The sequence below is a fragment of the Dipteris shenzhenensis genome, chromosome 23 (assembly GCF_047967505.1).
Source record: "Dipteris shenzhenensis isolate YYH24624 ecotype China chromosome 23, Dip_SZ_1.0, whole genome shotgun sequence".
NCBI classification, from domain to species: Eukaryota; Viridiplantae; Streptophyta; class Polypodiopsida; order Gleicheniales; family Dipteridaceae; genus Dipteris; species Dipteris shenzhenensis.
This window is the reverse complement of record NC_141618.1, coordinates 29,903,511-30,191,868: the sequence shown is the minus strand read 5'-3', so window position 1 is coordinate 30,191,868 and position 288,358 is coordinate 29,903,511. Positions and strand designations below refer to the sequence as shown.

The window sequence follows — 288,358 nt, the reverse complement described above, 5'->3', positions numbered from 1 at the left end:
ATTGATCCAAGCAACTCTTCTGTTTTGAATGACGTCATCAGTGTGGGAACTTCTTTGTCTATCTTCATCTAATTGTAGAAGTTGCTACAATCTGGAATTAATGGATTCCTCTGGTGATAGCTTATTATCAATTGCAACTCTGAGGCTACCTGCAATAAATTCCATTAGCACCATTGCCTCACATCCATACACCAATTTGAATGGTGTCAGATCAGTTGCAATCTTGTGCGCTATTTTGAGGGCCCATAAAACTGAATCCAAGTGTTGATCCCAATATTCTGGATGATCAGCCCACTGTCCTTCTGTACACCTTTTTCATAAGCTTATTATAACTTTTTGCTTGTCCATTAGCTTGAGGATAATATGCTATGGATTTTGTGTGCTACATCATGTGCATCCTTGTCATCTTTCTAATTGTTTTGTTGATGAAATTGGTACCTCTGTCTGATACTATTTCAATAGGTACTCCAAATCTAGTCACAATATTGTGGTAAAGAAAGTGTGCCATAGTTTTGGCTTTGCATGTCTTAAGGGCTATAGCCTCAACCCACTTTGTGCAATAATCAATTGCACCCAAAATATATTGGTTACCTGTAAATTTTGATGGTGGTTTGATAGGACCAATAAAGTCTAGCCCCCACTTTTGGAATGGTCCCAAAGGGACGATGGGCTGATGAGGCATTCTATTAGTATCAAGTGGTCTATCATCCCTCTGGCATGGTAGACATGCCTTTGCATATAATTGTGAGCATCATTTGACATAGTAGGCCACCATAAACTAGCTTGCAAGATTATCTTACCTATAATGTCTCTAGAGAAATGTCCTCTTGCTAGTCCTCCATGAGCTTCTGCCAAGATAGCCTTTTGTTCATGATCTTGCACACATCTTCTAATGACTTGGTCAATTCCTCCCAATAACCAAAAATGGCTTGCGTTGTAAAACAAGTTTTTTCCTTTGATCCCTACTTAATTTTTTAGGAATCAATCCATCAATAAGAAAAAAAAGCATCTTATCATACCAGTTTGGGTGTTCCTCAATTCTCACCATGAAAATGCTTGCATGAGGTAGCTCATCAGGTATACCTGTTGGAGCATCCCTTGATATCAACTTGCTCAAATAATCAGCAATGGCATGCTACTGTCTAGGTCTATGTGCAATGCTTTAGTTGAATTCCTACAACAAGAGCATCCATTTGGCCAATCTGCCTATGAATTACGGTTTGTTGACCAAGTAAAGAAGTGCCTGATGATCCACGTGGAACTTGACCTTATTACCCAACAAATAATTTTTGAACTTATGCAATGCATAGATCATATGTAAGGCTTTTCTCTCTGTGAGTGCATAGTTTTTCTCATGTTTTGTTAGAATTCTACTGGCATAATACATTGGTTTGAAGCATTTAGCTATTTTTTGCTACATAAGGACTACACCCACAGCTGTATCTGAAGCATCAACAAAAACTTCAAATGGGAGAGTCCAATTTGGAGGTTGGAGGATAGGAGCAAGCATTAGCATCTTCTTCAATATGCTAAAGGCCTACTCTTGAGGTTCACCCCAAATGTAGGGTTCCATTTCTCTTGTCAGTTTTGTAAGTGGATAACATATATCAGCTAAATATTTGAGAAATCTATAGTGCCACTTGATTTTGACCAATAAATCTCTAATGTTGCTTTATATTTTTGGGTGGCTTGGCTTTTTGGATCGCAGATCCTTTGTTGGGATCTATCTCCATACCTTGTTGAGAGATGATATGTCCAAGGAGAATGCCTCTACTAATAGCAAATGCATGTTTGGCAGGATTAGGGATGAGTCTGGCCAACCTACATTTTGCAAAGCATAAGGCCAAATGATGTAAGTGCTCCATCCTTTTGCCAAAACTGAAAAGTCATCAAGAAATCCCTTCATTAAACTTGTAAGATAGTCAGTGAATACTTCATGAATGTATTTTTGAAATGTTGGTGGAGCATTCTTGAGTCCAAATGTCATCACATTGGAAGCAAATACTCCTGTAGAACTTTGGGTTTACCCCCTTCATGTCTGTGTCATGCCATGCAAATATATCTTTGTATTTTGTTAATAAGTCTGAGTGTCATTTTGAATGGTGGTGGAAGACCTGTATTGACCAATACTGTCTTGGGGTTGTCAGGCTCCCCAAGGTTCATTTCTTCTAAGTCATCCTGTTTGACTCTTGCACTCCTTTTCATATGCTCTTCAAACTCACATTCAGCATCAAAATTCAAAACAACCTTCTCTTGCTTTGTCCAGTCGGAACTAGGCCGATGTCGATCCACTTATGTCAAAGACCTAATCCAAGAATAGTCTTTGTAGTCATTTGCACCTCGTCGTAATTCTTCTAACTTGTTTAGAGGTTGCTTGAGACTCTTGAGAGTGTTCTTTCCATGAGTTCTTGCTCGCAGAAAGTCATAATCCATCTGTTACCGTAGTCTGCTGGAAGTTGGATTTTCATATGAATTTGTGTTATGAATGCACCGATTTATCGAGCTACTATGTTGTCTTTGTTTTTTATTTAAAGTAGCCTTTTTGCAGGCACTCCGTTGTTGATTGTATTCGTTCAAGTTGTCACCATTGTTTGTCTCTTGCTATTTGAGTTATTTTGGATCTTATTGTTGTCACTCTTTTGCATAATTGCTATATGTAGTAGCAATCGACTGGGAGTTCAAGCACAGTAGAGGATCACCAATAGTGTTACTAGTGTCTTCAAAAGGGAGAAAAGCACCAACACACATCCACTAAGTCTTCTGGTAATGGAACTACCAGGGTCGGATTCATGTCTGACTAAAGTCGAAAAGATACGAATCAGAAATGAGAGACAAAACAATGTTTTAAAAGACAAAGGCTTGCAACTAGTTTGTATTTTCAGCTTATAGCATACAACTCTCTTCAAAAAGGAGATGACATGGTGCTTATAACATATTCCAATGGTATTCTGACAATAGTTGGATTTCTAAGCATCATTCAGTAGACAAGGCCACTACTAGTCTAGACTGTGAGCAATTACAAAACGGCCTCCACTCTTATATTGTTGTTACTCCCTAAAGTGATGGCGACATGGGTGAGAGGTGGGCCTCAACAATAGCCTCTCCTATTGTTGCTGTGAGTTTATTGTTGTAATACTTGATTCTGAGTATGTAAGCATGACTAGTTTCATTGCTGTTGCAAAAACTCTGGAACTAATCTAGTTTCTCAGTGTGAAAGTTCTAGATGTTTTCTTAAACTCATAAAGTACTATGAATATATCACATGATTCTTTGGATGTCTTGACTGTGTTGCGTTGTCCAAGCATAACATCTTGCACATTTTGTTTGATCAAATGATATGCATATTTGCCTTTCTTGTTCCATTCTGCTTGTGCTCGAGCAATGGTAGGATCTACTGCTAATGTAGACACCATTGCTCTAGGTGTAGAACCTTTTGCTTGTGGTGCAACGATGGTGGGAATTGTTGCTGGATTATCAGATGGTATAGGTATAGACCCATCGACATACTCCCATTTGTCTTGAAGTACAAGAATGGTCTCCATTTGGTATTTCCATGTGCCATATTTGGAATTGTCTAACTTAGAAGATGCCTCCAAATCGATGTTGCTAGTGGTAGACATGGGGAAAGAAATGTACTCAATGTGTTGTGAAAATCATAGTTTGAATCAATTGCAAAACACTGTCTAGATCAAGTGTAACCTGAACTGTCAGTGAAGATAGAACTAAAATATATAGTCAATCTATTGCAACGCTTGTGTGCTCCAAATAGCCAAGAGGCTTTTCAAGGCTCAAATAGTGTGCACAATGCTAGAAAATAGCTAATCAACTTTACAATGATGGCATGTGAGTGCAAAAATAAAATGATGTCCAATCTGCCCACTGAACAATCATCCAATGCCTCTAAAAACTCTGAATTCTACTCACTAAACTATGGAAGATTGGGTTTTAGGACATATGATGTGAAACTGCATGTGAGCATAATCATCCAATGCCTCTGAAAACTCTAAATTCTGCTCACTAAACTATGGAAGATCGGGTTTCAGGACATGTGATGATGTGAAACTGCATGTGAGCATAGGGACTGACTCTGAGTAGGAACTATCTAAGAATTTTTAGGCATGGCTTCGATTGGCTGCTTTGGAGTTCTCTCCTCTGAGGATGATATACTCTACTTTGATCTACATATAGAAGAATCATCGAGCAATGCAAAAGAAGCAAATAATTCATTTTCTTTTGTTCATTTTAGGTGCTGGGTCAGATACGTCGACGTAGAGGTTGAAATATGTGCAAGAAGTGAATTTGGTTTCAAGGCTAAAAGGTATGTGACACGTGCATTGAAATGTGTACGTGATGTAACAAGTTTGTAGAGCAAAAAAATTTGAGCATTTTTTTTTTTAGGAGCACCCTTAAGTTGTTTTTGGATCAAGAGATACAACTTGATCTAGGTGGAGGGGCACAAAAGGAGAAAATGATGATGTGGCATTGTGATGTGGCCACTGTGTTCACATGTCGTGACTGTGCCTAGCAAGAGGTGCGCCTATGGGGCACTGTGTTTAGGTGGAACTTTTGTGCATATGCAAGGTGCCAACTATACTTGTAGAGGGGTGATTGTGCTTGTGTGGGGATAATGCCACATGGTAGTGTGATGATGTGGCACTACTCACATGGATGATGACGTAGCTCCATGGTCCTCGGTGCTAATGTGGCAGGTGAGTTAGCACAATAATGTGGCAACTGAGCTTGATTGGTAATGTGGAACAAGGGTCATCTATGCGGACATGGCAATCATCGGCCACATGGCCACTAGATGATGTGGCAAGTTGATAGTGCAAGATGACGTGACAAGTATGATGTGTCACTATGGTAGCTAATGATGTGCCAATGGGGCCAGCCCTACTGACATGACAGATAAGCCTTGAGTGGTGATGGTATCGTAGGCAGAGCTCTTGCAGTACTGACGTGGTAAGAAATCAGGATAGGGTCATTGGATGACATGGTAGGATGCCACATGTCAACTAGTTGACCCAACCTCAAGGTGTAGATAGGGCTTGAGGATAAGGTAGTTGGAGTGTCACATGTCCCTTGGAGGGCCTCTAGAATCTAGAAAGATGATGCTGACAGAATCAATGAGATTCTATCTACGTAGGGATAGTCACCCACGGCAAGATTCATCAATCCTTTCGATTGGTAGAAGGCATTGTATAGGCCTTATCCAGGCTCACTTTATTCTTGAAAATGGAGATACAAGACCAAGGTGCAATGCACCTTCCAAACTGATGAACTCAGTGAAAGCCTAGGACTTAGATACAAGACTCAAGAGCATATGTATGAGGTAGACAAAAAAAAGGACTCCAAGATCAAGTTTCAATTGCCCAATCCACAAGGAAGAAGCCTGCAACAATCACCACTTACTGTTGAAGAAGTGAAAGGAAAGCATGAAGCTGAACACAAAATGAGAGAATGCTTGTTTGCTTATGGAATGAAGAAAGGTAAGGTCCATATGTAGGCACCTCTACATGAGCCACCAAGCTCCACAATCATCCCCTCAATCATCTCCTCAATCAGCTCCTAGAATCTCTCAATCATCCTATGTGGCATCTACCACTACCTAACAGTGCTTATGGGCACCTAATTGTGCCTCTAGCACACACACATAGACCCTAAGGTGTGCCTGGGGCATACACCTTGAGATATCCCATCAAACCCCCCCTCAAGGGAATGCCTTAGGCTATGTCAAGGATACATCTAGTCACATAGTGTCTCAAGCCATCTCATGGTGGTCAAGGATAAATCTATGGCTAGGATCTCATGCTAGCAAGGGTTCCCAAGGGTGTGAAGTCAAACAAAGGGATACATAAGACCTTCCAATGGTTATCTCCACTGCATGTACATGCACACAATGTCTGCAGGAGGTACCATGGAGCAAAACACATACACATGGCCTACATCATATGGTGACCAGAGGTGTTTACAAAGAACACAATAGTTTATTCCATTCATTTTGGAGGACTATCCAGGCAGAGTACCTTGACTCAACATAAAAGAGAGATCTAGAGCATATATGGAGATGGTTCAAAAAGCATAATCATCATAGGAGGCCTCATTTTGTGGAGGCACATCAACTGAAAGTAAATTGGCAGTTTTTGGTTTTGTAGTTGCTTCTTTTTGGCCTTACAAAACTTTTCATGGTGATTGTTTTTGCCACAATATTTGCAAGGATTGAAGCAATCTTTTGAGAGGTGATTAGTCCTCCCACAATGCTTGCAAGGTGAAAACTTGCCCATTTGAGTTTTTATGGCATAGGCTATGTCATTGCCTCTCCGGAGTTCCTTGTCCCTTTCTTCTTCTTGAAGGGTAGTAATAAGTCCTTCAAGAGTAGGATTAGGAAGATTTTTCAATGTGGTAACAACATGATCATAATATTCAGGCATACTTTTGAGCAATACTGCCATTGCATCATCTGTAGTGATTGGAGAGTTGATAGAAGCAAGTTGAGTCATGAGACTCCACATGTGATTGACATGGGCAGCCAAGGAGTGCCACTAGCCATCTTCAATTCAAAGAAAGCAATCTTAAGTGAAAATTTTGAGATGTGAGAGCTAGCACCAAAAATAATATCAAGATTCTGCCAAGCTTCAGAATGAGACTCCAAATCAGAAATGTGATGAATATAGTCATCTCCTAAGCCAAGAGCAATAATGCCATAGGCTTTCTCCTCTCTAGCAAGATCTCGTGCCGAGTGTGTGGGAGCTGAGGATTCTCTAGCATTAGAGGCTATTGAAGAAGAAGTTGAAGCAGGTTTGACAAGCCCCCAGAGGTTTTTCCTCATCAATGCAAACTTAACTTTCATCTGCCATGTGTGAAAGCCTTTACCATTGAACTTATCCATATTCAAGAAGGTAGCCATGAGAGGTTCTAACCCAAAATGGGCAATGTCTACTCTCTTACAAGGCTAGAAAGAGTTGAAAAGCTTCAAAGTACAAGCATTTAGTGTAGCAAAGACTTGTAACCAAATTCCATACTAAAAATCATAACGGAAATGATACTTCAACTTGCATGCTTCATAGAGGTGGCTAAATGAAAGTATTCCAAGCAAATCCAGGTATAGCAACCTCAAGGAAAGTTGTAGCACAATTGTATTGATGCTATTCAACACTTTAAAACATCAGAAATGCTAAAGTAGCATCTAATGTAGCACCAAACTCACAACATTGTCAAAACTGTCCAAAACGGAGGCTTGATCTTGGAGGGCTTGTATCTCACTCTTCAAAGCAAAGAAAAGAGGGCTTTCTAGTTAGAAATAAATCTGGTATACCATATAAGAGCCGCTAAAGAAGAGAGGCAAAATGCTGCGTCACATCGCCATAGCCAGCAGCTTGAATGTCGACTGGTTTTTTGTTTGTTTCTCCCTCCCTGGTGGACCATTTCACTTCAAATCTAAACAAGGGCTAGCTCATGCTATTGTGTAAGCGTGGCTCAGAGGAGTTTTGGAATGGCTGCTCCAGCAAGTCGTATTGCACGAAAAATAGAATCAGGAAGAAGGTGACTGTTGCACGGTTTTGTGGGCACCATTGTCTAATTCCTCTGACATGGAAGGTCGCCCATATGAAGGGTCTCTCCAGCCAGAAGGACCCTAGGAATGGTTGCTTGTAGGTAGAGAACTCAGCCCTCCAAGTGGTTGGGCAGAAAGGGTCAAAATGGAGAGGAAAGTGAAGAAGAAGAAGAAGATGACATGGCATAAATGGGCTCAAGGAGGATCATAGTGCTCTGATACCATGTTGAAGAAGTGAAATGAAAGCATGAAGCTGAACACAAAATGAGAGAATGCTTGTTTGCTTATGGAATGAAGAAAGGTGAGGTCCATATGTAACCACCTCTACATGAGCCACCAAGCTCCACAATCATCTCCTCAATCATCTCCTCAATCAACTCCTAGAATCTCTCAATCATTCTTTTCGTTAGCTTGGGCTTCATAATGAGTCTCAACTCTCACTAGTTTCATCGACAATTTCAGAGTATAGGCCGTGTCAACCAAGTGCTACTATCATGAACAAACCTCCACGTAATTGCCCATGTCCTTAGTTGCATCGTCCTTGGAAAATGTATCGGGTAGTCAGTGGTCATCTTGGATCTATAGGTAGAGTAGAGTGCTATACTAACTTTCAAAGGTCATCCCATGACGGAGTGTATTCCCAAGGCCTGGAGCATTGAAAATTAGGTCGTACCATAACTATGCTTAAAGAGGACTTTAGGCTCTTTTTTACATCGGGGAGTACATAGAGCATCTCACTCTCGAAGTGGTAACTAGCCCTATTTCTTGTGAATAAACATGCTTGGCTATACACGGTGCCTTGTTATTTTGAGTATCATTTTTTGTTGTCCCTTTAAGTTTTGGCACAAGCTCTCACCAAGAAAGGTTGGAAAGTAAAGGGACAAGCACGCTTGCAAGTGAAGGGGGTGTGGACAATGACTCAGATGTGTGACCCACTTGCAAGTGAAGGGGGTGTGGACAATGACTCAAATGCATGACCCACTTCACTACACATTCACTAAGTTGGTGAGGCATTTGGGTGTTCCCCACTGGGTTCATGTTGACATTTGGCCCCAATTCGGACTACGAAAGCAGAGCTAGCATACTTTGGTTTAACATTGGAAGTGAAATATAATTATCAATATTGCTTAGAGCATCTTATTGATGTCCAGGGTAGTATTAGTCTTTATTCCTCCATAGTCCCTCCCCAATGCATGCGTTTCTTGCATTATGCAATTGTCTATCTCCTAGGAGTTCAATAATATACAGCTCGTTTTATTTGGCGATCACTAGAAAAAAAGGTCTTTCTTTGTTTTGGAGTGTAAAGATTGAGATTAGTATAGCAGTTCCATTTGATTTTGAGTTTGTGGCAACTAACTAGGCCAAGTGCATTGAACATATTTTTGGTTCAATAAATGTTTTTTAAAAGTAAGAAGTAATTTTATTCCATTTAAAATAGTTATACAAGAGGTTGGAGAGTGAGAACTCTTTTCCTTGCCTCAACAATATGCATCAATAGCCAAGGGGTGGTCTATAGGGCCATGACATTGAGGTCGATGGTGCCTGGGTCCTTGGAAATGCAATCAATCTCTCTCTCTTGTAACCCTATGCATTGGTACGACTGGCTCAAGATGGTGAAAATAAGATCCATGTAGATAGATGCCAATATATCAATAGTAGTAGATACATGGCTTCCAATAATATGAGCACATCTTAAACACCAGATATCTGCCACAAAGCCATACTAGAGACCACCTCCCCAGCCTCAAAGGAGGGTAGTGTGTCTTGGACCAAAATAGGAAGCAAGATCAAGTCTTGTGGCTCCATGATACTAGAGTCTTTAGTGCCATGTCTATGTGGTGCTGCATGGGAAGGCATGATCACCACCAATCTCTGACTCATATAATGCAAAAGCATGAGATTGTCTCCCACAACAAGTTATCCCCCCACATCAATGTGAATGAATCAGAGGTGATATAAGAGAACTCATGTTTAAGGCACTCTATGAATATAGCAAGACTGGCTGTCATAACTAGAGTCTAGTGTCGGCGGGTGATGGTGTAGATATATCCTCTGCAGTGGTAGGTATTGCTCAAATGAGAGTTAGATGCTAGATCTGAATAAGCATCCTTACCATCAAAATTGATCCTCAAACATATCCAACTAAAACCCCCCTTCAATCGACCTCTTTGTGTTTTTGTAGAGGATTTTTGTAGCCTTGGACCATGCAAGCCTTGTGGGGGAGTTGTCATAAATCTTCCTTTCATCCTCCCCCACTACTTTTGCTAGGATGGGACTTTCCTACTTTTTTTTACTATTGTTATTTCTTTTTAGGGGGTGTAATTCTTTCACACTCTATCTATATGGAGCCAATGGGAAAAAATACTTTGCTCGTTTGTGATCCCCAATTTTATTATAAGTTCATGGTGAACCGGTGAGGCACCTATGGATTAAAGGCAATGTTGGTATAACTTGATTTTAATGATCCTTGGGGCGAGTTGTGTCACTCCAACCATTTCAATGGCACTATGACATTTCACATTTCTTCCTTAGGGGTGGTGATTCATTTGAACCTTTGGCCACTTGTAAATCAATGTTTGCAAGAAAATGCATCCAATTTTCATGATATTTAGGCTTATAATATAAAGTACACCAAGAGTCATCGAAACTCGTTGCCTTACTCTCCTCCTAGCTTGGAATGCATTCTTGAAAGATAACTTGTTAATAGTGTCAAATTTTGTAAAAAATAGATTTCCACTCATAGGTTGGATCCTCCATGTTCTTGAATTCACTTGGATGATATGGTCTCCCTTTCTTAGGTAGATATTGTTTGTGTCCCAATCTTGCACCATCCTAGTGATTCTCATGAATGGTTCCTTGGAATCATATCATAAGCATCATTTTGTCCATAAGTACATATGACACTTGATAAGATAGTCCAAAGGCGTTTATCTTCATATCTCTCAGGACTCCCACTAGCTTGGTAGTTGTTCCATCAACCAATTTCACTACAATATAAATAGCTTCCATGGGTCACTCAACCCACTTTTCCAAGCAAAATTTCACTAGCTTCCCCATCTAGAATTGCAGTAATTTTTTGATCTTGGTAGCAGATGAGTTTGCACTCACTTGTAAAGTCATTGTGTGCCATGGGCCCCTCTTGGATTTCTTCCTTCAAATCCTTCTATTGAAAATAAAGAATATATACAAACCACTTTAGGGTTAAGGTTAGGGTTTCCAACCCTTTTCATTTTTGTACTCTATGTATTAGTGCTATGCACATATGATATACATGATGTTGAGATGGTTCCTCAACACCTTCCCTCAAGGTCAACATCATGAAGTAGGCCTTCCCTTAAGATGATGATTATGGGGAATAAAGAAGGAGACTGAGCATTACATTCCCATCACACCCCTTTAATGGGAATGCCCTTCCTCTCAAAAATCTCTTTCCCAAGTGGTTTGGTAAAGATATATGCAACATTTTCCTTGCTATGATAATGTTGCAATGTGATGTCACCAAGTAACACTATTTCTCTGATGAAGTGCTCTCTGACATAAATGTGTTTTTTCCTAGATTGATATACTAGATTCTTGGCCAATGCTTGAGCTGATTGATTATCATAGCATATTGTTGTTGGCTTTGATTCATCAAAGTAATGATCTATTTCTAGCAATAGTCTTCTAAGCCATATAGCCTCACATGCACCTATTGTTACTACCCTATATTCTTCTTCTGTTGAAGACAAAAAAATAGTTGGTTGTTTATTTGACAATCATGTTGATATAGCACCTTGAACATTAAAATTTTCATATCCTTGTGTGAATCTTATGGTGTCATGATCTCCCACATAGTCACTATCATAAAGTCCATGCAATCTTGGATGACTTCCTCTATATATGTAGTGAAGCGGGAACCTACAAACGCAACCATTTCAGCTACCATTTTGGAGCAGCAGCAAGGGCCACTAAGGCTCTCAATATTAGAGTCTAAGGGATCCCAGAAATAGAGCTCTTACCGATGGACGACGCGACCACCTTTGTGGCAACCATAGTAGGGGTTCCTAATCATGCTATTGTGGGAGCATGGCGAGTGGGGAGAGACCCCAATAGAGGGAAGCCTCTTGTAATATGTTTCAAAGACACTCAAGCACACTTGGCAGCTTTGTGTTGTAGATCAGCCCTATGAGATCACCCCACTATATCTGTGGATGAGGACTTGAATCCTTTGCAGGTAGAGAAGAGGGATGCTCTATGTGTCAGTGTGACACATGCCAGTGATGATGTGGTAGATGACATGGTTGATGACATGGCCTGATGATTGGATAGTGATGTCGTATTAGATGAGGTGCTACAAATGATGTGGCATTGATGATGTGGATGTAGGTGACATCATTGATCAGGAGATAAATGATGTGGTAGATAAGATAAGATGATGTGGACTTGTGGATGTGGTGCCATGTGGTAACTGTGTGGTAATACCACATGTCAAGACCATTGGTGATAAGGCTTGATAGAATCTATTGATATTCTATTGAAATCTTGTTTGGCTTCATCCGCATTGGATGCTGTGTGACCGTGGAAGAAGTCCATTGGCATTGATGGCCTTGAGGTGCTGGAGCCTTTGCACATAGTTGTTTTGCATAGCAACTGTGGAGAGATTGTTTGGAGTTGAACAGCTTGCGGTAGAGGCCATGTGTGAAGCGTTGTGCATAGCTAGGGAGCTGATATTGCTTGGCAACTTGTTGAAGAAGGTCTATTGTTGAAGCTTAGGTGTATTGTAGATAGCCTTAGCAGTCATTCGTGTCGCTAGGTTGTTGCCTTGTGAGTCTATTTTGCTTGTTGACTGCAGTCGCACCGTGAGAGTCATCAATGGAGGCTCATTGTTGAAGCTACAACTCAGGTCATCAATGCTGTTGGAGAAGCCGATTGAGTCACCCAAAGTGCTGGTTGGTTTTGTTGCCATGAGCCAAGCATAGTAGTCATCAATTTGTGAGCTCGTATATGCTCTTTGGCGCCTCAGTTGCTTTGGCAGGCTGGAACATCGAAGGAGCTTCACTTCGCATGGGTGATTGAGAGCCTTGCCCACTTCTTGGAGTTCAATGGAGGGATTTTGGGCCAGTAGTTGGCTACTCTGCTATGACTTAGCTTGAAGGTTACATGAAGAGGAGTTGTTGGGAGGGTCATCTATGTAGATTGAGTTGTCAATCTACTACATTTTTGCTTAGTGGTCGAGGTAGTTATTGTGGAAGAGCCGATTGCTAGCTCTAGTCATAAAATCTGACTAGCTATGGAGTAGCTCACCTCTTGAGTGCTGTGTAGGCAGCCGTGTTGAGTCATAGAGCTTGGCTGCAATTGTGAGCTTGCATAGTGCTTAGTACAAGCTGTCAGGTCTCTCCTAATGAGTCGATGAGCTTTTTGTCAAAGCTCTTAGTGCCTTAGTGTAGCTAGGTCTCTTTCTATCATGAACTAAGAAAGATTCTCTTTCTCTCAAGAAACTTCTATCCCTCTCAGACCCAAACGAACTATGTCTCTTTCTCTGAAATAAAAGAAGCAAAATCTCTTTGTAAAAATGAATAGAATTGAGTTCTTTCAATGGAAACAAAGAACTCTCTCTCTCTCTCTCTCTCTCGCTCTCTCTCTTACAATAGAATTTTCTCTTTCTCACACAAAGGAAAGAGCTATAAATGGAATTGTATGACATAAATTTTTCTCAATACAATGAGCTGAAATCTTTCATTAGTGAAATGAAAGATGTAAACCTCTCAATCACTCAATCACTCTCATGCTCTCAAGGATTGTGATTCCTAAACAAAAGGCAAGGGAGCTCTAATACCATGAATAAAAATGGAGAGAGAGAGGAGAAGAGTGGAGATGAGGAGAGAGGGAACAACTAGAGAGTACACCACAAATGACTAGCTGTACACTAGATTTAGTTGAAAATAAAGAATATATACAAACCCCTTTAGAGTTAGGGTTAGGTTTTCCAACCCTTTCCTTTTTAGCACTCTACGTGTTAGTGCCATGCACATATGAGAACACATGATCTCAGGGGGTACACTACTTAGAAACCCTATGTATGAAGCGCATTCAACAGGTATTTAAAAAACCCTTCTTTCCCCAATAAAAACAGCCCTATTTACTTATGAACTAAGTGATTTTTTTCTAAAGTTAATTTTAAAAACCCCTCTCGTTAACACTTATTTCATTAATTTTGGACTCATATGTCTACTTTTGGACTAATCCTAAGATCTCTTCCCAAATGGAAAGTTTACTTTATGAAAATGTTATTCGAGAATCAAAAGTTTACTTTTTGGCATCGTCATTTCCACATAATAAATTTCACAATATCTCTCTATCATCATTAGCGGAGAAATGGGGTCTCAAAAAGGCCTTCAATTAGCATTTCCTAATTTCAAGGATATTAGGGAGGGATTTGAGGTGTACCAATGAGAGTGCTCCAAGGTGTGGGATGATGGTATGTTGAGATGGAGGGTGGGAAGGCTTGGAAAGAGCCCTTGTTGTTTGTTCCCCTTATGGTAGGGACCACCCAAACAATCCACCCCCCTCCTCCCCCCCCTTAACCCATTCTTAGCCCTCCTCCCATCATGTGCACCTTCCCCACATTAGCCCCAAATGGCATTCAAGAGGAGGTGGGCCATCTTGGGCGAGTTTTGATTACCCCTCTCGAATCAATAGTTTACTTTTTGACACTATCCTTTCTCAATAAAAATAATATTTACTCACACTGTTATTTTGAAATAATAATGCAAAAACTAGGAAAGGTGGGCCATCTTGGGCGAGTTTTGATTACCCCTCCCAAATCAAAAGTTTACTTTTTGACACTATCCTTTCTCAATAAAAATAATATTTACTCACACTGTTATTTTGAAATAATAATGCAAAAACTAGGAAAGATAATTCCTACCTTACTCTATATTGCAAAATTCCTAGTATAAATATTTATTTTAAAGAAACTCAATCCTCTTTTAAGAACTAACTTTCTCTCAACTTATTAATAATTCAAACATACAAAAAAACATGAAAATTTTATATATATACATATATATACTACTTATTTATTTATTTATTTATATTTATATTTATATTTATATAGTTAAGGTCCATGCATGAGATTAATTTACCATTAGAGTCTTCTAAAATCTCCAAGACTTAATATCGGTGTTAATAAACACTGATATAAATATTTATTTTAAAGAAACTCAATCCTCTTTTAAGAACTAACTTTTTCTCAACTTATTAATAATTCAAACATACAAAAAACCATGAAAATTTTATATATATACATATATATACTACTTATTTATTTATTTATTTATATTTATATTTATATAGTTAAGGTCCATGCATGAGATTAATTTACCATTAGAGTCTTCTAAAATCTCCAAGACTTAATATCCGTGTTAATAAACACCTTTTAGAGTTTTGGAACTCTAAAATTGCCAAGACTTGATAACGGTGCCAATAAACACCTTTCAAAGTTTCAGAAAAAGCAACAACGGTATAATCTCAAAGAACTTTATAAACACCTTGCAATAATTACAAAGTTTTTTAAAGACGTGTTTGCGCTAAGTGAAGTGCACATCTTCAAATGACACATCTTGAGAGCATCTTGATGGAGGGAGAAACAGAGGGAAAGAAGGAAAAGGGAAGGGAAGGGGAAGAGACATGGAATGGAGAGCGAAAGAGAGGGGAAAGCCTTAGGAAAGGAAAGAAGGCAAGGGAAGAGTGATGGGGGAAGGGGGTGGAGAGAAAGAGAGAGAGAGAGAGAGAGAGAGAGAGAGAGAGAGAAGGGGGGGGAGGGAAGGGAGGGTAGAGTAGCTCTCTCACTGTTGTGGCAGCAGCCCCAATTTTTTTTATTTTTTTATTTTTTGCACAGCCCCTTGCATTGCCGCAAGGAAGCAAACAAGGGATGGGGAAGAGCAAGGGGGGAGAGAGAGAGAGAGAGAGAGAGAGGGAGAGAAGGGGGGGGAGAGGGAGAGGAGAGGGAGAGGAGAGGGAAGGGAGGGTAGGGTGGCTCTCACAAAAGGAAGGGGGAGAGAGAGAGAGAGAGAGAGAGAGAGAGAGAGAGAGAGAGAGAGAGGGAGAGGGAGAAGGGAAAGGGGGAGAGGAAAGGGGAGGAGAGGTCTCTTGCACTACCACAACAGCAAGAATTTTAACACAAAAAGGAGGAAGGGGGATGGGAGAGGAAAGGGGAGGGGAAAAATGTTTTTTTTTTAATAAATTTAATTAGATAAGAGGACATGGAAGGGTGGGTGATGAGGGGGAGGAGAAGGGGTCATGCTGCCATGGCACCAACAAAGCAAAATAATAATAATAATAACAATATTTTTTTAAAAAAAATTTGCTATCGCAGTAGCGAAATGAGGGTGGGGAGGAGTGGGAGAAAAGTAGGGAGAAAAGTGGAAGAAATGGAGGGAGAGAGGAGAGGAGAACAGGAAGAGTGAGAGAGAAAGAGGGAGGGAGGGGAAGAGAGAGGGAGAGAAGGGAGGAGAATGGGAAGAGAGAGGGAGAGAAGAGAGGAAAAAGGAGAAAGGAGAGGGAGAGGGAGAGGGAAAGGGGAAGGGAGTGCAACATGAGAGAGAGGGAGAGGGGGAAGGGAGCACAATGCGAGAGACAGGCAGAGGGAGGGAGCACAATGTGAGGGAGAGGGAGAGGGAGAGAGGGAGGGAGAGAGGATAGGAGGGGACCACGATGGGGGCAAGAGTAGAAGGAAGGATGTGATTGAAAATGAGTTACAGGAGAGGTGAGAGTCAATATATAGCTCTCAAGGAGTTCAAACTTCCTACGCTAGAATTCAAACTTCTCCCCCCCCCCACCTCTCTCTCTCTCTCTCTCTCTGTCTCTCTCTCTTCCACCCCTACTTTTTCCCTTCCCCCCACCTCCCCTTCTCTCCCCTCCCCCTCCCAACACCCCCCCCTGCTTTCCCCTCCCCTCCCACCCTGCCCCCTTTCCCCCCTTTCTCTCTCCCCCCCCTGTCTCCCCCTTCTCCCCTCCCCCCTCCCCCCCCATTGAAAAATCTGTGAATGAAGTTTATTTATACTTAAATCCATTGAAGCCTTAACAATGCTAGCATGGCTAATATTTGTAACTCTACCCCATGCCCTAAATCCTAAACTCTGATCCCTATAGCTTAATCCCTATAGCCTAAACCCAAATTCCTATACTATAAACCCTATTTCCTATAACTTAAACCCTAAAACCTATACCCTAAATCATATACCCTAAACCCTACATCGTATGCCCTATATCCTAAACCTTCAGCCAAAAAAGAGTATTTAAGGTGTGTTATTTAATCGCGGACATAATCGATGGGGAGGATCCTTTTCACACATGTCAATCAAATCCATGTTAAAGCACGTGCAAATTATCATGTCCATCAGATATGCTTTCGATGGTCACAGTCACCACAAATCCTGTTTTTCACCAAGTGTTATGCACAACCATCAAAAAGTAGTATTTGAGGTGTGTCATTCAAACGTGCACATAATTGATGGGCATGATACTCTCTGCACACATGAATCAAACCTATGTTAATGGACATACAAATTATCACACCCATCGTATATGCTTTGGATGGTCAAAGTCGCCACAAACCCCATTTTCCATCAAGTGTTATCACAACCGTCAAAAAATAATATTTGAGGTGTGCTATTTGAACGTGCACATACCCAATGGGAATGGTACTCTTCAATCATGTCAACCAAACCTTTGTTGAGGCCTCTACAAAGTATCCTGCCCATCGGATGTGCTTTGGATTGTTAAACTTGCCACAAACCCCATTTTTCATGTTGTTATCCACAACCCACCAAAAAACATGCTTTGAGGTGTGTTATTCGAATGTGTACATACCCAATGGGCACTATACTTTGCACATGTATAAATACAACCTATTTTGAGCTGTATTCAAAGTATCATGTCCATCAAATATGCTCTGGATGGTCAAAGTCACCACAAATCCTATTTTTCACCAACTGTTATGCACAACTGCAAAAAAATAGTATCTAAGGTGTGTCATTCAAATGAGATCATACCCAATGGTCATGATACTTTGAACACACATCAATACAACTTATGTTGAGGCATTTGCAAAATATCATGCCCATCGGATATGCTTTGGATGGTCAAACATGCCACAAACACCATTTTTCACCAAGTGTTATGCACAACCGCCAAGAAATAGTACCTGAGGTGTATTATTTAAATATTTTCATACCCAAAGGGTATTATGCTTTGAAAAGTGTGAATCTAACCTATTTTGAGGTGCGTGTAAAATATCTTGCCCATCGAATATACATTGGATGGATAAACGCCACAAACCCCATTTTTCACTAAGTGTTATGCACTCATACCCGATGGGCATGATACTTTGTACGTGCACCAATCCAATGTATTTTGAGTTTTATGCAAAGTATCATGCCCATTGGATATGTTTTGAATGGTGAAAGTCACCACAAACCGCGTTTTTCATCGTGTTATGCACAACTACCAAAAAATAGAGTTTGAGGTGTGTTATTCGAATGTGCACATATTGGATGGACATGATACTTTGCATTCATTCCAATCCACATATTTTGAGGTCTGTTCAAAGTATTGTGCCCATCAAATATGTTTTGGATGGTCAAACGTGCCACAAACCCCATTTTTCACTAAGTGTCATGCACAATTGCCAAAAAACACGTTTTGAGGTATGTTATTCGAAAGCGTATATACCCGATGGACATGATAATTTTTAGATTTACTAATACAACCCATTTTGAGCCATGTGCAAACTATCGTGACCATCGTATATTCTCTAAATGGTCAAAGTCACCACAAATCCCATTTTCCATCAAGTGTTATGCACAACTGCCAAAAAATAGTATGTGAGGTATGTTATTCAAACACGCACATACCTGATTAGAACAATACTCTTAACAGAATTCAATATAATATATTTTGAGTCTTATGAAATGTATCGTGCCCATCAGATATGCTTTGGATGGTTAAACTCATTTTTCACCAAGTGTTATGCACACCCGCCAAAAAACACAGTGAGGTGTGTTATTTAAATACGCACATACTCGATGGGCATGATACTTTTTGTGTACATAAATACAACCTATGTTGATATATATGCAAAGTATTGTGCCAATTAGATATGCTCTGGGTGGTCAAAGTTGCCACAAATCCCGTTTTTCACCAAATATTATGCACAACCGCCAAAAATAGTATCTGAGGTGTGTCATTCGCATGCGCTCATATCCAATGGGCGTGATAATTTTCACACACATCAACACACTTTATTTTGAGGTGTGTGCAAAATATTTTTCACATCAGAGATGCTTTGGATGGTCAAATGTGCCACAAACTCCGTTTTTCACCAAGTGTTATGCACAACCACCAAAAAATAATATATGAGGTGTATTATTCGAATGCTCTCATACTCGATGGGCACGAAGCTTTTCACACATGTTAGTATAACATAATTAGAGGCATATGAAATATATTGTGTCCATTGGATATGCTTGGATGGTCAATGTTGTCTCTGTTTTACCCAAATACAGGTTCCGAGGGTGTTGGTCACCTACAGTTGTATCGTTGCTTGTTGTAGCATAGGTTTTCACAAGTGTAGCATAGGTCCTTGGGTCATGTTTTGATGATAGGTGTAGGCTAAAGCATGGAAATCAGATCTCATGCATGCATGAATGAGAAAGAGGGCTTGATTATAATGATTGATGAAGGCTCTTGCCTCCACGGGAGTTCAAGGGTTTAGAAGGGGATTTCAGGGTTCGAAAAGGGGGACAAGGTTCAGAGATCTAACTAGGAGTTCCAGGGTTCAGAGGGGGTTGCAAGGTTTAGGAGGAGTTTAAGGTTGAGGAGTAGAGACCTAGTCTCCTTCGCGGATTCGAGGGGTAAGGGTTGAGAAGGAGGGAAGGAGGAGGAGGAGGAGGAGGAGGGACAAGGAGGGACAAGGAGGAGGAGAAGGGAGGAGAAGGAGGAGGGACAAGGAGGATGGAGGAGGAGGAGGAGAAGAGAGGAGGAGGAGGAGGAGGGAGGAAGGAGAAGAAGATGGGAGGAGGAGGAGGAAGGAGGACGAGGAGGAGGGAGGAGGAGGAGGAAGGAGGAGGAGGAAAAGGGAGGAGGAGGAGGAGGAGGGAGGAAGGAGAAGGAGATGGGAGGACGAGGAGGGAGGGGGAGGAGGAGGAGGAAGGAGGAGGGGGGGGGAGGATATGGAGGAGAAGGATGAGGGAGGAGGAGGAGGAGGAGGGAGTAAGAAGGAGGAAGGAGGAGGACGAGGGAGTACAAGGGTAGAGAGTGCAAGCGTAAGGGCATGCTAGAACATGATAGTGTAAAAGAGCATGGACGCAATGGAGATCAATCACATGAACACAATAGTGAGCTTGAACACTAAACCCCAAAGAGTGGGAGCTTCATTCCATTGAGAGATATTTATACATTTTGGTCTCTACACAATCCATAGGTACCTTTGTGGTGGGACCTCTTTTGTAGGAGACCTTTTGGATAGGAGTCCCTCCACTTTTGGGGGGGGCCATTTGGGTCTCTACACAAAGTGGGGGACCTTTTGGGTCTCTACAGAAAGTGAGGGGACCTTTTGGGTCTCTACACAAAGTGGGGGGACTCCTATCCAAAAGGTCGAGGGAGTACAAGGGTAGAGAGTGCAAGCGTAAGGGCATGCTAGAACATGATAGTGTAAAAGAGCATTGACCCAATGGAGATCAATCACATGAACACAATAGTGAGCTTGAACACTAAACCCCAAAGAGTGGGAGCTTCATTCCATTGAGAGATATTTATACATTTTGATCCCTACACAATCCATATAGGTACCTTTGTGGTGGGACCTCTTTTGTAGGAGACCTTTTGGATAGGAGTCCCTCCACTTTTGGGGGGGGGCATTTGGGTCTCTACACAAAGTGGGGGACCTTTTGGGTATGTATAGAAAGTGAGGGGACCTTTTGGGTCTCTACACAAAGTGGGGGGACCTTTTGGGTCTCTACACAAAGTGGAGGGATCTTTTGCATCTCTACACAAAGTGAAGGGACCTCAGAAAGTGTAGGCTTTTAGTCTTTCTCTCTCTAGATCTTGATTTTGCAAGTATGATTGGATCTTTTCTAGAGAGTATTTTGGCTATCCTCATCCTTTCAAATTTATTATACCATCTTTCAGGATCAAGATATTACAAGCGGAGCTTTGCTGCTACTCTACACACACAATGCTCTCATAGTTGTTGTCCTAGACTGCACTGCTGGCCCTTGTTGCCAGAGGTTTAACAACTCCCCTGGACTGATTTGATTACCCATCCTCAAATTATGATTGGGCCTACAAACAATGTTGTGATGCAGTTGTCTTCATCTAGTGATGGTAAAGATGGTGGCGGTGATAGACGGAGCGAGCTTGTTGTTGATCTTTTCCTTGTAATCCATGAACACCATAGATTGCTTGCTCAGTTTTTAAGAAGCTAGTGTTAGCCATTTCTTCAAACAAACACACATAATGCCCTTGAAGAGATATGGCTCTTTGAAAGAGGCAACTTATTATTTGAGCATCTATCTATTGATTTGGATTGAAGCTGAGGTTGGGAAAATGGTCATCAATGGTGAGGGCCACCTCTAGGATGATGGCTAAAGCTTCACTGTATTTTGCACTTTCCTTGAGTGTTTTGTCATGACTGCCTTGCATAATTGATGCATGTTTGTCCAAGGCTTTGATGAGTGTTTCTTGGCTTGTCCATTTTATTTTAGAGTTTCAATTGATTAACGGCCAACTATGAGGAGCATCTGCATTATCTGGATCATGATGATTTGCATCCCACCGGTAGCGACGGGGTACCGCATCAAATGTGGGATGCGTGTGAAAGGAAGATGGAGCCTATATGTAGTCAAGGAGGCACTTTTCATTGAGTAGCTTTGGTCTACACCAAGAAGGCTATGGCTTAAATTTCATGCTAATGTCTGGAGTGATTTATGCTTGGCAGATACTCATTGAAATTTTGAAGAGGTCCCATCCTCCTCTTGACTGCATGTTTGGGTATTGCCTCCAAAAATCACCAATGGGATTACCAAGCATGGGAATCCTATCTGTATCTTGTTGCAACTCCCTTGTGGGTGTGCAAATTGGATTATCCAATTCTTGAAGCTCATTGATGGAATCATTAATGGTGTCTTCCATTGAAAACTCAAGGGAGATTGGAGGAACATGTGGTCTTGGCAGAGAGGAAGAGGTCATAGGGGAAAAGCTTGAGGTCAAAGCAAGTAGTGAATTTGAGAAGGTAAAAGTAGGGATGTTTCTGGAAAGTGGAGGGAGAGCAGGGCAAATTGATTTAGCAACTTGATAATCCTCAAGGGATGGATTGTCAAATCTTGGAAAAAAGTTAGGTGTAACTGGATGATAGGAGTTAGATTCTTGGATTAAGTGATAGTGTTGAGAGGCATGGGCAAAGAGGCATGGAAAGGAATATGGACTAGCATGGATTTCTGGAAAGGTATGGATGATAGGACTCGAGTTAGGTAGGGATGTGAGTAGATCAGAATAGAGAGTGGCAAGATAGGGGAGATTAGATTGAAGGTAGACCACATATTCCTCTAGTAGATCCCTGTTGCTTCTGGTAGGCATTGACAGCTTTAATTTTGGATTTTTCTGGGAGATATATCCCATGGAAGTTCCTGGTGATTGTTGCAGTAAATGTAGGAGTCCGGATACTACCTGAAGAGGGAGGCTTCCCATCAAGCAGTATTGCATCAGCTTTTAATTGTAGGAGATTTGCATGCACTGAGAGATAGAACACATTCTTCTCATCTTCATCCATATGCTGGCATAGATCTTGGAGAGTCTTGGTGTTTACTGGTCTAGTCCAATCAAGACCAGATACCGCATGTAACATCTTGATTTGCAAGTGTTTCCAGAGTATTCGTATTCTTCCTTCAAGGTGATCCTCTTACTAGAGGATTCAATAAGTTCTTGGTATAATGTAGTGATGCCTTGTAGCAGAAGATCTTGTGCTGACCCCTCTGCATCATCGTTGGATTTACCTAGTAGTTGAATTTCCAACTTGGAAATAATTGCCTTTTGATTTTGCCACTCCATGCACTTGTCTTTATACTTACTCAATGCGGAGGTGTATGCAAGCTTTAGACTATTGAATTGTTGAGCTGCTTTTATATGCCCTAGAAATTGATCATTAAGCAAGTAGAGTTGGAGTATCTCTTGCACTTGAGCATCCAATTCTGCTTTGGTGTGCACAAGTATTTGTCTTGATGCCATGCATTCCTTTTCTAGTGCCTGAATTTGGTGTTTATCCTATTTGAGGCTGTTCTGCAACTCATTGTTTGTTTCTAATGTGGCATGGAGCTGATCTTGTTTAAGTAGTAATCTTTCACTTAAGTGCACCAATTCCTTCTTGATATCATCACAAGTGGCTTGCATATGGGAGAGGGATAACTATTGAGATATCAAGCTCCACTCATGATATGCCAGGGTGACCATTGTGCATTTATGTCACCGACTTGTTAGTTGTAGATGTGGTTGGTATACCACCCATGAATATAATAGCTGGATGACAGCTATCTTTATGTACTCTAGTTAGTGGCTCAGTTAGTATACCACCTTAGTTAGGTGAGTTTGGTTTGAGACCCACATATAGGGTTCCACCAATTATGCTAAAGTTATGACTATCATCATGGCTACAAAAGAGCCAGTGTACTTCGAAGATGCAGTTGACAAGCCAAAATTGAAAACTGCTATGAATGAAGAAATATAAGCTTTGTACAAAACAATACTTGGTAATTATGCAGCATTTCACCACTAGGAAAGAAGGTGATAGCAAACAAATGTGTTTACAAAGAGAAGTACAATCCAGATGGAAGTATTGAAAGACACAAAGCTAGACTAGTTGCAAAAGGATTTGCATAGCAATATGGTCAAGATTATGTTGAGACTTATGCTCTAGTAGCAAAGATGAATTCCATACGGTTCTTGATATCACTAACCACACTCAGTAGAAGGAATGTATACTAGCTAGATGTCAATAAATATTTTCTCAATGGTTATCTAGAAGAAGAAGTCTACATGCAACAATTAGTAGGATATGTTGAACTAGGGAAAGAACATCAGGTTTTCCATTTCAAGAGAAGTCTTTATGGCTTAAAGCAAACACACAAAAGTTGGTATAGTAGAGTTGATAAAGTAATTTTTAAATCTAGGATACATGAAGGCCAATGCAGATCATACTCTATACTACAAAGTTCAAGGGGAAGACATTACTACTGCACTTTTGTATGTAGATGAGATGATTGTGAGACAAGAAGCAATGATAGCTTCTTCATCAATAAGCTAAAACAAGAGTTATTTGTAGAGTTCGACATGAGAGATCTTGGAATTATGCCCCATTGTCATGGAATTGAGTTCCAGTGAAACTTAGATAGCACCTCATTGAGTCAACAAAAATATGTGGATTGCAAGATTGTAGCCACTCCCATGGAACATAGTTTGAAACTTACAAAAGATTCAATGACAAGTACATTTGGAAACTCATCGGATCTCTGATATATGTGACTATCACAAGGCCAGATATTTGTTATGCAGTTAGTTCATTTGCACAGTTTATGGCAAGTCCAACCAATCTCACTAGAATGTGGCCAAGAGAGTCTTAAGGTACTCAGAGGTACAAGATATCTTGGAATAGAATATAGAGGAATTCATCCAAGGTTGCATGGATACTATGATAGTGACTATGAAAGACATCATGAGACCAGGAGATCCACACAAGGATATGCATTTTTCCTTGTTTGGTGTTGTATCATGGTTGTCAAACAAGCAACCAATTGTTTCTTTATCTTTAATGGAAACATAATACATAGCACTCACAATAGGTGCATGTGAGGCTATATGACTCAAAAGAATATTGTCAAAAACTGAATACTTTGACTCATCGAATCCAACAACAATATACTATGATAAATAATCGGCTCAAGAATTAGCAAAGAATCTAGTATATCACTCTAAGATAAAGCACATTGATGTCAAATACCACTTCATTAGAGAAAGAGTGTTACTTAGTGACATCACACTTGCAACATTGTGACAACAAAGATAATGTTGTAGACATCTTTACCAAACCACTTCGGAAAGAGCTTTTCAAGAAGCACCGACAAGCTTTTGGTTTGACTCAAAGGAAGGACATTCCCAATAAATGGGTGTGATGGAACATAACACTCAATCCTTCTTCAATTCCCCATAATCATCATATTGAGGGAAGGCCGACTTCATGATGTTGATCTTGAGGGAAGGTGTTGAGGATTCATCTCAACATCATGTTATCAGCACTAACCCAAAAGAGTGCTAAAAAGGAAAGGGTTGGAAATGCTATATATTTCTTATTTTTAACTAAATCTAGTGTATAGTTAGTCATTTTATGGTGTGCTCTCTAGCTATTCTCTCTCTCCTCATCTCCACTCTTCTCCTCTCCTCTCTCCATATTTGTTCGCAATTGTCGTTAACTAGCCCTATGGTCGAAAAATAGTTGTGTTCTATAATAGGTTACTTTTTGTTCTAAGCATGACAAAAACTTAATTTCCCATTAGGCTGGTTTAGCTCGAACACTTGTTTTCCCTAAACCAACATCTCATGTAATTTCTAAAATAGCTCGGTGATTGAAATTATGGTGCCTGAAACTGCATTTCTCATTGGGCTAGCATCTCATTTGATTGTCCTACTAAGCCTCATCTATTTTTATAACAAATACTAGCTTGCCATCTATACAATGAAAGAGAAATATAGTAAGGATATAAAAATGATAAGAAGTAAAGTTGAATGTGAAGAGGGAATTTCTCTTACCTTCTTCTCTTATCCCATTGAATTTAACCATGGCTCTCTGAAAGTTCTCTAAAGCAAGCAATGGTTGCCTCTGCGAGTCATTCCAGACTCTTAGTCGTTGAAAGGAACAAGGGAATTGTAAAAAAACATCTTTTTGCTCCAAAACCACTTGTAGACTTACAAAGAACCACTCAGAGAATTCCAGAGACCACTTACATGCTTCTACAAGGCTCCAATACTACCTGGATAGCTCGAACAAGCACCCATAGGTTTACTCCATCCTCCCACAGAGCCCTCCCACAGAGCTGCAGCAATAGACTCCAGGCTCCAAGCATATACACACGGGCTCAGCTAGACCACCAATAAGCATTAGATAGACCACCCGAGCTCTGGTACTAGTTGAGAGTGCTCTCAATGAAAGCGAAATGAAAGAGAGAGAGAGAGAGAGAGAGAGAGAGAGGAGAGCCACACAAGTTTAAATGTGGGTGCAAAACACCCTAATCTTCTATGTCATCCACATATATATCTGTTTGAGTATTGTTTATAACTGGGGTTAAGGCACATTGCCTTTAACCCCCACAAGTATTTGGCTAGTGAGGTCCATCTTTCCTCCATAGAGTATGCTTCATGTGGGACGGGAAAATTTTACCCTTTCCTTAAATTCTACCAAATGTTTTTTAAATAGCTTTATCACATTAAGGACTATTACCCTTGTGAAATGGGATATTCTTAGAGTTGTTTACAAATTACTAGATTTTTTTTCAAGCCTAATACCAAGCCCATGTAGCCTTGGTATTTGGCTAGTAAGGTCTATTTTCCCTCTATAGAGTATGTTTCATGTAGGGAGGGACAAATTAACCAAGCAAATGTTTTTTGAATAGCATTATCACATTAAGGATTATTACCCTTGTTAAATGGGATATTCCTAGAGTTGTTTATAAATTACTAGATATGTTTGCAATTTACCTAACCAACCCTCTCACAACTTAAGGTAAAAATTAAAAGTAGATATCACAAGATCGAACCATCGGATGATAGATTTAATATGTGGGCAACATAACCTTATGTGATTAACCCCATATATATTTAAACATGTATAAAGTATTATTTCAATACCTTTGATTAGGTAGATAAAATAAATCCAACTGATGGCTCGTGACCTGGCACCGCAAGGATCGAGCAACCATGTCATACTGCACTGGAAGCTTCGTGAGGATAAGTGTAGCCAACTCTCCAGATGACAAAGGAGCACCCATTGCCGCTATGTGATCATGAACGATCTTCACCTTGACCAAAAACTGTTGCATCGAGCCACTCTTGGAGAAATCAATATTGTAAAGGTGACCTTGCAATGTGATAGCTCGCATAGATGAATTTCGTTCATAGAGATCCGCGAACTTGGACCATACTGTAGCGGCACTATCCAATGTTTGCACCACCGGAGAGACCTCCTTCGAAATAGTCCACACCAGTGCCGAGTGTGCCTTCGAGTCGCGGCTTTCCCAATCCTCTAATTCCTGAAGAAACTCGTCCTCCTGAACCTTGGTCCACCATTTTAGATTCTCGGGTTGTGCCGGCTTCTTCTCATGGCCCTGAACGAGGTTCCACAGACCCTTGTGGATGAACCAAACTCGCATGTTCAGCTTCCAATGCACGCAGTTCATGCCATCGAGCTTGTCTTCCTTGCTGGTACATGGGGGAGCCATCGAATTCGAGAGCACCAACGTCGTTTACAACGTCCTTCTACAAAAACGGTTTCTTCCGTAGAATGAGCTACTGCAACTTTATATACAAGCATCGAATTCTTGTTTCGCTTTGAATGTAGGCCATGCTTCTTTTCTAATGGTGCGTGTGCTCACGAGTTCTTGCAAGAGAGCATCCTAGTTCATCAGGTGACCAACACGAAGAGATGGGCCGATGTGATCTCCTTCTTCGAGCCCGATTTACCGTTTGCTAATTTGCAGTAGCGCATCATGCACCTTCTAATTCTTCCTGATGGTGCGCCAAGAACTTGCAGAATTCTCTCTCCTATTCTTGTCATGCATCGATGCAGCAACAGCAAACAACGCTGCTTATGCTAGGCACGCCAACAAGCTAGTGACGATCTCAGCCTCAACAGGAAATCTGCCGACTTGCACTTTGTCTAGCACCTTGTTATTGCACAGCCTTTAGCTTGCCGACCTGTAAACGCTTACGAGCTGCTCTCCAAAGCTTTCATGCTACCGTTGGAACCACTTCCTTCCATCACTTTTCTTAAGCTCAGTCGGCGTGTAAGTTTCTATTGATCACGGTTGCCTTGGCTTCGTGGCTATCTCAAGATCTCGTCCAACCTTGAGTCTTTAAGCCTCGCTTCTGTTGTTGGGTATCTTCACCAAGCCGTCATCCTGCAGACTTCTCAAGCTTGCCAAGAATCACAAACTACCACCTCGCTTAAAACCACGTCTCCCTGGAACAAGTTCCCAGTATGCCACCGCCATCAACAGCTCCCTTCCATAGCCAAGCGGTGTTTAAGCTTGCGATCCAAGCCTCTACACGTAGAGAAATCCGGAAGCCAACTTCCTACAAAAAAAGAACCTTCCTTACGTTCATATCCACCACGCACTGGCTACACATGCGCCAACATCAACGGCCACGTCGCAGATAACTGCAGAGAGCCTTCAAGCTCCCTCCGACTAGCTCACTGCGAACAATGCTTCCACCTCCCTTATCCTAGGTCTCAGCCAAGTCTACCCATGCTCTGATACCATGTCAGAAACCAGAAGCGGAAGCACAAAGGAGAGAGGAGGGAGAAAAATATGAAGAGACACGAAGATGGGGCAACCAAAAGCTTAATGGAGGATATCCAAATACAAAGGTTAGGAGGCTTTAAATAGGCTAGTCAGCCCATGCAAAAAAGGACCGACCCTCTACCCAAGAGACTAATCCTGTCACAATTGCCCCCCCCCCCCCCATGCACACAACCTACTCACACCTACTCACACCCTGGATGGGCAACCCACAACAAGGCCCTCTCTAGATGCACACATGAGACGCCCTATTCTAACAACAAATTCAAAAAATACCAATAAATAGGGTTAAGCTCTACACTATGTGAGGTTCCTTCCTATAAATTGAGATGGCCATATCATGTATGATGAGAGAGATATAATTGATTTAATATCACACTATCTACGTATTCAAATGTGGGATCACCCAAATTGTCCACAAGGAAATGAGGAGTTATAATGTGTGCACAAATAGATGGATAATTTTTTATTAAAAGATTCCAAAATGATATTCCTCAGGGAACTAGGCAAGATTAGCCATTTAACGTGCAAAAGTACATGTTTTTTTTCTTAAAAAATTTGGGCAACCAATCCGAGTAGGACACCCTTTGCTTGCAACTACCCAGCTAGTACAACACCTACTAGAGGAGGTAGAAGCAAAGGGTGTGCAAGAACAAAAATAGGTTGAGGTCATTGAGTACCAAGAAAGATAAGCAAAATAATGGCTAAGAAGAAAGGGAGAGAAGACAATTTGCAGAGAGGCAGGTCAAGCACCTACACCAACACAACAACACAAAGCAACTATAGACGCGCTTGGTAGATGCGCAAAATAGCGGGCGCATCTATAGGCGTTGTTTTAGTAGAGAAATTACGGGCGCGTCTATAGGCGTGGCTAAATGCTCGTCTATTTGCGCGTAAATCACCGCGTCTATTTACGCATTTGACCTGGGAAAATACGGGCCCGTTTAACATCCCGTTTATTAGCGCGTCTATTTGCGCGTGTATTTGCGCGTTTATTTGCTGTTTACACTGGGAATCAGACGCGCATTTAGACGCGTAAATAGACGCGCTCCAGAGAATACAGAAAGTGAGATTTTGGTGTACATCATTGCTTTCCAAACATTGTCCATGATTACCAAAGCACATAATTTTTTGCAAGCCCACATATACAAGAATTAAGTGAAATGAGGAGAATGAGACAATATGTAAAATAGTTTTGCCAATATCAATTGTGGGGCTACGGTTCAATCTCATCCTCAATGAGATCAACCCTTGCCAAACTATCTACTTCAAAATCCAAACAAGTGTTTAGATCTACAAATACATTCAATCCACTACTACTTGTGCCACTCATGTGCTCATCGAAATCAACATCTCCAATGGTAGGCTCGTCCTCACGGGTAATGCCGGCCTCAATATCTATATCTCCTATCTCATGATCATCCTCCTCTCTTGTATCACGGTCATCATCACGTCCATGGCCATGATCATCCTCCATACGCTCCATATTAGTAAATGTACTATACATCACTTTGGAACGTGGCATAATAGGTATGACATGCCACCATCTATTATTATCCACCATTGGTTGATAGATAACCTTATTCAAACACAAATACAATCATGTTACTTTTCTTGCATCAAATATTAAAAAGCGAGTATTTTTATGTGTGTGCACAGTACCTGTTCACATTGTTGCGGTAGTACTAGTGTGTCCTTCCTACTTTGCCAAAACTTTGTGGAGTCAATAGTTACAAAGCCACTTGCATGGCGTTTGATTGTTGCATTAGGGCCTCTTTCCACCATGTCCTTAAACCACTTTACATCCAAAACATACACAAAGAAGCGTCGAAAGTCAAGCATAATGATATCTTTAATTATGCCACAATAATCATCCATGGCTCCACTGGCTCCCTCAAAGCTAGCAATGACGCCGCAATCTTGTGTATTTCTCTTATCATCAATCCGTTGTGTTCGAAAATGCTTGCCCTTACACCATATAGCATTGAACATAGTGCACTACACCAAGAAAAAATCAATTAAATAAGCAATCTAAATTATAAAAAGCTCCTAACTTATGCATAACATTCTATATACCGACCTTGCTCATGCATCCCCTAGCATACTCCCATTCTTCCATTGTGATATGCATCCCCTCGTCTTTCTCTGCTTTCTCCATTTCATCAAGTAGCCAATCCACATGAATATCCTTTGGAAGTGCTCTTAGATGCTGAGGGTATGGCACACGAGATCCGTGGTGTGTACGAAAGAGGGCCCTTTCTTCTTGTTTTCTTGCCTTTGCATCCTCGTATCTTGTCACCCATCTTTTCATCACATCACTATTAAGCACGCAAAAGAGGTTGACACTATTATGCAACTCCGTGTCTATTACTTTGTTGCGTCCTTTTCCTTGAGGCACAATAGAGGTCATCCTTAGGTCTTCATCATCTTTCCATAGTCGTGGGAGAGAGCTATCCACATCAACAAGAAACTCAGAAATATATACAAGTGACTCTTGTAACAACCAACCCTCGGCCATGCTACCTTCGGGTCTTGCATTTTGTCTCACAAAGCCCTTCAACGTCTTCATGAAGCGCTCGAGGAAGAACAACCATCGTGCATGTATAGTACCGCATATAGCAATCTCATCCACCAAATGTACTATGAGATGTAGTTGGCTTGTGAGAATAGAACGTGGAAATGTCTCCTCACTAAACAAACTGCCTCCACTGACATAACTCGAGCATTCTCAAGCATGGTGGGATCTATTTCCTTTGAGCTCACATACCTCACAAGCTTGCCCATTTTGTAAATACAATCTTTCACGTCCTTTGATGCACTACGTGAAATGCTAGTAGGTAGTATGAACTGAACCCGCGAGGAGGTGGTTGATTAGTTGCTTATAGCTATTCACTCACAAATTTGAAAGGAAAAAGATATTATGCATATAAAATACTTACTTGGAGCATCTTGTGCCAATCATGAGATTTCAAGCCATATAATTGCTCTACACCTCTTTTCTTGCTCTTTGTAAAGGCTCCCTTCAAACACCTCATGCATCCAGTGGGAGTACGAATTGTAGTAATAGCGCGCTTCACCGTCGCCATCTCTAGCTTTGATAACATCCACGGTGCACGAGGTAAAAAAACACGCCCATTTGGTCTCTCTTGAGACCAAGCTTCACGCATCCTCCCTGTGGTACGTAGATCCTCCCTTATGCCTGCTGAATCTCGTGTCCCATTCAAATGCTCCCAAATGGTAGATGCCACATTCTTGAAGATATGCATGGGATCGAGCAGGTGATTGATCTTGAGGTGGGACCAATATGGTAAATGATAAAAGATGGAGTATCTAAACAAAATAAAGTATTAGTGTGCAATCTTTACTTTCAACCAATATAGCCAATCTTTACTTCCAGCCAATAGTTACAAATCCTTACCGGCTCATGCCAAGTGGTGGAGGAGTCGTGGAACCGTCCCAAATTCTCATCCAATCTCCCGCGGTGAGTGATTGTGGGAGGACTTCATTCCAAGGGGCAACATATCTAGGATGATCAGGTGGGAGAAATCGATGGTGATTCTCATAGATGACCTTATTCAATGCGTCTGCCCGTGAGGCAACTAGCGAAGGACCACAAACAGGACATGCATGGTAACCCGATGTAGTGAGACCTGAACAATAGATGCAATTAAGAGTGAAAGGTGGGTTTAGGGTGCCACGTCCTTTGCCTATTCATAATTAAAAAATGCAATGCTTACCTGAACACTCGCCATAGACTGGGAGGTCATGCATCGTCCACATCAAGACTGCTTTGCAGTTGAAGTCTCGTGACGAGGGAGGCCTGCTCACATCATGCACCTCGATACCTCTCCAAAGTATCTCTAGCTCATCAATCAAAGGCTCCAAATAAACATCAGGGTTTTTGACTTTATGTTTCCCTGGAATTAGAAGGGACAGCATGACATGTCCTTTCTTAATAGCCATAGAGGGTGGAAGATTGTAATTCACCAATACCACTGGCCATACACTGTAAGACGTGCTTTTGAGACCAAATGGGTTCACACCGTCCATACCCAATCCAAGTCTCAAGCTCCTAGGTTCTTCCTTGAAGCTTGGCCATGTGTCTTCAATATGCTTCCACGCAGGAGAGTCCGCGGGAGTTCTCCACTTGCCATCGGTTGATCGATGGGAGGAATGCCATGACATGAGCTCTGCAATAGATTTGCACTTGAACATATGTTGGATGCGAGGGATTATGGGAAAATGTCACAATACCTTACGAGGCACGTCCAAGGTTTTGAGATCTGCTCTATATCTTGCCTCTCCACAAGTAGGACACTCTCTTGCATCCTTATGTAGTCCACGAAACAAAACGCAATCGTTGACACATGCATGGATGCGCTTGTAATCTAATCCTCCAAGAGAGGTCACATGTTGCCTTGCCATATCTCTTGAGGTCGGTAGTTTATTCTCCCTTGGAAGCATTTTACACAATAGCCTGCACGTGAAGACCATAAATGAGGAAAAGCATTCGAGTAATTGACCCACTAGCATAATTCACCATGTTTGCAAAATCGACTTTAAAGCTCCTTTAAAGCTTACTTGAGTAATGCATTCAAACTTGCATTGCTCCATCCATAGATGGTTTGCAAGTTTAGTAACTCAAGGGAGGCATGTAGAATAGAGAATGTGCACCCCTCAACCAGTGGAGTCGATGCTGCAGTAAAAAGATCATCTTGCTCCATGATATTGTCCCTCCCTTGATGGACATATAAATCCCGCACCATATCATCAAACACCTCCTCCTCCACGACTTCATGAGGTAATGGCGGAGGGCTACTATCACCATCACTCCATGCATCCGTGACGGTCCCTCCTGAAGATCCCACCTCATATCGCCGACGCTTAGCCTCCTCACGACGGGCATAGGGTAACATGTGTGGGTGTGGCACTGCATCCTGTATCAAATTAAAACGGGATCATAACTCAAACATATGAACACCCATAGGTATCTCAATCAACCTTAACTTACAAACCCTTACCCTGTTTACGGTCACATCCCATTCTCCATACTTTGAGATATGATTGAGCGTAATCCTGCGTGCACGATACATGTTTCCTCGACATCGATCACACAGACATTTGATTTTTTGCTCCAACCACATTTCGCGATGGTGGATACGGAGGGATTCATCCTCACTGGAGCTACTTGTTGAAGATGGAGACATCCTACAAACAAACAACCCACCAAATTTGCTCTTCTTCAAATGCTTAATTTAAACTCTGTGTTGCATCTATCACCACGTTTATAGACGCGTCTAACATCGCGTCTATCGGCGCGTCTAAGTGCGCATCTACTCTGTGTATTTAGACGCGCCTATAGACACGCTAATAGACGCGACCATAGACGTAGCTTTTTAAACCTGCTTTTCGGAGCGCCGCTCGCTTTGCTTTTCTTTACCTTACTTAAACTTCGCGAGCGGCTTCCTTCCTTCTTTATTAGCAGTTCCATAGATTCGAAGCTTAAGAGAGAGCCTCCCATACAAGTTCCAAGCTTTCACTCAAGAGAAAGAGACCGTACCTACACTTGCTTCCAAGCCTAAAGGAGAGGAGGAGTACGAACAAGGAGAAGAAACCAGTTTGCAAAAGAAAGATCCTTCCATACCTTTTTCCAAGTAAGTCCTTTTGAAGTTGTTCTTGCTTGCTCTTTCCAGTTTTGTACTTTCTCGCATCCACGAAAGGCAGGATCTAGGTATGAGCGACACGTTCTTTTATCGGGCGCAACGTCCTTTTCGACTTTTTAGTATTCTCGTCTGTCGGAGCGCGTCTATAGGCGCATCTCAAGGTGTTCAGAGTTCACGCTCAACATCATGTGATCATGTGTGCATAGCACCATCACGTGATCATATGTGCATAGCACTAACCTTATAGAGTGCTATAAAGGAAAGGGTTAGATCCCCTAACCCTAACCCTAAAAGGGTTTGTATATATTCTATTTTTTCAACTAATTCTAGTGTACAGTTAGTCATTTGTGGTGTGCTCTCTAGCTGTGCCCTCTCTCCTCATCTCCACTCTTCTCCTCTCCCCTCTTCATATTTTGTCATGGTATCAGAGCTCCCTTGTCTTCCGCTAAGACATTGAGATTCTTGAGAGTGTGAGAGAGATTGTGAGATTGAGAGTTCTCTTGAGTGATTGTGAGATTCTTCCGTTCACTTCCATTGAGAGAATTTCCGTCGATTCATTTGATTGTGAGAGAGAGATTTCATTGAGATAGGAATCCATTGCTTGTGAGAGAGATTTTGAGAGGAAATCTATTGCTTGAGAGAGGGAGAGTTCCTGAGATTTAGTTTCAAGAGCTCTATTGTGAAAAGATTCATCTCTTGTCAGAGAGGTTCTATTCCATCTCTTGTCACAGATGGAGAGGCTCACGGTTAGCCAGCAACTCTAAGGCTTCGACAGCCACCAAGGTCCAAGGCCTCAAGGCAAGGTGGCCTACTACGACCTCTACGAGCTTGAACGACCTCCAAGCAACAACAAGCACACAGGCCGCCTCCATTGATAGCTCGTCCATACGGGGCACCTCCATTGCCATTTGCTTCCAAAGCAAACCGTCCATCTGCAGCTCAGCCTCAGTGCCAGCGACCGACTCCTTTAGCACGCTCCCTCGATGAGCCTCCCTAAGGCAGCTCCAACAATGGCGCTATCCAGTCTGCAACAACAGCTCTCATCGACTTCCAGCTGATAGATGCCCCGCTCCTTCAGCGAGCCAGTGCCCCGCATGTAATACACCTCCGGCTCCTTCTCCATCAACGACCTCAGCTGCGCCAACGCCAACTTTCCAACAACTATTGATGCTGTCCACAGCAGCTACGGCATCCAGAGCTCAAGGCTCTAGTCGCCATCGCCAAGCGAAAGCCCTTCTTCCCAGCGAGACTCCAGCAGCAGCAGCCCAGCTGCCACCACGAATGTGAAAGCCAAGCTTCTAGCAAGCTCGCAGCGCCAACGAGCCGGCCACTTCAAGTGACCTCGCCGATAGCAGCAGCACCTTCAAGCAAAGCACGGGGGCTCAAGCCTTCCGGGTTGTGCCTCGCCCTCTGTATTCTCCACTACTTGCTCAAACTCTCTATCTTTAGCGAGAGGAGAAAAAGAAATGAGAGAAGGAAGATGCTCAGAGAGACGCGCCTTCTTCGGGCTGCCCTCAGGTGTCAGCATAGGCTGTGCATTCCACCTTGCTGAAGCCACGGCCCTCCTACAAAATCGACACGAGCAAGCAGAACACCTGCGGACCGATTCCATCGACGGAATCTTCAAAGATTCCAAAGCATCTCCAAGATTCCGGTCCTCCAGAAATCGACACGTGGAGGATAGAATCTACCCATGGTAAGGCTACGATGACCCGGGGTTGTGCAGTGGGTCCCTACCTAACCACAGTAAGGCTCCAAGGGTGAGGGCCACCTGAGGTCTATCTGCCACCTCACGTAGTTGACACGTGGCAACCTTATCTTATCCATTACCACGTCATCAGCTTATCCACACTGCCAAGTCAGCATTGACACGTCAGCAATCCACATCAACACTGCCACATCATCATCGACTGCCACGTCATCACCGATTGCCACATCACCACCAACTGCCACGTCACATGACACGTCATCAGTGACACGTCATCAGCCACGTCATCTGTGCCATGTCATCAAGCCACGTCATCAGTGCCACATCATCAGTGCCACGTCATTAGGCCATGTCATCAGTGCCACGTCATTAGTGCCATGTCACCCTGCTGACATCATCTGTGCCACCTCAGCACTGCCACCTGAGCAGTCCAGTCATCACTGACCCCTGCAGGCACAGTCCCCTGCCAGGCACACTGTGCACACACTGCATGTGCACACTCCTGCCACCTCAGCACAGAGCTTCACTGGCACACCTCTTGCTAAGCACAGTGCCACATCATCACTGCATGTGACTCACAGTGACACATCATCATTGAGCACCATTTGCACTCCTTTTGCCCCTCCACCTAGATCAAGTCGTATCTCTTGATCCAGGAAGAATTTGAGGGTGCTCCAAAAAGGAAAGTCGCTCGGTTTTTCGTGCTCTACGTGCTCGTTACATCACGTGCACATTTCGGTGCAAGTTATACTCACATTTAAGCCTCGCCGACAAAACCACTTCCTTCACGCACATTTGCCTCTACATCGACGCATCTGACCTAGCACTTAAAAAGAACAAAGGAAAAGGAATTATTTGCTACTCTTTCATCGATCGACGGTTGGTTTAGATCTAGATCAGAGTAGACTAGATCGCCATAGAGGGGACGCTTTGAATTCCCCAAGTTGCCAATCTAAGCCATGCCCGAAATTCCCGACTAGTACCTACTCGGAGTCAGTCCATACGCTCACATCCGATTTCACATCATTACATTACCTGAAACCTTACGTTCATCAGTTCAGTGAGCAGACTTCAGAGTTCAGAGGCATTGCAGATTGGTTCAGTGGTCAGATAGCACTTGATTTCACACACACATGCCACCATTGTAAAGCCTATTTGGCTATCTCACGGCATCGTGCACATCATTTTTCAGCCTTGTAAAGCCTCTTGGCTATTCCCGGCATCATTGCCACAAGCCTTGTAACACAGATCAGATCTTATATACTGCAGTTCTATCTTCACCGACGGTACAGAGATTTCACTTGGCATCTTCAGTGTATTTGCAGTTGATTCATACAGAGTTTTTCAGGACACTTTTGAGTACATTGTTTGCACCATGTCGACTAGCAACCTCAATCTGGAGGCATCTGCTAAGTTAGACAACTCCAATTACGGTACATGGAAATACCGAATGGAGACCATTCTTGTGCTTCAGGACAAATGGGAGTATGTCGATGGATCTATACCTAGACCATTGGCCGATCCAGCCACCAGTAGCTCTACTCCATCTGTTGTCACAGCACCAGCAACAGGATCTACATCTACACAAACAGTTTCTGCACCAGTAGTAGATCCTGCCATTGCCCGAGCTCAAGCAGAATGGGATAAGAAAGACAAGTATGCCTATCACCTGATCAAGCAGAATGTGCAAGATGTCATGCTAGGACAGCTCAACACAGTCAAGACATCAAAAGAAGCATGGGATATGTTCGCAGCTCTCTACGAGTCCAAGAACACATCCAGGATTCTCACCCTGAGAAACCAGATCAACCAGAGTTTCCGCAACAGCAGTGAAACCGGTCATGCTTATGTACTCCGCATCAAAGACTACAACAATCAACTTGCAGCAGCAGGAGAGACTATGAATCCCACAGAAATGGTTCAAGTAATCCTGAATGGACTAGGAGAAGGATATGAGAATCTAGTCCAGAGTATTGCCATCCAACGGCAAATTCCAACACTGGAAGAACTTCAGTCAGTTCTACTTGGTGAAGAACTCAGGACTCAGGCCATTCAAGCACGTAAAGGTCATTCTAATGATCAAGCATTCACAACTTCAGACAGAAGCAGAGGCAAAGGCAGAAACAGAGGTAGATCATACCAGAAAAGTGGTCATCATCAACAAAATCAAAGTCAAAATCAGCATCAGCATCAGCATCAGCATCATCCTCAGCAACATCAAAATCAGCAAAAAGAGAAAATCATTCCAACCGAGGAAGATTTCAAGGACGAGGGAATGCATCCACCAATGTGTCAAACATTCAATGCAACTACTGTCACAAGTTTGGACACTATGAAAGAGATTGCCGCAAGAAGCAGTATGACCAAGGCGGTCAATCCAGCAATAATCGAGGGAATTCCCGAGGAAGAGGAAATCATCGTGGTGGACATTCTAGTCACAGTCATTTTGCAAATGAACATGGAAATATGTTTCTTGCAAGTGAGGAATTGCATGAGATTGATACAATGCACCTAGACACTGATTTCAATCCCAAAGAGGATTTCAGCTATCAAGTCGACCAAGTGGAACAGGATCCTTGGTACATCGACAGCGGTGCATCATCTCATATGACAAATCATCAGGAATGGTTCACAGAAATGAAGCCATTAGAAGGTCAAAATGTCATCTACACAGCAGACAATACACCGAATCCGGTTCAAGGGACAGGTGTTATCCCTATGAACAATTTCACTGGTACAAAAGGATTAGTCAAAGATGTGCTCTATGTTTCGAAGCTCAGCAAGAACCTTTTGTCAGTAGGTCAAATGACGGAACACAACTACAAAGTCATCTTCGACGGTGATGAATGCACTATCAGAGACAAATCCAAAAGAGGTCAGCTAGTACCAAAAGGTGTCAAGGAAGGATGCTTATACAGGATGCTAGCTACAGTACCAGATAAGCATGCCATGTCAGCTCAAATTCAACAGATGCCACTATCTGCAAAATGGCACAAGAGATATGGTCATGTCAACTTCAAGTACTTGTTAGATCTCAGGAATCAAAATATGGCAATTGGGATTCCGAAGCTACAATTTGTTGGAAAAGTTTGTGAAGCATGCTGCTTCGGCAAACAAAAGCGAACCAACTTTGTCAGAAGTACCTCTCGTGCACGAGGTATTCTTGATTTGATTCATACAGATGTATGGGGTTATGCCCAGACCCGCAGCATCAATGGTTCACTTTATTACTTGACCTTCATTGACGACTACAGCAGATATTGTTGGGTCTACTTTCTGAAAGAGAAATCTGAAGTGTTTGCCAGATTTCAAGAATTCAAAGCCATGGTAGAAAACCAAACAGGCAGAAAGATCAAGGTCATGAGATCAGACAGAGGAGGTGAATACATGTCTTCAGCATTCATGAATTTTTGCAAAAGTCACGGCATTCGAAGACAATTCACATGTGCAGATACTCCTCAGTAAAATGCAAGAGCTGAAAGGAAGAATGGGACTTTAGCAGACAGTGCTAGAGCAATGCTTAGTGAAAAGCATATTCCGAATCAGTATTGGGCAGAAGCAATAGCTACAGCTAACTACTTGCTTAATCGGCTTCCTACCGAACCAATACAAGGTATGACTCCTTATGAAGCATTCACTGGACACAAGCCACGCATTGGGCATCTCCGCATATTTGGTTGCATAGCATATGCCCACATACATGATGATCATCGCAGGAAATTGGATGCGAAGTCACGCAAATGCATCATGGTTGGCTACAGTGAAGAAAGCAAAGCATACAAATTGCACATCAACCGCAAAGTCATTATCTCCAGAGATGTAATCTTCGATGAGGAATCAGAATGGAAAACCTCACCTACACAGGAGATAGAAGCATCGACTTCACAGTCACCTACAGAACAGGTTCATGAAGAAGAGCAAGAATTGCCAGCAACACCCCAATCAGCGCCACAGCAGCTCAGACGGTCTACTAGGGAAAGCAGACCACCAGCCAGATTGACATATGCTCAGAAAGGCAAAGCAATTCAGGTGGAAACCACCAACTATGCTCTTATGACTACCATCATGGCTACAGAAGAGCCTGTGTACTTCGAAGACGCAGTAGATAAGCCAGAATGGCAAACTGCTATGAATGAAGAAATGGATGCTTTGTATAAAAATAACACTTGGGAATTATGCGACCTTCCACCAGGAAAGAAGGCCATAGCCAACAAATGGGTATACAAAGTGAAGTACAATCCAGATGGCAGTATTCAGAGATACAAAGCCAGATTAGTTGCAAAAGGATTTGCACAACAATATGGCCAAGATTATGATGAGACTTATGCTCCAGTAGCAAAGATGGATTCCATACGGTTCTTGATATCACTAGTGACACTCAGTAAATGGAATGTGTATCAGCTCGATGTCAAGAATGCATTTCTTAGTGGTTATCTAGACGAAGAAGTCTACATGGAACAACCAGCCGGTTATGTTGAACCAGGAAAGGAGAACCAGGTTTGCCATCTCAAGAAAAGTCTCTACGGCTTAAAACAAGCACCCAGAAGTTGGTACAGCAGAATTGACAAATATTTTGCTGATCTGGGCTACATGAAATCCAATGCAGATCATACTCTCTACTACAAAGTTCAAGGGGACGATATTACTATTGCACTTTTGTACGTAGATGATCTGATTGTAACAGGAAGCAAGGATAGCTTCATCAGAAAGCTAAAACAAGACTTATCTGTAGAGTTCGACATGAAAGATCTTGGACTTATGCACTATTGTCTTGGAATTGAGTTCTGGAGAGATTCAGATAGCACATTCATGAGTCAGCTCAAGTATGTTGACAGTCTCCTGAAGAAGTTTCATATGGTAGATTGCAAGATTGCAGCCACTCCCATGGAACAGAGTTTGAAACTTACTAAAGATTTGGAAAAGCCTACAATCAATGACAGATACTACAGGCAACTCATTGGATCTCTTATATATCTGACAATCACACGGCCAGATATTTGTTATGCAGTAAGCTCACTAGCACAGTTTATGGCAAATCCAAAACAGTCTCACTGGAATGCAGCCAAAAGAGTCTTGAGATACATCAGAGGTACAAGACAATTTGGGATAGAATACAGAGGAAGTCATCCACGGTTGCATGGATACTGTGACAGTGACTATGCTGGAGATCATGAGACCAGGAGATTGACACAGGGATATGCATTTTTCCTTGGTCAAGGTGCTATATCATGGTTGTCAAACAAACAGCCAACTGTTTCTTTGTCTTCGACTGAAGCAGAATATAGGGCACTCACTACAGGTGCATGTGAAGCTATATGGCTCAGAAGACTATTGTCAGAAACATATTACTTTGATGCGTCAAAGCCAACAACAATATACTGTGATAATCAATCGGCTCAAGCATTGGCCAAAAATCCAGTATATCACTCCAGAACAAAGCACATTGATGTCAGAGAGCACTTCATCAGAGAAAGAGTGTTACTTGGTGACATCACACTGCAGCATTGTGATAGCAAAGAAAATGTTGCAGACATCTTTACCAAACCACTCGGTAAAGAGCTATTCGAGAAACACCGACTAGCTCTTGGTTTGATGCAGAGGAAGGACATTCCCATTAAAGGGGTGTGATGGAATGTAATGCTCAGTCCTTCTTCGATTCCCCAGAATCATCATCTTGAGGGAAGGCCTACTTCATGATGTTGATCTTGAGGGAAGGTGTTGAGAGTTCACGCTCAACATCATGTGATCATGTGTGCATAGCACCATCACATGATCATATGTGCATAGCACTAACCTTATAGAGTGCTATAAAGGAAAGGGTTAGATCCCCTAACCCTAATCCTAAAAGGGTTTGTATATATTCTATTTTTTCAACTAATTCTAGTGTACAGTTAGTCATTTGTGGTGTGCTCTCTAGCTGTGCCCTCTCTCCTCATCTCCACTCTTCTCCTCTCCCCTCTTCATATTTTGTCACAAGGTGCGTCTAAAAGCGCGTCTAAAGACGCATCTATCCGCGCATCTGGCGTGTTATAGGCACACACAGACGCATTTGTAGACGCTCTGTTAAATGGACTTTTAAACCGACTGTTAGACGGAAAGTTTAGACGGACTGTTAGACGCGCTTTTAGACGAATTGTAAAACGCTCTGTTAGACGCGCAAGTTAGACGGGTCTATAGACGTGCTCTGACAAAGCCTCTTTTTTCTTCCCCTTTTTTCTCAGCTCCCAAAGTAAGAGATTTGTTTCCTTTTTTCTAGTTCAACATGTGGCCAGGAAGTGCTTCTAGCTCACCTGATCCGCGGGAATCGATTTGGAAGGACTTATATAATCTTTTAGGGCACCCTCCTAGTCCTGCAGAGTTATACGGGTATATGACGGGTACCCTTAACACTCCTCCCTAGGAGTCGGCACTATAGACTCCGAGCCACCCCACACTGCCTGAGATCACCCTAGCGGAGTCCGCACAGCCGTCTTATGCCCCTTCCCCCGTACCATCTTATGCCCCTTCCCCCGTGTCGTATTATGTCCCTTCTGCCATCCCGCCTTATGCCCCTTCCCCCATGCCGTCAGGAGGTCCTTCTGTCTCGACGAGCCGTCGACGTACTCCCCAGCCGTCGAGACTCGGTTCTCCAGCTACGAGTGGTCAGCGTAGTCTCGTGCAGTCCCCAACTACGAGTGGCCAGCGTACGAGCTCAACACGACAGGGTAGCAGGCGTAGTAGCAGGGAGAGCGGTGGCGGATGCATGGCACAGTGCTTTGCATCACTCAGACAGGAGGCATCTTGATGGATGCGTTGGGGAAGGACATCATGGCCTTCATGCGCTCTGTAATTGCTAACAATTACAGAGATTGCTTTATCCACTATAAAGACCACCCAAAGAGGTTGGCTGATGAGACCCTCGCTACTGTTCGCTCTAGGTATCCTAACCCCCCCAAACGCCAGTTCACAGATAAATGGGGGAAGTCAAAGATTGTTACGATACTTAGCAATAAAAGATCTTCCCTTAAGAGGCAGGCACTAGCGGAGCTTGCCAGGCTTGAGGCAGGTCAACCTCCAAGGGGCCCGCCCCACACCGCTCAGAAGCGTGAGTGGAAGAAGGCAATGAAGTCAGCGAGGGAGGAGCCCAGTCTGCAGCACGTGGAGGCACGGAGGATCCAGATGGAGGAATATGGAAGCGCGCATTTTGGAGCAAGGGGTGTTGAATCATGGGAGGCCCAATTTGTAAGTATCGATCTCAAATTATATTGCTTATGTAGTTTATTAGAAGGTTGGTTGTTTCTTTGTACTAATCCCTCCACAAAGTGTATCGCGGTCATGCAGCTTGAGATCGTGGGAAGATACCCTACTCCAGTGGAGACAGCCTACCACCACCACCATTGCAGAGGAGATACATGGAGGCACTTCTATGATGACGGGTTGATTACTAAGGAGCAGTATACCCGAGCTACTGGACATGCCCCTGAGGTATTTGAAAGTAATTAAATAATGCCAAAATTATAAGTAAAGATTTGATTTTTTATACATTGATATATGTTGTCCCTTGTTTACAGGCCCGTGCACAAGGCGATGAGGAAGAGGAGGAAGGAGGCGCAGAAGGGAGCGCAGAAGGGAGCGTGGAAGGGAGCCAGGACCTAGAGAACATAGATTAGTCGTATAAGTAGTGCTAGCTACTCTTTTTTGTACTTAAAGCCATTGGCTTGGCTTCGTGCCTCTTGTATATAGACTCCTCTTATTTTTTGTACTTGAAGCCACATGACATGGCTTAGCTTCCTTATTTTTTGTACTTGAAGCCACATGACGTGGCTTAGCTTCGTCCTATATGTATATATAAGCACTTTTTGAGCTTTCAATTTTATTGCGTTTTGGAGTTGTAATATTTTATTTGGAATTGTAATTAAAATGTGGTTGGCTATAAGAATTGAATTACAGAATGTGGATATGGATTCTTGTAACTATATAGCATACACAACATACACAGTATTCTGTAAAATTTTATTTAAAAAAAAAGCGCGTCTATCAGTGCGTTTAAAAACGTGTTTATATTCGCGTCTGTCTGTTCGACTTGCGTCTATATGGGCGTTTATAAACACGTTTATAAGTGCGTCTATGTATGCATCTTTGTGCGCGTCTATACACGCGTAAGTCTGATATATAGACGCACAATTAGACGCACCCGTAAGTTTTTTGTTTAGTTCATGAAACGCGTAAATAGACGCGTAAATAGATGCACCCGTAATTTTTTTGTTTAGTTCATGAAACGCATCTGTGTGCGCGTCTATGGGTGCTTTGTCTTGTTGTGCAATAGCTTGAAGACACTAGAACTGATGAGAACCAAGTAGAGGTTGATTTAGAAAAAATTAGAGAACAAATTAGAAGCTCAAAAACAAGAAAAGGAAGTTCTTTACTATGGCTCTGCAACATGCAAAATCAATTGAACTTTGAGAAAGAAGATTTTATAGCTTAGCTGAGAAGGGACAATGCATATGCTATGGTTACAGTGATGTAGATGCTACAAGAGAGCCTTCAAGCCAAGAAGGATGCAACTCGGGAAGAGATCAAGAAGGAGGCAGATCAAGCAAAAAGCATGCAAGGTTCACATCAAGAATGAGAATGTGCAATATTGAAAAGAGAAGGCTCAATATTGGGAAAATAAGCACAATGCCCTACTTGTAAATTAAAATACAACTCTAGAGGAGCATGCCATGGTTCTTGAATATTTTAAGGGTTAGTCCTCCATCCTTTTTGATACCCAAAGTCCTCTTGTGACCTTAAAAGAAGCCTATGCTAAACTACTTAAGAATTTCAAGAGTTGCAACAGTAGCTAGTAAAATTAGCTAGAGTTGTTACCATTAGTGAGGGCCAAATGGAGGAGCTAAAGGAGAACATCCACACTCTCGAGATGAGACCAGAAGGGATCAAGAAACAACTTCCTCATGTACAAGGTGATCTTCTGATATTGACAGCTAACATCTCTTCTTCTAGAACCAGTGTGCTTTTGAGGCGTTCTATTAGAGCAAGTCATGTCTCAATTATGTGTCTCTTTAAACAAGAGGAATATTCTCTTACAATGTGGTAGGGTCGTATGTGCACCTCTACATTATAGATGAGTTCTAGATCAATGGCCTAGTACGGCCACCCTATGTATGTGTTTCTTTGGGTTGTTTGTGTATGGAGCCTCTGTATGTAGAGATTATCATATGACAATGCTCAAGACATGGAGAGGCAAACTTTGACTAGCTACTCGAACTATCTATCTAGAGAGATCAGAGGCAGCATGTGCATTGACCATAAAAAAAGAAACCCTTCCTTTGATGAAGTGAAGATACAGTGAGTCTTGATGAAAGGAAGAAGAAGCCCCTATTTGATGAAGGCAAGATACAGTCCCTTGGTTAAAAGAATAAGAAGCCCACTGATTAAGGGAAGAACCCATCAGCAAAAGAGAAGCCCCTTTTCTATTAAGGGAAGATACAACCCCATGATGAAAGGAAGAAGGATCCCATTAACTAATGGAGCACCCATCAGCAAAGAAGGAGCACCTAGAAGGAAGAAGAAGTCCATTGATGAAGGGTTCTTCCCATCAGCTCACGGACCATTTTGATGGTCTTATAGCACTTTCTGAGATGTACACGTTTTATTTTCATTATTTTTTATGAAACCACTCTACCAAAGTTTGTGTATTTTTAAGATCTTCTTGGGCTACTTTTTAGCACTTTTGGGCACTTTTATGCATTTTTCTAGCACAGTTTGACCATTATTTAGCACTCATAGCTACTCAATCTCTCTCTTTCCCCTCAGAATCACCCCTATTTTGGAGTCTACTATGTTTAAAAACTTCCTTATGACAACAGGCATAATGAAGAAAATTCCTCTTTTTTAGATCTTCCACACTACATTTTAGCACTTTTGTGTAATTTTTTGGCATTTTTATCCTGGGGGGGCAGCACTCATCATGTGTAACCCTTTCATGTGAGTTCAGTAGAACGATATTTTTAATTTCTCGATTTTTTAAAAGTTAATTTACATAAGGGAGTATTTAAAATAAGTTTGGAAAAAAATATTTTAAAAAGTACAGTTTATTAGTGAAAATTTTATAGATAAGGGATTTTAGAAATAGGCCTTGAATGTACATGACATAGATGGTTTATACGTAGTTTCAACCGCTGGGCTAGTGGCATGATAATATCATAAAGTATTAAGCTATTAAAAATTTTTGCTAACAACCACTCCTTTGAAACTATTAATTACATTCTCATTTCACTAGAACAATATGTTATTCCAACCACCAAGCTCATTTAAATACTAGGCTAGCTTTAAACATGCCCGATGGCATGATAAGAACATAAATGAAACTATTCAAATACACAATTGTATCAACTAGGGGAGCTAGAACAGCAACAAAGAATGTCAATTAAAATATAACAAAGCACTATCAATGTGAAATAGATGGATTTTATTTCTTACAGACCATGAATGATACCATGAGACATATATGGCATTTGGATATGGCCCCTACCCCTAAAGGGGACCCCTCAATGGCCACATTGAGTTTGTCCCTATGCAAAACACAACGTTGATAGTGCATCATGGTCGAGCCCACCAATCAAATCCATGCAAAATATTTTTTGAAGCCCTTAAATTAAGGCCAATCCTAACAAGATGTTAAGTAAAATCCTAAAGCTTAACAAGGATTGTATCCATATAAATATCCAAATTTTCCAAATAAGATCAGTAAGTATTGATAAGACCGAAATTCATAACAAGTTGGTATATATTAACAAGATTATATTACAAAAAGATGTTCTGCCGATACAAGAATGCAGTATTTACAAGACCAAGATTCACAACAATTTTGTATGTATTAGCAAGCTTATAATACAAAAGGTTGAGTTACCAATCATACTCAAAAGATGACTATCATGAAAAATGGATTGACCAAGGATGTATTTAGCTCTCTCCAAGAGCTGATCCAAATTCTTTCAGTAAGTCTTAGTTCTATGCATTATGGACACATCTATTTTAATATGTCCTTAGACCAATACTATTGAAAGGAGATTGAGTAGCCTCACTACTGTTGTGAGGGTATATAATGGGACTCTAAGATTGTGTTAGAATGATGGGAGATGAAACCTTGAAACTATTGCACATAACTTTCCCAACGATCCTTTTTTAACCTTTTTTCATTTGCCTCTTGTTTAATTGAGTGGCTATAGCTACCCTTGGATCCTTCTTGAGCCCATTACTTATGCATTACTACTTCTAGCTATGAACCCACTACCAATGGTTATCTTGTTGTAATCCCATGCCTACATGTCTACTTCTTCTCTCCATACATACAAATTCTCAAACAAAAATTCTAGAAGAACAAACATGTGTCAATTCAATCTCCCCTGATACTACATTTGGCACCTTATATGAATATATATCATGGTGTTTGAAAGTTACACCAAGATCAGCTACAATACAAAGGTGGAGAATAACTTCTTGGGAATCTGAATACTTGATACATCTATATAAAAAGAGGGCTTTGTTTGCTCATTCCTCTCAGCCACGGTTTCCTATGATCCCTTCTTCATGAGTACTCTTTCTTTTTTAGATCACCTTGGAGATCTCTCTCTAGAAACCTCCCCCAAGCCCAATGCTTGCAAATTGGCCTCCTCTTTTGGTGCCATGTGTCCCACAAGGGACCTTACCATTCTAGCCCCCTCATGGGCTCTCCTTTGCACCTCTTAACTAATGTCTAGGCCTAGGTGTGACCCTAGACCCAAACCCTCTAGGCCTCATAGTATGCAAGCACCATCAAGCCCTCTGGTTTCCCACCTAACCACAATCACGATACATGGTTTCAGGATTATGGCTGACATCACATTCCCTTCCCCTTAAGAATGGTTTACGTCCTCAAAAACGAAATTGGGAACCTCCTCTGGAGACTACTTACCGTTTCCCATGTTGAACTCTCTTCAGATCTATCTTTACACTTAACTAGACATTCTTGCCATATAGTATATCGCATTCTTTTTTCTTGTCTATCTAAAATTCTTTCTGGTTCATGTGGTAAAGATGCGGGCTCAATGAGCTCAACTAAGACTTCATTTCGAATGAGATTAACATCATCTCCTAATTTTCTTTTTAGCATACTAACATGAAAAATTGGATGTACTCTACATCCCTTAGGTAAGGCTAATTTGTAAGTAATTTCTCCAATCCTCTTAAGTATTGTGAATGGTCCACAATACCTAGGAGACAACTTCAGAAATTTACCTGTCTTTAGAGATTCTGAAGATTCAAGTACCTTAAGGTAGACTTTCTCATTTACTTCAGACTCCAACTTTCTATGGTGGGAGTTTGCATAACTTCATGCTCTATCTTGAGCTCTTATTATGTTATCTTTAGCTAACTTAAGCATTTGATTCATATCCTCAAGAAAGTCTTTGGCTACTTGAACCTTCTCTTTTTCGAGTCCCACTGTCATTGGGGCTCTTGGTTGAAATACATACATCATCATGAATGGACTAAAACCTGTAGCTGAATCTTTGGCACTATTATAAGCAAATTCTAATATGGGTAGATAATGTTCCCAATTAGTTTGCCGTTTACTTACATATGCTCAAAGCATATCCTCAATGATCTGATTGACCCTTTCAGTTTGGCCATCACTCTGTGGATGATCCACGGTGCTCATATTCAATGAAGTTTCCAACCTCTTAAACACAGCCCTCCAAAAATGGTTGTTAAATTTGGTATCTCGATCACTAACAATACTGGCTAGTAGCCCATATAGTCTATAGATATGCTCCACAAATAGCCTAGCTAGTTCTGAAGTTTTAACATCTTCATTGATAGGAATAAAATGAGCCATCTTGGTCAAAACACTGTAACATTTAATTCGAGAACTGTAACCTCAAAAAGAGAACTCTAGGGGAATCTTTTCAAAGATTCCCTCTTTTTCATGTGAATTTTACGTTTATTTGAAAAGGATGGCTTTTTTGCACAACGGTTTTTGAAAAAATACATAAAAACCATGCTTTTATGAAATTTTGCCGACAAAGTTTTTTTGGAAAACGGGCACAAACACCTACACTTGGAATACCACAATTTCAAAAAATACATTAATTTTTTAAAACCAATTTAATAAGGGCCTATGCATCCAATGCACATAAAAGGCCATGGCATAACACATTTCAAAATCCTAAAAAGGTACAAATCACATTGTTGCCCAAACATACATGCCATCGATCCTACAAAGAATAGTACTCATCCTCTGATCCTACACCTCCAAATGCACTAGAGCCTAAGCTTTGTGTGGTAGAAGTTGAAGATCCTTCCTCCTCTAGGCTGTCCACTAGAACATTCTCCGAGTCAACCTAGGCAAGTTTAGCTACCACCCTCTTTTTTGCATGGCATGTCTTGGCTTCCATTTGTTCACTACATCCGATTAATGTCTTTGGAATTTTTTGGGATATTATGTATTGTGTCTCCTTTGGCAAATGCCCAGCTTGTGTTCATTGAAATGCATATACCAAAATATCTACCTCATCCAAAATATCCAATTGTCACCCTCTTCCCTTTTTGGCCATGCTTCCTTGTTACCACTATCTATGGATTATATCGAACCGTGAAAGAATCCATGGACTTGGTGAAAAACCAATGCACCTCTATTGACTTGTTGTTTGAACCTTCCTTTTCGACTTTCACAACTTTAGCAATCCAAAAAGGAAATCCACCAGGATCATCTATTGCTAACACAACAACCATCATACCCACTGCTAAGTCCTCGATGCTACCACTCCACATTTCTTGAACCCTCTCCCTCACTTTTTTGGACTTTCTTGCTCCAAGGTACATTTCTCTCTCCTCCCCAAGATAGTTCTTGTTTGAAGCTGCATGTAAATGCGCACTTGAAGAAGCATTCATATGCGCATTTACAAAATCTTGTTCAATGCATTGTGGCCAACTAATGAACTTACCCCACAACAATGTCGTGCCTTCTTGATCTTTCTTCATTTGAAATTGGTGTTGAAAGCTTAACTCGTTAAGCTTCTCAATACATCGATCAATTCGCTCATTGTCACCAAACACAAAGCGTCTGAAATCTGTTGTTTTTTCCATGTTTGCAATTATCGGTTTTGGCACATATGCATCCTGTAAAATGCAGATCATTGCATCCCCATCCCATGCTTCTTTCCTTCTCATCTTTACTAAGAGCCGGCTAAACATCTCATCAATATGGTCGTGTGTGTGACCCACCATAAGGAATCCTAATTTCGCATTCAGAAATATGCCTTTCTCCACAAGCATGCAAAGATATGCCAACACAACTTGATTCTTGTTCTCTCTCGATGTGTTATCAAGTTGGACATACAACACTTTTGGAAGAGGTTGTGTAAGATTCCTCATTGCATCATTAAGAATGGAAACTGTGAGTATAGAATCATTTCTTACATTTGGTGTCATCAGATAAACCTTGGGAATTAATTCACCATGGTAGATCATGCATCCAACCACATGATATGTGATGAAGTTCTCCTCTTTCAAATCCTTGGGCACTCGTTTGAAGTGTGGAAGATTGGTCTTCTTTTGATCCATCACATCAATGATGATGGTTATGTACTTATCAGGCTATTGGTAGCTCTTCTTGTGATGCTTTGCTAACTTCTTTCTTTCCAAAGCTTGCATTTCTTGATGCATTTGCAACTCTATGATTGCTTCTTCTGCAAATATAGAAAATGATTAGATGTTGCAAGCAAACAATTTTTGTCAAAATGAAGCAAAATTTCACTACATCATGACACACACCTCTCTCTTGTCCTTGACTTCTATTGCACAAGGCCTTCAAGTATGTGCATGTGGCACACACACCGAAGCGACAAGCTTTGGTATCTTCACATTGTTGAATTCATTCTTCCAAATCCTACAAAAATTCTGGTATGTTACGTACTTGTCACCTACAATAACCATGGAATCCTTCTATGTGGAATGGATCTCACGCTTGGAGAAATTATCCGATAAGTGCAACTGGTCACTATTTGGAAGAGCCTCGGCATGTTTGTTGAAATGCTTGGGATTGATAACAATAAGAAACCTATTGTTTGTATTGTTATGGAAGAGAATTTCTCTTTGAAAGCTATTACTCTGCCCGCTATAGCAGAACAATTAAAACAAATCAAAGAGGAAGGGAAGGTTAGTAACTATCCATAAGTAATTTCTAATTTTCTATGTTTATGTAATTTCTTTTGGATACTATGAGAGATTCAATTTTGTTTTGTGTGTCCACAAATCAAATTGTGGAGGTTGATGAAATAATCGAGGAGATGGAGGCATCAACTTCCAATAGTGATTCTGAGGAGCATATAAAGGAGGGTTATGAAGAAGATACCGCAACATCACCAATCAAACCAAGAGGTTCTTCAAAGTCAAAAGGAAAGGGATCTTCTCATGTTGAAGCTGAAAAATTTGGCTCTAATACACAAGGATTAAGAACTCCCATGGGTTCACATGGATTGAGAGCACCTTCTCTTTTAAGCCATCATGGATTGAGTGCACTGCCAAGTGGGCATGGTTTGAGTGCACCGCTCCCAAAAAAACAACCTCTATTGGCTGCAAGTGTATTTCCTCTTGAGTCTTATGAGGATGTTATCGAGGAGACTCCATCTATTGCACAAGAGAAAAAATGGATTAAACCAAGATCAAAGGCTCCAAGGAGAGTATAGCCATTAGATATCATTGAAATCCCAACCAGTGGTGAGCTGCAAGTACCAGGAGCTGACATTGGAGATGGCACCTTAGATACGCAACAAAATAGAGTCCGAAAAAAGGTACAACGAGGTAACCTTGTGGATCGACAGACTTTCTTCTTGCACATTGATCATGTTATCAGACCTCCTATTGATCCTAGGATTGGCCTTCGGCCATTTGAGGTGCAAAAAATACATCCTTTCCATATTGAGAATTTGAAGTCATGAATGAAGGACAATCCGCATGCACAAGTTGTGAACTACATTGTGCTCGTGGATCCAAAAGATTGTCCAGACAAGGCATCTTTTGATCGTCGAAAAGCAAATGATTATAACTACTTTGTTCTTGGAGGCTCCCATTCAGTAGAGGCAAAAAGGCAGTTGAATATTGAGTTTCCATGCAACTCTCATTACAAGACATGTCATTGTACAGTTTATGCTGGTTTGACAAACTGACTGGCTTTTGATCACAATAATGACAATGAGTATAGGAATTACGTCTTGGATAGAACGGGTTCGTTTTTATCCAATGAGTTCATTATGAAACTCGATGAGGATCGTTCTTTGATCACTCCAAAGTTTCGCTTGTCTTTGTTGAATGAGACTAGGATTTCTGCAACAATTAAAGATCCGTCAAGGCCAAGTGACAGCTTCAGATCATGGGACGGGATGTTTCAAATTGCATTTCGTAGTGGAGAAGTTTGGGATTTGATAAATGCAATTTTTTCCAAGTGAGAGAATTTTGAAATCAAAGGGCAGAAAAAACTCATACCTAAAGGAGTCAAGAAAGAAACCCAAACCTTGAAGGCATTACCTGAAGAAATTTGAGCCACAGCATGAAAGAGCATGCAAGGAATTAAAGATGAGATTCTAATTAAGTCTGTGCTTGGTAAAGTGGTGTCTGGGGATCTCTCTTTGGATGAAATGGGCAATGAATTTGATAAGTAAACTTCTCTCCTTTGCAACATGTCTCTCCTTGATTTTACATTAATCTCTTTACAAATAATGTTTCAATAGAATTTGTTTCAACTGTAAAAGTGAGAAGAATTTTACATGTGTTTTCAATGCAGGCATAAAATATACATGAGAATGTAGGAAGCAATGATCCAACAATTGTGACAAAATATGAAGAGGGGAGAGGAGAAGAGTGGAGATGAGGAGAGAGGGCACAGCTAGAGAGCACACCACAAATGACTAACTGTACACTAGATTTAGTTGAAAAACTAGAATATATACAAACCCATTTAGGCTTAAGGTTTGGGGATCTAACCCTTTCCTTTAAAGCACTCTATAAGGTTAGTGCTATGCACATATGATCATGTGATGGTGCTATGCACACATGATCACATGATGTTGAGCATGAACTCTCAACACCTTCCCTCAAGATCAACATCATGAAGTAGGACTTTCCTCAAGATGATGATTCTAGGGAATCAAAGAAGGACTGAACATTACATTCCATCACACCCTTTTAATGGGAATGTCCTTCCTCTGCATCAAACCAAGAGCTAGTCGGTGTTTTTTGAATAGCTCTTTACCGAGTGGTTTGGTAAAGATGTCTGCAACATTCTCTTTGCTATCACAATGTTGCAATGTGATGTCACCAAGTAACACTCTTTCTCTGATGAAGTGCTCTCTTACATCAATGTGCTTTGTCCTGGAGTGATATACTGGATTCTTGGCCAATGCTTCCGATTGATTATCACATTATATTTTTGTTGGCTTTGACTCATCAAAGTAATCTGTTTCTGACAATAGTCTTCTGAGCCATATAGCCTCACATGCACTTGTAGTGAGTGCTCTATATTCTTCTTGAATCAGTTGGCTGTTTGTATGACAACCATGATATAGCACCTTGACCAAGGAAAAATGCATATCCCTGTGTCGATCTCCTGGTCTCATGTTCTCCGCCATAGTCACTGTCACAGTATCCATGCAACCATGGATGACTTCCTCTGTATTCTATCCCAAACTATCTTGCACCTCTGATGTATCTCAAGACTCTTTTGGCTGCATTCCAGTGAGACTATTTTGGATTTGCCATAAACTGTGCTAGTGAGCTTACTGCATAACAAATATATGGCCGTGTGAGTCAAATATATAAGAGATCCGATGAGCTGCCTGTAGTATCTGTCATTGACTATAGGTTTTTCTGAATCTTTAATAAGTTTCAAACTTTGTTCCATGAGAGTGGCTGCAATCTTGCAATCTGCCATATGAAACTTCTTCAGGAGACTGTCAACATACTTGAGCTGACTCATGAATGTGCTATCTGAATTCTCCAGAACTCAATTCCAAGACAATAGTGCATAAGTCCAAGATCTTTCATGTCGAACTCTACAGATAAGTCTTTTTCAATTTTTTGATGAAGCTATCCTTGCTTCCTGTCACAATCAGATCATCTACGTACAAAAGTGCAATAGTAATGTTTTCCCCTTGAACTTTGTAGTAGAGATTATGATCTGCATTGGACTTCATGTATCCCAGATCAGCAAAATACTTGTTGATTCTGCTGTACCAACTTCTAGGTGCTTGTTTTAAGCCATAGAGACTTTTCTTGAGATGGCAAACCTTATTCTCCTTTCTTGGTTTAACATAACTTGCTAGTTGTTGCATGTATACTTCCTCATCTAAATAACCATTGAGAAATCGAGCTGATACACATTCCATTTGCTGAGTATCACTAGCGATATCAAGAACTGTATGGAATCCATCTTTGCTACTGGAGCACAAGTCTCATCATAGTCTTGACCATATTGTTGTGCAAATCCTTTTGCAACTAATCTAGCTTTGTATCTTTGAATACTGCCATCTGGATTGTACTTCACTTTGTATACCCATTTGTTTGCTATGGCCTTCTTTCCTGGTGGAAGGTCACATAATTCCCAAGTATTATTCTTATACAAAGCATCCATTTCTTCATTCATAGCAATTTGCCATTCTAGCTTGTCTACTGCATCTTCAAAGTACACTGGCTCTTCTGTAGCCATGATGGTGGTCATAAGAGCATAGTTGGTGGTTTCCACCTGAGTTGCTTTGCCTTTCTGAGCATATGTCAATTTGGCTGGAGGTCTACTTTCCCTAGTAGACCGTCTGAGCTAATGTGGCTCTGCTTGGGGTGTTTCTGGCAATTCTTACTCTTCTTCATCAATCGGTTTTGTCGATGACTGTGAAGTCGATGCTTCTATCTCCTGTGTAGGTGAGGTTTTCCATTCCGATTCCTCATCAAAGATTACATCTCTGGAGATAATGAACTTGCAGTTGATGGGATCTTACAATTTGTATGCTTTGCTCTCTTCATTGTAGCCAACCATGATGCATTTGTGTGACTTTGCATCCGATTTCCTGCAATGATCATCATGTATGTGGGCGGTGGGCGTTGTCCTTGCCTGCTTGGGCTTGACCTCTGTCTCTTTGGGCTCTATGTGTGCTGGCCTTGTGGTGGATTTTTTGGCCAACCCAAAGCTGACTAATGGATGCTACTAGTAGATGACCAACATATAGAGCATCGGGTTGTTGATTACTTCCCCGTGCATCTTGAGGTCGTCCCTCATCTGGGTGCAAAAATAGTCTGCCCAATTTGTAAGCTAGGGATCCACCAAGTGCAGTAGGATATTGGGTACGACGGATTGATGGTAGTCCATATGCTTGACTTTCGTGAGCCATTACAAGGCTCTTGGTGGTCTTTCAACCTCAGCCTTGTCAATGGCAGCGAACTGGAGCCGGCCCTTGCTCTTCTGTCGGTCATAGTGGTAGACCTTGCTAAGGGCATCTAGCTTCTTCTTTGTGGAGTACTTCTCGCCGATGATCGAGAGGCTGAAAGCGGCACGTACCACATCTTGATTGATCTAGTAGTGGTGGAGAGTGCCTGTTGCATCTCGCAGGATGCCAACGTTGGTGTTGCTATTTGTACGCCTCAAGGAATTCTGCCAACAGTTTCATGTCCATGTGGCATGGGAGGTGATCTACCACTCTACTTAGGCCAGCAACTCTGAGCACATCCTCCACTGTTGGCTCCTTTAGTGCTGTATAGGCTACCACTGTATGGTAGTGGAGGGTGTAGTCGTGACCCTTGTAACCAAAGTGCAAGTGCACGACACACATGTCGAATGCCTGAGCCATGCTTCTCCAAGCAGTGAGTGTGATTGGGAGCACACAACCTTGTATGAGCCTATTGTTGGAGTTGGGGTGCGCTTTATTGATCTTGAGGGGGGTGTACCAACTGCTATTGTACCCTCCTAGGTGGCCTGCCTGTTGGACACTTCTTCTTCCCCTTGCAAATCTTCTATGGGGAACTCGAAAAGCATACAGATTGTCGCAGAAGGAGTGCTTTGGGAATCTGAGGAGCCAATGGTGGCCCATGGGATAGGGTAGGGGCGGAGTCCTAAATCTATTTTGAATTCAAAGAATTCATGTTCGGGATCCATCAGAAAGAGTGATGGTAGTTGAGTGATGAGGGAGTCGGTGGACAAGAAATTCTAGATGGTAGTGGAAGAGGGCAGGAAGCTATGAGAATTCTGGGCAAATTTTGCAAGAGTCTAGGGGAAACTTCTATGGTGATGACCCGGCGGGATAAGGCCTCTTTATATAGATTTTGCATCCCCACGGCCGGTGGGATCTTTCAGTGGCAATGATCGGCAGAGTAAGATGATGGCGGCGGTTGGTGTGATAGGAAAAAGACCGCGACTGACGTGATGTGGAATGGCGACGGCCAGTGTGATCTGATGATGGCGATGGTCATTGGGATCCGAGATCGTGACAGTCGGTGAGATCCTAGATCGTGATGGTTGATGGGATCCTTCTCTGGCAACAACCGACGGGATACTTGATGGCACCGCCTGATGAGATCCGAAAGGTGATGGTTGGTGGGATACTACTATAGCAACAACCGGTAGGATATTGACTTTGTAGAGAAGTAAAAGAGGGGGGATGTGAGGGTGAGTGGGAGAGGGAGTGAGTGTCGTCCATTTGTGCAGTGTGGGACTAATTGTGGGGCCAATGTGCAAGATGGTGAACAAATGCAAAAATGGACTTACTGACCCTAATCACCTAGTGCTGATCATGGATGTGTGTGTGTGTGTTCCGTAGTGACTTGTGGGCTGTAGGTGTGTTGGGTGAGATGCCTACCGTACTAACTCACCTATACCTGGATTGATGCTTATGAGGAATGCGATGTGGGGGGATGCCATGTTGCCACATAGCGTGTTAAAAACCACATAGAGTAAGTGTCGAGCTTGTTTTTTACCTTGGATGCCAGAGGCACATTGGCGTTGGGCTTAGTTGTTGCAACGTGGTCCTTTTTCTTGGGAGAAGTGGGTTCTTGTGAGACCGCCCTCAGTGCAGACCCTTGCTTTTGTGAGTAGGTCGGTACCATTGGAGATGGTACGATCGCAATTACTTTCAAGGGTTTGCCCTCGGAATCAAAAGGAGTTCTTGTGTCACACCTCACAAGGGACAGATCGGTCCTTGCACTACTCCCTGGTTGCCCTTGGCGATATTTGTGTTGAGTCAGACTATTCATGGTAATAGTGCATACTCGGTACTTTGGAGCTGGCCTGCTGCATTCGATTTGTCGGTAGGTTCTTGAATCTTGTGGTGCTGCATCTTGGGACAACATAGGTTCTTGTGTTGTTGCCTTTGAAACCTTCACAGCTTGTACCCTTGTCTTCAGGACCCAAGCGACCTTCTTTCCTCGGCCGCCCAAGTGTTTGGTGCTGACAGAGCTATTGGGGGGATGTGGCGGTGGATGAGGTGGATTGGAGTTTGAGGCTCGAAGCACAAGCTAGCGGTGTGGTCTTCTTTTTGTAACGGATGGTTTTCGAAGACGTTCCTGGGGTAGCTGGGTCTTCTGTGTTGCTTGGCCTTCCTCTGGGCATCGGGTCCAATTGAAGTGACATTGGGCATAGAGGATAGCCTCTTGTTCATGAATTTCCTGAGTTGTGGGCGGTGGAGTGGGCTTAAATTCACAAAACCCAAGGTTTGTAGGAGTTGGTCATTTATAGCTCTTACTGAAGTGACAGTGAGGGTTAGGGGTACCTATAGATTTTCCATACCTTGCGGGAGATGAAGTTGTGGCTGCTTTGATGTGCATGCACGGAACCTATAGTTGGACAAGCAACCTAGCTGGCTCCACTGTTAGCTCATCTTTTAGTTGCATCTGTTCAATTGTTGCCTTAAGTAGTGTTATATGCTTACGCTATTGGAGCTTAGCGTTATGGGCTCTGGCTTCCTCGATGGCTTGGCATTTCATCCTGGCCATCTCCACCTTGAGTTCTATTTCTCTATGCATAGCTTGAAGGGTGGAGAGAGTGAGTGGCCCGTAGTATCTTTTTAATTTTCTCCTGTTAAGGTAGCCATCCATTTCTATCCCATCAAGGGTGGCTATTTGGCATGACCCTTGGGGAGTGATCTCAACCATGCAATAGGGACCCATACCTCGGTACTTTAGCTTGCGCCTGGTATTACGAACGCTGTATAGGAGTGTCAAATCTCCCTCTGCCAAGTCCTTGTTCTTGAGGTTGCAATTGAACCACTTTTTACACCGGGCCTTTTCTACCCAGAGAGAGTAGGCTGCACGCAACCTTGTCTCTTCTGGCCTTTCGAGGTCAACTAGCTGTTCTGCTAACGCATTCTCTGTCAGTATTTCCTTAATGGTAAGACAAAAGCTAGACACTACATACTCCATTGGCATCATCACCTCCATCCCAAAGGCTAGGCTAAAGGGGGTATAGTGCATGGCCACTTTGTAGGAGGTTCTATAGGCTTATGCTCCCAACCGGTACGATTGGCTTCTACTGTACAGGTGATGATCTTCCAGCATGTTTTATTGGAGCTCTCAGCCAAGCCATTGGTCCTAGGGTAGTATGGCATTGACTTCCTATGTATGATCATAAACTCACTAGTTAGGATTGCTATCGTTTCATTGAGGAAGTGAGTTCCTCAATCGTTGACTAACACCAAGGGACATCCAAACCGCATGATGACTTGTTCATATAAGAATTTGGTAGTGGATCTTGCATCGGCCTTCATCGTGGCTCTCCCTTCTACCCACTTGGTGAAGTACTCGGTGGCCATGATGATGTATTTGGCCCTGGTTCCCTTAGCTGTTGGGATTATGGGTCCAATGAAATCGATGCCCCACTTCTGAAAGGGTTAATTGGTTAGGATTCTGGTCAAGGGCATCATGTCCGCTTTGTGTGGGATTTGGATATGCTAGCAGGGGTCGCATCGTTTGATGAATTTAGCTACATCTCCAAAGAGTGTCAGCCACCAAAGACCAACTTGCAACACTTTACGTGCTATAACATCAGTGGCAAAATGACCTCCTACGATGCCTGAGTGGGCTTCTTCAAGCACATTGATGTATTCGTGCTCGCACACACATCTTCCCAAGATGCCATCGTTGCCCTTACGGTATAGTTGGCCTTCTATCAGTTGGTATGGCGTTGCATCCTTAATTAGTTTACGAGCTTGACCCTTTTTAAGGGCCTGGCCCAGGGGTAATCCATTTGTCAAGTAGTGGCCAATTTTGGCGGCCCATTCAGGGATGATGTCGAGGAAGAAGAAAGAAGCCTCGGGGAGATCATCTTCTACTCCCATTGGGGCTTTGCCATTTGGGATTCTCAACAGGTGGTCGACCAGGATGTGGGTTTTCCTTTTATGTACAGCGACTGTGAAGTTGAACTCTAAAAGGATTAGTGATGTGTCCAGTCATGCAGGGGTTGTAGACCCAGTATAACAATGCTTGGTGGTCCACAAAGAAGACAAACTTGTTAGCCAACAAGTAGTGCATGAACTTCTTGACCACATAGACCGTGGCTAGGACCTTCCCTCTTGGTTGTGGTGTAGTTAACCTCGGCCTCGTTTAGTTGGTGGCTTGCAAAGTATACCAGGTAATCCAAATTATGCTCCCCAGGTTGGGCTAAAACACACCCGATGGCAAAGTTGGAGGCATCAATATGGATGTGGAATATTAAATTCCAATCGGGTGACCTCAACATTGGTGCAGTGGCTAGAGATAGCTTGAGGGTTTCAAAGGATTTTTGGCATTCCTCACTCCACTCAAAGAATACTAGCAGTTTGTATAATGGGCGGGCTATGTTCACGTAGAACAAGATGAACCTACTGTAATAGCCCGTGCGGCCAGCAAATAATTGGAATCCCTTGGCATTGGTGGGCGTGGTAACTCCAAGATGAGTTTGATTTTATTGTGGTCCGTAGAGATTCCATTTTGGGACATTATGTGGCCAAGAATGACACAATGTTTGACCCAAAACTGACACTTAAGAGGATTCAGGGATATGCGGTATAAGCGACACTTATTGAGGATGAGTCTCAGGTACTTTAGGTGGTCATCCCACCTCAAGTTCACACACATGTCATCCAGGGGTGCAACATTAACCTTTCTCAAATCCACGCATACTCTAATTTTTTCACTTTTCTTTACGACTATTATGATGGGTGATACCCAGCCCGTATGCTCAATCTCATAGATGAATTCCGCATCTATGAGTTTTTTGGATTTCTTCCCTCACTATTAGTGCATACTTGGGATACATAGGGTAGGGGTGTTTACGTATCGGCCTGGCATCGTCTAGCATGGGGATTGTGTGTTGCACTACTTCGACAGGCACCCCCTTCATGTCGGTGTATTTCCAGGCCATCCAGTCCTTGTACTCTTGTAGGAGAGCTATTAAGGAATTCTCCTCGTTGGGGGTGAGATCATCGGCGACAAATATGGGTTGGCGGTCTTGCCCTTCTGAGGCTAGGTTTACCTCCTTGATCGAGGCTGGCCTATCATACCCTTGGGAGCATCCATCTTCCTGAGACCTTTTGGCCTGTTGATATAAGATCTTGCGATCCTCAATCGTGTAGTCCTTGTAAAATGGGCTGGTACCTACTATAGGTCCTCTTTTTCTTCAGTTTCCTCCTTTATTTCTGTCAGAGCCATGGCCCTTTTGGCCTTAGCCACGCTTTTGGATATAGGAGGTTTTAGACTTGAAGGGGGCTCTTCCATTGCACTTATAGAGCCGACAGGAGAGGTTACCTTACTCGCCCTCATCCCCCAGTTGGAGGAGAACTCATGGTGAGCAGTCGTGGCCCACACGTATGAGAGCCAGTGGAGATCTAATTTTACCTTGCCAGTTTCCTTGCTTACCTCTCAAGATTTGAGCATGTTAAACATACGTAGGGGAACCACCGGGGTCAACCCCTCGAGCTCTAGAGTGGTGATCTAAAACCCTACTCTTTCTAGGACATCTATATTGGCTAAGATGTACATCCAAATCTGCAAGAATTCAGGCTCGGGGAGAGGTGCATACCCGAAGTCGTTAGACTCCTTATCATCCTCTTCGTTGTCACAGGAGGGTTGGAATATCTTTACGGAGGTGGTTTGGGCAGTCGTGTCGGACTCTATGGCAAAGAGGTGTCCTGAAAATGGGTGGGCCTTGTAGGTATGCAAGTCCACTCTCATGGTTTGCTCCTCGTGCCACAAGTAGATGTTATCATTACGCCAGTCGTGCATGAGTCTGAACATTCACAAGAAGGACCTCGGGGGGGTCACTCATCATATGTAACCCTATCACGTGAGTTCAACAGAAGGATATTTTTTATTTCTAAAATTTACAAAAATAAATATACATAAGGGACTATTTAAAATAGTTTTGGAAAAAATTTACAGATTTGTATAGAAAAGGGGTACATTTTATTAATGAAAATTTTACAGATAAGGGATTTTAGAAATATGCCTTGAACGCACGTGGTATAGAGGATTTATACATAGTGACCCCCCCGAGAGAAGGACCTACCTAATAGTATATGACCCTCTACTTTCGAACTTCTCATGGTAGTCATGTACCAAGTTCTGGGCATCTTTTACGTATTGCTTTTCTAAGATAGGTCTCCTCAGAGAAGGGCGAGCATGCAAGGCCTTGGGCCTACACTAGATTGTTTACCTCTAGGCTTGCAGGCACTTCAGGGTCGCCCTGGGTGGAAGCATGTTTGGAAGCAAAGGAGGTGGTGAGAGTGGTTGTCTCCTCATCAAAACTGTCCTGGATAAGCACCTAGTCCGAGCCGTCACTTACCCAAATGGCCTTCTTAGATCGAGTTAGGGAATGTTGGGGGATCTTGGGATCTGGTGACATGGACCCTTTATCCTTCCTTGCCAACTTCCTCATTGCCTTGCCTAATGCCTTAGCTTGCATCCTTGTGATGACTTGTAGGGGCACTGCGGTCACCTGGCCTTGTTCGATGCTCAGCAGGTTAAGGCTAGTGCTCCCTGGCGAGATGATTGGGGTTATTGGTCTCCTCATGGGACAAATCTTGGAGTAGATGCTTGGTTCCACACCCTGCACACAAGGGTGTGGGGTTTGTCATGGGTGGAGCGACATGGGTATGATCCTTGTATGGACAATCCTTCAAGAAATGTGGCTTCTGGCATTTGAAGCACGACACCGGTATGAAGAGAGTCGGAGAGAAGGAAGGAGTCTCACTTGTAGCTTTCTCACATACACAATGGGGGAATATACACAAAGGTGGAGGCTGAAAATAGTTTTCCTCCTCTTAGTTATGAAAGCCAAATGAACTCTCTTAGTACAAAAGAATAGGTGAACCCTATATGTGGGTCTCAAACCAAACTCTACTAACTAAGGTGGCATACTAACTGAGCCACTAACTAGAGTACATAAAGATAGCTGTCATCCAGCTATTATTCATGGGCGGTGTACCAACTGCATCTGCAGCTAACAAGTCGGTGACATAAATGCACAACAGTCCCCTGGCATATCACGAGTGGAGCTCGATATCTCAACACTCCCCCTCGAGCTCAATCCCAATTCCTACACACCGAGCAGGTCTCTGAACTTGTGCAACTTCTCTGCGCCCAATGCCTTCGTGAATATGTCAGCTACTTGATCCTCTGCGCTGACATAAATGACATAAACTAGACCAATAAAACCTGCTAGAACCTTCTCCTGCACATAGTGATGATGCACCTCAATGTGCTTTGTTGTAGCATGATAGACTGGGTTATTTGCCAAGTGTATAATGCTCATGTTGTCACAATAAATGACAACTGGCCCATCTATAGACTGATGCATATCATAAAGTAGCTTATGCAACTAAGCTATCTCACATGCAGCCATTGTTGGAGCATTGTTGCACCCTTGTACTCAGCCTCTGTGCTCGACAAGGCAACTGTAGGCTATTTCTTGCTGCTCCAAGTGACTGCAACACTCCCAAAAGAGAACACATATCCACTAATAGATCATCTATCAGAAATACTACCACCCAATTAGCATCAGTGTATCATGCAATTGTATCTGAACCCCGGTCTAATAAAATAGTGCATACTGCAATGTGGACTTCACATACCTCAGTATGCATCTAGCCACATCCAAATGCGGTTTCCTTGGAGCCTGCATAAACTGACTTACCAAACCAACAGTATAGCTCAAATCTGGCGTGGTAATAGTCATATAAATCAAACTTCCTACTATGCATCTAGACACAGTAGGGTCTTCCAGAAGCTCACTTGCATCTGCACTCAACTTCACATTCTGCTCCAAAGGAACTGAAATAGGCTTACAGCCTGTCATCCCATATTTGGACAGCATGTCCAATCCATACTACCTCTGCAAGAGCCATATCCCACCTCTATCCCACTTGTGGACCTAATCACCTCAATTCCCAAGATTTGCACAACTCTCCCAAATCCTTCATCTCAAACTTGTGCTTCAATAGCATTTTCACATGAAGGATATCTTCATCACTATCACCTGTGATGATCAAATCATCAACATAAATGACAAGCAACATAATGGCTTTCTCTGTTTTTCTCACATAAAGTGAGAAATCTGCCTTGGAAATCTAAAAGCCAATATGACAAGATACTGTCCTATCTTGTTAGACCATGCTCTGGGTGCTTGCTTCAAGCCATACAAGGCTTTCTTCAACTTGCAAACAAACTTAGGATGAACAGCATGAACATGACCTAGTGGCTACTCATATAGACCTCTTCTTGCAAATCACCATGCAAGAAGGCATTCTTTACATCCATCTGATGTAAAGACCATCCCTTTGATGCAGCCACAGCAATGACTGCTCTTACAATTGCCATCCTTGCAACCAAACTGAATGTTTCTTCATAATCAATGCCATATGTCTGTGCATACCCCTTGACAACTAATCTTGCCTTGTATGTGTTCATAGAAGCATTTGCATTGTGCTTCACCTTATAAACCCACTTGCAGCCAATTGCATTTATGTCTTTAGGCAAAGGCACCAATACCCATGTAGCATTTGCTTCCAAGGCATCCATTTCTTCATCCATGCCTTTCTCCCATTTTTCTTTTCCCATGGCTTGCTCAAAAGAAGTGGGTTCTGGTTCATGTATCACTTTGACCATATAGGCATAGTGAATGGCTGTAAATCCATCATATTTCAGCCTATCCCCAGGATACCTAGCTCTGGTAGACCTGTGAAATTAGGCTCACTACCAGGTGCTCTCAAAACATCCCTTGCCTTCCTTACTCTAGGTGTAACAACAGAAGGAATACCCAACTCATCATCAAGGCTCTGTTCTGAGAAACTGGATTCACCATCCACATAAGAGTGACTTGCATTCACATCAACCATGGGCTGACCTACTTTCTCTTTTCCTTTTCATGATACTTGAATACCACTATTTGCATTGCTTTGAGGAGATCCTCTTGATCTCAATCTGCCATGGTGAAGTATGTGAACCACTACTAGAGGACACTACAGGTCCACTAATATTTTGTGATTGCTACTCTGAATTCTATGCAGCATTACCATTTTGTGCATCTACATCATCAATCACATTTATTGGTTTATACCAGCTACTCATCTCATCAAAAACAACATCTCTACTCATTGTATACTTACGAGTAGAAGGGTTATACCATCTATACCCTTTCTACTACAGAGCATAACCAATAAAGATGCACTTCTCAGCTTTTGGATCCAACTTGGATCTCAACTCATCTGGCACATGAACATAGGCAATGCAACCAAAAAATTTCAAATGAGAAATATCTGGTTTCCTACCAGTATACCTCTCCTCTGGCATCATGCCATGTATTGCTATAGTGGGAGTCCTGTTCATTATGTAGACTGCTGTAGCAACTAATTTAGCCCAATAATAATCTGGCAGGTCTTTTTCATTGATCATGGCATGGGATACCTCTCCAATATGCCTATTTTTCCTTTCTACAAGTCCATTTTGCTGTGCGGTATGACTGCATGAATATTGCTGCTTTATGCCATGCTCCTACAGCAACCTTGCAAACTCATTTGAGAGCTACTTTCCTCCTCCATCTGACCTTAGGCATTTTATTTGCAAGCATGTTTCTTTTTCAACCATAGCTTTAAAAGCTTTGAAATTCCCAAACAATTCACTTTTCTTTTTCATAAAATACACCCAAAATTTTCTACTGTAGTCATCAATAAAAGTGACAAAATAATGACAGCCTCCAATAGATGTAGCTTTAGTAGTCCACACATCAGAGTGAATTAATTCCAATGTCCTCTTACTCTCTTGAACATGTCTAGGAATGGGTCTCCTTGCCTTTTTTCCAAATTGATAGGCTTCACATACCTTATGCATTTCTACAACCTTGAACTTAGGCAATCCTACAACAATATTTTGGGCCTGCATTAATTTAAGTCACTGTACATTAACATGACCAATGCATTTATGCTAGATATCAATATCTGCAACTACACTGGTCCCATGTGCAAACATTGCTGCACTCAATTCAGGCATGTCCGCATCCAACATAAACATCCTGCCCTTCTTCTTCCCTTTTGCTATCAAGCGACCTTTATTTTTCATATCCTCAACAAAGCATCCATGAGGATTAAATCTGACCTGCAAGCCCTGCTCAACCATTTGACCAACAAAAACCAAGTTCTTGGTAATATTCGGGACGTGAAATACTCAGAGAGGTATTTCTTTTTCCCATCTTGCATAGACAAAGGAATTTTACCAATCTGCACAATAGGATTTGCAGTATCATCATCAGTCTCCACAAATCCTGGTCTTTCCATTTTCCTTGCATCCTGCATCCATTCTGCATAACTTATCATGTGGTTTGATGCACCTGAGTCAACATACCACACATCATTGCTTTCTTCTACACTTCTCACAGAATTGGTCATCTGCTGCACCATAAACAGATGCTCATTTCTATCATCACCCTATCTACTAGAGGATTCATAATTTCCTTGTTGCAATTTTCCAATCATGATGTCATTCTACTTTTTATAGCAGTCTTTAACCATATGACCCATTTTACCACAGTAGTAGCATTCAACATTGATGTTTGCATTTTGGCCTCTCTGCCATCCACCACAACCTCTTTGGCTCCCCCTGCCTCTAAAGTTACCACGTCCTCCTCCATAGGACTAGATTTCTTGAACTTGTTGCATATTCTAATTTTTGCCACGGCCTCCAAATCCGCCTGCTCTACCTCTGCCTCTACCTCTTCCAGCATTTGAGTAGAAGATATCTTCTTTTGAAGTTCCTCCTGAAGAAGATGCACCACCATTTCTCTACTCTTCAGAAATTAGAAGAGCAATCAACTCCTCAAAATCAGGAAAATTCTCACAGATGGCAATGGATGTCCGGAATTGTGCATAATCCTTTCCTAGACCATTCAAGGTCACAAAAACTAAATCATCATCTTCCACTAGCGACCCAATAGAAGCAAGTGCATCTACAATCTTCTTCACCTTCATGTGGTAGTCATTGATGCTCATATTTTCTCTTTGCACATTATGCAACTCCTGGTTGAGCTAAATTTTCCTAGCTTGCATATTTGTGCTATACATTTTTGTCAAAGTATCCCATGCCTCCTTTGGCGTGCTTGCATCCTGAATATGCACAATCATAGAATCTAAAATACTGATAAACAGCCAGACATAACTTTTCTGGCTCTCTCATGCTAGCCTTTAAATGCCTGCAACTCCTGTTGATTGGGAACATTAGGAATAACTGGTTCTTGTTTAGCTCTAGTAATGAACTCCCAATAGCCTTTTCCGTTAAGGAAATTCGTCATTCTAAACTTCCATGCTTGGAAGTTATTCTTCTCAAGCTTTTCAGTGACAATCTATGAAAGAGCATCAGACACCATTACAAAACACTGCAAAAAATATTTTGTCACTGCAAAAAACACAACTTCTGCCTCACAAGGGCAAATCTGCAAAACTGACGAAAGTGGTATTTGACCACACAGTCACTTCCTAGTGATGCAATTTCTGCAGTAACTTTTCACCGACCTGCGGAAGAGTGGTCGTACAACAAAAACAGGGCACTTTTCTAAGTGCCTATGGAAAACTTTCGCCACCAAAACGAGCCCAAAAAAGGCACCAAATCAAGAAAATACTGCCCTCTCACCACACCGCGACGGGCGTCCCAATCTGAGACAGTGCACTCTTGCACTTTTTGGCTGTGCTACCTATAGAGATTTGCTCCCAAACTCAAAAAAGGAAAGCAACACTGATCCTCTTACCAAGACACTACAAACTTGGTTTGCTTTCTTGAGCTCCTTACCATGAACTGAGATCTAATACCATGTAAAGAGAGTGGAAAAGAAGTAAGGAGTCTCACTTGCAGCTTTCTCACATACACAATGGGGGAATACACACAAAGGTGGAGGCTAAAAACAGTTTTCCTCTTCTTAGTTGTGAAAGCCAAAATAACTCTCTCTTAGTACAGAAGGAATTGATGAACCCTATATGTGGGTCTCAAAACCAAACTCAGCTAACCTAGGTGGCATACTAACTAAGCCACTAACTAGAATACATAAAGATAGCTTTCATCCAGCTATTATTCATGGATGGTGTACCAACCGCATCTGTAGCTAACAAGTCAGTGACATAAATGCACAAAAGTCACCCTGGCATATCACGAGTGGAGCTCAATATCTCAACACCACTTCGAGCCACTTCCCTCCTTGTAGGGGTAGTAATCATGAGGCTCGTGATTTGGATCTGTCTCCTCCCAATCATTGGACACTTCCTCTACCAACACTTGATTGACTGGGTTATATGAGGTAGTAGGGATTGTGGGCCTAATATGGGTGGTGGTAATGGAGCTGGTTGAGCTATGTACTAGCTTGAACTAGCTATAGGACCACCTTGTGTGCTCAGGGGGTTAGGCGGGGCCGTTAGGGCTAATGGGGGTCTCAAGGGAGTCTCACTTGATACATGGGTTGGGGAAGGGACCTCGAAAATCGACATTGGGAGGTATCATGGTTTTTCCACCTATGGTAATGTTCACAGTAGAGTGACGGCCTTGCCTTAGGAATGGGCACTCATTGGAGGGGTGGTTGCCATTGCATACCCCACACCAGACGTTGTCTCTCCATGGAAACAAGTGGGGGTTGCTCAGTGTCTCCTTGGAGGTTCTTGTCCTCCACTACTGGCCTAGTTGATCTAGTAGATTGGAGGCTAGCTCACTCATATCCAAACCCTTGGGCTCGTTGGTCTCCTTCTTGATCGTTTCTACACTTGAAGACCTAGCTGATGGAGCTAATTCTGAGGGATCTGGGGTCTTATCCCAATTCGCCTTGTCCATCATGTTCTCACACCTTGCTGCATAGATCGAAGGAGGTAGGATTCATCACCATGAGGTGGTTGTGCAACTTCAGGTCTGCCAATCTGATGAGGAATCGGGGCAACAATCGTTCATCGCTCAGCCACTCATAGGGTTCATAGCAACGAGCATTGAGGTGCTTGATCCTAGCAATGTAATCCCTTAGGGATTCCTTATCATTCTGCTTAATTGATTAATTGGGCTCCCTTTATGGCTGTTGGGGGTGAACCCCACAATGAAGGCCTTTCCCAATTGCTTCTCTTCTGGGTTGAGAGCCCTATACCCTCGGGGGAGTCACTATGTATAAACCCTCTATATCATGTGCATTCAAAGTCTATTTGTAAAATCCCTTATCTATAGGTTTTTTCTTAATAAAATGTACCCTTTTCCTATACAAATCTGTAATTTTTGTCTAAAATTACTTTAAATACTCCCTTGTGTAAATTATTTTTTGTAAAATTTAGGAATTAAAAATAGCCTTCTGTTGAACTCACGTGATAGGGTTACATATGATGAGTGATCCCCCTGAGCCTATACCATTGGCCTGCTTTTCCATCCAAGCTAAGCCCAAACGCATTGGCCATTTCTAGGTCTCCGGGAGCACCAAAAGCTTTGCAAATCTGCTCAAACTGCTCCACATTGGAGACTAGGTCTCCTTCTCCAAGGAACTAGGTCATTAACTTGGAGATTGCTATGGGTTGGCTCCTCGAGGGATTCGCAATCCCTACGGGAAACACTGGGGCGGGTGGAGGTGGTGTGGACCCCTTCCTAGGGCATTCACCAAGATGCACATTGCCTCATCAATTAACACTGTTTGAGTAGCTAGCGAGGGTGGTGTTGCTGTGGGCCTGACGGGACGCGGGGCTGGCCTAGCCCTAGTGGTGGTATCCACGTAGTTGCTGGTACCGGCATTAGAACGGATGTGCCAAGGCCTGCATTCATCCGTGCAATAGGTATGGATGGAAAGGGATGTACTCTCGGAGGAGGTGGGTCTTGGGGCATAGGAATGTTAGTTCCATGTAATGGGCAATAAGGTGGGAGCTTTGGTACCCCTAGTTGATGAAGGTTGGTGGCACGTGGGCTATGGGCACTCATAAGGGGCCCCTCCTTGGAAGTTCCTCGCATCCCCTTCGCTGGGATCTTGCCTTCTAAATTCCCTCATCCATGGATCTTCATCATCCATGTGTTCTGATTGGGTCTGCGAATGTGGTTTCCATCCCGGTCTATGGTTCGGGAGCTAGATGTTGTGGACCTTCCCTTCCTGTCGACATGCTAGTAAATGGGTTCTCCATGTCTACCGTGTTTGGCCTAAACGTCCGAACATTTTGGAGAATGTACCTCTCAGCCTAGATGCAACTAAAAGTAGAGGAGAGTTGGGAGAAGCAGCACTAGTGAATGGGGCTTCAGAAGCCCGTGGACCCGATGGGTTTTACATTACTTCGTCCAAGCTCTCCGTCTCATTGGAGCTAGACAGATCTTCATGTCAGGGGCCTATTAACGTGTGGGGGCTAGGAATCGAGCTTTCAGATTCCAGCTAGGGTGCAGGGTATGCAAAGCATAGCTCTAAGCACTACCTTCTGGCACGGGATCCTTGGGCAAAATTCTCATGGACCTTAGGTGTATATGGGAGACCTCTAACTAGGCACACTCAAGCTGAACTGAGGTTCTTGAATTTTTTAATTCCTAGACTCTACCCCAGAGGTATCCCAACGATCGTGGGGATAGCTCTATGGCAATGGTCGTAGGGATAAGGTATCACACCGAATGGCGGGATACTCATATAGCGACGAGCGGTGGGATAATTATAGTGATAGGTGGCAGGATAGGCACATCGCGATGATCAGTGGGATAGGTATCCCTACGGGCATAGGGATAAGGTTAAGACAACAGGTGGTGGGACCAAGAGGTCGATGGGATAATGATCAACGCGCCAGTCACTGGTATAGTTATGGCGACGGGCATGGTGATCGAAAATAGCATCGGGTGGCGTAGTAGGCGTATCGCGATGGTTGACGAAATAAAAATAGCAACGGGCGATGTGATAGGTGTAACGCAATGGTCGACGGGATACGAATATGACCACGGGCATGGGGGTAAGGGATCACACCAGACGATGAGATACTAGCAGAGCAGCAATCAATGAATTAACAAGATAGCAACGATCGGTAGGATCACTCTACGACCACGGGCCAATGGCTGTTAGGTCGGTGGGATAGTTAACTCTAGCACGCATTTAATCAAGGTGGTGGGTTAGGCCATGGTCAGAGGTTAGGTCGACTAAATACGGTTATCGTGCCGGGTCAACATGTTCTCATCAGCGGGATACTGCTAATGCACCGGTCAGCAGGATAGCTCTATGGCGCTGACTCGTGGGGATAGTGGAACACTATGTTGTCAACTGGTTTTTTGGGATTTTTGGGGGATTTTGAGTTTCTATTCTAGTTTTGTAATGCTAGCGGGGTGCTACACTACTTAGTCTACCTACACAATCAAAAAAACTTGAAGGAAAAACAAATTTTGCAAGCCAAAATGCAAGATTTCCTGAGGGGTGGGTTCTAGCACAGAAAAGAACCTCAACATTCAGCAAGAATCATCATTTTGGTTTTTTTTTATGTGTTTAGACATAACATACTCCTTAGTAATCTCACAAACTAAGTTCCTATCAACTCCAAACACTAAAAAGCATAAAAAACAAGCTTTAAATGCTCCAAAATGACTTTCCAACAAAAAATGACAGCTTTTCTACTTTTTCATCCACAACTCTCACTTCTTGACTCTTTCTTACCCTACAACTCCACTAACAAGGCTCCAAGTTAAGCTTGAAGCCTTGTGCAATGGGTAGATAACAAAGGAAGACAAGTGCAATGCAAAAGCATACCTTTTCTCCCCGGCAACAGCGCCAAAAATGTGTGGGACTCGGCAGTGACTCACGTGTTGTGGGGATGCTAAAGAGATGCCGTTGGAGCCTCCACTCCAAGCTACTCCTTGTGAGAGCAATGCAAGGCACGAGCTGTCCACAAGTGTCACTCAAGCGGTCTCCAAATTGTTGCAATGTGTTTCCATGAGAGAAAGAGGGAAGGGGGAGAGGGGAGAAGAGAGGGGAGAAGGGAGGGAGAAGGAGAAGGAAAAGGGAAGAGGAGAGTGAAGAGGGATGGAGTGGCAAACACAAGGGCACTACAATGGAAACAAGGGAACGCCCAAAACACTCTCTTAGAAGAGAAGAGGGAGCTTGTATTCAAACTTGAGTAAACAACAATGAAGACCAAAGTCAACCATTTGGCCTTTTATACAAGTCACCTTTTGAAGGCCCAGGCCAACCCTTTTCCTTTTAGCACTCTCCTTCTCTTTTACAACCAAAGGCTCTTGGGCCCGTAGGGTGCCAAGGCATATTGCTATTCTTTCCACCTCTCCCTACTAGCAGAAATAGCGCTTGTGTTAACCATATTAGAGCACTTGGGACAAATCTAGAATTAGGAGGTGTTTCTAACCGATTCCCAAATAGCACTTGTGTTAGCCTCGCACCTCCAAGTCTAGTAGGCGATTTGGGGCTCAAACTTCTTGAGTGCCCTCATGCCTTAAGTCATTTGGGATTCGAACCACGTGCATGAGGCTCAAAACCTAGAGTGGTGAGGCTTAATTTCCACGAGACACTTAAAAGCAACTTGTAGCTAGAACATATAACTTGTACACATTTCCTGGATGCTTTGGCCTCGGGATATTTGGGGATCAAACTCCCTCAATTTGAGTTGTACTCCTTCCATGGCTTTTTTTGTTGACGTAGATCAGAATGTTCATGTTGCCTACACTTTTTTGCCTTGGGGTGTTAGCTGGAACCTACAATCTATGCACGTTGCTTGGAATCTTTAGCCTTGGGAGATTTTGGGATCAAACTCTCTGAGTTGTGCTGTAATCCTTCCTTGTGCACATTGCCTGCAATCATTGGCCTTGGGGTATTTGGGGATCAAAGTCCCTGAGCTTGTCGTTGAAGTAAATCATGAAGCCTAATCACCTCTAATCACTGATTACCCTGCATTCGATAGCTGTACTCTGTGGATGTTAACACATTTTAAGAAAACTAATTAGTGAAAGGAGGAGTTTAGAGAAGCAACATTCCAAAGGAATGGCTTGAGGAGACAAACAGAAGCCTACAAACAAGGAGAAAGCACTCTTCTCTTTCATGATTTTTTTTCATGTTACATTGTTTCTTAATTGAGACAAAGAAAAGGAAAGGAGGAGAGAAACTTTAGAGAAAAGAAGGGTTTAAATAATCCCTTATGTAAGTTAAATTTTGTAAATTTTAGAAATTAAAAATATCCTTCTATTGAACTCACGTGATAGGGTTACATAACATGGGAGACCCCCCCGAGGTTGCAATCTTATGTCTTGTATCTCTTACTATCTCTCTCAACCTCGACGTCAATCTTCTACACACTTCTTCTCCACACATCCTCCTCTCTATCCAAGCACAATATGGAACCACCCGTCAATCTTGCCTACAACCATGGCCCCACTAATGAGGTATGCATAGTTTCTAATATGTAATGTGGAAGATTTTACAATTTCTTCCCCTCTGTCCTAGTCTTCTACATCTATTCTTTCCTGTGCATCTATAACTCACACAGTTTCTGGAACCTGGCAACGTTCTAATGTATACTACTCATTACAATTAGAGCCTTGTCGAATATATCTTGCTAGAATTACACATTATACAAAAATATGAAGCTGACAGGAGACAGGAGCGAAGGAAAAGAAAACTAGCATCACAAACCAATGACCTTCAATGGATATTGAAGCAAAGAAGAAAGATACTACATGCAAATAGTCAATAGTATTTTGCAGTTGTCACTTGCTTTTGGTAGGAGTGACAATTCAGAAATCATTCAATCAATGATGAATGACGAATGCATTCTGAAATGTCTTGGTGACCAACATGTCGATAATTTCACAGTTTTATTAGCATTAAAGAGGTCCTTACAATAACTAAAGAGTCTCAAACAAAACTCTTTGTGAAGCAAAGCATACAAACCATGGTAGTGGCATCATTAAATAAGGATGAAATTTCTATTCCAAGAGCTTCAAGAGTGCTAAACATACACCCTAGGAATTTATACTCACCACTTAACACATTTTCAAATGATGAGGATGGAAGAAAGTTGTCTTTCAAATCTTTGTAAATGAAAATCCCATAGAGATGTATTGAGCTCTAAAGTAATGTCATCAAATTTTAGACAAAACAAACAAGGGTGACACAAAACAAGAAGGACATTTGTCATCATCGAATCGCAAAATTTGATTATGAGAAGAACCCAATACATTTCCTTGATGATTCCTAGCTAAGTTCAATTTCTATATGTATTGTTTGCTATGAGTTGTGACTATGTGCTCTATAGTAGTTTTTAATATGCTACATGAGAAGAAATGAGGAAGAAATGATGCGTTAATGAGTTATATGGACAGCATGTATATAGATCTGCTACATAGCAATAAAATGTGCTGTAAAAAAATACTTCATAGCATGCACAATCTACCACATAGCATACATAGTGTGTTCTTTGGCATACTAGGGCACTATACAATCAGTGTACTATTCCTAGCATAGACAACATGAGGCACATAGCATACATGGTGTGCTATATGCCAAACATTATCCTGTATGGTATACTTGGTGAGATGAATAGCATAAACCATGTCCTATGTAGCATATAAAGTGTGCCCCACCTACGTATACTCAAAGAGAGTCAAAGAGTATGCTATATAGAAGACTCAGTGGGCTAAAGAGCACAAATAGTGTGCTGGATAGCATATTCAACAGCTTGAATAGCACAAACAGAGTGCTATATAGCATACACATTATGCCATGTCTATGCGTAATGAGATTGTCTACTTTAGCTAATTTCATGGTCTAAATAGCACAAACTGCAATGTGGTATATAGCATACATAGTTCCGCATCTATGTGTACACTCAAACTATGTGCTACATAGCATATTTTGTGGGGTGTATAGCACAAACAATGTGCTATATAGCAAACCTGGTGTGCCATGACTATGTATAGTAAAACTATGTGCTATATAACTGATTCCCTAGTTTGAATAGCTCATTTTTTGAGCTATCTAGCATGCAAAGTTCCACATCTTTGTCTATGTACTACATAGCATATTCTGTGGGTTGTATAACACACACAATTTGCTATATAGCATACCTAGTGTGCCATGACTATGTATACTCAAACTGTGTGCTATATAGTTGATTTTGTGGTTTGAATAGCACAAATAGTGAGGTATATAGCATGCAAAGTTCCACATATTTGTCTATGGGCTACATATCATATTCTATTGCCTATATATAGCACACACAATCTACTATATAATATACCTCATGTGCCATGACTATGTAGACTCAAACTATGTGCTATACAGTGGATTTTGTGTTTTGAATAGAAGAAACAGTGAGCTATACATCATGCAAATTTCCACATCTTTTTCTATGTGCTACATAGCATATTTTGTGGGTTGTATAGCACACACAATGTGCTTTAGTGTGCCATGACTATGTATACTCAAAATATGTGCTATATACTTGATTCTATGGTTTGAATAATAGAAACAGTGAGGTATATAGCATGCAAAGTTCCATATATTTTTATGTGTGCTACATAGCATATTTTGTGGGTTGTATAGCACACAAAATGTGCTATATAGCATACCTGGTATGCCACAACTATGTATACTCATACTATGTGCTATATAGTTAAATCTATGGTTTCAATAGCACAAACAGTGAGCTATATAGCATGCATAGTTCCACATGTATGTCTGTGTGTTACATAGCATGCTCTATGGGGTGTATAGCACATGTACAATGTGCTATATATTATTCATGGTGTGCTACGACTATGTATACTAAAAGTGTGTGCTATATAGTTGATCCCATGCTTGGAATAGCACAAATAGTGAGCTATATAGCATGCATAGTTCCACATATATGTCTGTGTGCTACATAGCATATTCTATTGGTTGTATAGCACACACAATGTGCTATATAGCATTCATGGTGTGCCATGACTATATATACTGAAACTGTGTGCTATATAGTTGATTTCGTGTTTGGAATAGCACAAACAGTGAGCTACATAGCATGCATAGTTCCACATTTTTGTTTGTGTGCTACATAGCATATTCCATTACCCGCTGTCTTGAAGTCTATGTCTCCTCTTCACTATATTGGGCATCTTCATCTTTGTCTCCTCATTTTCCCTATTGTTTAGAGTCCTTATCCTCATGGCACATGAAAAGAAACCCCCAATCTAGCCACAATGGCAAAATTTTGCCTGTATTGTGTGCTAGCTTTTAATGAAATTATAGATTTTTCCCAGTACACCTCGGGAGCCAGTGGAACAATATCAAGAGGAAGAGCGGATTACAAAGGGTATTACTATCTCCTAAGTGTTCCAGAGATCTATAATTTCATGGAAGCATGTGTTGTGTACTAGCCTTTGATGAAATAATTATAGATCTTTCCAAGTACACTTTGGCAGCCAGTGGAATAAGATCAAGAGGAAGAGAGGATTACAAAGAATATTACTATCTCCTAATTGTATGGGAGATCTATAATTTCATGGAATCTTGTGTTGTGTGCTAGCCTTGGATGAAATAATAAATCTTTCCAAGTACACTCTGGTAGCCAGTGGAACAAAATCAAGAGGAAGAGAGGATTACAAAGAATATTACTATCTCCTAAGCATACTGGAGATCTATAATTTCATGGAACCTGTTTTGTGTGCTAGCCTTTGATGAAATGATAGATCTTTCCAAGTACACTTTGGCAGCCAATGGAACAAGATCAAGAGGAAGAAAGGATTACAAAGAATATCACTATCTCCTAAGTGTATGGGAGATATCCATAATCTCATGGAAGGCTAAATAGTGGGTTTCTTTTCATGCATTGAAGATGTGGACTGTCATATGCTAGTTAATGCTAGTAGTTAGGACTTGAAGTATGATGCTAGGGATGACAAAATATGAAGAGGGGAGAGGAGAAGAGTGGAGATGAGGAGAGAGGGCACAGCTAGAGAGCACACCACAAATGACTAACTGTACACTAGAATTAGTTGAAAAAATAGAATATATACAAACCCTTTTAGGGTTAGGGTTAGGGGATCTAACCCTTTCCTTTATAGCACTCTATAAGGTTAGTGCTATGCACATATGATCACGTGATGGTGCTATGCACACATGATCACATGATGTTGAGCGTGAACTCTCAACACCTTCCCTCAAGATCAACATCATGAAGTAGGCCCTCCCTCAAGATGATGATTCTGGGGAATCGAAGAAGGACTGAGCATTACATTCCATCACACCCCTTTAATGGGAATGTCCTTCCTCTGCATCAAACCAAGAGCTAGTCGGTGTTTCTCGAATAGCTCTTTACCGAGTGGTTTGGTAAAGATGTCTGCAACGTTTTCTTTGCTATCACAATGCTGCAGTGTGATGTCACCAAGTAACAGTCTTTCTCTGATGAAGTGCTCTCTGACATCAATGTGCTTTGTCCTGGAGTGATATACTGGATTTTTGGCCAATGCTTGAGCCGATTGATTATCACAGTATATTGTTGTTGGCTTTGACTCATCAAAGTAATCTGTTTCTGACAATAGTCTCCTGAGCCATATAGCCTCACATGCACCTGTAGTGAGTGCCCTATATTCTGCTTCAGTCGAAGACAAAGAAACAGTTGGCTGTTTGTTTGACAACCATGATATAGCACCTTGACCAAGGAAAAATGCATATCCCTGTGTCGATCTCCTGGTCTCATGATCTCCAGCATAGTCACTGTCACAGTATCCATGCAACCATGGATGACTTCCTCTGTATTCTATCCCAAACTGTCTTGTACCTCTGATGTATCTGAAGACTCTTTTGGCTACATTCCAGTGAGACTGTTTTGGATTTGCCATAAACTGTGCTAGTGAGCTTACTGCATAACAAATATCTAGCCGTGTGATTGTCAGATATATAAGAGATCCAATGAGTTGCCTATAGTATCTGTCATTGATTGTAGGCTTTTCTGAATCTTCACATCCAATTTCCTGTGATGATCATCATGTATGTGGGCATATGCTATGCAACCAAATATGCGGAGATGCCCAATGCGTGGCTTGTGTCCAGTGAATGCTTCATAAGGAGTCATACCTTGTATCGGTTCGGTAGGAAGCCGATTAAGCAAATAGTTAGCTGTAGCTATTGCTTCTGCCCAATACTGATTCAGAAGATGCTTTTCACTAATCATTGCTCTAGCACTGTCTGCTAAAGTCCCATTCTTCCTTTCAGCTCTTGCATTTTGCTGAGGAGTATCTGCACATGTGAATTGTCTTCGAATGCCGTGATTTTTGCAAAAGTTCATGAATGCTGAAGACATGTATTCACCTCCTCTGTCTGATCTCATGACCTTGATCTTTCTGCCTGTTTGGTTTTCTACCATGGCTTTGAATTCTTGAAATCTGGCAAACACTTCATATTTCTCTTTCAGAAAGTAGACCCAACAATATTTGCTGTAGTCATCGATGAAGGTCAAGTAATAAAGTGAACCATTGATGCTGCGGGTCTGGGCATAACCCCATACATCTGTATGAATCAAATCAAGAATACCTCGTGCACGAGAGGTACTTCTGACAAAGTTGGTTCGCTTTTGTTTGCCGAAGCAGCATGCTTCACAAACCTTTCCAAGAAACTGTAGCTTCGAAATCCCAATTGCCATATTTTGATTCCTGAGATCTAACAAGTACTTGAAGTTGACATGACCATATCTCTTGTGCCATTTTGCAGATAGTGGCATCTGTTGCATTTGAGCTGACATGGCATGCTTATCTGGTACTGTAGCTAGCATCCTGTATAAGCGTCCTTCCTTGACACCTTTTGCTACTAGTTGACCTCTTTTGGATTTGTCTCTGATAGTGCATTCATCACCGTCGAAGATGACTTTGTAGTTGTGTTCTGTCATTTGACCTACTGACAAAAGGTTCTTGCTGAGCTTCGGAACATAGAGCACATCTTTGACTAATCCTTTTGTACCAGTGAAATTGTTCATAGGGATAACACCTGTCCCTTGAACCGGATTCGGTGTATTGTCTACTGTGTAGATGACATTCTTTTGTCCTTCTAATGGCTTCATTTCTGTGAACCATTCCTGATGATTTGTCATATGAGATGATGCACCGCTGTCGATGTACCAAGGATCCTGTTCCACTTGGTCGACTTGATAGCTGAAATCCTCTTTGGGATTGAAATCAGTGTCTAGGTGCATTGTATCAGTCTGATGCAATTCCTCACTTGCAAGAAACATATTGCCATGTTCATTTGCAAAATGACTATGACTAGAATGTCCACCACGATGATTTCCTCTTCCTCGGGAATTCCCTCGATTACTGCTGGATTGACCGCCTTGGTCATACTGCTTCTTGTGGCAATCTCTTTCATAGTGTCCAAACTTGTGACAGTAGTTGCACTGGATGTTTGACACATTGGTGGATGCATTCCCTCGTCCTTGGAATCTTCCTCGGTTGTAATGATTTCCTCTTTGCTGATTTTGATGTTGCTGAGGATGATGCTGATTCTGACTTTGATTTTGTTGATGATGACCACTTTTCTGATATGATCTACCTCTGTTTCTGCCTTTGCCTCTGCTTCTGTCTGAAGCTGTGAATGCCTGATCATTAGCATGACCTTTACGTGCTTGAATGGCCTGAGTCCTGAGTTCTTCACCAAGTAGAACTGACTGAAGTTCTTCCAGTGTTGGAATTTGCCGTTGGATGTCAATACTCTGGACTAGATTCTCATATCCTTCTCCTAGTCCATTCAGGATTACTTGAACCATTTCTGCGGGATTCATAGTCTCTCCTGCTGCTGCAAGTTGATTGTTGTAGTCTTTGATGCGGAGTACATAAGCATGACCGGTTTCACTGCTGTTGCGGAAACTCTGGTTGATCTGGTTTCTCAGGGTGAGAATCCTGGATGTGTTCTTGGACTCGTAGAGAGCTGCGAACATATCCCATGCTTCTTTTGATGTCTTAACTGTGTTGAGTTGTCCTAGCATGACATCTTGCACATTCTGCTTGATCAGGTGATAGGCATACTTGTCTTTCTTATCCCATTCTGCTTGAGCTCGGGCAATGGCAGGATCTGCTACTGGTGCGAAAACTGTTTGTGTAGATGTAGATCCTGATGTAGATCCCGTTGCTGATACTGTGACAACAGATGGAGTAGAGCTACTAGTGGCTGGATTGGCCAATGGTCTAGGTATAGATCCATCGACATACTCCCATTTGTCCTGAAGCACAAGAATGGTCTCCATTCGGTATTTCCATGTACCGTAATTGGAGTTGTCTAACTTAGCAGATGCCTCCAGATTGAGGTTGCTAGTCGACATGGTGCAAACAATGTACTTAAAAAGTGTCCTGAAAAACTCTGTATGAATCAACTGCAAATACACTGAAGATGCCAAGTGAAATCTCTGGACCGTCGGTGAAGATAGAACTGCAGTATATAAGATCTGATCTGTGTTACAAGGCTTGTGGCAATGATGCCGGGAATAGCCAAGAGGCTTTACAAGGCTAAAAATGATGTGCACGATGCCGTGAGATAGCCAAATAGGCTTTACAATGGTGGCATGTGTGTGAAATCAAGTGCTATCTGCCCACTGAATCAAGCTGCAATGCCTCTGAACTCTGAAGTCTGCTCACTGAACTGATGAACGTAAGGTTTCAGGTAATGTAATGATGCAAAATCGGATGTGAGCATATGGACTGACTCCGAGTAGGTACTAGTCGGGAATTTCGGGCATGGCTTAGATTGGCAACTTGGGGAATTCAAAGCGTCCCCTCTATGGCGATCTAGTCTACTCTGATCTAGATCTAAACCAACCATCGATCGATGAAAGAGTAGCAAATAATTCCTTTTCTTTTGTTCTTTTAAGGTGCTGGGTCAGATGTGTCGATGTAGAGGCAAATGTGCATGAAGGAAGTGGTTTTGTCGGCGAGGCTCAAATGTGAGTGTAACTTACGCCAAAATGTGCGCGCGATGTAACGAGCGCGTAGAGCACAAAAAAACGAGCGACTTTCCTTTTTGGAGCACCCTCAAATTCTTCCTGGATCAAGAGATACGACTTGATCTAGGTGAAGGGGCAAAAGAAGTGCAAATGGTGCTCAATGATGATGTGTCACTGTGAGTCACATGCAGTGATGATGTGGCACTGTGCTTAGAAAGAGGTGTGCCAGTGAAGCTCTGTGCTGAGGTGGCAGGAGTGTGCACATGCAGTGTGTGCACAGTGTGCCTGGCAAGGGACTGTGCTTGCAGGGGTCAGTGCTGACTGGACTGCTGAGGTGGCAGTGCTGAGTTGGCACAGATGATGTCAGCAGGGTGACGTGGCAATGCTGACGTGTCCCTGATGACATGGCACAGGTGACGTGGCTGATGACATGTCACTGATGATGTGGCAAGTGATGTGGCAGGTGATGTGGCTGATGACATGTCACTGATGATGTGGCAGGTGATGTGGCAGTCGGTGGTGATGTGGCAGTCGATGATGATGTGGCAGTTAGTGATGATGTGGCAGTGCTGACGTGGATTGCTGATGTGTCAGATAAGATGCCACGTGGAGGATAGAGTTCCACGTGTCAATTTCTGGAGGACCGGAATCTTGGAGATGCCGACGGAATCTCGGGATTCTGTCGTCTTCTACGATGGTTTGTTGAGAAGGCCGTTCGTTGGAGGAGCCGCCGCTGGGTACTCGATGGATCCTTTTGATGGCCGTAGAGGTCGTTGGACCCTATTGGAGCGGAGCGGCAGTCGGTTGCCTTGTAGGAAGCCGTTGTCGTTCAGTTGGCTGTGAGGAGGCCGTTGATGGAGCTTGTGGGTTTGGAGAAGTCACGCTCACTGCTGGTTTGGTCATTGGAGAGGCGTAGACTTATTGCAGGGCATTGAGTCGGACGTAGATGGCTCCTTAGCATCTTGTAGAGGCAGCTTATGGAGGACCTTTGGGAGTCCCGTTTGGGAGGCCGGTCAGTAGCGCACAGCCAGCCCTCTGGCTGTAGAGAAGCGGGCTGTCTGCGGTGGTTGAGCATAGATTGCTGGGCTACCTTTGCAATCAGGAGACGATGCAGACGAGACACTAATGGAGCTGAATATGGAGCGAAAGGCCTGTCGTTGGTGATGTCATGAGCCGGTAAAGTGTTGTTGCTTCGGGACTGCCCACAGCTCTGTTGCAGAAAAGAGTGTGGTAGGACGGCCTGTTGTCAGAGGGTCGCCCGTGAAGCTATTGTCGGGGGGTCATCCATGGAGCCATTGACGCTGAGAAGCCGCCTTTGCTGGGGAGCCATCATTTTGCGAGTCGAGAGCGCGGAGTAGAGGCCTTGCGGACAGTCGTTGAGGCGGTTAAGGAGCTAGCTACCCGTCTGGCTTTCCAAACTACGAGAACTGCGAGTGCTGCTTGCCTTGTAGTAGGCCGTGCTTGGTGTTGTAGCAAGAGTTGGAGAGTTGCTCATGCATTTCTAGCTCTCTCAATGAAGCATATCTCTCAATATGTCTCCCTCTCACAGCAGAAATCTCTATACCTATTTTTCTCACATACACTTGAAGAAGATCACTCTCTCTCACTTTCAATCAAAGAACTCTCGTAGTGGAGTTGAATGGATGGAAATCTTTCCAATGAACGGAAATTCTCTACGGAAGTGAACTCTCACAAGAACACTCGAGAACTCTCAATTTCATATTCTCTCTCATACTCTCAAGAATCTCAATGTCTCAGTAGAAGACAAGGAAGCTCTGATACCATGACAAAATATGAAGAGGGGAGAGGAGAAGAGTGGAGATGAGGAGAGAGGGCACAGCTAGAGAGCACACCACAAATGAATAACTGTACACTAGAATTAGTTGAAAAAATAGAATATATACAAACCCTTTTAGGGTTAGGGTTAGGGGATCTAACCCTTTCCTTTATAGCACTCTATAAGGTTAGTGCTATGCACATATGATCACGTGATGGTGCTATGCACACATGATCACATGATGTTGAGCGTGAACTCTCAACAAGGGACTTGCTTTTGAAGTCCTTGAAAACAATCATCATATCAAAAGCTTTTTGCCCAAGTCCTACACTCTCCAAGTTAATGATCTCTACACCATTAAAAGTCACAACTAGGAAAGGCTGTTCTATTAGCTTGACTAAGCAATTGACAGTGGGAACAATGAAAGATAAAGACATGTGAGGTAGGACTTGCAGGTCGGATAGCACAAATAGTGAGCTATATAGCATACATGGTGTGTCATGTCTATGTATATTGAAATTGTCTGCTATCTAGGTTTGAGTAGCACAAATAGTGAGCTATATAGTATACATAGCTCCACATCTATGTGTGCACTCAAACCCTATGCTATGTAGCAAATGTTGTGGGGTGTATAGCCTTGTATATCACAGATAATGTTGTATAGTGCATACATGTTGTGCCCCATCTCTGTGTATTGAAATTGTATGCTATGTTGATGTAGTGTGCCACATAACATATGCAGTTTTCTCTCTTCTTGTCCATGCGTACACACTTCTTCAGGGATTCAAAGTTGCATATCCAAGTATTTGTATAGGGCTGAGATCCTTTGAGAAGCTAAAACCTTACTTTGTACGCAAGCTTAAGGATAGAAACACATGTTGCTGCATATATCACATACAAGTGATATACTTGAAGGAAGCTCTTAACCGCGTTTGCACGGCTGCATATGGTTTACATGGAGTGTCAGGCTCTTGTCTTTGTAGTATATGCCTTTCAACAGTAAGAATAGGCAAATGTGGTGCAAAGCAGCATGCCTTTAGTGGCGTGTTGAGATATCGAGCTCCACTCGTGATATGCCAGGGTGACCGTTGTGCATATATGTCACCGACTTGTTAGCTACAGATGCGGTTGGTACATCACCCATGAATAATAGCTGGATGACAGCTATCTTTATGTACTCTAGTTCGTGGCTCAGTTAGTATGCCACCTTAGCTAGCTGAGTTTGGTTTGAGACCCACATATAGGGTTCTTCTATTTCATGTCATTATCACATCATACCCCCCAAAAGAGGCACAATTAGGTGTGCTAGAGGCACAGTTAGCTGTCCAAACCTAAATTCAAGATTGCAAAAATGCATAAGGTATGTGAAGCCTGTCAATTTGGAAAACAAGAAAGGAAACCATTTCCTAGACATGTTCAAGAGAGTAAGAAGCCATTGGAATTAATCCACTCTGATGTGTGGACTACTAAATCTGCATCTATTGGAGGTTGTCATTATTTTGTCACTTTTATTGATGACTACAGCAGAAAAGTTTGGGTGTAATTTATGAAAAAGAAAAGTGAAGTGTTTGGGCATTTCAAAGCTTTTAAAGCTATGGTTGAAAAAGAAACAGGCCTGCAAATAAAATGCCTAATGTTAGATGGAGGGGGAGAGTACCTCTCAAGTAAGTTTGCAAGGTTCCTACAAGAGCATGGCATAAAGCAACAATATTCATGCAGTCATACCCCACAGCAAAATGGACTTGTAGAAAGAAAAAACAGGCATATTGGAGAGGTATCTCGAGCCGTGCTAAATGAAAAAGACCTACCAGATTATTATTGGGCTGAATCAATTGCTACAGTAGTTTACATAATGAACAGGACTCCCACTGCAACAATACATGGCATGATGCCAGAGGAGATGTATACTGGTAGGAAACCAGATATTTCTCATTTGAAGATTTTTGGTTGCATTGCCTATGTTCATGTGCCAGATGAGTTGAGGTCCAAGTTGGATCCAAAAGCTGAGAAGTGCATCTTTATTGGTTATTCTCTGCAGCAAAAAGGGTATAGATGCTATAACCCTTCTACTCGTAAGTTTACAGTAGCAGAGATGTTGTTTTTGATGAGATGAGTAGGTGGTATAAACCAATAAATGTGATTGATGATGTAGATGCACAAAATGGTAATGCTGCACAGAATTCACAGCAGCAATCACAAAATATTAGTGGACCTGGAGTGTCCTCTAGCAGTGGTTCACATACTTTGCCATGGACAAGCAAATTGAGATCAGGAGAATCTCCTCAAAGCAATGCAGATAGTGGTATGTAGGTATCACGAAAAGGAAAAGAGAAGGTAGATCATGTTTGATGTGAATGCAAGTCACTCTTATGTGGATGGTGAATCCAGTGGCTCGGAACAGAGCATTGATGATGAGTTGGGTATTCTTTCTGTTGTTGCACCTGGAGTAAGGAAGACTAGGGATGTTTTGAGAGCACCTGGAAGTGAGCCTATTTTGCGCAGGTCTACCAGAGGTAGGTATCCTATGGATAGGCTAAAATATGATGGATTTATAGCCATTCACTATGCCTATATGGTCAAAGTGATACAGGAACCAGAACCCACTTCTTTTGAGCAAGCCATGGGAAAAGAAAAATGGGAGAAAGCCATGGATGAAGAAATGGATGCCTTGGAAGCAAATGCTACATGGGAATTAGTTGTTGGGATATCTCAAGGTGTATGCCTCAGGCACACCTTGGTTTCTATGTGTGTGTGCTAAAGGCACGATGAATAGGCAAATGTGGTGCAAAGGAGCATGCCTTTAGTGGGGTGTTGAGATATCGAGCTCCACTCGTGATATGCCAGGGTGACCATTGTGCATATATGTCACCGACTTGTTAGCTACAGATGCGGTTGGTACACCGCCCATGAATAATAGCTGGATGACAGCTATCTTTATGTACTCTAGTTCGTGGCTCAATTGGTATGCCACCTTAGCTAGCTGAGTTTGGTTTGAGACCCACATATAGGGTTCTTCTATTTCTTTGTACTAGAGTTCTTTTGGCTTTCACAACTAAGAAGAGGAAAATTGTTTTCAACCTCCACCCTTTGTGTGTATTCCCCCATTGTGTATGTGAGAAAGCTGCAAGTGAGACTCGTTCCTTCTCTCCCACTATCTTCACATGGTATCAGAGCCTCGTTCGTGGTAAGGAGCTCAAGAAAGCAAACCAAGTTCGCGGTGTCCTTGTAAGAGGACCAGTGTTGCTTTCCTTTTTCGAGTTTGGGAGCAAATCTCTGCAGGTAGCAGAGCCGAAAAGTGCAAGAGTGCATTGTCTCAGATTGAGACGCCATTCACGGTGTGGCAAGAGGGAAGTATATGCTGCGAGAAAGGATGAGGCCCTTAGCAACTTTATTTTTCTGATTCGAGGCCATTTCAGGGCCCGTTTTGGAGGTGGAAGTTCTCCGCAAGCACTGAGAAAAAGGCCCTATTTTTGCTATGCGACCACTGCTCTACAGATTGGTGAAAAGTTGCCACAGAAGTTACATCGTATGCCTGTGCACAGAGATATTGGGAGTTACAGAATCATCCTTATTGCCTGTTGATGCAAAATCATCACTAGGAAGTGACTGTGTGGTCAAATACCACTTTCGCCAATTTTGTAGATTTGCCCTTGTGAGGCAGAAGCTGTGTTTCTTGCAGTGACAGAATATTTTGCAGTGTTCTATAATGGCGTCTGATTCTCTTTCACAGATTGTCACTGAAAAGCTTGACAAGAACAACTTCCAAGCATGGAAGGTTAGAATGACGAATTTCCTTATGGGAAAAGGTTATTGGGAGTTCATTACAGGAAATGAAGAAGAACCAGTTCTTTCCAATGTTCCCAATCAACAAGAAATGCAAGCATTTAAAGGATGGCATGAGAGAGCCAGAAAAGTTATGTACTGGCTGTCTATCAGCATTTCAGATTCTATGATTGTGCATATTTAGGATGCAAGTACGCCAAAGGAGGCATGGGATACTTTGGCAAAAATGTATAGCACAAATACGCAAGCCAAGAAAATGCAACTCAAGCAGGAGTTGCACAATGTGCAGAGAGTAAATATGAGCATTAATGACTACCACATGAAGGTGAAGAAAATTGCAGATGCACTTGCTTCTATTGGGTCGCCAGTGGAAGATGATGATTTAGTTTCTATGACCTTGAATGGTCTAGGAAAGGATTATGCATAGTTTCGGACATCCATTGCCGTTCGTGAAAATTTTCCTGATTTTGAGGAGTTGTTTGCTCTTCTAATTTCTAAAGAGCAGAGAAATGGTGGTGCATCTTCTTCAGGAGGAACTTCAAAAGAAACTGTCTTCTACTCAAATGCTGGAAGAGGTAGAGGCAGAGGTAGAGCAGGCCAATCTGGAGCCGTGGTAGAAATCAAAATATGGAGCAAACTCAAGAAAACCAGTCCTATGGAGGAGGACGTGGTAACTCTAGAGGCAGGGGGAGCCAAAGAGGTCATGGTGGATGGCAGAGAGGCCAAAATGCAAACAGCAATGTTGAATGCTACTACTGTGGTAAAATGGGTCATATGGCTAAAGACTACTATAAAAAGCAGAATGACATCATGAATGGAAAATTGCAGCAAGGGAATTATGCATCTTCTAGTAGATAGGGTGATAATAGAAATGAGCATCTCTTTATGGTCCAACACATGACCAATTCTGTGACAAGTGCCAAAGAAAGCAATGATGTGTGGTATGTTGACTCACGTGTGTCAAACCACATGACAGGTCATGCAGAATGGATGCAAGATGTAAGGAAAATGGAAAGACCAAGATTTGTGGAGACCGGTGATGATACTACACATCCTATTGTGCAGATTGGTAAAATTCCTTTGTCTATGCAGGATGGGAAAAAGAAATACCTGTCTGATGTATATCATGTCCTGAATATCACCAAGAACCTAGTTTTTGTTGGTCAAATGGTTGAGCAGGGCTTGCAGGTCAGATTTAATCCTCATGGATGCTTTGTTGAGGATATGAAAAATAATGGTCGCTTGATAGCAAAAGGAAAGAAGAAGGGCAGGATGTTTACGTTGGATGCGGACATGCCTAAATTGAGTGCAGCAATATTTGCACATGGGACTGGTGTAGTTGGAGATATTGATATCTGGCATAAATGCATTGGTCATGTTAATGTACAATGACTTAAATCAATGCAGGCCCAAAATATTATTGCAAGATTGCCTAAATTCAAGGTTGCAAAAATGCATAAGGTATGTGAAGCCTGTCAATTTGGAAAACAGGAAAGGAAACCATTTCCTAGACATGTTCAAGAGAGTAAGAAGCCATTGGAATTAATCCACTCTGATGTGTGGACTACTAAATCTGCATCTATTGGAGGTTGTCATTATTTTGTCACTTTTATTGATGACTACAGCAGAAAAGTTTGGGTGTAATTTATGAAAAAGAAAAGTGAAGTGTTTGGGCATTTCAAAGCTTTTAAAGCTATGGTTGAAAAAGAAACAGGCCTGCAAATAAAATGCCTAATGTTAGATGGAGGGGGAGAGTACCTCTCAAATGAGTTTGCAAGGTTCCTACAAGAGCATGGCATAAAGCAGCAATATTCATGCAGTCATACCCCATAGCAAAATGGACTTGCAGAAAGAAAAAGCAGGCATATTGGAGAGGTATCTCGAGCATGCTAAATGAAAAAGACCTACCAGATTATTATTGGGCTGAAGCAGTTGCTACAGCAGTTTACATAATGAACAGGACTCCCACTACAACAATACATGGCATGACACCAGAGGAGATGTATACTGGTAGGAAACCAGATATTTCTCATTTGAAGATTCTTGGTTACATTGCCTATGTTCATGTGCCAGATGAGTTGAGGTCCAAGTTGGATCCAAAAGCTGAGAAGTGCATCTTTATTGGTTATTCTCTGCAGCAAAAAGGGTATAGATGCTATAACCCTTCTACTCGTAAGTTTACAGTGAGCAGAGATGTTGTTTTTTATGAGATGAGTAGGTGGTATAAACCAATAAATGTGATTGATGATGTAGATGCACAAAATGGTAATGCTGCACAGAATTCACAGCAGCAATCACAAAATATTAGTGGACCTAGAGTGTCCTCTAGCAGTGGTTCACATACTTTGCCATGGACAGGCAAATTGAGATCAGGAGAATCTCCTCAAAGCAATGCAGATAGTGGTATGTAGGTATCATGAAAAGGAAAAGAGAAGGTAGATCATCCCATGTTTGATGTGAATGCAGGTCACTCTTATGTGGATGGTGAATCCAGTGGCTCGAAAGCATTGATGGTGAGTTGGGTATTCTTTCTGTTGTTGCACCTGGAGTAAGGAAGACTAGGGATGTTTTGAGAGCACCTGGAAGTGAGCCTATTTTGCGTAGGCCTACCAGAGTTAGGTATCCTGTGGATAGGCTAAAATATGATGGATTTACAGCCATTCACTATGCCTATATGGTCAAAGTGATACAGGAACCAGAACCCACTTCTTTTGAGCAAGCCATGGGAAAAGAAAAATGGGAGAAAGCCATGGATGAAGAAATGGATGCCTTGGAAGCAAATGCTACATGGGAATTAGTTGTTGGGATATCTCAAGGTGTATGCCTCAGGCACACCTTGGTTTCTATGTGTGTGTGCTAGAGGCACAGTTAGGTGTCCATAAGCACAGTTAGGTGGTGATAGAAGCCACATAGGATGATTGAGAGAATCTAGGAGCAGATTGAGGAGATGATTGTGGAGCTCAGAGGTCATCAGTGATGTCAGTGATCATGTAAGAGGTGCCTACTTAAGGATCTTATCTTTCTTCATTCTATAAGCAAGAATTCTGAGTTTGTGTTCACACTCCATACTTTCTTTTTAGTTTATCAACATGGTATCAGAGCCCTTTGATCCCCCTTGAACCCATTTGTGCCACATCATGTTCTTCTTCTCCATTTTCCTCCTTCTTCCCCAAATCTTTGAGAGCTTTGTTCTCTGCCTACAAATGACCTTTGCCCGAACCCTCTGAGCGCTGCAAACTCCTCTTATATGGGCAAACTTCCAGTTGCAAGCTTTATCTGAAATTTCAACTGTACGTGGAATGCCAACACTCACACTGATCAACAAAAATTTGTAAAATTTTGCCTGTGTACCTATCTATCTGCAAATTCCTCTCAGCCCATGCTGGATGACACTGAGGGAGAGCTGCTGTTGAAATTTGAGTAGTAATGGCTACAAATTCAAGGAGAAAATAGAAAAAAACTAGTCAACTTTGAAGAAGCTAGCTATGGAAACCTGACGCGGAATTGCACCTCTCCTCCTCAGTAAATCTTCTGTGGTATAAGAGCTTTCTTTTGCTTCAAAAAGCCCCTTTTTCTTTGCTTTGGAAAGTAAGATACAAGCCCTCCAAGTTTAGGAATCTGTTTTTGACAGTTTTGACAAGGTTGTGAAAGTGATGCTAGATTAGATGCTACTTTAGCATTTCTGAGGTTTTGAAGTTTTGAAAAGCATTAGTACAACTGTGGCTACAACTTTCTTTTAAGTTGCTATACCTGGATTTGATTGGAAAGCTTTCATTTAGCCACCTCTGTGAAGCATGTAAGTGAAAGCATCATTGATTGAAATTTGGTCACAAGTCTTTGCTACATTAAATGCTTATATTTTGAAGTTTTTCGGTTGTTATTCTAGCCTTGTAAGAGAGAATACACTGCCCAATTCCTGGGTTAGACCCTCTCATGGCTACCATATTGAATATAGATAAGTTCAATGGGAAGGGCTTCCACACATGGCAGATGAAGGTCAAGTTTGCATTAATGAGGGAAAACCTCTGGGGACTTGTCAAACCGGCTTCAACTTCTTCTTCAATAGCCTCTAATGCTGGAGAATCCTCAGCTCTGACACGCCGACAAGGGATCCCGCTAAAGAGGAAAAAGCATATGGCATCATTGCTCTTGCTTTAGGAGATGACTATATTCATCACATCTCTGACTTAGAGTCTTCTTCAGAAGCTTGGCAGAAGCTTGACATTATTTTTGGTGCTAGCTCTCACATCTCAAAATTATCACTTAAGATTTCTTTCTTTGAATTGAAGATGGTTAGTGGCACTCCTTTGGCTACCCACGTCAATTACATGTGGAGTCTCATGACTCAACTGGGTGTGATTTTTTGGTGAGCTTTTTGTCATGAGCTTTTTTTCAATTTTCATGAATATTGTGAGCTTTTCATTCACCTGAGAGAGAGAGAGGGGGGGGGGGTTCATGGAGTGGGGTGGGTGGAAGGTTTGGGTTGTGGTTGCAGTTAAGAGGAGAGAGGGGGGGGAGGGGAGATAAAGGAAAAGGGGAGGGATGGGCACATGGGTAAAGTGGCATGGAGAAGGGAGGGGAGGGGAGTTGGAACATATATTCGTTATCATAGTTAGAGGGGGAACTTATAAGGTATGCAAAGAGAAGTGCAAGGAGGAGAGAGAGGATGAGGAATGTGAAAGTTATGTTCATCTACTAAATGTAAAGGGGAAGGGAGAGCATATGGGAGATATGTTCATTTTAAAAGTGTATAATTTGAAACTTTTGACCTCATATTTGGATTCCTCGTCGAATTCCGGTCATTTTGAGTACCAACATGACCATATTCCGATAAAAATTGGAAAAATGGTGTTTTTGTCATGAATTCATTTTGGCCTGTTTTGGGCCTATTTTGAGTCTGCGCTAGCGCAGACTCAAAATAGGCCCAAAACAGGCTAAAATGACAAAAACACCCTTTTTCCAATTTTTATCGGAATATGGTCATGTTGGTACTCAAAATGACCGGAATTTGACGAGGAATTCAAATATGAGGTCAAAAGTTTCAAATTATACACTTTTAAAATGAACATATCTCCCATAGTTCCTCCCTTCTACTTTGAATATGGACATATCTTCCATAATTTTTTGCCTCCTACTGCCACTCATATCCGCCTCCCCTTGTGCATAGTATACACTCTTCCACCCCTTCCATATGCTATGAAAATGAACATATCCTATATCCTCTCCCCCTCTTTCTAACCTCCCCATCTTTCTTATAACAAAAACATGTATGGATTTCTAAAAAAAGCTCGCAAAAACAAAGGAAATGGTCAAAAAGCTCACATTAAAAAGCTCGCCAAAAGATTTTTCCCGACTGAACTTGCTTCTATCAACTCTCCTATCACTACAGATGATGCTATGGTAGTGTTGCTCAAGAGTATGCCTGAAGATTATGATCATGTTGTTACCACTTTGAAAAATCTTCCTAAACCTAATCTTTAAGGTCTTATCTCTGCTCTTCAAGAAGAAGAAAGGCACATGGAACTCCGGAGAGGCAATGACATAGCCTATGCCAGAAAAATCCAAAAGGGCAAGTTTTCACCTTGCAATCATTGTGGGAAGACAAATCACCTCTCAAAAGGCTGCTTCAAGATCAATCCATGCAAACACTGTGGTAAAAACAATCATCATGAAAACTTTTATAGAGCCAAAAAGGAAGCAACTTCAAAGACAGAAAATGCCAATCTACTTTCAGTTGATGTGCCTCCACAAGATGAGGCATCCTTTGAAGATTATGCTTTTTGAATCATCTCTATGTATGCTCCAGATCTCTCTTTTTGTTGAGTCAAGGTACTCAGCCTGGATAGTCCTCCAAAATGAATGAAATAAACTATTGTATGTTTTGTAAACACCTCTGGTCACCAATGATGTAGGCCATGTGTATGTGTTTTTTGCTCCATGGTACCTCCTGCAGACATTGTGTGCATGTACATGCAGGGGAGATAACCATTGGAAGGTCTTTTGTATCCCTTTTGTTTACCTTACACCCATGGGAACCCTTGCTAGCTTGAGATCCTAGCCATTGATAGATCCATGACCACCATGAGATGGCATGTGACACCTTGTGCTAGCTGTATCCTTGACATAGCCTAAGGCATTCCCTTGAGGGGGGGTTTTGTTGGGATATCTCAAGGTGTATGCCTCAGGCACACCTTGGTTTCTATGTGTGTGTGCTAGAGGCACAGTTAGGTGTCCATAAGCACAGTTAGGTGGTGATAGAAGCCACATAGGATGATTGAGAGAATCTAGGAGCAGATTGAGGAGATGATTGTGGAGCTCAGAGGTCATCAATGATGTCAGTGATCATGTAAGAGGTGCCTACTTAAGGACCTCATCTTTCTTCATTCTATAAGCAAGAATTCTGAGTTTGTGTTCAATCCATACTTTCTTTTCAGTTTACCAACATTAGTGCCTTTGCCTAAAGACAAGAATGCAATTGGTTGTAAGTGGGTTTATAAGGTGAACCACAATGGAGATGGTTCTGTGAATGGATACAAGGCAATATTAGTTGTCAAGAGGTATGCACAGACATGATGCGGCTAGACGCATACTCAGGTATGTGAAGTCCACATTGTAGTATGGACTATTTTATGAGATTGGGGTTCAGATACAGTTGCATGGATACACTGATGCTGATTGGGCTGGTAGTATTTCTGATAGACGATCTACCAGTGGATATGTGTTCTCTTTTGGGAGTGCTGTAGTCACTTGGAGCAGCAAGAAATAGCCTACAATTGCCTTGTCAATCACAGAGGCTGAGTACAGGGGTGCAGCAATGGCTGCATGTGAGGTAGCTTGGTTGCATAAGCTACTTTATGATATGCATCATTCTATAGATGGGCCAGTTGTCATTTATTGTGACAACATGAGCAGCATACACTTGGCAAATAACCCAGTCTATCATGCTAGAACAAAGCACATTGAGGTGCATTATCACTATGTGCGGGAGAAGGTTTTACTAGGTCTTATTGATCTAGTTTATGTCAGCACAGAGGATCAGGTAGCTAACATATTCACGAAGGCATTGGGCGCAAAGAAGCTGTACAAGTTCAAAGACCTGCTTGGTGTGTGCAGGAATTGGGATTGAGCTCGAGGGGGAGTGTTGAGATATCTAGCTCCACTCGTGATATGCCAGGGTGACCGTTGTGCATTTATGCCATCGACTTGTTAGCTACAGATGCGGTTGGTACACCGCCCATGAATAATAATAGGATGACAGCTATCTTTATGTACTCTAGTTTGTGGCTCAGTTAGTATGCCACCTTAGTTAGCTGAGTTTGATTTGAGACCCACATATAGGGTTCTTCTATTTCTTTGTACTAGAGTTCTTTTGGCTTTCACAACTAAGAACAGGAAAAGTGTTTTCAGCCTCCACCTTTGTGTGTATTCCCCCATTGTGTATGTGAGAAAACCGCAAGTGAGACTCCTTCCTTCTCTCCCACTATCTTCACATGGGGTCACACAATTGTGGGAATCTTGTGTTTGTGCTTAGGGCAAAGATTCAACATTCCATGATTATGAGTGCATCATGGGAGAATGTGAAAGATGTGGTGTACAAAAACATGCAATCTGCCCAAATGAAGTAGCACATGAGCAACAAAACGTGATGGTTTAGGTGTTTGAGGATGTCAATGATGGGCTAAACAAGAAAGGGGGGAAAAAAAACCACGAAGTTTTATCAGTCAAGGAGATTCCAGTCAATGGCATGTTATCCATGTTTAAAAAAACACAACCACCTTCATCAGACACAACTTCATATCCAAATTTCAAGCGGACCAATTTAGGGAGTGTTTGAAGAATTTCCCTTTAAAAGTCATTGTGTCTATTATAGATTTTGTAGTGAATTACTCGTTCAAAGTCCAAAATGAAATTCAATCCATGCATTGGCATTCATATCAATGTAGAGTCCTTATTCATATTACTTATCTCTACAACTTTGTATTACAATCCTTATTCATATTACTTGTTACAATCCTTATTCTTACTACTTATCACTGCAACTTTGTGGATGACCAAATTATCAAGGAGTTTCATTTCTACATTTCTGATGATAAAACACATGACACTCTTTTGGTACAGCATTGCCTTTTTCTTCACTACAAGTGGCTTGAAGGACAAGGGATACAATTCAAAAGGCACTGGGTATGTTCCATGGAGCAGCATCTCACAGTTTAAGGCAACAAGACCCATTTACTTTGGTGCCAGATTCTTTGCACTGACCAATGTTGAGAAGACTTGGAACTTCTTTGGATCAAGCCATGGCAAAGGAGAACACGATGGTTTAGGTGCAGTGATTAAAAGGGCCCTTACACATGAGCAGCTCAAGACTAATGGTGTGGTATTGAAGCAGGCTATTGATGTAGTGCAATTTTTAACAAATTCATTGAGTACTACTACATCTACTAGTTCCAAGCATAAGGAAGGACCATCCAAAAGAGTATTTTGGGAGATCAAGTTGGGTGAAGTGGATAGAACCAAGACATGGGGTTGTGCAAGGGTGGAGGGGTCTCAAGGATTACATAGCACTCAAGGATTTTGCAAGCATGATGCAGCACAATTCAAGAAAAGGGAATTGTCCTGCTCTTGCCATGCATGCATGCACAAAAGGTGGAGATCATGTGAGAACAAGTCCAATGTTCAAGCTTGGGCATCTGACATTCTTTCTCCAATTGATGAGGTATCAAATGAAGATTCAAGAACCTATCTATGAGGATTGTGACTCGTGAGGACTTGTTGAGTGATTTGCTTGTAGAGGGAGACAATTTTGCAATGAATGTTGAGGAGAGAAACGACGAGGGTGTGGACTTCTTCATTCTTAAATGTAGCCATGCAAAGCAAATAGAAGGAAAAGTTCTTAGAGACAAGTGGGGCACTAAGTGTGGTAGGGGCTCACACTATGTTTCTAGATGGTACTATTAACAATGCAGTGACCATCATTATTGTTTGCTAAAAAACAAGCCAGCAGCCATTATCTTTTCTCATCTTGTTAGAGCCATGAAATTTGACATGAAATTGGTGGATCCCAAAAGTAACATATACTACCTATCCTCACAGGTGCACAAATCATCTATAATGCATTACCCTACGAGGCCCAAATGCGACGCAAATGTGACCTATGAACTTTGAAACATTTCATCAACCTTTTTAGTAACAACCAATCCAAGCCTTTTTTTGTGCATAGTTCACAGGGTTGTACAAAATGTTGTCAAATGATGATTTGTTGTGTTTTATTTTAGACCTATTTTGTTATACTGTTATGTTTCATGTCTTGTACTCAATGCACAAACAACCAAAAAAAATAACAGAGTCATTGTAAAAAAAACCAACAATATTGTCATCCTCCAATTTCATTGATCTTCTTTTTTGAAGACAACCATCGATAGAATAGCTATGAACTTATCTTAGTCTACACGATCATAAGGTCAATAAACATGAACAAGAGCATTGCTCCCAAAGTCCCGCATGAACAACCAGTAAAATAGCAGAGTCTGCACCTCAACACATGGATATCCTTAAAGAAACAATACCAGACCAAGCCCACTATTGCAACCAAAATTTTTGGGCTTTTTATATATTTGAGTATGGGTTCAACATGTTTGGGCACAAAGGAAGAAACCGTTTTAATTGTGGTGCAACATGATCATGAGGAAGTAACCAATTCATTGCTATATAGCACATATACTAACTGAGTTGTTGCTATATATCCGATCTATTGACAAATAGTAACCATTTCATGCTAATGGCACAGACAATAACTGACTAAATGCTATTTAGAAGATATACTAACTGTTTTGGTGCCATATAGATGATTTATTGATAGACAGTAACCAATTTAGTGCTATATAACACAGACAATAGCTGGTGTAGTGTCATGTAGCTACTTTATTGACAGAGAGTAATTGATTTAGTGCTACATAGCTGACTGATATAGCTTATGTGGTGCTATATAGCCTCCTGGGGTCACTATGTATAAACTCTCTAGATCATGTGCATTCAATGTCTCTTTGTAAAATCCCTTATCTATAAAAAAATTCTTAATAAATTGTACCCTTTTTCTATACAAATCTACAAGTTTTTCCAAAATTACTTTAAATACTCCATTATGCAAATTAATTTTTGTTAGATTTAGGAATTTAAAATAACCTTCTCTTGAATCACGTGATAGGGCTACATATGGTGAGTGACCCCCCTTGAGTATGCAACACTTACAGTAACTTTTATCCATGTGAAAGAGAACTCATACAACTGCATAACATTAAGAGAGAACTTGTGGATGTGCAATGTGTTTTATAGCATAAACAAAAAGCATCACAAGATAACAATTGAATATAGGTCTAATTACAAAAAATTATTTGGTAGGTACATTGGTCTTACAAAAGCTCTAGCTCCTTCACAATATAGTTTTTTCCATCAGCTAAACCATAATATATGTCCAAGACTAATGACAAGAGCGCCCCTCATGTTGTGTACTCACAAATGGGTAGTAATATATATTGCTCTGTGGGCATGGATACCTCATCCTTTGGATTGCTTAACTTGTTCATTTTACAAAAAAATTTCAGCAGTCATGTGCATTATTCCACATAGCCAGCCAATATATCAAAATTTTTGTGAGATAAAAGGGATCCTGTTGATTATCCTTGGGATCAAAACTCTCAAGACAAATGCATACATTAGGGTCATTTAGGTTGTACTTGTACCACATGTCGTCAATAGGTAGTGTGTTGTCAAGGTCCAATTCAATGTAGAACCTTGAAATGTATTCATGATTCTTGAAGAAAATGGGTTTCTGCCCCAGTAACCTGTAGGAACCCCAGGCACATCCCCAAACTGAAATGGTGCCTCTATGCATTCATCTTGGCCTAGCTCTCTGCCAACCAAAAATTCCTTCTCCTGCACAGGTTAAGAAACGCTTGTCCCATTGTCTTTCCCATATTGCGGTGGATGCAACTGCTCTAAATAATTAAGCTAGAGATATTTGAACATGCCTAAAGGAAGAATTCAACATCCTTTTGCACCACAACAACCTCATTTGGCTTATCATGTAGCAATTTGAAATTGTGAGAATGCTCAATATTAGGGTAGCCTCTCCCCCTATAGATCCTGTATCTTTTTAGCAATACTCCATTTGTGTCCAAAACCAATAGTTTCATTGTTATACCCTCAGGGACATGTATTGTTTGTGGTAATACCCTTATTGGTTCTTCATGATGGAGTACATGCCATTTAGGCCTCCACAGTAACAAACTATTATGCCTTGCCCTGCCATGTGCATCATGTTCATTCTCAACATCAGCAAGTGAATCATTATGTACATCAACAGGGTCCACTTTTGTATCAGCCTTTGCATCTTTCTCAACATGATCTGGTGAATCCTTTTGTGCATTACAGCAGAGTATGCTTTTGCATCATCCTATGCATCTTTCTCAACTTCAGCTTTGTGTGCCTTTGCATCAACCTGTGCATCCTTCTAAACATCAACATTGGATGCTTCTAGTCAGCATGCATATCCTTTTGAATATCATCCTTAGCTTCTACATCAGTCTCTGCATCCTTCTCAACATGAGCATTGTGTGGTGATGCATCAACCTATGCATCCTTCTTAACATTCTCATGTACTAGTGCATCATCCTATAGAACTGTATGCTTTTGCATTAGCCAATGCACCTATGAGATAATGTAATGTCATCATGAGTGACATCCAGTGGTCCAATTAGGAGCCTCCTCGGGGAATGCAGAGACCCACTTCAATGAAGCATGCAATGCAAACCCTACTCTTGCACAAGAGTTTGATGTCTTCAAATTCACACAATGGACAAGTGTATGGGCCAATCACAAGAGAAGGTTGTTGCGTCAGATCACCATGTCAGTGGGGCTAAGAGCTGGGAAAAGAGGGTGCAGCAGCTTATGGGCGAGCTACATCCTTGGCTGTAGGTGAAGAGCAGCCAACCTCTATACCCTCTCAACCATTGAGAGGTGATGAGGTTCAAAGGGCACAACATGTGGCTAGTAACATAGACAGAGTGTCAATCTTGGCCTATGGCATAGAGAGGGAGATCCAAGTTGGCAAGAAAATCGACTCAAGATCCTATGGCACTATTTTTAAAGTGTGGTTGGTAGGAGTTGCAGGGTTGCCATATCACATGGAATATGCCGAAAAGAAGTACAAGGGCAATATTGGGACGCATACATGAGAAGCAAGGAGAGAACAACTCATGCAAATTTTACACCCAGTTGGTAGCTTGTTGCAGTTCCTTCAAATTTTGCCAATGGACCAAGGCAAGTGCACATGCTACTTCCACCATGTTCTAAGAGGAGGAGTGAATCTAATGGCCACAGCAAGCGTGGAAGTGCAAGCTACATTGGAGAAGGAAGATATTGCTCGAATCAATGTCTTTTGTGAGAATATCTTCCATATCATCCATGCACTTGTGGAACGGTTTGGGAAGGTTGCATGCAAGAAGATGGATGCACACAGACCTGCACCTAGGCAACATCTTATTGGATTTTGTTGGAAAGTCTAGATGCCGAGTAGGCCTCATAGACTTTGGGATGGCCATGGACTTCTCAGAGAGTCGAAAGGAATTCAAGCATCTGAAGAAGCAGTCTTTGGAGACGGATGCCAACTTTGCTGAGAGAGTTTGCAAGAAAGAGGAAGAGCATGGGTAGAAAACGTGGCTTGCACCCATGCTACAAGAAGTAGCCTTAAGAGACAAATATACGTGCCATGCATGTACCTATGCATTGCGATGGATCATTGTTGAGATGATTCAATTTTGTGAAGATGCCTAGGGTTATCTTAAGAATGATCAAAAAATGCCTCCCTCTCATGTTATTGATGCCATTAAGCTCATGCGCATGAACAAATGATCCATCGCATGCCGATCAGAGAAAGCCACCTACAAAGACTAGTGATATCTTAAAGAGAGTAGAACATGAGGGAGAATTGGCTATGAGGCCTATGGAAGAGATGACTCTTGCCCTTAGGCTTGCAACATAAGCCACATTTTTTACCTTGTAATATTTTTGGGACACCATGTGTCTGTCAAACTTATCGTAATAAACTTCTTGTTCAAAAACCAAATTGTTGGGCTTGAAAGCATTTAATATTATGGAAAGATTGCAACAGTATCCCTTCCCTTCCATATCCGATCTTGATACTCATCAGCCCATTATTTCTACTCACTATAGTTCTCCCCTACTTGCTAAAGTTCACTTCCATGCTCCCCAATTTGAAAGCATTTATCCAAGATTATAACATGTACATTTTGCATAGCATATGTAACATCTTCATCTCTCATCGAGCATATTGCACGTGACACTTTCATCTTGTGTCCTATCTCACACAAGATGAACTCATAAATGTTGAATTTGATGCATGTAGACTTTGCATATTGTTGCACTCCGAGCATTTGTCTACACTACACTATCTAAACTATAGTATCCGCACTACACTATCCATGAAAATGTCACAAGGAGAGGATACTCCTCCTCCGCAAAAGGAGGAGGAAGTCTCTAGAAGAGCAGGCAAGCGTCCATTCATGCAAGAGGAGCCTTGGCGTGCCAAGCATCAACAGGAATAGTTTGATCGGCTACACAGGGTTGCCAACGCAGTGCCTAATCATGTGCCAGAGACTATTGCTATACATCCGTGTATGCTGTTATGGATAAATTTGATGAAGGTAAAAGGCATAAATATGTATGTGTGCTTGTATGTGTGGCAATAGTATAATAAAATATGGTTTGCATGGGGCCCAGGGTTGAGGTGGCAGGGCATGACCATGTGCCACCCTTCCACATAAGAGGACCCATAGGTGTGTTGTACATAATCCATGGTAGTAATATTATAAAATGTTAAGGTGTCATGGTTCCTCCATGTGCTACCCCTCCACCTAGGTGGGCATTCAGTGAGACATGGCCCAAGGACCATGGGAGAAGTAATATAAAATAGGTGAAGATGAATATTATATTGGATTATTGCCTCCATGTAGGATAGGCTCATGTGGGGTGGGTGTTGATAGTCCAAAAATGCAAGTTAAATAATGGGGAAAGTAGGATGAGGTGGCAAGATTCCTTGTGCCAACCCTCCACTTGTCCTCCTAGATGTTTGAACGTATTATAAAATTGAGAAGAGACCAAGGGAGTATCTTAGACTTGGGATATGGGGTTTGATTTATGTGGAAAAATGAGGCAAAGGATTGTCGCACACAATTGAGAGTGCGTACCCCCCTAGCCCACATGGGAGATTCCTCCACACACACCATGCATGTGGGAGGATGCATTTATTAGGAGAGACCCCCTCTCTTGGCTATAGAAGGAGGGGGCTATTCCTTGATGTGACATGCTAATTCTTGTAAAGCCACCATGCTAGTACTTTGATTTCCCCCATCCTTCCTTTCAAATAAAGCATGACTCTCTTCCCTTGATGTCTCCATTTCTACATTCCACCTCCCATCATGTACTGTTATGGATAAATTTGTGTAAGTGAAAAAGGCATAAATATCAGTGTGTGTTTGTATGTGTGGCAATAGTATAATAAAATATGGTGTACATAGGGCCCAGGGTTGAGGTGGCAAGGCATGACCATGTGCCACCCTTCCACGTAAGAGGACCCATAAGGTGTGATGTACATAACCCATGAACACCTATTTCATTAATTTTGGACTTTTTTTGTTGTTTTTGGACGAAGCCCAAAAATCCTTCCCAAATGAAAAGTTTACTTTGTGAAAATATCCTTCCTAAATCAAAATTTCACTTCCAGAAAATATTCTTCCCAAATCAAAAGTTCACTTTGTGGCACTATCATATTCACATAAAAATCTTGTTTTTTCAATCTATACTTTTGCACCAACATGCAAGAATTTGAAATAATCCTATTTTAGAAATTCTAGCTATACCTAAGTTATTTGTTAATTTAATTATTTTTAATATTTTTCCTTGACGTGATAAATTTATAAATCCATGAAAGGAGACTTAAATATTTCATGTAAATAGCATTGTCACTCGCAATATGCACAAAATTTTTAAAACTTTTAATAATTAGAAAAAAGACATGATGCCATAAGACCCAAGTTTTGTATTGAACCAAAGAATTATAATAGCAATTATAGCTATCATTATATGTTTACATTGAGAGACGTTGCTCTCAGCTGGAGTCTTTGTATCCAAAATGATATAGATTGAACATATGTTTACAATTTAAATTGTTGCTCTTAAAGAGCCTCAATTCGTGCCATCTGCATAATTTGACTCCCCATTGTCTTATTGCTCAATGTCATGACAGTCCCTTGCCAGGTGGCATCTGCATTAACTCCCACTTGTCTTGCCGAGCCTTGGGTACATTGACTCCCCATTGTCTTATTGCTCAATGTGACAGTCCCTTGCTAGGTGCCATCTGCATTAACTCCCTATTGTCTTGCCAAGCCTTGACCCTTGGGTGACATCCAGTGCATATTTTGACTCTCATTTGACATAGGAGAAGATGACTCTAATTATAATTGTCTTGAATTGGCTTCTTGCGTAGTACCCAAATAAAATCCTTCAATGGACTTCAATACAAAGCTTTAATCATGGACATTCTTCATTTGCGCTGTCTCCTTCTACTTCCTCCATGGCGAGCATCCTTAAAAATTCGTGTATATGCAAAATACTTTGCTGTGGTATTTTTATTTTTCCTTCTACCTCATATCCCATGTGCTTCTTTGATTTCTTTGCCCTTGAATGCCAAGACACTATGATTGTCTCCGTCGAAACTTGAGAGACCGCTTCATCATTTGGGACCCACTCCTTCATTATACAATTAGTATACAATGTGTTGTTATCCATATTCTCCTTCCTGCCCTTTAGCTCATACCATACCACTGTAAATGTTGTAGCTCTCCCTTGGTCATCTCTTTGCACATCAACTACTTTTGCAACCCAAAACTTCACATTCTCATATTCATCATCCAATGGCTGAACCACAACAAAACAATCGACCTCTATATCTACTCGTGGCATAAACTCTCTCTTCTTCAGTCCACAATATGGACATGGGAGTAATGATACAAATTCATTTTCAAAGACTGGAGCTGGGCGTAAATCGTTATGAACATTTGGCCAAAACATATTGCATTCTTCCTTGACATCCTTTGAGCCTCACATTCTCTCAAGGTCCCTTATTAAATTTCACGTCTTGTTAATTACAGTGGTAGTGTGTTCTCTCCATGTGCCACCCCTCCACCTAGGCTGCATTTAGTGAGATGTGGCTCAAAGTCCATGGGAGAAGTAATATAAAATAGGTGGAGATGGATATTATATTGAGTTATTCCCTCCATATGGGATAGGCCCATGTGGGGGAGGTATAGAAGGTCCAAGAGAGCAAGTTAAATAATGGGGAAAGTAGGATGAGGTGGCAAGATTCCTTTTGCCAACCCTCCACTTGTCCTCCTAGAGGTTTGAACATATTATAAAATTGGAAAGAGACCAAGGGAGTATCATAGACTTGAGATATGGCGTTTGATTTATGTGGAAAATTGAGGCAAAGGGTTGTCGCACACAATTGAGTGCATAACCGCCTAGCCCACATGGGAGACTTTTCCACACACACCATGCATGTGGGAGGATGCATTTATTGGGAGAGACCCCCTCTTTTGGCTATAAAAGGAGGGGGCTATTCCTTGATGAGACACGCTCATTCTTGTAAAGCCACCTAGCTAGTACTTTGATTTCCCCCTTCCCTTCCTTTCAAATAAAGCATGGTCCTCTTCCCTTGATGTCTCCATCTTTATTTTATTCCTCCCTTCATGTATATGCTTCTCTTCCCCCTCTCCCTTTCCCCTTGTGCCAAAGTCTCCCTCTTCATTCCCTCCCCCTTCTAATCCCTTTTTCCCTCCCATGATAATGTTTCGCCCTCACGTTCTCCTTTCCCCTATGGCCCTTGAGCATCGCCATGCTTAGTGTCTAGCCTCTTGTCTTGATTTCTTTTCCGACTAACAGAAATGGTGTGGCTACTGGGATCGAAATCTCCATGGCTAGTGGTATAAAACCTGCTACTCCTATGACTGGGTGCAGCTCTGCAACCTCTTCTGTGCACAGTTCTCTACTTTTGCTCCTCCAAACTGTGTACCTTCCCTGTCCCTACGGCTGCAAAGCCTCCTTGCTTCTGCACTTTCAGACTGCCTGCTTTTAGCTCACGGTTTCTATGTGTATTCTGGCCGGCAAATCTTCTGCTCGTACCAGTCGCATCTGCAGAACTATAACATCTATGCTCCTTCTGAGTTCCTGTGCACGCATTCTATCTGCGCATCTAAACCTCCCTGCTTCTACACTTTCAGACTACCTGCTTTTTGCTCACGGTTTCTACGTGTATTCTGGCTGGAAAATCTTCTGCTCGTACCGGTTGCATCTGCAGAACTATAACATCTGTGCTCCTTCTGAGTTCTTGCACATGCATTCAATCTGCGCATCTACTGTGTTCACCCACACAATAGTTTTTGGGCTCTTGCATCTTCTAGTCGCGGATAGTTTTTCTTGTTTCGTGCATCTACTGTGTTCACCCACGTGATAGTTTTCTGGGCTACTGCGTCTCCTTGTTCAATTCTCCTGAGTTTGTGCAAAACTATAACAGCAGATCCTGCGCCCTCCCTCTCTTCTCTCTTTCTCTTCTCCTTCTCCTCTCCTCTCCTCTCTTTTTATTAAGAGTAGGATTTGAACCCAAGACCTCCCCCTTCACAAAAGGGAGACTTATCATTGGGCCAACAAGTTAGAAGTGATTAAAATGCAATGATTTTTATTTATATATTGAAATCTCGGGAACTATAACTCTCTAACCATGGGGAGTTTACTCTTGCTGTAAAAATCAAAATTACTTCATTTCATGTGCTCTATTCACATCTCCTACTTGATCGCCGATTCGGAACTTTTCCAAGTCCACTTCATGGATGCACGCCACATGAGGAGGGTGGATATTTATGTCACTTCTCGACGTATTTAAGGATTTGGTGCCTGGTCCTCTGCACCTTATGGCTACCAATGCACGAGATCTCTTCCTTGATCTTCATATCGACCTTCAACAACTGATTGTCCAGTGCATTGTTCAAGGTGACGATGGGTGGGATGATACACCGTGGTTGATTCAAGGTGAAGAACTATTGATACGCTGGGAGAACTTTGATTTTAATTCTACTCATTGTGTGGTGATCAAGCTACTTGCTGCTTCGGTAGCTTCGGAGCTAATTAAAAGGGTGTCCTTCATCGAAGGGTGGGATGCTCCCCAAGCTTGGGGGGAGATTTGGTGCATCTGCTTGTTAATTCCTGTGGATAAGCTTATCTTGAATGGTTTATTCTCAATCTCACTATAAAGGTTTCTAGGCCTTGGCTATGGTTGGTGATGTTTCGACCAAGGAATCCATTTGTACCTAATCAACCTTTTGTGCCTCATTTTGAGCTTCAAGTTGTAATTCTTTTTGGTTTAAAGATAAACTATCAACAAAGGATTGCAAGTTTATTTGGTGCTGAACGTTTGACTCAAGTGTTGAATTCTCCCCACCCTCTCCTTCTACCTATCCTAGACTATCGAGAAACTTGGGATGTCCGAATTTTAGTCTTGGTGTGATGACATCTTGGATCCTTCAATTTGATGGAGCTTACAAACCTTCGACCAAGGCTGCTGGTGTGGGTGTGAAGCTCACTTCACCGAGTGGTGAGGAGTATTGTTATAGCAAGTCTGCACCTGCACATACCTGCAATCAAGCTGAGTACTCCGTGCTCATTTTTGGGCTACAAAAGGCACAAGAACATCACGTCAAGCAACTGGAGGTGCAAGGATATTCTCAACTAGTGTGTGAACAAGTTAGTGGAAGGTGGAAGGTGCAGAGCAAAGGCTTGGTTCCACGACATCAGCAAGCATTGGAACTTTGTAACCAATTTGAAGAGGTAAAAATTCAGCATATCCCTCGAGCTCAAAGTCTAGTTGCTGATTTCTTGGCACGTGAAGCTTGTACTTCAATCACGCATGACGCGAGTGGAAGCACCATCCCAACAAAGCCGCAAGCCATGAAGGAGGGTGATCATTTGTAAGGAATGCAAAGGTTGTGGTCATCATGAAACTAAGTGTTGGGCATATTTGATACAAGTTTACCGACTTCAAAAGATCATCAGAAATGTCCTCAAGGACATTGCTCAAAGAAGAATGCCAGACCGCACACCCCTTGAAGAAATAGCATGGCGACTACAAGAACTGGAAGAAGCTGAAGGTGATGTGCAAGCTCTCCAGCTGTTGACATTTGTCATGGCATTCTTGTTTGCCTTGATGAACAACCTCATGTAGCACCGTGTCACTAACCCTCGCTTGTAAAGATGGACGTGATATCATGAGAGTTGGTCCTTTTAAGATTGTCTATGTGCTATTCTATGCTGAAGATTCTTCTCGTGTAGTATTTCACAATACACCAGTCACACCCTACCCTGCCTATGTGTGCTTTGTGGATGTATCTTCACCCGATTTTCAGTTTAAGCTTCCTCTTTATATTGTTTGTCCATAGATAAGCCTCGTCTTGCCTCTCTCTTTTCCATCTTTTAAGCATGGCTGACATTCCCGTGTTTTGTGGATGGGTGGAAGAAAATCCAAATGAGTATCTTGTGGCCTTCAATCGCCGTTGTGTTTCTCTCAACTTTCTTACTGAAGACAAATGGCTGTTGGTTCTTCCCACATTTCTAGAGGGTTTGGCTCAAGTGTGGTATGAGAATCAGGCTGAAGACGTTTGCCAAAGCTAGCCAAGGTTAACAGCATCGATGATTGAGTATTTCGACAAAGAAGAGGAGCCAAAGAATGTGTACCTGTAGGTGGCAAACTTGAAGCAGTCAGAAGGTGAGACAGTGCGCCGATATGTGGATCGAGCGGCCGTGCTCCTGGACCGTTGAATTGCCACGTAGGAGGACAATGCCAGATTTCGAGCTGGAATGACTCAGCATGTGTTGGGCTACCTTGTAGCAGGAGCAAGTGACGAAGTCCGCCTCAAGCTTAAATGGGAGAATCCAGAAACTATGGTGCTAGCACGTGAGATTGCTCAAAAGTTTGATAAAGTTCAGTCTGACCCCGCTTTAAAGAAGATGATTGTCCATCCCCAACCCCCTCAATTCTTGCATCAACAACCTGGGGGGTCTAACTCAGGGGCATACCCCCACCCCTCATCAGGGATGTATCCACCGCCTCCACCTCAAATGTATGGTCCTCCCTTAGATGCTTACCCTCAACAAGGTGTATATTCTCACCCTCCGCCTCAAAGATTTCCTCAGCCTCACCCACGAGCCCCCCTCCTTTCTACTCCCTCGATCCCTCCAGCTAAAGAGGCCCCCCCTGCAAAAGAACTTGGAGTCAATGACCTAGCCAAGGCTCTGAATGATCTTCGGCTTGAGATGGTGGGCATCAGAAATCAAGCCAACTACCCTCCAAGAGACCATGCTAATGTCATATGCTACGAGTGCCACCAGAAGGGTCATTATTGCACAGAATGTCCCAATATTCCAAGGGTGAATCTTCTAAGTGAATAAGGCACTAAGGATACGTAGACATCCTTGACCTCGAGCAAAGAAGTCGTACCACCTCGGACCCCTCTGCAAACTGTGGACCGGGCCACCCTAGGAAGAAGGTGTCCTTCTCAGAGCCCTCAGATGTTGAGATTTTCCCATCAGCTCAGGGCAAGAGGACTATTCGGTCGTTCAGGACCTTGCTCATCGGTCTTTGAGCATCACGCTCCCTCAAATAATAGCATTAAGCCCAGTCAATGCATGAAAGAGGCTACATCCCAAGAAAGGAGCTACATCCAATGCTACATCCATGAGAAAAATAAATCCCAAGGTATCATAAGCTTGGGCATACAAGATTATAGGCACCCATAGGCATCCCCCATGAAAGGGGCTACATCCAAAGTTACATCCATGAGAAAAACAAAACCCAAGGTACAATGTTCATGACCATAGGCATCCATTGGGCATCCTCTTTCCCTCTATTCCGCTACTATAATAGGGGGAAATAGGATGCCTATGGATGCCAAAGGGTGCCCAAGGATGCCAAAGGATGCCAAAGAATCCCAATGGATGCCAATGGATGCCAAATAATGCAACGAGGTGTGCAATGAAATGGGCATTTGGAGCAATGAGATGGGGATTTGGAGCAATGAGATGGTCCTCTCCCCCTATTATGCCAGCAGAATATGGTAGGGAAGCAATGAGGTGGACAATGAGATGGTAATTTGGAGCAATGAGATGGGCATGTGGAGCAATAATGAGATGGGCCTCTCCCCCTATTCCCCAGCATAAAGTTGCAAATATTAGCCCATGCTACCATTTTTAAGGTTTAAAGGCTGATGGTATACATAAAATTCTTATAAAAAATTTTATAAGATATAATTTGAAAAATCTAACCATGTATATGGATCTAGATGACTTGTTCCAGTCGATTTGAGTACTTGGATGGCTATATTCGGAGCTCATATGAGAAATTAGCTTCACCCAAGCATTTGAAACTAGCAATGCCTCTCCCCCTATTCCGCCGGCGGAATAGGGTAGGGAAGCAATAAGGTGAGCAATAATATGTGAAATTGGAGCAATGAGATGGACATTTGGAGCAATGAGATGGGCATTTGGAGCAATGAGATCGGATTGCATGGGTAGCCACCCATGATATCAATCTCTTTCCCCCTATTTCGCCGATGGAATAGGGGGAAGAGACCTCTGATATCATGGGTGGCTACCCTTGCAGCACCTGGGTGGCTCCCTATGCATCCATGAGCTACCATAATCTACATCCAATGCCCAATGCCATGTACATCCAATGCCCATAGGCCATGTGCATTACCCAACAAATCCATTGGGCATTCTCTTTCCCCCTATTCTACCCTAGGGTTGGAGCATGTCCTAATGAGGAAGAGCCTAGATTTTGAAGGCCTCTTTCCACCTATTCTGCCGGTGGAATAGGGGGAATGAGGCTTTCAAAAGTCCTAATGAGGCTTTCAAAAGTCCCCCTATTCCACTCATTAGGACTTTTGAGATCCTCTTTCCCCCTATTCTACCGGTAGAATAGGCGGAAAGAGCCTAGATTTTGAAGGCCTCTTTCCCCCTATTCCGCCGACGGAATAGGTGGAAAGAGGCCTTCAAAATCTAGGCTCTTCCTCATTAGGACATGCTCCAACCTCTATTCCGCCGGTGGAATAGGGGGAAAGAGGATGACCAATGGATGCCTATGGTCACCCAAAGATGCCAAAGGATGACAAAGAATGGCAATGGAAGCCAATGGATACCTAAGAATGGCAACGGATGCCAATGGATGCATGTGGAAGCCCAAGGATGGCTGTGGATGCCCAATGATGCATGTGGATGCTCAAGGTCATATATGCCCAAGCTCATGGTCACCCATGCAAGATCAAGCTCATGGATGTTTATGGATGCCCAAGCACAGGGATCCTTGGGCGCATTGATGCATAGGGAGCCGCATGGGTAGCCACCCATGATATCAGATGTCTCTTTCCCCCTATTCCATTGGCAAAATAGGGGGAAAGAGGACGCCCAATGGTTGCCTATGGTCACCCAAGGATGCCAAAAGATGCCAAAGAATGGCAATGGATGCCAATGGATGCCAAAGAATGGCAATGGATGCCAATGGATGCCAAAGAATGTGAATGGATGCCAAAGGATGGCAGTGGATTCCAATGGATGCCAAAGGATGCCAAAGGATGCCAAAGGATGGCAATAGATGCCAATGGATGCTAAAGGCTGCAATGGCTCAAGACCTTCATAGGATGCCAAAGGCTGCCTCAAGGCCTTCAATGGATGCCAAAGGCTGCAATGCTCCATCCCCTATTTCACAGGCAGAATAGGGGGGAAGAGGCTTCTATTTATCCTTTCCCTTCCTTGCTCACACATGCTCCATCCCCTATTCTGTTGACGGAATAGGAAGAAAGAGGCTTCTTTGAATCTTCTAAGGATGGACAAGCTCCATCCCCTATTCTAAGGATGGACATGCTCCATGCCTTAGGACCTTCTAAGACATGATCCATCCCCTATTCTGCCGGTGGAATAGGGGGGAAGACTCTTCTATGAATCCTGCCCATAGTTGTTGGTACATGCTCGATCCCCTATTCCGCAGGTGGAATAGGGGAGAGGGAACACACAAAAAATGAATCTTACCCGGTCGTCTTCAAGGTTTGTCGGATGTAGCACAAGCCTAGTGATTCGAAGGTGTCACAAGCCTTACGATTCTTATGTAGCACAAGCCCGATGGAGCTGCTGTAGTAGTTTGAAACAAGAAGGCATGGCAAAGAGGCAGGGGAGATTGAAGAGGGAGGGAGCATGATAGGGATGAACGTTGAAGGTTATGTCAAGTGATACAGGGAGAATGAGAGGTTGGGTGCTCAACAGAGAGGGAGAAAAGGTGAATTCATGCCGGACGTGAGGTGGAAGGAAAGTACATCAATTACTTTCCTTCAAGACCACTAGTCCCTTCCATCATGTGTACAAAAAGGGACAATTAGCGAGGTTGATGTTCAAGACCACTAGTCCATTCCACCATGTGTACAATACCATGTGTACAATAAAGCATGTTTAACGGGATTGATGTTTTCACTGGAACTCTGGACCATGTGCCCAGTCAAATCCACTACTCTAACATGTTAGGAAATCACTTATTTGCTTGTATCCATGTATTTTAACCCATTATCTTTGAAAAAGAAGAAATATTTATGATATCAAAGTAATACATTTAAACAAAAACAATGTAAGGCAACACTAAGTTTTGAGACAATTTTATTTAAATGCAGTGTTGATAGATGAAAAAAAAACATTTTCTACACCATTAGATAAACATTCTTTGGTGAATAAAGTATATTTGTAGTTTTGTAAGGAAGCACATAAATTAAAATTTTAATAATTTCCTAAGGGCAAACCCCTTAGGAACAAATATATTACAAATACTTGATTGTTCACAATTTAATAATGGATGCTCAAGATCCAAAGTATTAAATAGTTATCCATTTGTATGAGATCATATGATGGATGCTAAGTGTCCTAACTCTTTGACAGTTTTGCAGTTGTGTGTGATCAATCTTTCACATTGTAATATATCTTTTGCAAGACAAAAACATTATAATATTTTTTTCAAACCCCCCTTTAAAATGTTTCTTAATAACCCCCTTAAAATTTAATAGAATAAAGACATTTATAAACATACCACGTCCTTTTATTAGTGGCACACATCTTTCCAGCTTGTGTTTCAAAATCACCACTCCACCATCTTCCATGGTAGAATATTAATGGAATTTACAAGTGTGCGACATCCTGTCATGAGTGCCACACATTTTAAGACTTGGCATTACTGAATCACTACTCCAACACTTGCCTCCAAGTTTCATAGCTTGTTGTGAACGTCTTGCTCTGTTCGCACCTACCTCCAAGTTTCATTTCCAGTATCGTTTTTGCTTGGGTGGATCCACAGTGTGCTTGAGGTGTCATTTCTGCGTTCAATACTACCTCTATCACTTACCTCTAAGAGCTATGGCCATTCTTGTTCTTTTGCTTGCACAACATTGACTTGCCTTGGCATGTCAGTTGGTGTTGCTTCAACTCTAACTGTTCGATATGTCCACCTTCGTAATCTTCCCCTTCCTATTTTGGCATTATGTATAGGGTGTTGCAAGGTAGATACTTCTAGCTTACTGACTCGACTTCAACAATGTACTTCAATTGCTTTCATAGATTTTGAAGCCTATACTATAAAACGAAGAGCAGTTATCCTTGTTCAAAAGATTTCTAATGGAAATGGAGAGTAGTGATATGCTTCATGATGAGATTGGTGTTTTGTTGCTATAAAAGGTTGCTCAAAATGGTGTGTGCATGCTGGAGGAGAATGAAATAATTTCAGTCTTCAATTTGATTTCTTCTTTCATCAAGATTCACTAGTGTATGGATGTGTCACAGTGAGAGGTTATGTTTTAAGTGTGATTTGCAATGAGAGGATATGGGAGGGAATATACCTTGGACATTCAATTTGGGAATAAGTTCATCATGACTGGAGATAGATTGCCTTCAACAGAAAGAGACAAAGATAAGACATTCCACAGTGTCGTTGACTTGTTGCGTAAATTGCCACCCTCTAATTCTCTTTTTATTTCTTTTCAAATGGTCTCTTCAATTAAAGTTGTCAAGGAGCTACCTAGGTCATATGATGGAAATTTTCTATTCGTCGAGCTGCCTCCAGCTTCACAAGAGCAAAAGAAAATAGGATTGGAAAACAAGTTTGATGGTCATGTCTAGAGTGAGGATGTTACAACAAATATTGCCAGCTTCAATGGGATTGTTAGATTGAGAAAATGTGCAGGTCGATTGCAATGTGATACTAAGTTGTGTCCTTTCTTTCTAAGATCAGGTGTTAAAAATGAGAGTCATTAGAAGGGACGATTAATAAAGATTCTCGAGATCCACCAAGTCATAGGTGGTACTCTCAAGTGCTATCATTGCAAGAGTATTCCACTTTGCATTTCCAGCTATCCTTGCAAATTGTACATATGTCTTCCAAGAGGCAGCATGGAGCATCCAGTGAGTAGATGTGCAATTCATGTTGGTTTTCATATGCATTTGGTGGTGGAGGGATCATCCAGGGGGGAGTGGAGGAGTTGAAAGGAAAGGTTTCTAAAATGGTGAAAAGTAAACATCCTTCTAGGCCTAAGGCTTTGCAAAATATGATGGTTGAAGAGATGGTGTTAGAAGCTATCATTCCAAACAATGAACAATCCAATCCCTTGACTAGCATTGAACTGGATGCGTTGCTCATGCATCACCGACATGACTGTAGAAATCTTGCAAAGTAGTAAACAAGTATCCTACATGAGAGGCAAACATATTGGTGAAGGTCCAACAGTGCAAACACTGAGAAGAAAAGAGTATGTGTGGAGTACACAGTCCTTTTCAAAAAGAAATTTCATTAACCTTACAAATGATGTGGCTACAGAACTTGGAGTGGCACAAGAAGGTGGGATTGACCTTGGAGATATTAGAATAGTGCGGAAAAAAAGACCAAAGTCCATGACCTCTGCAATCCATAAAGATGACTCCCACAAACCTAAGTATCAAATAGTTAGCACACCAATGCCAAGAACAAGACATTTAGGTTCAATTGTAATTGACAATAACAATCCTGATGGTTGTGAATAGGGTGTGGCAGAGGTGAAAATACATCAGACAAAGTGGGCGATTTGACGTATGCAGGCAGGGAGTCAAGTCCACTACCAAGGGTATCTACCTAGAAAGGGGGGGGGGAGTGTAACAAGTTAATTGACTCAAAGGGCAGAAGAGGAGCTTTGGGAGTCCCTGCACCTTCATTTTTTGGGAGGATTGGAACATCGACAGTTGTAAAGTCACAAATGATCTGGTTCTATTGGGATAGCGTGGACCACTCTTGGAATCCAGCAATAGCAATTGAGGCATTGCAAGAATAGCGCCAACAAAGTGGAAGGTTGCTGAAGGAATTAATATCAGTTTGGAAGAGTTGCTGACTCTTATAGGAGGAGGATTTTTCTTAGAAGAACCACTTCCAAAAGCATCAAGGAGATCTGGGGAGGGTCATTAAAAATGTTTGGAGACTCAAGCGAGACCTAAATTTTGGGAGGGCCAGAGAGTTGTCTTTAGAAGAAAAATAACTAAAGATATGCAGGCAAGGATGGATTTAGCAAGAGCTATGAAATGTGAGGTGCTTCATGTGAATGAGGTAGAGCCTAATGAGCATGTGGAGTTTATTATTGGTACAGCTAGGTCTCGCATGAGGGGGCTTCAATATACAGTGACCATATCTATTTTTCCATCTTGCACTTGCAAAGACTTCCTATTTAGGTTTGGAAGAATGGATCATTACATTCCTTGCAAGCACATTTACTACATACTATTGTAGTACTTGGTTCTAGATGTAGAAAATCACAAAGAGGTCCACCAAGCTTCAACGACAAAACAAAAGCTTTACAATGCACTTTCAAGAATCCCGTGATGTGCACATGAGTACCTGTTGATGTAGTATTCTGTAGATAAAAGCAATTTTGTGCCAAGGCACTGCTCACTACATTGTGTTTTTGTGTACTGTTTGTGGTCATGACATGTTTGCGTGGGTCTTTCACAGCAGTTTTGCACTGCCATTTTTTTGCTATTGGGTGCACCTCAAATTGCCACTACATAAACGGTGCAAGTGAATTATTGTCTACATAATGTAATTTTTGACAATTTTGTCATTTTATAATATAGCTCACTTTGGTATATAAAAGATTCCCTGACATTTTCAAGTGCTGGTTCTTTGATTTTTTTGGTTATCTTGCAATATTGATGGGTTTGGTACATGTCTTTTAAACATATTGCGATGAAATATTCCCTCACATTGAATAATTAAATAGTAAATATACATATTCATTGGAATAATACTAGTGACGTGATGTACTACATTTAGGTCCAAGAACAATGTTTTTGGCCATATTCTCTAGCATGCTGCTCATCGCTCAGGTTTTTTTGCTCAGAAAATGGAAACCCCCTTCACGACCATAAGGCCTTTTGCATAACTTTTGGCCTTGCTCCACTACAATTACCATGTTGTTTGGAAATTCTAGGATAAATCTCTAAAGCTAGGGGTACTATTGGGGATTTTGGAAAGACTCTTGCCATGATTTGACCATTGATAAAGTATGAGCATTGTTTCACATCATAAAGTATGAGGATGAAGGAAGAGAGGAAGAAAGAAAGAAATCAAGCTTAGATGTTGACATCCCGTTCATATCCTTGTAGTTGTTTTCAATCTATAGTCATCATGACAAATCATTCTTACTTCCATATCAACCACATAGGACATTCAAACCCTCATTTCTACCATGAAGTTTCCTTCAATCTTGGGACCTTAGGGCCTATTTGCACTTCCAGTTAAGGACTTCTTAAGGATTTTAATGAAAGTGTTCATTCAAACTAATATTTAGTGGGTTCTATTGAGTAAAATCTTTTAATGAGATGTTAAATATGCTTGAAAATTTAACCAGGCTAGGAAATAGGTACTTTAAGGACCTTTTGTGTGAAAAGATACAAGTTGAGATATAGACAATCATGGTCTGACTTAATGGTAGCCAATGCAAATGCTTCTCTACTTAATATTTTTAATGAGTATTTTTAAGGGTCACAACTAAATCAAAACTAAAGTATATGGGTACTGTACTCGTTTCAAACCCCTTGAAAAGAAGAATCCATTGACAACATGATTGTAAGACATCATAGCATAAAGATATACCATTTTGTGCAAAAAAAAGATGAGATATTTCTTGTTAAAAGAATCTATGTATAACATAATTGGTATGGATGGAAATGGAATTGTTTTTATAAAGTTAAGTTCTTTAATGTGGTTGAATTAGTCATCTTAAGTTTACTATCATAACGGTAAGTGGGAAAAGGCCCTTTAGTAACATAACATAATGGTAGGCAGAAAAGTGTCCTTAGTAGAATTGTCAACCAAAGAGAGAGAGAGAGAGAGAGAGAGAGAGAGAGAGAGAGAGAGAGAGAGAGAGAGAGAGAGAGAGAGAGTTACGTGTTTTATTTTTCACCCTACTTGCTAGGATTATTGGTAGTCAATGAGTGACTACGAGTAGCCAGTGAGTGACTACGTGTAAGAAAAGTATTAGGTAGAAGTGCACCAGACTTGGCGAGGGTTCTTTCTATGCTGTGTGTCTTTAGTTGGGGATGCCTAACTAGAAATGAACATTTTTGCCATTTAGTATCATGGGTGATTCCATTTGTAAATAGTAAAATTAATGGTGTATTCTTATGTGACCATACAATGGTGTGATGCCATGTTTATGTGTTTATTGATGTTTGATTATAAACAATAACATTAGAATTGATTAATAAGAGATGCCCTTCTCATCGTAAGGCTCACAACCAACTGGATAATTTAATTGCAAATTTTTTAAGAGTCCTTCATCATGCCAAAAACCTACATCTATCTAGGGCCCACTAGCTTTATCATGCCAAAGTCCTACATCTATAGGGTCCACAAGCTTTAGAGATCATCCTAGAACTTCCAAACAACTAAATAATTCAAGCAATGGAGAAACAATGAACATGGTGTTCTAAATTTTGGGACTTGCGTAAAGTCCATTTTCAAAACTAGACTAAATAAAAGAGCAAATTTGTTGCATATCATAGTCCCAAGTTGTTTTCCCTTTTTTTGTTTTGAAACAAATATTGTAATATTACTTGTTTATACTCATTTGCATAAAGTAAGAAATGAAAAAATAAAAGTTATTGAGATAGAGATAGAGAGGTGGTGTAGATGTATATCTTCTTGCAAGTTAGTACTCATGCTAAAATATTTAAAAAAAATAATGAAGATAATAATTTACAAACCCACTTGAATAGAGTGAGTTGATCCTTAGAACATTTAAAGATAAGAGTTTTCTTAAAGAGGTGGTATTCCATCAATAGGAAGGTCTCCAAGGTCATGTGTTTCCATCCTCTCCAGGTTTGCACAAGAAAAATGAAAGGGATCCAATTGTAAGGTTAGGTTTAGATGCGAGGATGCCCATGACTACTAATTCCACTATGTGACACTTGTAATTTCCATGCAAATCGATGTCCTTTGACCTCACCCCCAATCTCAAAACCATTGTCTTGTTTTGGTCCATTGTATCATATAGTATGCATGTAGGTATTTATTTGGATTTATCTTAGAGTACTTACGCCATGCATTATATAAGTTTCTACAACTTTGTTGATGTACCATGTGATTCCTTATTTTCTCCATCTACAAGTTGCAACTCTCTTTACTTTTTGTGGCTTCCAACTAAGCCTTGATCCCACTACACAAACTACATTTAGAGAACTCACTAATCTTAGCAAGGGCTACGTTTTCAAAGTCTATGTTCCAAATCCTACCAAATGTATATGCGGATAGGGTCTCATAACCCCATTGCTTAAGCAAAGTGTTGACCTCATGTAGTATGTCTATCTGCTCATATATTTTTGGATCACCAAGTGTGTCTCTCTAGAACCATCCAACATGGCTCTACTTTGTGAGGCATATGCTCTAACTTACTATCCACAAAAGTCTTGCATGAGAGCCCTTCCCATACCTGTGTGCTCGTTACTCCTCCTAACACTCCCTATATTCCCATGCACATTTCATCATGCGCTATTCTCAAAGCAATTCTTGTATCTATATAATGATGTCTTTGGTATTCCATGCATCTTGTACCATGCTCTATAACACTACCTGAACATTCACCCTAAAGTTGTAGCATACTATCCCAACCATGTCATGATGCCAAGCCATTGACAATATACAAAGTTTTTACAAGATTCCAAGTATCTATCCCAAAAATGATTCCTCTTTTCCATGATTAGCATCTTTCAATCAACTCGTTGTTGGCAACACCTACTATCATAATAATCGATGGAATTGTTGCATCGTTTCCAATGACATTTTGTAGATTGATGCTAGATGCCCTATTTTTTTAGGCTTCCTTTGAATGAAAGTTTACCTTCTTTTTTTTGAAAGTGGAACAACATCCATTGCATTGGTGACCACCTCATTTATACTAGCATACTGATTATGGGCACATACTTTTGCAATGGGATTCCATCCAAAAAGGTTACCTACTTGCTTGGCTACTTAAGTAGACTAAGAGAACTAATGTCTTGGATAGAAGACTCTAAGGCACTCGCTATAGTTTGTTCTTTCTTCTCAATACCCACACTAATGCAATCATTGCCCAATAGATCAAAGTTGATAGAGCCATCTAGGAAAACATATAAGATCACATCTTCCCCAATGGTCTTTGTCATGCTCTCATCCCACAGGATAATCCTTTTCTCCTATCAAAGTTCACGAATGCAATTGTCATCTTCCAATGAACAAATTGGCATTGGCTCGACGTAAGGCTTCTTAGCTCACTTGTTGCAACCCCTTGAGCTATTGGCTCATCTAAAGAAACACCATCATGTTGTCGAGAGGTCTTAGGCCACCTTACAAAACTCCAAATTTCTTCACTGATACTCATTGCATCCATAGTGGTGGGAAATGGCAAGGGTATGCCATTATCGATACACTTCTCTACTACTATCATTGATACATAGATAGACCTCACATCACTATAGTAACAATTTTGATTGATAACACAAAATACACTTTTTGCAACCACTTAATTACCCAACACATCTTAACCTTGCACCCATATCTAGTAGCCATTCCCTATCATTTCAAATATGGCAAAAAAAAAAATTGAGTAGATTACAACCATAGAGATTCATACGACAAGTCCAACAAGATTCAATAGATGAATTTTGCAAGAATACATGCTAGTCTCTCCTTGCAAAGCTATAATTTCAAAACATTTGACTCTGAGAGGGGATAATTATCCCCTTGCAAACTCAAAATTTTTAAAATATGTAAGGAGAGAATGGAACTAGTGCCATTCTCCCCTTGCAAAGCCAATATTTCCATTTGGGACATATCAATGGGAGAATGGCACATATCAATGGGACATACCAATATTTTCATGATTTAAAAATGTTGCCTTTTGCAAGGTTATAATGGCACTAGTGCCATTCTCACATCGCAATTTCCTAATTCAAAATTTTGGCTTTCCAATAAGAGAATAATACGCTTGCCATTTTGCCCTTGCAAAGCTAGAAATTTGGAAACTTAAGAAGGGGAGAATGGAATGACTACCATTTTCCCCTTTGCAAGCCCAAAGTTTTCAAAATTTTGACTTTGCAAGGGGAGAATGATGCTAGAAATGGCACTAGTGCCACTCTCCCATTATAATGTCCTAATTCAAAATCTTGGTTTTGCAAGGGGGGAAAGGCACTAGTGCCATACTCCCATTGCAATGTCATGGCTCAAATTTTGTCTTTATGAAGAGAGAATGGCATCGGTGCCTCATCGGTGCCACTCCCTCCTTGAAAGTTCATCATTCAAAAATGTTTACTTTACAAGGGGAGATTGGCACTATTTCCATTCTCTCATTGCCATGTCTTACTTCAAATTTTAACTTTGTAAGGGGAGAATGGCACTAGTTCCATTTTCCCCTTTCAAAGCCCAAAATTTGAAAAGTCAAGCTTTTGCAAGGGAAAATGGAATGAGTGCCATTATCCCTTCAAGTTTTGCATCAAATTTTGTACATAAATATCTTCATTCATATAAAAAAGTATTACATTAAGTGTATATGCACATAATACTAAAAAAACAGAAAACATCACATTAACAAAATCCAAAACAATATCACACTACAAGATACGGGCCTCTTTCCGATGCTGTCTTCTGACACTTCATGGGCACAAGTGCGGGCACGAAGATCATCAGTACGGTTGGTGGGCAGGGAAGGTGTTGGTGTAGATGTCTACCCATTGGTATGGTCGTCAGTATATCAGTTGCAATATAGGGGTTGGTATATACTGACCCCTATACCGATATATATATCGACTACCATACTGACTGCTATCAACCCTTGCACCGACGCTTTCATTGACTTCTAGGTACAATTTTCCACACCGACGTTTTTACAGAACATCATTTCCAAGGGTCCCAAAATAATTTTGGACCACAAGTTTGGTCATTTGAAAGATAAAAAATAGAAGAATATGTACACCGAAATTGAGATCAAAACACTCATATATTGATAGTGAACTTCACATACAAATTAATGTACAAAATGTCACTATAAAAATGTGAGGGCCAAATTACACATAAGAAGTCTCGTCAATGTCAAAACTATGAATCGGTAGCATTTACATCAATGGCTTCATCTTGAGCCAAGTATCTCTATCTCAAGGTGTACATACAAATGATCACCTACATCATCATCCCCTATTGTATGTCTACCTAAGATTGTTGATCCTCTAGTTCACTGGCCTCTAGTTCTCCCTCTTCTTCCCCAAAGTCATGATCTCCACCTTCCTCCATTACAGTGTCATTATTGTCACCTTCTTTGTGGCCCATATCGTCATCTTCATCCTCTTCCCTAGATCCATTGGCATCACTATTTGGATCTTCTACCGACATCTCCATATCCACATTCCTATCTTCAAAAATATGTTTGCTTCGAGGAGAAACTTGGACCATGTACCACCATCTTGGATCCAAATGATCTGGATGAAAGACCACCTACGCTGAAAATACAAATTAGGTGCTAGTAATTATATTCATTTATGATCAAGTATAATATATATATATATATATATATATATGAATATCTACCAACATTTGTTTGAAAACAAAGATATTAGCTTTTAATCAATTCATTAGTGTGTACCTATTGACAATGCTTTGGAAGAACAAAAGTATCACATTCATTGGTCCAGGTTCTAGTGGAGTCAATGGAAAAGAAACCACGGCTATCTCTCCTGGCTGTAGCATTGGGACCATTATAGATAGTTCTAAATCATTTGACATCAAGAATGAAAATACTAAATCATCTAAAATCAACTTCATAGATGTCACATATGGTCCCACAATAATCTAACTACGAGGAGCAAAGATTAGTATCAGAAGCACTTGCTCAGCTATCTTGTACAAAGTTAGCCTGTACTTTTTGTATCACAAAAGAACATGATTAAAACAATGAGGATGCATTTTGTAGCGATTGTGATCATAAATACCCAAATTAAGTAGAAAGATTAAAAACTTGCATATGGCATACATCTGACTGCAAGCTCCACTCTTAATCGTTTACATCCTCTCCATCATGTTCGACTTCATGAAGAGCTTCTTATAGCCAATCATGGGACATGTGTCTAGGGAGAAGAGCAAGGTCCGGTGGATATGGCACCCTCCGACTATGCATGACTCTGCCCTCTCATTTATTCTTTTTGCTTTGGCCTCTTCATATCTCTCCACTAATCTTTGCATATTGGGACTATTGAGGACACAAAACTTATTGAATTTCTCTCTTTGATCTTTGCTCATCTTTCTTTCAACCCCTTTACCTTGGCAACCTCTACAATAACACGATCATCATCCTTGATATTCCAAGCATGTGGCATATCAGGATCCATGGATGCAAGAAACTCTGTGATGTATATATACTAATGAGTCTTGCACAACATGCTTGCTTCGAGTCTAGCTCTTTGCCTTACAAATCCCTTCAAGGTTTTTTTAAACCGTTCAAGGAAAAACATCCAACCACTATGAATGATTCTTGCAATGGTTATTTCATCAACTACGTGTACAAGCAATTGCACCTGAGTCGTCATAATGCTTAAGGGAAAGTGTTTCTCAAGAAATCACACAGCTTCAATGGAGTCCACCTTAGCCCTCTCTATGCTCGATATAGAGATCTCTTTTTGTGAAACTATTCCACATGCACTTGTAAGATTCAATATTTTATACCCATCATTTAAAATTGTATGAAATATAATGAAGGTGATATGATAGTAAGAATACCTGACAATGCCATTAATCTTGTAGATAGCGGCTCTAACATCTTTTGACAAGCATCCTCTCACTGTGATTGGGATCATAAACTGCCCAAGCAACAAAGGAGTTATAACAATGTGTCACAATCATATAAGTTAATTACACGACAGCATCACAATCTTAGTTCTACTCTTATTTCAAGCTAATATGCAGAATACATGTAAGACCTTGTGCCAATCATGGAGCTTGAGGCCACTAAGCTTATTGTGCCTTGTAAACTCTCCCCTTCGACAATGCATGTGTCCTATGGGTGTCCAAAAAGATGCAATATCTGCCTTGACCCTTGCCTTCTCTACCTTGGAAAGGATCCACGGTGCCTTTGGGAGAACAATTCATGGAGAATGCTCTTGGGTTCTTGAACTACCCTCTTGAGTTGTAATACCACTCTCTTGAGTTCTACGTATATACTATTGGGGCTACACCAAATAGAATTCTCCACATTCTTGAAGATATGCATGGATCAAGAGGTGATTGATTTGTAACTCACCCCAATATGGAAGCTCGTGAAAGATAGATAGCCAGTCCATACCAAGAGGAGGCTCCTCACTATTAGCTCTCCAATCCCAAATCCAGTCACTTGCCTTCCTATGGACCGGTGGTGAATCAAGTTGACCTTCACATGAAGGATGATCAAGCGGAAGATATTGAGTATGACCTTCATAAACCATCTTCCTCATTTGTTTGGAGTGTCACGCATTCAAACTAGGTCCACAAATAGGACAAGCATGGTACCCTTGTGTTTTAAGTCCTACATATATGCATGGACACATAGGTCATCAAACATGCATAGATCGCACCACCATACAATCATAAAGGTATCAATTGGCATGCAAAATCATGTACCTTAACACTCCCCAAATCTTGGATAGTCATGCATGGTCCACATTAAAATTTCCCTAATGCACATGTCAGCGGCTCTCGCCTTGAGGCTCTAGAAGTATCAAAGACATGTATGCCCCTCCATAGGGTCTACAGCTCCTTGATCAAGGGTGCCATGTACAAGTCCATATTTTTGGCCTTGTACTTCCCCAGCACAAGTAGGGCAAGCATCAGGTGTCCCTTTTTCATTGTTAGCCATGGCGGGATATTGTAGCTCACCAAGACTATGGGCCATGTTAACCAATATGTGGAGTGTAACCCAAAAGAGTTCATGCCATCCATTGCGAGCGTGAGATGTAAATTGTTTGGCTCCCTGATAAATTCTAATCACATGTTGTCTATGTGCTTCCAAGCAGCACAATCTACTAGGATCCTCAAAGTGACATCGGTGGACTAGTGTGTAGAATGCCACCTCATCAACTGCGCAATGGACTTGCATCTAAACATGTACTGGATTCTGGGGATGATGGGAAAATGTCTCAGGACCTTCACTGGGATTGTCTCCCCTAGCAAGTCCTATCTGTAGCATTGTGCTCCACACTCCAGGTGATTAACCAAATCGCCATACTCATGACGAAGCAAAATACAATCATTAGTGAAAGTGTGGATGGTGTCATAATCCATCCCAACCGATCGTCAACATCTTCTTTGCTTCATCTCCGGAATTGGACATGGTATTTGGGATAGGCAATATCTTTTGGAGCAATGTATTACAATTTACATATCCAAAAAACTTGTGAATAAGATAATAATTAATTAAAGCAATTAGGAACGAGATACTAAAATGAAGGTACTAAACCTCATCAAGGCTAAGACACTTGTGTCTAACCATCCATACTTTGTTTGCAAATTCAAGATCGAGAAGCAAGCTCATAGTTTTTACATCGTACATTAGTGTTTATGCCTAATCTCGCATCACGATCTTAGGCTCAGACATCTCACCCCCATCTTCGGTGGTGCCTCCAAAAAAACAATCCATCATGTTCGCATACCCTCGTCCTCCTCTAGAGGATCATCCTCATGATCATCTTGATTGAATTGTGGTGGTGGTGGTGCATGTGCTCCCTGTTGACATATCGAGCTCCACTCGTGATATGCCAGGGTGACCGTTGTGCATTTATGCCACCGACTTGTTAGATGCCAGGGTGACCATTGTGCAAGAGTGGATGTGTCAAACCACATGACACGTCATGCAGAATGGATGCAGGATGCAAGGAAAATGGAAAGACCAGGATTTGTGGAGACTGGTGATGATACTACACATCCTATTGTGCAGATTGGTAAAATTCCTTTGTCTATGCAAGATGGGAAAAAGAAATACCTGTCTGATGTATTTCATGTCTCGAACATCACCAAGAACCTGGTTTTTGTTGGTCAAATGGTTGAGCAGGGCTTGCAGGTTAGATTTAATCCTCATGGATGCTTTGTTGAGGATATGAAAAATAACGATCGCTTGATAGCAAAAGGAAAGAAGAACGGCAGGATGTGGACATGCCTGAATTGAGTGCATCAATGTTTGCACATGGAACCGGTGTAGTTGCAGATATTGATATCTGGCATAGATGCATTGGTCATGTTAATGTAAAGTGACTTAAATCAATGTAGGCCCAAAACATTGTTGCAGGATTGCCTAAATTCAAGGTTGTAGAAATGCATAAGGTTTGTGAAGCCTGTCAATTTGGAAAACAGGCAAGGAAACCATTTCCTAGGCATGTTCAAGAGAGTAACAAGCCATTGCAATTAATCCACTCTGATGTGTGGACTACTAAAGTTGCATCTATTGGAGGCTGTCATTATTTTGTCACTTTTATTGATGACTACAGTAGAAAAGTTTGGGTGTATTTTATGAAAAAGAAAAGTGAAGTGTTTGGGCACTTCAAAGCTTTTAAAGCTATGGTTGAAAAAGAAACAGGCTTGCAAATAAAATGCCTAAGGTCAGATGGAGGGGGAGAGTACCTCTCAAATGAGTTTGCAAGGTTCTTGCAGGAGCATGGCATAAAGCAGCAATATTCATGCAGTCATACCCCACAGCAAAATGGACTTGCAGAAAGGAAAAACAGGCATATTGGAGAGGTATCTTGGGCCATACTAAATGAAAAAGACCTTCCAGATTATTATTGGGCTGAAGCAGTTACTACAGCAGTTTACATAATGAACAGGACTCCCACTGCACCAATACATGGCATGACGCCAGAGGAGATGTATACTGGTAGGAAACCATGTATTTCTCATTTGAAAATTTTGGGTTGCATTGCCATGTTCATGTGCCAGATGAGTTGAGGTCTAAGTTGGATCCAAAAGCTGAGAAGTGCATCTTTATTGGTTATTCTCTGCAACAGAAAGGGTATAGATGCTATAACCCTTCTACTCGTAAGTTTACAGTGAGCAAAGACGTTGTTTTTTATGAGATGAGCAGCCGGTATAAACCAATAAATGTGATGATTGATGTAGATGCACAAAATGGTAATGCTGCACAGAATTCACAGCAGCAATCACAAAATATCAGTGGACCTACAGTGTCCTCTAGCAGTGGTTCACATACTTTGCCATGGACAGGCAGATTGAGATTAGGAGAATCTCCTCAAAGCAATGCAGATAGTGGTACGCAGGTATCATGAAAAGGAAAAGACAAGGTAGATCAGCCCATGTTTGATGTGAATGCAGGTCACTCTTATGTGGATGGTGAATCCAGTGGCTCAGAACAGAGCATTGATGATGAGTTGGGTATTCCTTCTGTTGCTACACCTGGAGTAAGGAAGACCAAGGATGTTTTGAGAGCACCTGGAAGTGATCCTATTTTGCACAGATCTACCAGAGCTAGATATCCTATGGATAGGCTAAAATATGATGGATTTACAGCCATTCACTATGCCTATATGGTCAAAGTGATACAAGAACCAGAACCCACTTCTTTTGAGCAAGCCATGGGAAAAGAAAAATGGGAGAAAGCCATGGATGAAGAAATGGATGCCTTGGAAGCAAATGCCAGATGGGAATTGGTGCCTTTGCCTAAAGACAAGAATGCAATTGACTGTAAGTGGGTTTATAAGGTCAAGCACAATGCAGATGGTTCTGTGAACAGATACAAGGCAAGATTAGTTGTCAAGGGGTATGCATAGACATATAGCATTGATTATGAAGAAACATTTAGTCCGGTTGCAAGGATGGCAACCGTAAGAGCAGTCATTGCTATGGCTGCATCAAAGGGATGGTCTTTACATCAGATGGATGTAAAGAATGCCTTCTTGCATGGTGATTTGCAAGAAGAGGTGTTTATGGAGTAGCCACTAGGTTATTTCATGCTGTTCATCCTGAGTTCGTTTGCAGGTTGAAGAAAGCCTTGTATGGCTTGAAGCAAGCACCTAGAGCATGGTCTGACAAGATAGGACAGTATCTTGTCACTATTGGCTTTCAGATTTCCAAGGCAGATTTCTCACTTTATGTGAGAAAAATAGAGAAAGGTATTATGCTGCTTGTCATTTATGTTGATGATTTGATCATCACAGGTGATAGTGATGAAGATATCCTTCATGTGAAAATGCTATTGAAGCAGAAGTTTGAGATAAAGGATTTGGGAGAGCTACGTTATTTCTTGGGCATTGAGGTGATTAGATCACCAAGTGGGATATGGCTCTTGCAGAGGCAGTATGGATTGGACATGCTATCCAAATATGGGATGATAGGCTGTAAGCCTATTTCAGTTCCTTTGGAGCAGAATGTGAAGCTGAGCACAGATGCAGGTGAGCTTCTGGAAGACCCTACTATGTACAGACGCATAGTAGGAAGTTTGATTTATATGACTATTACCATGCCAGATTTAAGCTATGCTGTTGGATTGGTAAGTCAGTTTATGCAGGCTCCAAGGAAACCGCATTTGGATGCGGCTAGACGCATACTCAGGTATGTGAAGTCCACATTGCAGTATGGACTATTTTATGAGGCTGGGTTCAGATACAGTTGCATGGATACACTGATGCTGATTGGGCTGGTAGTATTTCTGATAGATGATCTACCAGTGGATATGTGTTCTCTTTTGGGAGTGCTGCAGTCACTTGGAGCAGCAAGAAACAACCTACAATTGCCTTGTCGAGCACAGAGGCTGAGTACAGGGGTGCAGCAATGGCTGCATGTGAGGTAGCTTGGTTGCATAAGCTACTCTATGATATGCATTAGTCTACAAATGGGCCAGTTGTCATTTATTGTGACAGCATGAGCAGTATACACTTGGCAAATAACCCAGTCTATCATGCTAGAACAAAGCACATTGAGGTGCATTATCACTATGTGTGAGAGAAGGTTTTACTAGGTCTTATTGATCTAGTTTTGATCTAGTTTATGTTAGCACAGAGGATCAGGTAGCTGACATATTCATGAAGGCATTGGGTGCAGAGAAGCTGCGCAAGTTCAGAGACCTGCTTGGTGTGCAGGAATTGGGATTGAGCTCGAGGGGGAGTGTTGAGATATCGAGCTCCACTCGTGATATGTCAGGGTGACCGTTGTGCATTTATGTCACCGACTTGTTAGCTGCGGATGCGGTTGGTACGGGTTGGTACACCGCCCACGAATAATAGCTGGATGATAGCTATCCTTATGTACTTTAGTTCGTGGCTCAGTTCATATGCCACCGTAGTTAGTTGAGTTTGGTTTGAGACCCACATATAGGGTTCTTTTATTTCTTTGTACTAGAGTTCTTTTGGCCTTTACAACTAAGAAGAGGAAAACTATTTTCAGCCTCCACCTTTGTGTGTATTCCCCCATTGTGTATGTGAGAAAGCCGCAAGTGAGACTCCTTCCCTCTCTCCCACTATCTTCACACTCCCTCGCTGCTCTCCTCATCCTGTATAATATAATGATGCAAGGTTAGTGTGTGCAACAAGGACAAGCAATATAAATATCCATGAATCATTCAAATATCATTGGTTTATTGATGATGCACTAGCATGTCAACCAATATCCTCTTTTAGTGGTGCCTCTCCATACATCTACAAAGTGGCGCATGACAATACGATGCTGATGATGAGCCCCTCACTTGCAATGCATGCAAGGACAAGGCAATCTCTCACAAAGTCACTCCAAACTCCTGGGAGGTGGCCTGGTATTCGATGAGCTGTCACTACTCATCCTCTCCACCTGCACACATCCACAACCATCCCCCCAAGTCAATTCAAACACCCAAACATGAAAATCTCCCAAATACCCTCAAACCTCATAATCCCCTCTCTTTCACCAAACACCCCGGGGCCTAAATCCATGCTAAATCCCTTCAAACACCCACTCACCCCCCAAAATCTCCCAAGCCCCCCAAAAACCCTAAAACCTAAACCCCCAGAAAACCCTTGTTTCATCGGTATGGGTGGTGGTATATATTGATGAGACATACCGACATCCATACCGATGCTCTACTTTTATATACCCACTTTCATACCGACGCTTGTATCGACGGATTCTGGAAACCAAAAACCCGTGATGTTTGTCTCGCGATGCCATTCGATTTTTCATGTGTTCTCCTCCCTCACTTTCACCTTGCCTCCTCACTCCAGCCTCCTCCCTCCCCCTCCTGCCTCTCCATCCTCTCCTACATTGTCCCTCTGCACCTACAAGACTTGCTGCAGCTCCCTCTCCATCTCAAGGTAAGAATTCCTCTCTTCCCCTTCTATTTTAAGTTTTTTTGGTTTCTTTGTCTTTCTTTCTACCCCTCCTCTTGTTTCCCTTCCTCTACTTTCACTTTCCCTTCCTTTCTCTAAAGTTTCTCTCCTCCTTTCCTTTCCTTTTCTCTCTCTAAAGGAAGAAACAATACATGAAAAACAATCATGAAAGAGAAGAGTATGAAATCTCTACCTATTGTTTTCGTGCTTTCTCCTTGTTTGTAGGCTTCTCTTTGTCTCCTCAATCTATACCCTTTGGAATGTTGCTTCTCTAAACTCCTCCTTTCACTAATTAGTTTTCTTAAAATGGTATGTTTCATCTCTCTTATGGGGCAATAAACACGAAACACTCCTCTTCCGAGTGGGATCATCCATTGCCAAGACACGTCATTACCAAGTAAGAACGTGCTTCCTCTCTTTTCTATTTTTCTTTTCGTGAATGCATTGGCCTACAGCTAGCGCCTTAGGCGCTAGCCGCAGTGATGGGCGTAGGAACTCTTCTTTCTTTTCCCTCTTTTTCCCATGTCTTTTTCCCTCTTTTTTTCCTCTTTTCTCTTGCTCCCCTCTCTTTCTCTCCTTTTCTCCTTTCTTTTCCCTCCCTCTTTTCCCCTCTCTTTTCCTCTTTCTCCCCTCTCTTTTCCCCTCCCTTTCCCTCCTCTTCTTTTCCCCTCTCTTTTGCCCTCTCTTTCCCCTATTTTCTTTTCCTCTTTTCTCCCCTCTCTTATTTTCCCCTCTTCTCTTTTTTCCCTCTTTCTTCCCTCTCTTTTCCTCTTCCATCCTCTCTTTACCCTTTCTCTTATTTTCACATCCTCTTTCTCCCCCCCCCTCTTTCTCTCTTATTTCCTCTCTTTTCCCTCCCTCTTTCCCCTCTCTTTTCCTCTTCCATCCTCTCTTTTCCCCTCTCTTTTCTTCTCTCTTTTCCTCTCCTCCCCTCTCTTATTTCCTCTCTTCTCCCTCTCTTCTCCTCTCTTCTCTGTTTCCTCCTCTTTCTCCCCCCTCTTTTCCTCGTCCATCCTCTCTTTTCCTTCACTCCTCTCTTTCCCCTTTCTCTTATTTTCACATCCTCTTTGTCTCCCCTCTCTCTTTCTCGCTTATTTCCTCTCTATTCTCTCTTTTCACTCCCTTTTTCCCCTCTCTTTTCCTCTTCCATCCTCTCTTTTCTCCCCTCCCTCTCTTTCCCCTCTCTTTTCTCCCTTCTCTTTTCTTCTCTCTTTTCCTCTCTTATTTCCTTTCTTCTCACCTCTCTTCTCCTCTCTTCTCTTATTTCCTCTCTTCTCCCCTCTCTTCTCTTTTTTCACCTCTTTCTCCCCCCTCTTTTCCTCTTCCATGAGTCTCTTTTCCTTCACTCCTCTCTTTCCTCTTTCTCTTATTTTCACATCCTCTTTCTCTCCCCTCTCTCTTTCTCTCTTATTTCCTCTCTTTTCCCTCCCTCTCTTTCCCCTCTCTTTCCCACTCTCTTTCCCCTCCCTCACTTTCCTCTTTCTTTTCCCTCTATTCTCCTCTCTTTTCCCCTCTCTTTTCCTCTTACATCCTCTCTTTTCCTTCACTCCTCTCTTTCCTCTTCTCTTATTTTCACATCCTCTTTCTCCCCCCTCCCCTCTTTCTCTCTTATTTCCTCTCTTTTCGCTCTTTCCCTCCGTCTCTTTCCTCTCTCTTTTCCACTCTCTTTCCCCTCTCTTTTCTCTCTCTTCTCTTATTTCCTCTCTTCTTCCCTCTCTTCTCCTCTCTTTTCCGCTCTCTTTTCCTCTTCCATCCTCTCTTTTCCTTCACTCCTCTTTTTCCCCTTTCTCTTATTTTCACATTCTCCCCCCTCTTTTCTCTTATTTTCATACAACATAACAAATAACAAAGAGAGGGATACAACATAATTTCATCATAGAGCATAACAAATATCCAAGAGAGGGCTCCCTCTCATATACTAGAAATTGTAATTACATTCTCCAAATCGGAGTACTTTATAAATTGTAATTACATTATCCATATTAGAATACTTTATAAACTATAATTACATTCTTCGTCGTTTGGTCTTTGATGAAGTGCTACCCTCTCCTTTGTCATCTCTCTTCTTCTTCTTATCCTTCATCTGTTTTTTCTTTTTCTCCTTAGCCCAAGGAACTTCCTTGGGCATGTGACCTTCCTCTTGGATGTAGCTCAGCATCTCCTCAATAGAATCCTCCAGGATCTCATGATTGGTCTTGCCCTGGTCAGAATGATCTTGGCCCTCGGCGTGTGTGGAGGGACACAGATGCCACCAAGGAGTGATGGTACATCTACCTCCCCATCCTTTATATCGTAATATCGATGGTACAACTCCTCCAAGTATGCTATCAGATGTTTTTCACTAGGGGCAATTGGGAGTAGTAGAGAGAGAGCAATGAGAAGAAAGCGATGAGAGAGCGACAAGAGAGCAATGAGGAGTAGCATGGTGGAAGGAGTGGAAGGAGGGGAACGATGAGAAGGGAGTGGTGTGAGAAGGGATATAGCAAGGGAGTGGTGTGAGACAAAGAAGAGAGGAGGGGAGACTTTAAAGATTGAGGGAGGATGAAGAGGAGAAGGAAAATGCAAAGAATCAAATGTATAAAAGATGAGGAGGATAAAGTAGAGAGGGTGGTAGGGGATGTGATTGGCGCAAATTGTCGAATAAAGGAGAGTGGATCCAATAAAGTTTCCTAGAATTATCTTTTCGGAAAATATTGGCTTGTGAGATATATATAATTTTTTGAATAGAAGTGAATGTGAATGTAGCTTGTTTGTACCCTAAATTCTTTTATAGATCTTGAATGAGTGCCCTGATATGATTTGTAAAGTGTTTTATATGCCCATTTATGAGATATTTGTTATATATAATAATTTAGACTTTAAATGAAGACAAGACTGATATAATTATCATATTTTTATCATGAGATATTTATTATATATAATAAGTTAGACTTTAAATAAAGTGAAACCGATTAAATAAATTGAGAGAGGATGAGTTGCTGATGACGAGAACTCTCTACTAGATAGTGTGAGGTAACAAGTGCAAGACTGTAACGTGAGACGATAGATTTCGAATAAAGTGAGATCTAAGAAATAATTATTATATTCTTATCATCGGTTCAATGTATATAATAGATTGGACTGAAAGATGCCATTTTTTTCATCATCACACATTTAATATGTATCCATGATAAATGCCCCTTATGTATCCATGAGTAAATGACCCTTATGTATTCACATATTCAATAAAATCAACCAAAATAACATTGTGAGCGAAGGAAAACAAGTTAGACATTTAATATGTATCCATGATAAATGCCCATTATGTATCTATGAGTAAATACCTATTGTAAATTCACACATTTAATAAAATCAACCAAAATAAATAATATGAGCAACGAATTCACAAATACAAAGTTTTATGACTTTGCACTTGTACATGCATCACTTGCCAATAAAGTTTTTCCTACTTCAAAATAAACTCATGTACATGCTAAACTCATCTACATGCTTCACAATGAAGTGGACTCTACTAATGCTTGTTGTGGACTCCATTGTGATGCTTTGGAAGTAAACTCTTTCTCTCGAGGCTTTGATGCTTTTGGCATATATGGACTCTTCTTTTAGAAATAGAATTTATCTACTTCCGAGCGTGGACTCACTTGTGATGGTTTGGACGTAGAATCCATTGGAGGTTGTGATTCTCCGAGCATATATTGAATCTCTTCTTTTGAGTGTGGGCTCGATTGTGATTCCTTGGGCATAGACTCCTCGAGAGGCTATGATGCTTGCAACGTAGAATGAATCTCTACTTCCACTCGTGGACTCTACTGGGATGCTTTGGGCATATACTCCCCTAAATGTTGTGATGCTTTAGCTGTAGATTGAGTCTCTACTCCCGCGAGTGGACTCCGTTCTGACATGGGCATATGTTGAATCTCTACTTTTGTGGCTGGACTTGATTGTGATGCTTCATGAGTAGACTCCTATAAAGGTTGTGATGGATTGGGAGTATATTGAGTCTCTACTTCCTCGTGAGCCTTCGATGCAGACTTGGGTGTCTCATTTACTTCAATTGGAGATGGAGAAATTATGTATCGAACGGTATGAGCCACAAATTTATATAGTTCTGCATTGAAATATGTAGACATTGAGGATTGTGAGACCTTCTTCACATCAAATATTTCATCGAGGAGCAACTTGCAGTTGTAGCACATTCTCCACCCACAACAGCTGTGTGCATCATGTTGCTCTACAACCTCGCATCTTTGTAAGTCCATTGCTTCTTGACACAAATTCCCAAACTAATAGAGATCTTGTGCAAATTTTGAATCCATGATGCAAACTTTACCATCTCGCATCTTGCATTAAAGAAGAATCTAAAGAATTGATTATTCCTTCTCTCACCGATTGCCTTCGAGTATTGCTGCAACTTTTCAAGAATAAATGTTTGCTCCATCCCTATCTATACTACCATGGCATACTACCATGGCATTGATAAATTATTTGTGAGAGAATGAGAGTTTTGAAGTCACAGAATGCAACCACGAATTAGCCAAATGTGCAAAATGCAATTATCAACAAGCAATGCATCACCCCCCTCCCCATCTTCTCCTACCCTCCCACTCATCTCCTCACCTACCTTATCCCCCCCTCTCCATGCCTCTTAAGAATTCCCATCCTCTATGAACATTGTTTAGGGGTGTGCTTGGGAATTGAGTTTGGGATTCTAAATGAGCATAGGTTTCAGTGTTTTGGGATTGTCACTTTTTCACAAATTTGTTGATGCAATTTCTCGATCTACCCAAGTTTCCACCATCTTTGCACATTGGATCATCCTCTCTTTTGGCACTCTAGTCTTTCAATATTTTGCTGTTACACACATTTCATCAAATTCTACTATGCACATTTCATCAAATTCTATTGTGCACATTTCATCAAATTTTGATGCAATCTCATGTCAAATTTGTCTCACAAGTTTCGGTTCAACATTCATTGGCATTTTTGAGTGGAATCAAGCCCTTCATTATTATGCAAATGGATAGATTTGAAAATTCTAACTCTATAGGTTGTCAAAATTTACCCTCATTTTGAGTAAGAGCAAAACTTTTTTATCCAAATGCCTAGGTTTTTTTGTTAGCACTCTATAATTATGTGGCCCTCTATTTTAGATCCTGCTTTGTTTTGTTGCATTTTATAGCAAAGAATTGGAGTTCTACCCATGGATGTAAGTCTCAAAGCAAGGTTGCCAAGACAAGATTTTCAAGTATTATATGCAGACATACTCAATCATGGTGGAAAGAAATAGTAAGAAATATTATGCAGATGTAGATCTAGTTGGAGGAGTTATGAACATCTCCTCAAAAAATGATCAGATTTTCTAGACTTTGAGAAGAAACAATTTTTATTAGAAGGTATGGGCAAGAATGCATGCTATGTCTAGGAATTGGCCCCCCTCATCATCATCTTCCCAACTCCCTCCACCTTCCCAATACTCTCTGAGCATGGTTCCCAATACTCCTTCTCTTTCTAGCATCGCACCACATTCCATGCCTAGCTAGGTCCTAGCTCCTTGCACACTCCTCCTACCACATTGGACACCTAGTACTTGGCACAAACTATTGTGCTTACATCGTTCACTACATACAAGATGGTCTCCATTTTGTCAAACCTTGTGCATGCCATCTATTAAAGGCAATGTTAGTAATTTCACTCAATCTCTATCTTCTCTTGAACGGATGAGTGGAATCACTAACATTATCTTGAAACTAGCACAAAATTAGAGAGCTATGTGACTTGTCACCACCACTAATAGCATTTTAGTACATTGATCTTCAAAGAAGGACCTAAACACAATCCAAGCATCTATCCATATAAAAGAAGGATTGGTTGCAAATGCTCACAAATGTTGAGAAACAACAAGAGAAAGAGTACAAATGTACTTGTGATGGCAGTGCCCATGAGTGGGTGGTTCACTACTCCTCAAGCTTGTAGAGAAGAATGTTTGTTGCAATGTTGTCTTGGGGTTCTTACTTTATATTACAAATGCAAGGTGTAAGCAACTTATTTTGAAACAGTTTGAGGCCAAAATTCCTCAAAACTTTAGAAAGCAGCCCTTTAAAAAATAAAGAAAAAAGTTTTAGTGATGGATTATGATGGAGTGATGGAAATACAACAGCAAATCTATAGATTGCTCATGGTTTTTTCCCCGATGGCCTGCTCACAACTAATGTTCATGCTTATCTCTATCACCATGCTACTGCTTGTCTCCTTCATGCTATCCATAATATCATCGCCAATCTCTTGCTCAATGCTTGCTTGTTTTGCTACAATACTTGTTTCTCATCATCCACCTACAAAGATGCGCTTGCGTTCCTCATCAATCAGCTAATTCGGCTTCTCATTCGGTCATCTTTGCTACCACAAAAATTAAGCCATGCCTTACTGTTAACACAAAGTACAGTCACCGATCGCAGGGGGTAATCACTGATTAGAGGTGATGACGATGCATGATCTACTTCAATGGACAAGCTCAGGGAGTTTGACCCCCAAATACCCAAAGGCCAATGATTGCAGACAATGTGCACATGTAAGGAGTACAACTCAAACTCAAAAGAGTTTGATCCCCAAATACCCAAAGTCCAAGGATTCTAGGCACAAGTTGTATGTTCCAGCTAACACCCAAGACCAAAGATTGTAGGCAACATGCACATTTTAGGTCTACGTCCACAGACATAGCCAAGGAGAACAGCTCAAACTCAGGGAGTTTGATCCCCAAATATCTCGAGACCAAAGCGTCCAAGCAACGTGCATAGGTTATATGTTCCTGCTGCAAGCTGTTGTTAAGTGTCTTGCGAAAGTTAAACCTCGTCACTCCAGGTTTTGAGCCTCGTTCACGAGGTTCGAGCCCCAAATGGCTTAAGATGTGAGGGCACTCAGGGAGTTTGAGCCCCAAATCACCTAAGCCTTGGAGGTGCGAGGCTAACACAAGCACTATTTGGCAATCAGTTAGGAACACCTCCTAATGCCAGGCTTGTCCCAAGCACTTCAATATGGTTAAGACAAGTGCTATTTCGCTAGTAGGGAGAGATGGAAAGAATAGCAATATGCCTTGGCACCACATTTTGGAGCATTTGAAGTTTGTTTTGATGCTTTTTAGTGTTTTGAGTTGATAGGAACCTAGTTTGTGAGATTGCTAAGGAGTATGTGAGGTCCAAACACATTAAAAAACAACAAAAATGAGGATTCTTGCTGAATTTCAAAGTTGTTTTATGTTCTAGAACTCACCCTTCATGAAATTTCACATTTTGGCTTGCAAAAAGTGTTTTTTCTTCAAGTTTTTTTCATTGTGTAGGTGAACTAGGTAGTGCAACACCCCCCTAGCATAACAAATCCATAACACAAACTCAAAATCTTCCAAAAATCCACAAAAATCAGTCGGTGACACTGTGTTTTCCTATCCTGTCGAGTCGGAGCCATATTGCTATCCCGCCAGTCAAACTGCATTGACCCAATGCCATAGAGCTATCCCACCGACCTAACCTCTAGCCACGGCCTAACCCGTCGCCCTGATTAAATGCGTGTCAGAGTTAGTATCCCACCGACCTGATAGTCGTTGACCCGTGGCCTTACAGCTACCCCACCGACCATTGCCATCCTACTACTCTACTGCCGGTGCGGTGAACCCACCCCCACGCCCGTGGTCATATCCATATCTCTCCGATCGTCGTGATACATTTATCTCGCCATCCATCATCATTCTTATTTCGTCGATCGTCACTATTTTTTTCGCCGCCCATCGTGATATGCTTGCTACGCCGATCGTCACGTTATGTCTATCACACCGCCCGTCACTATTCTTATTCTGTCGATCGTCACTATTTTTATTCCACCGCCTGTCACAATACGCTTGCTCTATCTATCATCACATTATGTCTATCACGCCACCCGTTGTCTTAACCCTATCCCTATGACTGTAGGGATACAACTTGCATCATATCCCGCCAAACACGTGGCAAGATCTATCCCACTGATCATCATGATACATCTATCCCGCCACCCGCCATCATTATTACTCCACTGCCCATCACTATACCAATGTCCCACTGTCCGATGCGATACCCTATCCCTCTTACCATCTCCATAGAGCTATCCCCATGACCATCGGGATAACTCTGGGGTACCACACGAATTAAAAATTACAAAACCTCGGTTTCTCCTGAGTGTGCCTAGTTGGAGGCCTCCCACATGCACTTGAGGCCTGGGAGAATTTTGTCCCAAGGATCGTGCACTGGAAGATAGTGCTTTGAGCTACGCTCAGCCCAACCCTCCGCCCTAGCTAGGGATTCGAAAGTTAGATTCCTAGCCTCCACTCGTTAATAGGCCCCCGACAAGAAGACATATCTAGCTCCGACGAGACAAAGAGGTTAGACGAAGTAATGCAAGAGCCCTCAGGTGCAAGGGCATTTGAGGCCCATTCACAAGTGTAGCCTCTCCCAACTCGCCTGCACCTTCGGCTGCATCCAGGTTGAGAAGCACATTCTCCAACATTTTTAGACGCTTAGGCCGAACAGAGTCAGCAAACATGGAGAATCCATTCGTTGGCATGTCTACAAGAAGGGAAGGTCCACAACATCCAGCTCCCAAACCACAGTCCGAGACGAAAACCACCTTCACAGACTCAGGACCCTCTGCCTATACAAGACCTCCCCAATGGGAACACATGGATGATGAAGATCCATGGATGAGGGAATTCCGAAGGCAAGACCCCAGCCGAGGGGATGCTAAGAACTTCCAAGCAGGCATGCCTTATGAACCCCCAATAGTCTAGGTGCCGCCAACCTTCGTCAACTATGGGGTACCACAGTTCCCGTCTTATCGCCCATTGCATGGAACTAACATTCCTGTGCCCAAGGACCCACCCCCTCTAGGAGTATGACCTGTTCCATCCATGCACCGACAAATTGAAGCCTTAGCACAACTATTCCAATGCGGGTACAAGCAACTACATGGGTACCACCACCAAGGCCAGCCTTGCGTCCTGTCAGGCTCACAGCAATGCCACCCCCACCAGTCGCTCAAACAATGTTAACATACGAGGCAATGCACATCTTGGTGAACGCCCTAGGAAGGGGGGCCACACCACCTCCACCCGCCCCTGTGTTTCCTGCAAGGACCCTCGAGAAGCTGATCCATAGCAATCTCCAAGTTAATGACTAAGTTCCTTGGAGAAGGAGACTCGGTCTCCCACATGGAGCGATTTGAGCAAATTTACGAAGCTTTTGGTGCTCCCAGAGACCTAGAAATGGCCAATGCATTTGGTCTCAGTCTGGATGGCAAAGCAGGCCAATGGTATAGGGCTCTCACCCCAAAAGAGAAAATCAACTGGGAGACATTGAGAAAGGCCTTTATTGTGGGGTTCGCCCCCAGCGACCATAAATGGAGCCCGATTAATCAATTATATGGGGTAAATCAGAACGATAAAGAATCCCTAAGGGATTACATTGCCAGGATCAAGAACCTTAATGCCCACTATAAACTGTATGAGTAGATGAGCGATGAACGATTGTTGCCCCCCTTCCTTATCGGATTGGCAGACCCGAAGCTACACGACCACCTTCTGGTGATAAATCCTACCTCCTTCGATTTATGCAACAAGGTGGCCATCCGCATATGTGACAACATGATCAATAGGGAAATTTTGGATAAAACCCTGGATCCCTCTAAATTAGCTCCATCAGTTAGGTCTTCAGGTGTAAAAATGGTTAAGAAGGAGACCAACGAGCCCAACGGCTTGGATATGAGTGAGCTGGCCTCCAACCTATGGCCTCCAACCTGCTAGATTAGCTAGGCCAGCAGTGGAGGACAAGAACCTCCAAGGAGGAGCAACCCCCACTTATTTCCATGGAGAGACTATGTCTGGTGTGGGGTATGCAATGGCAACCATCCCTTCAATGAGTGCCTATGCCTAAGGGCAAGGCCGGCACTCTACTGCGCGCGCACTGCCATAGGTGAATGTCCATTTCTGAGGTCCCTTCCCCAACCCACGTATCAAATGAGACCCCCATTAGCCCTAACGGCCCAACCTAACCCCCTGATCACACAGGCTGGTCTCGTGGCTAGTTCTACCCAGTATAGAACTCAGCTAGCTCTGTTACCACCACCCATATTGGGTCCGCAACCCCTGCTATCTCGTATAACCTCAGTCAATCAAGTTTTGGTAGAAGTGCCCAACAATTAGGAGGAAACAGATCTGGATCATGGACCTCACGATTATTACCCCTATGAGGAGGGAAGTGGCACCCTGATCCACTACCTCCCGCCAGAGGATCAACACGTTCCCGTATTCCAGATCGCCCCCATGAACGCAAGAGCAAGAGACCTAAACTCAATTGCTAGGGACCCCCACTCCAACACCTGCCAGGGTCCCCATAGAGCAAGTGAATGCCCCTACTGAGGTACTTTGAACCCTCTGGTGTCATGTTTCAAATGTCAGGGCCCACACTTCTTGAAGGACTATCCATATAGGGATCGTACCCCCGTCGCTCCAACCACAATCAACCCCACACCCTTGTGTGCAGGGTGTGGAACCGAGCATCTATTCCAGGACTGCCCCACGAGAAGACCAACCACCCCAATCATCCCTCCAAAGAGTACTAGCCTTAATCTACTTAGCATCGAGCAAGGCCAGGTGGCCGATGTGCTCCTACAAGTCATCATGAGGATGTAAGCCAAGGCACTAGGCAAAGCAATGAGGAAGCTCACAAGGAAGGTTAAAGGATCCCTAGCACCCGACCTCAAGATCCCCCCACATTCCCTAACCCGGTCCAAGAAGGCCATTCGGGTAGGTGACGGCCCTAACCAGGTGCTCATCCAGGACGGTTCTGATAAGGAGATAGCCACTCTAGCCACCTCCTCTGCTTTTGAACATGCTTCCATCCAAAGTGACCCCAAAGTGCCTCCCAGTCCAGAGGTAAATAACCCAGTGCAGGCCCAAGGCTTAGCACCCTTGCCCTCCTATAAGGAGACCTATCCTCACCCGATCTTGGAAAAGCAATATGTAAAAGATGCCCAGAACCTAGTATAGGACTGCCAAGCGAAGTTCGAGCATCGGCTCAAGGCAAGTAGAGGGTCAAATACTATTCATTTAGCCCACCTGATGGGCCACCAACGGGCGAAATCGCTCAAGGTGCTGGAAAGGGTGGAGGAAGAGGAACACCTCACCTTCAAGCAATCAGAAGCTACGGATCTGATGCAGAAGATGTTGTTACAAAACCTCCCAAAGGAAGGAGACTTGTACGGCTTCGAGGACATGCTGTCCATGGAAGAAGAAGCTTCACAAGAACCCTGTGATAGTGCTGGGTTGGTTGCCTTCCTATCGACAGAGGTAAAAATGCCGATCACCTCCATGCTAAGAGGAAATCCCATCCTATGGCACGATCTATCCAATTGGATGAGCAGTCCATACCTATCCCCAATCCCTGCCGACCCTAATCCCAACCAATCGACACCAAAAATGGGGCAGAACCTTCCTAAGGTTCCCATCAAAAAGCTGGGTCAGTACTTCAAAGGTGATGACACAAATGCCGCTATCCCCATAATCTCTCAAAACCAGAAGGTTGAAGCCCGCCTGGATGGGGGAGCGGGAGTGAGCGTCTGCACCAAGGAATGCTAAGTGAAATGGGGAAAAGCCGCACTCGAGCAGACGCATCTAGTAGTAAAGTTATCCGATAGGGGAACTGTCGAGCCCCTGGGAGTGCTTACGGGCATAAACATTAAGGTATTTGGATTCACGTACCGCATCAGGTTCGTAGTCATGGACTTCACTCGACAGCCAGGGTATGAAGCTATCCTAGGCAAGCCCTTCTTGTGAATGTCCGTACTTGTACATGACTGTCGTAATGATATCTACTTGTGGCACGAGGAGCAAACCATGAGAGTGGACTTGCACACCTACAAGGCCCACCCCCTGTCAAGACATCTCTTTGCCGCAGAATCCGCGCAGAATCCGACACCACCACCTGAACCACCTCTGTAAACTTATTCCAACCCTACGACGACAAAGAATAGGATGAGAAGGAGTCTGATGACTTCTGGTATGCACCTCTTCCTGAGCCAAAATTCTCATAGAACTGGATGCACATCTTAGCCAATATAGATGTCCCAGAAAGAGTAGGTTTTCATATCACTACTCCAGAGCTCAAGGGTCTGACCCCAGTGGTTCCCCTGAGAATGTTAAACATGTTCAAACCACGAGAGGTAAGCAAGGGAATCATGAGGGTAAAATCAGATCTCCAATGTCTATCCTACGTAGGTGCCATGATTGCTCACCACAAGTTCTCCTCCAACTGGGAAACTAGGGCGAGTAAGGTAACCTCCCCCATCAGCTCTATAAGTGCAATGGAAGAGCCCCCTTCAGGTCCCAAACCCCCTATATCCAAAAGTAACGCTAAAGCAAGCACGGCTAAGGCCAAAAGAACCACTGCCCTGGCAAAAATAGAGGAGGAAACTGAAGAAAAAGAGGACCTATGGCAAGTACCAGCCCATTACAAGGCCTACATGATTCAAGATCGCAAGATCTTATACCAACAAGCCAAAAGGTCTTGGGAAGACGAATGCTCTCAAGGGTATGACAGGCCAGCCCCGGTCAAGGAGGTAAACCTAGCCCTAGAAGGGCAGGACCCCCAACCTATGTTCATCGCCGACGATCTCACCCCCAATGAGAAGAATGCCTTAATAGCTCTCCTATGAGAGTACAAGGACTGCATGGCCTGGAAGTACACCGACATGAAAGGGATGCCTACCACAGTAGTGCAGCACACCATCCCCATGCTAGATGATGCCAGGCTCGTGCGTCAATGCCCCTACCCTATGAATCCCAAATACGCACTCATAGTGAGGGAAGAAATCTAGAAACTCATTGATGTGGGATTCATCTATGAGATTGTGCATACAGACTAGATATCGCCCATCGTAATAGTCTTAAAGAAAAGCGAAAACATTAGAGTATGCATGGATTTGAAAAAGGTCAATGCTACCACTAGATGTGACCACTACCCCTTGCCATTCACAGAACATGTCCTAGAAATGGTAGCCAGAAAGGAAGCATATAGCTTCCTAGATGGATTTTCAGGTTACAACCAAGTGTCGATCGCCTCGCAAGATCAACACAAGACCGCCTTCACAACCAAATGGGGTGTGTATGCAACCCGGGTGATGATATTTGGATTAACCAATGCCCCTTACAACCTTCCAATGGATATGATGATCACAGTATTCAAAGAGTATCTGAGAGAACTTGTGGAAGTCTTCTTGGATGACATCTGCGTAAACTCGAAGTGGGATGACCACCTGAAGTACCTCAAGCTCATCCTCAAGAAATGCGGCTTATACCGCATAACCCTCAATCCTCTTAAGTGCCTGTTTTGAGTCAAGCATGGTGTCATCCTAGGCCACATAGTGTCCCGGACTGGAATCTCTACATACCATAATAAAACCAAACTCATCTTGGAGTTACCACCCCCCACCAATGCCAAGGGAGTCCAACGATTTACTGGCCACACGGGCTTTTACAAGAGATTCATCTTATTCTATGCGAACATAGCCTGCCCATTATACAAATTGCTAGTATCCTTTGAGTGGACTGAGGAATGTCAAACATCCTTTCAAACCCTCAAACTAGCTCTAACTACCACTGCACCAATATTAAGGTCACCCGATTGGAGTTTAATATTCCATGTCCATATCGATGCCTCCAGCTTCTCCATCGGGTGTGTATAAGCCCAACTCGGGGAGCATAATCTGGATTACCCGGTATACTTTGCAAGCCGCCAACTAAACGAGGCCAAGGTTAACTACACCACCACTGAGAGGGAAGGCCTAGCCATGGTCTCTGCAGTCAAGCAGTTCAGGCACTACTTGTTGGCTAACAAGGTTGTCTTCTTCGTGGACCACCAAGCATTGTTATACTTGGTTAGCAAACCTTGCATGACTGGGCGCACCACTAGGTGGATATTGATCCTTCTAGAGTTTGACTTCACAGTCGTTGTACGTAAACGGAAAACCCATGTCCTAGCTGACCACCTGTCAAGAATCCCAAACGGTGAAGCCTTGATAGGAGTTGATGATGATCTTCCCAACGCTTCTCTTTTCTTTCTCGACATCATCATTCCTGAATGGGCCACCAAAATCGGCCACTACTTGGCAAATAGATTACCCTCGTAAGAAGGATAGAGCCCGCAAAACTAATTAAGGAAGCAGCACCATACCAACTGATAGCAGGCCAACTATACCACAAGGGCAAGGATGGCATCCTATGAAGATGTGTGTGTGAACACGAATACATCGATGTGCTTGAAGAAGCCCACTCGGGCATAGGAGGTCATTTTTCCGCTCATGTTACAACACGTAAAGTGATGCAAGCCGATCTTTGGTGGCCAACACTCTTCGGAGAGGCGGCCAAATTAATCAAACGATGCGACCCCTATCAGCGTATCCAAATTTCCCACAAGGCATACATGATGCCCTTGACTGGAATCCTAATCGAACAACTCTTCACATCATCCTGGCCACCAATTACTTCACCAAGTGGGTAGAAGGAAGAGCCACGATGAAGGCCAATGCGGGATCCACCGCCAAATTCTTATATGAACAAGTCATCATGCGGTTCGGATGTCCATTAGAGTTAGTTAGCATCCGAGGAACTCACTTCCTCAACGAAACGATAGCAATCTTGACTAGTGAGTTTATGATTATACATAGGAAGGCCAACCATACCAACTGGGAGCATAATCTCATAACAAATTGGCCATACACTGTACGCCCTTTAGCCTAGCCTTCAGGGTGAGGCGGTAAAGCCAATGGAGTATGTAGTGCCAAGCCTTCATCTTATCATTAAGGAAAGACTCACAGAGAACGCGTTGGCAAAATGGCTAGTTGATCTCGAAAGGTTAGAAGAGACAAGGTTGCATGCAGCCTACTCTCTCCGTGTAGAAAAGGCCCGATGTAAAAAGTGGTTCAACCGCAACCTCAAGAACAAGGACCTAGTAGAAGGAGATTTGGCACTCCTATACAGCATCCATAATACTAAACACAAGCTTAAGTACCAAGTATGGGTCCCTACCATGTGGTTGAGATCACTCCCCAAGGGTCGTGCCAAATAGCCACCTTGGATGGGACAGAAATGGATGGCTACCTTAACGGGAGCAAATTCAGAAGATACTACAGACCACTCACTCTCTCCACCCTTCAAGCCATGCATAGAGAAAAAGAATTCAAGGCCGAGGTGGCCAGGATGAAACGCCAAGCCATCGAGGAAGCCAGAATTCGCAACGCCAAGCATAAACAAATGACACTGCTTAAGGCAACAACTGAACAGATGCAACTAACAAATGAGCTAACAATGGAGCCAGCAAGGCTACTTGTTCAACTACAGGTCCCGTGCATGAGCATCAAAGCCCTAGTGGATCCAGGAGTGAGCCACAACTTCATCTCCCTTGAGGTATGGGAAAAGCTACAGGTACCCCTAACCCTCACCGTTGCTTCAGTGAGAGCTATAAACGGCCAACTCCTACAAACTTTGGGTTTTGTGAGTTTAAGTCTAATGATTGTTCACCAAGTAGTGGATATATGCTTTTATGTTCTCCCCATAGAAGCAACTGATGAATAGATTATATTAAGAAGAACCTGGTGTTGAACTGTCAAATTGATCGGCATGCCCGGACTGCCTCCCTCACGAATGGTGGTCAAACGGCAGTAGTCCCACTATGCAGACCAAGTCCTGCTCCTACAATTCCACCCTCACCGGTCCACGTCAACGAAGCTACACACGAGAGCGGCCGAAAGCTCCAACCACCTCCAATACCCCACCAAAGGTCCCAGCTTGAAAGGAAAAGAAAGCCAACCACAGTGGTAAACCAATGCCTTCGTCCGATCTGCCGCCACCACCATCCTCCACTTAAGAAATTCATGAACACCAAGTACAAGAGGCTATCCTTTGTGCCCAACGTCACTTCAATCGGATCTGACACCTAGAGGAAGCTAAAGTAGCATAGAAGGCCCTGGTCGCCTTAGAGGCTTCTCTTCCAAAACCATCTGCTACAAGAAGAAGACCACACGGCTAGCCCGTGCTACCACCTCATCAACCTCATCCACCGCCACACCCCTCCAACAACTCAGTCAACACCAACCACTTGGGCAGCCAACGCAAGAAGGTCGCCTAGGTCCCAAAGTCAAGGATGCAAGCCATGAAGGTTCCGAAGGCAGCAACACAAGAACCTGTCTCCTCGAGATACAGCACCACAAGACCCTGCCGATAAACAGAACGAAGCAGGCCAGCCCCAAGGTACCGAGTACACACTACTACCGCGAGTAGTCCGAGTTAACACAAATATCGCCAAGGATAGCCAGGGAGTAGAGCAAGAACTGACCCTCCCCTTGCGAGGTGTTACACAATAACCTCCCTCCAAGGACAACCCCTTGAAGTAATTGTGAACGTACCCACTCAGATGGCACCGACCCACTCAAGAAAGCAAGGGTCTACGCCAAGGGCGATCACACAAGAACAAACCATGCCGCAACTAAGCTTGACACCAATGTGTCTCTAGCGTCCAAGGTAAAAAACCAAGCTGGACACTTACTCTAAGTGGCTTTTTACACACTATATAGCAACACGTCGTCTGCCCACACCGCATTCATTATAATCATCGAGTCAAGGTCTAGGTGAGTCAATACGGCAGGCATCTCACCCCACGCACCCGCAGCCCACCAATTTCAACCGAACACACACACACACCCACGGTCATCACTAGGTGATTAGAATCAGTACGCCCATTTTTGCATTTGTTTGCCATCTTGCACGTTGACCTCATAATCAGTCCTGCACTGCACAAGTGCACTCTGCTCACTCGCTCTCCCACTCACCTTCACACCCCCCCCTTCTCTTTCCCTTTTACTTCTTCACACAGTCAGTATCCCATCAATCATCGCAATCCCAACATCCCGCCGACCGTCGCCATCGCCAGATCTTGCCAATTGCCGCCCAAGGAAAATCACACCGATCGCCGTCATAAAGGTAATCCGCTGGTCATCATCAAAGAAATAACCCGCCAATCGTCGTCGAAGAAATATCCCGCTGGTTGTCGCCAAAGAAAGACCCCGCCACCCGTCGCCATCATCAAATCGCACCGACCATCACCATCTCGTATCATGTTGGTTGTGGTCTTTGCCACATCACGCTGACTGTCACCATCTACTTACCCCGTCAACCGTCAATATACCCATATCCCGTCAGTCGTGGGGATGTAAATCTACATAAACAAGCTTATCACGTCAGGTCGTCGCCATAGCAGTTGTCACCAAACTCTTGCAAAATTTGCCCAGAATTCTCACAGCTTCCTACCCTCTTCCATTGCCATCTAAACAACCTGTTTATGTCCTCTCGCTCTCCCATCCCTCTTTCTGATGGATCCCAAACACGAGTGCTTTGAGTTCGAAGCGGACTTGGGACTCCACCCCCGCCCTATCCCACATGCCATTGGCCTCTCAGACTCTCAAAGCACTCCGTCTGCCACTCCGCATGCCTTCCAAGATCCCCATAGAAGATTTGCAAGGGAAAGCAGAAGTATCCAACAGGCAAGCTACTTAGGAAGGCACAACAGCAACAGGGATGCCCCCCTTGACAGCAAGAAAATGCACCCCGATGCCATCAGTAAGCGAGTACAAGGTCCACTTAGAGAAGCATGGCTCCAAGAACTAGATGCATGCGTTGTGCACTCATGCTTCACATACAAGGGCCACGACTACACCCTTCGCTATCATACAATAGTAGCATATGCAACATTGAAAGAGCCAGCGGTGGAGGATGCACTCAGAATTGCAGGCCTGAGCAAAGTGGTCGATCGCCTCCCATGCCACCTGAACATGAAGCTGATGGCAAAATTCCTCCACACATACAATAGTAACACCAACATTGGCGTCCTACAAGACGCAGCAGGAAATCCTCACCACTATCAAATCAATTAGGATGTGGTACAGGCAGCCTTCAACCTCCCGGTCATCGGTGAGTACTCCAAAAACAAAAAGCTAGACGTCCTCAAAATGGTCTGTCACTATGACCGTGAGAAGAGCAAGGGCCGACTCCAATTCATAGCCATTCACAAGCTCGAGGTGGAAAGGCCAACAAGAGCCTTGCAATGGCTCACATAAGTCAAGCCCACGGACCACCATCAGTCCGTCATCGTGCCAAATATCCTGCTACTCCTTGTGGAGCCCCAAGATACAAATTGGGTAGACTACTTCTGCACCAAATGAGGGACAACAACACACACGAGGAAGTAATCGATAATCCCATGCTGTACATGCCGGTTCTCTACTATTTGCTGCATCAGCGTCCACCAGACGGCTTCGGGCTAGCTGAAAAATCCACCATAGGGCCAGCGCAGACAGAGCTCGAAGAGACAGAGGCCAAGCCCAAGCGAGCGAGGACAACACCAAGTGCCACTCCGGCCGGTCATGGGCAACTGGACCCAAGTCAGTTGCTCGCACAATATGAGGACCGCCAGATGCAAGAATTCATGCGTCAACAAATTGCGACTCCAGCAGGTGGATTCTTAGAGTAAAGGCAAACACGTTCAAGAGGAGCCCATCCTCATTGAAGACCTCTAGGGTGATCAAACAATCACCATTGGCATCCATCTAGGGGCCCAAGCCACACCAACCACTCTCGATGCACCCTATGTCTCAGTCTCCAGCGTGTTCCAATATAGGGCACTAGGAGGCTATATCCACATGACGACCGAGCAGTTTTATCAAGTGCGGACCTGATGGAACAACACCTCTTTGATGCCATGGCACAACTCCCACAGGTTGCTCGCACAATTTTGCAGAGCAGGCAGGAACAAGCCTCACAGCTCACAACTAGTCTCCTACAAGCACAGCTCTCCGCACATGACAGCCAATCCATAATGGTTGCCGCCCAAGCCACGGGCCAATCAGTAGTACAAAGAGTGGAGGAGTACCAGGCAAAAGCAAAGGAGCTCGAGCTAGCTCTTACAAAGCTCAAAGACGACCTCGCCACAAGCGAATCCCTGGTCCAAACGCTCATGGACCAGGCCGACAAGGTAGAATCGGCCCTGCGATCAACGCTAGAACAAAAAGCGCAAGCAGAGGTGCAATACGCCTGAACACAGGAGCACTAGGAACGACAGATCCAATCTCTACAAGATCTCCTAGCACAAGAAAGGAAAATTACTGTTTCCCTCCAAGCAGAGAACGAACGCGAGCGCGCCTCGGCCCATCAGAGGAGTTAAGATTGAAAGACCGAGAGCAACAGGAGTTTCGAATGTACAGGAAGGTCTTCGCACAGTTTGCCACATACACACTTGCACCACACACCATCCCCCAGACCCTCCAAATGCACTTTGATGCACTCCGCGCACAAAACCTCATCTTCCACTTAGACCTCATAGCTCCACTTCCCCCTAACGCCCTCTAGACCATCCTTCATCCTAACCCCGACCACTGCCGCCCCATCTAAGCCATGTCATACTTCTCCTTAGATATCCAACCCACTTCTCTATCTCTTCTCTGCCCCTCCGATCTCCAGACTCTAGCTGCCCTTCCCATCCTCCTCAATTTTCAAGCCTAGTGCCGCATCATCACAGAGTCCCTTAATTATCCAACGAATGATGAAGTGATGCAAGTCGCCAAGCCCAAGGAACTCACGCTGTGGGTCTGCACACCCGAAAGTCTACAAGCAGACATCAATTGGATGCAAACCTACGACCGAGCCTCTGCAATCCAATCTCAAGGGCACCTTGTGGCATACCAGTCCAACACCTATAACCCCCTCGGCATAATAATCCTCTTCAATAGGGTGCTACAAGCTCTCCAAGACTCATCGAGTCCTTGGTTAGCAATTTTGAAACGATTCATGTAGCATAACCCGAGAAAGTCACCAAGGAAGAAGGGAACGAAGCCATCACCCTCTTTAATGCTATTGCCCCCCTGTCGAAATTACAACCTCTAACACCACCACCGCATAGCACGAGACCTCCCCATCCATCTCTTCTACCGCTCCAATCGACCATCCTGATGCGGCCTTCAACATGCTGCTTAGGGCAGTCAATTTTGTACAAGCAGCCGATGCGACGCCAATAGACACAGCAGAGCCGGAGCCCACCATGCCCATTGCAGATGATGATGCTCCGCCATCCCTGCCTGCTTCCCCCCTAAAGATGTCCAATGGTGCCCTGACTTGCAGTCCTTTCAGGAGCTTCCCCACAATGCGCTAATGCATCATTGGAAGCGTCAGCTCGAGGGCTCCCACCTCCATCTCTACGAAATCCTTGAGGTATGCCCCCTCACATAGTTCATCACGTAGTCCTTCAATGACCAGTGACGTGAGCACCCCATTCTACAACCACGATGGTGACTCCCCTTCTTGAAGCTGAAAATTTTTTGGCGCTACTACCGCAGTGCCCACGTCAATCATCGAATCCACACACTATATATGCCAATGGAACGACAATGGACTTTGGTCAAATTCAGAGAACTCCAGCAAAAAGATCCCGATATGTTGTACAACTTCCCCAAAGACATGACTAAGGAGGAATTATGCTTCCACCTCTAGTCATTCAACCACACACACAGCTAAGTTCTAGATCCCACCATTGTAGTAGCGGTACATTTCAATCGCCTCCTCCTCTTACTCCTTCGCGATCTCCCCGTCCACAGTCGCCCCATCGATGACCACCTCTACAATCTGAACAACCAGATTGTCTTCAATCCCGACATTGGTCCTACGCAATTCCAAGACCTCCGCCTCTACCTCCACATCCACAATCACCACGGACATCACATCCGCACATACGATGATATGCACGCCACCCATTTTTGAAAGTATCGCTCATACCTCATTCCACGATAACTGGACCGCTATGCAATCCTACAAACAGTACTCACCACCTCCTCCAGTGCGACTGGCCCCCGCGGACGAATCAACAACAGGAAAGGAGGCATGTTAACACAGATTACAATCATCGAATGCAAGGTAATCAATGATTAGAGTTGATCAGGATGCATGATCTACTTCAATGGGCAAGCTCAGGGAGTTTGACCCCCAAATAGCCGAAGACCAATGATTACAGACAATGTGCACATAGAAGGAGTACAGCTCAAACTCAAGGAGTTTGATCGCCAAATACCCAAAGTCCAAGGATTCCAGACACAGGTTGTATGTTCTAGCGAACACCGCAGGAAACATGCACACTTTAAGTCTACGTCCACAAAAATAGCTAAGGAGAACAGCTCAAACTCAGGCAGTTTGATCCATCCCTAAATATCCTGAGACCAAAGCGTCCAGGCAACATGCAAAGGTTATACATTCTTGCTGCAATTCTTGCTGCAAGCTGCTGTTAAGTGTCTTGCTGAAGTTAAGCCTCGCCACTCCAGGTTTTGAGCCTCGTTCACAGGGTTCGAGCCCCAAATGGCTTAAGGCGTGAGGGCGCTCAAGGAGTTTGAACCCCAAATCACCTAATCCTTGGAGGCACGAGGCTAACACAAGCGCTATTTGGGAGCCGATTAGGAACACCTCTTAATGCCAAGCTTGTCCCAACCACTTCAATATGGTTAACACAAGTGCTATTTTTGCTAGTAGGGAGAGATGGAAAGAATAGCAATATGCCTTGGCACCCTACAGGCCCAAGAGCCTTTAATTGTAAAAGAAAAGGAGAGTGCTAAAAGAAAAAGGGTTGACCCTCCCTTCAAAAGGTGACTTGTATAAAAGGCCAAAGTGTTGACTTTGGTCTTCATTGTTGTTTGCACAAGTTTGAATACAAGCTCCCTCTTCTCTTCCAAGAAAGTGTTTTGGGTGTTCTCTTGTTTCCATCGTAGTGCCCTTCTGTCTGCCACTCCATTCCCCTTCACTCTTCTCTTCCCTTCTCCTTCTCCCTCCCTTCTCCCCTCTCCTCTCCCCTCTCCCCCTTCCCTCTTTCTCGCGTCGTGGAGACACATTGCAACAATCCGAAGGCCGCTCGAGTGACACTTGCGGACAACTCGTGCCTTGCATTGCTCCTAGAAGGAGTAGCTTGGAGTGGAGGCTCCATCGGCATCTCCTCAACATCCCCACAACACGTGAGTCACCATCGAGACCCACACACTTACTCATGAAAGAACCATACCCAGTACAAAAAGCTGCACTCATGCTGTTCAAAAATCATTGTTGCTCAGCTTGCTTATCAAAGTCAACTACTACAATCTTGTTGTTCATGTCTACTAGAGAGGGAGGTGCCAAAGCTAAAGATGGCAAGGATTATCTTGTTTCTCCTCTTCCTCGCTGATAGAATCCTACAAAGAATCAAATTTTTAAGAGCCTTAGAAAATACACTCATGGCTTGGATGCATTCCATGTTGAACTGCTGTATGGATCATTCAAGATGTGAGAATTTGGATAAACCAACTTTGGAGCTATAGACACAGATTATAATCAAAGATTCTCACTTGTCTTTGGGATTCCAAACCATCTTCCCTAGGAGCTTGAGGGCCTTTGACGAAAGGATTCAGTAGGAGGCTCTTGTTCATCATTTGCCATGGGATGGAATTCCCCCAAATGTGTCGTGATTCGTGTGTGATTCTCCCCCACTATGGTAGCTAGATGGGGCTATGAGGCTAGCTCTCCGATTACAGAGGGCAAAGCGAACGTCAACCTACTACTTGAAGCTTGGGGGCATCGAAAGTGGGCAAATGCCTTTATGAGTGTGTAAGATTTGTTGCACTTATCAAATATGCTACCTTCTAAATATTGGCCAAAATCGCACTGATATGCCATCTTCCATTCCTTATTTTTAAAAGAGCTCTCTTCTCTTTGATTTCATCAAGAGCTCGATTGTAAGTTAGGCAGTAAGAGAGTATCTGCCTTGCTCCTCTTGCTTTCTTCTACATCCACTCCTTACACTTTTCATCACACATTCTTCTATTACTATAGGTTGATGCAAAAAAGCTGCTCAACCCCAGAAGAGGAGGTAGAAGAAGAGGAGGAAGAATATAGGAAAACGAGAAGAAGAAGCTTCAATTGCTCACTTACTAATAGCTCTCCCCTATTATAGCCAACAAAGACAAGTAGTTGCAGTAAGCACAACCATTTCTTCTCGACTATCGTGGAAGATGACGGACTTGAAGGGTTTGCACATTGGAACAATCTTTGCTTTCCTTGTGTGGAACGATGTACTCTCTTGCGGAGAAATGAGCTCAATTCATGAAGAAATATGGTTATTATCTAAAGAATCAACTTAGGAAGAAGAAAGACGAACAAGAAGAAGAACACTGAAAGCAACAACAACAAAAGAAGAAAGGTCGTTCACACCATAGCCAAAGAATCATTAGTAGCACATAAGCCCTTCCCCACCATGGCTCTGGCACCCTCTGTTCTCTCCTCCTCCTTCTACTTACCATCATCTCCTCTCTCTAGCAAAAGTCTTACCCTTTCTCAATAGCCAAAAAACCTTCACTAATTACCTCTCTCCCTGTCGAGCAAGCCTCCCTTGCTTGGTCGCTCGAGTATCAAAACAACACCTTGGATGTCCTATTCTCTGACATGCTCTCTCCTCTAATTGGGTTGGATGGGGCATCAACTCCCTTGCCAAGCTAGGCACTCAAGCATTCATTTCTTTCAAGCTTCCAATGGGAGTGCCATCCTCACTTACAAAGTCATAGATGGTACCATTTAAGGTTCTCCTCTCACGTGTACTTCCATTGCCTCGAGGTCCTTAACAAAGTGTAGATTTCAAGCACCAACATTGTCATATATGTCAATCTTAAGCTTCAACCTAACCAAATGGTGCTAAATCTTGTTTGGAACATAGATACTTCTATTAGCAACTTCTAGCCCTCTCGGATCTCCCAGGTCTTCAAAAAATCAACATGCAAATAATCCCTTACCAATTGCCCTGCAAAGAGTGCCCTCATAATTCTCTACCCTGATTATCTTGCTCTAGATGTCATCTATCTAGACTCTAGGTGGCAAAGAAGGGACATGCATAAAAGGAACCACTGGTGTTTCAAATATTAGGGAGCAACAATAACAGCGAGGGAAGAAGAGATAGCAGCGGTCATATATTCATAGAGATTGGGAGGTACAGGAGGCACAACAAGTGCTACGGGATCAGCCACCAACAAAATGGAGTGTTAACTATTGATGAACATTCCATAAATCATGTCTAACAAGGAGACCAGACGTAACATCCTTTCCATGAGCTATTGACATGGGAGTGGATTTACAGGAAAGGGGTCCCAAGAAGGTTGTAGTTGTGTTGCAAGGTGAGCAACAAATTCAAATTTCCAAATTGGTACCGGTCGGGCCTACCCGACTCTTGTAAGTTCAACTCCAGTAACACTATTGCCTTCGATCCTTCGCCAAAGTCATCCGACTCTTAGTCAAAGCTGCACTTGTTAAGCCTTTATGGCCAGGCGGTATCTGTCAGGCCCTTTATGGCCATGCCACATAATCAAGTTAGGACCGCCATCTTAGGCGTAACGTCTCCTAGTTGAAACACCCATTGGCATCATCACAAGTTGTGGATGAGCGTTGGTGGGAAATTTAAAGGGCATCTAGATCCGCTCCTCCTTAGCCGTTGCCTGGCTAACGTCCGCCATCATCAGGAACTCCCGGGGCTCGCTGCTGATGCAAGGGTGGATGCAGTCGCTAAACCTCTATCATGGGAGCATCATCTGGCTAAGCAATGGCACCTCCCGCTGGGGGAGGTGGATTTCCATGTAAGGGCGGCTGCTTCTACTGCTACTGCTCCTCAGGTGCCTCGCAGACAACCCTGTCTCTCTCTGCATCTATAGCTCTCTGCCTGCGGCGCTTGCGAGCCTATTTGCTTGGTTTATTTTTCTTTCTAACCTGGGTCCAATCCCCTTCTGAGGGAGTCACCTAGGGGGTCTGAGACTCCTGCTGCTCCTGTCTGAGGGGGTGCTGGACTCTAGTCTGCTGACTCTGCCTGCTCTATGAGGGTAGGGGGGAGGCGCTCGGCCATAGCCACAGGGGCAATCTCTGGCTAGGTGACCCATCTGTCTGCACCGAAGACACTGGCCTGGTAACCCAAAAATCTCCACTCACTGGCGAAGTGTGCCCCTTCGAGGGTCTCTAGGAGAATCAACTCTGGGAGGGACTCTCGGCTCTCAACAACCAGTCTAATCCTGGGAACCCCATCATCTGCTACAACTGAGGCGGTCGACTCTAGCAGAGACTTAAGCACGGTGCCAAATGCCCGACCAATGGAGGGGAGGATGGCTCAATACTCGTTTGGAAGCCCTGGGAAGTGGAGCGTAACCGAAAAACGAAAACATGGTGTGTCGTGTCCATGTCCTCCATTGTAAAGCCATGGTACTAAGGAAAGAGATACACTAGATGTGGGCCAAGGAGGATGGGGCTTTGCTCCACAAGTGTCGAGGTAGTGTCGAGGGAGCTCAGCTAGATGAGGAATACGCCTCTTCCATAGATGGTGACCTCTTGGATGTGGTCGCCCTCTTATGTCAAGCTCACATGGATCCACTCGCACCTATCTCCGTGTAGGCGTGAGGCCCACAATTCTGCCCACAAGCGCCTTGTCCTGGAAAGATTGAACTACTTGCTATACCTGTTGCTTGTCAGCTGGGGAAAGAAGAACCTTAACGGCTGTGGGATTTGAGGGTGCTGCCATAGAGCCCCTCTGGCCAGACCAAGGGTCACCAAGATTTTCTTTTCCCTTAACAAGCGCAAATGCTCCCGCTACAGGGAGGAAGAGGAGAAAAAAAGGGAGGGGGAGGTGAGGAAGAACAACGTACGAGGGAGAGGGGGAGGGGGAGGCGAGGCGATGAGGCGAAGGAGAGGGCGGAAGGGAAGGTGAAAGAAAAGAAAGAAAAGGAGAGAAAGAGGGAGGAGAGAAGGAGAGGAGAGGAGGAGGGAGTGAAGGAGCGGAGAAGAGGCGGGGGAAGAGAGCCTGCGGGGGAGGAAAGAGAGGCGGAGGGGGTAGATGGGGGGGGGGGGGAGATGGCAGTGGGAGGCGAGATGGCGGAGGGGATAGATGGCGGGGGAGGCGAGATGGTGGCGAGGACGAAGGGCGGAGTGCGAGGGCGGAGGAGCAGCGCGGGAGGGGCTGCGGGACGAAAGGGCAACGAAGGGGAGGCGATAGGACAGAAGGGACAGGACGGAGGAGCAACGGAGCAACAAGGCACGCAGGTTCGCGGGGATGGAGGGGGATCTCACCCGCTCATCTTCCAATCTACTGTTGGATTTGCTAATCCTCCTGTGAAGATTTCATCCATGCACATTAAGTTAAGAAGTTTGTGATTCCATACTCCACACCACACTGTGTGAGCTCCTGGGCAATTCTATCCGTCTTCCGCTGTGCGTAGCCTCTGTTGGGTCATTTCTAACATGGTATCAGAGCCCAAGTAGGAGGCTCACAGGTGTGGGAGCCTAAAGGCAGGGACCTTGCTGAAGGACGACCCTAATTCAGAAGCTCTTGGGAATCGACTTCCATGACTAGAGGATAGTGCCCTTGCGAGGAGGGTGACTCAGGTTTAGTCAGGTGCGTTAAAGAGTTCTAGTCTACTGAAGATTGAGTGTGGTTGACTTTGTTGTGTGGCTTAGCAGCAGAGATGTCAACCTCTACAGCCTCTTCAGCCCCTGCTCTCCCTTCCTCCTCCCCCAATTTTCTTTCTTTCACTATCCCTAACTTTGGCGAGTCTGGGAAACTGGACGGGACAAACTACCCGATTTGGAAGATGAAGATCCGAGGTCATTTAGTGGCTCGGAAGCTGTGGAAACTGACAACGGGAGTGGAGGCGAAGCCGAAGCACATGGTGGACAGACAGGGGAATATACGCATGGCAGTAGACGGAGAGGAGCTCGAAGCTTGAGAAGATAGAGATGCCCATGCCCTAGCATTGATCATAGGGACTTCGGCGGACTCTGTGCTTCCTCACATCCAGATGGCCGAGACGTTAATAGAGGCGTGGGTCACTCTGAAGGATCTGGAGACAAACACCTCCTCCCAAATTTTGCTTCTTCAGCATCAACTCTACAATCTTGATATGGAACAGGGAGATTCGGTACATGACCACTTGACGAAGGTCAAGGTGGTGAGGGATCAACTAGCATCAGTTGGTTAGAAGGTGGACTCGTGCCATTTGGCCTTCATGGTACTGAGGAGGCTACCTCGGAGTTCAAAAGCTTTGTTACGACTGTGACAGCAGGACAGAGAACCAAACCTCTGACTTTTGAGTATATCCATCAAGCACTGATGTTAAATACACTGAAAATTAGTATCGGTGTATCCATCGGGCACCGCCACTATAGAATGTAAAATCTTTGAGAGGTGTAGAATGAGGATTTGGTATCCCCATTTTACTCTCATCAATACCCAAGCATAAGCTCATCTAGGTTTCAAAAGATATTCAATTCACTTGGGTATATTAATGTTTATGTGCTTATTGGTTTGACTCTTTCCTTAATGCAACAAACTCCAGAAAACAAATACATAACTAAATAGTAGACCAAAACCAAGGAAGTAGATGAAAAAAAAAAAACTAGAGGTTTCTTTTCTTCAACGCATTTTTGGCCTTAAATAGTGGCATTTCAATGAATTAAATGTCATAAAGTTGTACTACAGCAATTGAATCTTTATTTAGAGCTTTCCCAAATAAGGGTCCAAAAGCTCTTGCAATACCTTAGACCATTCACACAGACTTGTAAATTCGAAGGATGGCGAAACTCGAACTGTCAGCAGCCAAAAATTGTGGATAAAATCTTGGATAATTCACGAGTCTCTCTCAAAACATCAGGCTTGTCAAACAATGCAGAGACAACTGCTACTCCATGCAAGTTTGGTGGCCTTGTGTGTAAGGCATCTTCAACATTTGAAGCACTTATACCTCCAATCGCAACTACTGGAAGTGGGCTTCCTTCACAGACCCTATGTAAGCCTTCTAACCCTATAGTTTGATTGTTTTTTTTTGTGGTGGTTGGGTAGACACCTCCGGAGCCAACATAATCTGCCCCATCCTCAAATGCTTTTTGTGCTTGCTCTGGTGTTTTGCATGATGCTCCAATAATTTTTCCTGGACCCAAAAGAGCCCTCGCACGGCTTATGGGAATATCAGATTGCCCAAGATGCACTCCATCAGCATCACACGCCATAGCTATGTCCAACCTGTCATTGATCAAGATGGGGACTCCAAACTCTCGTGCCACTTTTACACAAGGCAGTGCCTCCTTAAAACAGGTATAACAAAAACGTGAGTAGATAACAGACAATAAACAAGTTAATTGGAAGTTGAGAGAGAATGTAACGATACCATAACTGGACAGGCTGCTTTTGGTAGAAGATGATAATACCAAGACCTACCTTTAAAAAATCTCCAGACTCTGCTTCCTTTTCCCTGCAGACCCCACCCAAGCCAAGATTTTTAGCGTATCAAAAAACAAGAAACCAGGTTAGCAATTTGATTCTAGATGTAGGTAAACAGGGGCCCAAGGCCTAACTCTTTCCAGAAGAACACACTGTGAAGAACTTGATAATTCTGACGGACCTCAACTGCACTATGGTAGCACCACCCTGTATGGCAGCTTTTACTGCTTCAGAGGTGGACCGTCCCCACTTTTTGTTCATGTTTGAATCAGTCACGGCATATAGCTGCAGATCACTAGGTTTGAAGTGTCTCTGTGATGATTTCCATCTCCCTTCATTAACTTTGAAGAGATGATTGAAAGGACCATGTACCCCTTTTCCAATAAATAAACTTTTGCTTTGTTGCAATGCTTCGTGAACAAAGCATTTTGCTGCCTGCAGAGAAGGGTAGGGAGTAGAAGTTCAGAAGCAGATGTAAGTGACAGATCCATAACGCCTTCAATGTTACCAAAAGAGAAAAAACCATTTACAATGGGTTACATCAGGAAATGAAAAACGTGTGCTGGTAATGAATCACATAAACGTGAGTTAACCCTGGACAGACAAACTTGTTTGATCAACCAACTTCAAAAGATGAAAAGCTAAGATGCAGTCAACAAGGATTCAACATACATATACATGTTGGGTACTAGAGGACACACCTGCACAGCTTGTAGTACTTGGGCTCCTTTAGCCATCTCAGCAGCAATGGATGAGGCCAAGGTGCAGCCTGTTCCATGTGTGTTGCGCGTCTCTACTCGAGTTCCACATAGCTCATGGAATGTGTGCCCTGCATTACAAATAGATAATTTATTTACCAAAGATCTGCCTATCACGTAAGGAATGGAAATTACATAACACCACCCCCTTTCCAAAAAATGAACAGAACAGGACTCACATCCAAGAAAATGAGAAGAAAGTGCAACTATTACACAAAACGGAATGCACTCTAGTGAAATAACAGCAGCAAGAGGTGAGAAATCCTAAATTCACATCATAGACAAGTCAAGAAATGGCCAAGGAGATTGGACCTCCTGGCTCAAGCCTGCTGTTGTTCCTTGAAGAAGATGCCATCCAGACTGACCGAATCACTCTTTCATGAATTTTGCACAGTGATGCTTGACACATTGACAGTGTAGCTCACAAGCATATGACAACAAAAAAAGAGTGGTTAACTCATTGGAGCCAGTCGATGCCAACCCATTGATTTTGAGCTTCCGCATCAATGCAAGAGAACTTATGCTCAAAAGCCCATATCTCAGACCAAAGCTTTGCCATTGATCACCAGTTTAAGCAATAGCAGTGGAAGAAATAATTCTACACAAGCCCTTTTCGTCTGCATCATTTCACCATTCTCTATTTTTTTTGTACGTTGGTGACAAAATTGATACTCTTCCTCTAGATTTCTTTTCAGCAGACCTGGAACATGAGCATAATAAGCTAGTGAACCAAAAATCTCGAGATGAGAAGTCATGGGCTTTTTACCTGTAAAAACCTCTTTAGGTGTAACATTCCATAAAGCAGTAGTTGGAGACCTGCTCATGAGGTACACTGTTGTCAGCCAAATAAGCATGTGGGAGATGCTTTTCATCCCTTATACACAGGGCTGTTTCAGAGATAACTCTGTTTTTCCTTTCTGCCACACAATTTTGCTGGCTGATATACCCACATGCAAACTCCCTTCTAACTCTGTGATGCCTAGGAAAATTGGTGAATATATGAGACTTGTACTCACCACCTTGTCACATCTAGAGGCCTTGATGTGCTTGCCCATTTGCATTTCAACAAGGGCTTTAAGTATTCCAATGCTTCAAATTCTTCTAGCAGAAAGTAAAGTTAAAAATCATCAGTAAAAGTGTTGTAGTAACACTTTTTGCCAAAAGACCAACGTGGGACTTTGCCCCAAATATCTATCTGGACCAACTAAAGGACATCTGTAGTCTGGGGTTCAAAAGTTGGAAAATGATTTCTATGTTGCTTGCCTATGCAGCATGACTCACAAACCTGATGGGGATGGTGCAATTGGAGGTAGTCCGGGAGTATGTTCCTCTTCATGCAGCAAGACTCTTAAAACTCAAATGCCCAAACTTTTTGTGCCATAGAATGCTCACTACGTGAATGCCGCCCTGATGTGCATTGTTGTCTTGGTGAGCCGGCAGATCTGTAGGCATAATGAACAGTCTACCCACTTTAATGCTTTTAGCAACAATGTTACGCTCTAGCCGAGGTAGCATGACCTCGGAAGAATCAGTCAACATTTCCCTTAAAGGATCTATCTTTGTAATATAATTGTTTGCGCTTCATGTAAATGATCGGGAGGGAATTAATGTCAAGGTCCTAGGTGAGGGCTGATAGCACCAGACTAGGTAGATCTAAGGCCAAGGGCCTAATGCAAAGGTTGTGCCTAGGGGCAAAGAATTTAATGCATCCCAAAAGAGGGGTGAAATGTTGCATTAGGAAGGCCCTATATGGATGACATGTGGCATCTAGATCTATCTAGGGAATTGGGGCTTGTTGAGGCTAGAGAGAGAAGAGAAGGAAATTATTTACATATGATTTCGAACAGAATATCTCTGTCTGCTCGTTTGCATCAGCAAGGTTGGCTGGGAGGAAAGACATGGTGGTGCTGCTCCCGTGATTTGCAGTAGGAATTAGTTAGGAGAGCTTTACATTTGGTATCAGAGCCCAGGCCAGGCACGGGGGACGTGACGTGCAGGCGCGGATGTGTGACGTACAGGAGCGGGATGAATGGGCAGCGTGAATTCGAGGTACAGGCTTAGACAGCCCTGGTGGCTGACGACGGCTAGTGTTGGTGCTACGTTGTGACGGACAGACTGTAACGAAGTGCTGACGATGCCCGTAATCTATGATGGACGGAAGGTTTGTCGACAACCTTCCCGCTGAGAGTCGTTGCTGGAGCTTGGGGGTCCCGTAAGGCAGTGACGGACAGCAGGCCTGGAGCATAGGTGGAGCGGCTGGTAATCTGCAACGTCCACGAATTAGGAAAGGGGGCTGTTGGCACTCCCGCAACTACAACGAAATCGGAGAGGGGGTTGCCTGTGACGACGGACAGCAGGAGTTCGTGAGCGAGGAGACCATTCGGCCCGAATAGCCCGACAGACAAAGAGAGAGAGTGCCTAACATTGGTTAGTTCGTGACGGCGCCTGATCAACGCAGAGCGCTAGTCGAACGACAAAAGGTGGACGAACGTCATCCGTCTCATCTTAACACCGTTGGGAGCGATAAGGCGACGCAGAACAGGCTGGTGGCCCGCAGCCTGTACATCAGCTGTGACTGTAGACTGGTCGCAAGAGTACGAGAGACTGTTAGCGGGATCTGCATGGAATCAAAAAGACTGTGACGAAACCGTTGATGACCAGGGAGCTCTCTTCGACCTCCGTTAGTTTCGTGTTGTTTTTTTTTCTCTCCTTGATTTAGTTGGGTGATGCTCTATTTTCATAGACAAGATCTCGTGAATGATCAGCCTGCATGAGGCTTTAATGTTGTAGCAGGGACAGATTATGCCTGTGCATATGCCTGTGTGCTTCAGTCAGAGTCAGTTTGAAGGAATTTCCCTACTATAGGGAAAAGCGCCATCTGAGATACATGCCTGCGTTAAATGCCTGATCAGTGTGAATGTGGGACTGTAGGAATTCCCTAGTATAGGGAATTGTGTCAGACTGTTAGTACACTGAATTGTGTCAATTTGTAAATACAATTTTCTAGCGGTGTTTTTTTTTTTTTTTTAAATCAAAACAAACCAAAACACCCATTGAACAGAATGGAAGCAGAAGAAGGAGCTTCCAGAAGGGACCCTGGTGAATCAGGAGTCCGGCCGACCCAGCAGGTGTCACGCCCAGCAGCTCACACTTTATCTGGCAGGATTGCATTGCTGGAGGATGCCTTGCAACAGTTGTTAGCGTAGCAATTACAGGCCAATGCAGGGCAGTCCGAACTTAGGAGAGCGATACACAGTATGTCTGCCAGACCTTCTCGAGAGGAGAAGGGAAAGGCTCCAATGGAACCAGAGTCTAGTGTCCATACGGTCGAGCCTAGGAAGGCTAAAGTGCCAAATATTGCCAATTACAGACCGGAAAAGTATTCTGGTCGGATGAACGACCGTAGCTCCGATGTCATTGAGACCTGGTTACACAAATGGGACGAGGCGTTCGCCATTTGTGAAATCAGAAATGACATCAAGAAGATCCGCGAGGCCACCCACATGTTTAGTGAGGCAGCGGATCGGTGGTGGATTAAGCAACAAAAAGATGGTGTAGCATCCACTACCTGGGAGGGGTTTAAAAGAGAGTTCAGGAAACACTTCTTACCTCCTGACGAAGCATCCCGAGCTTGGGATCAATATAGGAACCTTCGTCAGAGAAATTTATCAGTGACAGAATACACTGATAAGTTTCGAGAGAGTGTAATGAAGGTCGACGAACCCTTGCCTCAATCAATCCAAGTAAAAGATTTCATATTTGGATTGAATGATCGAATAAAAATGGAAGTTCGGGCTAAGTACGCGAACACGTTAGATAATGCAATAGCTATAGCCTTGAACTATGAAGATGCCAAGGGCAACAAGCCAAGTGGGTTTGCACAGGTCGGAGCCCAGTATGGGTATCCGAAGAAATCTGGGTTTAAGAAGAAATGGACTAGTAGAGGGAGTGGTTCTCAGCCGAGTGATTAAGCCAAGCAGGCGAAACCGACTGAAACTCCTAAACCAAGTACCACCATTGGAGTGAAGAGGAAAGTAACCCCAGTGGCAGCCCGGGCTTGGTCTAAGTCTCCCTTGAACCCAGAACAAAGAGAAAAAGCGAGGAGAGAAGGCTTATGTTTCGGTTGCCTTCAGCCTCATCAGTGGAAGGATTGTCCACGTAACAAAGATCGTCGGATGGCTGAGATGGTGATCTCAGAGTGCGACGTGGAGATGGAGGGAAGTCCCAGAGCGGAAGAGATGCAGATTCAGCTAGCAAGATCTTCTCATAGGTTAGTACCTTGTTTGTTATGTGTGTCTGTTGCTAAGCTAGTGACGAGTGCACCGGATAACATCCTATCTAAGCCCGCAGTAACGGGGTATACAGCCTTTAATGATACGGAGTTAATTAAAATGAAAGGGTAAGTGGACAATCATGATGTCATTGTGTTGTTTGACTCGGCGTCAACTCATAATGTGATTAACTCCAAGCTCGTGAAGAGGCTGACATTAAAGACAAGTCCCTCTGACTATGCGTATACAGTCAGGATGGCAGATGGAAGTTCAACTGAAGTATGGGACCAAAGGGTTACCCAGTTGGAGCTTCGAATTCATGACTATGCTGAGAAGCTTGATTTTGAAATGACCAAGCTTGCTCATGCAGATATAGCCCTGGATATGGCGTGGCATTCTAAGAAGAATCCAGCCATTGATTGGAAAAAGCACGTATATCAATTCAAGATGAATGATGTGCTTTATGTCTTGCGAGGTGAAAAAGATATACCTCAGGGACCGTTGGTTTCCGTGATGGAAATCCGAAAAGCTCAAGTAGAGTTTTTATTCTTTTGCACAGCATCGGTAGAGCCGGTTGATGATTCTTCGGCTACCACTGATGTTACGCAAAGTGGTGAGATGGCCAAGCTGACTAATCTTATAATAGAGGAGTTCTCTGAATGTTTTAGGGATGAACTACCTTATGGATTACCTCCAGAGCGGAAAGTTCAACATAAGATTGAACTGATCCCGAGGGCAGAACCTGTAAATAGACCTCCCTATAGAATGAGTTTTACTGAAGAGGCGGAGGTGCGTAGACAACTGGAAGAATACCTCAAGTTGGGGCAGATTCAACCAAGTTTCTCACCTTTTGCTTCGCCAGTGATATTAAAGAAGAAAAATGATGATACGTTTCGCCTCTGTATAGATTACAAAGCATTGAATAATATCACTGTTAAGCACAGGTATCCGATGGCTCGGATTGATGATTTGCTAGATGCATTACATGGAGCCGTGATTTTCAGCAAGATAGATCTTAAGTGTGGCTACCATCAAATCCGGATTAGAGTTGAGGATGTGCATAAAACCGCTTTCAGAAGCAGGTTTGGTCATTATGAGTTTTTGGTAATGCCATTCGGACTTACCAATGCTCCAGCGACATTCGTCATGCTTATGAACGATTTACTACATCCGTATATCGGAAAGTTCGTAGTACATTTTATTGACAATATCCTAAGATTCAGTAAAAGTATTACTGAGCATCATGAACACTTAAGAGTAGTATTCAGCACTTTGAGGAAAGCCAGCCTTTATGTAAATAAAAAGAAAACTATACTGTGTATGGTTAGGCTTGAATATTTAGGATTCATAATTACTCCACAGGGGGTAGAAATGGATCCGAAGAAAGTGGCTGCAATACTAACTTGGCCAATCCCTCAGAGTCTAACCGCGTTGCAATCATTCTTGGGATTTATCCAGTTTTATAGAAGGCATATCAAAGGATATTCCGGAATAGTATCGCCATTGACTGATCTGACCTCAGATAAACTACCTTTTATTTGGGGACAGAATCAACAAGAAAGTTTTAACACCATAAAAAAAGCTGTGGTCACAGGACCGGTGTTAAAAATAGTTGATCCCCAGAAACCGTTGTTCCTAGAAACTGATGCAAGTGGCATTGTGGTAGGAGCAGTTCTCCTGCAAGAGGAAAGGCCAGTGGCCTTTGAAAGCAAAAAGCTTTCTCCCTCTCAAAGGAATTGGCCAACTCATGAATTGGAGTTGTATGCTGTTATCCATGCTTTGAAAACATGGAGGCATTATTTATATGGTTCAGAGTTTTATGTGGATGTGGATCATGATACTCTGAAAAATTTTTGTAAACAGCCTGACTTGAGGGGCCGCCAAGCTAGGTGGGCAGAGCTCATGCAAGAGTTTAATTTAACGATTCGGTACCGAAGAGGAAAAGACAATAAGGTTGCTGATGCGTTGTCTCGCATTATGCACAACCTGAGTTTCACGGTATTAGAGAATGCTCTAATGACCGAGATTAGAGAAACTCAAAAAGTGGACGAGTTTGTCCAGAGCTTATGGCCTAAAGCTCATGTGTTAAAACCCGGGAAAAATGAAAAGGATGACCTGGCATCCAGAAAAGGCCAAACATATGCAAGATATACCATAAGGAATGGTATGCTGAAAAGAAATGGCAAGGTTGTAGTACCTAGTCAGAATGATCTCAGGCAGAGAGTCATTCGACAGTGCCATGATAGCCCGTGTGCGGGACATCCAGGGGTCGAGAAGACATATGATCTCGTAAAGCGAGATTTCTTTTGGCCAAAGATGAAAAAGCATATTCATGAATATGTGACACGGTGTTTTTCGTGTCAAGTAAGCAAGGTCGAGCAAGTGAAGCCACCCGGACTTATACAGCCCTTGGAAGTACCACTAAGCAAGTGGGAGAGCATTTCCATGGACTTTATTGTAGGGCTGCCTACAACACAAGGAGGGTATGATTCTATCCTTGTGGTGGTTGATCGTCTAACCAAGATGGCTCACTTTATTCCGACTAGAGAGTCTGTTAGTGCCCCGCAAGTGGCGGATTTGTTCATTAGACATATATTTCGTCTGCATGGATTGCCTAGATCCATAGTGTCAGACAAAGATGTCAGATTTACCGGTCATTTTTGGACAGCGGTATTTAAGACACTAAGGACTGAGTTAGGAATGAGTAGTGGGGATCATCCTGAGACGGATGGTCAGACGGAGAGAGTCAACCAGACTTTAGAGGATATGCTGAGGGCATATGTGTCATTGAGGCAACATACGTGGGACAAGTGGTTGCCATTGTTAGAGTTTGCCTACAATGATAGAAAACATTCCTCTACCGGGTTCAGTCCGTTTGAGCTGAACTATGGTTATAGACCAGCAAATCCAACTATAGTTGGAGTACCTCAAAAAGTGCCTAGTGCCGTGAACTTTGTAGTTCAGATGCGGGAGATGCTAGCACTTGCAAGAGCTAATATCCGCCAAGCTATGGATAGAGCCAAGGTGTATGCGGATGAAAACCAGTCTATAAGAGTATTTAAGGAAGGAGAAAAAGTTTTTCTCATAGTTCCTTCGCACTCCAAGTCATTGACTTCAGGAGAGTGTGCTAAGTTATCACCTCGATACTGTGGGCCGTGGTTAATTATAAAGAGAGTAGGCAGTGTAGCCTATAAATTAGAATTGCCACAGGGGTGTAAGGTGCACCCGGTTTTTCATGTTTCGCGCTTAAAGAAATTTTTACATACAGGTGACTCACTAATCGAAGGTGTGGTTTTGTTTCAGGAGATAGAGGATATTGCAAGGCGCAAACCAACAAGAATCCTGGACCGAGGAACAATGCAAATACGAAATCGGAAGATACCCACGGTGTTGGTTGCATGGCATGGTCAGCCTCTATCCGAAGCTACCTGGGAATCCGTATATCAGTTGCGGAGTGTTCCCAGACTTTATCATCGAGGACGCTGATGTCTGAAGAGGAAAGGAATGTTACGCTCTAGCCGAGGTAGCATGACCTCGGAAGAATCAGTCGACATTTTCCTTAAAGGATCTATCTTTGTAATATAATTGTTTGCACTTCATGTAAATGATCGGGAGGGAATTAATGTCAAGGTCCTAGGTGAGGGCTGATAGCACCAGACTAGGTAGATCTAAGGCCAAGGGCCTAATGCAAAGGTTGTGCCTAGGGGCAAAGAATTTAATGCATCCCAAGAGAGGGGTGAAATGTTGCATTAGGAAGGCCCTATATGGATGACATGTGGCATCTAGATCTATCTAGGGAATTGGGGCTTGTTGAGGCTAGAGAGAGAAGAGAAGGAAATCATTCACATATGATTTCGAACAGAATATCTCTGTCTGCTCGTTAGCATCAGCAAGGTTGGCTGGGAGGAAAGACATGGTGCTGCTCCCGTGATTTGCAGTAGGAATTAGTTAGGAGAGCTTTACAAACAAGGTTATGGTTTGCATTATCTTATCTAATAAAGACACCCCTTTTGTTGAGCAACATATCATAATCAGTTTCAACTATCTGTCTCTACAAAATAGAAAACCGGAAGATTGACACTGAGAAATTGGGAATGTACATCCGAGAATGAATCTAGAGGGAGTTTTAACTGAGTATAGTAGCTAATACCATGTAGCATGCGGGACTAGCTGTGCGGAAAATAGATGAACACACAAGGTGAACTCAAGCATGAGAGACAGAAGAGATCTTCCTAAAGATCGTACACTGCTTTATACTGATGGCATAAATGCCCTGACTACTGTTGTACATGGGTGCCAAATCGGCATACAAAACTGAGCTGAACTACTCCCCCAACTGCAACATAAGGGAGATGGAGCTACACGGCTGAACAAGGACACCAAAACCTCGACCATAGGACGGCTGAAAAGTACTGCTGGAGTCTGGGAGCTGAGTACTGAAATGAGGGGCAAGGCCCCCTTTATGCAGGGGCTGGAAGGGCCTGTTTTAGCCGACCCAACCAGCCCTAACTGGCCGTTCAGCCAGTCGCCTGTTTGGCTGGGCTGGTAGGGCATTTTGCTCAGCCCTAGGGGCCGACCTGGAGGAGGTTGAGGCTGCCTATAAAAGGCACCTCCCCCAGCCCACTTACTATGCTTGTTGCTGCGCTTTGGACCAGTGAAGTTTGGAGGCCCCAAAACCTGGCAGCTGCAACTGGCTGACAAGGTAGCCAGTTGTCACTGCAACCTGGGCTTGACCTTGGTGCATGTGACATTCCCCTCTTTTGACTTGTTGCGAAGTGGATACCTCACGACGCTTTGCCCTAGCAACCCCAACTGCTCCGCCGTGGCTTGTGGCTTTGGGAAATGGGAACGGACCCCCGTAGCTCATTCCTGACTCATCCCTAGACTGGTCACACATACGACAAAATATATGCGTCACATTGTGTGTCACAATGCTCCCTAATGCAGGGACACATGACATTCCCTCCTGCTAAAACGCTAGATCATGGTAGTTGCTGAGGGACTGAGTGAATCTGCAAGTGAAGGTGATCATGATGACTCCCAACTGCTGCTCGAAACTTGACTGTCCTCCCCGAATAATAGTCTAGCATTGGTACTGAGCTGGCACTGCTCCAAATGGGTGAGAAACGAATGCGCTATGATGATAACACAACAACTCGATAAAAACTCATGAGAACCGATATTGTTGCGAGAAGACTAGAAACCGAACTGCTGAGGCCAATCATTCCACCACGCTACTACTGTGAACCGCTGCTCCTCAGCGGGTGGTGTGGCACTCTGATAGGCTCGTAGAAATATGAACTGCATGCTGTCCTCATGAACTGCTAAGGACTCAATGGGCTGCTGATGCAGAGGCACTGCACTCTAGACGGCTAATGGTATGAAACTGGCTACCAACTGCTGGCACTACACCGTTCCCACTACGGAAGATGCACCCACATAGAAATGCTGGTGCTATTCCATGAACTGCCGGGGTGATGACATGGCCACTGAGGCTAGGAAACCAAAATTGAAAACCTGGAAACTCCAAAATACTCAAATGCACTCCTGGAAACTGATGTACTGCTGTCTGCATTACTGTGGTGAGAGAAAGCTGGAATACACATGCCTCCTCTACTGGCGTAATAACTGCTAAGGGTAAAAACTTTGCCACCCTCCTAGAATCTAGAACTATGGATGTAAATGCCTCCCAAAGAATCTGAGTGATTTCGGGGGCTGCTGAAATTGTAGTTGTCTCTCTAAGAAACTCCGAGAAAGGTGAAGTTGTGGATGTCTCCCCAAGGAGCTGAGAGGTGATTGGCACTGCAAAGCACCCCTCCAAGGGGTAGATTGTATTGGATGCTCCGCGAAGGAATGGGGGAGATGTTGGGAACCCCTCTAATGAATCTATTGAATGGGATGCTACCTGAAAGGGTTGTGAGATGTCTGGAACTGCAAAGAACAACTCGACTGCAATGAGTGAGTGGTATGCCTCTCAAAAGTATTGAGAGATGGATGGCATAGCTTCTTCTCGAAGGGATACTGGTTCTGAGCTTAACCCCCTGAGGTACTAAGGAAGTACGAAGACTGATGAGCACACCTCGGATGAATCGACCAAACTGTTGTCATTACCAAGGGAACTGCCGGTGTAGACACTAGTCACTGCTATTGCTGGTAGCTCAAGATCTTTGCTGACTGGAGCTGCAACTACTGCCTACCTAAGAACTGAGGAAGGGGAACTGCGGAGGGGACTGCATGACTATCATCACGGACTTCAAGGAATCGTCAACCTCCATACTGCTGATAGCTACACTTGCTACTCCAGCTATGAGGATACTCCCTCCTGCTAGGAGTGAACTGGTCTGACAGACTCCACGCATGCCTCCTCTTGCTGAGCATCAAGGTAGTGGGACTGGAAACTAAGCACACTAGTCTTGAATACTCCGAACGAGAAGGTGAAATGTGAGCCCTCCCGACTAAAGCTGATGTGGCCAACTGAGCTCCAAGGGTGGAAGCCCCATAGAAACAAACTGTAGCTAATGAAGAGGCCTGATGGATGGAAGACCCATCATACCTATCTGCTGCATCTGGAGGTGGACCCAAGCGGCTCATCTACTGTAACTACTAATGGGTTTGAGATGTCTCCAAGTATGGAAAACCCCTGCTTCCCTGATAAAGTTGATCGAGCTAAGCGAGCTCCCTATGTAGGAGACCCATAGGAACTAACTGGATATGATGAAGCTGCTGGACAAGTGAAAGACCCATCCAACTTAACTGTACTATGATCCCCTCGGTGTGGGAAACCCAAGAGAATAAGCTGCTATAACTGGATGGTGGTAGACCCAAGAGGCTCATCATCTGGGTTTTCTGATTGAGCTGAGTTGGTCCCAGGGATGCAAGACCGCAGAGAGCTGGCTATGGAAATGGTTGTACTACCCCCATGGGTAGAAGACCCTGAGGAAACTAAATGGTTCCTCGACAAGTAGACCCAAGGGAAGACAATGTCTGCACTGCTGCAGAATAGTCCACGAAACTATGCTCGAAGATGGAAGACTCCTGAGCAAATAAAGGATCGCATGCTGAATTGGGATTAAAGCACATGAGATTTGCGTGGAGATTCGGGCACCCTAATTTCGTTGGTAGCAGCCTCTGATTCGCAAGTGCTCCAACCTCTTTTGCCATGAATTTGCAAAGCATCCTATCCCTCTAGCTCCAGATTCCCACTTGCATAGTACCTCCCTGCCTCCTGACATCCCACCACTCATATATCGCCATCTTCCCTTGTCCGTTTGCTTCTGTTAGTGCACGGATTGTTTGCTGGCTACTGCTTTGGAGTCGGGACAGTTCAGCGCAGGTTCATTATCAGGGCAAGAGGATTCGCTGATTGGTCACAGCTCTCTCGCCAAGGATTCATACCGAGCCGCTTTCACTTTGCCCACCAGCACAGCCCACTCCATTCGGAATTTCTCCCAGGCCTTGCAGTTCACAGTTTTTTTTTCCTTTGGGTATTCCTCTCTTGGTCTCTTTCATGGCTGATGCAAGCAACCTCCCTAAGGCGGATTAGAAAATAAGTGCTTCCAATCACTCCCCTATGTCTAAACGGGATATTGAAAGCGACAACATGATGTTTATGAGGATCTGGTTACAAAGGATGCTTTCAACCAATTGCCCACGGGATTGGATGAAAAGTTTGTGCTCCTAAATTCGAACCATGAACAGTTGTTCCAGCAAATTGTTGCTATGCAGACCCGTCTTTAGACCCTGATCCACATGGACGTGATGGCTTCCGTTCTTGGGCCCAATATTACCCAACACAATTCTCGTGCGAATAGAAGGATCAAAAGAAAGAAGTTGTGGATACTTGGCTGCATAAATGGCAGGTCAAGCGCATACAGTTAGCAATTGGATAGCCGGGAAGGCTCTACTCTGGCGGAAGGAATTGAGGCCTCAGCCATCCACTTGGGCAGAGGTCGAGGAAGCCTTTAGGACTGAGTTTCTAAAAAAGGAAGATGATTATGACATCGTGGCCAAGTTCAAGGCCTTGGATATGACCAAACAAAGCCTCACTTTTGAGACCTATCTCTAGAAATTCCGTGACCTCCAGACCCCACACTAAAAAGATGGATCTTATGACCCTTTTGGGTTTCTTTGTGGTCGGCTTGCCCGATTCCTACAGGTTGTAGGTTAAGAACAATAAGAGCTCAAGGAGGCCATACATTTCGCGTGGAATCCATCTCGCTCTTCTGAGAGACAGCAATTATTGTGAATGAAACCTCCTTCGTAAAAGACAGCAAGCACACTTCTCTGTTTGCTCTCTCTCTCTCTGTCTCTCTCTCTCTACAGAGACACTAGGGCCCAGGAGAACATGTCGGGCTGGACCCCCCCGAAGGTATTTTATTACTTGAAGAGAATCTGTTACAAAAGTTCGGCGTAGAGCTGTCTGATACCACACACTCAAAACGTGAACCCTTACAAGAGCTTCAAGCTCATTTCAAAATTGGCAACAGGCCACTTGTCTAAAATCTAGACTAAGTCCTATTACATGCCACTAAGGGCCACTCTGGAGTCTCCAAAGCACTTGGTCACACGAACTGCCTTCTAGATGCTTGTCGGAACCGACTCGATGAATGTAGGACAGCTATTACCACTCATAAATGACGGAATTTATGCTCTCAAAAGCTCTCCCTCACTCCCTCTCTCTGAAGATGCACTAGGGCCCAGGACAAATCGTCGGGCTGGACCCCCCCGAAGGTCTTTATTCATCAGAGAAAATCTGTTACAGAAGTTCAGCGTAGAGCTATCTGGTAAATCTCCACATTACAAAACGTGAATAATCCACTTTATTACAAGAGCTTCAAGCTCAATTCAAATTGGCAACATGCCACTTGTCGAGAATCTAAACTAAGTCCTATTACATGCCACTAAGGGCTATTCAGGAGTCTTCAAAGCTCTCGGTCACACGAACCGCCTCCTAGATGCTTGTCAGGCTCCCATTACGCTTAGGAAAAATAATCCTTCCTAGTACCTGCAACAATTAATTAAAGCGCACCACCATGGTACCCATTAATTGTTAGCGCTTTGCATGCAAATAACACACTGTGGACTAATCCTAGTCACGGTGGGCGTCCCCATTGAACACATGTGCACATCTAAACAAATATATATACAAATAAATATATATATTCTCTGGTTGACCGGAGTCAACACTCTTGATTATAATTAAAGAGCTTTGACCAAAGGTCAAGTCGCCTTAATTATAGCCAAGTCTCTCCAACCGAAGTTGGCACATCTTGGTTAACCGGGGTTAACCCTCTTGGCGCATGCCAAGTCTTGTTGACCGAAGTCAACACTCTCTGACCGCAGTCAGGTTTACTTGACTAGAGTCAAGTATCTTTGACCGTAGTCAATCCTTTGACCATTAAAATAACTCTTTGACCATAATTAACACATTTAAGACTCTTTAATTATGATCAAATAAATGGTCAACTATACTTTGACTTAGGATATTTACATTGTGGTGACATCCCCTCGGCTTCTATTCAGTTGACCTCAACTGAAAAGCTACCTTGTAAACATCCAAAAGCTGTGGATAATCGGATAACATGTCTTCGTCCATCCACTTGGCACCTAATGCCGTATAATTCTTGAATTTTACAAGATACCTGTAAAACTACTTACCCTGAGGGCCTTTAAGTACAGTATGGTACACAATTTGCTCTGGCTGAAGGACTTCCTCCAGCTCATCCACTTCTGGTGGATCTTCTGAGACTGGTTCTGTAGGCTCTGGTCCCTAAAATTTCTTTAGAAGACTCACATGGAATGCATTGTGAATCCTCCAATGCTCTGGCAATGTTAATCTGTATGCAACTTCATTTATTCTTTCTGTAACCCTGAAAGGGCCATAGTATCTGGGAGATAACTTTGCATACACTTTCTGTTTGCCTTTAAACTTGCGGAGCCTAGCTTTTTCAAACCTCAAAAGTACCCAATCCCCTTCCTTGACATCTAATTGTCTCCTATGCTTATCTGCAGCTCTTTTATGTTTCTCTTGAGGCCTTTCAATTGCTGTCTGGATTTGGCTGTAAGCTGTCTGGAGGTCTCTCACAAACTGATCAGCTGCAAATATTTCATCGGCAAAATCACCTTCCCATATATGACTTCAAAAGGGGCTTTCCCTGTAGAGTTATGTACTGTATTATTATAAGCAAACTCTACTAACGGTAGGTACTTTTCCCAATCTGAACTTTGGTCACCCACGTAGCATTTCAGCATATCCAAAATTGTAGAATCTGCTACTTCACTTTAACCATCTGTCTGGGGATGGAAAGAAGAAGAAAAATTCAGATTCGTCCCCATGTTATCAAATAAAGCTCTCTAGAATAGACTGGTCATTCTGGGATCTCGATCACTAACAATGGACTTAGGCATACCGTGATGTTTAAAAATTTGTGCCATGAAAAGCTTAGCCATATGATATGCCTTTATGGTTTTGCAAATGAGCTTGCTTGCTGAATCTATCAATGATAGTCCAAATCCCATCATTCCCTGACTTTGATCTCGGCAAATCAAAAATAAAGTCCATTGTAATACTTTCCCATGGTGCCTGAGGCACGGGAAGAGGCATAAGTAGGCCAGGTGCCTTCCGTCTATCATACTTCATTTTCTGACACGTAAGGCATTCAGTAACAAACTGATGTATATCTTTCCGCATTCCTGGCCAAAAGAAATACCTCTCTAGTGCTAGAGTTGTTGCTGTAATTCCTCTATGTCCAGCATAGGGAGGTGCATGGCATTCCCCCAAAATCTTTTTCCTCATCTCCTAGGTGATGCATAGGCAATCATCTTTCATTAAATACCCATCTTTTAGGGAATAGTGACTGGTGGATTGCCCCTCTTGCATTTGCTGTAAAATTTCACCAAAATCAGAATCATGAGCATATTGCTCCCTCATGCCTTCCAGGTCCTGATGATAAGCAATAGTCACATTATTGACCTGGGGTCTTCGGGACAAGGCATCTGCCACTCTGTTCCGAATTCCTGGAGTACGGACAATCTGAAAATGATACATTGACAGCATGTTTGCCCATTTCATATGCTTCTCGGAAAGCTTGGTCTGAGTCAAAAAGTATCTCAGACTTTGGTGATCTGTTTTGACAGTAAAATCTGCACCCAAAAGATAGTGTTTCCATGTATGAATGGCATGAATTACAGCCAATAACTCTTTCTCATAGATTCCTAGATATCTTTATGCATCCCGAAGTCGCCTGCTTTCATAGGCTACTACATGACCATTCTGATGCAATGCAGCCCCAACACATTCTCCACAAGCATCGCAATCCACATCAAAAGACTGATAAAGATCCGGGACTACCAGAATAGGCTCTGTAGTCAACTTCTCCTTGAGTGTATTGAATGCTTTCTTCTGTGATATTCCCCATGTGAAGGCTGCATTTTTCTTAGTAAGGTCATGTAATGGAGCTGCGATATCAGCAAAATGTCTGATAAACCTTCTGTAGTAAGAACACAAGCCTAGGAAACTTCGAACTTCATGCACAGTTTTCAGCTCTGGCCATTCCTGAATGGCATGGATCTTTGCTGGATCCATTTCTATCCCATTCTTGGATATTATATGCCCCAGATAATGGATTTCTTCCAAGAAGAATTCACTTTTCTTACTGTTTGCGTAGAGCTGATGATTTCTCAGCTCTTGAAACACTATAGCAAGATGTTTCCTGTGCTCTTCCTCTGTCTTTGAAAAGACTAGGATATCATCAAAGAAAGTACCCTAAAATGCCTGTGCTTTCGGAAGATGCGATCCATCATTCTATTGAATGTGGCTGGAGCATTTGTTAACCCAAAAGGCATCACTAAGTATTCATACAACCCGAATGTAGTGCGGAATGCTGTCTTGTGCACATCCTGAGGCTGTATCCTCACTTGGTGATAGCCACTCTTTAAGTCTATCCTGCTGAAAACTGAAGCTCCATTTAACTGATCCAGCACATCATCAATGCGCGGAATAGGGAATCTATTCTTGATGGTCATTTTGTTCAGTGCGCGATAATCGACGCACATACGGAATGAACCATCTTTCTTCTGTACTAGCAGTACAGGGGAACAAAAAGGAGACGAGCTGGGCTGAATCAACCCTTTGGACAGCAAGTCCTGTACCTGAGCCATAATCTCCTCTCTCTGAGTCGCACTGCCTCTATAAGGTGGTCTGTTTGGTGGCCATTCCTGAATGGCACAGATCTTTGCTGGATCCATTTGTATCCCATTCTTGGATATTATATGCCCCAGATAGTGGATTTCTTCCAAGAAGAACTCACTTTTCTTGCTGTTTGCATAGAGCTGATGATTTCTCAGCTCTTGAAACACTATAGCAAGATGTTCTCTGTGCTCTTCCTCTGTCTTAGAAAAAACTAAGATATCATCAAAGAAAGTACCCGTAAAATGCCTGTACTTCCGGAAGATGCGATCCATCATTCTATTGAATGTGGCTGGAGCATTTGTCAACCCAAAAGGCATCACTAAGTATTCATACAACCCGAATGTAGTGCGGAATGCTGTCTTGTGCACATCCTGAGGCTGTATCCTCACTTGGTGGTAGCCACTCTTTAAGTCTATCCTGCTGAAAACTGAAGCTCCACTATAGCAAGATGTTCTCTGTGCTCTTCCTCTGTCTTAGAAAAAACTAAGATATCATCAAAGAAAGTACACGTAAAATGCATGTACTTCCGGAAGATGCGATCCATCATTCTATTGAATGTGGCTGGAGCATTTGTCAACCCAAAAGGCATCACTAAGTATTCATACAACCCGAATGTAGTGCGGAATGCTGTCTTGTGCATATCCTGAGGCTGTATCCTCACTTGGTGGTAGCCACTCTTTAAGTCTATCCTGCTGAAAACTGAAGCTCCATTTAACTTATCCAGGACATCATCAATGCGCGGAATAGGAAATCTATTCTTGATGGTCATTTTGTTCAGTGCGCGATAATCGACGCACATACGGAATGAACCATCTTTCTTCTGTACTAATAGTACAGGGGAACAAAAAGGAGACGAGCTGGGCTGAATCAACCCTTTGGACAGCAAGTCCTGTACCTGAGCCATAATCTCCTCTCTCTGAGTGGCACTAACTCTATAAGGTGGTCTGTTTGGTGGCTCACTACCAGGCATTAACTCTATCTGATGATCTTCTGGTCTCTCTAGGGGTAACTCCCCTAGCAAAACATCAGAAAAGCAATCTTTAAAGTTTACAAGAAACTGAAACTTATCTTTGTCTGCATCATTCATTTCAGCATGCATATCATTCTCTTTTTCTTTTACAAAAACCATGTACGCAGAAATTGCAGACTTTATTGCTTTACCGCATGAAACATCAAATACAATGGGGATAGTGTCCCCTTTATTCCTGGCAATTAAACGCTGATTTTTTCCTCTATGCACAAACTCCAGCATTCTTTCAAGAAGAGTCAACTTCACTGCCTTGCGGTGAAACCAAGGCATCCCCAAAACTACATCATAATGTTTCAGTGGAGAAATGAAGAAGTCTTCCTGATCCACATAACTCTGAACATGAAGACGGAGCTTCCCTATCAAGGGAGTAACTGGCACAGGATTCCCACAAAACATTTGATCGGCATCCAAAGCCCTGCCTAACTCCTCTGTCTTTATTCCCAGCCTCAGGGCTAGATCCTCTGATATGAAATTATCAGTAGCCCCTGGATCAAATAAAATTAGCGCTTGCTGGTCTCTAACTTTGCCCCATGATAGCAGCAATTCTCGTTCTTCTGGGTTCAAAGCATGAACCAGTATGTCAGGAATTCCCCCCCCCATTGGCTTTTGCGGTCCTCGTGGCTTCTCTGCCTCTTTTCCCTTCGATGTTGAAGGCTTTTCTGGGCACTGGGCAGCCACATGTCCCTCTTTACCGCACCTGAAGCATTTCCCATCTCTACGGAATTCCGCTATCTGTTCAGGGGTGAATAGAGATTTGCCCTTATAAGTTCTTGAAAACTGAGTACCCCTCGGCTTCTGAGGCTGAAACCCTTTCTTTTCAACCTTGAGGTGCTCTTTCTTTTCTGATTTTGGAAAATCAGTTTTCTTTTTATCAGCACGTCCTGCATGCAAGGATGGCACTGTAGATGGATCTTGTAGCGGCACAAGACTCGCTACTGAAGCTGAATGCATAAGGTCTTGAATATTCTTTGCCCCCAAAGCATTCACTACTGCCTGAATTCTTGGAGTGAGACCTGCTCTGTACTTTCTCATTTGGGTGCCTTTGGAGATCTTTTTGAAAGGTGCAACCTGCAAATGGGTGCCCTTTAAATGTCGTCTTCTATTATTTTGGTAGTATATTAGACTTGTGGTGCCCATCACATTGAAAGATACCTTTTTAAACACATGGGATTTCATGAATGCTACCCCCCAAGTGATAGTATTCTGCACCTATAACTGTGATGCACCATAATCCATTGCACTTTGAATAATTCCTTCACTTGTTAACTTAATAATCTTGATCATGCAAAGTATATTGTAATCCAAAACTTTTGGTTGTACCCATCCACTGTATCTCCTGCATCCATGTGCAAGCTGTCCCAGTCTTGAAGAACATGGTCTCTTAACTGTTTAGGCATAAACTGTTGGTAGAAGGCTTTCTTGAAGTCCTTCCACTTCCTTGGGGCTGACCCGTCTGTGGTCTGTGCACTCCACCATGCACTAGCTGTTGCTGTCAAGTGCAAACTGACCATTCTTAACTTGGAGGATTCTGAAAATTTATCTGTACCAAATGCACCATCAAACTGTCTGATGAACTGCAATGCTTTGTCTGTATGACCATACTGTCCATTGTAGGTCATAAACTTGACAGATTTTCCTCCCTCTTTAAATTCCTTGGTCTCTTTGGAAGACTTTCTCTTCCTAGACTTCTTGTGTTTTCTTCTTTTCCTGGATGGTTTATCTGATAAGGAAGAAGAAGATACAGAAGTCGAACTCGAGGTAGATGGTGATGGACTAGGAGATCGGCGATGATGCCTCGATCTCTTTTTACTATGGGACCGTCTCCTATGAGATCTCTCTTTCTCAAACTGTACACGAGAGTGTGCCTCTGGCATTGGCACGTCATATACTGGATTAGGCATAGCTTCTGCTTGAAACAAATGCTGAGCCCTTGGATCCCTTTTGAGATTTTCCAACTCTTGTATACGAGTGCGTACCATCTGTTCAAATTCTTGTTGAGTTTGCGGCACACTTCTCTGTCTTCGATGTACATCCCTATCTTGTGAATCCCACTGGATAGGTGATTGATCCATATTCTGAGATCTCAACAAGAGAGGTTTTGCATTCACAATCTATGCCGGTACTGGCTATCAATTCAAGGCATAAACCCACACAGTTGTCAAAGCATCAACAACTATATTGCCCTTTTCTGGCTGCTGCAGATGGCTTCAAAAGGCATCTGTTTTTCCCTCTTTTCACTGCTCAAAGGCATGCATACTCTTTTTTTGCAAATCTCTGATTTCTCTGCTTTTCTGACAGTAGAAATCTACTTTCTCTGTTTTCTCTGTTTTTCTGCTGCTTTTCTGACAGTAAAAGTTTGACAAGCAGGTGAAAATTGCTAGCAGAAACAGTCTCTGCAACTGTTCTTTTTTTTTTTTTTTGGGAAAAGAACAGTAACCAGATAGAGTAACTGGCTAGTTACTCTAACCAGACTGACTGGTTTTGGTCTGGTTAGTTTGCAACTGGACTAACTGGACTGGTCACAGTCTGGTTACAGTGACCAGACTGGTCTGGTTGGGTCAAGTTAACTAGACCTCTGACCAGAGTTAACTAACCAGAATTAATTTAACCACTGGTTTGCCACATGTCAGTGCCACATCAGCATCTGCCACATCAGCTTTCTGTCAACCCTGCCACATCAGCACCTACCACGTGTCAAAGCCACATCAGCAACTGCGCTGTCTGCCACGTGTCATTGCCACGTCATCTGCTGAGCTGTCTGCCAGCATGGACTGCCACGTCATCAGGCCCACTACTCATCTGCCACGTCAGCGTCAGCACGTGCATGCCACGTCAGCTGGACCTGCTGACTGCCACGTCAGCGTCGGTCAAGCCTGCCACGTCAGCGTCGGTTAAGCCTGCCACGTCAGCGCCAGTTAAGCCTGCCACGTCAGCGCCACGTGTACACTTGGCTGAACACCTGGCCACGTCAGCAAGAGCCTAAGGTTCCAAACCTTGGCTATGCATTGGTCGTCGTCGCGCGTCGCTGGCTCGTGCAAATAGCTAAAGGTTATACGAGACGCTGTTACCCGATTTTACTATCCTAGTCTCTTCTCCAGATCACGGGAGTAGCACCTTGATCTTCCACCCAGCCAAACTGCCAAAGCTTCCCAGCAAGAGAGAGAGAGCAATCTCTAAAATCACGTAAATCAATCAATTCTCCACTTCTCTCACTAGCCTTGACAGACCCCAATTCCCTAGATAGATCTAGATGCCACATGTCATCCATATAGGGCCTTTCTAATGCAACATTTCACCCCTCTCTTGGGATGCATTTAATTCCTTGCCCCTAGGCACATTCTTTGCACTAGGCCCTTGGTCTCAGATCTATCTAGTCCGGTGCTATCAGCCCTCACCTAGGACCTTGACATTAATCCCTCCCGATCATTTACATAAAGCGCAAACACATATATTACAAAAATAGATCCTATAAGGGAAATGTCGACTGATTCTTCCGAGGTCATGCTACCTCGGCTAGAGCGTAACATTCCTTCCCTCTTCAGATATCAGCGTCCTCGATGATAAAGTCTGGGAACACTCTCCGCAACTGATATACGGATTCCCAGGTAGCTTCGGATAGAGGCTGACCATGCCATGCAACCAACACCGTGGGTATCTTCCGATTTCGTATTTGCATTGTTCCTCGATCCAGGATTCTTGTTGGTTTGCGCCTTGCAATATCCTCTATCTCCTGAAACAAAACCACACCTTCGATTAGTGAGTCACCAGTATGTAAAAATTTCTTTAAACGTGAAACATGAAAAACCGGGTGCACCTTACACCCCTGTGGCAATTCTAATTTATAGGCTACACTGCCTATTCTCTTTAGAATTAACCACGGCCCACAGTATCGAGGTGATAACTTAGCACACTCTCCTGAAGTCAACGACTTCGAGTGCGAAGGAATTCTGAGAAAAACTTTTTCTCCTTCTTCAAATACTCTTATAGACCGATTTTCATCCGCATACACCTTGGCTCTATCCATAGCCTGGCGGATATTAGCTCTCGCAAGTGCTAGCATCTCCCGCATCTGAACTACAAAGTTCGCGGCACTAGGCACTTTCTGAGGTACTCCAACTATAGTTGGATTGGCTGGCCTATAACCATAGTTCAGTTCAAACGGACTGAACCCAGTAGATGAATGTTTTCGATCATTGTAGGCAAACTCCAACAATGGCAACCACTTGTCCCATGTATGTTGCCTCAATGACACATATGCTCTCAGCATATCTTCTAAAGTCTGGTTGACTCTCTCCGTCTGACCATCCGTCTCAGGATGATCCCCACTACTCATTCCCAACTCAGTCCTTAGTGTCTCCAATACCGCTGTCCAAAAGTGACCGGTAAACCTGACATCTCTGTCTGACACTATGGATCTAGGCAATCCATGCAGACGAAATATGTGTCTAATAAACAAATCCGCTACTTGCGGGGCACTAATAGACTCTCTAGTCGGAATGAAGTGAGCCATCTTGGTTAGACGATCAACCACCACAAGGATAGAATTATACCCTCCTTGTGTTGCAGGTAGTCCTACAATAAAATCCATGGAAATGCTCTCCCACTTACTTAGTGGTATTTCCAAGGGCTGTAAAAGTCCGGGTGGCTTCACCCGCTCCGCCTTACTTACCTGACACGAGAAACACCGTGTCACATATTCATGAATATGCTTTTTCATCTTTGGCCAAAAGAAATCTCGCTTCACGAGATCATATGTCTTCTCGACTCCTGGATGTCCCGAACACGGGCTATCATGGCACTGTCGAATGACTCTCTGCCTGAGATCATTCTGACCAGGTACTACAACCTTGCCATTTCTAACTAGCATACCATCCCTTATGGTATATCTTGCATAAGTTTGGCCTTTTCTGGATGCCAGGTCATCCTTTTCACTTTCCCCGGGTTTTAACACATGAGCTTTAGGCCATAAGCTCTGGACAAACTCGTCCACCTTCTGAGTTTCTCTGATCTCGGCCATTAGAGCGCTCTCTAATACCGTGAAACTCAGATTGTGCATAATGCGAGACAACGCATCAGCAACCTTATTGTCTTTTCCTCTTCGGTACCGAATCGTAAGATTAAACTCCTGCATGAGCTCTGCCCACCTAGCTTGGCGGCCCCTCAAGTCAGGCTGTTTACAGAAATGTTTCAGAGTATCATGATCCACATCTACATAAAACTCTGAACCATACAGATAATGCCTCCATGTTTTCAACGCATGGATCACTGCATACAACTCCAATTCATGAGTTGGCCAATTCCTTTGAGAGGGAGAAAGCTTCTTGCTTTCGAAGGCTACTGGCCTTCCCTCTTGAAGGAGGACTGCTCCTACCGCAATGCCACTTGCATCGGTTTCCAGGAACAACGGTTTCTGGGGATCAACTATCTTTAACACCGGTCCTGAGACCACAGCTTGTTTTATGGTGTTAAAACTTTGTTGTTGATTCTGTCCCCAAATAAAAGGTACTTTATCTGAGGTCAGATCAGTCAATGGCGATACTATTTCGGAATATCCTTTGATATGCCTTCTATAAAACTGGACAAACCCCAAGAATGATCGCAACGCGGTCAGACTCTGAGGGATTGGCCAAGTTAGTATCGCAGCCACTTTCTTCGGATCCATTTCTACCCCCTGTGGAGTAATTATGAACCCTAAGTACTCAAGCCTAACCATACACAGTATAGTTTTCTTTTTATTCACGTAAAGACTGGCTTTCCTCAAAGTACTGAACACTATCCTTAAGTGTTCACAATGCTCAGTAACACTTTTATTGAATATCAAAATATCGTCAATAAAATGTACTACGAACTTTCCGATATACGGACGTAGTAAATCGTTCATAAGCATGACGAAGGTCGCTGGAGCATTGGTAAGTCCGAAGGGCATTACCAAAAACTCATAATGACCAAACCTGCTCCTAAAAGCGGTTTTATGCACATCCTCGGCTCTAATCCGGATCTGATGATAGCCGCACTTAAGATCTATCTTGCTGAAAATCACGGCGCCATGTAATGCATCTAGCAAATCATCAATCCGAGCCATCGGATACCTGTGCTTAACAGTGATATTATTCAATGCTCTGTAATCTATACAGAGGCGAAACGTATCATCCTTTTTCCTCTTTAATATCACTGGTGAAGCAAAAGGTGAGAAACTTGGTTGAATCTGCCCCAACTTGAGGTATTCTTCCAGTTGCCTACGCACCTCCGCTTCCTCAGTAAAACTCATTCTATAGGGAGGTCTATTTACAGGCTCTGCCCCCGGGATCAGTTCAATCTTATGCTGAACTTTCCGCTCTGGAGGTAACCCATAAGGTAGTTCATCCCTAAAGCATTCAGAGAACTCCTCTGTTATAAGATTAGCCAGCTTGGCCATCTCATCACTTTGCGTAACATCAGTGCTAGTCGAAGAATCATTCACCGACTCTACCGATGCGGTGCAAAGGTATAAAAACTCTACTTGAGCTTTTCTGATTTCCATTACGGAAACCAACGGTCCCTGAGGTATATCTTTTCCACCTCGCAAGACATAAAGCACATCATTCATCTTGAATTGATATACGTGCTTTTTCCAGGCTGGATTCTTCCTAGAATGCCACGCCATTCCCAGGGCTATATCCGCATGAGCAAGCTTGGTTATTTCAAAATCAAGCTTCTCAGTATAGTCCTGAATCTGAAGCTCCAACTGGGTAACCCTTTGGTCCCATACTTCAGTTGAACTTCCATCTGCCATCCTGACTGTGTACGCATAGTCAGATGGACTTGTCTTTAATTTCAGCCTCTTCACGAGCTTGGAGTTAATCACATTGTGAGTTGACGCTGAGTCAAACAACACAATGACATCATGACTGGCCACTTGCCCTTTCATTTTGATTAACTCCGTATCATTGAAGGCTGTATACCCCGTTGCTGCGGGCTTAGATAGGATGTTATCAGGTGCACTCGTCACTAACTTAGTAACAGACACACAGAACAAACAAGGCACGAACCTCTGAGAAGATCCCGCTAGCTGAATCTGCATCTCTTCCGCTCTGGGACTTCCCTGCATCTCCACGTCGCACTCTGAGATCACCATCTCAGCCATCCGACGATCTTTATTACGTGGACAATCTCTCCACTGATGAGGTTGAAGGCAACCAAAGCATAAGCCTTCCCTCCTCGCTTTTTCCCTTTGTTCCGGGTTCAAGGGAGACTTAGACCAAGCCCGGGCTGCCATTGGAGTTACTTTTCTCTTCACTCCAATGGTGGTACTTGGTTTAGGAGTTTCAGCCGGTCTCGCCTGCTTGGCTTGACCACTAGGCTGCGAACCACTCCCTTTACTAGTCCACTTCTTCTTAAACCCAGATTTCTTCGGATACCCATACTGGGTTCCGATCTGTGCAAACCCACTAGGCTTGCTACCCTTGGCATCCTCGTAGTTCAAGGCTATAGCTATTGCATCATCTAGCGTGTTCGCGTACTTAGCCCGAACTTCCATTTTTATTCGGTCATTCAATCCAAATATGAAATCTTTCACTTGGATTGATTGAGGCAGGGGTTCGTCAACCTTCATTACACTCTCTCGAAACTTATCAGTGTATTCTGCCACTGATAAATTTCTCTGACGCAGGTTCCTATATTGATCCCAAGCTCGGGATGCCTCGTCAGGAGGTAAGAAGTGTTTCCTGAACTCTCTTTTAAACCCCTCCCAGGTAGTGGATGCTATACCGTCTTTTTGTTGTTTAATCCACCACCGATCCGCCGCCTCACTAAACATATGGGTGGCCTCGCGGATCTTTTTGATGTCATTCCTGATCTCACAAATGGCGAACGCCTCGTCCCATTTGTGTAGCCAGGTCTCAATGACATCGGAGCTACGGTCGTTCATCCGACCAGAATACTTTTCCGGTCTATAATTAGCAATGTTTGGCACCTTAGCCTTCCTAGGCTCGACCGTATGGACACTAGACTCCGGTTCCATTGGAGCCTTTCCCTTCTCCTCTCGAGAAGGTCTGGCAGACATACTCTGTAGTGCTCTCCTAAGTTCGGACTGCCCTGCGTTGGCTTGTAACTGCTGTGCTAACAACTGTTGCAAGGCATCTTCCAGCAATGCAATCCTGCCAGATAACGTATGAGCTACTGGGCGCGATCCCTGCTGGGTCGGCCGGACTCCTGATTCACCAGGGTCCCTCCTGGAAGCTCCTTCTTCTGCTTCCATTTGTTCAGTAGGTGTTTTGTTTTGGGGTTTTTTTTTTTTTTTTTTTTTTTTTAACACCCTTAGAACACTGTAATCACAAACTGACACTCTGAACACAATTCCCTATACTAGGGAATTCCTGCAATCTGACATGCACACTAATTACGTATTTGACACAGGCATATATATTCAATCCCGCCTTTCCCTATACTAGGGAAATTTCTGCAGGTAACTCAAGTATACCGGCATAGTCTCAAGCACAATCTGTCCTTATTACAGCATCATATTCTATGCATACTTGTCACTTTTCACGCAAACGGAGCATCAGCAAACCAAATCAGGGGAAAAAAAAACATAGAATCGACAGAAATGCCAAAGAGCCTTCCTGGTCTATGAATTCTGATCCAATCGTCAGCCACGACGCTCCTTTGCTCTTCAGAAATGTAACCCGAAGCCAATCGTCAGCCACCACGCTCCTTTGCTCTTCAAAGATCACCACGTCTCCGTTAAACCCACGAAGGGTGTCGTGGTATGGGTCTGCGCTCCACGCCTACACGACGCAACCAGACGCAGTCACAAGGGTCCGTCGTCACGGCACCCCTCTGGTTCGTAGGCCTGGCAATTAGTTACTGGAACCACAAGACCTCCGCCATAGCCAACGGGCTTCGCAGAGACTCCGAATGCTGAAGAAGCCTGTGCACGTCCAGCCTGCGTTCCACTCAGAATCTCACCGAAGACCGATCAATTCCCTATACTATTCGGTGGTCGAAGACCTTCGTCAACGAACCTCCGTCAGGCCCGGTGATACCAGCTGTTTCCGTCGGTGACGATCTCCACCCTAGACTAGGACCTGCGCTGACGATCTACTTTCCAGCTAACCCTTCGAACTGCCTTCGTCAAACGGGTGCTGCACATCGACGTCACGATCGACGCGTTCCGTAAATCCACTCCTTTCCCCTACACAGCCTATGCTCTGATACCAAATGTTACCCGATTTTACTATCCTAGTCTCTTCTCCAGATCACGGGAGTAGCACCTTGATCTTCCACCCAGCCAAACTGCCAAAGCTTCCCAGCAAGAGAGAGAGAGCAATCTCTAAAATCACGTAAATCAATCAATTCTCCACTTCTCTCACTAGCCTTGACAGACCCCAATTCCCTAGATAGATCTAGATGCCACATGTCATCCATATAGGGCCTTTCTAATGCAACATTTCACCCCTCTCTTGGGATGCATTTAATTCCTTGCCCCTAGGCACATTCTTTGCACTAGGCCCTTGGTCTCAGATCTATCTAGTCCGGTGCTATCAGCCCTCACCTAGGACCTTGACATTAATCCCTCCCGATCATTTACATAAAGCGCAAACACATATATTACAAAAATAGATCCTATAAGGGAAATGTCGACTGATTCTTCCGAGGTCATGCTACCTCGGCTAGAGCGTAACAGACGCCGATGCGTGATGATCTCCGAAGCACCTTCCGCCACAATAATGATCTACTCACAGCGAGATAGTTTTCGTCGCTAGCTCGTCATATGGCGCAGAACTTGTGCGTGAAGATCACCCAACGCTGGAGCTCCCCGTCGCTGGCCATCGCCTCATGGCGTTATCTGGCTCTGTCAATCCGATTGACTGCGTCTGTATTTATTTTTGTCTAAGCCCTCGATTTTCCTTCACTGTTCCATCGCAGGGTCTTCCTTTGCTCTTGGAGATTCGCTTGCACACTCAACAGCAACACCGTTCCTTAATCGCTCCCGCCTTGGAAGGAGATGTATTGCTCATATTTCATACGTTACTCTTCTGCAACAATCTCTCTTGCTCAGATCGTCTCTGCCTGGAAAGACAAAGAGCCTATGCTATGATACCAATGGAACCGACTCGATGAATGTAGGACAGCTATTACCACTCATAAACGACGGAATTTATGCTCTCAAAAGCTCTCCCTCACTCCCTCTCTCTGAAGATGCACTAGGGCCCAGGACAAATCGTCGGGCTGGACCCCCCCGAAGGTCTTTATTCATCAGAGAAAATCTGTTACAGAAGTTCAGCGTAGAGCTATCTGGTAAATCTCCACATTACAAAACGTGAATAATCCACTTTATTACAAGAGCTTCAAGCTCAATTCAAATTGGCAACATGCCACTTGTCTAGAATCTAAACTAAGTCCTATTACATGCCACTAAGGGCTATTCAGGAGTCTTCAAAGCTCTCGGTCACACGAACCGCCTCCTAGATGCTTGTCAGGCTCCCATTACGCTTAGGAAAAATAATCCTTCCTAGTACCTGCAACAATTAATTAAAGCGCACCACCATGGTACCCATTAATTGTTAGCGCTTTGCATGCAAATAACACACTGTGGACTAATCCTAGTCACGGTGGGTGTCCCCACTGAACACATGTGCACATCTAAACAAATATATATACAAATAAATATATATATTCTCTGGTTGACCGGAGTCAACACTCTTAATTATAATTAAAGAGCTTTGACCAAAGGTCAAGGCGCCTTAATTATAGCCAAGTCTCTCCAACCGAAGTTGGCACATCTTGGTTAACCGGGGTTAACCCTCTTGGCGCATGCCAAGTCTTGTTGACCGAAGTCAACACTCTCTGACCGCAGTCAGGTTTACTTGACTAGAGTCAAGTATCTTTGACCGTAGTCAATCCTTTGACCATTAAAATAACTCTTTGACCATAATTAACACATTTAAGACTCTTTAATTATGATCAAATAAATGGTCAACTATACTTTGACTTAGGATATTTACATTGTGGTGACATGGAGCCTAGCTTTTTCAAACTTCAAAAGTACCCAATCCCCTGCCTTGAGATCTAACTGTCTCCTATGCTTATCTGCAACTCTTTTATGTTTCTCTTGAGACCATTCAATTGCTGTCCGGACTTGGCTGTAAGCTGTCTGGAGGTCTCTCACAAACTGATCAGCTGCAAATATTTCATCTTTGGTCCTCAATATAGGTGGCAAAATCACCTTCCCATATATGACCTCAAAAGGGGCTTTCCCTGTAGAGCTATGTACTGTATTATTGTAAGCAAACTCTACCAACGGTAGGTACTTTTCCCAGTCTGAACTTTGGTCACCCACGTAGCATTTCAGCATATCCAAAACTGTAGAATTTGCTACTTCACTTTGACCATCTGTCTGAGGATGGAAAGAAGAAGAAAAATTCAAATTCGTCCCCATGTTATCAAATAAAGCTCTCCAGAATAGACTGGTCATTCTGGGATCTCGATCACTAACAATGGACTTAGGCATACCATGATGTTTAAAAATCTGTACCATGAAAAGCTTAGCCATATGATCTGCCTTTATGGTTTTGCGAACCGGAATGAAATGAGCTTGCTTACGGAATCTATCAATGATAGTCCAAATCCCATCATTCCCTGACTTTGATCTTGGCAAATCAAAAATAAAGTCCATTGTAATACTTTCCCACGGTGCCTGAGGCACGGGAAGAGGCATGAGTAGGCCAGGTGCCTTCCGTCTATCATACTTCACTTTTTGACACGTAAGGCATTCAGTAACAAACTGATGTATATCTTTCCGCATCCCTGGCCAAAAGAAATACCTCTCTAGTGCTAGAGTCGTTGCTGTAATTCCTCTGTGTCCAGCATAGGGAGGTGCATGGCATTCCACCAAAATCTTTTTCCTCATCTCCTGGGTGATGCATAGGCAATCATCTTTCATTAAATACCCATCTTTCAGGGAATAGTGACTGGTGGATTCCCCCTCTTGCATTTGCTGTAAAATTTCACCAAAATCTGAATCACAAGCATATTGCTCCCTCATGCCTTCCAGGTCCTGATGATAAGCAATAGTCACATTATTGACCTGGGGTCTTCGGGACAAGGCATCTGCCACTCTGTTCCGAATTCCTGGGATATGGACAATCTGAAAATGATACATTGACAGCATGTTTGCCCATTTCATATGCTTCTCGAAAGCTTGGTCTGAGTCAAAAAGTACCTCAGACTTTGGTGATCTGTCTTAACAGTAAAATCTGCACCCAAAAGATAGTGCTTCCATGTATGGATGGCATGAATTACACCCAAAAGAAATACCTCTCTAGTGCTAGAGTTGTTGCTGTAATTCCTCTATGTCCAGCATAGGGAGGTGCATGGCATTCCCCCAAAATCTTTTTCCTCATCTCCTAGGTGATGCATAGGCAATCATCTTTCATTAAATACCCATCTTTTAGGGAATAGTGACTGGTGGATTGCCCCTCTTGCATTTGCTGTAAAATTTCACCAAAATCAGAATCATGAGCATATTGCTCCCTCATGCCTTCCAGGTCCTGATGATAAGCAATAGTCACATTATTGACCTGGGGTCTTCGGGACAAGGCATCTGCCACTCTGTTCCGAATTCCTGGAGTACGGACAATCTGAAAATGATACATTGACAGCATGTTTGCCCATTTCATATGCTTCTCGGAAAGCTTGGTCTGAGTCAAAAAGTATCTCAGACTTTGGTGATCTGTTTTGACAGTAAAATCTGCACCCAAAAGATAGTGTTTCCATGTATGAATGGCATGAATTACAGCCAATAACTCTTTCTCATAGATTCCTAGATATCTTTATGCATCCCGAAGTCGCCTGCTTTCATAGGCTACTACATGACCATTCTGATGCAATGCAGCCCCAACACATTCTCCACAAGCATCGCAATCCACATCAAAAGACTGATAAAGATCCGGGACTACCAGAATAGGCTCTGTAGTCAACTTCTCCTTGAGTGTATTGAATGCTTTCTTCTGTGATATTCCCCATGTGAAGGCTGCATTTTTCTTAGTAAGGTCATGTAATGGAGCTGCGATATCAGCAAAATGTCTGATAAACCTTCTGTAGTAAGAACACAAGCCTAGGAAACTTCGAACTTCATGCACAGTTTTCAGCTCTGGCCATTCCTGAATGGCATGGATCTTTGCTGGATCCATTTCTATCCCATTCTTGAATAAGTGGCTTTCCCTCTGATAGAAGCCCCCACCCAATGGTTGGGTCTCTTCCTCAAAAAGATCTAACAATCTCATCCATCCTATGTGTGAGGAAGGCCCGCCTCTTACGATATGTCAATCGTCAAAAGATCCTTTGTGCCTCAGGTGACGTCAGATGACCCAAAGCCCTCTCCTATGTGAGGTGGGCTCTCACCTCTCTGCACTTTGGGTTTTGAGGCATCTTTCCATCTCGGATCCGCATGGATCGGGTCGTGGGAAAGGATCTGGTAGCAAAGTCCTTAACCACTGAGACAAGGGTGTCAGAGCCACTGGCAGGTCTATATCATCTCCAAGTAGGGCCCGAAGCTCCCTGGCTAGCGGACTCGCTTACACTAGGTGAAGGGCATGATCAAAGTGGATCTGGATGCATGCAAGCGCAGGGGGGTCCTGTGGCTGGCATAGTGGCAGAGATATGGAAGGCCAAGTATGAGTGGTCATCTCCAAGTGGGGGGGGGGAGGGGATATGGCGAACTCGTGTATCCGTGAGACAAAGTTTAGTGGGCCTAGTAGGTAGCCCACTATACTAGACCCACTGATGTAGGATCGAATGAAAGAGAGAGAGAGTGCAGGTAGCAAAGAGTCGTTGAGTTAGCCGTCACGTCAAATCTTAGATAATAAAAAAATACGAGTACAAGGTACTTGTACCTAGACCTAGGACTAAGTGTCCTAGGTGTCACATAGGACTAAGTGTCCTATGTGGCCTAAAAGGCACTAACACTACAAGTGCCTACACTTATGCCTACAAGGCACATACCATGGCCTATAGAGCATCACTAGAACCACCAGAAGATGGCCTACAAACCCCCCTCCATGGGATGGGCTGAAGTACTCTGGAAACGTCTCAGAATACCTAGTAGTTTCTGGTCATGATGGCACATGTTCATCCAAAAGGATATAGCCACCTATGAATGTACAAGGGATGTCAGATCATGTAACAAAGGGAACCAAGTGTAAAGCCTATCGGAAGACTTCGAACTTGGGACGAGGAAGTGCCTTTGTAAACATATCTGCTATGTTGTCCTCTGTGGGAAGATAGGACAACTCTATGTCTCCTGTTGACAACCGCTCCCGAACATAATGATAGTGAACTTTAATATGCTTGGTACGTGCATGAAACATTGTGTTACGTGCAATGGCCAAAGCACTCTGGCTGTCAGTGTAGACAATAGTGGAGGATGTCTGGCAAATACCAAGATCTGTAAGTAACTGTCGAAGCCAAACACACTCTACTATAGCAGTGAAAGCTGCCCTGTACTCAGCCTCACAGCTAGACGTGGCAACTGTTGGTTGCTTCTTGCTGAGCCAAGAGATACATGAATTGCCAAGCAAAAAACAATTGCCAGTATGTGACACTCTGGTGTCGAAACATCCTGCCCAGTCACTATCCGTGTAAGCATGCATGGTAAGTGAACCCTGATCACCATAGAAGAGGGCTAAATCCTGAGTGCCTCTGAGATATCTGAAGACTCTCTTCACTACCTGCCAATGCTGTGAACTGGGCATGTGCACGAATCTGCTGAGCTGAGATACTGCATACTGCAAGTCAGGTCTGGTGTGACATAAATAAATAAGGCATCCAACAGCCTGCTGATAAAGAGTGATATCACATGGTAGGCTCCCATCATGAGCTGAGAATTTGAAGCCAGGGTCCACTGGAGTAGAGATTGGCTTGCAATGCTCAAACTGAAAACGATCAAGGAGCTGTCCAATATACTTGGACTGAGACATCATGATACCCCCCTCAACATGAGCAAACTGAATGCCCAAATAATAATGAAGCCATCCCATGTATGACATGTCAAAAATCTGCTGCAAATCAGCCTTGAAAGCTGCAATTTGCTGAGTATCTGGGCCCGTGATGAGCATATCATCCACATATAAAATCAGCACTAAAAAATCAGATCCACTCCCACGGACATAAAGAGTGGGTTCTGTGGGACTATTCTGAAAACCAAGGGATAGTAAGTGTGCATGAATTTTGGCATACCATGCCCTGGGTGCCTACTTCAAACCATAAAGGGCTTTTCTAAGCCGGCATACCTTATTTTCAGAATTAACAACCTCAAAGCCAGGAGGTTGTGTGACATAGACTTCTTCCTTCAGATCCCCATAAAGAAAAGCGGTCTTGATGTCAAGTTGGTGCACTTGCCAATGATGATGGGCTGCAATGGCAATGACACATCGAATGGTAGTAATCCTGAATGTGGGAGCAAATGTCTCCTCAAAGTCAATGCCTTGTTGTTGGGCATACCCTTTTGCAACAAGACGGGCTTTGTATCGATCTATGCTGCCATCAGATTTCCTTTTTAATTTGTAGACCCACCGCGTTCCAATGGCATGCTTGCAAGGAGGGAGATCTACTAATTCCCATGTGTCATTTTTTGCAATAGATTGTAACTCAGCTTTCATTGCATCCATCCACTCTTTGCTGTCAAAAGCATCTTTATGGCACAGAGGCTCTTCGTTGCAAGCTGTAGCAAGGAGTGCAAACTTAAGAAAGTGACCATGCTGTCTATTCCCTGATCTTGTCTGGGCAGCAAAAGGCTGATCTTGTTTGCTGTCCCTCAATGTATCAAGAAGCCATCTGGGAACTTGCCTTTGAGTCAGCCACCGTACCTGATCCTCCGTCAGGAGCTGTAGAGAGCATTGGTAGGCCACCAGGTTGACTTTCTCCTGGTCCAGGAGCACATGTTCTCCGCCATAGATATCAGACATCGACACCATCTCCTCCCAGGGCGAGGTCCAGAGGTTTGGCCTCCAGTAGTAGGACGGAGTGGCAGGGTTTGCATTTCAGCCTCGCAGTTTGACAGCTCTTTCTTCAATGACTTCATCATGAGTAGTGGGATCATTTTGTGCCGGAAGAGAAACTTGCAAATCAGCATGAGGTTGTGGCTGATTATTGCTTAGTCGAGGGCTTGCAGGAGGCTCATGTTGCTGGTCAAAATCCTCATTTGATAATGGCAGAGATAACCAAGATTCAAAGGCATCAAACATGTCAACATCTGGCTTTGCTTTACAGTCCACAAGAGGACAAGCTGAATGTTCAGCAAAGATTACATCTGTCTCAGCTAAGATGGTACATGAACATATGCAAGAGACCCAAAAACTCTCATGTGTGAAAGTGAATTCCTGCCTTTCCATGCTTCATAAGGTGTAATAGTCTTCAATGCCCGTGTAGGTGATCTATTCAGTACATAGTTGGCACACATTACTGCATCAAGCCAAAATTTATTGGGCAAAGACTTGGCCTTAAGCATGCATCTGGCCATCTCCATTGTGAACCTGTTTTTTCTTTCAGAAACAGGATTCTCCTGAGGAGTGTAAGGAGTAGTGCATGAGTGAATAATGCCCCGTGAAGACAGAAATGCATCAAACTCCTTTGACATATACTCTCCCCCCCTATCTATGTTGAGGGTGACAAGCTTGCATCCTGATTCATTCTTAACCATATTCAGCCATCTCTGAAGGCATAAGAAAATGAGAGTCATGAAATACTTATACCCCCCCCAATGGCATTTGTCCTCATTGGGCCACAGACATCACTGTGTACTAGCTGCAATTTCCTTTGTGAGAGTTTTGGACAATTCTTTTGAAAAGGAAATCGATGCATCTTACCCAAAAGACAACCCTCACACACATGTTTGGAAACTATGTGAGTCTGAGGTACATCATTTGCTATCTATTATGAATGTAGCTTTGCAAGAGCTCTATAATTAAGATGGCCCATTCTCTCATGCCAAAGATGAGTTTCAGCAAGCTATGAATCTAAAATAGCCAATGCTTCAATAGAAAGTGCAGCTGAATGATGGTCAAGGTGATAAAGCCCTTTTTGTAAAGTGCCAGTGAGAACTATGGCATTATCATCACGAAGATCATAAACTAGACATCTGTAGCCATCAAAAATTACTCTGAAACCTGAAGTAGCAATTGCTGAAATTGAAATCAAGTTGACTTCAATGCCAGGCACAAAAGGAACATTTGTCAGAGTGACAATATGGCTTGAAATGGATGTGAGCTGCACATCTCCAACTCCTTTTACAGCATATGAAGCATTATTAGCACATGTAACAGTCCCCCCTCGAGGTGCATCGGCTAAAGAATGGAACAACTGTCTGCAAGATGTGACATGCTTGGAAGCACCACTATCAAAGTACCAGGACTGAGCATCATTAGCAGTAAAGAGTGCATCAGCTTTGGAGGGATCAAATGAGCAATGGACAGCCCATGCCCGATCATCCTGAAGAGCATGTGCATGTGAAGCATCTTCTGGCTCATGGGATTCAATAGCATGAGAGGCATTAACTGTCAATCTTGCTTTCTTTTTCTCTGAAGCAATGCACTTCCTGCATTCTGAAATGTCATGTCCAGGCTTGCGACAATAGTTGCATCTTTTCTTCTTTGCCGTACCTGCTGTATTTTTAGATGCATGGGAGGAATTGCAGCTGCTATGTGCAGATTTTGGCTTGCCCATAGGCTTGGAAGCCTTGCCTCTTCCTGTCTGCTATGAAGCAAATGCATGATCAAGAATAATGGCTTGTCTGTTAGCTCTACTTTGCTCTTCCTGCAAAAGCAAAGTAACTAGCTGATCAAAAGAATAGTGGTCTGGATTACCCATGGCCACTAATCGAAGGGTTGTAGCAAACCCTTGATATGTATCTGGTAGTCCATTCAATGTGGTACTGACAAGCTGTGAATTTGGCACCTACTGACTTCCTATAACTGCCTTCTCAAATATGCAACACGAGCTTCATTGCAAATCTGATAGAGAGAAGCCAATTTATCCCAAGCATCCTTTGCTGTCCTACAAGACCGGATGTGTGGAATAATGATTCTCTTGCATGATAAAGCAATGCATGAATGTGCATTTGCATCTCTTGCATCCCATCTTGACTGTTCTTGAGTTGGAAGAGCAGCAGCAGGAGTCCTAGAGGAAGAGACATCAAGAGGACTACCCCCTACCGAAGAACTAGCAGTAGAGGCAACCAGCATTGGCTGGCCTCAGATCAGCCCCAGAAACAATATTCCACAAATGCTTCGCAACAAGAATATGTTTCATGAGATAAGACCACATCGGATAGTTGGTGCCATCCAACTTATCATCTTCACGAAGAACTCCAAATAAATCTTGATTGTTCCCAGCCATAGCAAATGTGATACCTTGAAAAAGACCTGAAAACCCAAAAGCCTCAAGGCTGTCACTGCAAAAAGCTGGCAGTCCAAAAATGAGAGCAAAAACCTGCAAATTTCTGACCCAAATCAAAGGGCAAATGCAGATCTGACCCAAATGTGACTATGACAGGCAATGTTCACTGCAAAAAACAGCAACTCTGGCAAAAGCCCCAAATTTAATGAGGGCAAATAGGCCAAAAAGAGGGCAAATGTAGAAAAGCCCCAAATTTTACTGAAATTTTTGCAAATGTGACCCAATGTATGATAATCTGACTCAATGTCTTGCAAAAGTGACTCTGTCCTGCAACTTGATCCAATGTACTGCAATCAAAAAAAGATTGCACACCAAATCCCAAAAAATAGCCTCAAGGCTTGCAACTGCAGAAATAGGACTTGCTGTCTACAAATTGACTGCAAAAGTCCTCAAAAAGCCCAAATTTTTTGATAGTGTCCTGCAAATTTCACACGTGCCAAACCTGTACGGAAATCCTAAAACAAGTACAAATGTACTGATGTACGAAATAGTACAGTGTACAGATTGTATTGCATACAGCTGTACAACAGTATGGTACCCAATGCACGATGTACATCGATGCAAGTATTGTACGGTTTTACGATACGGTTTTACGATGTAGGAAGTACGAAACAAGTACAACAATGTACAGATGCAGGTACCTAGGTGTACGGGAGCAGATACGTTGTGCGGATGCATGTACTGCACTGTACGTTGTACGGCTGTACGAAATGCGGGTACAGAGACCAGTACAATGTGCGTACGAACCTGTACGACGCAAGTGCGGATGGTGGCGCAGAAGATACGTAGATTGGCGCAGGTACGGTGACAGTTGTATGGCGACGCAAATATGTACAATTGTACAGTGGAGCAGGTACAGTGACTCTGGTACGACGCATGTACGGTGACTCTAATACGCAACTGTACTAATGTACGCCGGCTCAGATTCGAAAGTTGTACTGCACAAGTACGATGGAGGTACGGATCTATACGACACAGGTACGGATCTATACGACGCAGGAAACCAAAACGGATAGGTACAGCACAGAGTCTTGGGGCAAAAAGACGAGTCAAACCTCGCTCTGATACCACTGTAGGATCGAATGAAAGAGAGAGAAAGTGTAGGTAGCAAAGAGTCGTTGAGTTAGCCGTCACGTCAAATCTTAGATAATGAAAAAATACAAGTACAAGATACTTGTACCTAGACCTAGGACTAAGTGTCCTAGGTGTCACATAGGACACTTAGTCCTATGTGGCCTAAAAGGCACTAACACTACAAGTGCCTACACTTATGCCTACAAGGCACATACCATGGCCTATAGGACATCACTAGAACCACCAGAAGATGGCCTACAACTGCCATGCAGGAAGCAAGTGAGTCTTCCAAATGATGGCTATCTCTGACGACCATTATAGACGATCAAATCGTGGACTGCCAGTAGCTCAAGCAGATATTATCCATATCGTGTCACCTTTGGGGCATCTGCAGAGTGCCTCAATATCTCGAGCCCAACTGCATCTAGCTCCGGGACTTATGTGGATCTTTGTCATCTGTTAAGTCAAGCAAGCCCACCTATCTATTTCTTGTCCATGCATTGAAATCCCCCAGTAGGACGGTGTCTCCCTGTCTGGAGAACTCTGTAATATCATCTATAGTGACCTCTCGTGCATAGGATAACGTGTCTGGAGGGAAGTAGCACACCGCAATGAAGATGAGTGGAGCATCTAGAAGCTGAACTCCTATCCACATGTTGTGAAGATAGTGAGAGAGAAGAAAGGAGTCTCACTTGCGGCTTTCTCACATACACAATGGGGGAATACACACAAAGGTGGAGGCTGAAAACAGTTTTCCTCTTGTTAGTTGTGTAATACAAAAGAACTCTAGTACAAAGAACTAGGAGAACCCTATATATGGATCTTAAACCAAACTCAACTAACTAAGGTGACTAACTGAGCCACGAACTAGAGTACATAAGAATAGCTGTCATCCAGCTATTATTCATGGACGGTGTACCAACCGCATCTGCAGCTAACAAGTCGGTGACATAAATGCACAACGGTCACCCTGGCATATCACGAGTGGAGCTCGATATCTCAACACTCCCCCTCGAGCTCAATCTCAATTCCTGCACAGCAAGCGAGTCTCTGAACTTACATGATCCTCTGTGTTGACATAAACTAGATCAATAAGATCTAGTAAAACCTTCTCCCGCACATAGTGATAATGCACCTCAATGTGCTTTGTTCTAGCATGATAGACTGGGTTATTTACCAAGTGTATACTGCTCATGTTGTCACAATAAATGACAACTGGCCCATCTGTAGACTGATGCATATCATAGAGTAGCTTATGCAACCAAGCTACCTCACATGCAGCCATTGCTGCACCCCCTCCTGTACTCAGCCTCTGTGCTCGACAAGGCAACTGTAGGCTGTTTCTTGCTGCTCCAAGTGACTGCAGCACTCCCAAAAGAGAACACATATCCACTGGTAGATCGTCTATCAAAAATACTATCAACCCAATCAGCATCAGTGTATCCATTCAACTGTATCCAAACCCCAGCCTCATAAAATAATCCATACTGCAATGTAGACTTCACATACCTGAGTATGCGTCTAGCCGCATCCAAATGCGGTTTTCTTGGAGCCTGCATAAACTGACTTACCAATCCAGCAGCATAGAGCTCACCTGCATCTGCGCTCAGCTTCACATTCTGCTCCAAAGGTACTGAAATAGGCTTACAGCCTGTCATCCCATATTTCGACAGCATGTCCAATCCATACTGCCTCTGCAAGAGCCGTATCCCACTTGGTGATCTAATCACCTCAATGCCCAAGAAATAACGCAGCTCTCCCAAATCCTTCATCTCAAACTTCTGCTTCAATAGCATTTTCACATGAAGGATATCTTCATCACTATCACCTGTGATGATCAAATCATCAACATAATTAACAAGCAGCATAATACCTTTCTCTGTTTTTCTCGCATAAAGTGAGAAATATGTCTTGGAAATCTGAAAGCCAATAGTGACAAGATACTGTCCTATCTTGTCAGACCATGCTCTAGGTACTTGCTTCAAGCCATACAAGGCTTTCTTCAACCTGCAAACAAACTCAGGATGAACACCATGAACACAACCTAGTGGCTGCTCCATAAACACCTCTTCTTACAAATCACCATGCAAGAAGGCATTCTTTACATCCATCTGATGTAAAGACCATCCCTTTGATGCAGCCATAGCAATGACTACTCTTACGGTTGCCATCCTTGTAACCGGACTGCATGTTTCTTCATAATCAATGCCATATGTCTATGCATACGCCTTGACAACTAATCTTGCCTTGTATCTCTTCACAGAACCATCTGCATTATGCTTCACCTACTTTACAGCCAATTGCATTCTTGTTTTTAGGCAAAGGCACCAATTCCCATGTAGCATTTGCTTCCAAGGCATCCATTTCTTCATCCATCGCTTTCTCTCATTTTTCTTTTCCCGTGGCTTGCTCAAAAGAAGTGGGTTCTGGTTCCTGTATCACTTTGACCATATAGGCATAGTGAGTGGCTGTAAATCCATCATATTTCAGCCGATCCACAGGATACCTAGCTCTGGTAGACCTACGACATCTCTGCTCACTGTAAACTTATGAGTAGAAGGGTTATAGCATCTATACCCTTTCTGCTGCAGAGAATAACCAATAAAGATGCACTTCTCAGTTTTTGGATTGACCTTGGACCTCAACTCATCTGGCACATGAACATAGGCAATGCAACCGAAAATTTTCAAATGAGAAATATATGGTTTCCTACCAGTATACATCTCCTCTGACGTCATGCCATGTATTGCTACAGTGGGAGTCATGTTCATTATGTAAACTGCTGTAGCAACTGCTTCAACCCAATAATAATCTAGTAGGTCTTTTTCATTTAGCATGGCCCGAGATACCTCTCCAATACGCCTGTTTTTCCTTTCTGCAAGTCCATTTTGCTGTGGGGTATGACTGCATGAATATTACTGCTTTATGCCATGCTCCTGCAAGAACCTTGCAAACTCATTTAAGAGGTACTCTCCTCCTCCATCTGACCTTAGGCATTTATTTGCAGGCCTATTTCTTTTTCAACCATAGCTTTAAAAGCTTTGAAGTGCCCAAACACTTCACTTTTCTTTTTCATAAAATACACCCAAACTTTTCTGCTGTAGTCATCAATAAAAGTGACAAAATAATGACAGCCTCCAATAGATACAGCTTTAGTAGTTCACACATCAGAGTGGATTAATTCCAATGGCTTCTTACTCTCTTGAACATGCCTAGAAAATGGTTTCCTTGCTGTTTTTCAAATTGACAGGCTTCACATACCTTATGCAGTCCTACAACCTTGAATTTAGGCAATCCTGCAACAATATTTTGGGCCTCCATTGATTTAAGTCGCTGTACATTAACATGATCAATGCGTTTATGCCAGATATCAATATCCGCAACTACACCGGTCCCATGTGCAAACATTGCTGTACTCAATTCAGGCATGTCCGCATCCAATGTAAACATCCTGCCCTTCTTCTTTCCTTTTGCTATCAAGCGACCATTATTTCTCATATCCTCAACAAAGCATCCATGAGGATTAAATCTGACCTGCAAGCCCTGCTCAACCATTTGACCAACAGAAACCAGGTTCTTGGTGATATTCGGGACATGAAATACATCAGACTGGTATTTCTTTTTTCCATCCTGCATAGACAAAGGAATTTTACCAATCTGCACAATAGGATGTGCAATATCATCACCAGTCTCCACAAATCCTGGTCTTTCCATTTTCCTTGCATCCTGCATCCATTCTGCATGACCTGTCATATGGTTTGACGCACCTGAGTCAACATACCACACATCATTGCTTTCTTCTGCACTTGTCACAGAATTGGTCATGTGCTGCATCATAAACATATGCTTATTTCTGTCATCACCCTATCTACTAGAGGATGCATAATTGCCTTGCTGCAATTTTCCATTCATAATGTCATTCTGCTTTTTGTAGCAGTCTTTAGCCATATGACCCATTTTACCACAATAGTAGCATTCAACATTGCTGTTTGCATTTTGGCCTCTTTGCCATCCACCACGACCTCTTTGGCTCCCCCTGCCTCTAGAGTTACCACGTCCTCCTCCAAAGGACTGGTTTTCTTGAGTTTGCTGCATATTCTGATTTCTACCACGGCCAGCTCGATATCTCAACACATGTGTCATGCATGCTCCTCTATCCGAACCACAGATATGAGCGGTCTCAGGTGTGATTTGAAAAGAAAAGCCACCCCCTCGGAGCCTCGTACTCCTCTCTCTCTCCTCAACTCCTCTTGTGAGCTGACTCCCATGTGTATCATGTTACTATGGGCAGCACTCTCTCTGGACTCTCCTGCATCTCGGTATAGAAGATCATATCTCTATCATTTTATGTCTCCAAGAAACCTCTTGGGTCAGACCATAGTATGCCATTACAATTCCATACTGCTATTTTCAATCCGGTGTGTGCACACATCCCATGGGCTCAACGGCATCATAATTCTCCCTCTTCCTTCTCTTCCTTCTCTTCCTTATCCTCCTTGTCTCCTCTTTCTCTGATGATCACCCTACCATCCCTATATGCAGCCCATTTCCCTGCTTCTCTCGCTGCCATTACTTGCACCATACCTTCCCTTCGGTGCTCCTATTGTAGACGTGTGAGGTCGTCATCCAAGTAGATCCTGGTTCCCTTCAAAGTCGCTCTCGTGCTCATGAGGGTCTTCCTATCCATGGCTGTCCGGAACTTCAGCACTAGTGGCTTTGTAAGTGCCTCAGGTTTGCCCACCCTCTAGGCTGTCTCGCAAATGAGATTGACCCCCATTTTGGTGAACAGCATCTTGGCATCTGCTTTTGGAGTGTCTCCCAGGCCCCTCACCAACACATTTAGCGCTTTGCTGGTCCTTCTCTTTTCCTCCTCAAGTGCTTCGGAGATCAATTCTTTCCTTGGGCTTCGGAGATCAATTCTTTCCTTGGGACTGTTGTGCCCTTTTTGACCACATCTTTCCATTCCATCTTAGCTTTCCCTTTGCTGATGTGTTGTTTAAGCCCAGCATGTGTGCCTTGCATTGTTTCTTGCATGGCTGCAATCTCCTTCCTGAGAGTGGCATTTTCTGTTTCAACTCTTCCATTGCTTTGCAATGTCCTTCCGGGATCGCTTTTTGGTCCTTTCAGCTTATTTGACTTGCGAAGAATGTTAAGAGGGGGATTGAGAAGAAAACTAAACACTAAAGTAAATTACAACAATGAGAGATTGATATAGGAAAGGAAGAGATGAATAAGTATGAAAGCGATAGCAAGCGTTCATAGTAGGCTTTGCATAATAAGTTCTAACCTATGCAGAAATGAGGCAAGCAAGGGCTAGAGGAGGACACAGATGGGGAGCACCAAGCGTAACCACAGGGCCCCTACACCCCAAGAGGGCGGAGCGGACGTTCCTTCGAGGAACAAAGAGGATGATTAGACTAGCCTCGTATACACTCGTTTTGCTATTTTCATGCTCATGAGCAAGAAAATAGCAAAACGAGTGTATATGAAAATTAGTAGGCTCTAGAGGAGAGCACTAAAATCCTACAATAAACATTACTTTTGAAATGGATTCATCTCTATCTTTTAAAAACCAAAAAAATAACCATTCGAGCATTAGAAAACTATTTCTCATCAATGTATGGTCGTTAAGGCATTTATTCTTATCAATTTTAAAAATGAAGTGGACAAAAATATTATTCAAAAACTGCTTGCAATTAGAATGTAAACATTACATTGCCAAGACACCATGATTTAAACCCATTTAACTCATCACATAGGTTTGAAAGGATTGGAAATATGTATTTACAAATCAGCTTCACATACTCCATGAAAGCTCCTTACCATCATAGAGCACATCAATAACATCATCAAAGCCTTGCAAGTGTCCACCTTTGAGCAATACATAGCTGCATGAAATAATTAAACCTTAAATAGTGGATTAAAAGGAGACACATCACTATAGAATTCAAGAAGAGCCTCACTTACATTATTTCCAAGTAGAGAGCTCATCATGTATACACTAACTCCTATTGCATTTTGAGACTAAATTAACACTATTGTTATCAGAACCAAACACACTTTTGCAAAATTTATATGAATATTTGGAGGAAACTAATAACATGCTTATAGTGAATATTTGGACAAGCGAAAGGAAGAGCACAATTTAGATGGGTTATTATTACCAATAAGGTTGCAATCTATCACCTCCATTATGAACACTAATAACTTCATGTGCCTTAACCATGACCCAAGCTTGTAATCACCCTTTGCAAGGATTTGGCCAAAGTATCGATGGTTAAGTTGGACCAAAATACTATCGCCCTTTATCTCACTGTCTATCTCATGTCCCCTTCTCTCTCCTCCATCCCCTTCTTCTCCTACGTCTTGCTCATCCTCTCCCTTCCCAAAATCAGCCATATCTACTTCACTTCAATAATATCCGAAGTCAAAAGTTGGCCTCCCTATCCTCATCTTCTCCCTTCCATATCCTCATCAATTCTACTTGTCCTATGCATGCACTTCTCACACTCTTCCTCTCATGTCTTATATAACCACAACATTCCACGATGAATCTAGGTAGCAACCTTTATGCTCTAATTGTTACCCGCTCACTTGGAAAGAAAGAAATCTTATTCACGCCTTCAAAAGACCAAGATGATCCGTAAGTGTAACAGAAATATATGGAGTTCAATACGCATGGGAGATCCTAGATGGTTCTATCTTAAGAATTCAACATGGCACCAATTCATTGATTATGAGTGTATCTACCCACGAGAGTAGCATCTCAGATGCTACCAACTCAGTCCTAGGACATGGAGATAAAGCTACCAGAGCAAGCATCTCTCAATGTCATCAAGTGAAACCTCTCATTCAAATACAAATAAAGTTTGAGTTTGCTTAGACAAACATTGTGAGAAATGGGTGGTGAAAAGCCGTGGATGAGACCATCCACATAAAGTACCATAGCATGGACAAGCATTTATAAGCAACCCTATGAGAGAATCTCAAAGCAAGGGCTGAACCAATAGCCAACCTCTCGCCACCATGAGACAACCGGAAGTATCCCTCATCTCTTTCATATCACATCACGATTAAATTCCTTCAAGGATTTCTGTAAATGAGAATGGCATCAAATGTAGGCTTTGCTAAAGACATACCCAAGGCAAATGGATTAGTAGGATTTTTCAAAAAAAAACAGGACACTTGTTTTCACCTTTGATGAGAGAGAAAGAAAGAAAGAAAGATGCATTAAAGAAAGAGAGAGAGAAAGAAAGAAAGATGTCTTAACGTCTGCAAGAGGCCTCGTGGGCCTATGAGACCAAAGTGCAAAACCAAAAGTAACTCGTACAAGCCACTACGGGCTGAAGCAAAGGGCTCACTAAGGCCCTTGCTGAAAGCTAAAGTGCTAAACTAGTGAGCAAAATAGGAAAGTAGCAAAATAGCAAAATAGTATCAGGTACTCAGAGCTAACGCTCCTAGTGCATGCCCAAGCTCCATATATCCAGGTACCTGGTGGCTCTCTGATGGGATGTGAGGAGCTCTTGTATCTGTCTATCGAGCTGTCTCTCAAGGTGGCGGAGGGCATGGTCTCCTCGATCTCTGTATCTGATGGGCTACATCAAGGGTGACACCTCGTCTCTGGCGGTCTCCTCTGAGAAGGGCTGAAATAGACCGACCTCAATCATGCATGCTCTGGTCACTCTCTGTGCCACATGTGGAGTGTGTGCCTCTCGTCTGGCAGCATCATGGCGATGACTCTCACTACTAATCCATGATGCTCTCATCTCATCAAGCTCCTCTCCCTCAGCCTCCTCCATAGCTGACTCAGCTGCATAGAAGTCTGTAACATGTGTCAGTGCTCCATCGATCTCAGTGACATGTGGCATCGCCTCCTACTGCTCTCTGGTCTCTCGCATCAGAATCTCTCTATGTTGTCGCATCTCAATCACATAGTGCCCAACAAAAACCTAGTTGGGAAAATGGATCATCACTGTAAGCGGACCAAATCCATGCCCCTCCTGAAAGAGGCATTGATATCGCCCTCAGATCTCATAGTAGACTGGGCGGACACATAGAAAGTGCTCCTCTGTCTCAACCTCCCCCATCGGGTATAGTCTGTAGATCCTCTGCTCTCTAGGCATGCCTACAACTCTCCCTACCTCAATCCTCATCTGATGTGACAAGACTCGCAACTGTCCAATGGCAATCCTTGGTGCATGTGAGACTCTCCTATCCTCGAGATACTGAGGTCTGATGATGAGACCATTCTCCAAGACCCGTAGGAAGTGGTATGGTAGAACTGGATCTTAGTGGGGAGCTTCTCTCTCCCCCCAACCCTAGACGTATGAAGCTGGAGGAGGTCCAACCGTATGATACAATTGATCTCATCTCGTGGGATCATCTCGGGTGGTGCATCCATGCTGTACTGAAACGGGGGAAGTCTATCCATCTGAATGCCGTGACTACCAAACCATGGATACCCATGCATACCATCCTGAATCAACGCCACTCTCTGCCAGTCGCCTAGAGAACTCCAGTGCTAGCCTCGGTAATCTCCACTGGGGCAAGGCCCAGACTCTGTGGAGGAATGTCACTGTCTGAAAGATGGTATCAACCTGGAGAGAGGTCATGGCGAACTCTGCTTACATAATCTGATGGGGAACCGAGGACTTACTCCGAATCATCCTAGATCCCATAGTCACTTGTAGCCTTCAAATCTCTTACACTCTGTCACTGAAATGTCACTCCCCCCGAAAGGTGATGCATACATGTTACGCTCTAGCTGAGGTGGCATGACCTCGGAAGAATCAGTCGACATTTCCCTTAAGGATCTACATTTGTAATATATTTGTTTGCGCTTCATGTAAATGATCGGGTGGGAATTAATGTCAAGGTCCTAGGTAAGGGCTGATAGCACCAGACTAGGTGGATTTAAGGCTAAGGGCCTAATGCAAGAAATGTGCCTAGGGGCAAAGGATTTCAAAGTATCCCAAGAGAGGGAAAAAAAAAAAGGCCCTATAATGATGGCATGTGGCATCTAGATCCATCTAGGGAGATGGGGCTTGTTGGAGTTAGTGAGAGAATGAGAAGGGACCTTCACGTTTTTCAGATTTTGGATTTTCTCTGTGTGTACTCTCACGCTCCAGCAAGGTTGGCTGGGTGGAAAGCTATGGTGCTAGCTCCCGTGATTATCAGTAGTTAGTTGAGAGTTTCTAACATTTGGTATCAGAGCACATGGTGTGGCGATTCGGGGCATCACGCTTGTGAAGGGGCGCAATCTGTCGTTAGCGAAATGTAGCTTTCGTCGATCGTGAGCGTGGTTTGTGAAGAAACTACGAACAGAATATTGGTTTGCTGAATTGAAGAGGAGTCTGAATCAGATACAGTAGCGAGCAGGTCGTGGAAGCGAGAGCTAGTCCGTCGTCACGAGATGGTGCATCAGTGAAACTTGGAATTCTCTGCGCTGGTTACGTGTAAGGGGTGAAATTTTGCAGCATGACTGGACATAGAGATTCGTGATAGGCGAGCTTCGGAAGCAGTTCTTCTTCATCAGCAGATTTCGGTGACAGTTGATCGAAGACTACAAGCAAGCCAATTGCGAGTCGAGCGGTCTGACGATCGATCGATCAGTGTGTGAAGGGTCTACGTAAAACACCTGCTAGAACACTGTATCGTGACCATCTCGCTGATGATCGGGACAACATGATGCAGTCGAGGTAACGGATCGTTGACAGCAGGCAGATAATTCGAAGGGCGTAACTATATAGCGATTCGAATGTACCTGCATGCAGCTGATGAGATCACCATCAAAGTTGCGCAATAAAATTTTATGGTGTTGCTGCCCGTGATCTACGACCATCCACTGGTTCAACAGTAGCAAGAAGATCGTATACACAGGGGACCGTGACGAATTAGCACATATTGCGAGTGTTAATATCCGGCGTCGTGATCTGGCACAGTATCAAATCGGGTGGCAAGCAAACCAGGGGGCTTTCGACATCATTTGCTCTTGTTTTCGTCATTTTTTTTTCCTGAACTTAGCTTGTGTGGAATATTCAGCTTGCATGAAGGGATAGCCAGCCTGTCTGTAAGCTTGTGGTTCAAAGTAGGGTCAGATTATGCTTGTGTATATGCCTTTGTGCTTGAGTCAGAATTGATTGCAGGAACTTCCCTAGCATAGGGAAAAGTCGGATTTTGGATTATGCCTAGTCAGTGTAGTTGTCGGGATTGCAGGTAGTATTCCCTAGTATAGGGAATTGTGTCAGAAGTTTCTAGTGGTGTTTATTAATTTTATTTTATTTTTTTAAAAGCAAAACACCCATTGATCTGAATGGAAGCAGAAGAAGGACCTTCTAGGAGGGACCCTGTAAAGTCAGGAATCCGGCCGACCTAGCAGGTGTCACGCCCAGTAGTTCACACTTTATCTGGCAGGATTGCATTACTTGAGGATGCCTTGCAGCAGTTATTAGCACAACAGTTACAGGCAAATGCAGGGCAGTCTGAACTTAGAAGAGTGATACACAGTATGTCTGCTAGACCTTCTCGAGATGAGAAAGGAAAGGCTCCGATGGAACCGGAGTCTAGTGTCCATACGCTCGAGCCTAGGAGGGCTAAAGTACCTAATATTGCTAATTATAGGCCGGAAAAGTATTATGGTTGCATGAATGACCGTAGTTCCGATATCATTGAGACCTGGTTGCACAAATGGGACAAGACGTTCGCCATTTGTGAAATCAGAAATGATATCAAGAAAATCCGCGAGGCCACCCACATTTTAGTGAGGCAGCGGATCGGTGGTGCATTAAACAACAGAAAGATGGTATTGCATCCACTACTTGGGAGGGGTTTAAAAGGGAATTTAGGAAACACTTCTTACCTCCTGACGAAGCATCCCGAGCTTGGGATCAGTATAGAAACCTTCGTCAGAGAAATTTGTCAATGGCAGAATACACTGATAAGTTTCGAGAGAGCGTAATGAAGGTTAATGAACCCCTACCTCAATCAATCCAAGTGAAAGATTTCATATTTGGATTGAATGATCGGATTAAAATGGAAGTTCGGGCTAAGTATGCGAACACGTTGGATGATGCAATAGCCATAGCCCTGAACTATGAAGATGCCAAGGGCAGCAGGCCAAGTGGGTTTGCGCAGGTCGGAACCCAGTATGAGTACCAGAAGAAATCTGGGTTTAAGAAGAAGTGGATTAGTAAAGGGAGTGGTTCTCAGCCGAGTGGTCAAGCCAAGCAGGCGAAACCAGCTGAAACTCTAAAATAAAGTACCACCATTGGAGTGAAGAGGAAAGTAACGCCAATGGCAGCCCGCGCTTGGTCAAAGTCTCCCTTAAACCCATAGCAAAGAGAAAAAGCGAGGAGAGAAGGCTTGTGTTTTAGTTGCCTTCAGCCTCATCAGTGAAAAGATTGTCCACGAAATAAGGATCGTCAAATGGCTGAGATGGTAGTCTCAGAATGCGACGTGGAAATGGAGGGAAGTCCCAGAGCGGAACAAATGCAGATTCAGCTAGCGGGATCTTCTCAGAGGTCAGTACCTTGTTTGTTATGTGTGTCTGTTGCTAAGCTAGCAACGAGTGCGCCTGATAACATCCTATCTAAGCCCGCAGCAACGGGGTATACAGCCTTTAATGATACTGGAGTGAAGAGGAAAGTAACGCCAATGGCAGCCCGGGCTTGGTCAAAGTCTCCCTTAAACCCATAGCAAAGAGAAAAAGCGAGGAGAGAAGGCTTGTGTTTTGGTTGCCTTCAGCCTCATCAGTGGAAAGATTGTCCACGAAATAAGGATCGTCAGATGGCTGAGATGGTGGTCTCAGAATGCGACGTGGAAATGGAGGGAAGTCCCAGAGCGGAACAGATGCAGATTCAGCTAGCGGGATCTTCTCAGAGAGGTCAGTACCTTGTTTGTTATGTGTGTCTGTTGCTAAGCTAGTAACGAGTGCGCCTGATAACATCCTATCTAAGCCCGCAGCAACGGGGTATACAGCCTTTAATGATACGGAGTTAATTAAGATGAAAGGGCAAGTGGCCAATCATGATGTCATTGTGTTGTTTGACTCGGCGTCAACTCACAATGTAATTAACTCCAAGCTCGTGAAGAGGCTGAAGTTAAAGACTAGCCCATCTGACTATGCGTATACAGTCAGGATGGCAGATGGAAATTCAACTGAAGTATGGGACCAAAGGGTTACCCAGTTGGAGCTTCGTATTCAGGACTATGCTGAAAAGCTTGATTTTGAAATGACTAAGCTTGCTCATGCAAATATAGCCCTGGGTAAGGCGTGGCATTCTAGGAAGAATCCAGCCATTGATTGAAAAAAGCACGTATATCAATTCAAGAAGAATGATGTGCTTTATGTCTTACGAGGTGAAAAAGATGTACCTCAGGGACCGTTGATTTCCGTGATGGAAATCCGAAAAGCTCAAGAAGAGTTTTTATTCCTTTGTACAGCATTGGTAGAGCCAGTTGATGATTCTTCGGCTAGCACTGATGTTGCGCAAAGTGGTGAAATAACCAAGCTGGCTGATCTTACAGCAGAGGAGTTCTTTGACTGTTTTAGGGATGAGCTACCTTATGGGTTACCTCCAGAGCGGAATGTTCAGCATAAGATCGAACTAATCCCGTGGGCAGAACCTGTAAATAGACCTCCCTATCGAATGAGTTTTACTAAAAAAGCGGAGGTGCAAAGGCAACTGGAAGAATACCTCAAGTTGGGGCAGATTCAACCAAGTTTCTCACCTTTTGCTTCGCTCGTGATATTAAAAAAGAAAAAGGATGATACGTTTCGCCTCTGTATAGATTACAGAGCATTGAATAATATCACTGTTAAGCACAGGTATCCGATGGCTCGGATTGATGATTTGCTAGATGCATTACATGGAGCCGTGATTTTCAGCAAGATAGATCTTAAGTGTGGCTACCATCAAATCCGGATTAGAGCCGAGGATGTGCATAAAACCGCTTTCAGAAGTAGGTTTGGTCATTATGAGTTTTTGGTAATGCCCTTTGGACTTACCAGTGCTCCAGCTACATTCGTCATGCTTATGAACGATTTACTACGTCCGTATATCGGAAAGTTTGGAGTACATTTTATTGACAATATTCTAGTATTCAGTAAAAGTATTACTGAGCATCGCGAACACTTAAGAATAGTGTTCAGTACTTTGAGGAAAGCCAGTCTTTATGTAAATAAAAAGAAAACTATACTGTGTATGGTTAGACTTGAATATTTAGGATTCATAATTACTCCAGAGGGGGTAGAAATGGATCCAAAGAAAGTGGCTGTGATACTAACTTGGCCAATCCCTCAGAGTCTGACCGCTTTTTGCGATCATTCTAAGGATTTGCCCAATTTTATAGAAGGCATATCAAAGGATATTCCGAAATAGTATCGCCATTGACTGACCTCAGATAAAGTATCTTTTATATGGGGACAGAATCAACAAGAAAGTTTTAACACCATAAAACAAGCTGTGGTAACAGGATCGGTGTTAAAAATAGTTGATCCCCAGAAACCGTTGTTCCTGGAAACCGATGCAAGTGCAATTGCAGTAGGAGCAGTTCTCCTTCGAGAGGAAAGGCCAGTAGCCTTTGAAAGCAAGAAGCTTTCTCCCTCTCAAAGGAATTGACCAACTCATGAATTAGAGTTGTATGCTGTTTTCCATGCTTTGAAAACATGGCAACATTATTTGCATGGATCAGAGTTTTATGTGAATGTTGATCATGATACTCTAAAACATTTTTGTAAACAACCTAACTTGAGAGGCTGCCAAGCTAGGTGGGCAGAGCTCATGCAGGAGTTTAATTTGACGATTCAGTACCGAAGAGGAAAAGATAATAAAGTTGTTGATGCGTTGTCACGCATTATGCATAACATGAGTTTCACGGTATTAGAGAGTGCTCTAATGATCGAGATTGAAGAAACTCAAAAGGTGGACCAGTTTGTCTAGAGTCTATGGCCTAAGGCTCATGTGTTAAAACCCGGGAAAAACGAAAAGGATGACCTGGCATCCAGAAAAGGCCAAACATATGCAAGATATACCATAAGGGATGGTATGCTGAAAAGAAATGGCAAGGTTATAGTACCTAGTCAGAATGATCTCAGACAGAGAGTCATTCGACAGTGCCATGATAGCCCATGTGCGCGACACCCAGGAGTCGAGAAGACATATGATCTCGTGAAGCGAGATTTCTTTTGGCCAAAGATGAAAAAGCATATTCATGAATATGTGACACGTTGTTTTTCGTGTCAGGTAAGTAAGGCCGAGCAGGTGAAGCCACCCGGACTTTTACAACCCTTGGAGATACCACTAAGTAAGTGGGAGAGCATTTCCATGGACTTTATTGTAGGTCTGCCTACGACACAAGGTAAATATGATTCTATCCTTGTGGTGGTTGATCGTCTTACCAAGATGGCTCACTTCATTCCGACTAGAGAGTCTATTAGTGTCCCGCAAGTGGTGGATTTGTTTATTAGACATATATTTCGTCTGCATGGATTGCCTAGATCCATAGTGTCAGACAGAGATGTCAAATTTACCGGTCATTTTTGGACAACGGTATTTGAGACACTAAGGACTGAGTTGGGAATGAGTAGTGGGGATCATCCTGAAACGAATGGTCAGACGGAGAGAGTCAACCAGATTTTAGAGGATATGCTGAGGGCATATGTGTCATTGAGGCAACATACGTGGGACAAGTGGTTGCCATTGTTAGAGTTTGCCTACAATGATAGAAAACATTCCTCTACGGAGTTTAGTCCGTTTGAATTGAATTATGGTTATAGACCAGCAAATCCAACTACAGTTGGAATACCTCAGAAAGTGCCTAGTGCCGCGAACTTTGTGGTTCAGATGCAGGAGATGCTAGCACTTGCGAGAGCTAATATCCACCAGGCTATGGATAGAGCCAAGGCGTATGCGAATGAAAACTGGTCTATAAGAGAATTTAAGGAAGGAGAAAAAGTTTTTCTCAGAGTTCCTTCGCACTTGAAGTCGTTAACTTCAGGAGAGTGTGCTAAGTTATCACCTCGATATTGTAGGCCATGGTTAATTCTAAAGAGAATAGGCAAGCTAGCCTATAAATTAGAATTGCCACAGGGTTGCAAGGTGCACCCAGTGTTTCATGTTTCTCGTTTAAAGAAATTTTTGCATACTACTGGTGACTCACTAATGGAAGGTGTGGTTTTGTTTCAGGAGATAGAGGATAATGCAAGACGCAAACCAATAAGAATCCTGGACCGAGGAACAATGCAAGTGCGAAATCGGAAGATACCCGCGGTGTTGGTTGCATGGCATGGTCAGCCTCTATCAGAAGCTACCTGGGAATCCGTATACCAGTTGCGGAGAGTGTTCCCAGACTTTATCATCGAGGACGCTGATGTCTGAAGAGGAAAGGAATGTTACGCTCTAGCTGAGGTGGCATGACCTCAGAAGAATCAGTCGACATTTCCCTTAAGGATCTATGTTTGTAGTATATTTGTTTGCGCTTCATGTAAATGATCGGGAGGGAATTAATGTCAAGGTCCTAGGCGAGGGCTGATAGCACCAGACTAGATGGATTTAAGGCTAAGGGCCTAATGCAAGAAATGTGCCTGGCAAGCCCTATAATGATCGCATGTGGCATCTAGATCCATCTAGGGAGATGGGGCTTGTTGGAGTTAGTGAGAGAATGAGAAGGGACCTTCACGTTTTTCAGATTTTGGATTTTCTCTGTGTGTACTGTCACGCTCCAGCAAGGTTGGCTGGGTGGAAAGTTATGGTGCTAGCTCCCGTGATTATCAGTAGTTAGTTGAGAGTTTCTAACAATACATGGCAGTCGGTCTCAATAGGGTGTCAAAAAGCCAACCCTTTGTTGGAGGGTCCTGGAAGTGTACCTGAAAGCACTACCTCTCTAGTCTAGCAAGAGCACCCCGTCCTCGTGTGAGTCATGCTGTAGCTGCATGGGTCATCGTGAAACCTAGTCTAATGAACGCTACCTCCAAATATGTGTAAGATCTACTAGCTCATCTCGGTACGTGAAGCTATGGCGATGGGACATGCTCGCAAGGTGCTTCACTCTGATAGTGCTCTCAACCCAATCTGATGGACCACCCGGGGCACGTACTCTCCCTCTAACAAACTCGTATATACTCATAAACCCCAAATCATGACTCTGGGAGCTGCAACTCCTGTAACCTCTTGATCAAGTGGGAATGTGGAGCAGTATCAAATGCCTTATGAAAGTCTACAAAGAAAGTGTAGACTTTCTCGTACCTCGACTTCGCCTCCTCAATCATAGCCCTCGAGGTGAAGATGTGGTCCAAGGTGGAGTGTTGTCTCCGAAACTTGCCTGCCCCACAGCCCGCTACCCGTGACCTTCTGTGTGGCTGTTGATCTTCCTCTCTAGTCCTGACCCATATATCTTAGCCAAAATGTGGACAATCATAAGAGTATGGTAGTTACCAATGTCTATGGGGTCGCATGCCTTGTGTACCGGTACTAGTGCTCCAGGTAGGCGAGAAGCCATGGCATGCGGCATGATTGAACAAATGCGCCAGAACAGGGGTCGAGACCTCCTGTCCATGTGCATAGCGCTCAGTGCGAGGTCCCTCATGAACTGGTGATCTCCTTAGCGCACGCGCACATACACACACACAGAGAAAGAAAGAAAGAAATTTTATTAAAGTCTTTGGAAGACCGATGGGTCTATGCGACTAAGAAAATCCTGATACAAGCGAGTTGTGAGGGTGGAGCTACTAAACGAGCATCCACACCAATGCAGAATGCAAAAAAATGCAGAATGGTAGTACTAAGTACTGAGAACAACATAGTCATGTCGGTGGTCGACTACACATCATCATCATCAGCATCATCATCAAGACATCAGGGGTGGATGAGACACTGAAAGCATGAAGTCAGCGATAGAGTGATGTCGATCACTCGAGCGTGTGGTCCTGTGACATCTCCTGGTCATAGCTCTATGTCTAACAAGGGCTAACCCCTATCGACTGTGCTCCAACGCAAAGAATTGAAGGGAATATCCCCAAGTGTAATCTGCGCGCCCGTCCTCTGTCTGAACTATCGAGTCATTGGCTCTCGGTCTCGATCATGTCGAGGTCTCATCTCGAGGGAGTCCAGGTGATATGGCTGAAAGAACTCTATGATAGAGCTCTAAGAGGGATCTGCCAAGGAAAAGGTATGTTCCTGTCTCCGTGATCGAAGTATCCTCTCGCAGTGCCAGACTACCTCATGAATGAAGCTTGCCAAGCATCTCTGATCTGGATAGGAGAGGAATCGGGACAAAACCTCATAGCTATCTCTGAAGAGGCACTAGAAACACCCTCGGATCTCATAGTAAACGAGACACCTGAAGATGAAGTGCTCCTCCGTCTCAACCTCCTACATGTCACATAATGTGCATAAGCGCCTCTCCTTGGGTAGGCGCTCTACTCTGCCGTTCTCGATACGAAGTCTATGTGAAGAGACCTGGAACTGCCCAATAGAGATCCTCGGTGAGGGGGGTAAGTGAATTTGCGTGTATCCTGGTGGGTCAATGAAACCCTCCTATGTGATATGTAAACAATGATCTTTGTAGAAGCTAAGCTTCACTATGAGTTCGCTCGGTCCCAACCAGGTCCGAAATGTGTGTAGCTGTAAGAGATTCTCACGGTGAGGATTACCTAGTTGACATCGTGTGACATGAGGGGAGAAAACGGAGCATCCATACTGTACTGGAAGGGGGGAGTCTGTCCATGTGGAGCCCCAGTCCCTCAAACCATCTCTCTGTGCGTGCATACCAGCATCTTTGATCACTACCTGCTGAGAGTGTCATAGAGGAAGACAATGCTGGTGGCCATGGCAGCTTGCACCGTCCAGAAGAGTAATCCCCATACTCTCTGACTCAATACAGATATGTGATAACCTGAAATGCAGCATCTAGCTGTAATGGAGATGACCCAAGCTCAGCCTGAATGATCTGGTGAGAAACGGATGGCCAGATGTAATGGAGATGACCAAGGGACTGGTGTAATGGAGATGATTCGCAGTAAGCCATCCGTTGGTCCGTGGATCCTAAAAGTGTGAGCGGAAGCACTGCCTCTCTAGTCTGGCCAATGAAGCGTATCCTCTGCCTAAGCGTGCCTACATCGCGGGTCTCATAGTGAAGATGGGTCCGAAGAAGACAATCCCAAGGTACGTGTATGATGAAACTATCTCAACAGGTGACCCATCAAACGTGAACTGCTCTTGGCGCATGACGGCTCGAGATGTATTGAAGATCATAACCTTGGTTTTACCTAGGTTGATCTTCAGATCATGAGACTCACAAAAGGACTAAAGTGCATCAAGGTGTCTCTAGAGTCCCTCTGCAAAGGAAGATAGAAGAGCCATGTCATCTGCATAAAGCAATTTCTAGATCAACGTGCCAGCAAGAGAGCAGCCATCTCCTCCTAGTGTCTGCATCACTGTCTCGAGCTCGTCTATGTAAAGGCCAAATAGGGTAGGTGATAAAGGACACCCCTATTTGACCCCACTAGCGCTCTCATGATCTCGTCTGTCCAACCAGATCTTGCTCGGACCCTATCTGCTGCGACTCTCTCATAAAGTGCCATGACAGCCCAAATGATCTCCTAGTCATAACCCAAATCTTGTAGGCACCGTATGAGGCAGGCTCTCGGGACTATGTCAAACGCCTTGCGAAAATCCACAAAGCAACAATAAACCCTCTGCTTCCATGCCCTCGCCTCCTCGATGATACACCTGAGCGTGAGAATGTGATCCATGGTGCCATGATCACATTTGTCTTGCTACTCTTAAGTCCTCGACACTCCGCAAACCTGCTGACCTTGGAATCAAGCACTGATGCACAGATCTTGGACATAACATGTCCAATCATAATGGTTCTGTAATTCTCCGGGCTCATGGGATCTCTTGCATTATGGATGGGTGAAATAGTGTTAATAGTCTAGTTGCGTGGAAACCCCAAACAAACAACTTCATTAAATAGCTTTGCTAAGATCAGGGCTAGGAGGTTAATCCCATATGCAATGAACTCAATGCATAGCCCCTCATGATCCTTCGCTCAACCATTATGAAGTTTCATTACGGCATCCTTCACTCCCCCCCGCAGTGAAGAGGGTTGGCTAGTTTAAGATGTGGGGCGTGGCATATGTGAGAGGTCAGGGGTTGGCTGGTTTAAGGTGTCATATAATGTGCGTGCATAGTTATACCAGACCTAAGTGTCAGTGAGTGGGGAGGGGGACCGTTCCTCTAAAAATCTCTGCCAGAAGTCTTTAGAGTTGTTACTAAACAAAATGTTCAATAGTTCCTCCTCGTTCCAGCGAACGAAATCTAGTTTCTTCCTACGTATGAGTCAACGATACTCGCATAGCGTCTCTCGTTCGCTCGAAAGGCTGTTTTTTATTTCGAATCTGAGCTGACGACGTAAAGCCTTACACTCTTTATCGTATAATTATTACAAGGTACCGTCCCAAGAGGTGGTGGGCGTGAGGAGCGAGTGGTGTGAGGGAAAGCATGAAGGGCAGCCTCGTGTAGTGAGCGGGTGATCATGGCAGCATGGTCCTCTAATAGGGATATGAAGTCAATGTACGCAAGGAGTATGTACAGACGGTCAGAGCAAGTAGGTGAGTCGTCACGGTCGAAGCGTATATCATGATAGGTGGAGTAAGAACTCAGTGGGGTGGAAGGTGTTGTGCAATGGCAGGGAGTGGAAATGCTAAAGAAAAAGTATGGAGGAAGAGGTGCTACAGTGAAATCGGTGATGCGTGATGTGAAGGCACAGAATCCCATGATGTAATTAACAACGTTAGAACCTTCCCCATGTGGGAAGCATGTGACCACTTGAGGCGGGCCATTTGTCAAGACGATTATAGATAATGAGATCATGCATCCTGCCAAGGTCTAATAGGGCCTGCCCATAAGATGTGACTGGCCCTCATCTGTCAGCCGAAACCCGTATCATACCTGCATCCTCAAGGTCAACATCTGGCAATAGAATGGTATCATCCCTGACGTCAAGGAGTGGTACCTAACGGATGCCTGTCCTCGCTTTGAAGTCTCCAACTAGGAGGACTTCTCCGCAGCTAGAGAAATCAACAATGGACAGATATAGGGCTGCAAATGGAGATGTCACAGTCTCATCTCGAATATCTCTCGCAAAGTGGGAGGTTGTCACAGGAACGTGAAGTTATGAACCGTGACTAACTTTGGCTTAGGGCGCTAGCACAGGGGAAGCGACACTTCCCAGAAGTCCCTAGGTGCACACACTAGGCCTACTTGCTAGGGGCAAGGCTAGGTTTAGAGGGGTCTTAAAGTTAGGCCCAAGGAAACCAATGTTTCATTGGTTAGGACTTAAGTGTGAGGGGCAAACCAATGTTTCATTGGTTTGTGTGGGTTAGAGCATTAATGAGGGGGGCACGTGGCAGCCCCTCATGCACACCTACCCTCTTCCTCTCCTTCCAAGGCAAAAGCGTGATTTTTGGACGTTGGATTTGTCTCTCTCATTTTTCACGCATCTCGAGTTGAAGGGGGCACGCCATACGAATTTCAAGGACGCATCCCAAGGCTTGACTCCTTGCATTTTTTGCCTGCACCCATCTCGAGGCAGGCCGTACGGCTGTACGGACTGCAGGAACTGCATTTAAAGTGTCCGTACCTGCTGTACGGTCCTTTCAACACTGCTGTACGGATTGCTACCCTGCTGTACGGACTGATTTTCTGCTGGTACGGGTGCTCTTGCTGGCTGAGAGGATGTTCTATGTTGCTGGCATGTCTTCCAAGGCTGGCTGTACAGACGTCGTTAATGCTGCTACTGGCTGTACGGACGTCATTAATGTGGAAGGGGAGAGTGGGAGCACACCAACACACACAAGCAGGAGAAACACAAAGAAGTGTGGGGATAAAACGTATGTGTGTACCTCCCCTAGCACACAGTCAACCTTTTATATGAAAGGATAAGGTTACAACACTAAGTACGGTGTACTTAGTGTACTTAACAAATAAAGTACTAAGTGTACTAACTGTACTTGGGTGGCCATAGTGCCTTTACCCCAACAACCTCCCACTTAAAGGCAATATGCCCTCAAGTAAAAATAAATGAGGCTCAACCTATACCCATCAACTGTCGGCAATGTGCAAACCGCTCTGCAGGCAAGCCTTTTGTCAACAGATCTGCTGGATTATCATCTGTGTGAATCTTGACAAGCTGAATCAGCTTATCATCTATCACCTCCCTGATGAAGTGATACTTCACATCAATGTGCTTTGTCTTTGCATGAAAGACAGGATTGTGTGCCAACTGAATAGCACTCTGACTGTCACAATGCAACAATGGAATATCACCTGTAATGCCCAAGTCTCCCACTAGCCGAGATAACCATAAGGCTTCCTTGCATGCCTCTGTGGCTGCAATATATTCAGCTTCCGTAGTAGACAAGGCTATGCACTGCTGCATCCTTGACATCCATGACACTGCACCTCCAGTGAATGTATAAACATAACCGGTAGTAGACTTCCGGTTATCGGGATGACCAGCAAAATCTGAATCCACATAACCATGCACCTTTGCATCTCGCTTGCCAAAGCATATGCACAACTCCTGTGTGCCCTTCAGGTATCTCATGATACCTTTCACTGCATTCCAATGCTTCTTGCCTGAATTTGCCATATACCTGCTAACCACTCCCACTGCAAACGCAATATCAGGTCTGGTTGCAACCATGGCATACATGAGACTGCCACAAGCTGAAGCATACGGAATCTTGGCCATTTCAGCCCTATCAGCATCTAAGTGTGGGCTGTCCATTGCACTGAGTTTCACATACGGAGGCAATGGAGAACTAAGGGTCTTCCCCCCCTCCATATGAAACCTGTGCAATACTTTGCCAATATATTCGGTCTGAGACAAATACAACAAACGCTGTCCCCTGTCTCTCCGTATCCGCATTCCCAGTATGTGATTTGCATCATCAAGGTCCTTCATATCAAAGGCCTCATGCAATCTTTTCTTAAGGTCATCAAGCTCCTTACGAGCTTTACCAGCAATAAGCATGTCATCCACATATAAAATGAGAATGATTAAGCTGCCATTTGCAGCCCTTTTGGTATATAAGCAGTGATCATCATCACTTCTCCTGAAACCTTGGGACTTCATGAAGGTATCAAATTTCTTATACCATTCCCTTGGTGCCTGTTTCAGCCCGTAAAGGCTCTTTTTAAGCTTGCATACAAGTGACTCCTTGCCCTTGACTGCAAATCCTTCTGGCTGCTGCATGTAGATCTCCTCATGAAGATCACCGTGAAGAAAGGCTGTCTTCACATCCATTTGGCATAATTTCAAATTCTCACATGCAACCAAAGCAAGTAAGTGTGGTCATCTTAACCACTGGAGAAAAGATCTCATCAAAATCAACACCATACTCCTGCTTAAAGCCCTTGGCAACCAACCTGGCTTTATACCTTGGCTTAGCTCCAAGTGTGACTTTCAATCTATACACCCACTTGCATGGCAGTACTTTCATGCCCTTAGGCAACTGCACCAATTCCCAAGTACCATTTTTATGGAGACTGTCCATTTCAGACTTCATGGCTAGTTCCCATAGCCTTTTATCATGCATTTGCACGGCTTCCTTGTAACAGGAAGGTTCTCCACAATCTGTAAGCATAATAAAATCTGCTCCTGGAACAAATCTGTCTGGCGGTTTCATTTGTCGAGTGGACCTTCGGACCCATTGGTCTTGCTGTCCAACTTGCTGCTCACCTAAAACAGGTTGCTGTTCTAGTAGATCAGGCTGCAGAATTATGCCTGGGAGGTCTTCCAAAGGTGGCATGTCCCGTAGTACATCTTCCGCCACTGCGGGCTGTCCATTTGGACCTGCTGCAGCATCATGCATTGGCTGATTACGCTGCTGTTGTGGCTGATTTGCAGCCTACCTGAATTGTACAGGATGTCCCGAGTCATCAATGTCAACCTCTGAAGCATCAGAAGGCTTATCTGCTGCCTTAAACATACATGACTCATCAAATAAGACATCATTGCTGCGTATTAGCTTCTTATTCACAGGATCCCATAGGCGGTAACCCATCTCACCACTGTCACCATATCCAAGAAAAATGCATTTAAGAGACTTAGGATCAAGCTTGCTGCGATCTTCTCTGCGTATATGCACGTACGCAGTGCAGCCAAAGACCCTCAAGTGCTTATAGGAAGGAGGTTTTCCTGTCCAAAGCTCCTCTGGCACTCTGCCATCTAGTCTTTTATTTGGTGACCTATTGATGAGGTGTACTGCTGTTTTTACAGCTTCAGCCCAAAATCCATGAGGTAAAGCAGCATGTGACATCATAGAGCGAGACTTTTCCTGTATGGTTCTATTCATACGCTCTGCAGTGCCATTTTGCGCTGGACTGTAAGGAGCAGTGAGTTCTCTTTTAATACCTCTAGCATCACAAAATGCATTGAATGCATTAGACATATACTCCCCACCGTTATCTGACCGCAAAGCCTTCAGTGTTCTGCCTGTTTGGTTCTCAACCATAGCAAGCCATTTCTGGATCACTGGAAAGACATCACTCTTCAATCGAAGAGGATACACCCACACCTTCCTTGTGGAATCATCTATAAATGTGACAAAGTACCGTGCACCTCCAAGTGAAGGACTAGGCATCTCACACACATCTGTATGCACAAGCTCAAGTTGAGCATCTTTATGTCCTAATCTCCTTTTATGAGGACACTGTAACTGTCTACCATATATGCAGTGCTCACAAAACTTTAAATCAGAAAATTTAAGAGACGGTAAGTAGCCAAGGCGAGCCAATTGCTCCATTCCACTTATGCTCATATGTCCCATCCGGCTATGCCACATAGAAATATTCGGCAGCTCGGTGGCATGAATATCAGCATGATTACATACTTTAGCATGAAGAGTATACATTGTGTCAACCTTAGAGCCTCTGGCAACAACCAGGGCACCTTTGGTGACCTTCCAGAAACCATGACCAAAGCTGGTCACAAAACCTTCGTCATCCAACATGCCAGTAGAAATCAGATTTTTCTTGACTTCGGGTACATGCCTAACATTGTGAAGCATAAGCTGAGTACCATCAGCAAATACAAGCCTGACATCTCCAACACCAACAATACTGCATGCATGATTATCCCCTAGAAAAACGACTCCATTACTGCCTGCTGCATATCTTACAAACAATTCTTTGTAAGGTGTAACATGGAATGAGGCACCTGAGTCAATGATCCAAGAGTGCATGTCTGCAAAATCTTCTGCATGGAGAGAATGAGCATCCAAAGTAGAGAGAAATAGAACCTCTCCCTCACTGTCATAACCGTGTGTAGAATGAAGCTCTTCAATCTTCACACTGCTCTTGCCATTGCTTACTCGTACAATTGCTTTTGCATCTGACGCATCAGTGTTTTTGGCTTTGTCTCTCTTATCATTTTTCAGTTTAAAGCACTGCTTTTTGGTATGTCCCTTTTTGCCACAGTAGTAGCACTCAACATCTTTGTTGGAGCGGGACTTGCTCCTCCCTTTTCCCCTTTCCTGAGATTTGCCTCTTTGCTGACTTCTCCCCCTTGCATTTAAGGCATTGTTAGGCTTTACTGCATCTTGAGCTTTCAGCTTCTGCTCTTCTTGCAAAATCAGCCCTGTGATATCTGAAAAACTTATGAAAGTGTTTGCATTTGTTACAGCTGTGGTGAATGTATCCCAACTTTCAGGAAGAGAGATCAAGAGTGCCATACCCTTGGTTTCCTCATCCACCACATATTTTTGATTTGCAAGTTGAGTGACAATTGAATTAAACTCATTGAGATGTGCATCCATGGAGGTCCCTTCCTTCATCTTCAGATTGAAGAACTTGCGCAGCCAATATATCTTTGTGGCTACACTCTGCTGCTCATATGTGTCCTGTAGCTTTTTCCACACACCCCAGGCTGTTTTTTCACCATCCACATTCCAAACAACACTCTCATGGAGTGACAATTCAATTATGGACTTTGCTGACAGATCAGCTAGTGCCCAAGCATCATCAGATGTGCCAGTGGGCTTCACACCTTTGTGTATAATAGGAGCATGAAACTACCTGAGAATTAGCACATTCAGGACCATCTTTTTCCACATTGGGTAGTTAGCAGCACCCTGCAACTTTTTAATATTGAGAAGAGAAGATTCCGAGGATGAAGCCATTACAATCAGCAAGAAATATAACCCACACTTGGGTGCCTGACTCCCTGCAAACTAAGTGCACAGATGCACTTGTAGTTGTGCTCAAAAGTTAATTCCTGCAATGGAACACAGGACCTGCAACTTTCTCCCACTTAACAGTAAATACTGTCTGTTTCCTGCCTGCTGCAGATCCAGAAAAGAAATACTTAATGCATTAATTGATGCTCTGTAGTACAGTACAGCAGTACCTTGATTTGACACAATGTATGTCCCTGCTGTAACAGTGAAAACAGCACTGTTTTATGCACTTTAAACTTCAGTAAAGTGACTGTTTACAGTCCAAAAATTGACTCCGGACAGTACCCGACTGTACTTTCTAGTACAGCAACAGAAATTGACTGTATAACTGTCCAAAACTGTCAGAATTAGACTTTCTCTTGCCTCTATAACTGTGTTACACAGTTTAGAACTTGAATGAGGCAAAAGCCCCTTGACTGGAAGCCAATTTTTGAAGATTTTAGTGCATACACCGCTTTCCCAAAGCTCCACTGATCACATAAGGCATCTAGGTGTTTCCCCCAACACTGATATGCATAACAATGTCAAAAGCCCCAAATTTGACTAAAGTCAAACTTGGTCAAAATTGACCAAATCTGTAACAAATGTGAATGTACTTTCAGCAACAAATTACAGCATTTGTCCCACGCACAATAGCATCAAAAGCCCCTTGAATTGACAGCACATTCCGTGCATTAACACAGTAAATGGCATCAATCTGCTATTGCTCACAAGGCATGTGACTGCACGTCCATTGACTTGCATCCAATAGCATATGCTGCATGTGTCTACACAGATCTGACCAATGCATACATAGTGCCAACACTGTGTACAATCACTGGCCAAGTGATAAGACCTGTCTCGACACTGTTTGCGGCATAAGCTAAGCCTCAGTGCGAGTGTAAGCCCTGTGGCCACTTGTGGCGCTGATGGCAGATTTGCTGGCGCCGCCTGGCTTGCTGCCGGTGGCGCCGCTGGCGTCGCTAGTGGCCTTGGCCCTGGCTGGCGCCGCCTGGCTTGCTGCTGGTGGCACCGGTGGCGTCGCTGGTGGCCTTGGCCCTGGCGTCGTCGGTGGCCTTGGCACTGGCTTCGTCGGTGACCTTGGCGCTGGCGACGAACAGCCTCGAAGGCTGCTAGCGCTGGCAACGCTAGTAGCTGAAGGCGCTGCTGACGGCGCTGTCTGCAGGCTGCCGCTGCTGTCGTCGCTGCCTAGTGATGGCAGTGCTGCTGACTGCCTAACGATGGCTCTGATGCTGGCTGCTGGTAAGACCCACGTTTGGGCACCCACACAAATAAGCAGCTGCTGGATAGGCGTCGATAGGGAGAGTGGCTCTGATACCAGTTGTGGAAGGGGAGAGTGGGAGCACACCAACACACACAAGCAGGAGAAACACAAAGAAGTGTGGGGATAAAGCGTATGTGTGTACCTCCCCTAGCACACAGTCAACCTTTTATATGAAAGGATAAGGTTACAACACTAAGTACGGTGTACTTAGTGTACTTAACAAATAAAGTACTAAGTGTACTAACTGTACTTGGGTGGCCATAGTGCCTTTACCCCTACAATTAATGCTGCTGGCTGTACGGACACTAAAGGCTGCTGTACAGACAGCTTGGGCACTCTCTTCAAAGGCTTGTGCACGTTTTTCAAGGATAGGCTGCATGTTGCAGGTGGACCTGGCCATGGCAGACTAGCTCTTTCTCTCTTACCCTGGCCTCTTCACCAGTGAGCCTTGCTCTTCTCACATTTCTCAGCTCCCAGTTTTCCTTTCTCTTCCTTCCCCTCTCCTAGCTGCCAATTCCTCCTGCTAGCCTCCACACTGGATCTGTTGCTTCTGGAGGTGTTTCAGAGCTGGATTGAAGTCAGTTGAAGCTGGTTTGAGTTCTCTTGTTGCTATCCCTCTCATGTTGATTGCATTTGGTGATTTTTGGAAGCTTGTTATTGCTCCATTTGTTGTTGGAAGCCCCTCTTGGCCATTCAAGTAGTGATTGGGCACCCATTCACAGAGGGTGTAATCAAAGGGGAGTGTGTGGATTTTCTCCCTGTATTGTGGTCACTTGTTTAGTTTGGAGATCTGCGTTGAAGCTTGGTCACCCTGAGAGGCTGGTCAGTGGGTTGTGGGATTGCCAGTCCTGGTTGAGTAAGTTGGATGCTTTGTGGAATGCTTGGACACCTTTACAGTTGGTCATGGACAATGGTGAATGCCTTAGCCTTGCCTTGGCACTTGGGTACTAGTGTGTGCACTAGGATGGAATGCAGGTTGTAGCCAAAGTTTGGCTTGGACAATGGAATTGCCCGTGGGGCAAAGCATAAGGGTGAGCCCTTGTTGTATGTACCAAATCTTATTCTTAAAGAAATAAATAAATACCGGAAGGGACGCCAAGAGTTTGGGGCCAGTGTGGTGTTGTGTACTTGGTTTCATTGAGCAAGGGCACTCTAGCCTCCATTCAGTTATTTGTCAAATTGTTTCTAAGTGGTATTGTTTTTTTCTTTCAAGAAAGAGACTTCTATTAAGTAAGAGAAAAAACCCGCGAGAGCAAGCTCAAAGCGGAATACATCATGAAACCAACAACATGATCAGCCACCCCTGATACATGTAAGGAATACAATGTCCCACACTTGACACCCCTTGCCAAAACCACAAAGCCCTTCTAAATTTTCCAACTTTGAAAGCCAATGGTGGTCTAAATAAACCCCCTCAAATGAGGTGGAAAACAACCAAGGCTAAGGCTGAAAGTGCCACCTCAACCCTGTAAGAGTCTCAGAGAAGAAAGGAGAATCCTTCCATTCCCTGAAGAAAGAAGCCCTCCTAGCTAAGGCTGCACGGGAGTCTCCCTGCATGCTCGTCCATACGGCCATCAAAGTACGTATGGTGTCTATCCAGATACTAGCCAATGTGTGCGAGGGATGAACCTGAGTTCCCTCCAATGCCTCTGTGCATCTGACTCTCCAGATATGCCAGGCTGCTATGCTCACCAGTATCTCGCAAGAGGTATCCACAGAGGCATGTACAGCTGCAAAAGGAAGGTGTGATACCACATTCAAAGAGCAGGACTCAACCTAATGACGTCAAATCGAAATGGCCCGAGAAGAGTCATGTCTCTCATAAAAGAATTGCGGCCCAGTAGGAGAAAGCCAAGCCACTGAGCCCCATGTCATAAAGAATGGGGAGTGCACAAAGTGACTGAAAATCCTGGCTACCCCCATCCAAATCATCCTTGCCTGTCTGCAATCCCATAAGCAATGCTGAATCGTCTCCAAAGCAGAGAGGCAACGAGAGCAAGTAGGGTCGGCTCCGAATCTCGATCTCCGAAGATTCACTGCAATCCCACCATGAATAGAAAGCCAAAAGAAAAGAGTGATCTTTCTATTCCTGTGGGATTTCCAGAGTCTTCTCCAGAAGCACCTCTGCAAATCCGCAGTGATATCAAATGCCTCCCAATGAGGAACTCTGAAAGGTCTCCAACCTCTACTACTCAGCTGGAATCTCCAGGCATTACTGACCATGTAGTGAAAGAAGGGGATGCTCTTCTCTCGATGCCCTGCGTCAATTCACTCCCACTCTCCAAGGTCCCACTGCAAATACCTAATGGGAACTCCCCCGTAGAGCCAAAGTCTCCAAGATCCAGTGGAGAGAAGCCAGGGGTCTAGGTCAAGGAACCACTCTGAATCTGATCCCTACACCAAAAGACCTACAACCCTGATAGGCTGAAAGGCAGACTCAAGCAAGATGTCCTCTGTGGACTTGAACAATCTGCCACCATCATGCACATCAAAAACCAAGGCATCCCCATGTGCATCTCGAAAGGCCAAAACCTGAAGAGGAACACCCCCTCTCATAAAAGCACATGCCCAAGTGGAGCAAGTAAGAGGCATATCATATGTGTCTACCCAATCCACTGGAAGGGCTGCCTCAATCTGCAAGATCCTCTCTGCACTCCCTCTGAGATACAGAGATTTAGTCTCCTCTGAAAGCCTCCGGAAAGCTTTCCATGACCCCAGAGATGAGGCAGATCCCCTCTCCCATCTGGAGCACTGCATGTAGAGTGAAGCACCAAGTGGTCTGCCTCATCCAATATACTATCATTCCACATAACCGGTTGCCTATCAATCTTTTCGCGAGAGGAAGGGGGAATCCTCCGAAGAGTGCTCCTAAAGCTGGCCCATGCTTTCAAGATGGCAACCATGAGAGGGGACGAAGGAGACCTGAGGTGTCCTACGGTGAAGATCCATCTAATACTGCCCATCCAGTCTCCTCCTGAAGAAGGTGTGCACGTCTGTATGCTGCTAATAAAAAATGCCTTCCACAACTCTTGCCTTAGCATAAGTCCCCACACCACCATCTTGCAGAGTAAAGCTCTGCACTGTAAATATGGATCAATAATATTGAGACCCCCTTCCTGTGTAGGGAGGATGAGGGTCTCCTAAGCCACCCTGGCTAAAACATCTGCTGTGCCATCAAGCCCACTCCAAAGAAAATTTCTAATCGATCTCCTGAGCTGAAGGATGCAATCCCTAGAATGGCACCAGCAAAAACAAACAAACCAGGCCATGGCCAAGAGGACCTGGTTGACCACCACAACTCTAGAGGCAAGGTCTAGCTTGGCTGAGCCCCAAAAAAGAAGCTTCCTCCTGATGCTCTCCAACACGGGAGCAAACTACTGCATGGAGGAAATATCCAAGCCGACCTGGCAGCCCAAATATCTGACTGGCACACCTCTCTTAACCCAAGTGAAACCTAGGTCAAGCTCCCAATTTGGAGTGTCCTCCTCACTGATCCAAAAGCCATTGGATTTATGCCAATTGATCCGTGCCCCCGCCGCCAAGCAAAATAAATCCAATGCTATCCTGAAAGAAGTGAGCGTCTGTGGTGTGGCATCCAAGTAAACTACCATGTCATCTGCCAACTCACTGTCAAGTAGCTCCTCTTCCCGTCTAATGGGAAGTCTCAGCCCAAAGATGCCAGCTTGAGATCTAATAACTCATAGCTTCAGCCATGAACAAAAAAAGAAAAGGAGCAAGGGGCATCCCTGACGGACTGATATGGAAATCTGAAATATCTCACCCCTTACCCCACCAATAAGTACCTGGCTGTGGGCTGATCTGTACAAAGAGGAAACACCTCTAATCCAAGCATCTGTAAAGTGTGAGGGAAAGGGAGAGGGAGTGGAACTAAGGAGACAGAGAGAGAGAGACACAAAATGTGTGGGTGTGTCAAAAAGTGTTGAGCCACACCACAAACTCATAGGTTTTATTAGGATTAGGCTTTCACCCTAAGACTGTCTTAAGACAGTCATAGGTGTCATAACTTTAACAAAAGGGTGGCAATGTGCCTTTACCCCAACAACCTCCCACCTAAAGGCCAATGTGCCTAAAGGGGAGAAAAGAATAAAAATTACAGCAATATACAGTTACTGTATACAAGACCATAAAATAAGAATGGTCTCATCCTAATCCCATGATGTGGCGGCAATGTGCAAACCACTCTGTAGGCAAGCTCTTAGTGAGCAAATCTGCAGGATTATCATCAGTATGCACCTTCACAAGCTCAAGTCGCTTGTCTTCCAGTACCTCCCTGATGAAATGGTATTTCACATCTATGTGCTTGGTCTTTTGATGAAAGACCGGATTCTTTACCAACATGATAGCACTCTGACTATCACAACGCAAAACTGGCATATCTCATGTAATGCCCAAATCTCCCACCAGCCAAGTAAGCCATATTGCTTCCTTGCAAGCCTCAGTGGCTGCAACATATTCAGCTTCAGTGGTTGACAGTGCAACGCATTTCTGCAACCGAGACACCCATGATATAGCACCTCCTGCAAATGTGAAAATATAACCGGTAGTAGACTTCCGGTTATCTGCATTCCCTGCATAGTCTGAATCTGTAAAACCATGCACCAATGCATCCTGCCTACCATAGCATATGCACAAGTCTTCGGTACCCTTGAGATACCTCAAGACACCTTTCACTGCTTCCCAGTGCCCCTTGCCTGGATTTGCCATATACCTGCTGATGACTCCCACCGCAAAAGCAATATCCGGACGAGTGGCAACCATGGCATACATCAAAGAACCAACTGCAGATCCATACGGAACCTTGGCCATTTCAGCCTTATCATCATCTGATCTGGGGCTGTCCTTACTGCTGAGTTTTAAATGTGGAGGCAGCGGGGTACTAATAGACTTCCCCCCCTCCATTTTAAACCTCTGCAGTACTTTGTCAATGTACTCCTTCTGTGACAGAAACAAAAGTCCCTTGGACCTGTCACGAATAATCCGCATACCAAGAATATGGTTTGCATCACCCAAGTCTTTCATGTCAAAAGACTTATGCAGTTGTTTCTTCAAAGCACTAATCTCCTGCTGAGATTTGCTGGCAATCAGCATGTCTTCCACATATAGAATGAGTAGCATCAAACTGTCATCCTTTGCCCGTTTGGTGTACAAGCAGTGATCGGTTTCACACCTATGATACCCTTGGGACTGCATGAAGGCATCAAACTTTTTGTACCATTCTCTTGGCGCCTGCTTGAGTCCATACAAGCTTCTCTTGAGCTTACACACAAGCTGCTCTTTCCCTTTAACAGCATATCCCTCTGGCTGACTCATATAGATCTCATCATGGAGATCTCCGTGAAGAAAAGCAGTCTTCACATCCATCTGACATAAATCCATGTCCTCATGAGCAACAAGAGCTAACACTGCTCTCAAAGTAGTCATCTTGACTACAGGGGAAAAGATCTCATCAAAGTCAATGTCCTTCTCCTGCTTAAATCCCTTGGCAACCAATCTGGCCTTAGACCTCGGTAAAGCATTTGAATCCACTTTGACTTTGTAAACCCACTTGCATGGCAAAACCTTTCTGCCTGCAGGTAGCTGCACCAAATCCCATGTATCATTTTCAAGTAGGGAGTCCATTTCTGACTGCATGGCTTTCTTCCACTTCTTTTTCTCCGTTCTTCCCATAGCTTCCTTGAAGCTGGAAGGCTCACCACAATCTGTCAGCATGATAAAATCAGCCACATTATTGGCTCCTGGAACAAACCTGTCAGGAGGCCGTTGTACACGGGTGCACCTCCTAACAAAATGTTCCGGATTAGGCTGCTGTCTAGCCTGTTCGTCATGCATGACAGGTGGCTGTACCACCATATTTGGCTGTTCTACAGCCCCATTTGCTGGCATATCCAGTGGTGCATCATTGGCAAAATTGTCTGGCTGATTTTCAGCCTGTATACCCTCTTGAACAGGGTTATCTACAGCAGCCTGCTGCTGCATATTAATGGGCATTCTTTGCTGTCCAACATCATCATAAACAACCCTCCTGTATTCCACAGGTTGCACGGGTTCTTTGTGTACACTATCCTCTTTAAATATGACATCATTGCTGCGTATAATCTTCCGTTTGACGGGATCCCATAACCTGTACCCCATTTCACCTTCGTCACCATAACCCATGAAGATGCATCTGAAAGACTTTCGCTCCAGTTTGGTGCGCAGTTCTTTGCGTGCATGAGCAAAGCACTCGCAGCCAAACACACGTAAGTGCTTATATGAAGGTGGCTTGCCAAACCACACCTCCTCTGGCACTTCCAACTCCAAAGCCTTGTTCGGCGACCTGTTAATTATGTGAACTGCTGTTTGCACGGCTTCTACCCAAAAGCCATGGGGCAATGCAGCATAAGACAACATACATCGAACCTTCTCCTGAATAGTTCGATTCATCCGCTCACTCACACCATTTTGAGATGCATTATGAGGGGCTGTGAGTTCCTGTTTAATGCCCTTAGCTTCGCAAAACTGTACAAAAGCATGTGACACATACTCACCCCCATGATCGGATCTGAGGCATTTCAGCCTGCGACCTGTCCGATTCTCAACCTGAGCGACAAACTTCTTGAAAGCATCTAAGGCATCGCTCTTATGCTTCAAGAAATAGACCCACACTTTGCGTGTGGCATCATCAATAAAAGTAATGAAATACTTTGCACCCCCTAGTGATAGCTGTGACATCTCACACAAATTAGTGTGCACTAGATCAAGTGGTGCTCTATTTTGGGGAGTTCTCCTCTTATGAGGAGTCATAGAATGCTTGCCAAATATGCAATGATCACAAGTAGGCAAATCTGAAAATGAAAGAGACGGCAGATAACCCAAACGTGACAGTTCTTGCATTCCTTTAACGGACATGTGTCCCAACCGGCTATGCCACAATGAAACCTTTGGCAGCTCGGTTATGGCAACAACATGATTACCTACACTGGAAACATAAAGAGGGTACAAGGTATCACTCTTATAACCCTCAGCCACTACAACCTGGCCATCAGTAATCACCCATTTGGAATCCCCAAATGTGGCGTGGTAACCACTGTCATCCAACAAGCCAGTGCTAACCAGATTTTTCTTGATTTGCGGCACATGGCGAACACCATCAAGCATAAATATGCGTCCATCAGGGAATACTATCTGTATACTGCCAATCCCTGCAATCTGACATGCATAGTTGTTCCCAAGGTGAACAACTCCATGAGTACCTGTGTAGGAAGTAAACCACTCCCTATGAGGAGTAACATGAAAAGAAGCACCTGAATCCAAGAGCCAGGTGTGCATGTCATGGCCATCAATAACCAATGTATGTGCAATTACAGCAGAAGAGCATAAAACATCATGTCTGTCACTTTCACTGTCCTCTGCTGCAACATTCACTGCATCCAAGTCATCTGCCTTGGCCTTGCCTTTGCCTTTGCTTCCACTACCTACATCCTTTGTCTCAGCCTTCTTGGCTTTCTGATCCCGTATAAACTTGAAGCACTTAGACTTCACATGTCCCTTCTTGCCACAGTAAAAGCATTCAATATCCTTTTTGCCACGGGACTGACTGCCGGATTTGGACTTGCCAGCAGATCTCCCCTTCTGCTGAGTCCAACCTCTTTCCTGTACCTGCAAAGCATTGGAAGACTTGCTGCCCATATTATTCTTCCTGCCCATCTCCTCCATAAGGAGAGAGCTCTCCACATCAGCATACATAAGAGTGACATTTGAATTTGACAGAGTAGTCTTGAAAGTGTCCCAACTCTCAGGGAGGGTACACAACAAGAAAGTAGCCTTGAACTCCTCATCAAGGTTCAATCCCTGTGCAATAAGCTGTGTAAAGATGGCATTGAACTCACTCAAGTGTGAGGTCATAGCTGTACCTTCCTTCATGCGAAGGTCTACAAGCTTTTTCAACCAATAAACCTTACTGGCTGAACTCTTTTGGGCATACAACTCTTCTAGCCTCTGCCATAGGAAATAAGAGGTCTTTTCAGCCTGAACATTGAACACAAGAGAATCACTGAGAGTAAGCATGATAGCAGCCCTAGCGGACAAATCAAGCTCCTCCCACTCATCATCTGACATCCCAGATGGCTTGACACCCTTCACCCTTATGGGCTTAGAAATCTTCTTTAGCAGAAGTACATTCAAACACTGTTCTGCCCATATTGTGTGCCCCTTCCAATTTCTTGATGTTCAGAATTGAAGATTCACTTCCCCCTGATGCCATATCAGATAAGGAAAGTACCTGTGACACATCCCAGCACTCCTGAAACCCCTGATCTGCAAAACAACCACACACAACATCAGATCTGAGCAGGCAGCAACAGATTTCGAAATTTAGGGCATACCTGGAAGAGAAATCCGTCAAAAATTCTCGCATCAGAAGTTCCTACCTCAGGAGTTGGCTCTGATACCAACTGACACATCCCAGCACTCCTGAAACCCCTGATCTGCAAAACAACCACACACAACATCAGATCTGAGCAGGCTGCTCACCACCCAACCGTGACATCTACGGGATGTGATCCCGAATCAGAAGATGTCCCCTCTGAGCCACGAGCTGAGCTACTGGCACGAACTCCCAATCAGATCCAAACCAGCCTGGTGTCCCATACCACCAGGTGGCGCTGTGAAGCCCTGGATCTGCCACTGGGCCTTGGGCTACGCTAAGATGCAGGCGCGCGTCCGCGACTCAATCCAAGATCAGACCTTGCACCTGGAAACGAGACTTGCTCCCAACTGCACACTGAGAACTGAACCCCCTGGGCCTCTTTTATAGACTCGGGCCCCGGCGCCAAAAATGACGAAGACCTATAAATAGTTCGTACCCTTGCCACTCAACCCGAGAATCAAGCCTGCCTAGCTCTAAGCCTCCCCAGGCTAACCTGAGCTAGTTCTGTGTACCTAGTACACGTCAGATACCAATCCGTGCACATGACATACTCCCCCTCCTCTAAGAACTCACTCCTGAGTTCGCTAAGAAATCTGGAAATGTTCTTTGGAGGTTTTGTAATGTCTCCCATGTTGCATCCTCCTCAACACGATCCTTCCACTTAATCTTGTATTCCGTGATAGTACGATTTCGAATCTGTCTTTCACGAAATTCAAGAATACACTCAGGTTCGTGAGGAATAAAAGTCAAATCTGTAACTTCTATAATCTCATGAGGAGAAACAAGTTGATCATCGGCACCCAAGACTTCTTTCAGTCTACTGACATGAAAGACTGGATGTATTTTAACATCAGGAGGCAATTCTAGTCGATATGCAACTGGTCCAATTCTTTTAATGACCTTGAATGGGCCACAGTATCTGGGGGATAATTTTGGAACCAAACCAGTACTTAGGCTCTTGGATTCCTTAGGAATTCGCAAATATACCATCGTTTCTTCAGAGAACTCTCTAGGTGAACGATGTCTATTAGCATAAAATCTGTCCCGATCTTGGGCACTTCTAATAGACTCCTTGGCAAACTGCAACATTTCCTGCATGTCTTGCAAGAAGTTCTTAGCAGCATCATTTTGAATCCCTTTTAATCCAACCATAACTGGTGACTTACGTTGAAACCTGTACATAAGCATAAAAGGACTGTAACCAGTACTAGAATGCTTTGCACTGTTGTAAGCAAATTCAATCATGGGTAGATAATCTTCCCATGAAGACTGTCTCTTAGATACATATGCCCGAAGCATGTCTTCAACCAACTGGTTGACCTTCTCTGTACTGCCATCGGATTGTGCATGATCCGAGGAACTCATACTTAGAGTAGTTTCTAACTTCGCAAAAACAAGTGTCCAAAAGTTACTTGTAAACTTTGAGTCCCTGTCACTGACTACGTCAGATGGCAAACCATACAGCTTGAACAAGTGGTTCACAAACTCGTGAGCCAACTGAACAACTGAAATAGTTGTTCTTGTAGGTAAGAATCTAGCCATTTTTGTCAAACGGTCGACTATGACCCAAATAGAGTCATGACCCTTGCGCGTTCGAGGCAAACCAGTAATAAAATCCATGGAAATACTTTCCCATTTATTACCTCGAATCTGTAAAGGTTGTAATAAGCCCGCGCTTCTAAGGCGTTCAGCCTTAGTAACCTGACAAACCCGGCAACCTACTACATAGTTCTCAATAAATGCACGCATCTTAGGCCAATAAAAGGTATGCTTCACAAGAGACAGAGTCCTATGTATACCTGGATGTCCCGCACTAGGAGCATCATGACACTCCCAGAGAATCTTGGATTTAAGGTCCAGAACATCAGGCACACAAATCTTTTCATTCCGGAACAACAAGCCATTCCTAATCATCCACTGACCTCCCGCCGCCTGTATCCTAGGTGGCACAATCCCTGAGTCCTGGTCAACCATGGAGCTCCCATCCTGGACTCTCTGCCAATAAGAACTGAAATGACTCAGTTGCGTATAGCCCTCTCAAGGATTGAAATAGGTCTGAGGATATTTCCATAAATGACAAAGCATTTACAAACTTAACTCGACTTAAGGCATCCGCCACACTATTCAAGGAACCCTTACGATAACGTATTTCGAAATCAAAATCCTGCATTAATTCTGCCCATCTAGCTTTCCTTCCCCTCAATTCTGATCCATCACACACATACTTAATTGACTGATGATCAGTCAATACAAGGAACTTGGAACCATACAAGTAGTGTCTCCAAACCTTGAGAGCATACACTACAGCATAAAGTTCCTTCTCAAGTGTGGGCCAACCATACTGAGTGTCGTCTAGCTTCTTACTTTCGAAAGCTACAGGTCTGCCCTCTTGGAATAGAGCTGCCCCAATCGCATAATCACTCGCATCGGCCTCTAAAACATAAGGCCGGGTAGGATCGGGTAATGCAAGAACGGGTGCTTCCTTAATAGAAAACTTCAAGTTTTCAAAAGCCTTGTTCATTGCATCATTCCAAGAGATCGGTTGGGTAGACCTGCGTCCACGACCTTTCAATATGTTGGTCAAGGGTGCCGTGATATGTGAATAATCACGCACTGACTTCCGAAGAAATACCGTAAATCCTGGGAAAGAACGAAGTTGTTTCACAATCTGAGGGATAGGCCATTCTAAAACCTTCTGGATACGATCCAGACCAATGCTAATACCTTCAGAAGAAATCTTGTGTCCTAAGTAAATGATCTCCTTCATAAAGAAGTCACATTTACTCATCTTGGCATAGAGCTTATGCTATCTTAGAACAACTAAGACAACCCGGAGGTGTCCTATGTGATCCTCAAGCGTTTTACTATATATCAAGATGTCATCTAAGAACACTACAACAAATTTGCCCAGAAAATCCCTGAACAAATCGTTCATCATCTGCTGAAAAGTAGCAGGAGCATTGGTCAAACCAAAAGGTAATACGAGGAACTCGTAATGACCGTACCTAGTCCGGAATGCGGTCCTATCTATGTGTTTAGCATAGATACGGATTTGATGATAACCCGTACGCAAATCAATCTTAGTGAAATACTTCGCTCCGGCCAAACGGTCTATCAAATCATTGGAACGAGGTAAAGGATAGCGGTTCTTAATTGTGACTTTATTTAATCGTTTATAATCTATACACATTCCCCATGAAGAATCTTTCTTCTTTCTTAAGAGGACAGGTGCACCCCAAGGTGATTTACTCGGGCGGATATAGCCCATATTCAGGTAATCCTGAAGCTGGATAGCTAACTCATCCTCCTCTACCTGGCTCAACCTATAGGTGGTACACTGATAGGTTGAGCCCCTGGGACTAAGTCTATGCGATGATCTACTGCCCGTTCTGGAGGTAAACCTTCCGGCAGTTGAGCTGGGAATACGTCCTTAAAATTATCTAACAACATTCTCAATTCTCGGTGTTCAAACACACTTAATTCATTCTTGTTAATGACCGAAACAACAAATGAAGAAAGTGGAATCAAAACACACTAATAGACATCATAATGAGAATTGTTTAATATATTCCGAAGCTGCATCGCAGATACAATAGGTCCCTGAGAAGGGGGAATTTTATCACACTGAATACAAAATTGGGTGTCCTTATCTACAAAAGAAAGCGTATGCTCCGTCCATCCAATCTGAATATTGTGGGTTTTAAACCACTCTATCCCGATCAACAAGTCTACATGCTCCAGATGCATAACATAACATGTAAGAGCTCCCGTGTAGACCTGAATCCGGATAGGAAGCGCTTCAACCTTGCGATCCCAAAACTGCTTCCCAGCTGGAAGCTGCACCTCGTAGGTGTGGTCGCTAGGTACTGTGGACAGCCCCATCTTCTGCACAAATTTGTAATTAACAAAATTGTGAGAGCTGCCCGGATCAAAGAGAATGTGAACCTGTTGGTCCATAACTTCTCCATAAACTCGGAAAAGGTCATGGGAACCAACCAACGAAGTATTGAAAGTACAATTACAAGAGAGTGGGCAGGTAATGACATTTACTGAAATACCTGTCATCGCGACTTGGTTTGCTCCCTTGGCTGCGGTACGTGGACCCGCCTGGAGCTTCGGTCCTAGCACCAACTTTTCGTTCTTCCGCTTAGGACACTCATTCTTTGTGTGGCCCCGCTCCTCGCAATAGAAGCATCGCCCTTCTTTCTTGAGCCTCAGAGTGCGAAGGAAACGGGCTTTACCATTCTTTGCTGGAGTTAAGCTTTTCCTGGAGGCGTTGTCCGTAGACTTCGTCTCCGCAATACCAGTCGTATGCTGAAAGAACTTGCGTTTGTTCTTTCCACTCGTATCGGTAACTGTGGTTGCCTTGGTACCGGCCATGGTATCATCATATATGCGTGCATATGTCATGGCCTCCTGCAACGTTGTGCACTTGTTGTTCTTTATCTGCAACTTGTAGGAGTCTGGCAAACCATCCACGAAGAAACCTAACAAGGTCACTGGATCCATTTTAGTGGCCCTGGTTTGCAGATCCCTAAATCTTTGAAGATAAACTTCAAAGGTCAAGTTTAATTTTGACATATCGAGGGCCTTGAGCTTGCCAACGATATCGTAATCATCCTCCTTCTTCAGGAAGGGAACTCCTTCCTGAAGATGCCCTCAAAATCTGTCCAAGTATCAGGCTTAGGCTGGAGTTCTTTCCACCATAGCAAGGCTTTACCTAACATAAACCCTGCTGCAAGCTGGATCTTTTTCTCATCTGGATAGGAGTGGAATTGGAAGTGTACCTGCCACTTGTGCAACCAAGTGTCAACTACCTCCTTTGTTCTTGACTTCTTTTGGTCACCCGGAAAAGGATCTAGAGTTATATTCGGGCCTAGCACTGAAGCCATGGCATCCACATGCGTGAGTGCCTGCACAGTGCTAGCCAGAAGAGTGAGAGTTGCTTGTATCCCCTGGAGTTGCTGTGTCAACCCCGATTGATTAGCATTGACCTGCTCGAATTTGCCATCAAGAGCAGTCGTAAATTCACTGAAGGCTTTTTTGGTTATCAAGTCGTCATAGAGACCCTGATCCTCCTCTCCCACAAGAGTGTAATCCAAGTCCTGCTCTCCCATGGTGAACTCGGGATTTGGAACATCAGACATGGCTGAAATCTGATTTGAATACGAACTGAGAGAAATAACTGACTGTAACGAAGCACAGAGAAGAATGGAGCAGAAGAAAACCGTCCCGAAGGATGCTGACGGAAGGAGATGCTGGAACCTGGCGAATCCAGAAGCCCACGAATCCCGAGACCTCTCCGAACCTGCAATCGTATGCGCGTGCTGCTAGAGTAGCTGTACGGTCTGCTGACGCAGGCCGTACGGTCGCTGACGTGGCTGTACGACTGCTGACGTGGCTGTACGGCTGTTGACGCATGCCGTACAGATGCTGACGGAGGCCGTACAGTGCTGACGTAGCTATACGGCGTCCGTACAGTCTGCAGGTACAGGTGCGCAGTCGGGGTTCGCGGCAGCAGGTGCAGGGCTAGCGCAGATATTCCATACAGTCCGTACGGTGCTGATGCAGAGCCTTCGATGGATGTCGCAGGCTGACGCAGGCAGGGTACGGGTGCTGCAGTCTGCTCGATGCAGAGCAGTGCTGGCACAGGCAGGGTACGGATGAGGCAGGCTGGCGCTGAAATCGAGGTGCTGCCTCGAATCTGTAGGCTGACTTGTGAGTAGGCTGGTACCCTGCCCCCACCTATATAGGGTGCAGGGCAGCCTTATTTGGAAGCTGAGCTTCCAAAAAAGGCCAAGCCCCTCTAGCTTTGGAGGGGTGCTTTTTTCGAAAAAAGCACCCCCTGCGCAGGCTGCACGCAGCCCTATGTGCAGGCTGTTCGCAGCCTGTTGCGCAGGCTGTACACAGCCTATTGCGCAGGCTCACAAGCCTCTCTTTGCCCCCAGCCTATTCCGTACTATCCCAGGCGCCTCTTCCACGCCTCCCTTGCTGCTCTTTTCCGCCCCTCTCCTACTTTTCTGCTCTCTCTCCCCTTCCTCTAGCCTTCTCTCACAGGCCTTCAGGGATCTCGATTTTTTCTCTCTCCTATTCTTCTTTCTTTTCCAGATATCTCTCCACCCCTTCTATCCCAGGTAGCCAGCAAAAACGCAGCAACAGATTTCGAAATTTAGGGCATACCTGGAAGAGAAATCCGTCAAAAATTCTCGCATCAGAAGTTCCTACCTCAGGAGTTGGCTCTGATACCAACTGACACATCCCAGCACTCCTGAAACCCCTGATCTGCAAAACAACCACACACAACATCAGATCTGAGCAGGCTGCTCACCACCCAACCGTGACATCTACGGGATGTGATCCCGAATCAGAAGATGTCCCCTCTGAGCCACGAGCTGAGCTACTGGCACGAACTCCCAATCAGATCCAAACCAGCCTGGTGTCCCATACCACCAGGTGGCGCTGTGAAGCCCTGGATCTGCCACTGGGCCTTGGGCTACGCTAAGATGCAGGCGCGCATCCGCGACTCAATCCAGGATCAGACCTTGCACCTGGGAACGAGACTTGCTTCCAACTGCACACTGAGAACTGAACCCCCTGGGCCTCTTTTATAGACTCGGGCCCCGGCGCCAAAAATAGCGAAGACCTATAAATAGTTCGTACCCTTGCCACTCAACCCGAGAATCAAGCCTGCCTAGCTCTAAGCCTCCCCAGGCTAACCTGAGCTAGTTCTGTGTACCTAGTACACGTCAGATACCAATCCGTGCACATGACAACCTGACTCCCTGTAAGTCAAAAAATGACTAAATAAAATTCTGATTTCTCAGAAAACCTGCTCTATCAAGAGCCAGGGGCACTCACAATAGTGCTGTTTTTACTGTCAAAAATTCTGCAGCAGAACAGAAAAATTTTCCCTCCAGTCACTGTACCTTCTGACACACTGTACCGTGCTCAAATAGGCATAAAACAGTAACTTCAGAATGCTGCAGCTGTTCCACAAGTGCTTTATCAGTGCATCATCAACTGACGAGGCACAAAACACTGCTGTCCTGGACACTTCTCCCACCTCAGATGAGGTATTGCACTGATTTGATATGCATAAACCACTTGTCATACACTGTTTTGTCCACTGAAAAAGGCTCCAAACACCTCAGCCTGTCACAAACCTGCAACAAAGAATGGGACAAATCCCAAGCAATCACCCTTCTGCCAAGGGGATAAAAGGCATCTGAAGGTCTCAAACAGTAACTCAAGTGCTCACAAGCAAAATCTGGGCAAAAGCCCCTTGATTTGACACCTGTACCGAGTGAAAAACACCTCAACACTGAGGTAGCATACAAAATACAGCGCTCTCCTGGCACTTTCACCTGACAATGTAATGCATAAACGGCCCTGTGTACACAGTAACAACACAGATCCCAACGTACAAACACTAAAGAGAAAATCTTTTGAGCACTGTCAACGATGGACAGTTAGGGACCGAGTAAACTCGATGCGCCCTGGCCAAGCGTGGCTCAACTGAGATTTTTCAAGGTGTCGTACACAGAATGTGACCTGCAAGAAATGTCACTGAATACACTGCGGAAACAAGACCAATGTGGGCACCCTGGCTCCACACTGCCTCAAGGCATACACTGCATAAACTTCTAGGCAAAAGCCCTTTGAAATTGTCACCCGAAAGCTGAGATTTGCACTCAGCAAAAGCATAAAAGCCCTCTGCAAAATCAAGGCATCTGACCTCCCCGAAACAAAATAACTGTGCAACCACCACACACTGTGGCATTAGTCGCCTCAAGCACGAGGGACAAAAAAGGGTACTTGCTGTACCTCAAACACAAAGTTTTGAGAACTGAACAAATTCCGGGAATGAAGAGCAGAGTGCTCTCTCTTTTCCTTCTTCCCCAACAAAAATGTGCCTGCTGTACCTGCTGTACCTGCGCAGGGTACTTGCTGTACCCTGTACCTGCAAGGGCACGAAATCCCAAAAAAATTTGACCTGAACCTCTTGCGCAGCGTCCGTACGGCGGCGTCAGTACGGTACGGTTGCCTGTACGGCGTCCGTACAATCGGTACGGATGGCCGTACTTGTCCGATCGACAGGTTGTGAGGGGCTGCACGCAGCCGGTACTGCGCGCTGCGCGCGCCTGGTAGGCTGCTGCCGCCGGTGCTGTGCGGTGCGCAGCTAGCTGCTGCTGCGTGCGCGCCTGCTGTGCGTGGCGGGTCGCGCACCTGCTACGCGCGGTGGCGCCCTAACCTGCTGCTGTGCCGCTGCTGCGCCCAGGCCTAGCTGCTGCTGCGCTGCCCCGATCTGCTCGCGCTGCTAGCTGCTGAGGGCACGAGGCCCGAGGGGAGAGGTAGAGAGAGGGGTGGACCGGAGAGAGGAGGAGAGGTAGAGGGTGCTCTGATACCAGTTGTGAGGGAAAGGGAGAGGGAGTGGAACTAAGGAGACAGAGAGAGAGAGACACACACAAAATGTGTGGGTGTGTCAAAAAGTGTTGAGCCACACCACAAACTCATAGGTTTTATTAGGATTAGGCTTTCACCCTATGACTGTCTTAAGACAGTCATAGGTGTCATAACTTTAACAAAAGGGTGGCAATGTGCCTTTACCCCAACATAAAGCCAAAACGTATAAGGGTGTCCTCCAAAAAACCCCAAATAAGCTTTCTCAAAATCCAAGAGTACAATGTAGATTCTGGCCGCTCTGCATGGCCCACTCCGAAGCTTCCCAAAAGGAGAAAATGTTATCAAAAATGCTTCTACCATGCACAAATCCTGTCTAAGTGTCATGAATAAGATCTAGGAGAAGGGGCTGCAATCGGAAGCTGATTGCCTTGGGCACAATCTTGTAACATGCCCCCAAAAGTGTGATAGGCCTCCACTGGGACACTAAATTTCTGCAACCCCCGGGGATAAGATGGATGAGACCCTTTGTGAGCAACCCGGGCATCTCGCCAGAGTCCCAAATGCCCTGCAAGGCTGATGTAATGTAGTCTCCAATCATATCCCAAAATGCAATGAAGAAAGAAGGGGTGAGGCCATCCGAACCTGGGCACTTGCCCTTGTGAAGGGCTGAAAGTGCAGTCCTGAACTCTGTGTTGGTAAAAGGTGCATCAAGCAAAACATGCATATCCGGTTTCACCAACATAGGGATGCTCTAACAAATAACCTGTCTAGCATCCTCTCTATCCTGTGTGTCAGGATCTGCAGCAAGAAGGGTGGCATAGAAATCTGAAGCTATGCGCATGACGTCATCTGGATCTGTCTGTAAAACCCCGTGTGAGTCAATATGCTATGTCTAGGTCCAAGAGTAGAGAAAAAGTGTTTATTGACTCTACCACCCATCTGAATCTAGAAGGACTCCTGTGCATGAAAGGCATACTCTGCTCTCTGATCAAGCAATGTCTGCTAATGAGCCCTTGCTGCAGCAGCAAGGCGCTCTTGAATCCAAGCATCTGAAGGCCGTTTTTGCATTTTGCATTTTGCATTGGTATGGACGCACGTTCAATAGCTCCACTACCACAGCTCGTTGTATCAGGATTTTCATAGTCTCATAGACCCATCGGTCTTCCGAAGACTTTAATAAACTCTCTTTCTTTCTTTCTTTCTTTCTTCCCTCTGCAAAGCTGCCAACTGCTGGGGAATACCAATCTCACGTCTGAGAGATCTCGTCTCCTAGTACTAGCAACTGAGTGGTAAAAGTCGCTAATACCAGAAAGGGCAGCAGCTACATGTGATGGAGATGACTGCCCACCCTCGACATGAGAAACCCATATCTACAAGGCTGCGTGCGATCAACGTGGTAGAGCATCCAATCTCTACGTCCTTCTTGAGCTGTTGCAACTCGTCTTCAAAAAATGTAATAGTTTTCGCAGCCGGTGGAGATGGAATAGGATTGGCTGACGGAATATCCATCGCCAATCGAGGTGAGGAGGCTGATTTGAACACTTATGAGGCTCCGTCCATTGTCGGAGAATGAAAGAGGGGGGTGTCACATGCACCCCTGCACTTAGGTGCAAGGTGACACACTGGCTACATCGACAAGTGTATTATGATTCCCAAATAGGAGATTTTGTCATATGTTGTGACCCCTTTGTGAGCCCTTGTCCAGGGACAGTTAGGCACAAGCTACGTAGGTCAGTCTCTCAGCCTTAGGTCAAGTCAGTAGTCAGTTCTTGTTCACTAGTACCCACTGGAGAACAGTAGGTTAAGTGTTTCTGAAGGGGAAGGTTAGGAAGAGAAGAACCACGGGGAGAGAGTGAGAGAGAGAGAAGACTCCAAACATGCGGGTGTGAAGTGATGAGCCACACCACAAACTCATAGGTTTTATTAGGATTAGGTTTTTCCCCCCTATGACTGTCTTAAGACAGTCATAGGTGTCATATCTTTAATAAAGGGGTGGCAATGTGCCTTTACCCCAACAACCTCCCACCTAAAGGCCAATGTGCCTAAAGGGGAGAAAAGAATAAAAATTACAGCAATATACAGTTACTGTATACAAGACCATAAAATAAGAATGGTCTCATCCTGATCCCATGATGTGGCGGCAATGTGCAAACCGCTCTGTAGGCAAGCTCTTAGTGAGCGAATCTGCAAGATTATCATCAGTATGCACTTTCACAAGCTCAAGTCGCTTGTCTTCCAGTACCTCCCTGATGAAATGATATTTCACTTCTATGTGCTTGGTCTTCTAATGAAAGACCGGATTCTTTGCCAACATGATAGCACTCTGACTATCACAATGCAAAACTGGCATATCTCCTGTAATGCCCAAATCTCCCACCAGCCGAGTTAAGCCATATTGCTTCCTTGCAAGCCTCAGTGGCTGCAACATATTCAGCTTCAGTAGTTGACAGTGCAACACATTTCTGCAACCGAGACACCCATGATATAGCACCTCCTGCAAATGTGAAAATATAACCGGTAAGTAGATTTCCGGTTATCTGCATTTCCTGCATAGTCTGAATCTATAAAACCATGCACCAATGAATCGTGCCTACCATAGCATATGCACAAGTCTTTGGTACCCTTGAGATACCTCAAGACACCTTTCACTGCTTCCCAGTGCCACTTGCCTGGATTTGCCTATACCTACTGATGACTCCCACCGCAAAAGCAATATCCGGACGAGTGGCAATCATGGCATACATCAAAGAACCAACTGCAGATGCATACGGAACCTTGGCCATTTCAGCCTTACCATCATCTGTCCTTACTGCTGAGTTTTAAATGTGGAGGCAACGGGGTACTAATAGACTTCCCCCCCTCCATTTTAAACCTCTGCAGTACTTTGTCAATGTACTCCTTCTGTGACAGAAACAAAAGTCCCTTGGACCTGTCACGAGTAATCCGCATGCCAAGAATATGATTTGCATCACCCAAGTCTTTCATGTCAAAAGACTTATGCAGTTGTTTCTTCAAAGTACTAATCTCCTGCTGAGATTTACTGGCAATCAGCATGTCATCCACATATAGAATGAGTAGCATCAAACTGCCATCCTTTGCCCGTTTGGTGTACAAGCAATGATCGGTCTCACACCTATGATACCCTTGGGACTGCATGAAGGCATCAAATTTCTTGTACCATTCTCTTGGCGCCTGCTTGAGTCCATACAAGCTCCTCTTGAGCTTACACACAAGCTGCTCTTTCCCTTTAACAGCATATCCCTCTGGCTGACTCATATAGATCTCATCATGGAGATCTCCGTGAAGAAAAGCAGTCTTCACATCCATCTGACATAAATCCATGTCCTCATGAGCAACAAGAGCTAACACTGCTCTCAAAGTAGTCATCTTGACTACAGGGGAAAAGATCTCATCAAAGTCAATGCCCTTCTCCTGCTTAAATCCCTTGGCAACCAATCTGGCCTTATACCTCGGTAAGCATTTGAATCCACTTTGACTTTGTAGATCCACTTGCATGGCAAAACCTTTCTGCCTGCAGGTAGCTGCACCAAGTCCCATGTATCATTTTGAAGTAGGGAGTCCATTTCTGACTGCATGGCTTTCTCCCACTTCCTTTTCTCTGTTCTTCCCATAGCTTCCTTGAAGCTGGAAGGCTCACCACAATCTGTCAGCATGATAAAATCAGCCACATTATTGGCTCCTGGAATAAACCTGGCAGGAGGCCGTTGTACACGGGTGCTCCTCCTAACAAAATGTTCCGGATTAGGCTGCTGTCCAGCCTGTTCGTCATGCATGACGGGTGGCTGTACCACTATATCTGGCTGTTCTACAGCCCCATCTGCTGGCATATCCAGTGGTGCATCATTGGCAAAATTATCTGGCTGATTTCCAGCCTATATACCCTCTTGAAAAGGGTTATCTGCAGCAGCCTGCTGCTGCATATAAATGGGCATTCTTTGCTGTCCGACATCATCATAAATAACCCTCCTGTATTCCACGGGTTGCACGGGTTCCTTGTGTGCACTATCCTCTTTAAATATGACATCATTGCTGCGTATAATCTTCCGTTTAACGGGATCCCATAGCCTGTACCCCATTTCACCTTCGTCACCATAACCCATAGAGATGCATCTGAAAGACTTAGGCTCCAGTTTGGTGCGCAGTTCTTTGCGTACATGAGCAAAGCACTCGCAGCCAAACACACGTAAGTGCTTATATGAGGGTGGCTTGCCAGACCACACCTCCTCTGGCACTTTCAACTCCAAAGCCTTGTTTGGCGACCTGTTAATTATGTGAACTGCTGTTTGCACCGCTTCTGCCCAAAAGCCATGGGGCAATGCAGCATAAGACAACATACATCGAACCTTCTCCTGAATAGTTCGATTCATCCGCTCACTTACACCATTTTGAGATGCATTATGAGGGGCTGTGAGTTCCTGTTTGATGCCCTTAGCTTCGCAAAACTGCACAAAAGCATGTGACACATACTCACCCCCATTATCGGATCTGAGGCATTTCAGCCTGCGACCTGTCCGATTCTCAACCTGAGCGACAAACTTCTTGAAAGCATGTAAGGCATCGCTTTTATGCTTCAAGAAATAGACCCACACTTTGCGTGTGGCATCATCAATAAAAGTAATGAAATACTTTGCACCCCCTAGTGATAACTGTGGCATCTCACACAAATCAGTGTGCACTAGATCAAGCGGTGCTCTATTCTGGGGAGTTCTCCTCTTATGAGGAGTCACAGAATGCTTGCCAAATATGCAATGATCACAAGTAGGCAAATCTGAAAATGAAAGAGACGGCAGATAACCCAAACGTGATAGTTCTTGCATTCCTTTAACGGACATGTGTCCGAACCGGCTATGCCACAATGAAATCTTTGGCAGCTCGGTTATAGCAACAACATGATTACCTACACTGGAAACATAAAGAGGATACAAGGTATCACTCTTAAAACCCTCAGCCACTACACCCTGGCCATCAGTAATCACCCATTTGGAATCCCCAAATGTGGTGTGGTAACCACTGTCATCCAACAAGCCAGTGCTAATCAGATTTTTCTTGATTTGCGGCACATGGCGAACACCATCAAGCATAAATGTGCGTCCATCAGGGAATACTATTTGTATACTGCCAATCCCTGCAATCTGACACGCATAGTTGTTCCCAAGATGAACAACTCCATGAGTACCTGTGTAGGAAGTAAACCACTCCCTATGAGGAGTAACATGAAAAGAAGCACCTGAATCCAAGAGCCAGGTGTGCATGTCATGGCCATCAATAACCAATGTGTGTGCAATTACAGCAGAAGAACATAATACCTCATGTCTGTCACTGTCACTGTCCTCTGCTGCAACATTCACTGCATCCAAGTCATCTACCTTGGCCTTGCCTTTGCCTTTGCTTCCACTGCCTGCATCCTTTGTTTCAGCCTTCTTGGCTTTCTGATCCCGTATGAACTTGAAGCACTTAGACTTCACATGTCCCTTCTTGCCACAATAAAAGCATTCAATATCCTTTTTACCACGGGACTGACTGCGGGATTTGGACTTACTAGCAGATCTCCCCTTCTGCTGAGTCCTGCCTCTATCCTGTACCTGCAAAGCATTTGAAGACTTGCTGCCCGCATTATTTTTCCTGCTCATCTCCTCCATGAGGAGAGAGCTCTCTACATCAGCATATATAAGAGTGACATTCGAATTAGACAAGGTGGTCTTGAAAGTGTCCCAACTCTCAGGAAGGGTACACAACAAGAAAGTAGCCTTGAACTCCTCATCAAGGTTCAACCCCTGTGCAATCAGCTGTGTAAAGATGGCATTGAACTCACTCAAGTGTGAGGTCATAGCTGTACCTTCCTTCATGCGAAGATCAACCAGCTTCTTCAACCAATACACCTTACTGGCTGAACTCTTTTAAGCATACAACTCTGCTAGCCTCTGCCATACACCATAAGAGGTCTTTTCAGCCTGAACATTGTACACAAGAGAATCACTGAGAGTAAGCATTATAGCAGCCCTCGCAGACAAATCTAGCTCCTCCCATTCATCATCTGACATCCCAGATGGCTTGACACCCTTCACCCTTATGGGCTTAGAAATCTTCTTAAGCAGAAGTACATTCAAACACTGTTCTGCCCATAATGCATAATTGTGTGCCCCTTCCAATTTCTTTATGTCCAGAATTGATGATTCACTTCCCCCTGATGCCATATCAGATAAGGAAAGTACCTGACTCCTTGTAAGTTTAAAAAAAAGACTGAATAAAATTCTGATTTCTCAGAAAAAACCTGCTCTATCAAGAGCCAGGAGCACTCACAATAGTGCTGTTTTTACTGTCAAAAAATCTGCAGCAAAACAGAAAAAATTTCCCTCCAGTTACTGTACCTTCTGACACACTGTACCGTGCTCAAATAGGCATAAAACAGTAATTTCAGAATGCTGCAGCTGTTCCACAAGCTCTTTAACAGTGCATCATCATCTGACAAAGCACAAAGCACTGCTGTCCTGATCACTTCTCCCACCTCAGATGAGGTATTGCACTGATTTTATATGCATAAACCACTTGTCATACACCGTTCTCTTCACTGAAAGAAAAGCTCCAAACTCTTCAGCCTGTCACAAACCTGCAACAGAAAATGGGACAAATCCCAAGTAATCACCCTTCAGCCAAGAGGATAAAAGGCATCTGAAGGTCTCAAAACAGTAACCCAAGTGCTCTCAAGCAAAATCTGGGCAAAAGCCCCTTGATTTGACACCCTATGTAGAAGTGACATACACAGATCCCAACGTACAAACACTCAATGATGAACCTTTTGAGCACTGTCAACGATGGACAGTTAGGGACCGAGTAAACTTGATGCGCCCTGGCCAAGCGTGGCTCAACTGAGGTTCTCTGAGTGTTGCACAAAAAATGTGACCTGCAAGAAAATGTCACCTCCACACTGCGAAAATCGAGACGAATGTGTGCACTCTGGCACTACACTACCTCAAGGCATACAAGGCATCAACTGCCGGGCAAAAGCCCTATGATCTGCTCACCCGTAAACTGAGATTCAAACCCAGTAAAAGCATATATCCTCTGTCAGATGCATAAATCCCGATATCTGTGCACAAGTCCTCCTCCAAACAGGAGAGAAATAAAAGAAAAGTACTTGCTGTACTTCACGCAATGCAATGCACCTCGGAAAAATTCCAAATCTCCTCGCTGTACCTGCTGTACTTTTCTCGAAATTGGAGATTTTCTTCTTCTTCCTCCTCGAATGCTTCCTAGGCTTGCGTGCCTAGATGCACGTTCAGTTGCACTCGTGCTGCACACAACTCGTATTCCAGCTGTACCAGCTGTACTTCAGCTCGTGTACTTGTGCAGGGTACGAAAAAAAATTTTGAAAAAAGAAACCTTCCTTGACGCAGATCCCTAACGCAGAAGTTCCTTGCGCTGCTCCCAATCGAAAAATGTACCTCCCTGTCGCAGTCCGTACGGCGATCCGTATGGTACGGTCGACGGTACAGTGTCTGTACGGATGTACGGACGGCCGTACGTCCGTACGCGATTCGACGCCCAACCGTGCCCACGCGCTACCTGCACGCTGCCCGCGCTGCTGCTTGCGCTGCCGCCTGCGCTGAGCTGAGGATAGATAGAGGGGGTGGGTAGGCCAGGGTAGGGGGGGAAGGATAGATAGCTCTGATACCAGTTGAAGGGGAAGGTTAGGAAGAGAAGAACCACGGGGAGAGAGTGAGAGAGAGAGAAGACTCCAAACATGCGGGTGTGAAGTGATGAGCCACACCACAAACTCATAGGTTTTATTAGGATTAGGTTTTTCCCCCCTATGACTGTCTTAAGACAGTCATAGGTGTCATATCTTTAATAAAGGGGTGGCAATGTGCCTTTACCCCAACAGTTTCCATCTTATAGTTTAGGTCTTAGCCTAGGTTAGGAGTCCCTTTAGGGTCCCCAAAGGCTGGACAGGTAAGCAGGGAAGGCAGCCTGCAAAGGCTGCCCAAAAACTCCCCTGGCAAATGAGCCCGGGAGGGCTTTTTATAGGCTGGTTGTAGGCCAGCCAGTCTGTAAAACAGAAGCCCCGCAACAGTCAAACAACATAGCGGGTAAGGATCAAAAGGACAACCAGTTCCAAAAGAAAGACGGCCAGGCTTCTGGTCAAAAGAGGGAGTCCAAGCCAAAGATGACTCCGAATGAGAAGGCTAAAGCGGGTATTACAAGAGGCTATCTACAACCCGATGAGCAGAAGCGGTACCACCAAGAACATCGCTACTTTCATTGCCACGACATCGCTGGGCATGGCAAGAAGGATTGTCCAAAGTGGCTTGCTGAAAAGGATGCGAAAGCACCTACTTCGTCCGTCGCTAATGTATTGGCTCTTCCAGCTCCGCCTCCATCCTCAGCTACGAATGCCGTCTTTCTTGCTTTGAACACCGTTCCCACGGTGGTCTTTCAAGGTAAGAAGGAGGGCGACTTCTCAGATCAAAAGAAGGCGCTCATTCGAGCGTATGGCACAGCTAACGAGCATCAGTTTATTGTCATGTTCAATATGGGGAGTTCAGAAGATGCCATCTCCCCTCAGCTTGCCAAGACAGTGGGGTGCACCTTGGTGCCTCACGAGCTTGCAATGGACGGGTTCATGCCCGGCTTGCTCACACACATCACGCATAAGGCCATCCAGTTCACTTTTTCAATTCAGAAGGCCATGTTTACGCAAGATTTTATATTGACTCCTTTGATGGGGTGCGACATGATCCTCGGGATTCAGTGGTTCCGTGAGCATGTTCCGACGCCTGATTGGCGGCAGGACACCTTCACGATTGTGGAAGGTTTACCTGAGCCCGCCGTGATACGCGGTGATCGGAGCATACCAGGGATTCCATTAATCTCTCATATTCAAGCAGGTCGCGCCGTCCACAAGGGTGCCATGTGTGCACTTGTCTATGTCCAGTGCTAGATCACTGCAGTTCAAGCCGCTCCTCCAATGGGGCAAGCAATGGTGAATCTACTCCAAGAGTTCAAAGACATCATGCTCCGGGACGATCTCCCACCCCAGCTACCTCCCAACCGACCAGAAGACCATCGCATCGATCTACTGCCGAACTCGACACCTTCAAGTAAGTTCCCTTATCGACTTTCAAAGTCTATGGAGGCGCAGTTAGAACGTATGCTCATTTCCTGCACACAAACGGCCAGCGCTGAAGATGTAGCTCGTTTGTTTATCAAGTATTGGTATCCCATTGGAGGGTTGCCAAAGACCATCACATCCGACAGGGACTCTAAGTTTACGTCTAACTTTTGGCGAGCCTTGTTTGATAATTTTGGTACTAAGCTGCAGATGTCGCTTTCCATCTGCAATCAAATGGCGAGACGAAAAAGTATAATGGTATGGCATTTGATATTTTGAAATCATATTGTCATGATGCTCAGGGAAAGTGGGAGCAGTTTCTTCCGCTTGTGCAGGCCATTTTGAACGATACCTATTCTTCGAGTATTGGCCGCACAACTTATGAAGTGGCGTTTGGATGGCGATTTACCTCACCCTCACCCGGATGGTGTCTCCATCTCTTGAAGCCAACAAAACCACCAAATCCATGGCAGAGATTATAGAGTCCGTGAAAAGCCGCATCGCCAAAGCTCAAGCATCGTATACACGCCAAGCTAATAAATCCAAACGAGATGTCTAGTATAAAGAGGGTCAATGGGTGTATTTACACATTATCAAGCAACGATTGAAGCAAGTGGGCAAGCGATGCCCTAAGCTATCCTTCAGGAGCTTCGGACCATTCCCTATTATTCAAAAGATCAACAATGTCTCAATGAAGTTACGCCTACCAGACAGTTGGACTATGCACAACGTGTTCCGTGTAGCTTGGTTGAAGCCATATTTTGGGCCTCCTATTTCAGAGATTTCGAACGAGTAACAACCTGAAGTTCTTGATGAAGCCGAAGTTTTGCAGCCAGCACAGATCCTTCTTCATAAATTCAAGCATGGGTCAGGACGTAGGATCCGGGAGTTTTACACCAAGTTCCGTGATCGAGGTACCCATGAAGCAGTGTGGTTGGACGAAGATTTTTTCTAGGAGTTTCCCTAGATATTGGCGGACTACTTGGAAGCAATGAACCTACCGCCAAGTTAAGGAGAGAAGGTCACATGCACCCCTGCACTTGGGTGCAAGGTGACACATTGGCTACATCGACAAGTGTATTATAATTCCCAGATAGGAGATTTTGTCGTATGCTGTGACCCCTTTGTGAGCCCTTGTCCAGGGACAGTCAGGCACAAGCTACGTAGCTCAGTCTCTCAGCCTTAGGTCAAGTCAGTAGTCAGTTCTTGTTCACTAGTACCCACTGGAGAACAGTAGGTTAAGTGTTTCCATCTTATAGTTTGGTCTTAGCCTAGGTTAGGAGTCCCTTTAGGGTCCCCAAAGGCTGGACAGGTAAGCAGGGAAGGCAGCTTGCAAAGGCTGCCCAAAAACTCCCCTGGCAAATGAGCCAGAGAGGGCTTTTTATAGGCTGGTTGTAGGCCAGCCAGTCTGTAAAACAGACTGAGTCAGTCTGTTTACAGACTGGGTTGGCTCATCCAGCGCTATAAAAGGACCCCTTGGCTGCCCTGTTTTCTCATTCAATTTGCTCCTGCCTTCAGTCCTCCTACAGCTCCACTTCAGCCTCCTGTGCAGCCCCTGAGATCCTCAGATCTGGCCCTGCTCTAGCCTCAGATCTAGCCCTGCTCTAGCCTCAGTCCCTTGGCCATCAGTTCAGCCTGATCTGAAGGTGACCACGCAGCACAACAGTCGGAGTTTTGGACCAGCAAACGGAGAGAGGTTTGGACACTGTTTCCTCAGCTTTCTCAGCTCTCTTTTACAGTTTACACAGCTCACTCTCAGCTCTATATTTCCGTCATCTCTCAGTTCTCTCATAGGATCTACCCTTCTAGCTTTTCACTCTCTCACTCACGCAATAACCCTGCATTCCGCTAGACAGCACAAGTCTCTTCCTTGCCTTGCAGAAGCGTCCTACATCGTGAGTGTGGACAGCATCAAGGTCATGGTATTGGTCGGCATTGCCTCTCAGGTCTTTGGATCTGCTATACAGTTTACACAGCTCACTCTCAGCTCTATATTTCCGTCATCTCTCAGTTCTCTCATAGGATCTACCCTTCTAGCTTTTCACTCTCTCACTCACGCAGTAACCCTGCATTCCGCTAGACAGCACAAGCCTCTTCCTTGCCTTGCAGAAGTGTCCTACATTGTCAGTGTGGACAGCATCAAGGTCTTGGTATTGGTCGGCGTTGCCTCTCAGGTCTTTGGGTCTGCTATACGTGTGCACACTGAGCTCTTCAGAAGCGTGTTCCGTGCTCTCTTGAAGAGTGTTCTTTGTATTTCTCAGTTCTCCAAGTACAAAGCGAATTCTCCCCTGATTGGGGGAGGGGGCCCTCAGTGGGTACAGGGACCCAATCGGTTGTCGACTCTACTCTCTCTCTACCCTCATCTCCTTCCTCTCTCTATGGTAAACAACACTCATTCCTCGATAAAGGTTTAAAGAAGGTCTTGCTGTGAGTTACACGATCAGATAACCGTTGCATGTTACAGGGGGAGACAGGAAGCAAAAGAGGGGGGAGACAGGATGGGTAGAGGAGGGGGGTAGAGGAGTGGGCTGAGGCAGGGGGATAGGGAGCGGGGGAGAGGAGAGGAGGGTAGATGAGAGGGCTGAGATGGAGGATAGGGAGCGGGGGAGAGGAGACGGCTCAGGCGGGGGGTAGGGAGCGGGGTAGAGGAGACTCAGAGAGCGGGGTAGACGAGAGGGGGGTAGAGGTGGGGGGTAGGAAGCGGGGTAGAGGAGAGCGGGGTAGAGGGAGTAGGGTAGAGGCGGGGTAGAGGGGAGCGGGGCAGAGGCAGGGGGTAGGGAGCGGGGTAAAGTTTTCTCATCTGCTTGGCTCACCACCACTTTTGAAGTGGATATAATGACATCATGGCATAAGCTGGATGCCGCAAACTATAAGAATCTTGAAGAGTATCACTATCCGAGCAGGTAGAAAAGTATAATTGTGGGCTACCAAAGGAGCTTCGTGACTATTGCACCAAGACAAAGGTCTCCAACATATCTCAGCTGATTGAGAATGCTACTACAGCCTATGCTCTCATGCAAGGGATGACTCCAGGGTTCAAAGGTAAGCAGCAGGATGACTATTTCACGAAAAGAAAATTTGCCAAGATGACCAAAGTCAAGTTTGATATGGACCCGAGACCTAATAATAAGCCCAGTACCAAAGAGAGATCGTCTCCTGAGGAACGGCAAGCCCTATTTGAAGCTGGAAAGTGTTTCCTTTACAAAGAGGAGGGCCATCAAGCCAAAGATTGCCCCAATCGCAAACGGAAACAACCTTTGGGAGCACAAGAAGCGAAAAAGGAGAGCCACACACACTAGGAGATTTGTCTTCTTTTGGTAAAAAGCAGTAATATTGGTATGAATAATTATAACAGCCAGAAATTGGAGAGTCTCCTCTTTCTAGGCTGCCTTGTTATTTGCAAGATGTTTATTCGTTGCTAGTTTCGCATTGTAATTTGTAGGATGGTTCTTCCCTGCTAGTTTTGTTGGTTTTTGTATCAGTCAAAAGATGGACAGTCTCCTCTTGGCTGTATGGTAAATTGCAGAATAAGTATTCCTTGCTACTATTGGATTGCTCTTGTTGCCTGGCATGGCTAGAGCAGCACATCCATGTATCACATGCCTGTTTTAACTTTTGGGTGCTCTTGTTGCCCGACATGGCTCGAGCAATAAATCCATTTAGTACATGCCAGTTGGTTTCTGATTTGAACCATGAGGCAAGGATCCAAGTCTAGCATAGATTGGCTGAACCGATTCAGCTTGCGGTGATGCAAGTTGGAAAGGACATCAAGTATCGGGATCTATGTTCCTAGGATCCATTATTGCCATGTGTCTGTGGTTCAAGCTATTGGAGGCGAGTGAACTAGTAGATTTCACTCAGAGTGGTGTAGTCCACTCGATTGTTGTGCTTTGAGCTGACTTCGGTTGTAGCTCCTTCAAGCTCAACAGAGCGTAGGTCTGGAGCATTGCCTAATGCTCAAGAGGGGGGTGGTTCCTCCACCCCCTTGTCAACAAACAGGCTCACAGAATCTAGAAGTCACTTGGTGACACTGTATGTCTCACTCGAGGTATTGTTTGCTGACAATACATCTGCTATGAGACTTCTATGATGAGTATACTAGTCACTGCACACGGATGATGCATTGATATATGGATGGACTCGCGCGCTCTCCTAGATCATATTATCATTGCTAGTGGTTTATGTTTATAGCAGCAAACTTGATAGTTTGCTGTTTCAAGAGAAGGGTGTTGGAAGGGAAATTCTAACCTACTGCCATGCAATGAGAGAGACGGGAGCAAGAATGTTTTTATCAAAGCTATGCTTATATATTTATATAAAATCTTGGCAAAAGTTTTCAAGCTCAATTTTTTTAGTTTCACAATATTGGTAGAATGTAGTACTTTTTTATATTTTTTCTTTTAAATTTTGAAGGGAAAATGTAAATCCTGGCAAAACTTTATTTTTTTTTGGCATAAAAGTATCAAATCCACATCTTATCTCGTGAGAGGCGTTGATCAAGTGCATGCTATATCAGTCTCAGGTGATGCAATCACTCTCTTGGAGGCTTTATATGTTTCATTGCTACAAATGGCTATAGAGTGATCTTTGATGGTTATCGTTGTGCCGTGTATGACTTTGGGCATGGTAACGGCATTGTATTTAATCTTGAGTCTTATGAGAGAGGGACTCTTATTGAGGCAAATGCAGCAGTTGACTAAGGTGATGATACTCACCTATGGCATGAGAGACTTGGGCATCTAAACTATCTTTGGACAAGTGCCACTGTCACCCCATCGGTTGTGTTCCTGGTCTGGCAAACATGAAGGCAAGATCCCCAAGCCTCATCTGTGCATCGACACGTTAGCAGGTTTGTTCTCTTGCTCCCCGCTTAGGTTCATAATCCAAGGACATAATAGTTTCTTGCGGGAGGTGATGTGCTAAGAAGCACCACTATCAAACTGATAAAGCTGCATCATGCTTGGAAGGATCGTAATGGCATGTGACAACAAATGTCCGATCATCAAGCGTAATATTTGCTGCTTCGTGGCTGTGCTCACCTTCAATAGAAGCATCTGATACTGTAAGTCCTTGCTGTTGATGCTTCTTCTCTGAGGCAATGTGCTTTCTGTATTCTGAAATGTCATGTCCAGGTTTGTTGCAATAATTACATCGATTTTTCTTCTCGCCATCATCCTGGATAAGAGGACATGATGCACCAACATTGTTCTTAGGCTTGCTGAAATTGTTTCCCCCCTTGCTTTTACCTTTATGGTCAATGGCAAAGGCTTGATCTGCATTCATGGAGGCAGCCCTTTGCATGGCTCTGCTCCTCCTGCAAAAGCAATGTGACAAGCTGATCAAAAATATAGGGGTTGGAGTTACCCATGGCCACCATCTCAAGTGTACTGGAAATAACCTGAGGATCTAGCACAATCTCATCAATATTAATGAGCTGCTCTCTGTAATCCTTGATCTTGACCAAGTAAGCATCCATGCTGTCCCCTTCTTCCATCTTAACACCATCCAGCTGCTTGCACAAAAAGGCAACTTTGGCCTCATTCCTGATCTGATAAAAAGATGCAAATTGATCCCATGCAGCCTTTGCTGGCCTGCAAGACCAAATATGGGGGACAATAAACCTCGTCATGGACAAGGCAATCAAAGCATGTGCCTGTGCATCTGCTCCATCCCATCAAATCTGGTCCTGAATAGAGGCACTACAGCAGCAGTGGTAGATAATCCTGAAGTAACGATGGTACCACCACCCGTGGTAGTGGGCATAGTGGCAGCACGTGCCTGAGACAAGTTTTGCATCTATTCGTGCAACAACACCCCAAAGATTTTTGGCAACCATAGGTGGCACACCATGTACAACCACATAGGATAGTTGATGCAATCGAGCTTATCCTCTCTTGAAATCATCCCAAGCAAATCACTGCTTCCCATTGCAAAATCCCCAAGTAAATAAATGTGGCTCTGCACACATGCAACTGCCCAAGCCCCAAGGCTATCACTGCAAATGGGCTTGCTGCCCACAAAAAACTGACTACAAATTCTGCAAATGTCAAGCAATATGTGACAGCAAATATCTGCAAATGTGATTGAAATGTCCCATAAATCTGAGCTAAGTGCAGAATCTGCGCAGTGATTTCTTGTAGGTACTAGGCACTCTTACTACAATGTGCTGTCAATAAACCCAAAAACCCCAAATGTTGATTGTTCAAACAAGGGTAGAAGACAACCGAGGTGACTAGCCTGCAAATGCAAGATCCAAGCTGCAAATGGGAGCCAAAAATGCAAAATGAACTAGAATTGTCAAGCTGCTATCAAACCACTTTGCAGGCCGAGCCTAGGAAATTGTAGGGCAGTGTACAAACTGCCAACCGAGCTGCTGTCAACTGGAGCTGTACAAAGCAGTATGGACTGTCAGTCCCATCCAGATTCCATACAATATGGACTGTCAGAGAAATGTGGATCAAGTCACACGGACTGTCAAGGAAATCCATACAGACTATATAGACAGTCCTAAGGTGTACGACCGTGTATGGGCAATGTACGCACGGATGCCCAAGCTGTACGAGCAAGTTCCCACCATATGGACGAAGGTGCTTGAGCAGTGATGACGAATCAGTAGCTAAGGCAAAACTAAGACAGCAACTCTCAACAGTAATGGCGGCGCTGAACATGTACAATCAGCAGTGGTGGCGCCTATACGGACTGTAGCTAAGCAAGCACGATGAATTGTATGGACAATGCTGAGTGTTGGCGGTGTAGATCTAGAGGGGAACTAAACCAAGCTGTCTCCAGACACAAGCTCGAAATAAGCTCCTCTCAATTTCAAAACCTGATCCCATCAAGGTACCATAGCAAAATCCCGTCTGTAGATGCCTCTGGTCCTCCCTGAGAAATCTTCATCATTTGCAATGCTTGTAATCTACAACTCTATAGAGCTATTCACACCAACCAGGTCCACCAACCAACAGAAAGCTCCAAGTCTTCTCTTAAGAAAGCTCCTCCTGTATCCATCTGGAAGGTTTTCACCCTCCATTCTAACAAGCAATGAATTGCAAAACATACTATTGTAGGTAGATGCCAAACATACTATTGTAGGTAGATGACATAACCTTGGTCTTCAGCTTGTTGCTTGCTGTCAAAACAAGCCGAGTACCTCAATGAGTTACTCCCATCAACACAATAGTGAGTTCTGGAGCCAAAAGTCCAATCAGTGTTAGTCACCGACCCAAAATCCATCTCAAAGTGGTCTTCAACCCCCTCATCCTCCATTATGGATAAAGCCTTGTCTTCAGTATGCCCTCAGCAACATGTGCCCCCCTCCTGATCTATCGAGGAACCTTGGATTTTTTGACAGCCTGCAGTGCTCTATATTGGTTGGACATGAGCACCGTCATACCTTGGATCTATGATCATATCAAGATACTACTAAGTGTAGTCACCAAGAACAACTCACCTTGTATCACATTAGTTGACACTTTTTCAAGCTCATCTCCTTGAACTTTTCCTCCTCCTCTTCCTTTGATCAACCTTTTTCTTCCGACGATCTCTTGCCAGATTGCCAGGCATATCACGATAGTAGCCCTTTCTTTTCTTCTTCTTACTATCTCCATCAAAAGAATCTCCGTCCTCCAAAGTGTCCTTTTTCTTGCCGGGCTTGTCTTTCACGTGCTTGCCCTTCACTTCACTGTTGGTATTGACATTGAAGACCTTCTCATTGCAATCATCCTCACACAGCCTTTGCCCTTGCTTCCTCTTGGATCAACAAGGCAGCACGCTCCTCAAAGGTCAACGGCTTTGATCTCTCTCTAGCTGTCAAGGTTGGACCCATTGAAGCTCCTTCGCAATTTAATTAGCATGAGTCCAGTGCTAGAAGCAGAAAACCCTAGTTAGCTCTCAGATTGTCTCCCTCACAAATCCTCAACAATCATTTTTAAGTCAGCCCACATTAGGAGAAATCATTGCCATTCTCTGACTTCAAGAAACCCTCAACTTTGTCACCACGAGCATGTTGATTGAATGCCTACATGATGGAAATGTTGGAATGGTCACCTCCCCATCTGTAAGCCCCCATATGAGGAGAGCATGGGGGAGGTAGACCAGGGGATATTGGGGCTGCCACATGGGCAGCACACAGAAACGGCAGAGGCTGCCACACGGGCAGCACACAGTCTGCCATGTAGGCAGCTGTCAAAACAGGAATCCAAGGGCCTGCAAAAGAGGCACACAGGTGGCGGCATAGGCAGGCTGGAGGCGCCTGCGTGGCGGGCTGTCTGGCAGAGGAGATGGCGCAGAAGGGCAGAGCAGACCAGCAGATTGGGTCGACCACATGGAGGCCAGGTGGAGCAGCAAATGGGACTGCTAGTGGGCAGTGGCTGGGCCCTTGCCTTGATCGGAGGGCCAAAGGCCCTAGAAGTGTGGGCCAAAGGGCCCCCGCTTTAGAGCCCTTAAAGGGCTGGATCAGCAGCAGACTGGTCGGCCAGTATGAACCTGACTGGTCGGTTTTTATGACAGGCCCCTGGGCCTATAAAAGGAGGGCCTCCAGGCCCTCATAAATCATTCTCTGGAGCAGCCAACCATCAGCAAATTGGAGCAGCAAAAGGACCTTCCTTGGGCCTACATCCAGGAAGTGAAGGAGGCACATAGAAGCTGCAGACAAAGCTGAGAAAGGGCTGCCTACCTAGGCTGATCTACAGGTAGTGAGGTAGAGAGAACCATTCTGGACGGAAAGTCTACAGACGCTCGAGGTGTAGCACGCGAGCTCAAGTCTAGAGATAGCCAACATATAGGAGAAGTACCTTGTGGTAAGATCAAGGGACCACACCATTGGTGGGACTCTGGATCTATCTCTTTTGTATTGTGTCCATAGCTTTGGACGAAAATATATTATTTTGGTGGTTTTTCTATCTCGTTGGTTCATTGTCTATTGATGAGTCTGCACATCTATTCTATGCACATAAGTTAAGAAGTCTGTGATTCCACACCCCACACCACACTATGTGAGCTCCTGGGCTTTTCTCAGTCTTCCACTGTGCGTACCCTCTGTTGGGTCATTTCTGACAGGAAATCCCGCTAGCATACTCACCAACTATATAAGAAGGTCTAGTAGGTAATAATATCAGCAATAATATAAGCCAAGCGATCACCAATAATATCAGCATGAAGCAGGGCTGTCGATTCTCTCTTGTGCTTTTAACATCCCTATCCGATACTATAGATTTGCGCAATCCATGCAGATAAAATATATGTTTAATAAACAAATCCGCCACTTGCGGGGCAATAAAGTGAGCCATCTTGGTAAAACGATCAACCACCACAAGGATAGAATCATATCCACCTTGTGTCGTAGGCAAACCTACTATAAAGTCCATGGAAATGCTCTCCCACCTACCTAGTGGTAATTCCCTGTAAGAGTCTAGGTGGCTTCACCCGCTCTGCCTTACTCACTTGACACAAAAAACAACGTGTCCCATATTCATGAATATGTTTTTTCATTTTTTGCCAAAAGAAATCTCGTTTTACGAAATCATGTCTTCTCAACCCTTGGATGTACCCCGCACGGGCTATCATGGCACTGTTGAATGACTCTCTACCTGAGATCATTCTGATATGGTACTACTATCTTGCCATTTCTTTTCAGCATACCATCCCCCATGGCATATCTTGCATAAGTTTGGCCTTTTCTAGATGCCAGGTCATCCTTTTCCCCGAGTTTAAGCACATAGGCCTTAGGCCAAAGGCTCTGGACAAACTCGTTTACCTTTTGAGTGTCCCTAATCTCGGCCATTAGAGCACTCTCTAATACCGTGAAACTCATATTATGCATAATGTGTGACAACGCATCAACCACTTTATTATCCTTCCCTCTTCGGTACTGAATAGTCATGTTAAACTCCTGCATGAGTTCTACCCACCTAGCTTGGAGGCCTCTCAAGTCAAGTTGTTTACAAAAATGTTTCAGAGTATCATGATCAACATCAACATAAAACTCTGATCCATACAAATAATGTCTCCATGTTTTCAAAGCATGGACAACAGCATACAACTCTAATTCATGAGTTTGGCCAATTTGGTTGAGAGGGAGAAAGCTTCTGGCTTTCAAAGGCTACTGGCCTTCCCTCTTGGAGGAAAGCTGCTCCTACTGCAATGCCACTTGCATCGATTTCAATGAAAAACAATTTCTAGGGATCAACTATTTTTAACACTGGTCCTGAGACCGCAACTTATTTTATGGCGTTAAAACTTTCCAATTGATTATGTCCCCATATAAAAAGGTACTTTATCTGAGGTCAGGTCATTCAATGGCAATACTATCTCGGAATATCCTTTGATATGCCTTCGATAAAATTGGGCAAATCCCAAGAATAATCGCAAAGCGGTCAAAATCTGAGGGATAGGCCAAGTCAGTATCACAACCACTTTCTTTGGATCCATCTCCACCCCCTCAAGAGTAATAATGAATCCTAAATATTCAAGTCTTACCATACACAGTACAGTTTTCTTTTTATTTCATACAAACTAGCTTTCCTTAGAGTACTGAACACTATTCTTAAGTGTTCACGATGCTCAGCAATACTTTTGCTGAAAACAAGAATATTGTCAATAAAATGTACTACAAACTTCTCAATATACGGGCGTAGTAAATCGTTCATAAGCATGATGAATGTAGCCAGAGCATTGGTAAGCCCAAATGGCATTACCAAAAACTCATAATGTTCAAACCTACTTCTAAAAGCGGTTTTATGCACATCCTCGACTCTAATGCGGATCAGATGGTAGCCACGCTTAAGATCTATCTTGCTAAAAATTCTGGCTCCATGTAATGATCTAGCAAGTCATCAATCCGAGCCATCGGATACCTGTGCTTACTAGTGATATTATTTAGTGCTCTGTAATCTATATAGAGGCGAAAAGTATTGTCTTCTTTATTCTTCAATATCACCGGCGAAGTAAAAGGTGAGAAAGTGGGACGAACCTACCCAAGCTTGAGACATTCTTTCTATTGCCTTCGCACCTCATCTTCTTCGGTAGAACTTGACCTATAGGGAGGCCTATTTACAAGTTCTACCCCCGAGATAAGCTGAACATTCCGCTGTGGAGATAACCCATAAGGCAACTCATCCCTAAAACAATCAAAGAACTCCTCTGCAATCTAATCAGCCAACTTGGCCATCTCTCCATCTTGGGTAACATCAGTGCTAGCCGATGGACCATCAATCAGCTCTACCGATGCTGTACAAAGAAACAAAAACTCTTCTTGAGTTTTTCAAACTTCCATTACGGACATTAATGGTCACTGAGACAAATCCTTTTTACCTCGCAAAACATATACCACATCATTCATCTTGAACTGATAAATGTGCTTTTTTCCAATCTATGGCTGAATTCTTCTTAGAATGTCAAGCCTTACCCAAGGCTATATCTGCGTGAACAAAAGCCTAGTCATTTCAAAATCCAGCTTCTCCACATAGTCTTCAATTCGAAGTTCCAACTAGATAGCCCTTTGGTTTCATACTTCAGTTGAACTTCCATCTGCCATCCTGACTGTATATGCATAGTCAGATGGACTAGTCTTTAATTTCAGCCTCTTTACGAGTCTGACGCCAAGTCAAACAACATAATGACATCGTGATTGGCTACTTGTCCCTTCATCTTAATTAACTCCATATCGCTAAAGAATATATACCCCCTTGCTGTAGGCTTTGATAGGGCATTATTAGGTGCATTGTTTACTAGCTTAGCAACACACACACATAACAAACAAATACTGACCTTTGAGAAGACCCCACTAGCTGAATCTGCATCAATTTTGCTCTGGGACTTCCCTCCATCTCCACGTCACACTCTGAGATCACCATCTCAGCCATCTGACGATCCTTGTTTCGTGGACAATCTTTCCACTGATGAGGCTGAAGACATCCAAAACACAAGCCTTCTCTCCTCACTTTCTCTTTTTGCTTTGGGATCAAAGAAGATGCCTGTACCGATTGAGGAAGAGGTTCAAAGATACATCAAGAGATCCATAACTGTATCACATCTAACAAGCAGGTTGGACACCATGGGATTTGTAGGGTATTACAACAAATAACCAGCATTGCTCAAGGAGATGCATGCAGCAAAGCCACACTCATTAAGGCTGTGTTCTTCTTCCTCCTAGTTCACAAAGGATTAACGTAAGATAAACATTGTAGGCAGAGTACAAATGAAAGAGATGAGGAGACCGAGCACACACCACACACACTAAGACCCATATAAAAATACCGTGTTTATAGTCAGCCAATACAATTTACATTCTTACCACAATTAATCAAACTCCTGCACAAACATGACTTAGCCACCTTCTCTAGACTAAGCAAGATAGATTCTAGGTGGCCTACCATACACTGAAGTATGACGACATATATCTCACAGAATTTAGATAGACCCTTTGCATAATCTCACGATGCGTGGACACATTTAGCAAGTTCATCTAGGCTTCCTATCTCATGTTTGTTTTGACTTAACAAGGATGATCTCACTTCAGAAAAATGTAGTTTAGTTGGAAAAACAGCACTCACCGTGAACCAAATTGATGTATGGCTACAGCAGCTTTTTTCATATCAGACACACTGCCGATACTCTCTCCACCAAGAAGAACGGATGCCTCTGTCAGGTTTGGAGTAACTACATCTGCCATAGGTAGAAGCTCTTTACTGCACAAGTAGATATTTATACCAGACATGTAAGTTGAACTTTCGCAGACACAAGGATCCAGAGCACTAATAAAGAAAATCCTTCCAGTAAAGAAACTATACCACAAAACTTCCAAAATCTCAGGACCAGCCAGTGTATCACCACTTGTAGCAACCATGACAGGATCAACAACTAGCCCTGCAATTGTTCATGAGGAAGCAAATGACATAAGTTACTGCTTGTATTTATGGCATCCCTATAAATAATGTAATAAAAACAATGTGTGCAATGAGGCTTGAAAAAGAGAGCAATTAGTACCTCTAACTGCATGTGACCTAAGCTTACTGCACAAAGCATGAATGATTTGAGCCGATGGCAGCATGCCTGTCTTCACCTGCAACAAAACATAGAATCTAATAGATGCTGGTGATTATTATATCCTAAAGCTCAAATAACGTCTCATAATTACAAGTAAATCCTTGAAACACGGTGATGCAAGTACAGAATTATAACTACGTACTCAGTCTATTCTAAGTAAGTATGCACAAATGGATTGGTAAATACACAACACATAATTGCGAATGAAAGAACCAAAACGTTGTATTCAATTGAATTTACAAATTGCATAACAGAATACAATTCAGATTCACAGTAATCCAAACCTGAGAGAGGACCCTCAAAGCAAGAGCCCGCAAGCTGAGAGTACTAAAGCCATATGTCTCCCACCAGCTAATGGCAATTCTCTTTCCTCTTTGCAGTGGCTCTGGCTACCCGCATGGAGGAGACAGGTTGGCAGACCTATCAAGTCGACCGACCAGCAGGTTGGATCAGGGCAGGGCAGGGCAGATCTAGGCCAGTTATATTAGGTCAGCCAGTTTTACGGTTCCCATTCAGCCCATCCAGCCCTATAAAAGGCCCATAAGATAGGTCTTTGGGCACTAAAGCCCTCATTGAGGCATGCAGGAGCCAATACTTCAGCATCAATCTGCCCCTTCTATTCTCAGTCTTCTGACGGCCATCCTTGGCTGTCTTTCGCCCAGCATCTGCTGGAGCCTATTTTCTCTGACAGCCATTGGTTCTGCAATTGGGAAAATAGCAAGAGTCCTTGATATCCAGCTCTTGCATTCTCTTTGGCATGTTCAAAATCTGGACTCATAGTGCTCTAGCTTTTCCGTGGCCATCAGTCTCAATGCCTAGTTCTAATTTGGAAACGTTAGGATAAGCCAGATCTGCTGCATGCAGTCCTTCGAGAGTGTATTCTGCACCATTTTATCATGGATTTGCGGTTTGAGGGCCATACGGGGCATGTAGGCAGCCTGCATGTGTCCAGGGGTAGCGCCGAGTGCGGGGGGTCCCAATCTCCCCCTCCTTGCCACGCATAACCTCTCTCTCCTCCCAAAAAGTCCCAGGAGGGATGAGAGAGAGAGGGGTTAAGGATCTATATATCCAAGGCCCCCTTCAATGCATTTTTAATTATTGGATTTATTCCCATCCAATTCCACGTGTCAGTAGCACGAGGCCCCCCTCAAATGAACTGTCCTCCAATGCCAATGAGGAGTGAGGCCACCACCTTCAACACCCCCCTATGGACAAACCCCGAGGCAAACCAATGTGGGACTGACCAAACCTGGTCACAGCCAAACACAAGACTGGACCAATCAACAAAGGCCAGCCCACCAAACGCCATGAGTAGCCACTGCCAAAGCCCACGGGAGGAAACATATGGAACAATCAGAGCTACTGAAGATCAGGCACACGAGTTGCACTTAAAGCTGTCATCGGATCGCGACATCTCCGCCAGCTCAAACAGGTCCAGACACAACCACACGGGTCGTCTGATACCATGTGAGCAGCCCTGCATGGCTGCCACGTGTCCAGGGTAGCGCCAATTGCAGGAGTCCCGGGAGAGAGAGGGGCTAAGGGCCTATATATCCAAGGCCTGCTTCAATGCATTTTTTATTTTGGGATTTATTCCCATCCAATTCCACGTGTCAGTAGCGCAAAGACACCCTCAAATGAACCATGCTCCAATGCCAATGAGGGGTGAGGCAACCACCTCCAACAGGGCAAACGTGTATTTGAGCTTTCGGGGGGATATCCTGAGCAATTGCAAGGTTTGCAGCAGAATATAAGGCCATGAGAACAAAACTGAGTGCTTGTCCGTGCATATACATATGTTTGATGTTTGGTCAAAATTTGAGATGGACGATTCAAGCAAAGTAGTGAATGGTTAAATGCTGTTCGTCTTGTCAAGCTCAATGATTTCAGTTTGGATACCCAGCAAGTAAAGGCATGTGTCTCCATGATAGAGAAGAACTGCTTGGTGTGGTTTTGAGTGTATAGAACCTTGTTGGAAGCACGGAGGAGAAGCCTTGCTGGGAATAAAAGGAATGAAAGGGCTTACTTCGCTACATGTTTGAGGTCATTATGTTCAGCTCATCGGAAGACGACTAAATGATTTACACATGCAACCAAGGGAGAGCATTGTGATGCTGCTGAAGAGATTGAAGTCTCTTATGCAATTGACAGCAATTGGAGCCAATGTTGACTATAAGGACACACAAAGCGGTCTTGATTGGCCATTTGATGGAGGATTATGCTGGCGTTGTAAAGCTGCAACAGACTGCAACTGTGCCTATGTCAGCTGCTCTTATTGGAGAGCGAATGGCGGCAGAAGACAGTATATTCAATTGATGAAACTGTGATGGTTGCCAAGAACGTGCCTAGCATGGAGATTGAAGATGCAAATAAATGAGCATTGTGGAAGGAAGGTCATATTTTGTCACAAGAAAATTTACAATGAAAAAGAAAAAGCAAATTGAGAAGGAGAAGACCCAAAGGGCATGCAGCCATAGAGTGCTCATTTGTGAATGCACATAGGAGGAGATTGAGCAGGTCTTTGTAATACCATCACGGCCATGTTGTTGAAGGCTACTATAATATACCTTTGTAAGACTAGAATAAGTCTAATCATACAAATTTAGATTTTTTGTTGTTCTAAAGACCAAAAATCTACACAAAAAATAAAAGGGAAAATGAAAGAGAAGAAAAAAGAGGTAAACAAAAACTTTTATGAAAAACAAAAGGAAGACATACTTAGCAAGCTAAGCAACACTTATGTCGTCATCAGTGCCCAAGCATAAGCAGCTATACTGGGTTTCTAAAGACCCGTGGAGTCTCTTGGGCAAACCCAGTGCTTACTAAAATACGTCAAATAAACAAAAGAGAAAGAAAACAAGAAAAAAAGAAGAAAGGAAGAAGGTGACTAGGCAAAAATAAACAAGTAAGTCAAGAAACCCACAAAAAACAAAACAAAATCTTCCCAAAAAAAAAAGGAATTAACACACACACTCTCTCTCTCTTTCTCTCTCTCTCTCTCTCTCTCTCTCTCTCTCTCTCTTATTTAAAACATAAAAAACTAAAAGGACCCTTTACACTTATGTATCCCTTCCTACAAAGAGGCAAAATTACATTCCTAACTTAGAAAGCACAAGCATACTCAATCAAACTCTCTTTTGAAACTAAAAGAAAAACGGGCTATTCAGCTCTCCGCTTTTTGTGTTTATGTTCAATCATTCTAAACATACCTAAGGCCGAAACACCATAGATAAAAGACTTCATATCTAAGATTGTGCGTACTTTTTTCATTATTTTCCTTGGATTATACCTCTTGTGTAATAGTAAAGTGATCAAATTACTACATTGAGTGATAAAAGACTCTTTAGTTGTACAAAGGCGGGAAAATCTATGGAATTGGGAAGAAATGACTCCATATTTTGCCAAATCAGAAATGTTTTAGTCAATGTGAGGCATTTTTATAATGTGTAAACCACTATATTCAGGTTGTTTACGTTTATCGTAAATATCAACCTCTAATCCTATGGTAGATTGAGAAAGTCTAAGATCTAAGAAAACACAAGAATCCCCCCTTGAAGTATAGTTCAGTTCACAAGAGTCACGAGGATAGATTCCTTCTCCAAAAGCACAAGCGTCTTTGTACATAAAGTCTTGAAAGTTAGGAACATCTCGTACAAATAAATCATCTATAAAACGCCTAACTTGGCTAAGCTCATGTAAAATGATAGGGCAGGTATTGATAGAAACAAGACGTTGCATAGACTCAAATTCATAAGTCAAAAGATAAAAGTTTGCTAAAAAGACGGCACAATTAGTGCCCATGGGGATTCCTATAATTTGTTGAAACAAAGAATCACCTATTGTGATGTAAAGATTATTTAAAAATCTATCCAAGAGCAAACATCTTCATGTTAGAAATGACCCAACAGAGGGTACGCACAGCGAAAGACTTATAGTAATGCCCAAGACCTCACACAGTGTGCGTGTGGGGTGTGGAATCACAAACTTCTTTACTTAATGTGCGTCACATAGATTAGATGTGCAGACTCATCAATAGACAATGAACCAGCCAGATAGAGAAACCACCAAAATATATATTTCCGTCCAAAACTATGGACACAATACAAGAGAGAGATCCAGAGTCCCACCAATGGTGTGGTTCTCTGATCTTACCACAAGGTCCTTCTCCTATCTGCTGGCTATCTCTAGACTCGAGCCCGTGTGCTCCTCCAGCGTAAGTAGACTTTCTGTCCAGTGTGTTTTTCTCCACCTTACTGCCTGTGAATCAGCCTAGGTGGGCAGCCCCTGCCAAGCTTTGTCTACAGTACACAGGTCCCTGTTCCACTGCTCCAACCTGCTTGTGAATGGCTTCTCCAAAATGTATGATGATCTCAGCACCTTGCTGCCCTTGAAGACAGCCAAGGTCCAACCTCTCCCTAGAGCTAAGTCTGCAGCACTTGTTGCACTCTCTCACCTCCTGTAGATAGGCCCAAAGGATAGGCTTCCTGCTGCTCCTTTCTGCCCTGGAACTGCTGGCTGCTGGATATTGAATGAGGCCAAGAGCCTCTCCTTATATAGGCCCTAAGGCCTGCTGAGAAAACCGACCAATCTGTCCCAATCTGGGCCGACTGGACAGACCAGGTTGGCTGGCCCAACCAACCTGGTTGGCTCGGCCCAACCAGCCCCAATAGGGCCCTTTGCTGGCCCCACAAAACCGCCCTCCTGGGCTCTCTTTTCCAGGGCTTGCTGGCCCACGATTCTATGCAGGGGCTGAGCCCTTGGCCAGCCCTAGATAGGGCTTGGTTGGCTGGCTTTGCCCAGCCCAACCAGCCCTCCATATGGGCTTCCATGTGCTCCCCCATCCCCCGCCATGTCAGCGCCTGTTCTCCCTGCTGGTTCTGCCCTCTGCCAGGCTCTCTCTAGCCACGTATGCAACGCCGTACTGTTACGTACATTGCTGATGTCATCGCGCCTTTTACCTGGGACACCCCGCCAACCATGAATGCTCCAGATCTGTCCCAGATCCACACATCCAGGTAATCTCTCTTTGGGCACATCCTGCCGTAGGTCTCCCTCCCCCACGCTCTCCTCATTTGGGGGCTTACAGATGGGGAGGTGACCTTTCCAACACTTCAACACTTACTACCTTTGTGTATCTTTTCTTTTTAGAACCGATGTCATGATCTTTATTTTTTAGCCACAAAAAGTCAAAGCATAAGGCTGTTTTCTCAACTTTTAGCACTTTGCATCTATCTTTGTCGAATCTCAGCTTGAAAACTTCAGCCACTAGCTTTTTTATTCTAAACTTCAGGTCTTCCAGCTCGATCTTTGTGTAAAGCGTGGTAAAATCATAGGTTTGAAGGAGAATAGAAGACTCTTTTTCATGAATGCTTCGAGAGGAATTAAAAAATTTTACAATAGGAATCACTCCTACAGAGTCATTTAAAATCCACCTTGAGTGCGAGGGGACATCTGCCTCCTTTAATAAGTCCCTCCAAAGTTCATGGACACTAGGCAACATGGCTTTGAAGCAGTAGCTTAGCCATTTAGAGACATCCGTCAAAGTAGTCTCACAAGCAGCTGCAATAAATCTTGGCTTTTTTGGAGTTTTGTGGAACTTCCAAGTAGCACAAAGAAAAGGGATACTTGGATTGCAAACAAACCCAAAAGACTTGCAAAAACTCTCGTGTTTTGAGATCAAATCCTTTTGAGAAACTAAGGCAAGGGTGTAAGTTTTGGCAGACGAGTTCACTTCTCTCAAAAGGCATTCTAAGTAAAACTTTTTGCAAATAAAAACAAAGTTATTGGAACATTTGTCCATATAAGAAATGACAAAATTCCTATGGAATTTTCAAAGAAGAGTTTCATCTTCTTTAGAAAGATGGTTACTTTGCTTTGAGCAATTAACCGAAGGTACTTCTTCTAGTTTCAAAGCAACTTTCTTCAAAATCTTCCCTTTCCATTCTAATAAGATATTTTGAACTCCTAAACATTCTTCTAATTGCAAAACAAAATTTGAGATTCCCTTATCGATAGCTTTTAAAAGGCAAGAGTCTTTAAAGGAGTACAATCGAAATTTCGTGCCTTTCATGAAAAGGTCTCTTAAGTTACTAGAAAGCAAAATTGAGGTATCAGCTGTGACTACATGTCCTAAATCAGCATCAATAAAGCTTTGGAATCTCTTACTTTTACAACAACAAGGTTCTCTAAGGATAGAAGATTTTGAATGCTCTGAAAGCCTTTTACCTATCTCTCCATAGTTGAAAGCCTTTTGTCCTAAAGTTTTTACATACTTCCAAGCTACTACTGGATGCTTCCAAATTCTTCACAAAATGAGGAAAAGAATTCATTACTTCAGGAGACTTCAAAATTGAGTTTAAACCTATCTTGTCAAGAGAGGGAGAAGTAAAAATACAAATCAAGAGTTCCTTATTTTTAGATAGACTTTTTTGCTTTGAAAGGAAGCTTTTACTTTTAAGAAGCGATCCAACGAAGTTTTAAGTTGTATATAATGGAGCTTATTTAGATTCAAATCCTCAAAAGAGAAGTTTTCCAAAGTGTATTAAAGTTTAAAAAGAACTTTGACATTATATTTTTCAAAAACTTTTATTGAAAAAAGACGCAAAGACATTAATCTATCTAGGTAGAGTAGTCTTCTTTTATAGTCTCGAGAAGCAAAAACTCTTAAAACTAAGGAAGTTAAAGGAACTAAAGGAGGAGGAAGTGGCAAAAAAGGAAGTGAGGGAGACAACTCACGAACAACATGTGAGATTGCACGAGAGCTAGAACAGAACAACCCCGTAACATAACTTTAGGTTTCCATACGAGATTAGGTGTATGAAAGAGGAATGTTAAAGGGCTTGATATGAGTTCTCCACATCAAAGGGTTCTTTTTAAAGGTTCTTTTTTCTTTACGAAGAGTTGATTTTCCTTCCAAATTAAAACCTCTTGGGAAGAAAGTGTGTAAAGTTCTCGTCCAAAACAATTCACAAGGACGAGCAGCCTTGTAAGAATCCTTGGCATTATTAGAATGGCCCTCTATATGCTCAATGGACTTTGATGATGATTTCCATGATTGATATGATCAAAAGGTGTTTTTTCCAATTTTGTGATGAGCACTTATTCATGCTTAGCACATTGTTCATGAGTCGGTTAGTTCTGTTGATTGGTGTGTCATTTTGATTAAAGGAGGTCTACTGCAGATTACCGTGCCTGTGTGTGCACAGCTTGTATGCTTGATGGGTTGGTCCTATATGGACACTTCCGAATTGAGATTGGTCCTCTGTGGACAATCTATGTCACCTCTCTCCCCTCATGGTTTCACGGGAAAGGGCGGGGGGAGAGAGATTTGTAGAAAATATCAACCTTGAGGAGGCCACATATTTAAATACATCTGCCTTTGAAGGTCACCATGCCAAGGCCAAGGTTCTAGTACTTCCTCAGGTCAAAGGAGAGATTCAAGTAGACACACAAGTATTGTAGCTAACGTGAATTCTCTCTATAACTTTCATAGTTACGCAAAAGAAACACCATTTCATATGTCCCACTCAAAAGATCCAAGCAAAATGCTGATTAAAATAATTAAAATTGAAAAAGGTGCAATAAAATTTACACATACCACATCAACATCCATATCAGATAACACTGATTCCAACTGCATGAGGACAGTGTCTTCTGGTACAAGATGAATACCCTGAAGCATATCAAGCCACAGACTAAGCATGTAGCAGCAGTCTTACTCTTACACCAACAACGTTCAGTTATTTTCTTGGCAATGTAAACCTGAACTCCAATTGTGTTCTGAGCAGTAACGGCTGTAAGCACAGTTGAACAGTACACTCCAAGAGCACCACAAGCTTTCAAATCAGCTTGAATTCCTGCACCAGCCCCGGAATCAGAACCCGCCACTGTGAGAACATGAGGCATTTTCTGACTTGGTCTGCACTGCTCATGCATAGGCTGACTAATGGGTGCATTCGAGAGGGCTTTGCACGTCCAATCTCCCTTGTCCATGTGTTGCTTGACTGTAGATAGCTTTAAAAATTGGTACAAGGCCAGCCTTTGCGCACTACTACTCCAATTGGTGCATTTGTGTAGGATTGGTAAATTCGGTGTAAACTGTACCTGATCACAATACTCTTCTTTAGATCCAGAGAGATGATCAAACCATGAATTACTGATGTATGTAAGCAACAGTTTAGCACTTTCCTCTCAACACCTTGAATATGATCACCGTTAGAGATTTGAACTAGATACAAAACCATGACAAACAGATGTGTTTGACACTTTCCTCTGTACAACTAGGTCTTAATGACAGAAATCGGACTAATTAGCACTCGTTAATGTCCTATGACAGAAAGCTGAAGATTATATTTAGTTGAATAAACATGTATAATACTGACAAACACGCACACATGCATGCATACATAATACATACACACGTACATAAAAATATACATCGAGATCTACTAGCTTTGATCAAATACATACATCAAGTTTCTTTTTCTATCTCAAGGACACTGCCAGTGCAGACATCACTTCCACTTCGATTAAATCGTCTTGGTTGCTAATCATCATAAAGTATGCATCAAGATCCAAGAAATGACTTTGATCAAATACATACATCAAGGTCTCGCTTACCAATGATCAAGATCTAAGAATAGCTTTGATCAAATACATACATGGAGTTTATTTTTCTGTCTCAAGGAAAATGCCGTTGCAGACATCACTTCCACATCGATTAAACGGTCTCGGTTGCCAATTATCATCATATTTTCTTAGGTGTGACTTTTATCCAAGCATGACTAGTTAACACTTTGTCACATTCAAACGCTATTTGTCATATCTCGAAAAGAAAAGTGTCACTAAAACATGCAATGTCGCAACACACATAACGTGCCACCTAATACTCGTAGTTAACCCAATCTCAGCCATGAACTTGCAGCCCCATTGAATACGAATTATGTCTGGCCTGCACTCCACCCAGGAAACAAGTTGTCTCCAATTATGACTGGATATCGTACCGTGTTCCTCGAGGTGACTGAAGAGAAAATGTTGAAAGGACCTTCGAACAGAGAATGCGGAAAAGTTCGTAAGCGAGTAAAGCGTATTGCTTCCATAGTCTACGGCAACATTGCGTTCGCTGTCAAAATCAAAGCTAAAATTACGACCGATCTTTGATATGTTTTCCAATGAAAGCAACATGCAAGAAAAACAATGATTGAGGTGATTGCTAATGCCGCATAAACAGCTACCAGAGACCTTTGGCGTGTGATGTGTGCGACGACGATTAATGTTTGAGCTGCAAACTCACGAAGGAGACGAAGAAGATGCAATCTCTAAGACTGCATCACCACAATTGAGCTCCATCCTCTCCCTTTCCGTCTCACCTGGCTGTCTTCCATTGCCCTTTTATAGACAAGAAGATCAATGCTTTCTTTGGCCTTCTCATCAAAAGTTGAAAGTTGGAGAATGATTAAAAGGAAAGATTTTACTGATTCGTAAAAGTTGAATCAATTATTTAGATAAACAACGTGGGGATCCCACAAGTGTAAGTAGCTCTATAAATATTTCGAATAACTTGTGAAAGGAAACTATAGGTGCAAATTGGAATGAAAGGAAAAGAGAAAAAGCAAGTGAAGGTGATGGAATATCCGGAAAGGTAGACGAGTAAAATAGAGGAGAGAAAAGAGGTGAAAAGGTGTATGTGTGTGTGTGTAGTGGATGGGCCATTAAATAAAAGTGGGGACATGCCTATTTGTGGTGTCATACAAGAGAGAGAGAGAGCCTCCACTTTAGAGAGAAATACTAACAAAAGACAAAAGCTTTAGGAATAAAAGACAAAAGCATTTAAAACCTCGAGAAGCAAACAAAAACCTTAAACCCTAAACACATTAGAAGCCCTTAAACTTCTACTAACCCACATTTAAGCCTCATACTAATCATAATTTGCAAGGTCAAATTGACCAAGTGAACTAACTTCAAAACTATGGCCCTGATTAGCAACTCACTAACCAACTCATCCCTTAGGACCCTTACAGGGCCAAAAACGTGTGGGTGTATCCTTGCCCGTTTTGAGTTCAAGCCCCTGGGCAGCTCAGGATTCTATCTTGCTCACCTCGTATGGGAGCATTATTGGCACGTACAACACAAAAAAAAAACTAGAACCGGGTAGGCAGCAGTGAACGATGCCAGGTTGAGTGGGCAGAATCTTGTTTTAAGCCATTGTGCTGCCTGCCTAACAAGAAAGAAGGGAGAGAAACTAGACCCGCGGAGGCAATATCTAGCAACATCAAATATAGGATTCGATCATGTGGGTTTGGGGTTGCTTTTAATAGTGTGCCATGTGGCTCAACGAGAGGGCAGAAAGGGGGTTTGGTTCCACTATGTTGCATACCTAAAAAAATTAAATCAATTCTAATCTCTTGATCGAGAAACAAGTGCATCATTTTGTCATCCATAAGGCCTGCCCATGTTTGATTTCATATTTTATTACATGGAATTTTATGGTTGTATGTTTTTTTTTAAGCTTGTTTTTTTTTTGTGTATATAAATGTAGTGCCAATTCGGTAATGCAAGGTTCAAGTTTTATGTTGTGTTTTTATGATGGCATATAAGAGTTCTAATTTGTTCCCATGAAAATGTTGTGGTTGCTCTTGTTTGTCCGAATGTGGTCAATTGTGGATCCGTGTATTGTTGTTGGTGTTTTGATGATGGTTTGTATTTGTTGTTTGACATGAAGACCTATAGTTTATTTCTATTTGTCATTGGGGTGAGATAGTCGATGTGAAAGTCACCAAGTATATATGTTGCAGTGAATTCAAGAATGGAATCTAACATGCATTGCAGAGCTTGGCAAAGTTTTGTTGTTGCTTTTGATGATTTATAAACATCCAATGTTGTTTTTTTATTTTTGGGTTATTGTGAACAGGCACTTTGCTCCATCAGCACATATTTCTTGTGATTGTATGACATATGTATCTTTCTTGATGTAAGTTGTTATTCCAACCCCTAATGTTGCGGATATATTCAAAGCCAAGGATCTCAAAATTTATTTGGTTTGTCATGTGTATTTCTTGAAGGCAAACAACCAATGCAGCTTGCATGCTCTTGCAATTGAGGATATCTTTTTTCTATGCAGTTAAAGATCTTGTGTTTAGGCTTTGTATGTTGCAATCGTTTGTTCCTTGTATATGGAATTGCACTTGCTCGAATGTCCATTCACAGTCGTTTGCTAAATGTTGGATTTCACCAAGTACAAGTTTGTCTACTTTGATATGTTTTTGTCATAGTGGTGATACTATGTAAAGATGTGAGGAGTCCCTTATGCGAGACAGTGTTGTGTATGTTCGTCCATGTGTTTTAATGCTGGATGGGTAAAAAGCGAGGTATTCCATTGTAGGCCCTTGAGAATGGTGTATGATTCAAGCTAATGCAGGTTGAATTTGAAATTGTTGAGATGGTTTTTCCCTATTTGGAATTCATTCATGTTCTCTCATTTGTAGAAATCAATCCAGGCGACATGTGGTTCTTTTTCCATGTCACTATGTTTGAAAATTCAGTCAGCACCGTTGACAATGCCATTTGATATGTCCAAGTTTCAAGCATAGGTCCTTGTGCAATCCTGCTATTAGTTTTTGGTCGTTTGGTATTGTTGTGGTTTGCTGAATGTTTTGTGTTGTATGTCCTTTGCTATGAGAACATGTGGCATGGTTTGTAGTGTTTCAAAAAGGTAGTTATTGTGTTTGTTCTTTGCAATGTTTGTGAAGAATAAATGTGGACTTTTGTGTTTCCTAGGTGGATCTCGTTTGTATTAGATGTTTAGTTCTTGTAAGTCTACATCTGATTTAACACCTACTCTTATTTTGTTTAGTTTGGTGATGAAGTTGTTATTTTCTTGTCGCATTGGTTGTTTTAACTCGAAATACTTTAAGTATGTTCTCCAAAATGTTGTGAGCATTGTTGACATAGTTGATTTCTCCATGAAAATCCATGAGTCTTTTGTTGGGCTTGCCTGGTATAAATCACCATAAAGCAACACATCGATGCCACTGAATGGCTCGAGATGATTATGCTTTATTTCATGCATCCTCATGTTTCTAGTGATAAATGTATTCAATCCGATAAGGGGTACCTCATCCAATACCATCGGTTGTACGAATTTGTACATGGTAGATAAGTGTTGCAGCTTCTCCATGGAGAGGGCAATGTAAGATCCTGTCAGTAATGGTAGATGCAGTGCAGAGTGAATTGTGGTTTCTCCAATGTGGTGTGTCACTCTACCAGTGTAGGCGAGCAATAAAGCCTAGGCAATTCAATATCAAATGATTGATGATGCAAGTATGATGATCAATGCTTGTAGAATAACCAACATAGTAAATGTATTGCGTGTGTCAGCATTTCCGAACAAGAATAAGTGCAATGGAGAACGAGGGTGTACTCTTTTATTTAGCATGATGTCTTCTACGATGTGACGTTGCTCATTGAGTTGTCAAATTCTACTATAGTACAAATCATTGGATAGGATGTTTATATTGCATTTTGGGGTGCCATAACAATGCTTCAATTTTGGCTCCATATTCATTTCCACAGCAAGGTCGAACTTGTTGGCTGCTTTGGTGGATGATTGGCTCGTAGATGTCCTTGTGGTGGTGGGCATTTCGTTCATTGCTATAACTGATGGATGATTGGCTCGTAGATGTCCTTGTGGTGGTGGGTGTTTCATTCATTGCTATAACTGGGTATGATACAATCTTGTTGTATTGAGCATGATTATTGTCGATCAATCCTTTATAATGATCATACATGTCGTGTTGTGTGGGAAAATATTTGTCAAGGAATGCTTAGCGTCGATGAATGGTAAGAATAATAAGCAAAGTTCCCTGTAGTGGTTTTCTGGGTCTTTGGATTTGTTGTAGTTATTGTATCATAGCACTTTTGGTCTTTTTTTATTTGCAGTGCTCGCTTTTGGTCCATGTATTGGCTTGCAAAATCAGCCAGGCAAACCTCATTTAATGCTCCCGGTTGTTTAGTGTACTTGTTGATTATATCATCGAAGAATATGTTTGTGTTGTTGGGTTCTATTTTCTCAAGGTCTTTCCTTCTTTGCAACAAGAGTGTGTGCTCTACCGTTGTGTTGGGTAATGTAAACAAACTCTTTGGTTGCGCTAGTTAGTGGCAGGGATAAACGCACGTACACAACTTGTTGTGCATTGATGTGTTGTGTGTTTAGGATTGCATTGCCCACCTTCTGGATTTGTCCATTTGTTGGTGCCTGTGTTTGCAAGCTTTCTCTCAAGGCTTATTGGACTGCTTCATTGGTTTCCCTGTCTACCTTCGTGATGTGTGATGTGCCATAAGATGCAGCTCCATGTGGCTTTAGAATGAATTGGATATCCATATTTTCCCCCCAAAGCTTTGACAAAACGGGGTTGAAGTTATTGGTATACATGTCTTTTGGTTGTCTTCACAAGAAAATCGATGGTTGAGAACTATTAGCATGTATTGCGAGGACGTAGTCATGTTCTGACATGCTCTAACATGCCTATTTTTTTGAAGAATGAGTCGAGTGAGAGTGTTAATGTTGTTTCTTTGGCCAAGAACATGGAAATTTGTTTGAACTTCTCCTTGTATGTGTGTAGACATTGATTTGGTCAAAGGTGTTAGAATTACTATCTTGCGCATTGGTGGTCGTGGAAAGCTAAATCTACATGCTATGTTTCTTCTTCGGCATGCTTTCTTGTGCTTGTGTGTTTGAATGTCCTTATGTGGTGTGAATTGTCTGTGGCGATGTATATTGTGCATAAATGCTTCTATGTCATCATCGCATGATAGCCCATATGTTGGCGCTCCATCCACCCACAATAATCCATGATCATGCTAGCATCCTCTATTTTGGAATTTGATAACAAAGGAGAAATCTTTAATGGCCCAAGGATGTTCAGGACATTTTTTATTAAATTTTTTATTGCATGAAATCTATGCACGTAATATTGTGCAATTGTGATTGGATCAGAGGGATAATATCCCACAGTGCAATTTGATCCTCTATTTTGTCTTCGCTTGTTGATGCATTCTTCAATGAGTACAAGTAGTCAACTAATGGGTGCGATAGTTTCTCTGCTGTAAAGAATGTGACGAAGAAAGTTGGAGGACACAAATTGTTTGACCATTGCAAAGATGTTCTTCTCAAGTCGTTCCTTATAGTCTATGGATGTGCGTAGACAAGTGAAGTCATGGAACCCTATTTTGTATTAAAGTAGTATCTCAATGTTTGTGTCTACGACTACGTCCTTAGCCTGTAAGGTTGTGCCTCTTAATTGGCGTTTGTGTATTCAAACCCACATTGATGATAGTACTTGTTCCACTAAAATCTTCATCGCCTTAAAGAAAAGATTCTCAACAGTGCAAATCATCTGTTAATATTTGTTAGTTACCATTTGACTATATCTTGGTAGTTTGTGCCAACGGGTATGTTGTATGTACGAGGATGCCCATAAAACAATGTTGGAAATGCTAGTGCTTCACAATGTTTGTCCTTGAATATACTTAGAGGTGAGAAACCTTCTAATGGAGCAATTGCTATCGGCTTGTCTTCGAAGTCAACGACTTGTTGGCTCGTGTATATGACATGGACCAATGTGTCATCATGTGGGTTTGCTTCCATCTCACAAGCATCTTCACATCGTTTCTTGTTTTTGCAAATTGCATATGTGCTCCATCCATAGAGGATTTATCTTCCATGTAATGTAAAGTGGGTTTTGTAGGAGCTCATACATGGCACGCATTGTCATTGTAGGGCATGGGCGTACTGTGCCACTCATGTAATTGTGAGAGTATTGTAGCCTTCATTTGAGGGCAACTATGATAGTTCCATTGTTCGTTCAGAAACGAGGCAGGACAAGTCGTGCTCGATCAACGTAAGCAAACACATTTACTATATTGCCATGTAGTCCATATTGGCCTTCGTATGTTGATTCTCTTATTTGCACAAAAGGAATTCTTATTGAACTAAGCCGTTACTCAATCTTGTTTATGAGTGTCACACATAATTTGTCTGCATTGCCATCTTCATGTTTGTCTTTGAGAGAGCTGGTATTTTGCGGGAGCGATTTGTTGCAAGCATAGCCTGCAAATGTGTTGTTCAATTGAGCATGTATTGTTATCGATGATGCCAACATCCATTAAGAAGGACTTTGTTTGTGTGTGGATATTGTTTAGTTTGAATCTAAAAGTTAATGAGCCATAAATGTGCAAGGAAATTTTGGTGAATCCTATACTTTTTTCAAGTATACCTTTAGTGCTTTTTTGGTATTCATGCTTTTTTCCCATTTACGGTGTCCATGAGATGTGCAATCATGTTTAAGTTGTTCTTCGTACATTGCAGAAGCAATGACATGTTGACTTTGTTCATGAAAGGTTTTGGCCCTAATTTTGTATATTTTGTTGCAAATTGTTGGTATAGAATGCCCTTCATTGGGTTTTCATTGTTATAGAAAGTTGCAATTTATCTAGTTGAGAGTCCATCATTGTTTGCTATGAGACGTGATAGTTGGGCCTCTTCATCTATGATCTGCATAATGTATGAACATTTACAGTGCATTTGGTTAAGTGGAGCAATTGTGGTCGGCAAGACAGACTCGTTGATGAAAATCATGTGTTTCTTTTTTGTGTTTGGAAGGTTGACATTGAATAATTCAATTACTTCTTGGTTCAAGTACAATAGTATGGAGAATGAGTGATTGAATGTTTGAGAGAGCATTTGTAGGCAGTCAAAGGGCATAGCTCATGAGTTGGATGAATTGTGTAAATGGGTAGTGATCCGATCTTTCCTTAGTAGAACTCTCGAACATCTAAGTAGCACTTCCCATGGAGTTCTTTGTGTAGTCATGAATGCTATGATGTGATTAAATAGCATTTTTTAATAATACATCATAGGTGTATGTTGGGTATAGTTCATTGAGGCAAGTAAGGATGTTAGTGTTCATAGGGTATCACGACATGAAATCGATGTTCCATTTGGTGTTGAAACTTCCCAAATTAGTGTTTTCCTTCATTATTCTAGGTGTGGGGCTCAATTATCTCAAAGTGTGTGTTGATCTCACTGACATGCAATCATTTGAGTAGAATGAGTATTGAATTTTCAAACGTTTAATTTATATGGGAGGCACAACACAAATTAGAATTCTAAATAGCAAGAATCAATCTTTCCAACATGAGAACTCAACATGAAAAGAAGGCATATGAAGGAAAATTGTCATAGATAAGGATATGAACCCCAAAAGTCTACTCCTCAAAAGGGAACAAGTGCATAACTATAACTATGAAAGCTTGTGCAAGCAAGTCATGAAACTCAAGCTATGACATGCAAAAGAAAGTCAAACCAAAGAGGTTGTTCCTCATAAGGGAGCAAATACATAACCAAAAATATGCAAGCTCATCAAAGCGAGTCATATAACCAAAACTGCTTATAGTGAACTGTCCTGATGCCCTTATCTCCATGAGTAGGTTCCATGTGGCGACAACACTCCGAACATGGAAATCTAAGAATCGATAGTGAAGACCCAAAAGATCATCCACATGGGTGCCTCGAACTTGGATGTCAACATGTCCACCATCTGGAAGCAACACACTCCCTTTCAATGAAGGGATGCGTGTAATATCACGAACACTAGAGCAACTGAAGCAGAAAGGCTTGATGGGATTGCATGCGACTCTAGAACCTCCACAAGTGGCACATTGATATTCCATAAGGGGGGTAGTCAAGTTGGTGAATTGGAGAACTCTAGTGACCTAGTGTACACGTGAACAAAATCCATGTGTTATATTTTCACATAAGCAAAGTAATATAACTAATACCCACGTACCTTTTGGCTATATCCGAGTTCAAAAACTTGGCATGTAAAAGCATCCAGCAAAGTCTCACCAAGGCTCCCATAGGCGCAACTACCAAGATAGTAAAATCAAAGAATCCTAGTGAATGACACCTGCACATCAATGATGCATTAATATATATCACAATCCTATCATTGATGGAATCCTGAATAAGTCATGCAAGGATGTTCCTCCGGCGATCCGGAATAGATGAGACTTGCAAGTACTTTAAAGGTAAGAGTGCTCGAGAAGATCGTACACTTAGCAGATGTAATATATCAGGTAGGTGCTCATCGTGGCACGATCCTCAAGGTTTGGCCCATCCGCCCAACAAGGTCAACTTTGACAATGACAACTGTAATTGTATCCATTATAGATGTGAATGATGCTCCTCCAAATTGCATTTCATTTGCAGCTCATACTAATGGTTATGTCCGGATGAAAGCATATATTTTAATCAAATGGCTCAACCTTTAGCACACTAGTGGTTGCATCTACTTAATTTTGTCAAGGTTTTGAGAGTCTTCTTATCTTTTCAATTTATGCACAATATACACTAGTAGGGAACCCGCATGATGCTGTGGCACTATATCAATCAAAATTATTGTTTGATGAAATGGAATAATAAGAAAGGGTTGCCAGTGATTATGCTTTTTAGGCCTCCATGTATTAGAGAGCATGCCCTTTAAGCTTCATAGCAATCCCCCCCCCTTAAGGGACCTTACCAACGTTGATTGTTGTTGTCACATAATTACACTACATGTCCCCCATGCTTATGTTATGCAATTAAAGGACATTATTGAAGTAGATGGGTTCTACCGTATCGAGGGTCCTACCATCACAAAGAAAGGAAATGGGGAGGGAGGAACTTGCAATTTATTGCTAGTTTTGGAGGGAGAATATGGTTGCTCCTCGGACCTTACTCTGGGGTAGGGGCCAGTAGAAAAACTTGGTTGTTGGTCACCCTTGATAGGGATAGGGTGGTTCACATAACCACCCCTCCCACAGGCTCTTAGTGCTCTTTCGGGTGCATGTGTACATGAGCTAACCATAGCTATGGGTGCAGGCTAGCTATGCCCCTCGATAGGACCATAGGTAAGTGAGTGGGGTGGGTGTGTTAAATATATATATATATATACACGATGTGAACACCCATGATATTGGTATTTCTTTCTTCTATTCTACAAAGGTGTCATCCTATTTCTTCCTTTGCCATTGCAATTATTTGCGCAATTTGTCTTCTTGTGATATGTGTTGAAGCTCTTATATTCATTTAATTGCAAGTTTCTTTTCACCAAATTTAGAGAAGAGGAGGCCTCAATGGCAGGCGCCCCTTCCTAATGATTCAATGAACACAATGTGATGATTACAACACCCGCATTCTCAAACTTAGTATTGCATCTTTCTTGTGATTCGATGACAGCCTTCCTCACATATCTTATTTTCTTCCCTTATTTCTCCTAGACACTTTTTTGTGAACTTTTTCCCCTCCCACACATGTGAGGAAAAGGGTGGGCATAGCATTATACACAGCAAAGCTGGAACATTCCGTGGGATCAAATGACCGTAGTCTCTTAGGCAAGCTAACACCCTTTCCATTTGAGGAAGAGAGTCCAAGGGAGAACAAAGGAAAAATGAAGATTGAGAAGATCAATGCAGTCACTGATAATAGTGACTATGACATTCTCTTCATGTCTAGTCTACCTGTAGACTTGCTTACCACTTCAAATGATGCATATTCCCAGGATTGGATTATGGGATTCTGGTGCTTCATTCCATGCTATTCCCCATAGGGAATGGTTCTTCACTTATGACATTGGAAAGATAGGTTATGTGCATCTTGGAAATAACTATGCATGTGACATAGTGGGAGCAGGTGACAAAGTTTTCTTTTGCAAATGGGTTTGCATTTGTTTTGAAAAATGTGAGACATGATCCTAAGCTCTAACCAAGAGTCTTATTTCAGTGGGTCAGTTGGATGATGCTGGTTTTCAGACCACCTTTGGTTTTTAGAGTTGGAAAATTCAGAAGGGCTCTATTGTTTTGGCAAGAGCTGCCAAGTGTGGGACATTGTATCCCTTACATGTATCAGGGGTGTCTGATCATGTTGCTGCAATAATTGCGCAACCAAGTACTTCTTTGTGGCATTGCCGATTGGGGCACATGAGCTAAAATGGAATGAAACTCTTATGCCGTTTGCGTTATCTACCGCATTTGAGTTTTTCTGACTTTGAATTTTGTGAGCATTGTCTCTATGGGAAGTAGGCTAAATCAGCCCATAAAATAAGGGGAAAGAAAGGGCTTTAAAGGCTTGATTTCATGCATTCTAATGTATGTGGTCCCATGGCTACTCGGTCATTAGATGGGGCTGAATACTATGTGACATTCATTGATGATGCAACTAGGAAAGTGTGGGCTTATGCTATAGCTCGAAAGAGCGATGTGTTCCAAGTATTTCAAAAATGGTCGGCTTTGTCTGAAAATCAGTCAGGTAGAACGCTTAAATGCCTCCGAACTGATAATGGTGGAGAGTATATCTCTCATGACTTTCAGCATTTCTGTGATACACGTGGGATCAAGAGGGAGCTCACGTCTCCTCATACTATAGAGAAGACTCCAGTTTTGCAGAACAAATAAATCGTACCATTCAGGAAAGGTTGCAATGTATGCTTTCCAATGCAAGTCTTTCTGGTGGTTTTTGGGCTGAAGCAATGAAGACTGCAGTGCATGTGATCAATAGATCACCTAGTAAGAGTTTGGATGGTGGTATTCTTGAAGAGGCATGGAGTGGCAAGAAGCCCTCTTACTCTCATTTGCGTATATTTGGGTGTGAGGCATATGCACATGTGCCAAAAGAGCTTTGGAAGAAGCTAGATCCTAAGTCTAGGAAATGCATCTTTCTAGGTTATGGTGAAAGTGGAGAGATGGGCTATCGTCTCTGCGATCTAGAAGCAAAGAAAATCATATGAAGCCATGATGTGGTATTCAATGAGAAGAAGATGCATAAGACACCCATGAGGGATGTGGAAATGAGGAGAATCACTTTCCAAGATGTAAATCCACCCACATATGTTGATAGAGAGCAAGCTGTCCATGCACCGAATGTGCAGGAAATGGTGCCACCAGGTACTCCCACAGGTACACAATCAAGGGCAGATGATGGAGCATCTATTGGTGGCAATGATGAGCCAAATGTGGCTGATATGCAGGTAAGACAACAAGCTAAAATGCCCTTGAGAAGATCAACTAGAGTGTTTAGACCGCCCAAGAGATTTGTTCCAGGGGCAGACTATGTGATGCTTACTAATTGCAAGGAGCCTTCTTGCTACAGAGAGGCTATGATGCACGAGGATCAGTGCAAGTGGGAGTATGCTATGCAATCAGAGATGAATTCACTCATAAAAAATAATACTTGGGACTTGGTTTCTTTGCCACATGGAAAGGAAGCATTGCCATGTAAATGGGTATACAAAATGAAGGTAATAGGTGATGATGTGCCTAAGTACAAGGCCCGTTTGGTTGCTAAAGGGTTCAAGCAAGAGAAGGGTGTGGACTTTGATGAGATCTCTCTCTAGTTGTGAAGATGACCACAATTAGATGTGTACTCGGACTTTTGGAAGTAGAGGATATGGAGCTTATGCAGATGGATGTCAAGACAACTTTCTTGCATGGGAATCTGCAGGAGGAAATTTACATGGTACAGCTGGAAGGCTTTGAAGAAAAGGGCAAAGAGAATTTGGATTACAAGTTGAAAAAGAGTCTCTATGGCCTTAAGCAAGCACCTAGAGAATGGTATCATAAGTTTGATGCTTTCATTCGATCCCAAGGTTTCAAAAGAAGTGAGATTGATCACTACCTCTACACTAAAAGGGCTAAGGATAATAGCCTGATACCCGTGGCACTTTATGTGGATGATATGCTATTAGCTAGCAAGAGCACTTATGAGCTCAATGCATTGAAGGGCAAGTTGCATGAGGCCTTTGACATGAAGGATTTGGGACCTACAGGTCATATTTTTGGTATGCACATCACGTGTGACCGGAGTAGGAAACTCCTTTGGCTTTCATAGAAGAAGTATGTTACAAAAGTGTTGCAACATTTCAATATGGAGGGAGGGAAGGCAGTAAGTACTCCATTGCCTCCATATGTGAAACTAAGCTAGGTAGATAGTCCTAAATTAGATGAGGAGAGGGCCATGATGGCCAAGGTTCCTTATGCATCAGCCATTAGGAGTAGCTCTACTAGACCTGACATTGCATTTACAATGGGAGTTGTTATCCGGTATATGGCTAATCTAGGAAAGCGGCATTGGGAGGCAGTTAAGTGCATCATGAGGTACATGAAGGGTACTAAGGAGATGTGTATCTGTTTTGGTAGAGGAGAGATGCGTGTACTTGGGTACACATATTCAAACTATGCAAGGCATGTGCATAGCAAGGGATCCACTTCTGGTTATGTGTTTACCTTTGCAGGTGGTACAATATCGTGAATGTCTCACGCACAAAAGTGCATTGCTTTGTCTACCACAGAGGCCAAGTATGTTGCAACCACAGAGGGTTGCAAGGAGGCTATATGGCTTGATCGGCTAGTGGGAGAATTGGGGATTCATATAGGTGTACCAACATTGCATAGTGATTCCATGAGTGTTATTTAGCTAGCATGGAATTCGGTTTTTCATGCAAAGACCAAACACATTGAGGTCAGGTACCATTTTATCAGGGAGATACTTGAGGACAAGTGCATAGAGCTTAATAAGGTCAATATAGATGATAACCCTGTAGATATGCTGACGAAGAGTCTACCTAGTTAGCGGTTTGAGTATTGTTGTGCATTGATGGGTATTGGATAGTATGTACATTGGTTGTTCTCCCTTAAGGGAACCGTGCCCTTTAAGTGGGAGGTTGTGGGGGTTAAAGGCCACTGTACATTAACCCTAGTTATGTATAATACTCAAATGCATATACATATATATATGGATGACATAGAAGATTAGGGTGTTCTGCACCCACCAAAACTTGTGTGGCTCTCTCTTCTGGCTCTCCTTCTCTCTCACCTTCTTTCGTTCTGCTTCCATTGTTGAGGTCTCTCATCAAGGAGCTTTCAATGAAGAGTCACATGGAAATCCTCTCATCTCTCTCTCATCACACAAATAGCTTTCAATGCTATTTATATCCCTTGAAATCCTCCCATGTCTCTCTTTCTCTCTCTCTCTCTCTCTCTCTCTCTCTAAATCTCTCATTCTTGCTCTTACTTGCACCCTCAATATGCAATGCTATGAACGAAGAATAGAGAAGGTAGATGAGGACTTTATTTACCATATCAAGAATCCAATTTTTTTTTAAAATCACAAGAGCATGTAGGGTCATCAACCATTAGATCAAACCAAAACAATTCCTGAGTAAAGAGAAACCAAACAAAAGAGCCATGGTGCAATATGCCTGCCTTTAGTTTGAACCTAAAGATGATTCAAAATTCGATCATATAGCCAAGCTATCAGAAGCCAAATAGCAATACCTACACATATGCAGTTGAACAAACTATTCGTGTCTTTGCTCAAGCAACAAGAGCCATGGAAGCTTCATAAGCAATTACCAATGTAGATGAAGAAGTGATCCCAAGTGGCCTTATTCATGAAAGACCCATCCAACATTCAAAAGAACATACATATTCAACTAATTTCTTCTCTAAGGGAGGAAGCTCCTCCTATGAGTCGATCAGAAGCATCGTCATGCACGTAACCAACCAAAGACACATGCAGCATCCGAAGGACCTCTTTAAAAATTGGTGGCTCCTTCAAGGCAGTGTGAACATGGATGGGATGCACTCAACCAACCACAGATAGATGTAGGCTTCCAATCAACACTTTAGAAATAGATGGCTACTTTGACGTATCGAAGATCCATAGAATATATCAAATGACAATCTCAATTCAAATCAAAATAGGACAATAGCTCCTATAAATTGACTTATATTGATTCATGCCTCATACACCTTCCCATACTAATTCATGCCTTATACACCTTCCCCCTTATACACCTTCCCATACTTATACTGATTCATGCATCATACACCTTCACATAGTTGAACCAATCTCAAACAATATGCAAGCTTTTGAACATAAAAGCGAACAGAGGTCGTAATGGGAATACTACCCAAACATGACCAATCCACATTGACAGTCGCCACTCCCAATGGAATATGGAATAGTGTGAGGTTTGCATCTCATATTACAATCTTACAAGCTCTTTTTGCTAACTACTAGTACTACAAATACAAGCCATCACCTTTATCAGTAGGTACTCTCTTCACCCCCCCCCTCTCTCTCTCTCTCTCTCTCAATCAATCCCCTTACAATCTCTCTAGCTCTCTTAGTGCACGTTGTCTCTATAGCCATATCTTCACTCTTCATCTCTATAGCCATACCTTTACTCTAGCCCACAACTCTTGTAGCATTAAATCATTTTCAAAGCCCCAGACTATTTTCACACCCTTAACTCCACTTATTGATTTCCATAAGCTCATTCGTTCCCTATCTTTGTATCCAACAAGGCCAAGATAGAGCATAAACTAATAAAGGCACCATCAACACAGTATGGACATATAGCACATACCAACAATTCTCACCCTCCTTTGCCTTGTTACATTTCCAGCTAATAGATACCTTCACCCCTTGGTGACATAAGGACATGGATGCAAAAGACTTATTCCAATAAGTTTTGCAACCTTCCCTAGGATGTATTCAACAAAGAAGTGCAAATCAGGACAATAGCTCTTTTGACAAGTCCTTGTCCTCCATTTATCACCAATAGACAACCAACCTCCTCTCCAAGGATAACATTGCAAAAGTAATGTGGATATGTGCAAGCAAGGGGAGATGCAATACAAAACAAGGGGAGAAGCAACATGGAACAAGTACATCAGGCAAAAGGAATGCAAGAAATGCCCATGAATAGAACCCGAAGTAGCACGATCAACAACAGTATGACCACCATGAAGCAAGCAAAACATCACCATTAGGAGCAGCACAATCAACAACAATAGGATACAAGGGGAAAAGAAGAGGAAATGGAGAAGCAAACCAAAAGCAACAACATGAGAAGGCCAAACCTTCCCATCCAGACTCCCAGTGAACAGAGAATTGCCACTTCAGTTCATGGAGGGCGTGAACGTGTGGAAAGATGAACCTCTTTTCCAAAAAGCTTAAAAAACACGTGGATATTCACAAAAGGGACCAAAAGTCATCTGCTAAAGCCCTAGCCTCTTCGAGGAAATGCTAATAAAACCTAGAGAAAATCACATTGAATAAATCCTAATGAAAATCACATTGAATGACAAAATTTTTTTAAATATGATACAACTCCATAGTAGAGGCTCTATAAAATAATGCCACGACAACGTTAGCTAAGCACTGTGTACCCATCATCCATGGGTTGTAAATAATATGTTTAAAGCAAGTAGCATTGCCAAAAGAAATGATATTTGAAAGAACCAAAAGTCCACATGTTTCAAAACAAGTGATGGCTTCACCCTAGAGCTAGCCAAAAGAATGGATATTGAAAGAGCACTAAAATTCCATATTGGCTATAACAGCTTAGCAATGGAAAACAAGCACAAGGAATAAGTGTAAGTCTAATTGACCCTCAAGAAATACCCAATTTGCATTCTTTTTCTTATCCTTTTCTCTCTTTTCTCTTTTCAGCTTTCTTTTCAGCTTGTAGCAATCCTTTTTCATGTGGCCCTTCTTTCCACAATGGTAACACTTAATGTTCCGTGCCCTAGATTTGCTACGAGACTTCCCTCTTTCTTGGGACTTTCCCCTAAACTGTGATCTACCCCTTCGCACATTTAAGGCTACATCCTGCTTGTTGCCATCCATAGACTTCTGTCTAATCTTCTCGGCCAAAGAGCTACCCATAACATCATCAAACTTCACTACTACACCAGGTGCAGAGTTACCGATAGCTGTACGGAAGGTTTCCCATGAGGATGGCAATGAACGCAAGAGGAATATTGCCTTAGTCTCCCATCAAAGTTCATCTTCTGAGCTTGAAGCTGGCTGAAAATAATGTTGAATTTATTGAAGTGAGAAGCAATGGAGACCCCTTCCTTCATCTACAGCTCAAACAAAGCTCAAACAACCTCTTCATGAAGTAAACTTTATTAGAGGCAGTTTCCTTCTCATAAGTGGTGCATAATTTCTTCCACAAATCTTTTGTAGTCTGCTCATTTACTACTATGAAATAAAGTGACTCTACAAGATGAAGTCTAACAGTAGACTTTGCTAATGCATCCAATTCATTCCAATCATCCTTAGACATATGTGCAGGCTTAGCTCCAATCCCTGCCAAGGGTTTAATTTAGTTCTTTTGAATAAGCACATCCCTTATCTGTTCTGTCCATAAAGAAAAGTTTGTCCCATCAAACTTGTTAATGTTGAAAAACTCCTTTTCAGACATGGAAGAGGATGCCATGATGTAAATGAAACAAAATCCCAAATGCTAGTGCCTGCAAGAGAGAAATCACACCAAATACTAAGTGCACACAAATGTGTATGCCAAAATGGAAGGTAATATCACCAAACCTCAAAGGCTCAAAGCATCAAAATGCATATGACTCATGTGCATATACTATGCATCATATGAGAAAATCTAGCCCAAAAGAAAATGCCAATGGCAATCCCAATGCCAATAAGTGCCAAAATGCCTTAAGCATATATGTTGTCCATGAGCACATGCATCAACAAAATCTCATCCAAGAGATCATAGCACAACATGTGCATCTATTGCAATATGTCAAAGTTGTCCCTCAGCATAAAATAGCATCTGTGTGCTAAACCTCCATCAATAAAGCATCCCACAAGGCAATCTAGGCCTATCAACACATCCAACAAGGATCGCAATGCATCCAAATGGCTTGCAAAGCATCCACTGCCTCAAAACATGGGCATCACTGCATAATGGGACTCAGCAAGACAATTTGCAAATATCTCTCTTCTACTAGAACTCCAAAATTCATCCGATGATGGAGTAAGAGCCAATCAATGCTTGCATTTACTTGCAAAAATGAATCTTAGGCAGATTAAAACATAAGAGGTAGCCTTATCTGCTGCCACATGGCAATCAATGAGGTGGTCTTGGAACCTTTGATAAATTTCTTGCAAAGAGACGATGGAAAAACATAGAGAATCACAACTCCCTCGATTCTTCATGGAATGGCAAGCAACTTTGCAGATAGATGTTTTAGGAAGCAGTCCTAGATCCAATGGGATAAATAGCTCTACAAATGGAGGCTTGGATGTTAAGATCCCACTCACACAAGAAATGACGAAATGAAGATGTTGGAGTAGACATAGCTTCACCCTAGCTTCAAAACTTCATGGAATCGGAAGCAGCTTCATAGGTAGAAGTTTTGGACCACTCTAAATCCACTAGGAGTGTCTGAACTGCAAATGGTGGCCTGGATATGGAGATCCAACACATGAAATCCACGTAGGAAATTGAATTTTGTCACTTTTTTGCAGGAGCTGTAACTTTTCACTGAAAACTCAAATGACAGAGATGTAAACAACAAAAAATGAAGTACTCAAAGTCTTCTACAACTTTGCTTTTGATTTCAAGAAGAGATTTAGCTTCTAGAGAAAGACGTCTTTATCACAAGACTCTCAGGTATTAAAATAGACTGTCTTTTTGTCTTTTTCTCTACTCAATTACCCTCTATCCTTTCTCATCAGATTCAGGGACTTGGTGTGGTTTTACCTATTTCAAGGCAAGATTTGGATGCTATGTCCATTGACCCTTCTCAAGGGGTTGTTGCTGCTCCTGGTCACTCTAATGATACTACTGCTTGTTGTTGCTTTAGATTCCCTTTATAGTGACTCTAAAGAGGAAACCTCAATCTTCTCCTTCCACCTATGAGAAGCTCCTCTTAGTCTTTTTTGAGGACATTACTTTCTATGTTTTCTTTTCTATGATTCCAAGATGTAAGCGCTTATGTGATCAGCATTGCTGGTATACTTGAACCCTTATGATGTACAAAATGTTATAAAGTAATATAGTCACTCTTTTTCTACCCAAAAAACCACCTGTTGGCTTGTAAAAAACCACTCAGAGGACTTTCCAAATGTTTCTGCAAGGTCTTTGCACACTTGGATGCAGGTAAAGTCACCCAACAAAGATTCTCCTTCCTCCCACATATCTACACTAGCAGACTTCGGGCTCCAGGCTCACACCTAGGCTCAGCTAGAACAACCACGCTTTGATACTAGTTGAGAGATCTCAACAACAAAAGCGGATTGAAAGAAGGTGAGAGAGAGGGAGAGCCAAAAGAGAGAGCCACACAAGTTTTGGTGGGTGCAGAATGCCCTAATCTTCTATGTCATCCATAGATATATATGCATTTGAGTATTGTACATAATCGGGGTTAAGGTACAGTGGCCTTTAACCCCCACACTTGATTTTGTTGGATTCCTCCTCATAATTGCTTTCTATATTTCAAAAAAATGAGGATCACACTCACATTCCTTTTCAAGACTAGGAAGTTATTTTGGTTTTGAGTAAAACTCAATTTAACCATTGGCATATGGCTTAGGGACTACTACTATTGAATTCCACTTTCGATATGTCAACAATTGGATATCAAACTCTTGCATTATCTTAGCCTACCTAGTTTTTCTTCTTTTAAAATTTGGCTAATTGCAAATCCCTTTGACACGTTCTTGATAAGAAATTATTTCGAACTTAGCAGCATACAAGTAGTGCCTCCATTTCTTTAAATCATAAACTATAGCATACAAGCCCTTCTTATATGCCATGTAGTTCATTGCGCATAGTTTGATCTTTTGCTTTCAAAAGCGAATGGTTGACCCTTTTTTAAAAGTACTGTCCCAGCATCAAAATGATTGGCATCTACTTCAACCATGAATGGCTCATTGGGATTCACTAACTTTAAGATACAAGATGATGCTATTGCTCCTTTTAACTTTTCAAAACTGTGCTTTTGCGGTTCATCCCAGATGAAGGTACTTCCCTTTTCCTTAAGCTAGCCCATCATCATTGGAAGAGTAATCTTAGCATAGTCTTGGTGGATGAATCTCCTATAGAGTCTAGATAAACATAAGAATATCTATAATTCCTATAGGTACGATATGTCCCAAGTACTTCACTTGTTTTGCAAATAATTCACACTTGGATTCTTTAGCAAAACTAGAACACTTTTCTCAAATGTTCCATATGCTCTTTTCTTATTTTATTATGGATAAGGATATCATCTAAGAATACTAAAGAAAGTTTTCTTAAATTTGGCCTCAAGACATTATACATAAGTGTCATAAGTTGTTAAACCAAATGGCATTACTCTAAACTACCTATACCTAGTACGAAATGATGACATAGGGACAACTCTTCTCTATGTCACACTTGGTGATATCATAATCTTAAGTTAGTATTAGTAAAACATTTTGTCCCTTGAAATTGATCAAAGATCTCATCAATGCAAGGCATAGGATACTTATCTTTTATTGTGATTTTATTTAAAGCTCAGTAATCTATGCATAATTGCATAGTACCATCTTTTCTCTTTACTAGTACATTTGGTAAAGACCAAGATGAGCTACTTTGTTAAAATTTCCCCTTCCTAGTATGTTTAGTTAATTGTCTTTCGACCTCACATTCTTCCATTTGGCTAAGTCTATATGGTGGTTTACAAATAGGGGTAGATGGACAGGATTTATCATCTACTTCTCTCTTAGGGGGCAAACTATTCGGCAAATTAGATGGAAAAACATCTTTAAATTGAACCATTAAATTACTGAAGAAGATTTTTACATTTTAACAACATCAAGAAAAGTTACTCTTTTCAAATGCAGAAGAAATAAAATCACCAATAAGAGCAAGTTCACGGTGATTTACTCTTTTTAGACGCAAAAGAAATAAAATTACCAATAAAAGTAAGTTCATGGTGATATACCTCACATTCTTGTTGATGTATAACTCGTTCCAATTCCATTGAAAAAATAAGAGGAGAATTGTATACATCATGTTCTTCTTGAATCTGAAAGACTCTAGCATTTTTTCTAAAACGTTGCAATTACTTAAATAATTGCATTGTAAGTTATGCCCAAGGCTATACAACCATTCTCAATCACGAACAACATCTTGAATGTCCCAAACCTTTTTATCACTGCCCTTTGCCAAAGAGGCCAAAGAGACCACATATTTATGGGCAACTGGACTGTTCTTGACATAAAGAAGCATGCCATGCTTTAGCACTTCAGCCTCTCACCTTTTAGCTCTTGCACCACTTTGAGGATGTCGATTTTTTGCTTTTTCTTGTTGTATCAGCAATCTTTGATTGCGTGGCATTGCTGGTGTGCATATGTCACACCACCTTCCCGATAGACACTCATCCCCGGCATGTGAAATTTGGTTTGCATTTCTGGCTCTAGGTTTCTCCCTTCTGTAGGATCCCTCAAAAGGCCATCTCCTTCAAGAGCTTTTAGAGCTTTTGGTATCCTTTTTGGCCACTAATTCTTCTCTTCATTTTTGTCACTATCTATTCTTGCACTCGTAGCTTCTTTCTCTTTCAAGGCTTTGTGCTTCCCAATTCTAATGCAATCATCATACTGAGCAAGTTATCATATATCCTCATTAGGTATGTTACCTCCATGTTTGAAACTTTCCCCCTAGAGTGAGGCCACTCATTTGTCTTGTGCATTAGTGAGCTGATTCGTCAACACCTTCATTCATGTTGCAAAGTTATACACCATTTTGCCCTTTGTTTGGTTGCTGCCATTGAGCTTGAATAATTCAACCTCCTTGTTGAATTTGTGCTAGAGCATTTACAAATGTAGCCTCCAACTCATCCCACGTGGTTAGCATATTGGTTAAAACATTTGGATGGCTTTGTTGGCAAATGTGGTGGGGAAGTGTATTAAGTACACTCCTCTCAAATGTCTTGTAGGTTTGTTATAAAATTTCTAACATGAGGCTAGAGATTCGATTCCTCATTCCCATGGAAGTTTTAAAACTTCATTCTTATATTTTGTGATCTTGCTGCATTGGCTCCTTGGTGTGGAATTCCAGTGGACCTACTAGTAGGCTGACTTTAATTTTGTAAATTTTGAAGTTCTCAAAGTATCTATCACCTCTATTGCTCCTATCATAATTAGCTCGTCTTAGTTGACTGGGCTATCTTTATCTCTACCCTTCTTCCTTATGATGCATTTTCTCCCTTGTCCTTGCCAAAACTTACCCAAATTCATTAGAGGTGGTTTTTGTTGACTCCCTTGGTCACTCCCATCTTTCTCTTTGTTTGATGTCAATGTTGTGGCAGACTCTTTGGCTCAGTCACCTCCCTCAATCATGGATTCATCTTCTTATTT

At 43.3% G+C, this 288,358-nt stretch overlaps 2 protein-coding genes across 4 annotated transcripts; both read right to left on the bottom strand.

Moving 5' to 3' along the window:
• Window positions 1–26,475: 26,475 nt before the first annotated feature.
• LOC147887240 (uncharacterized) lies at window positions 26,476–27,072 on the bottom strand. Its single transcript, XM_087394252.1, has one exon. The coding sequence runs from the start codon at window positions 27,070–27,072 to the stop codon at window positions 26,476–26,478; it is 597 nt and encodes a 198-aa protein (XP_087250378.1).
• Window positions 27,073–154,076: 127,004 nt separating this feature from the next.
• Window positions 154,077–267,773, bottom strand: TH1 (thiamine biosynthesis protein). 3 transcript variants are annotated; one of them, XM_087394793.1, is made up of 12 exons: window positions 267,363–267,773; window positions 267,132–267,250; window positions 265,891–266,232; window positions 265,727–265,801; window positions 258,070–258,145; window positions 257,874–257,949; window positions 257,637–257,771; window positions 198,441–198,505; window positions 155,564–155,691; window positions 155,044–155,297; window positions 154,860–154,893; window positions 154,077–154,726 (listed from the first exon to the last, which is right to left on the bottom strand). In XM_087394793.1, exons 2-12 carry the CDS (start codon window positions 267,225–267,227, stop codon window positions 154,235–154,237), a joined length of 1,773 nt encoding a protein of 590 aa, XP_087250919.1. In that variant the 5' UTR covers window positions 267,228–267,250; window positions 267,363–267,773; the 3' UTR covers window positions 154,077–154,234. The 3 variants fall into 3 exon arrangements, with proteins under 3 accessions (XP_087250919.1, XP_087250918.1, XP_087250920.1); XM_087394792.1 differs by having other exon boundaries at window positions 267,370–267,773; XM_087394794.1 differs by having other exon boundaries at window positions 265,891–266,226; window positions 267,370–267,773.
• Window positions 267,774–288,358: the final 20,585 nt, after the last annotated feature.

Coding starts and splice junctions, on each gene's coding strand:
- LOC147887240 (XM_087394252.1), bottom strand. CDS start 27,072: ATGGCTCCCCCATGTACCAGCAAGGAAGACAAGCTCGATGGCATGAAC.
- TH1 (XM_087394793.1), bottom strand. CDS start 267,227: ATGGAAGCAATACGCTTTACTCGCTTACGAACTTTTCCGCATTCTCTG. Junction 258,146..265,726: donor CTGATATGGATGTTGATGTG/GTATGTGTAAAT, acceptor GTTTTGTTGCAG/GTGAAGACAGGCATGCTGCC. Junction 154,894..155,043: donor GCTACCATAGTGCAGTTGAG/GTCCGTCAGAAT, acceptor TGGGGTCTGCAG/GGAAAAGGAAGCAGAGTCTG.